We start from the raw sequence: 229,933 nt of genomic DNA on the forward strand, positions 1-229,933 counted from the left end.
ATCTCCCTAGCTGCCCCCTCGCGGTTGACCCAACAATTAAGAATGTCTTACTTATTAATATATTATTTGACTTTTTAAAAAAATTAAATTTTTTGATATTATATATATATATATATTGAAAATAATTACACACGAGTGAAAGAAAAATGGATAACAAGCTCGGCTAATTTTTTGGATTGACACTTTAAGAAAAAACTTTAACATTTGGCACTTTCTTAACAAATTAATTTTTCTTAACAAATTAATTTTTTTGAAAAAAGAGAAGGACACATGGCTAAACTTGGAGCGCTCGATTCATCTTGACAGACCCGTCTGAAAGGTATACAAAATCAAACCAAATAGAGACACCTTTCCGCAAGTTCAGTCTCACAGTTCTTTCTTGATGAAATTTCTTCACTCTTGTGACTGTCACTGACCTCTTCATAACCCACTCTAACGTTTTCCAATTTCAAAATCCCAAAGGTAAAAAAATTTACCCTTTCTTTTTTCTCATTATGCTAACAATGTGTTTGTTTTTATTCGGATTATAGAACTTGCATGTACTATTTTCCACCACCACGATGCTACTTTGTCTTTAATAAAAATTTCTTTTTTACCCTTTTTTTTGTGTGTGCATGTAACAGGTGAAACTATAGAAAAAATTTGGACTTGTGAAAATCAGATTCAAACATGGCTGAATCAGAAGTGTGTCCTACTGTGGATGCAATTAGGGCATTTCTTGAACACTTGGTTGATCCTATGCTGGAAGAAAAACCTTGTATTTCAGATGATCCTTCACTATCTCTACAGCAGAAAGTTGCAAAACAGGTTTTTTTTCATTCATCTTGAAATTTTTGTTATTAGTTAACACCTAGGTGATTGATTATTTGGAACTGGTTTTAGTTAGGCCTTTTTGATGATTGTTTGCTATTTATGGCAATGTAGATGAAAAATGTTGTGGTATTGATAATTTCTTATCACCGTTTTTATTTTTGGTATTAACCCTCTGGTTCTCAGGGGAAAGGGACCTGGTAATCTAGAGTTCGGCCGTGAGGTGAGTAAAGTCTGGCTAAAAATTGTTCCCACCAGGAATCGAACTCGGGTTCTTTTTTATGTGACATTTCACATGATATGATGTCTCTCTGAGTTAGGGTTTGTCTAGCAGCATGTCAAATTCATAAATAAACTGAATCACATTTTACTTTAATGCATGTAAATTGTTGTTATAGTTAAATGACTTTTGGGGTTAGTATCGTTTTGGTATGTTTGAGTTTATCTAAATGCAAAAATAATTGAAGTTCCTATTTTTTTTTATTTTAAGATTCAAGAACCACAAGTATTTAATTACATGATTATGGCGTAGGTGCATTCTGTTGTGTTACTATACAACTATTACCACAGAAAACAGAATCCAGAGCTAGAATTTGTGGCATTTAAGGAATTTTGCAAGTTGATTGTGGATCTGAGACCAGCTTTGTTACCATATATGAAATTCACGCAGCAGCCTGTTGAAGCTGACCTTGTTGATGTGGAGCAGCAAATGTCATTAACAGAAAAATCGATCATGAGTTCCTATGATATATGTACACTTTTAGACGCGTCAAAAAAAGTTCCTAATATAGAGGGATGGCCCATTTCTAAAGTTGCCGTCCTTTTGGTCGATAGTAAGAAGGAGAACTGCTTCTTGCTTTCTCGTTCCATCACTGATGGAGCATGGTCATTGATTGAAAAAGATGTGGATGCCTCCAATCAAATTTCTGAAGCTACAAGTGAAATCAAAACATACAAAAAGAGAAGAGTCATTAAGAAGCCTTCAAATGACGGATTAAATGAAGGTCAAATTTTGCGAGTTGGATATTCTGTTGCTAAGGAAGCCGCTGGTAATTATTCTTCTTCTATGGAAAAATTGCAATAGCTATTGTTAGCAACTATAGTACTTTAGTTTTAATTTATTCGTAATTACAATCATATGTCACCGGACATTTTTCCGTGTAAGTTTTTATTTCATTTTTCCAATTTATTTAACCTAGTGATGATGTCAACATGACAAGATGAAATATCATGCTGCATACTTTTCTTATGTTTTCTATATATTTTTAGGTTAATGTCAGGACATACCTTGTTCTTCCTTCTTTTCTGCTTGGTAAATAGTTTTTTCTCTATTAAGTTGTTCTTGTAGCATTTTGAGTAAGTGTATCATTATTTCTTAATATATGTTTTAACATGCGTTTTTTGATTCATAAAAGTCGACTATGATTCTTGTATCAATATTTCTTATTTCCTTTATGAACAGGTGTCAATACTATTGATATTTTTCTTTTGAAAAGTTACACCGTGTATTCCCATAGTAAAGAGAAGACAGCTTCACGCTTTTATATAATGAAGTGCTCACAGCCAATTAATGAGGGGTTTATTCAAATTCCTATCAAAGATTTAGTTGAAAGGTATGTTACAATTGGTATGGTTTTGCTATTTGCTGATGTTTCCTAAAGGGTGAATTGCATAACTGTGTCCAGTTGTCCATTGATAGGAAAAATGTTTACTTTTTTGTTTCATCCATTCAGTTGGATTAATTTTCCCTTGTCCGCCGAAAAGTCAAATATACTTTGTTTGCATACCAAGCAATGTCTTCCCTTCTAAATCTAGTTATAAACTTTATTATGAATCTGTGTTGACTTATAAACTTCCATTTTGATATTCATTTTATAATTGATTGTTAACAAACTTTGTGTGTGCTTCTCTATAACATTTTATATTGCATGTTTGGATAGATTCCAAGGTCCTTTGGTCAAAAGAAGTTCTAGCAGTTGGAAGGTCACCCCAGTTGTTGAGTGCTTCCACGTGCTTCCTTATTCTGAAATAATCTCAGATTGGATATCTAGGTTGGTATAATCCACCTTTCCCTTTTTCTGATCCCAATTTAGAATTGATTTACTGTAATGAATTTTGTTGACCTTATTAGAAGTCTCAGAAACATAACATAGATTTCCTCAAATTATTTCTCATTTCCATTTTATGTTTTCTTTTGCTCATCTTTTCATCAGATAATGATGGCTATTTGCCTTATATTTTCTTTGTAGAGAAACATTCTCAAATAGTTTGCAAGATTCAAAGCTGGAAGAGAAACAATTCCCGAAGCTTGAAGTGACAGAATTGCATGTAAGTAGAGACGGCACGTCTATTGCTCTTGATAACAAGCCATGCAGTGATACTATCGTAGCTCTTAATCAGAAAGAGAACAATGGTTGCAGTACAATTATACTGCGTGGTTCTATCAAGGAAGACCAGGATATGGATGCAGACAACTCTTCAGTTTTTCTGTCTAAAGATAAAGAAGAATGCCAGAAGCATATTGCTGAATCACTTGTAAGTAGTGATGCCACGTCTAATGGTCTTGATAACAAGCCATGCAGTGATGATACTATTGTAGCTCTTAATCAGGAAAAGAACAATGCTTGCGGTACAATTATAAAGTTTGGTTCTATCAAGGAAGACCGGGATATGGATGCAGACAACTCTTTTGTTTTTCCGTCCAAAGATAAAGAAGAATGCCAGAAGCATATTGGCGAATCGAATGTAAGTAATGATGACATGTCTATTGGTCTTGATAACAAGCCATGCAGTGATACTATTGTAGCTCTTAATCAGAAGGAGAACAATGATTGCAGAACAATTATAAGGTGTGGTTCTATCAAGGAAGACACGGATATGGATGCTGGCATCTCTTTAGTTTTAACGTTTGAAGATAAAGAAGAATGCCAAAAACATATTGCCGAATCGCATGTAAGTAATGATGGCAAGTCTGTTGGTCTTGATAACAAGCCATGCAGTGATACTATTGTAGCTCTTAATCAGAAGGAGAACAATGATTGCGGTACAATTATAAGGTGTGGTTCTATCAAGGAAGACCAGAATATGGATGCAGGCAACTCTTTCGTTTTTCCGTCTGAAGATAAAGAAGAATGCCAGAAGCTTATTGCCGAATCGCATGTAAGTAATGATGGCATGTCTATTGGACTTGATAACAAGCCATGCGGTGATACTGTTGTAGCTCTTAATCAGAAAGAGAACAATGATTGCGGTACAATTATAAGGTGTGGTTCTATCAAGGAAGACCAGGATATGGATGCAGGCAACTCTTTAGTTTTTCTGTCTGAAGATAAAGAAGAATGCCAGAAGCATATTGCCGAATCGCATGTAAGTAGTGATGGCATGTCTATTGGTCTTGATAACAAGCCATGCAGTGATGATACTATTGTAGCTCTTAATCAGGAAGAGAACAATGCTTGCGGTACAATTATAAGGTGTGGTTCTATCAAGGAAGATCGGGATATGGGTGCAGACAACTCTTTAGATTTTGCATCTAAAAATAAAGAAGAATGCCAGAAGCATATTGCCCAATCGAATGTAACTAATGATGGCATGTCTATTGGTCTTGCTAACCAGCCATGTAGTGATACTATTGTAGCTCTTAATCAGAAAGAGAACAATGATTGTGGTACAATTTTAAGGTGTGGTTCTATCGAGGAAGACCAGGATATGGATGCAGACAACTCTCTAGTTTTTGAATCTAAAAATAAAGAATGCCAGAAGCATATTGCCGAATCACTTGTAAGTAGTGATGTCATGTCTAATGGACTTGATAGCAAGCCATGCAGTGATGATACTATTGTAGCTCTTAATCAGGTAGAGAACAATGCTTGCGGTACAATTATACAGTGTGTTTCTATCAAGGAAGACCAGGATATGGATGTGGACAACTGTTTAGTTTTTCCATCTAAAAATAAAGAAGACATCCAGAAGCATATTGCCGATACTTTACAAGTTAATGAAGATCAAATGATAGAAAATCCAACGGTGCAACTTCACTCAAATGAATGTACAAGACCTAGCGAGGTTTGAATTTTATATTTTCTCAGACGATTGTGGTAGATGTTTTAAACAATATTTTTTGTATTAAGCAAACTCTTACTAGTCGAGTCTATGGGGACTCCTCGAGTTTACATAGACTCTAGATTTTTTAGTATTTCCTTTGTTGTTGAGATGGCTTTATCTTAAGAAATCAGTTTCAAGGGTTTCTTAATATTATTACCTTTCATCCAACTACATGTCATTGGATTGGCAGGTTGAGAAGGTTGTTTCAGCTACGATGCAAATTACAGAGGGTGGAATCAAAGATCAATCTGCTTTTGATAAGATTTTAACCAATGCCACTTTAGAAAATGAATCCACAGAAAACTGTACGTTGATTGCAAATAATTCCAACACAGGTCTTGAGAAGGTCCCAATTTTCATAGCTTCGAATGAGAAGATGGGTTTATCAGATGTGTGTCCTACTGTGGATGCAGTTAGGGCATTCGTTGAACACTTGGTTGATCCAGTGCTTCCAGCAAAGCCTTCTATTCGTGATGATCCTCCACTATCTCAACAGCTCAAACTTGCAAAACAGGTTTCTTCATTCATCTTTACACTTTTGTTATAGCAATCCAAAGATCAACACCTAGGTCATTATTTGGAACTTGTTTTGATTCAGACCATTTTTTTGTTCACTATTGTTTTTATTCTCTGCTTGAAGTGTTATGGATTAATAACAATACTTGCAACCAATGAGACCAACCAAAACCGTTGGTAAGAACATAATTAACCAACCTAACCAAACCATAAAATAAACCACTAATGCCTCACACTTTGATTACCCTAATGTATAGTGGCATTTCCTAGCTCATTAGATTTGACCTGCTATACTTAATAGGAGGTAGCGTTAAGATAAAAAAAATAAATTTACAGAAGCAAAACTTTGCTGAATGTGCTTGAATTTGTTTTCTTTGATTTTTTAAATTATATTCTTTAAGATTAATTGAAGTTATTCTATGTAATATACAATGGATCTAAACTATTTGGGAAATGAAACATCAAAAAGGTCTAGGAAAGTGAAACATCTTGTCTTGAGAAAATGTTGTCATATATTGAAAAGTAGATGAAAAGGGTTGTGATATTGATAATTTCTCTTCGTCGAGTCTTGTTTTCTGCTTTTTAATGAGGCTTTTTACATGATATGATATCTCATTATTAAGGACTTGATCATGGTGTTCTTCATATCAGGTGCATTCTGTTGTGTTGCTGTACAACTATTACCACAGAATACAACATCCAGAGCTAGAATTTGTGGCATTTAAGGACTTTTGCAAGTTGATTGTGGATCTGAGACCAATGTTGTCAAGATATATGAAATTCACGCAGAAGCCTGATGAAACTGACCTCGTTGATATGGAGCAGCAGCTTTCATTAACAGAAAAAGCGATCACTGGTTCGTGTGATATATGCATACATTTAGATGCTTCAAAAAATGTTCCTAATATAGAGGGATGGCCCGTTTCGAAAGTTGCCGTCCTTTTAGTTAACAGTAAGAAAGAGAACTGCTTCTTGCTTTTCTGTTCCATCACTGATGGGGTATGGTCAGTGATTGAAAAAGACGTGGATTCTTACAATCAAATTTCTGAAGTTACAAATGGAATCAACCATGCCTACAAAAAGAGAAGAGTCATTAAGAAGCCTACAGAAAATGGATTAAATGTTGATGATGATGAATTTGTGCAAGTTGGTTATTCTGCTGTAAAGGAAGCTACAGGTAATTATCATTCTTCTACAGAAAGATTGGCATAGCTATTGTTAGCAACTATAATTTTTTAGTTCAATTTATTCGTAATTAGTATTACAAGTCAAAGAACATTCTGCCGCATAAGTTTTTTTCTTTGTTTTCAGTTATCCAATTATGCTGTATACTTCTCTTATGTTTTCCATGTATTTTGAGGATAATATTCCATACATAATTTGTTCTTTATTTTTTGTATAATAAATAGTTGTTCTCTATCAAATATTTTTGTAGTATATTGCATTTTGAGTTAATTGTATCATTTTCTCTTAATTTGTGTTCTAACCTTGTGTTTTTTGATTGATAAACGTCAAATATGATTCATGTATGCCATACAGGTATCAATAGTATTGATATTATGCTTTTGGAAAGTTACACTGTGTATTCCCAGAGCAAAGAGAAGACAGCTTCGCGCTTTTATATAATGAAGTGCTCACAGCCGACCACTGAGGGGCTTATTCAAGTTCCTATCAAAGATTTAATTGAAAGGTTCGTTATACATTGTATGGTTTTGCTATTGGCCGATGATTCGTGTCTCAATAGTGAATTGCATAGCTGTAGGAAGTTTTTCCATTGATAGGAAAAAAACAACAGTTGCCTTTTTGTTTCATCCATTCAGTTGGATTAGTTTTCCCTTGTCTACCAAAAATTCAAATATACTTTGTTTGCATACCAATAATTGTCTTCACTTCTAAACCAAGTTCTAAATTTTTTATGAATCTGTGCATGTTGACTTATAAACTTTCATTTTGATGGTCATTTTAATTTTTTATGAATTTGTTTGGACGGCTACTTATTAGCTAAAATGTTACAGTCTGATCATAAGGCTGCAGCTGTTGTTTTTCAGGTCTTAGACAATAGGTGAACGTAGAATGGTTTGCTCGGCAAGCTGAATATTTACCTGATTGTTGTAATACAGTAAATCTGATTGTTAACAAACTTTATGTTTGCTTCTCCATAACATCTTATATTCATCTTTGCATAGCTTCCGGGGTCCTTTGCTCAAAAAGAGTTCTAGCAGTTGGACGGTCACCTCAGTTCTCGAGTACTTCCATGTGCTTCCTTATTCCGAAATAATCTCAGAGTGGATTTCTAGGTTTGTGTAATTTGCCTTTCCATTTTCTGATTCCCGACTTAGATTGATTTACAGTAAAGAATTCTAAACTCATGATTAGAAGTCTGAAAAACATAACATAGATTTACTCAAATTATTTCTCATAACATAGTTTTGTGTAATATGTTCTTTGCAGAGAAACATTCTCTAATAGTTTGCAAGATTCAAAGCTGGTAGAGAAACAATCCCCAAAGCAAGATGTAACAGAACTGTATGCAAGTAGTGAAGGCATGTCTATTGGCCTTGATAACAAGTCATGCCATGATACTATTGAAGCTCTCAATCAGAAAGAGATCAATGATTGCGATACAATTACACGGTGTGGTTCTGTCAAGGAAGGCCAGGATATGGATGTGGACAGCTCTTCAGTTTTTCCATCTAAAAATAAAGAAGAATGCAAGCTTAGTGTCAAAACTTTACAGGTTCGTGAAGATCAAAAGATAGAAAATCCATCTGTGCAACATCACTCAAATGAATGTACAAGCCCTATCCAGGTTTGTTTTCTTTTCTTAAATTACTTTGTTTATTACCTTCCTTCTTTTGACTTTAGTTGATGTATTACTCCTAGAGTTGAAAGGTGTTCATGGCTGTATTTGACAAGTTATAATATTGAGTTTATACCTCGCACATAGCATTAAATATGTTTAGATACTATGGTAGATGTTTTAAACAATATTTCTTTTGTATTAAGTAAACTCTTACTAATAGAGTCTACGAAGACTCCACGGGTTTACATAGACTCTATAGTTGACTATTTCCTTTGTTATCAAGATGGCTCTTAGTTAGAGAACATACTTTTTCCCCTTCTCTCTCTTAAAGGAGGTTCCTCTACGTCTACTTTTCCCTTTTTTTTTTTCCTAAGAAATATATTTCCTAAAAAAAAAAAAAGAAGCTGTTTCAAAGCTATTCCAATATATATATATATATATATATCATATCTCATCCAGCTACACGGCATTGAATTGGCAGGCTGAGAAGGTTGTCTCAACAAGGAAGCACATCACTGAGGGTGGAATCAAAGATCAATCTGCTTTTGATAAGATTTGTGCCGATACCCCTTTTGACAATGAAACAGTAGAAAAATGTACCCTGATTGCAAATAATTCCAACATAGATCTTGAGAAAATCGGAATTTTCATAGCTTCAAAGGGGAAGATACTGTCACAAACTGCTGTCAATGCTCTTAAACGAAAGAGGAGCGCACTGGTAAAAACCTCTTATATTAATCAATAGTGTTGGATTAGAGTTCAAACTTATATGCTTCTTTGTGTTATATGTTTGTACCGCTATTGTCAACAAATTGGTTTTCAACCTTTAATTTTTTTTGACCTATTTCTATTATGGACCTTTTCTTTGAGCAGGCTCTTCAGAAGCGCGTGATAGAGGATGAGATTGCTGTGTGTAATATGAAAATTCAGAGATGGTTAATTGGTATGTTTTCCATTACTGGTTGTTTATCATCGCTGTTAATTGTTTCTCTCCGCATTCTTCTATCATAAGGTTCTTCCCTTATGATAGATTTGTGGTCCAGCATAAATGATACTGGTATATTACAGTGATTATTAGCTTCTTATAGGCATTTTATCTCATTTCATTGTCACTTTAAATTGTTAGATTTGTTTTGACCAATATCTGGTGTTGGATTTCATAAATTTAACAAACATAATTGTTGTAAATCAATATTTATAGGATAAGACCTTATATTGTCCTTATCCTATCATTCTCTATCCTTACCACCAAACAGACCTTTAAGGTTTCTTAGGTTGGATCATATGTCTTGTTATGATCATCTCCGACTTATTCTACTGTTATTCTGTTATTTTATTCTCAAACCCAATCTAAAGCTGCTTTGAGAATCATGAATTTTCAATGTGAAAAGAACACAAACTTTTTTCTTTTTCACCAGAAGGTTATATCTGTATAGTACCAACTATATGCCATACTTTTCTGTCATGCAATATGGATCACTGATGATTCTTTTAAATTAATTGACTTGGGTGAATTGATTTATTTCTGTATAGCTCTACCATTTTCGTATTGACCATGTGACGATTAAAAGAGTTATTGAATGTGTTTGTGTTTTCTTGACAAACTTAGGTGAGGAAGATGACATGGATTTAAAAATAGATTCCATTATAGAAGGCTGTAATGTAAGAAATCAAGGACGGATGTGTCAATATCTCGAGGGTCAATGCTTACCTCCATCTGTTAAGAGTAAAAGATTGGCAGAGGCTGTGCTCACTTTACAAAGTCCTTGCGAGGCAAGATATGTTCTAATTAATACTTATTTTGATTTTTTTTGGTAATCCAGAGTTCGGCCGCGAGGTAAATAAAGCTTGACCAAAAATTGTTCCCACCAGGAATCAAACTCGGGTTCTCCCGAACAATTTGTCTTAGGGGGAGCTCATTAACCACTTGAGCCCAATATCTTGGTTAATTAATACTTAATTTAAATTTTAACATCCATCCATAGTTTGGAAATTTATTGTGATTGGTACTTGTGGTGCATTAATGTGATTACTTTACGAATTTCATAAATTTTAGTAAAACAAGCAACAGAAAATGATTGCTTACTAATTTTATGTGGTTCTGTATATATTATACATAATTCGGCGAATGTTGCTAGTTTATTGGAAGCATATTGTTAGAAGAATACAGCAATGTAAAATAAATATTTGTATGGGGAACATATATACGAGTCCAATGATCAAGAGAATATATAATAAGAAGAAACAATAGTTTTAAATTTGTGGGAAGGAAAATATCATGTTTTAGAGGCCATAAACAACTTATAAGGTTTATTTGAGAATGTCACTTTTTGTCTAATATTATGTAGGATATAATTTTTTTTTCACACATTCACATTTTTGCTATATAAAATGCAACATCTATCCACAATTTGGCCCGTGCATCGCACGGGTAGAAGTACTAGTATATAATAAGAAGAAACAATAGTTTTAAATTTGTGGGAAGGAAAATATCATGTTTTAGAGGCCATAAACAACTTATAAGGTTGATTTGAGGTGTGGATTTGAGGATATATATAATTAAAAAATTGTGATTTATGCTGCCAAATGCGTCTTTTTAAAGAAACATAGCTTGACACATTATTGTTTTTCCTTCAGCTTTATACAAGTACTTGAAAGTTCTGTTTGATCTTGCAGGAACTAGATGAAATATGTCATGCAAATAATTGGATCGTGCCAACTTATGGTGTATCTCCATCAAATGGTAAGACTACCTAACCAAGGTTGCTTCTACGGTGAACCATTAGCAGCATGCAATTCTGGCTCAGTTGTTTACATTTAAAGAGATGATATCAAACAAGATATATAGCCATTCCACACAAATGCTTTTTATATGATATTTCAACTAGTATATTTTGCGATTGTTTACTTAAAGTGTCATATTTTTATCGATCATGCATCTTACTAATCATTATATTTGATAATTACCTTTTGAAGGTGCATTTCAAGCTAATGTAAGTGTTAAAGGAATGGACTTTGAGTATTTGTGCGATGGTAACCCTTGTTCCTTTCCTCGTGAAGCAAGAAATTCAGCTGCTGCTCAAATGTTGACCAAATTAAGAAGTATGGCAAAATCAGCCCTGTAGTTTTTGCCCTTCTTTTGAAGCACGAAGATGTGTTCTTGACTAACTATATGTACATGAATTGCATGTAAGTTTTAGGCTCTTTTGCAATTAGGGGATTATTGGTTTTTGCCATATAGGTCTAGACCGCAGAGCCAAACACACACATACGCGTTAAAACACAGTAATTTTTTTGTATCACGTGTAGTGTGACTTTGATGACTCAAATTAAAGCAACATGACTCAAAATTAAAGTTACGCGATAGTCAATGATGACCTATCCTGCCCCTTTTGATTGGGATTAGAATTTTATGTTTCTTTTGGCTGTTAACCCCTCAGTTCTCAGGGAACGGAGTTATGATAATCTAGAGTTCGGTTGTGGTCAGTAATGTCTGACCAATAATTGTTTCTCTTAGGAATCGAATTTGAATTCTCCCGAACGATTGTGCTTGTGGAAATGGCATGCGTCATACATGTCAAATATTTCATATAGTAGAAACAAATGCATGTGAATATGTAATGTGACTGATTAACAACTAAATTTTAGGCCTACTCAATTGTCTCTTTCATCTTTTTCTCCATGTTTGTTTATTTACTGTATTAGTTTGGTGCCATTAATAGCGTACGTATACTTTGTTGACCTTATTTTCAAATACTTAAATATATATAGCGACAGAATAAATTAGTTTGGATATATTTTCAAATCCTTATAATGTCAATAATTGAATTTTCTTTTGGTACAATATTGAACATGTGATTATTTTTACTAAAATATTGAACATGTTGTAACATGCAGAATACAATTAATGTATAACAAATATTCCTTTCTATCATAAATATAAGAGTCAATTACACAAGTCACTAGGTTTGGTTTAGTGGTGAAAAATTTGAGTAGTATGCATGAGGTCATAAATTCAATTCTCATTGTCCAACATTGTAAACCAAACAAAAACAGTCAATTACAGCAAGTCAATAAAAATTAATGTATTAAACCAAACAAAAAAGAGTCAATTACAATAAGTCAATAAAAATTAATGTATTTTGTTCAAATTTGAACTAAACATATCCATTAGTTAATCGAACAGTCACTTGTATATTTATACATCAGTTAATCAATAAAACTCAAAAATGATTTAAAAATTAAAAACACCAATATAAATTTGATTAAAAAAACACCAGTTACATTAGTGAACTTCAAAAGTGATTTATAAATTAGCAACATCAAAACAAATTTTATTAAAACAAGTTGCTTCTGCTTATAGAAGTACCCTTTAGTAGATGATTCCCTCATGCATATGCTAACTTCTAGTTCTAGTAAATTAATCTGAACTACATTTATTTCAACAAAAGTGACACTTCAATTAGATTAGAACAATGACCTTTCATATGTATAAATAAATGAGCTTTGATTTGACCTCAAAAACATTGCAACGAAAAATTGGGATCTAAGATTCAAACTTTTTGTCAAAAATAAAAAAAGATTAAACTTATGTTGTGCCAAAAAACTTAAACCATCCAAAGTAGCCTAATCAATTTCAATTATTTAAGACTTAATTAACAAATATACATGTAACATGTATATGCATGTGGAACCCACAATACACAAGCCACATGCTATTGAAAATTGAGTTTTCCTTTTTCCACAAGTTACTTAGACCTCAAGAAGGTAATAAAAAAGAACTCATAAATAAATACTCACACATCAACTCCAATTCCCTCTTCTAGAAAACAATATCATCATAACCAAAAAGCTCATTTTGCCAATTTAAATTTACCTCTTTTTTATTTATTAGTTTCCATGCACCAAACGTAACAAATCCTTCACCTTTCTCACCCTTTTTTCTCACTCCATTCTCCAAATCACAAACACATACACACACAAGCAATCTCTCAAAGGAAAATCCTCATTCCCATTGAACCAGCAACACCATGTTAATCAAAAGGCACCATCAAATTAAGGTACCAATGTTTCTAATCCTTATGTTTTTTTACATCATAACTACTTCTGAAGTCACCGGCTTTGAATCTAGAAAACTTGACGAAACCAATGTGCCTATGACAAACGGTACTGATGTAAAGTGCACGCCATGTGGGGACTACTCACCTCCACCTCCACCGGCGAACCCACCACCATCACCACCACCACCATCTCCAAAGAAACCACCCACACAATATTGTCCCCCACCACCCTCACCATCCTACATATACATAACCGGGCCTCCGGGGAACTTGTATCCAATTGATGAGAATTTCAGCGGAGCGAGCCACGGCCACCACCGGAGCCTCGCCATCTTATTGTTGTCACTTTTGCAGTTGCTTTTTTGGGCATGATTGCTTTTTAGTGATTAGCTTGGAAAGAAGGAAAGTAATTTTCAGATCATTCCAAAGACAGTGGAAGGATTTTACGGTTTATATAGTATAATTAAGAGTATAGATATTTTACATAAGGTAACATGAGAATTGTGTATTCAGTGTGATTAGTATTTGACACCTATGTTCTGTTTATGTTCCATATTATGTAATAACAATTTGTTCATATATTCACAATTTCAAATGAAATTGTTATGTAATTTTCTGATACATTTATCATGATTTTTTTTTTTTAAATATGTTTTAGGAGAACTCTGTTTTTTTTTTCTTTCTTTTTTTTCAGTGCAGGAATATTAAATTTCCACCTAATTTCTTCAAGTTGTAAAAACAAATTAAATGAGTGAATTATGGATTATTAATCTAATCGTGAAGACCCCTGTTTTTTATAACTCAATTAACAATAATTTGTTCATACTATTGCTAATAAACAAATGATCACACACATATTTATGTATTTGGTTACAAAGTTTTATTTTTACTAAAAATAACAACATTTCCTTCGATTTTTTTTTTTTAGAATGATGAAAATGAAAATTAGGGTGTGTTTGGTAAGTCCAATAAGCTAGCTTATAAGCTCGTTTGATAAAAATGGACGTGTTTGGTAACAAGCATATTTAATTACTCCCTCCGTCCCAAAACTTTAGTCCTTTTGGAGTTTTGTATGAAGATTAAGAAATGATAAAAAAATGATAAGTAAAATCATTTTTACCCTTACTTTATTAAGAAAGAAAAAATATATTTAATTAATGCCTTAACTTTAGTAAGGATGCAAATGGTAAATTATTATTAAATGTGCATTGATATCTTAAAATGATTAAAGTTTTGGAATAAAAAAAAAAGATAAAAAAACTAAAGATTTGGGACGGAGGGAGTATCTTATAGCGTTTTTTGACATGCTATTTCAAGTAGCATATGAATTTATTTTTTTTTTTACATTTTATTTCATATTTACCCTTATTATTTTTATTTTTTAAAAATTATAATAACTACCTATTAGTCATGTACTTTTATGTCATTTTGTACTTACGACTGTTAAATTTGCTAAACACTTTAATGTTATTCTACTAACTATTCAGCTATAAGCTACCGGTTATCAAGTAGCTTATAGTTTATTTTTACCAAAGCATAATATATTTAGAGGACTAGAATTCTAGAAATATATTTAACCCTTTAATATAATCGTTATTAGTTAGTAAAAAGAAGTCGGTGATTCTTTTTTATCACCAATATCCGGCCCACTAGACCTTAATCCGGTTTAAAGATTAGTTCTACTATCAAGTGGTTCCAGCCCCCCTCTCAATTGCAGTTGCAGGGGATCGAACTGTGGTCCTCACTACTAAGTCGATCGACGATCGCCAATCACCACTAAACCAACTAACAACCAGTAAAATTAGTGATTTTTATATCATAGTAATATTCTTCTAGTCGTTATTAATCTCCATAAGAAAACTTATGACATATGCAAAGTGTCTGAATGAGTTTTTCTCCATGTACAATTGCTTACCATAGGCTGAAATCAAACATGTGACCAACTTATAAGATTGAATTTCTTTATCACTTACAGTATATCAATCCATTATTGATAATGAAAAGTCAGTGTTTTTTCTTTTGAAGAGGAAAAGTCGGTGTTATTATTAGCTATAACAGCGATATACTTTCAATACTACAAAAAATGCATAATGTTGAACTGTTGCAAATGCTACTATCTTTAAATAATTCACCTCCTTTCAAAAAAATAAATAATAATTCACCTGTTTTCTCGAGGAATCACCCACCATCTCCATCATCACCAAGACCCCTGTTTTATGATTCCGTCTCAATTCTAAATTATTCATTTTTTAAGGGACCACCTTTAATTTGTTTGTGAATAACTATATATATATATACACTTCTTTTAATTATATACACTACTGCTTAAGGTTAGGCGTTGCCTTGTCTTGTCTTATTTATACACATGGTAAATTATGAATGATAATAGAAACATGAAACAAACATTGTAACCAACCAATTTTTTTAATTTCTATTCATTCTTATTCTAATTCTGTTTTAATAAGAAAATGTAAATGCATCCCAGTAAGTTTAGCTCGGCTGATACACACATCGCACTAATTATTAGACTACAAAAAACATATGGACCTGAGTTTTTAGTTTTTAGGCCAACTCGGAAACTTTTATGGTGACGAATTTGTGCTTGACCTAAGAATATTTCAACACTAATTTTACGGTCTAAACCCCTATTCGAAAACCTCCGGTTTCATTTCCCCAATTTCACGAGTCATCTGTTGATAAAGTTGTGCCATTGTGGTGGAATCAAGGGGAAAAAGATGAAGGGAGAATTCCAAAAAAAAAAAAAAAAATTTAGAAAAGAAATAAAATCTAACCAAATATCAAATAAAAGAATTTTTAAATTTTAAATTGACATGCAATCAGTCTTGCCACTGCACAAGCCTTCTCAAATCCTAGTCATTAACATTGCATATGTGGCAATGCCACGTTAACTTTCGTTATGGAGAGTTAACAGTGAGACCAAAATTATAGACGAAAAATTTTAGAGGATTAAAAATGAAAATTGAGATAATTAGAGTGACTAAAAATATATTTAACCTCATTTTTTTATAAGCAAAAAAATTAATTATAAAGAGTACAAGATATATCTAATCGTTACAATTCGAGAAGACATCTTAGATGTTATGAAAACAATCTATGAACCAAAACCAAGGATGAAAATAATTTGATCCACAACCACAAAAGTAGATAAATTGGCTAGAACTCCTCTAAACATTGTGTTTCTAACCAAATTAATTGTTTAATTTTAATTTTCCCTATTTTGTTGCAACAAATAATTAAATGCTAGCCAACTAATACTTGATCCAAATACACACATTTAAAAATAATAGTTTGTACTTGTTTTATAATGAAAAGGTTAATCATTTTTTTTGAAGCAGAAAAGGTTAATCATGACTATGTGAAAGTAAAGAAAGTAGTGAAAGTAGTAGTAGTAGTGAAAGTAAAGAATAATCTGTGACTGTGAGATCCTCCTGATCATCAGCATCGGTTACACCAACCAGGCATATGTGGGAAGTGGGGAGGGGACCCATAGCTGATGTTTGGCAACTTGGACAGTTTAAGCTTTTAGTCCATATACTATCTCTTTACTGTTTGAGATCCTCATTATCACCATTGAAAATCACTGGGGGAAAATTATGTTTGGTATTATAGTGATATGTTCGAATTAAGATAATCTATTGTCATTGTCTAAAAGTTATACTAAGTAGTTTCTAAAAAATTACGGTGAATTACCGTAATTATGGCATATTCATGGTGACATTAAACATAGATTTATTTTCTTTATACCGTCATAATCTTGACCATTTATCAAAAAAGAATTTCTTTTTATGTTCTTTTTTTTTTGGCTCAATTAACCTAGAGATGACAATAGATAAGGTATAGGTGGGGTACTATAGTGTTCATCCTCATACCGCAGACTGTTTAAAAAAATACCCATATCTATAGACATATCCGCGTGGATAACAACTTTTGTACTTGTGTCAATATCCTATGGGTACCTAAGTATTCATACTCATACACGTTACCCGCATTTTTGTTAAAAAAAATTGATCAATTATAAAATATTATATCAATAGAGTTAGTTAAGAAAATTTCAAAATTACCTTCAAAAAGAAAATTTCAAAATTTTTAATGTTGACTCATGAAAATTATAAATATTATTATTACTATGATTATGCTAAAATTCATATCTTTGTTGAAATATTCACATTGTATTTGTATTATGTTATAAATAAACATTTTTATTAAAAAAATGTATAATAGTTTAATAGTATTGTCTTCTTTAAAATTAATATACATATATTATTATATATTAATATAAATAAAATAAATAATATGAGTATGGGGCGGGGTACTAAGGTACTCATGTCCGCATCCATATCCGCTCATTTTTATGGGTAATTACTCATACATGAACCCGTATCTATAATGCAAATTTTTGCTCTATTTTTTATGATTTATTTTTTTTCATATATCTATTGAATATGAATCCAATTGTCATCTCTAAATTAATCATTGAATTAGAAAAAAAATAAAATAAAAGACGGAACATAAAAAACTGAAAAGGATCCAAATGGACTCAAAACTCGACTCCAATCGACATGTAAGAGAAAATATGAAGACACCTTGGGAGAAATATTCTTACATGTTCACATAACCAAATAAATTGCATTTGGTCACGCTCATAAAAACTATTATATCATATAACATCCAAAACTGGTTGCATTCCATCTTCTCTCGACTGCGATCATCCGCTTTCTTTGGTGGTAAGGATCGGGATCCCATGAAAATAGCGTTAGAATTTTTCTCCTTGTTTCGGCTGTTTGCTATTGTGGTAAAGAATCTTCTGGGAGTATTCGAGAAGCTCTCTTCCTTGATTCTCCCTTGTTGTAGTCATAGCTACGATGGTGTGTAGACTTGTTTTGTTATTTTGCTGTATTGGACTTGACATTCCTTATGCCTTTTTAATCCTGTAAAATATTCCTTTGCTGTTGCAAAAAAAAAAAAAAAGTGTGGGATTTACTAACTATCCCAACATTTGTCTTTACCACTACAAACCACAAAATTAACGAATTTTGATTTTTGTCTCTAAAAAAAATCACATGTTTTTTACTTTGTTATTCACCTTCAGTTTCAATATTTTTTGGATTTCCCATCAATTCATCCTTACAATTGATTTCTAGAAAATTTAAGTTAAAGATTTCTCACTACTTATACAAAAAAAAAGCTTGAGAAATATTTTTCGAAAACCTTTCAAGTTTCATGATTATGACAATTTGTGAACCCATAAATTTATTCTAAATTTTCTAGTGTGAACAACACTTGTGAAAGTTTTTCGATTTATAAAACGAAGCAACCCTTGTTTTTACTCCAAGAAACTTAAAAGAATTTTGAGAAGTAAAAGAAAAACTGAAAAATTTTAGTTTATATACAAGCGTAAAATGGTTCACTCCAAATATTGGGATAGAGGGATAAGTGTTGTTGTGTTGGGATACATGGTAAAAAAAGATCAATTAATGTAACAAAAAAAGAAAAAAAATCAATTAATGGCTGTTGGGTCTCTTTAATTAGTGAGTTTAGGCCTGTTTTTGTTGTTTTGTTTGGTCTAACTCTCCAATGAATAGAAGCATTTTTTTTGTTCAGAAAAAAATTGAAGCATTTGTTAAGTCTAGTTCTTATTTTTTGGTTGGTTATTATAGGAATTGAACATTTTTTTTTGGTGAATATAGGAATTGAACTTCTAACTATATATTAAAGACTTTAAAATTTTTACGACTTAGACTAATTCATAGTTGATTTCTAGTCCTTAACTTTAGCATCAAAGCTCCATCCTAGGTTGAAAATAAAATACCCAATTATGGATGTATATCGTAAACTTACATTTTATTTCCATCTCCTCGACTCCACACATTTTATTCTTTAAATGAAATGAAATCATAGGAGTACTCCATACACTTTAACAAAAAGAACACTATTTTAAGCAAGATATATTAGACTCAAATGACTAATGAGCTCCTCCTAAAATGAATTGTTCGAGAGAATCTGAGTTCAATTTTTTATGGAGATAATTTTTAACTAGGTTTTACTTACCTCGCGGTCAAACTCTAGAGTACCGCGACCCCCTTTCATTGGAAACTAAAGGGTTAAAAAAATTAAATAAATAACACTATAATTATTATTTTTAAAAAAACCCTCATAAAATATCTAAAATATAATATATAATAAAACCCTGCCACTAGAAAAGCATATCATCAAATGATACAAAACACTCATACATCAACTAATGTGACAATTAAAAGATGTTAAGAGGTAAAAGTGGATTTGTTTGTGGTTCCAATTAAAGCTACCTTTATCTACAAGATAGGTGCTTAATTGGCATGAGTAGGGGTGGACAACGGGCCGGTTTGGGTCGGTACGGACCCAAAACCTCAAACCGGCCCAAACCTCGGTTGGTATAGAAAGGCCCACACCGACCCAAAATTTCATACGGGTTAGACGGGTTCGGGTAACTCGGTTCGCGGGTTGCATGACTCGGTTTATGCGGGTAAGAACACACCAACAAATTTGCAAATCCAGAAAAAAAAATTGATTCACAGTACCAAAAAAAAAACATACAAACCATCTCAGATCTAGATTTGTATTATCAATGCATCAACCAACAAAACAAAAACTTGAAACAGAAAAAAAAGATGAGATCTAAGAAGAAGAAGAAGAAGAAGAAGAAGAAGAAGAAGAAGAAGAAGAAGAAGAAGAAGAAGAAGAAGAAGAAGAAGAAGAAGAAGGATGAAGAGACTATTGCACTGCTTGTAGTTCAACCGTGATATTGCATGTTGTTCCAGAGTTAAAACGAGATAAAGATGTAGTGAGACCAAAATCATATTTTTTTTCATAAAAGGAGTAATGTATTGTGAGGTTTTTTGGGTACGAGATAAAGAAGATAGAGTAGGATCCATGTATTGTGAGATTGAGATTGTAGAGTTTCAAAAAGAAGAGATCATTTCTTTTTTTATTATAGTTTTTGTTCCTATTAATACTATATTATATATTATTATGAATATGAGAGTAAATTTTGCATCGTACTATAAACCATTGAACTTATTTTTTATTGGACTTGGTACTTAATTCCTATCCTATATCTTTGTTAAAAAATTAAAAGCATTAGTAGTAGCTGCTATCTTATTGAAAAGTCACTATCACTCAGTAATTAAAGGAAAAGGCATTGCTGCACTCTTATCAAAAGTACTAATAAAGTTCTGATTGTGATATGGCACCTACTGTCACAGGAGTAGTAAAATAACACTAATCAAGTACTCGGTTTGGTTCAGGTACCCACGGATCAACTTTTATAAACCGAACCCGACCGCCTCAACTCATATCAAACCACCACTTTAGATCTGTCAGCCCGCGGTTCAGTCTCAAACCGACCCGGTTCGGTTTTTTAGTCTCGGTTTTTGCGGATTGGACCGGGTTTCGGGTCCTTGTCCACCCCTAGGCATGAGAATCTTGGGCAGCTGAAGACAATTGCATATACTCAAAGAAGAAAACAAATTACTAATAACTCATCTTAATGGAATTGTTTGAAATGTTCAATTGATATGGAATCATCATGTATGGTAGATATAACCACTACCACACGTCAAACTCAAAATAGATGTCTTGTTAGAAATTAGAAACAAGAAATTAAAGTGAAAACCGACTACATGACCTCCTTTTCCCACACCGACACAATGAGATTAGTAAGACTAAAAGCATAAGCACTCATCTAATTAAACTTTATATTTTTTAGTGTTAACTCTCTAATTCTTAAGGAAAAGAGACTTCAGTATTTCAGAATTCGACCGATAGGTAAATAAAATCTAGTTAAAAATTGTTTCTACCGAATATCGAACTCGAATTCTTTCAAATATTTCGTTCTAGAGGAAATTTATTAATCACTTGAACTTAATCTCTTATTAACCTTTATATTGGTCGATTACTATGATTTCTAAATTCTAATTACTTGCTTGACCTTTTCCCATATATATATGAGTAATGTATACTTCACATTATGGATTATAATAATAAGTAATAACTAAGCAAGATCACTGGTTAGATTTTTTTTTTTTAATGTTAAGATTGAAATATGAAAGTATTATGCATTAGTCCAGTTAGAATTAAAATATATTTTATTTTTATCAATTATAATAAATTTATAATTTCTGACCAAAAATATTTTTATAAATTTGAATGTCTTTACTGTAACGCAGAAACCAATTTCAATTTATAAAATAATTGTTATTTAAAAAACATTGATTTCTTTTTTTAAAAAAACATTTCTTGAATAATTCATGAGAAGCATTAAAAAAATTCTTTCATTATATAGCTGGCTAGCTGCCACCAAAGTGACACTGCATATCCCATTAGGCCTAGTTCAAACCACCAAATGCCGATATTATTAGGCAGGAGATATTTCATAGGATTCGAACTCGAGATTTTATAGCTATATGGGACGGAGCTACCTTCACCCTTATGTGCCCCCACTTTAATTTTATCATGCTAGGTGTATATATAATGTGCCACCACCGCACATAGAAATTACCAATACATTTTTTTATGTAAATATCGCCTCCGCTGTTCAAAATTCCTAACTCCGTCAGTAGCTATATGTGTTAGTTTTTTGCAGTGGTTACCACTTCGTCTATGAAAAATAAAAATAAAAATGACACTGCACGGTTTTGGGCCATGTGTCCATATTCCTTTTCATGTGTTATTTTTCTCCAGCTATTGTTTAATTTCTTGAGATTTATTTTTGCCACCCTATCGATTACTCGTGCGCCCTACGGTTTTCAAATTTTACCCTCCGCGACTTAGGTAGCGGATGTTATAAAAATCAGAAATTTTGAAAAATAACTTCCGCTACTTAAGTAGCGGACGTTATAAAGGTAGGGTGTTTTGAGGGGTGTCCACGACCTAAGTAGCGGACAAGGGTATTGTGATAATTTCGTAGGATCGCCCAGAATTAGTAGGATGGCAAAGGAAGATCTCTAATTTTTTCATGATTTCATGTGTATGGAATGGGTCTTGCCGTTTTGAATTACACTGAATTCTGAAGTCAGCAAATTGGACACTAGCTTCAATTGGAAAATTGTTCACATGCTTCTCTATCATTTGATTTATCAAAGTCCTCGTATGGCCTAAAACCACGTATATATATTATATATATCGACTAAGACAAGTTCATAAGTACGTAGTCTAAATATTAGATATAATTTTAAGGGGAAATATGCATTGGAACCAAAATTACAACAAATTTTAAAATAGATGTCCAAAAAGTTTAATTTCAAAAAAGGGACTATATTTGTGAGTTTATTACATTAAGGGGACTGAAAATACAAATAATCTAATAACATATTACTCTACATTTTTAAAAAAATCATTGGGGATTGACCTCTATTGGTCCATTTTCTAATTTTGTCCTTGCCGGAGTCCTAAATTGTAGGGTGATTGATTCGATTATCTTTTGTATCATTCTCAATGTCTTTCCACACAATATCATGAGTTGAATTTTCATGGAACAACTAAATAACGGTTGCATTGTGCCTCTTGAGTGAATTCTAATGGGATAAACTATAATGTGGTATAAATATGAATAATTTCATATACTTAAGAATCTATATTATCATATTATTCTCATTTTCTTCAAAAATTTGTCCTTAAATCCGCTCCTTTACGCTAAATAACAACTTCAATATTATTTGTTCTCTTCAAAAATTGAAGTCAGATTTTACTCAACAATAAAAAAAAAATAGGCAAAGGTGCCTTTTAGATAAAAATAAAGTAGATTTTACTAAACAATTTATCTTAAGCAAAGTTCATTAATCACTTGAACTTAATTATTTGATTAATTAATGCACATAAGATTTTAATTGCTAGAAATCATGTCCACCTTTACATTGTGTTTGTTTAGGTAGATTTACAAAAGAGAGAAATAAGAAAGAGAGAGATAGCAAAGAAATTAGCTATTTCTATGGTTTGGATGAGGAGAGAAATAAGTAAAGAGAGAAATATAATGGTTAATAACTGCCAAAAATAAATCTCTCCATATTAGGAGAGATTTGTGTGACAAGAAGTGAAATAAACAATTTTACAACAATACCCTCATTCAACTAATTTATTTTCTTGTAGAAAAGGATAAATTTGTTATTTTCTCATTTTTATTAATTTCTCTCTTCTCATTTTTCTATTCATCCAAACCATATAAAATTTCTATCCAATTTCTCTTCTATCTCTCTTATCTCTTATTTCTCTCTTCACTATTTCTCTCTTCCCTATCTCTTTGACATCCAAACATAGTATTAAAGGGAGACTGCCTAAAACATTTGATCTACTTTTAACTTTGAAGAAAAATAAAATTTACCACATGCTATTTATTTATACCTAAAAAGGACAACATAAGCAATGAAAACTCTTTTCCTCTACCAAAAAAAGAAAAAGAAAACTCTTTTCCCTTAAGTTTTTATTTACTTTATTTATATTTCTATTCAATATCAAATATAAGTTGAAGCTAGCCGTCAAATTAATTAAGTTCATTTTCAATATGCTAAAATTAACATTGCTAGCTACTTTACATTGAACTTATAAACTCTTTCTTGACTCCCTTTGATTTCTGTTTATAATCACTTGAAATAAGAATTTGATTGTAGTTTACAAAATCATGGTTTATCAATATACCCTTCCTTGCTATTATAGGCATCTCATGTGCATATCATTATTATTCTTTGCCAACAAAACAATAAGATTATTTTTGTCATCATATTTTTAAAAAATTTCAATATCCCAAAATGAAGGCCTCATGCTGTCCCCTAGCTTCTTCACCAGCTCCTCATTTTCCGTTTATAAAACAAAACCAAATTCCATCAAAAGACTCTCACTTAAAAGTTAGAATTTCTTATAAAAATAATTTCTAGGTAGACTTTACGTATTTTACTATCGAACTATAGATTACCAGAGTCTCATTCTCCTGAAAATCAGAAAGTTAATACCAAAAACATTATAAACTAGATTAAATTTAATATTTTAAATTGTTCAAAAAAAATTTAATATTTTAAATTATACAATTGCAAATATCTTAAATTAAATGTGCAAATGCAAATATGCAATATCTCTTGAATGCATGTATTCCAAATTCTAAAAATTAGAAGTAACTTAGAAATTGCTTGAAGCCCAAATTTGACTTCTTCTTCCAAATCATCACTCAAAAAGTAAGTAATACTTTATTTTTTATTTTCATTTTCACTCTTCCTTGGCTTTCTCTCAATTGTTGAAAATTAAAATGTGATGTAGCCATCTAATAAGACCACCCACACATCTCTTCCAATTTCCAACTCACTCACTTTGTTTCCTCACATTCACATTCACATCACAACACAACCACTTGTTTCTTTTCCTTCTTCCTTTCACTTAATCATTTTTTTTCTTTTCTTTTCTTTTTCCTTTCATCCAAACATGTCCTTCTTTAACACTCCTCTGTTTTCCACTCTGTTCTTCTTCCTCTTCATAACAACACTTCTCTGTTTTCCCAACACAACAAATTCCGACACACCATGTCCATATCCATGTTATCCACCACCTATAGGAAGTGGAACCGTCACTCCTACAAATCCAACTCCTTCTGTTTCAACAGTTCCACCAGCACCACCACAATCTGGATTACCATATCCACCACCTTCTGGTTATAATTATCCTTATAATCCAACACCACCTTATGGTGGCAACGGCGACGGCGGCAACAACAACAACGGTGGTGGTAGTGGTGGTGGTTATGGTACACCACCACCACCTGACCCTATTTTACCTTACTATCCATACTACTACAGATTGCCTCCTAACAAACCTGAAGATTCTTCAGCATCATCAATCATTGTGGAGAAGAAATTTGTCACTACTATTCTGTTATCTTTATTTCTTGTTCTTGGTTTTGTATAAGAACTGTTTGAGATTAATTTTCATGTAGTCAAATTGTTATTCAAAATCAGTATTGGTAGTGGTTGTTAATTTTATTTATGGAAAATTATTTATGGAAAATATTCAACTTTGTTTTTGTGTTTGTTAATGTTTTTTGTGCGTGGGGTGTGAAAAACAGAGGAGATGAAACAGAGTAAGGTTTCATGTTGAAGAGCCTGAGAAAAAAACTAAATTATATGTACGAAAATAACATAAAGATTAAAGAGTTCTAATTTTATGACCGGTAGTGTATAAGAATATACTTAATGTGAAGTAATTAAATAATTAAATTGTTGATTTTGAGCATTTTCTTTGTATTAAATTCTTAATGCCATAGATTATTAGGAGAGTTGCATCATGTGCTTTGGAGTTTATTGCACCGTAAGCACTTTTGATGTCTTTCTTAATTTCGTCTTATGCATCGTTCATTTTCTTTCTGCCATTTTGGTTTGTTCTTAGTTTTGTACATGGCTCAACAACCTTGTCCTCTAAAGAAAAATGTACTATTAACAATTAAAAAGTAATTACTTCTGATGCTTTAAAGTTTATAATTTGAAAGTAACAAACAATTAAAGAATTGCAAAGTATATACAGCTTTTTGTTTAAAGTTTATATAAAGTAAAGTAATAGATAAGCTACTATATTTTCAGCTGTTGATTAAATAAAGTAGATTAAAAGGCCTTAACATGGGTCACATTTCTGTATATACTAAATTGCAATTTCACCCTCTAACTTTCATAATAGTACTTTTGACCCATAATTTTAGTCTCTTTTACAAAAATTGGCTCCTACTAATTTTGACCAAATCAACGCACATGCGTACAGTCACTCACATGTTACATTAATTAGCATGTCACGAGAGTCGTTGTCCATGTATGCGTTGACTTGCTGACGTGGCATGTGAGTCATTCATGCGTGTGTTGTGTTGTTTAAAATTTAGTATGGGTTAATCTTTTGTAAAAGAGTCTAACATTAAGAGATAAAAATGTTACTATGAAAAGTTTAGCCTTCTATATATCTAACATCTATTTATTTATAATTGGTGTGAGACTAAAATTCAACAATCTCACCATCAAATAATGTAAGTATATCACATCTTGTATATGCCCTGCCTCCTAATAACACCATTAGAAAGATGTTTCAATAATCCAACATACCATAGTCTCACACCAATTCTAATATCATATGTTGGAGAGAAAGAAGAAGTGTAGCAACAATGTGTTCACCGGTTTTCCCGGTTCCCACCGGTTCAAAACAATTTTTTACCGGTTTTACTGACTAGCAGTTCTGGCTCTTGTTCCGGACCGGTGCCGTGTCCGGTTCACGGCCGAACCGGTCAAACCTGCCGGTCCGGTCTGGTTCTTAAAACATTGGGATGGATGGTCAGTTTAATTTTTCACAATACTCAAAAATTTGTTAGTCTCAATTATGTGATCACTATTATTATTATTATTATTATTATTATTATTGGTATATGTCCTTGTTTTATAGAATTTATGACATTTTTTTATGAAATTTTCAAATTTTTTATATTTGTTTAAAGACTGAGTTATCAGATTCAACCAATATAATAACTATATAAGCTTATTGTAGAGACCGGTTCATTCAATCAGTTTAATCCGATTTGTCATGCGGTTCGACCATTGACCCAATGGTTCGACCAATAAACCAGTGACCCAATATCCTCGCCGGTTCGATAACCGGTCCATTTTTTTTGTTGACAAAACCGGTCCGGTTTTTAAAACACCGATATATAGAATTATTTTAGTGCATATTCCTTCTTTCTTTTTTTATCCACTTCAAAATATTTAAAAAAAAATGCATTTTGCATCCACATTTCCAACTCCAAGTCTCATCTGAGTATCTTGCACAACAGTCGCCAACACAAAATCCAGCGCACCTACCTACAACCGTCCGCCGTCGTTCTCTCATATCTCTGATTTATGTTCTCTCTCTGCTCTCGCAGGTATCTCTCTGCCGCAAAACCCTTTTCTTCCTCACTCTAATTTCTCTGTTTTTGTTAACTACTTAACTTGTGATACGCATTATGATTCTCCCTATAACTCTATTGTTGAATGTTGTTGCTGAGTTGTTGAATTTGACATTGTTGTTTATCTTGTTATTGAATGTTGTTGATTTGTTTATATATATGTATATGTAATTTTCTATGCAGGTGGTGCTAAATGATAATTCAATCGCCACATTTCTAAACCCTAATTATGGAATGCACAGTGTTATTTCCTCCTAGTTCGCATTTTGTTCCATTGGGAAGAACATTGTGCAGAAACCAGAGAATCACTTTAGCAACACGTTCATCAAATTCAAATAGAAGAAAAGAGAAACCAACAAAGAATCTTCAATATCCACGGCGTGGCAAGCTACCTCCAGAGTTTGGTGTTAATTTATTCTTGAAGAAGCCTAGCACCATCACCACGGAACCAACTCATGATGACAACGATAAGGATTTCACCGTAGAAGAGAATCAGGAGGAGGAACAAAGTACCGATGTTGTTTGGGAATCCGATGAAATTGATGCCATAGCATCGCTTTTTCAAGGTAGAATCCCACAAAAACCTGGAAATTTGGACCGGGAAAGACCTCTTCCTCTTCCGACTCCTCACAAGCTTCGACCATTGGGACTACCTACGCCAAAAAGACTACCAGCTATGGTTTCTTCTCGTGCTCCTATAGATAAGAAATTATATAAAAATCCGACTTTTCTTGTTGGGTTGGCAAGGGAGATCAGTAGGCTTAATCCAGATGATGATGTATCTATAATTCTAGGAAAGTGGGTACATTTGCTGAGGAAGGGTTCTTTATCGATGACAATAAAGGAGTTAGGCCATATGGGGTGCCCTGAGAGAGCTCTACAAACATTCAGTTGGGCACAAAATCAGCCTCATCTCTTTCCTGATGATTGGATTCTGGCCTCAACGATTGAGGTCTTGGCTAGGAACCATGAGTTGAAGGTTCAGTTTAACCTAAACAAGTTTACTGCTATGGCGAGTCGTGGAGTATTGGAGGCATTCATCAAGGGTTTTTTAAAAGGAGGAAACCTTAGACTTGCTTGGAAGGTATTGGCAGTTGCAAGAAGGGATAAAAGAATGTTGGATCCCAGTATTTATGCAAAACTAATAGTGGAACTTGGAAAGAACCCTGATAGATACAGACATGTCGAGTCGTTGTTAGATGAACTCGGAGCACGTGATGAATTGAATTTGAGCTCGCAAGATTGCACTGCTATAATGAAAGTCTGTGCTAAGATGAAGAAGTTTGATATGGTTGAGAGCTTGTTCAGTTGGTTCAAACAGTCTGGTTCTCAACCAAGTGTGGTTATGTACACTTCTGTAATTCATAGCCGCTATGCCGAGGAGAAGTACAGAGAGGCATTGGATGTAGTTTGGGAAATGGAGGCTTCAAATTGCCTCTTTGACCTTCCAGCATATCGCATGATCATAAAGCTGTTTGTTGCTTTAAATGATCTATCTAGAGCCAAGAGATATTTTTCCAAACTTAAAGAAGCAGGATTCTCTCCCACTTATGGTTTATACAAGGACATGCTTGAAATTTACATGGCCTCTGGGAGGATAGCAAAGTGTAAAGAGATCTGCAAGGAGGCCGAGATAGCAGGTTTCACGTTAGATAAACATCTAGTGTCATATGGTTTAATAAATAAAGCACAGTAGACTGTAAGAATCCAACAAGAATTATGATAGTTTGTATCAAGTTTGGATCCCTCCTTATAATCCAATGGGTACACTGTACCATTATGGGCATCCATTTGTACATTGACAAACATCTTCAACATTGAGGGTAAATTATTATATGTGAATATGCAACTAAAGCTTGTGATGGTTGTTCCAACTGTTGAGAGAGATTGTCATGATATGGAAAAAAAAAGGGTCTATTTAGTTTGAAAAACATTCCATTCTTTTTTTGGTTGGAAAACATTTTCTGATTTTACTTCATATACTTTGGCAAATAATTAAAAGATCTCTCTTGTTTTTCACTATTTTTAATTATAGATTTATATGGGAAAGAATGTAAATAATGTTTTGCTTTCACCATCTCAACATTTTGCTTCATAAACTAAAATGCAAGTGCCAAGATGGTGCATGTGATGGTTTTACACTTGATCTTTGAACTTCGGGTAAGTTCATGTGTTGAAAAAATCCGAATTATCATAGCTTCAATTACTGTCACAAACTGCTGTCATTGCTCTTATATGAAAGAGGAATGCACTGGTAAAAACCTCTTATATTAATCAATAATGTTGGATTAGTGTTCAAATTTATATGCTTCCTTGTGTTATATGTTTGTACTGCTATTGTCATCAATTGGTTTTTGACTTTTAAATTTTTTTTTGACCTGTTTCTATTATGGACCTTTACATATATCTTAGATTAAGTTTCTTTGAGCAGGCTCTTCAGAAGCGCATGATAGAGGATGAGATTGCTCTCTGTAATATGAAAATTCAGAGATGGTTAATTGGTATGTTTTCCTCTACTGGTTGTTTATCAACGCTTTTTATTGTTTCTCTCTCAAATTCTTCTATCAATAAGGTTTTACCCTTATGATAGATCTGTGGTCTAGCATAAATGATACTGGTATATACAGTGATTATTAGCTTCATATAGGCATTTTCTCCCATCTCATTGTCTCTTTAAAATGTTAGATTTGTTTTGGGCAATATCGGGTGTTGGATTTCATAAATTTTACATGCATATTTGGTGCAAAAAGTAGTTCAAGTTTCCCCTAATCATTGCACATAGTTATGTTGTCTTCCTGTTCTTGTAAACACACTAGATCTCTTGTTAACATTGTGAATGATACGGATTGACCGTAACTCCACCTCAAAACCATGGTTCAAAGAGGAGGATTGTCCAATCCTATATAAACCCCCACACCGGATTCATGACTTCCGATGTGGGACTCCAAGTTGGGTTCATGATGCCCAACTTGCACATGGAAATTGGTAACAGTGAATTTGTTGCACATATTGATGTTATATATTTTTGGTTATTTTCTTTTTGAATTAAATTGCGGTTTTATTTTTGTTTATGTACTGGCATGTCTACTTTTGTATGACTAGATTTGGTTATGGTCGTTTGTATATACTTGCAGTATATTATTTCTACCGAAACATTTGGTTTAAAATCAAAATCCAAATGCAAAGATAGTGCATATGATGTTTTACACTTGATCTCTGAACTTACAGGTAAGTTCTTATGTTGACAAGTTCATTCCTCTGTGTTCGGTTTGTTTTCCTCCTCTCTGTCTTTCAGGAATACTAAAAAACCTAGCCTTGATATGACTTTGCTCGAGTTTTCCCTAATTGTCGCACATAGTTATGTTGTCTTCTTGTTCTTGTAAACACGCTAGATATCTTGTTAACATTGTGAATTTGTTGCATCTATTGATGTTCTATTTTTGAGGTTATTTGAGTTTTGAATTAAATTGCGGTTTTGTTTTTGTACTGCCATGTCTACTTTTTTATGACTAGATTCGGTCATGGTCGTTTGTGTATACTTGCAGTATACTATTTCTACCGAAACATTTGGTTTAAAATTAAAATCCAAATGCAAAGATAGTGCATATGATGTCTTACACTTGATCTCTGAACTTACAGGTAAGTTCTTATGTTGAGAAGTTCATTCACTGATGCTTCTTCTTTGCATTTGGTTATGAATCTGTTGATGGAATGATGAATTACATTCAACAATGAGGTCTATTATAATTATGACATGTTGATGCCTCTTCTATACAAACTTATGAATGCACAAGTGAGGATGATTAACTATTGAAGAAAATACTTTCAACATATTTTTTCTCTTCCTGTTAATTGTTATAATTTCATATTCATATACTTCAATCTTTATAGAAGAATCATCTTTTTCGATTTAGAAACCTCATTTAGTTTTACTTTCTAATATCTTTCTTTCACTTGAAAAAATGATCTAATATGAGTAATTTTCTAATAATCATTATCATTTTAAGAGCAATATAATACACAGAAGCCGTGAGAGCGGTAAAGGAAGTAGGACTAATTTTAAAAACCTCAAAATAAGTTTGTTTATTTTTCCATTTTGCATTCTTGGTGTTTGACAAAATACAGTTGTTGATATTGCTTCTTTTTTTATCTGATTGTGACATGAACCCAGTGTCTGTGTACACTCCCATCTAAATGACTGTGTTGTCAGCTCAAGCTGTCGTAGCTCATGTTCTTCTCTCACCGCTAAATCTTCAGTAATTGCATTGTCATTCATAACTTCATGGTCTGTGGTATTAGTAGTTGGTTATTGATAATGTGACACGAGGAGTTTTGAATAAAATGTCGATTACTGACAATTCATCGATGGTTGAAGAGTGTGAAGCTACAAGAAGAGGCAGCTATAGGTTGGAGACGCGATCAGGTCACATAGACACATCATCTTAGATGAGTGGATATAAATAGTAATTGAGGGATAATAGTGGCACAGTTTTCTCCGTTAAATTTGGGAGTGTGTAAGTTGTGTAGTAGCTGGTGAACATTTTTTTTTTGGTATTTCGGCCGTGAGGTAAGTAGACTCGTGAGCATTGTTTTGGTTCAAAATAGTGTGTGACTCATCGCACATAGATATAATGCGCGCATATCTTTTTGATGCATGAATGGAGATCCAGTTCCTTATTATAGTAAGTTGTAAGGAAAACATAACTAACTATAAGAGAATACAGGGGGAAGACAAGGCTCAGCATGCCTGGGCACTTGCCCGGGCCCGGTCTAATATTTTTTTTGTTGAGAAAAAAAATAAAAGAAAGGGAAAAAAGAAAATAAGAAAGGGCAAAAATAAGAAAGGTCCTGCTATGCTTCCCGTGTGCAACATGCTTCTCCCAGTTCCACCGTTTCACTTTCACACTCCTTGTCACTCGGCTCGGCTGCTCCTCAATCTCTCTGCGTCGTGCCCATGGCCATGAGTGTGTTCTAACCCAACAAGCAAACACAACTGGCAAGAACTGACCCATTAAGGAAAATAGCAACCAATACTGCGAAAAAGCTTGGGTTTTCAATGCATCTATTCTTTGATATTTGGGGTTTTGATTTTTGTGTATAGAAGAAGATTTGAGGTGAAGATAACATAGATTTATTATGATATTTGGAAGTATATTTGAGTAGAAATATTTTTTATTCAAAGAAGATGAAAAAGATGAATATGTTAATCTTATGTTCATCAAAATTCTGGATTTATTTAATTTTAATAAAAAAAAATTATCTTATGTTTTTTAATATAAAAAAGAAAAGAGAAAATAGGTTTATATGTGGGCATTATAAAAGATAAGTGACCTAAATGAAAAAAAAAATAGATAAAGGACTAAAGTTTTACAAATAAATAATATAAGACCTAAATGAGAAAAATAAAATAAAGGACTAAAGTCTTATAAATAAATAAGATAAAAGATCTCCATTGTAATTTTGCCTAAAATCAATAAATTCATATTTGTAATACACTTTGATCTTTTGGGATAAATTAAGAGATCTAGATATCAAGAGAAAATGAAGCATTCATCCCTTACCTATGTCTCATAAATATATCGAAGAAAAGGGGGTGGTCAAACCGTACCCCTAAAAGAGAAAGCGAAACTTTAATAACCTGTGAAAGGAAGGCATATCATCCCACCAAGTGGAATTTAATAACCTGTGGCCATAATCAACAAGCTTATCCGCACAAGCATTTCCTTTTTAGTGGATATGAGAGGAGACAACATTTAATCCCAACCTAAAACAATTGCTCCATCGATTAGGAAGCCAAGCCATGTGGGAAAAAAATCTTTGTCCAGAAGTAACTCTTTCCTAGGAACAATTTGTGGTTCCATTGTAACAAACACACCCATGGAAAAACTTTTCATGCCAGCATATGGCAGTAACCAAAGATTAGATTTCCCTTTTCTCCTCTTTATAATAATTATATAATAGCCAAGACCAGCTACAGATTTAGACAATGCTATAATTCACTATGCATTATTAAGTATTACAATTTTTTATTTTTCAATAAACAATAAAATCAATTTAATGAGGATCAATTTAACTAATGCTCTAGCCTGTATCAACCTTGTTTATAGCAGTGTTTTCAGATCATGGTTATGACAGCGCTATGGCGTAGTATAATTGAAATTCGACGCAAAAGTTATTCTAAAATTGTACACCATAACACAAATTATGGTTTACAACTTATGATATGCTTAGTAAATGATACGTGTAACATATTTCCACATCCTATCCCATAGAAGAAGCAAAATATCAACAGTAATAATCATAAACCAAAACAAGCAAACTACAATGATAAGAAAAATAAAAGTTTCTTTGGAACAGACAGTCAGGAGTTTGTTGCATTACATAATCCAACATTGCATAATCAAAGCCATGATTTTCATGCCAAAATCAACAACATAATCAAGATATTTACTTATTTAGCATATTATGTTATCAGCATATTCTTACACTTTCATTTCACGGCTTAATGTTGTATGTAGTGTACTAACAATGCTCTAATCCTGCCCAAAAAGCAAGAAAGCAAGCATCTCCTAACAACTGTAACATTGTTCTACATTACTTTAGTGGATGACAGGCTTTAAGGGATGAGCTCTTAGCTTGGACAAATCTAGGTTAGAATCTAGTTCCTCATCCAGTTCACCAACAACACTTCTGCAAATCCCAAATGAAAACCATTAAAACCGATATAAGATGGGTTAGAATGTGAGAATAAGCCTACAGAATAGAGAAAATTGACCAGATAGAGGAGAAACAAACATACATGTTGTCACCCCTAATGATGTATAAACCGAGAACAAGTTGTTGAACACCTTCCTGTAATTAGAAATGAGAATGAGCCAACAAAAGGAAAACAAATAAAATTACGATATGCAAGAAAGAATCTGATAATAAAAACTCTAAATTAGAAAATATTTAAAGAGGCGGAAGGGGAAGATTTAGAGAAAGTAGCAATCACATAAATTTGTCACAGTCAAAAGCAAGCGATTCTAGTACAATAAACAAAATAATCACTACCTTAACTCAGATTTGGATCCTCTACCTTTCTCTACTTATTTTTCCCTCCATTTTAAACATCATTATCTCTCCTATTTTCTCCAATTTTATCCTAAAGTCAAGTCACTCTATCTTTCACTCCCAAAAGGTAGAGGATCCTTACACACCTTAACTCCAGAAAGTAGATGCTAAAGAAAAAAAAATGATGCCATTAGCGATTACTATTACTTTTAGCAAAACCATAATACAAAAGTCCATGGCTTTAAATTTACTGCATTTTTTTTGACAGAATTTAAATTTACTGCATATATCAACAAAAAGGAGGAGATAAAGAATGTGAGTTTCTACATCCTAATTCCTAAAAAGATAAATATTAAAAATTCATGATTTCACAAAAATTAAAATAGAACAAGCTCGAGATGGTGGATAAAGTTCAATGCTTCATCCCATCATCAAACATGGATTCGGATCCTCTCCTGCCGATTCTCTCATGTTGTCGATTCTACCTTAACCTCAACCATTCACCCACCCACTCTCTCCCTCTCCCTCTCTCTCATGCACTGTTTTTTGTTGTAGGATATAAACACAAATAGCTACATTCTTCACCATACACAGATATATAATATAAAACGAATGACAACTTGTGGCACAAATATCACAAGTTCAAAGCTAAATATGTAAACATTATGTCATATAAGTAACAAAAATTAAAATGAACGAAAAATGTAATCCATACCTTGGTAGAAAAAACTCGTTCATGTGACTCATCAAGAATTATATTTGTTGCCTGGTCAAAACCTTTTAGGACTCCCTATAAAGTAAACAGAAAAAGCATTGCAATCAGAAAGAAAAAAAAAATTGGACAATTACAAAAACACACACACAAACAATATTTCATGTAAAATACAAAGACTTACCACAATATTTCGTCCATCATTTGTAATGACTGAAATTTGCTCTGCAAAAAAAAAAAAAAAAAAAAAAAAACCAAAATTACCTCTCATAGCACAGTTCAAAACAAAAACAAATCTCAAATTGAGAAATATCAGGTAAAAATTAAAGAGTAAAAGCCTATTAAAGATAGAAACATTCTGATAACAGGTTAATTTAATACTTAATTGCATGAAATTAAGCTGAAAACCCTAATAAGTTAGTTGTTCGATAGTAGAAATGAAAAATATTGTTTTATACTCGATTATATAAGTATGAGAAAAAAAGAGAGAGAAATGTTGAAGAATGCTTACGATCTACAAGAGACTCGAGTCCAGGACCCCCAGTTGCCATTAGTTGAGGAGATTGAGAGTGATGATTGATGGATGGCGGGGAATAATGAATGAGGTTTTCAGTTTCAGAGCTTAAACTACGTTCGCCGCTCCACTTTCTTCTTTGGGTCGGGTTTTCAATCAACTGGCCCAACACCAAATAAATACCTCTATTTTTTTATTAGAGAGAAATTCTTGAGGGATAAGCTAGGCTTACATGTTATTATAGATTTGTTTAATTCTTTTCTTTTTATTTTTTTCATTGGGTTAACGCTTAGTCTCCCCTTATATATATATTTTTTCTTATTTTTTAATATATTTATGAACTATAGATAAAGAATGAAGGTGAATAGGAATGTCACCCTAGATGTTCTTTGCTTATACAAAGGGCGGTGCTACTCTAGTGTGACGGGTGCAGCTACACCCCTAAACTTTTAATATTTACACCTATAGTTCCTATGTTAATTTGAACCACCTGAAATTTGTTTTTTGTTCTTTGATGTTGTACAAGAGTATGATTTACTAATTTAATTAATTGAACTAAATCGAGTTAAACTTTTCAAATTTGTTTGTCTTGCTTAATTAACTAAACTTTTACATAAGTCAAAAATACATCAGAAAGGGTCAAACCCAAATCTGATAGGTTGTTTTGAAATCTCTGACCAATATGTTAATAACACAAATTCAACGAATTAATTGTCGAATCAAATATCAAACTCTATTTGAATTGGCTCGGTTCCTTGTCAGCCCTACTCATAAGCTCACTGTATGCATTTCTTTATTCTTCACTTGGAGTAATTTTCATCCAAAAACAAAATAAGAGCGATGTATAAACGAGAGAATGTGTAGATGAAAATGACTAGCAAATTATGCCATCTTGGCATACATTACACATAAACTTTGAAAAAATAAAACAAATTCTAATTCCCAACATGCATGCAAAATTTAATTAATGGTTTAGACACCACAATCTCACCATACTTATTAGTTTGCATCCTAAAGTGATTTAAAACAAATATACTACATATTATCTACCGAAAGCTTCTTCCGAGGAAGCTTGAGCTTTGGCTTAATTCCCTAAGTGGTTTATCTGTGAATCTAATCAAGTTGTAGGCTGAGGCACCTAATATGCAACCAACAAAGGGTCCAACAACATAAACCCAAAATCCCTTGTAATTATGCATCACCAAAGCTGGCCCAAGAGTTCTAGCTGGGTTCATAGATGCACCTGACACAGGCCTGCATGCAATTATCAAACTTATGATTAAATGATTATACCATGGACTTAAATTATGATTAAAAATATAAAATCCCCTGTCATGCTACCAGAATCACGCTTCTGATAGTATATTTACTGATGTGAGACTTCTTAACTCACCCCCTCGCACCAGCACTATTGGGCTTGTGGCGCGATTATAAATGGTGGATGGCCTGATCAGAAACTTGATAGCAGGCGACCCAACAGATCAGGGTGAGGCTCTGATACCATCAGAGAATTGGAAGCTGAATCTAACTCATGCTTACAAAGCTGGCTCGTAAGGTGAGGATTACCTCTACTTTATAAACATATATTCAGGACATCTCGTAACACTTCTTAACAATAACAATATAGTATAGTGTTAAATTACCCTGCAACCAAGACATCTACAACAATTGTCATACCAACAGCAATCCCTGCTAATTCTCCAATCTGTTAGCAAAAACAGGAACTTGATTATTTAGAGTATTTACATATCATAAAGTTTGGATATTTAAATGCTAAAACAAAATAAAATGCAAAAAAATGTAAATTAAAGTAAACTGAGTATACTAACAGCTCTATTGTCTGTGGAAACTGCAGATACAACAAACATCAAGAGAAATGATGTGAGTATCTCAAACACAAGAGATTGCATATTAGATCCTGCTGGTGTTGTTCCGAAAAAAGATTCTTCATCTACATCAAACAGAAGGTACAATGTTCCACTAGCAAGAACAGATCCTACCACTTGTGCAACAATATACAATGGCACCTGCAAAAACATTAAATTTGTCTCTAATTCAGTCGTTAAGTAGTTAAGACGACTTAATTGAAGACTAATTCATTTTTTCGTCGTTAATTCAACTTTTTCTAACAATGTGAGTAGATCAACTGGTAATTATCATGCATGCCTCTTTTAGTGGGAAATGCCGATAGATGGCGAAGCTAACTGTAACCGCTGGATTGAAATGAGCACCCGAAATGTGACCGAGAGAATAAACCAAGATCATAACTGATAGACCCCATGTTACACAAATTCCAGGAAATGTTATTGTCCCTTTAGTCTCTTCTGATTTATTAAGAACCACTACGCAACAACCTGCAAAAATTAAGAAGTATGTTCCTATCACCTCTGCTATTACCTGTTACATACATTTCATTTTATTTCATTAGTAGTGTCTTAAAAATTCAATATCAAAAATGAAAACTATTCATTGCTTTTTAAGTGTCTCAGTTTGACCATGTACACTATTCACATAATCTACTTTGACTATAATTTTTTATATATTAAAAAAATGTTAGCATATAAGATATTGTTCAATTTTCTCGACGAATATTTTCAAAGTATAATATTTTCATAATTTTTTTATAAAAGATAATTAAAGATATTAGTGATCAAAGTTGTGCATGGACATGGATGCAGTTGTCAAAAGCGACACTTAAAAAGGAACGTAAGGAGTATTATAGTTTCACATTAACATGTGTACCTTTTGTATGATTTGAACTACTTCAGGAGAACCGCAAAAACTAGAATCCCTTTGTGCTTGTGCTTCTGCCTTAAGATCACCTTCTTCCATTTGTGTGATCTCACTGGAAGACATGTTTGTATAAATTAACTAAACTAAATTAAACTTTCACTTCTTTTTCTTTTTATGTTTTGGTTAAGAATATGGCTGAAAGTTTATGCTTGTAATGCAAACTTTCTTATTTTGGTAATTTAGAAACTTGCTGAAAGTTAATCATGATATGTTTGGAAATTTCTGCTCTTGTTAAATATAGATTTTGGTGGTTTAGCTGTTTTTTGGAACAACCAATGGAGGTAAGAAGTGAAAGAAACTACCACTACTTTACATTCATTCAATACTATACACATGTCATTATGGCTAAATATAACATCAATGGTAGAATTTTAAAAATTAATATAAACCATTGAGTGTAAGTATATGTGTACTTCACACAAAACTAAACCATTTATTCTTATTTTAAGTAATCTTAGAATGTAAAGAGATAGATAAGGGATTTGAGCCTTGAGTAGAAGAGTTTCTTATTTAGTACAAAATATGTATTCTTAGGCAGTATGAGAACTATCATATTTAGAAGTATATATTGTGATTTTTTTTATCATATGTTTAATGAATACCCTCTTTGATGTTATATATACTTTTTATGGAGTATTTGTTAGTTTTAATTATATGAAAAACCTATTATTTTAAGAAAAAAAATATAAGAAAAAACTACAAACAATCTACAAATATTAAACTTCACCATTTTGTAGGACCAAAAACATATTTAACCTTATTTTATAAGGTTCACATTCTAAGTATGCGAACTGTTTTTTTTTTTTCTTTCTTTCCAATTTTTACTATTTACATATACTCGCATCCTACATTACAAGGGGTAAAATTGGAAGATCGGGAGACGCGTGAAAGATTCAGGGCGCGAAAGAAACCCTAATTAAGAACACAGTCATCTACTGGACAAACATAATTATGGCCCATTTAGTTCTCAAGAATGGGCATGCATCGCCATTTCAATGGACTATTTCAATGGACTATTTCTGTTTGCAAGTACATTTAGTCATTTACTACTTTAGCTTATTGATGGCAGTCAATTATATGATATTTTTTTATGCATTTTTCTTTATTGTTCAATATGCTAAATAGTAGCTAAGTCTCTTTAGGTTATGTTGAGTAGATGAACTCCCTTATGAACGCTCAGACATGTAATTTGGTTCGAACAAGACTATATATAATTACTATTTAGTTATTATCTGTTATTGTCTCTATTTATTTATACTCTTTCATATATGAATGCGCACATATTTTGATAGTATCTAGAGTCGAAGTGGATACTGTGACACATCTGAGACTCCGAATCAAAGAGATAATTTAACCAACCAACCATAAGACCATTAAATTCAGTATCTGAAGTTAGGTTTGTGATTAAGAATTACACGTAGTTAAATTCTGCAATGATTAGGTAAATTAATCGGAGGTAGAGATCTTGTCAAACATTGAACTTCTAAAGGTTAGGGCGCACTCTTTAGAGGCTGAACCCATTAAAGGTGATGATACTATAAAAGCAAGGGTAAACCTATCAAAATATTGATTGGACTTAATTCATATTGCAATAGAAATAAGGAATGGTAAAACTGAACTTATTTTATTAGAAATTAATCACTAGATAATAAAGTAAGCAAATATAGCGCCAGTTACAGAGCAGGAATAAGGAAGGGATTCGAAAGCACTTAACCTATTTTTATCATCTTGAACTTTTTCTTTTATCTTTAATCTTATACTATCTAACTCTGTCTCAAAACCTTTTCCAAACAAACAAAGCGAAATCAAAACTATCGTAATTCCTAACGAAACTGGTAGCTTTGGCACAATCCCTGTGGAGACGATAACTTATCACTTTATTACTTGGTAGTGATTTTGTGCACTTCCAGAAAAGCCCCATCACTTATAAAAATAATGTTAAATATGTCTTTGGTTTCTATAAAATAGTGATTTTCTAAGTTTAGTCTTTACTTTATTTTTATTATATTTTTAGTCCTTGAAAAATTATTATGCACTCAGTTTTGATCCCTACTGTTAATTTAACGTGTATTTTGAATGATGTGTTTTTGGAGATATGTTTATGTCCAAAAAAAAAAAAATTGCTCAAAATTTGATTTCTTGGTTATGCTTTTTGTTAATTTTATCTTGAACTTTTGCTATTTAAAATATTCATATTTAATTCATCTCATGTTAAAAAATTATAAATATTTATAAATAAACTTTATATGATATTTTAAATATTTCTACAAAAAATATTCAAAAGTTTAAGAGTTTAATGATAATTAAATTAAATAAATTTAGTTTTCGTAGGACTAAAACTATGTGCAAGAAAAAGATGTATATGGGCTAAAAATATAATAAAAATAGAGTAAAAATTAAACTTAAAAGGTCTTCATTTTATGGTGACATCTAAGGTGAGGGAGCTATTAAGTCCCTTACCGGTGGACCACTAAAATTTTACCATCAGATATGATTAATGGCTTAGATATACTAAAAATAAAAAGAGACACATGTAAAGCTGTCCACATACAATCTTTCTTAAGTAACAAAAAAAACTTTTTTTTTTAATAAGCAAGTAACAAAAAAAACTTTGATTGTGTTTCTCTTTTTCTTCCATGACCATACTCAACTGAAGCTTTAGAATCTGAAGCAAAACCTCCAAAATCAAATTTTGAAACCAACCCATCATGCAAAACCATTGAAAAAACCCAAAATTGCAACAAGAAGATTATTCGGATCACTGTGCAATATCCTTTTATCTATGATTCTCCAAACAATTTTGTCTTCTTCTTTGTCTTGCTTTGGTGACACCACCGGTTGTAACATTTCAAGATGAACAAATTAAAATCTCAAATAGAATTTCAAAACTAATATTGTTTCAGATGCTTGGCAAGCGAAAGAAAGATTCAACGGCGGTGGTGGTCTGCGTCGGTGATGGGGACAGTTGGCACCGGAGGTGTGGTTGTTCGCCGGAGTTTGTGTGGGTGATGGATGGAGTTTTGATGGAATTTCCGTCGAATTGAAATGTTGGGAGATGAAGTTGTGGTTTGACAGGATTGCATGTGGATAAGTGTACATGTTCATTTTCTAATTTTAATAGATCTAAGTCATTGATCAGATCTAACGGTAACAATTAAATGGTTCACCGGTGAGGGACTTAATAGCTCCCTCACCTTAGAAGCCACCTCATTTTATAGGGACTAGAAATATATTTAACCATAAAATAATATATAAATAGGGTGAGTGTATAATCCTCAAATTGATAATTGTTCCACCTCCCATCACAAGATTGATGATGATGGTAACAAAAGTGAACTGTACCCTCAACTAATAAATCCATCCTAGTTCATAAATAATAGTTCAACCGACAAAAATATTAAAGGTATTAGGTCGGACACCATGATCAAAGTTCAAATCTTTATCTCTCCACTATAGATGTTTGAATTTTTAGTGACTTGTTATTTTATCTATCTTTCAACAAAAATATACCCATCCTACAATGTCCAAAGTTTGAAAAGAATAAAATGAATGGCTAACGCTAAAGTTTATTATTGACATAATCCCCTTTTTAATCTAATCATTTTCATTGCCCTTGTCAAATTGAACCCACCACCCCTTTAATGGTCCCAGGCACCAATAGTCAGTCTACATGCACCAGCCCATCCGATTCATGTCCGTTGTTCACCCTACAAACACCATCACCTCTCTATACATTGGTTTTTGTTTGCATTCATTTACTATCTCTTATGTGTCACCGCTTCATTATATTTTTTGGTTCAAACCCAACCTCTCGCCCCCAAAAATAAAATACTTACGAACTACAAATTATTTACGATTAAATATGTTTTTGTCCATATAATTTCACATAATTTTCGTTTTAGTCCCTGAAGTTTGTTTTCACACTTTTTAATCCCTGAAGTTTCGTCAATCAATGGTTTTAGTCTCTTCCGCCCACATGTGTTTAACAAAAGATGACGTGGTAGTAACGTGGCACTGCCACGTGTATTTTTTATATTTATTTTTGTTTAACATGTCACCAATTAGTTTTTTTAAAAAAAAAAAAAAATCAGTGTTTTTTTATTCAAATTTTTTTCCCAATCGCGATGAACGTAGAATAGAACCTAGAATCCATGGCGCCATAAACCTCTCAATCTTCCCAATCCCAGAAATCAAAACCGAAATCGTGTTCGTGTTCCTATGAAGAATCAAAATCGAAATTCCTAAGAAGAATCGAACTCGTTTTCGTGTTCCTGTTGTGAAACCCTAGAAGAAAAATTGCAAGTGTGGTTGAATACCGAACTCATTTTCATCTTCAATATCTGAGGTAGGTCCATCTACCATGTTTTCTTTCATTCATAGAAATTTGGATATAACAAAACCAACTAATTAGAGAAGAAATTGTAAATTATTAGGGATTTTTTTTCCTTTTAATTGGGGTTGGAGGTGAAAAAAAATACAATTTTTTTTTTAAAAAAAATTTGATTGGTGACGTGGCAAGCCAAACAAATACATGTGGCAGTGCCACGTCGTTGCCGTGTCATCATCCGTTAAACCCATATGGACGACAGAGACTAAAATCATTGACTGGTGAAACTTCTGGGACTAAAACAAAAATTCTGTGAAACTATAAGGACCAAAAACATATTTAACCCAAATATTTATTCATTGATCATCACAGATTCACAGATGATCATAGTTGTCAAAATTACGTGTTAACACATAAAATCGTTTGATAAATTTTTTTTTGGTAAATTACTGAAAAAATCAATTTTGAACGAGTTAACTTGTGGTGAACTCAGCTAAAATTGAGGTAATTTATTTTGATTTACCCCATTTTAATCGGTTTTAAAGAAAATAAGATTGTTTATTTGTGAGTTCGTTTTAATTTTTAATTACTTTAAAACCTTATTTTTTTTTTAATCATACTTGAAAAACCTTATTAAAATCTTGTTGTTTAGATAATTTTTTTTGGATGATTTTATAATTTGGTGGGATAATATAAGTTGTTTGATTACAATTTATTCTAATTATTTGGTATATTTTTGTTTTATAATTAAGTTAGAATTTTGAATTATCGATGTATTTATTGTAATATACAGTTATAAGTATATATGACATTGCTTCAAAAAAAAAAAGTATATATGACATGTATATAATAATTTTAATATTATTTTAATACAAGAGGTAATTATCTCGTACTAGTTTACAAGTCAATTCTATCTACCTAAAAAAATCTAGTTGAAGTAAAAACTAGAGTTTAACAACCTTGAGGTTGATGTAATGTTAGATTGTGAGATTAGTACCGACCAAATTTGCCTACATTTCTGACATTCATAATCCTTAAATTAAAGTTAAACAGTCCATATTTTTTAATATCAATATTTTTTATTTTATACATTCAAAATTTACACTAAAATTTTAATCGTCTAATTTCAATTCAACGAACATAAATTCGTGAAATGTGTAAATAAGTCAATATCAATATGAACAATAGAAAATCTCATTTTTAATAGTACTCGATATCCTATTATAAACATGTTAGTCATAAGTTATGTTATTATTATATTTGCTTTTGAAAGTTTTCATTAGTTTATTATAGATTTTCATAAAAAGGAGACCTAAAAACAGATTAAAAACTGCTTCAAAGGAGAAGTTATTTCGAGTATCTTTTTTAGAAAATTGTTTAGGTAAACAAACACAAAATATATATTTTTTTATTTATAAAATTTCTAAAATTTAATTTCCAATTTAATGAAAATAAAATTGAGAGTATTTTTTTGCGGGTTCGGAGAGGAGGACATTGAAAGGAAAAATAGAAAAATCTTTAATATTTTTGAAAGAATATTTTTATAGATAATGATAAATAAATATTTATGACAAGTATAATTTTAATTTTAAAAATATTATAAAAATATAAATTTAAATAATTCATATAAAAACTCTCCAAAATTCCTTCCAATACAATTTTTGGGGCAAGGGTCCTCTCCCGTGAAAATTCCACAGGAGGCCCTGCAGTGCAAATCCACACCATCAATAATTTTTTAAATACAAAATCTGTCAGAACCAAAAAAGCAATGAATGGTCCAGATTTTACTGGACAAAAACTTCATGGGAGACAATCCCTTCCCCAATTTTTGAGTTCCACCAAATTATGAGGTTTGTTTGTTATGAAACAAAAATGAACTCTTGGTAGAGAGGACCATGGTTCGATCTCCCGGAACTGCAATCAGAAGATGAAATCACTTGATGCCAAAACTGACCCTTGAACCAGAGAAAACTGACGGTGAAAGTCAAAAATAAAATAACACTCCAAACTCTATTTTTTCCACTTGTTTCTTCATTTTTTTTCTTTCAAAACACTCCTCTTCTTTCCAAATTCACTACGTAATAAAACCCTATGTAGAAAATGATGCAAGTATGCAACTTAAAAAATATAAAGAAAAATAAGGTAAATTCTAATATGGACCACTTCATAAAGTGGTCCATGATGGATCAGTCATGAATAACATTATAATGAATATGAATTTTATAAAATTCATCGTTGGATTGAAAGTTTATATCATATAGATCATCCATAGAAAAATTTAGATAAATTGGAAATCATTTGATATGTTATTGAGACACATCAAGATTAACGGTTTATTAAATAACGTAAATCTTGATGGGTCTCAATAACATATCAAATGATTTTCAAAAAATTTTAAAAAATTTATGGATGATCTATACGATATAAACTTTCAATCCAACAGTGAATTTCGTAAAATTCATATTCGGTAGATCACTTGACCACGGTGGACCACTTGTGAAGGTGGTCACCGTAGCATTAGCCGAAAAATAATACCAATTCAAAATTTAAGTCACATGCTAAAGAGTCAAATTCAAAATAATTATCTTTCGAACTTGTGTATTCAACTTTTTTTTTTCACTACTAGTATTTGGCCCTACTGAACCTCCTAATCTGATTCAAGGGTTCGTTCTTCCATTAAGTGGTTTTAGGTCCCTCTCGGTTGCAGTTGCAGGGATCGAATTATGGTTCTTTCTAACAAGTCCAACATCAATCACCGCTAGACCAACTAACGATTGTTTGTTTATTTAACTTTTTAAAAATTATTATTTTTTGTTTTTTTTTTTGACAATATTTTTTGTATTATTTAATGCAAAATTTTTATGTTCAAATACTTTAACATGTAAGTATCCTTAGAACAGCATGGCCCAAATATATATAAACAATCCCTTTCACCTGAATAAATTCTTAACCAAAATATGTAAATTGTTACAGTTGGTTATAGAAGATTTTATGTTGAAACTAAAAGGGTTCTTGTATTTTTTATTAAGGAAACTGTATATTTTTTATGCTTGTGCATTTCTTTAAGGAAACTGTATATTTAATTTATTTTTTTTTATAAGAAGGAAACTGTATATTGAATATGGCCCTAATATGTTCGTTTCAAGATAAGGCCACGCACACGAGGGTTAGCGCCATAATATATGTTTCTCCAATTGGCAATTGTCAGCCAATAAAGTATAGCAGCATCACATAATTCTAACCAAAATCAATCATCTGTTGCGTAATATCAAGCACCTGTCACAAAGTTTAATTAATTTAAGGCTTAATTAGTCTTTTGGTCCCTTAAAGATATTTTAGGTTTCACAATGGTCCCTTAAAGAAAAAAAGGTCCGGATTGGTCCCTTAAAGTAAAAAGGTCCGGATTGGTCCCTTAAAGACATATATTTTTGCCATATTGGTCATTTCCGTTAAATTTTAACTCCAAATATAACAAAAAATTCCAATGGTTAAAATTTTAAAAATTAATAAGGTTTTTGGTGGACCACTTACACTTAATGACATCCACAATTCAATCAACTAAAACTAACGTTTTTTTTGTAAAAAATTGACGGAAAGGACCAATTGAGAAACAAATGTGTCTTTAAGGGACCAATCCTGACCATTTTTTCTTTAAGGGACCATTGTGAAACCTAAAATATCTTTAAGGGACCAAAAGACTAATTAAACCTTAATTTAATGATGTTGAGCTATTTTAAATGTTTTAAGAGCGGGATACTAGTTAATCATATTAAAAATAGAAATAAAAGAAAAAGTTAATGTTGATAAGATTACTTTTTACATTTTTAATGTATTGAATGCACAATTTTTAAGATAGAATTTCTTTATTTAAAAAACATCTTTTATTGAATAAAAAATTTAAAATAAAATCAATTTTTTATTTAATCTTATCATGTCAATATGAAGTGTGCACCAAACACATGATAGGATAAAATAAAGATATCATCTTTCTTATCTTATGTGCCCCAAACACATGACAGAATATGTGTTTATCCTATCACTATCATATCATATCATTATCCAGCTTCTTATCATATCATATCTCTATCATATCTTGAGCACCAAACGAACCCTAAAAGAAATACTTATTTGATCACAAATACAAATAAAAAATATTTGGACGCATGAACAAATTCAGAGATCAATAATTGAATTGTGCCCAAGTGGACAGATTGACAATTCTTGATATTTTTTCATCACAAGCAAGCAACCTTAACTTTATGTTTGGCTCAACGATTTCCTCTTTAAACATATATATATAGTGGATGCCTACTCTCTTTTTAATGTGCCATTTCAATCCAGGATTTGAGATAATGATTTGTTTCTCTTTTTTGTTGTTTTCCCTTCACAACTGTTTCCATATGAATATAATTGAACAACCCTTTATAGATTATTATTGAATGAATGGGATCATATGAATTGACACGAGGTTGAAGTGCCATCGTTTTCTTGGTAAAAAAGCAAATTAGCAAAGTGCTAACTCTTCATAAAAAGTGTTGTTGACTATGAATTACTTATTAGCTAGCTTAGTTAGTGTTGTGGATACATCAATAGCCGAAAAGAGAGAAGTTTTTTTGCATTCAATAAACTTCAAAGTAGTAGGGTTGGCAACTCCGAATATATTCTAAATTTCATTAGAAAATTAGTTCATCTTAGAATTAAATTTTTGACATAACTCATTCTTACAAAAATCAGCTTGTAAAGTGAGAATTATCTCTGCTTTATAAACACATATTCAAAACATCCTGCAACCGATATGAGACTTCTTAACGCATTCTCTCGTATTAGGCTTGGGGCACGGATATAAATGGTGGGTGACCCGATCATAAATTGATAGCAGACGACCCAACAGATCGTGAAGGAGGCTCTGATAACATCTTCGAATTGATTTTTGAGTCTAATTCATCCTTACAAAAATCAGCTTGTAAAGTGAGAAATGTCTCTATTTTGTAAACGCATATTCAGGTCTTCTCGCAAACGATGTGAAACTTTTTAATGGTTTGTTGAATTTTATTTTAAACTAAATGAGTTGAATTTAAATTACAAATTAAATTTGTTAATTAAATGAGTTGATTTTTTAAGCAACTAAAGAACAAATTTAAATGCTTATAAAAAATAAAAATAAAACAGATTTAAATAAATAAAATACTATTATTGTCACAAAACATGCACAAAATGGAGAAAAGAGAACAAATGGTCATGTTACAACAAATTGTCAAATATATCGACATGAAAATAAAAATAAAAAAAAAAAATCCCCAACCACAAAAACCAAACTAAATCATCCAAAAGACAAAATAAATCAAAGGATTAGACCACCATCAAACCCTAACTAAAGATACAACAAAAATTGATACAACAAAAATTCTTATGTTTTACCATAAACAACAGGCACACATATAAACTATATACTCACAAGATCCCATTTTAAATTACTTAATTTGACTTAGTTATTCATATATCTCGTTTTGACCGAATTTTTCACAAATAAAAAAAAACAAATATATAAGAAAAAATTTATTTTTTAGATTTATTGTAAAATTAATATATTTAGACAACATTGTAGTTCAAATACATCAATTTTACAATGAATCTCAAAAGTAAAATATTTCTTATGTATAAAACCAGAGGAAGTAATATATAAAATGTTGTTAGATTTGTTTTGATGAAAATTTTAAATTTTTATAATTTTTATATTAATACATAATTGAAAATATTAATTATCAAAATTATGTAAAATATCAACCGTACTAGGATCCAGTTTGATTCACAAATTGACATGAGAACTTGAGATCGATCAAGTCAAACTAAGCTCATTGATTCAACTATTTGAAAAAAAATTCGGGAAACCAGACTCTCTCTCTAAACCTCCTCTCTCTAACCTCAGATCTACATTCTCCCTCAAATCCAAATTTGTTGTCACTATGTAGACAAGGTGGTGGTGGTGCGACGAAGAGGATGCGGCCAGCCTCCGCACCACCGTGTTTTCTCCCTCAGATTTGTCGTTTTCAGACCCGTTCTTTCTTCTCTGGTGGGTTTTGTTTCACGTTTTTCTCCTTGCGGTGGTGGTTGTTCGGTTTGTGGTGGTAGCTCGCCGGAAGTTCTTCTCCGACGAGTTTTGGCTTGATTCTTCTCTCCTTCGGGTTGTGTTGGTAAGGGTGGGTTGAAGGCGATGTTTGTGTTTTTGGTGTTGACGCATCTTCTGGTTTGGCTGGCGTTTCTCGATTCCTGTTTTGGCCAGGGTTTTGGAGTGGTTGGGTTTTGGGTGCGTGTGCCTTTCCGGCAACTTCATCTTTCAAACCATGTCGTTTTTCTACCGGCGTGGAGGTTGTTACCATCACTATTCTGTTTTATTCGGATCTGGTGTTTGTTTTTGTTCCTCGTTCTGGTGCGTTGGGCTTCTGACTCGGTTTTGGTTCCGAGTTTGGAGTTCGTGGGTTCTGTTAGCTCGTGTTCTTCGGGCTGCATCCTTGCTGCACGACGGGGATACGGCGGTTTCGTGTGGCCTTGGTGTTGCGGTGGTGAGATTCGGAGGTGTGGTGGTGATGGCTGGCGGTGTTGAGATAGTGTTGTGGAGGTGAGGGGAGGTGAGGTGAGGTGATGTGGTGGTGGGTTCGGCGCGTACGGTGGTGGCGTTTGGTGCTGGCGCCGCCGATATTTGGTTGATGTCGTGTGTAGTGGTTTTCTAGGATATTTGATTTTCTGACCGCTTTCCAAATCTGTTGAGATTTGCATGATTCTTTTTTAGTTTTTGTTGGTGTCCAAATCTGTTGAGATTTGCAGGTTTCTTATGTTTCTAGTTGACCTCTTCCGCGTTGGTGTTAACTGTTTTGAGGTGGTCTGCGAGCTAAGACTTGTCTACTGGTTGCTGTCGCGTGTGTGGGCTCTGTCGTCGTCTGGAGTGTAGGGTGTCTTAGAGCTGAGACTTGTCTGCATGGGTTCTCATTCTACCGTTGTCTCATCAGCTTTTATCATGAAGGAGCTGCTTTTTGGATTCTGATGGGCCGATCACTTTTGATTCGAGATCGTGAGTTAGTGTCGATCTAGTGGCAACTTTGGGGCTGGGTTGGTGCCTTTGGTGGCCTGAAATCTGAGGGTTGCGTTTTTTATTTTGGGATTAGGAGATGAACCTCTATTAGGTGGTGTTTGTTTTTGGCGTTCCGCATATATACGGCGTTCAGTTATGTAGTTACTTTTATACCGGTTTTTGTTCATCTTATACAAAAACCTGATTAATAATATATTTGCTCATTGATTCAACTCATCTCGACTTATTTCGTCCAACTTCAAAGGAATAGGACGTACTTCCTACAGTGTAGAAGAAAGACTGTGTTCTTTCAAACAGTTCAACCCCCAGTTTCATAATCTCGTGGTCGTGGTCCCAATTCAACTTTATCCAAGAATATGCTTATCTTAATGCCGGAAAAGCAATAAAGATAACTTTTTTTGGTACTTTTTTTACTTCATCAAATGAAAATGTGTAAAATACTAATTCAGTCACGTAACTATAACTAAAGAAAAACGACAAACGCAAATAATTGCGGGATCCGCGGCCGATTATAAACAAAAAAAAATTCAATAGTGGTATAATAACGAAACTAAAGAATAAAGCAAAAGGTTAAAATAATTTAGAAAAAGTCTTCCTATTATATATTCCTATTTCATTTCCCTGCATTACACATTTGTTAAACCTTAGACATACTCTTAACCAAAAAAAAAAAAAAACAACTTAGACATACTAACTTTACACATTTGCTAAACGCTAGACATTTTTTTTTTTTAACGGCAAAATATTATTAATAATAACCGATCTCTACACAAGACGAACATAGGTCGAGATAAATAGAATTACAAAAATAGAGGCGTCGTATTTAAGCGAAACATCAATAAGAAAGCTAAAAGACGGACACCACCTAGTATACACTCCACAGTCACCAAACCACCTAGAGCACACACCACAAACACCAGACCATCAACGAGGACCATCAACCCGACCCAAAAAGATGCCCTAAGACTCTAATTCCCGATCTCGAATCAAAAGTGATCGGCCCATCAGAATACAAAAAACAGTTTTGTGAGGCAAAAATTAATGGGACAACGGCAGAATGAAACCTAGGTAGTTAATGAATTCTAACAAATGATTAGCTTAAAGTGGTTAATGAATTCGATCTAAGACAAATTATTCAGAAGAATTCGATCTAAGACAATTTATTCAGAAGAATTCGAGTTTAATACTTAATAGAAACAATATTTTTTACAAGATTTTACTATATCTTGGTCGAATTTTAGATCATCAGAAATTCTTTCTTCTAAAAATAAGATAATTAACAGCATACAGAAACATTCATATTTTTTTAAGAAAAATATTAAATAATGTCTCTGGATATTAGTTAAGGACCATAAATATATAGTAAAAGTATTTTGAAATATGGATAGTCAATAAAATAAGAGTGTAAAAAACATTCTCTCATATAATCAACCTATTAAGAGTGTAGAAAATATTCTTTCTAATACAAAGTTTCTTTTATTTTTCTTTAACTAATAGTATTCCAAGAAAAACATTAGTTAGCAATTAGCATCACCATTTTTCTAACATGAAAAACTAGCACATAAAATCCGTGTTCAGCACGGGTTGCATTAAAAAAAATTCTAAGACAGACACATTGATTGCTCACAAGATAAAAATGATAAATATACATGAGCTTTGTTTTCTCAAACCAAATACTAATACTAAACTAAGTAGTACTAAAAATACTATATACTACTATCTAGTAATAATATTAAATAAATTGATAAACAATAAACAATGTTCCTTAGAAGAGTCATTTCTAGATTTCATTGACTCTTTTCACTTTTGTTTTCCCCTGTTTTCCTCTGCTTTGTCTCTCATATGTTCTACTACTTCCTTTTTCTCAGCTCTTGAAAATTGTGTCAATGTGCATGGCTACTAGAATTCTCAGAATTTGAGTCAATGGGTCAATTTATCTGTTGTTCCCAAATTTTTGGAAACCCGAAGGATTTTTCCTATTCTTTAGTGTGTTTGGTTTGAGGGAAAGAAAAATGAAAGTAAGAAAAATACGGGAATGAATTTAGACTAAAAATAGTTCAAATTCATTTATTGATTTTCATGTTTTTTTTTTCTTCCTTCTTTCTTATCTCAAACCAAACATATCATAGGATACGAGCTAGTGATTTTTGCTCAGCCCCTCCAGAAAAAATCCTCATGCTTGCTAAAATTTCAGCACAATCCACGCTTTGGTCACCAAGAATGGTTGAATACTCCAAACGTAAAGAAGATTCAAATTCAAAAAGAGATAGCCACTCATTATACTGTTTAGATACCTTACAAACCAAGTAATATGTAGTAGACTAATGTAATTGGTAGTGCTATCAACATCCCAAATATAACCCTGCAATGAAAATTTTCCATTTAGAAAAAGGTCAATTATTTCATAATAGAAAGAGTATTTTTTTTTTATGTTAACCCTCTGATTCCCAAGGGAATATGGTCCTGATAATCCAGAGATCCCGAACAATTCGTCCTTGAGGGAGCTCCTTAACCACTTGAATTCAATGTGTTGGTTTTTAGAAAGAGTACTTAGAAACAATAAAATGAAATTTAATTTAATTAAATGTGTAATTACCCTGTACTAAGAATGGCTGGATGGACATTGTACTCCTTGGCAAACACAAATGGAACAATCCCTTGAGGAAGTGCAGCCTATTTTCACCAAGTAATTACATTTTTATAAGCTATAATAAATCTAACAATTATGTGGGGAAATAATTAAAAATTGACAAATGATTGTTTCGTCCATGATTTGAACTATGCTTATCCTGAATGATTCGTCCTTAGCTCTAGTTAAAAACAAATTATTTGAGAAAATCCATGTTGCCGCGCAGTTTTCAATAGAAATTGGATGATTAAGAAGAAAAATATATTAATTACCTGAACAATAGCTACCCGTAGAAGGTTGCCGCGCAGACCAACAGCAATGGAAGCTGCTGCCATGACTGCAGGACCCGTAAGAAATCGAACAGCCATGGCAAATGAAGCAACCGAGTTCCCACAAGCAATCATCTTAGGTTGTAAAGCCATAAACAAACCTGTACATATGTCAAACAAAACATCTAAAAAAAAGACATCTAAATCTCCATTTTCATCCAAAAGAGTACAAAATTTAAATAAATAAAACTCACAAATTACTTTCAGGAAAAAATTTCAGTTTTCTGTCTGAAAGATTATTTGTACTTTTTCTCAATTAAGTGAAATTCAACATTTTCCGAATTTGGTCCCAAAACAGTACAAGTTTCTACCATAGTCATGGACCTCAAAGAGTTGTGGTTCATGATCAAGACCCTACATGTCGGGGACATTGCACTATCACTATGCAATTCCCACGTTATCATCTAGAAAACAAGGTCACTTGGTTATGTTAAATTGTAACAAACTCCAAAATAATGGACGGTCATAATTTGCTTCCTTCCTTTTCTTTAAATCCATAATTCCTCCTATAGTTAGACTCATCATACCATGTTACCATCACAGTCACATTCATTCCAGTGCCGTTGTACCCCCTTCATCGTTTTGTGATTGTACTTTTTTCCGGCAATAATGGTGTCACTTATTGTATTAGAAAATAGTTGAACGTTTCTGTACCCAACTTTATATTATTGGATACCGGTATTCTTTAGGCAAAATTCAATATCATGTCATATTTTTTTCAAAAAAACACCGGTAACCAACAATGTAAAAATTTACCATAACAATAATTCTGTTTATTGTGTTTATTGTAAAAGAGGAAAGGAATTGCAAAGAAAGGAAAGAATGAAATTATTGTGAAAGTAGGAATTTGGAGAAAATTGTGACCACTCACCTAAACTGAACATAGCCATTCCAAGACCAGCATCAGACAGTATGGAGATTGATTTCTCTATTATTTTGGGCATATGCACATGCCACCTACAATCAAATTAATAATCATGAAACTAACATTAAATTGAAACTACAAAACTACTAAAAGTCAAAACTAAGTTAAATCAATCAACAAAATTTTGCGGTCAATTACTTCTAATTGACTTTAATTTACCTAAATGCTACTAGGGACCAAATGACACCAATGAGGCTGGAGTACGTGTTTGGGTTGCGGATAAGCTTCCGCCAAACCATGATCAGTATGAGTCGGGTCATAACACTTGCCGGAGGCATGTGTTTTACGGTGATTGCTCCGGCATCTGGTGGGTGTAGCTCCGCGGTTGAGCTGGACCCTAGCTTGTTCAGCCCAGCTGGTTCTTCCACTTTCTCAACCTGATCTTCTTCTACCAGAAGTTCTTCTTCTTTCAATGGAAACTTTAACTCTTCCCCACCAAATTCTGTTTCTGTCATAGCTTCATTTTCAACACAAAATCAACAAATCAAAATCAATCTCACAATTCATAATCTCAATAAAAAATAAAAAAATTTACATACCTTTATTTGTAACACCATTTGGAGGATGATCATCAGGAACCAACATTCTAATCTCCTTAGCACCCTGATCAGAGCGTCCAGATTGATCGGACGCTCCGTAATCAGCAGTACCACTGCCGAAGACTTGAAGCCCACTGGCTTCAGAAACCGGCGAGGCACTAGAGCTCCACACAAACATGTGAAGCTCTTTAGCATCGCTACTTGTTTTAGCAGGAGCACCATTGTTAGTAACTGTTTGTGGTTGTGCCTGAACCAATTTCTCTGTCTGTTGCTGTGATAACTGTTGTTGAGAATTTTTGCTAACACTCTTGCTCAACCCAGAAGCAAATTCTGGGTTGGGAGCTGGATAAGCTGCCGGCACATTTTGTGTCGGATAAAACCCAAACCTCGGAGAACTTGTAGCAGCCTGCGCTGGTGGCACTACCGCCAGCGCAGGATTCTCTTCGAAATTTGATGGCCGTGGTGTTGGGCCGCGTGAATTGGACTGAACAGAATACACATCAGCAGCACCAAAATTGGAATGTCTCGGCGCATAACCCATCATAGAGTAAAAATCAGTATGATTAAAATTAGAACCCCTCGGCGTGGGATTCCGGGAAGAGCTCAAACTGTAAATCTCAGCTCCGGTAAGATTCGACGGCCGGGGAGTCATCATGAAAGATCTCCGGGAAGCGTTAGATTTTCTAACAGTAACATGAAGCTTACCATCATGACCAACCTCAGCATCAGTTTCAAGAAAATCTCTTCCGTCAAGTGAAACAACATCAGAATCAACTTTAAACGAAACAATAGAAGCAGCAGTTTCAGGAAACTGTTCCATAATTAGAAGCTTAGCACCACGATATTCAAATAGAAACAACAACAGAGTATACCAAATAATACACTGAAGAACAACAATTTGAACCATGAGAGTTCCGGAATATTCACCGTACATAGCAATAAGAAGTGGAATTCCCATAACCAAAGTGTTTGGCAAAGTTGAAAGAGAAAAAATTGTGATCATCCATTCTAAACTTCCATTAGCAGAGAAATTAGTCCAAATTGCAAGTGCAAATAGCATGATGATTTTTTGTAGTGTATCTGCAGCGATGAACCTGAAGTTCATGGCATAAGGGTTGTTTGTTGAGATGAAGTGAAAAGAAAGAAGTGGAACTGCGAAAATCGCGACGAAACGGTTTATGCCGGAACATTGGTCCGGTGAGAATATTTTCCACCACCGTACGGAACCGTAGGCTAAAATCATGGCTACGTAAAGTGGAACAACTGCTGCTAAAACGGTGTAGAGATCGCCCCAGGTTATCATTTTGATGAAGGCGGTGGAGTGGTTGAGGTAGAAGGGTAAATTGGGAATAAAATGGAAGAAGATAAAAACCGTTAGTTAACTAACTGGTAACTGAGACGAAGAGGATGTACTTTTTTTCTTGTTAAGGTTTTGTAGCCTGCACTGCACTCTCTGCAGATTTTGCTGATGAAGCAACTGAGGTAAGAGAGAGTGTGTCTTTGTGAGAGAGAGAGAGATATAGAGACAGTGGGAATTTACAAATGAAAAATAGAAGGAGTAAGTTCTAAAGAATACATATAGGCATGGGGAAAAAAATATGAAAAGATGGTTATTATATATAAAATGTTATTTGTACACTCATACATGTATTATAGATTTTATTTTGGCTGATATAGAGAAAAAAATGATGTGTATTGAACTGAATATGGGTGAGGAAATTAATAGTGTTGAAATATAATTGTTGTACACAATATAAGAGGAGAGGATATGGATAAATAGATATTGACTACTAGTATCTTAGGAGCATAGATTAAAAGAATAGTATTATTTTCTTAAATTTATAAGATCTTTTTTCGTTTTTTTTTTATCACTTAATATAAAGTCATTGTTCTGGATTAGGTCAAGGTTCGATCCAAACGACCTAATCATCATAAGTCCATATTCATCTCATTCAGATAGCTTCGCGTACAAGTCAAGAGTAACATACATCATTGTTCATGTACAATCCTGACAGTTAATACTTATCAACGTAGGCGGCACCCGTAATGAAGAAATACAATGCTTCCCACACGTGAAACCATAAGACACATTGAACAAATGGTGAACCCTTCTCTTGGCTAGCCACTGTGGAGTTGTGTGGTCTTGTCGACACAAAGTCCACCTCGAACCAAGAATCCCTTAGGGGCAGACACGGGAAACACCATTGGCCAAGCTCGTTCTCCCAGAATCCTCAAAACATGCAACCCTCCGCAGAAAAGGTAACACAATAAATACAAGATCGCAACAATATATACCTTGGTACCTTACTAAGTGCAACGGGGAAAAGTGCGCTTGCAACACACAAATCTTCGATGGGATCACAACTGTTGCAAAGTGCTTATTTTCTTGTAGTGTATAGTGTGCTCTTATTATAGATAATCTTATTCTCCATTTTTGTGTACATTACGACATGAGATTATTTGTTTTTAAATCCTTACAAAAATTACAACAATGTGCATGACGTTGTCTATCAATTTTAATGTGGCAATTTTTATCCTATTATTGTTAATTGTTTGTCTTAGTTTTTTTTTAAAAAGTATGATCTAAATGTCTAATTTATAAAATTAAAAAAAATCATCATTGTGTGTATGTGTGTAAGATAATTACACATAAACAAAAGGTAGACGGCCAACAAGTTGTCCCGCTAGCTAAACTTTTCTGTATAACAAAACCACATTCAAAAAACTACATCCATATACATCGACGACACAACTTTGTTATGTATGACCTTTTAAACTCTTTTTTGCGGGTCTACAACCTCTGGTGCTAGGAAGCCAAAAATGTCAAATGTGAATGGTATAAAAACATGTTGATTGTTCACCCTTTATCATTTTTCGCCATTTTGCTTGAAGTGACTTTGAGGGCTCCATTCTGGACTCCCCCGCCCCCCGCAAGTGGGGAAACTCCAGTCAAGTCTACACAAAGCATATTTTCGTCCTATCCCTACTGGGTGAAGTGTCGATCTCCCTTCTTGTGAGTCAATCAAGAAGTTCATTAGTGCCTCTTTCTTCACAAAAAAATTTGTACGCCTAAAAATACGTCTCAAAAAGATTTTTTGCCTTGTAGTCATGTAAACAATGTTATTGAAGTGTTATATATATATATATATATATATATATATATATATATATATATATATATATATATATATATATATATATATAATCGAGCTAGCTCATGAATCAAACGAGTCGAACTATGTATAACTCAAGATCAATTCATTTAATTAACGAGTTTAATTTTCAACTCAATTTTGGCTCATTTGGTTTATAAACCAAGTTTAACAAATCAATTGTCGAATTGAATCTAGTTGTCTATTCGAGTTAAATAATTCATTCTCAACCAAATAAATCCAATTAAAGAATGCCAATGTGTATTGGAAATTAACGAAATATGCTTTGAACAAAACAACTAACCTAGAAAAATACAAAAGGATTGGTCCAATTATAGATTTGGAGGAAGCAAATCAATCAAACAAAAGACACTCACAATAGGAATAGTTGTACAGATGAAGAGTTACCATCATCAGTACCACCGAATGAGTCACCCAAATGGTTAGGCAAATAAAGGGAGTCAAAGAAAGTGTTGAGACACATGTGAAGGCATAAAGAAAAGGGCTAAAGGGCTTCAAATATATGGTCCTTTTCCCCCTATTCTAGGTTCAAAAGGGCTGTCTTTTTTGGAGTAAGCAAATTCTGCATGTGTAAAACCCAAAATGTGAGCTTGTAGCCCTTGGCCCAATGGACCCTCCCCAATTACCCCCACTACAACTCCCACATTCTAACCACGGAGCTGTTTCCATCCACTTCTCCCATGATTCTTCCTTCATAATGCCTACCCTAATCATGTATCCATCTAATTAGCTGGTTCAATGTATATATACAGTTGTATAGTGCAGTCCATAGGACCATAAGTATAGTTCGCTTTATTAGTAATATGTAGGTTTGGTGTTTGAATATGTGAAAACATGTCAATATAACCATAAAATGCAGAAAATTTACACCCTAAAAAATATAACTTAATTGATAGGAACATTATATATAACTAGAACTTCGACCCGTACGGTGTACGGGTCTATTTAGTCTAATATGTAACAAAAAATATATATAATAATTGTAACATTAAAAATTAGTTAACAATAAATTTAGAAAAATGTTCGTACAACAGAAATTACGGTATATTACGAAATACTTATTTATAGGCTACAAACAACTCTTCGTCGATAATCAATATTTTTAATTCTTCTGTAGAAGTAACTCTTGAAATCGCAACAAACAACTGACCATGTGAAAAACACTGGCGACAGAAGATATATCCCGACATGCTTAAGAGATTGTCCTTGACTCTTATTAATAGTCATCGCAAAAGAAACGAATAAAGAAAATTGACTCCGTTGAAATTTAAAAGGAGTTCTTACGTTAGATGGTGTGAGAGAGAATCTAGATATGAAAACTTGATCACCAATATTATTTTATGAAATAATTTTTCCATCAAGAACACGTTTTTCCATTCTTATAATTGTAAGTCTTGTTCCATTGCGAAATCCTAATTTTTTATTCAAATTCCTTAATAGCATAACTGGAACTCTGACTTTAAGTCTCAACCTATTATTTGGAAGCTCCGACATAGAAATCGTGTTAAAAAATTCGGGAGTGTGAACATCATCCATTACCTGATCGTCTATGTTGTGTGCGAGTGGAGTATCATAACTCAAATATGTTTTTTCTTCATCAGGAATTAAATCCAACATATAATCATTTATTGTGTCGACTACGGAATTTTTAGGAGCTGGTATAACTCTATTTGATAGAAGCAAGAGATCACCTGGATTTGGAATCAGTAAATCTGATGGAATGTCAAGTACTAAATAAACGTCGTTTGCTATCTCCAATTTCTCCATCGCCAAAACTCATTCAGAAAATAATCTCCTTTGTTCAACATCTGTACTCGAAGCACCGCTGAGAAGCATAATGTTTTTACTCAATGTTAAAACTTCACAAAAATTCCAAAGAACCGAACTATTGATAGTAGTATGAGCAACTTCTGGCCTTGTACCTTTGGGTATTACTGGTAGAATTTAACTGAAATTTCCGCTCAAAACAACAACTTTTCCACGAAGGGAATGTGTATATTTTTCATATCAATAGACTTGAGAATTGCTAGATTTTTAATTGTCTATACCGTGCAATGAAAATTGATGGTGTTTAATTGTCGTATAAAATCTTTTCTATGATAATTGATGGTGCTTAACACTTTGTGGACATAAATTTAATCACAATTGGTCTACTTGTCATGGTGGTTGAAATGTTGTATTGCAATAAAGGGTTACGGGTTCGATTTATACTCAAGACAAAATTATATTTTTTTTTAATAAAAAACTGCAAGATAAAAGTGGAGGGAAAACAAATTAGATTTAGGGTTTGCTTGCGTATACAAGCTTGTATTATAAGAGATATATATAGGACCACAATTCGAATTATGGTACATCCACTTATTTATTTTAAAAGGTAAGATTCTAACCACCAGACGAATGTGTATTTATATTTTCTGTTAGTCAAGAAGTTACTAACAAAATATGCACCCAAAGATAGTTTTGCAATTTCAATACATCAAGAAGGGGAGGAATTAACTTAATTGAGTTATTTGGTTCAATTATTAAGAGGAAAAGATATGAAAGAAAAATTATGTCAAAGTGAGTATAATGTCCAAAATGAGGAGAATTTGATGAGATATTGGGTTCATTTTTTACGGATTAATAACGTTTGATTTATATGTACATCTGATTCTCTACTTTTTAATAAAAAAAAATAAGTTTAGTAAAAAAAAAATAAGTTTTGATCCCCATTTTAAAAATAAGTTTTTTGATCTCCCAATTTAACTTTTTTCTAAATTTTTATCTTCATCTAATTTTTTGGTCATTTTTTATAATGTGACTTATTCATTTATAACGTGACAACACTTATTAGACAATACTAAATATCCATATAAACAAAAGCATTGTTGCATCATAAATAAATAGGTCACATAATTAAAAAAATACCGAAAAATGAGATGAACAATTTTTTTGAATAAAATGTTAAATTGGTGGACCAAAAGTTTGTTTTTAAAATAGATGAGCAAAATTTTTTTTTTTTGAATAGGAGAATAAAATTACATTTAAGCCAAAAAATTAATTTCAATTTTTAAATATTATTTTCATGAGAACTTACTAAAAATTAGTAGCAGCTACTTTAATCTCATTTTATAAATTAAAAGATTAATTTTGACATTAGTTACTTCGATATTAATTGTTAAAGATTTTAACATACACCCTCCGTCCCAAAATATAAGCAAAAATTGGTCAATAAAAGTGCATGTATTTTGATCCAAATTTTTAACCAAATATATCAACTCTCTTTGACTCATTTTTTCTTATATTTTGGGACGGAGAGAGTAATAAAAATCACATAATGTTTTCAATAATATATCCTTTTATAAATGTTTTTTTATCAAAAGATAATCAAAATGGTTTTAAAATCTAAAAGAATCATCGCAAAAAGATGAAATACTAAAAATAATTCATTTATGAAAACTATTTAAATTTCTCAGTTGCAGTATTCTTTTTAAAAAATAAATATTTTAAAAAAGTTATAACAAAAAGATTATACATCATAAACAAAGCCCCGAATATTTCTTTTACATTTGAATTTAATCAATTTACATTTGAACATATCACATAACTTGTGTTTGCAGCAGATATAAAACCGATGTGCAAAGTCATTTCATCCAATGTAAAATGTCTTTTCTGCACCAATGATTTAATGTGATGTTAAATATTCCAATTGGAAAAAAAAAATGTTACTTTACATTTTCTTTCAATTGAAATCTCTCTTATCTCTTCAAACAAACTAAACACAGATTTTAAAATATCTCTTATTTAATGTGATTTTAAAATATCTCTCCCTCCCTTCCTCTTTATCCATTAAAATGTATCTCATTAACTAAACGAACTCTTAGGGGCCGTTTGAGCGGAAGAAAACATAGTGGAAAGGATGAAAAATTTGAAAACCGAATAATGTAATTCAACTAAGACGTAGTTTAAATTCATTCATCGATTTTCGTGATTTTTCCATTTTTATTTTATTTTCTTCCAACCAAATGGACCTTTACTGCTAAGAGTCTAGCCCCACTCATTCTTTTCCTAATAAATTCCAAGAACCTTTTTCTTCCCTTTCTTCTTTTGTTTCCTCTTTTTGAGAAAGATAAGGTGCACAATTTCGGTGACCCACTTTATGATTTAGTTAAAAAAGGCTTGCAAAACTTAATTATTTAGGAATTTAGGACATTAAAGCATGGGAAGTGATAGTGGGTATGTGAAGTGAAGGTGGGACAATAATGTTAGGAAGCCGGTCTCATTGAATTATTTTTTTTATGGTACAAAAGGTCTCATTGAGTTTTTAAGAACACTTTGCAAAATTACAATAATGTGAAAAAGGAAAGGAATTAGCAACACAACTGGGATTTCGTAATGGAAGAGATTGAAGAGTGTGATATATAATGTTAGATGTCCAAAAGTGTTTTTAAATAGCTGACTTGGTTTATATATTGTTTTTGTTAATTTTTTTCACTACAAGATGGTAATTAACAAAGTGAGCAACATTGTTGGTTTGTCTCATAATAAAACTTATCCTAAAGTTTGATAATGAACTTAAAGAAGTTTTGCACGCGAATAACGTATCGTCAAATTCCATACGTAAATTTAGTTTACTTCTAATACAAACCACTAGATTGCAATCTAGTTCTATAACATTAGAAAATATCCTAAATTTCATAACCAAGAAATAGCAATTTTAAGACCCGACACCTATGCTTCTTGTTGAAGGGGATTACCATGATTCCACGTTGTTTGAACGCAGATGAAGTATCCTTTATCATCTTTTAAACATATGGCCGCACCAAAATAGTTTTACTCTCTAAATATCGTCGCATACACATTACATTTGAGCATACGTTCGGTGGTATCCATAATACCTCTACAGTTGAACTGCTATTGCTTGCACCTCTTCCTTCTCCTGCCAGTCGACCTTGTATCGGTATTTTTTAACAAAAAGAATAAATCAAAGCTAGCAAATAACAATCACAATCACAGTCAGAAAATAATAGAAATGTTAGAAATAATATAAAACATTGATGTGACTCTATCCAAACAGCTTAAACTTTTGGGATAATCGGTTATATGACATGATATCAGAGCCTCTATGACTAAGTGGTCTAGAGTTCGATCTTCGCTCCCCTCACTTTCTAATTAAAAAGTGGAATTTAAGCATATTGTTGAGTATGCCTTGAAATCTCGATTACAAGAAGTCGGAGTTTTTTCAAGTTTTGGACTGCAGGCTCATGGGCGCAAGGTTAGCCTATGAGCAGGACCTCACTGCCTATGAGCACATATTCAGTTTTGTTGATTTTTTGAGAAAAAAATCTTTTATTGGAGGACACTGTGACTTGGATTTGTTTTATTTTAAAAACAGATTTGTTACCAATTTTTAGGCATATATTTTTCTATAAATAGGAAGTGTTTTATACATAGAAAAATTGAGAGAGAAAGAGAGCAAAAATGTAGGGAATCAATTAGGATTTGCCGCCGACACAAGACTAGGGTTTTAGAGAGAAACCAGAGCGGTTGTCTCTTGCACTAGTACAAAAATACCTTTGTAGCAGAGGTTCTTAAGTCAGCTTGCCTGCCACCTGACCTAAAAAACGATACGGTGGCAATTCCGTAATTAATTTTAACTTTATTAGGTCGGTTCTGTTTTGAACCGACTTAACATAGATTAAAAAATATATATTAAATTTGAATAAAATCCCTTAAGTCGCGTGTGTTGGCTAACTGACCTAAGAAACATTTTTATTAAGTCAGGTGTCTCTTACCTGACCTAAAAGGTACTATTTATTTTTTATAAGTTAAGTTTTTATGTGTACTAGGAGAGAATCGAACCCGGTACCGTTAATATATATAAAAAAATCCTAATAATACTTTCTGCAAAAAAAATACTTATTAGAAAAATTTGTCAAAAACCCTTCACTATTCACACAGTGCAAACGATCTGCTTCTTGACAACGAGAGAATAATCCTCTTCTTCTTTTTCTGCAAATAATAATCCCTCTACAATCAAACTCATTTTTTCTCTTCGAACTTCGTTAATGTTCCTCATCACACCTCCAATTCCAATTTCGATTCTTACGACTCAGACTTCAGAGACGATTTTGGCACGGTACCTTCTTCACTAATTTTATTTTTTTTGATTATTTAGGCTTTTATTTTATCGTTCAATTAAGATAATGAGACTTTCAATTTTGCTTTGAAGCAACAATCGTGTTTTCTTCTTCGCTCCTCAGAATCGTGACTCAAACCCGAACATAATCATCATGTCTTCGTTCCTCAGAATCGTGACTTCTAACCACCAAACAGTTTCAGCTTCCAATCAGTAAGGTTTTCCAATCATGACTTTCTTCTTATTTTCTCTTGATTCTTCACCTCTAGGGTTTGCCGTTTCACTATAAATTGTACAAATTACACTAATTGATGCTTCATTACTTTCTATGTGCTGGTTGTTTTCGTAGGAAAATAATACTTGATAAAAGCAACGTTGATGTAGCAGTTGATAAACTTTTATTTTGATGATTTTGTGTTTGAATTTGGAAAAGTAAATCTGTGAGTTTGTATACAATAGAAATTTGGGTTTGGTTGTTTTGTTGTTTGGGTCATGATTAATTGGTGGCATTAGTAGTCAACCTTTATGAAAGGGAATTTGTTAGTTTGAATATAATAGAAATTAATTAAACTATACTTGTTATTTGATACTTTGATCTAATTCTCTTAAGGTTTTGAGATTTGGTGTGTGGAATAATAATTCAAATAATCTTGCTTTGACTAACATTGGTGGAACTACTTGTTTGAACACCAAGGTTACACACCAAATTGAATGGTTTGCTTCTTTAGTATAGAAATTTCGAGCACGCATCAACTTGAATGGGCTTACTAAGGGTGCTAGTATAGTTGAATTGATACATGTTATAAGATTCATTGAGAAAAACTCTATTTGGGCCAAGTCTCCACTCTTGTGATATTGAAAAGAGTCATTTTGATATAAAAGGACTAAATTTCTTCGATGCTAATTTTAAATATTGAAAAGAGTCTCCACTCTCTTATGGTGTTGGTGGTATTTTGCGCAGGTAATGAGAAAGTGCGCCATGTAAATCAAGCTAACCACCATATGTACCTTTTCCTAGGGTAGGGCATTATATATACTTTTTTTTTTTTTGAGGTTGGCATTATATATACTTACAATTTTATTTTAACCTTTACATTTCAGAATTGGTTCAGGAACAATTATGGTAGGTGCCCATCTTATTACATGGAATGTTGCAGACAGTTGCTAAGCGGTATGATGTTAATTTGGACAAGTTTTTAATTTTATTTATCATTGCTATTTGAATTAAGATTCATGTATGTTTCCTTTTGGATTGAATGTGTCACTAGAATTTTTGTCTATATTAGTTATTGTTTTTTACAAATTCAATATTTAGTTGCGTGTTTCTCATGCTAAGATAGTTTCTCAGATGTTTAAGACTTTGTTGGGTTTACTATCTGTTAAATTTCTTTTTGAGATTTCTACTGTTTATTGCCTTGATGTCATCTTTAATAATTCTTTTAAGGATGCATCTGAAGTTGCAGAGGACATTAAGGTTTTAACTTGGAAATGGAGTGCTCATAAATTGAAGATCGCCCCGTGTTTATATTACGAATGGACTTGGGACCCAGGTATTTGTTTTGAGCTCTGCTGATTTTTTTTAGCTGCCTTGACAGTCTTGTGGTTTTTTGCTATCAGAAGAGACTGACTTTTGCTGCTACTGGTTTTTCTCTCTTTCTGTTTGGTGTGTTTTGTGGGAGTGGACTTGGTTTTATTGTTTTGTGTTTCAATTCTTGTTGGTTTCTATCATTTTATCTTGTTTTTTGGTGTTGGTGGGCATTTGTTTGTTTTTAGGTGTTCTCTACTGCTTGTTTTCCATGTTCTACCTTGTATCTCCAATTTATGGTACTTCTTATACTATGTTGGCTTATAATAAAGTTTTGTTGATTCAAAAAAAAATGCACATGTTGACCATAACCATTGTTTTACAATCTTAAGCAGGTTTTTTTTTTCTTTTTCAGTTGACTAATCTAATTGGTCAGCTGCTTGATCTGGGAGGCCTACAATATTTAGCAGTTGCAGCCTGAGGTGTGGGTCTGCTGTGTATTTAGTAGATTGGAGGCTTGGTTTGATGTTTAAAGACATTTTGAGGTGGATCATTGTAAGTGTCATTGTCCCTTGTTTCTTGCTTGTCGGCTGAATGGTATGTTTGGCATTAGGCAATCTCTTACTGTTTGGAGCTTTGCGATGTTGTCTAGCTTTGCGATGCCTGTGACTGTCTGGAGTTTTGTGTAGTTTCCTCTGCTGCCGTGTTATCTTGCAGGGGTTGTTCATTGGTTTTTAGTAGGATGAACTTGTGTTATTTTTGTTTTCATCTACAATGCTAAAACGTGCCCTCTTAGGAAGTTATTTGTGTAAGTTTTGCACATGATCAATTAATTTTAACTTAATTATATTTTATGCCTCAAACTATATTGAACTTTATTAATATTTTAGTTAGGGATTTTTAATATTCTTTCCATTTTTTAGAACAGGACATTTTCTCAAGCATGGTTTATCTCTTCATGGGTTCCAAATGTCATTGTTACTAAGAAGTAAGAAAACAGAAAATCCACCTCAAGCATTAAGTAAGAAGCAATTGTTGATGAGAGATTTGAGGTATCTCTTATTTTACTCTTCTTATTTTAATTATCATTTGATTGTGGTATTATATTGCTATTGCAAGTTTGTACGTAGTTTAATAATGATTAAAAGTTTTGTAACATTGTTGATAATGGCATGTGTTAAGTTAAGAGACAAGGTTTGGTGACATTTCTTATCTCTTTCTCCTTGTCTTAGTGTTGTTTAATACTTGTGAATGTTACTTTTGTTTCTGAGTGTGAGTATATATATATATATATATGCACTGCTATGTAGTGTAATTTGTATTGGAATTTTTGGTTTGTTCTTGTGATGCACTGCTATGTAATCTCATTAACTTAGCAACAATGTCTTTGGTTTTGTTTCTGAGTATATATATGCACTACTATGTAATCTCATTAACTTAATGTCTTTGATTATTTTACATTTTGTTCATGAAACACTTATTCAGTGGTTATAATTACCAAATCAAGATTGAATATTTTTTATCTTACTTATTTTTTATGTGTATTGCTTTGAACTATTAATTAGCATATATTGAATAATGTTGGGAAAGTTTAGAACAGTATTTAATATTTTTAAAACGTAATTTTTTTTTAAATTTGCCAAACTTTTTACGTCGGTTGCACTATAACCGATCTAATAGGTGCTGTCTTAGGTCGGGTCAAAATCCGTATTAACAACTACATACTTCTTATGTCGGCTTTTCTTGTGTCGGACGCGGAACCGATGTAAAAGGTCAATTTTAACCGTCTTAAAAGTTCTTTCTTAGGTCGGTTCAAAAGCCGTGTTAACAACTCCAGACTTCTTATGTCGGCTTTTCTTAGGTCAGACACGGAACCGACTTAAAAGGTCAATTTTAACTGACTTAAAAAGCGTTTTTTCCACTAGTGTTGGTATAACTCTAGGGTTGGGCAAAGGGATTGATTACACCTTGGGAAACACTTATCAAATTGAGTCTCTTGGTCACAGAAAGAAAGAGATTCGGGTTTTGGGTAGAATTAAGATTAATCCTTGTAACCCTATTGGGAATTTCTTTGTAAAGTTACTCTTTGATATAGTGGAATGGAGGGGCTTCTCTCTCTCAGACTAGGTCATTATTGGACCAAACTGGGTAAACAAACGATTGTGTTCTTTATTCTCCTTTATCTTTTTATTGATTGTTATTATTATTGCTTATTCATCTTGTTATTGGTTGTTGTTCTATTGCTCCACACATAAAGTTCTTTTATTGGTGTGATTTTTAAGACGAATTCACAACACATATGGTAGGTGGGTCTATGCATTATTCACGCTTCAAGCCCAAGTGGGCTCTTGCGTGAGAGAGCGTGTTAGAAATAATATAAAACCATTGATGTGGCTCTTTCCTAATAGTTTAAGCTTTTGGGATAATTAGTTACTGAAAAATGCTAAATGCTAATTAGTGCTCTCGAGGCACTAGTTAAGGATACTAAAAGAAAAAATAACTTTGAAACTTGTGCAGTCAAACATGTTTAAAATATGAACAATGTTATTTTCAATGCAAAATTTATGAGACACTAGTTAGCATGACCTTATTTATTTGACAATAAACTTTCCAAGAATCTTGACTTCGGTTTTTTTTTAGCTTCATCATATTGCTTTTCTTATTTTATAATAATCAAGTTTAGGGACATGACATCAAAACTCAACCAAGGAATGAATATGTTCTTGGAATCATAGAGTGCACCGCTCATGTCATCGACTCGCATTCCTCATGCCATTCCGTACCCAAAGTTGGCCAGCCATTCCAAATTTTCAATCTTTTTAGCTTTAAAAATCATAAAATTCATCAAAAAGAAGATTTACCTTTGAAGATACAACTAAGACATTAATATTGTTCCAATGTATTGGATTTGCTATCTAACTAATTTTTGTCTTTGTTAATTTGTTGGGCATCAAAATTAGGGACATATTCAATGTGTCTCTAGACATGTTGGGTGTATGTTTTAGACACGAATTTTGGTTTGGAAATAATATTTGACAAAAAAATTCTGATAGAATGCATCATTACGTGCATTTGTTTGTAGCCATTCATTTGTAATAAAGCACATAAAAGATGAACCCATGTTGCATTAATTAAGTGAGTTTTAACTGAATTTATTCCACTTGTTCGGTAAGGAGGTGTATATATTAATTTACTTGCCGAATTTTATTTAGAATTTCTTGCTTGTTTTGTGTTTTTTGTTGTTTGTTTTTCTTAATTAATGATCCTTTCTTAATATATTATTTTTTTAACATATTTCTTATCATTATTAGAGTTGGAATTTCTTCCCATTACCTCGATTGTCTTTGAGTTTTATTGGTGGTTTTGATCAAATTATACCACAATTTGATCTAAAGTTCAAGTGGTGGACAAAATTAAGGTTTCATTATTATATTTGGTTATTGTAACATATGATACAAATACGTGAGGCTACACCATCATTCACATGGGCAAAAAGTTTGGTGTGTTGGCTATATACGAAGAGTTTGAATTAAAGATATTTTCAAGTTCAACATGTGTTTATAAGTGAGTGTAAATCTTATGAGTTGATTTTGTACAATTGTATTAGATGTAATTCAAAATTTTTAAGATATAAAGTTACTTTATTCATCAAACTAGTGTTTTTTCTTAAATATTCAATTGGGTTTGATTTTTATTTTATTTATGGATTAAATATGTTTTTAGTCCCTCTATATATATCAAATTTCATTTTTAGTTCCTCTAAATTTTTCCTTCAAACTTTGTTAAATGACTTTTTTTGAAAACATATCATTACTAAGACCAGGTTTGGTCCTGCAAATTAATCGCCCAACCTTGAATATTATAGATGACCCCTAATAAAAAACAAAAAAATTAAAAAGAATAATACTCTTTTAACTTCTTCTTTTTTGACGCAATACTCTTTTGAATTGTAAATAATATAAATAACATAAAAATAGTCATAGTATAATCAATATTAACTACTTAAAAAAATTCTTCCTTCTAGCGGTGGGAAGGAGAAGCTATACCTGTTTGTGTTTGAGACAAAGTATTTTTTTTATTTATCTTATATTTTTATGAAACTTGATTAAAAAAACAGATTAAAACAATATTAGAACTTTTATTTAATTTATCATTTTTTTGAGAGACTTACTACCATATAAATTATTTTTTAGGCCCATGAAAAATTGAGATCCGGCGCCGTGGGGCACCTTGCACTCTCTCAAGGCTGGCCATGACTAAGACTTTAAAATATAATTAGTTTGATTATTTAAATATTTAATATTTAGTTTAATAGTTTAATCTTTAATTTGAAGTTATAGATAAATTCATGGTTCAAAAAAAAAAGTTATAGATAAATTCACAAAAATTAAAGAATAAATAGTTAAATTATTAAACTAATTATATTTTAAGGTCTTAATAATGATATATTTACTAAAAAAAATCATTCATAACGTGATACGCAAACTGTTGAAAAAAAGTAGAGGTTATAATTAAAAACTGGAAATTCAGAGTGACTAAAGGTCGAAGGAAATTTTTATGAGGACTAAAAATGAAATTTGGTATATACCAAAAACATATTTAACCCTTTATTTTTTGACTTAATTGACAAATTGATAAGCACCATCTAAATCTCACATAGATAACTGAGGTTTCAGAGTCGAATTTAGATGAAAATATATGACCTAACAATATCTACACTCTAATATAAGTTAGATATTACGAACAATGAATTTTAATTTAACTAATATTAATAAATATTTTAAATTTCGTTTTTAATCTTTATAATTTTTTTTAGCAAGTCCTTTTAAACATTTTCTGTTGCTATATGGAGTACGAACAATGTAGTGAGGGGGTAAATTAGAAACAAGGGCGCACGAGTGTGACGGTGGGTGCAAAAAGAAAATCTCATAAAATTTTAGGGTATGTGAGAAACATTATTAGGCCCATTTTGCTTTGGCCAGGCCCATCAAGAGAGGCTAAACACCGTGATGTGCTATAAGTAGACAGAGGCACAGCAGCTACAAGTTTCTTAGGGTTTCATCCTCTCATGTCACACACAGCAAGTTTTCCATTTTTTTTTTTATGTTATTAAGTTTTTATTCTTATTTGTTGATAAAAAACATTTGATCTTATATAATTTGATTTGATATTATTTGTAATTGATTCAGATTAGGGTTTTGGCATATAGGGGAGAGCAGTATGTGGCTCTGAAATACCCGTAGGTTTTCTATGGGGTGCCCTGCCTTTCAAACCCTTGACATCAAATATGGCATCATAGTACGGATTTTGTGCTTTGTGGTTGGATTTTGTGTTGATTTTTGAATTTGGTCTTTGGCCAATTCCAATCTTCTTCCATTCCATCCTACATCCTTTCTACACAAATCCGCCTCCAAACGCCAGTACATCACAAACACGTGCAGTCAAATAATGACCGCACGGAATCCATTTCCCATACGAGTAGGGAATTGGATTTCATGCATTCATTGTTTGACTGCAGGTTAATCTCAGCCATCCAATTTTATTAAAGTATATTATTTATTTGAGTTTGTTCTGATATATAAAATGCAGCTTTGATCTCATTTCATGGTAATTTGTGATTTTATTATACTTGGTTGGTTAAGAAAGTGATGATTAAAGCAGGTACTTCTGATATATGGTTTGACACATCTAGTGTTAGTTCTCTTGGTGCAGCATACTATAGTACATTGTAGTAGCTGTGCCGGGCAACTGGACTGTGTCTTCATGATTACATAAATAATAACTGCTAACTGATTTTTTCACTGTCCAAGTTTTTACCACTTTGGTTAATGATGTTGATAAGATCTGAGTTTTTTTTTTAAGATGAGATCAGAGTTTTCTAACTACTATGTGTATGTGATTTTACCTTTCACAAAAGCAATATCACCAAGCACTAGCAGTGTAAATGCTGATTATATCGGTTAATCATTATGATGCAGAAGAAAACATATCTATTTTGTGTAAGTTGTGGATAAAAATTAAAAACATAAGATATTTGAAGCAAGCATGTCTATTTTGGCATTTGAAAGTTGAAATTGAAGAAAACAATACTCTGGAATTCATAAAAATGAAAATTGACACGGCCATAAAGATGCAGAAACAGTCTTGAAGCATTTTCACAAAAAGAAAAAGAAAAAAGTTCACAAAACTGACCAATAATAATCTATGTTATAACCCTGAACTTCTCATTAGCTGAATTGCCCTTTCAAAAGTCAATTTCAGCCTCGGTAGCAAACAGTACTTGCACTTTACCAGTTGATATCAGTTTGTAGTTGTACAAATTCTTTGAGGCAAAGTTAGTAGTTGGTTCATAGAGTAATTACAAAACTGTTATGCCCCAGTTTGGTTCAGATCAAACGTGATTTTGTGTTATTTAGGATGTTTGGCAACGCCTTAGAGGGAGGTTAAATAAGTCATAGTTTGAACTTGTTTTTCCAAAATGAGTTATAATGCGGAAGCGCCTCTAGATTGAAACATCTATCTCGAATGTATTGGACAAGAAGATAATGTGATTGTGAGTAACTCGGAAATTATGAAATCATTGTTGAAAAGATAAGCTACATGATTAATTGATTAAATTTTAAGTTAAAATTAATCAATCAACAAGCCAATTACTTAATTGAGTTATATGGATGTCGATAAACTAGTTTTCAACTAAGCATAGAGAAAGAAAACTAGTTTGGGACTTTAGTAGAATAGTTGTTGTTTAATGTTGTTTTGATTAGGGAGTTCCCAGATTTCTCGTCCTCGTTATTGTCCGGTATGTCTCCCCCAATTCCCAAAAAGAGGAATTGAGAAATTTATTTTCAATTTTTTGTTTTGAATGAGTTTATACAAAGGTTAGAGATATAATACACAACAAAAATGAGCAAATCTCCAAATTTGATGTTGAACATTTAACCTTGATCATCAAATCCCAGATCAAACCCCACACCACACACTTTCTTCTATCTTCAACGATCCCTTGTTGCGAGTACCAATCCTTTATAGTATCACAGAGGGAGTACTTTACAATTATTGAATCTCAATTCTCTCATTCACAAAAGAGATGCGCCTCCTAACATAGATGTATTTAGGATCTTGAACCTTGTTATTTTGTGCACCATTTAGTTAATTTAGAGTTTTGCACTTGATTATTTTGTTTTGATGCTTGCAAGTTATGCCTGAAATTGACCTTTGGTTATTATGAATCTTTAATGCTTGTAAAGTTAGTTGCAACTTGCAAGTATTTTATGATTAATTTTATTGTTTCTATTTTTCGAATACAAGAGGTCATAAGCGTAGAAAAGAAACAGCTATAAACTAACTAAGCGTTGAATCTTTTGAATAAGCCCCATTCCTGAAACTGCACCTTGATCCCAATCCAACTCCGTCATCTGCTTGCTCTTTTGAATAAGCCTCATTCCCGAAACTCCACCTTGATCCCCATGAGTTAGACACTGAGACACTATCTGGGAGTCGATCCGAACCTTTACATTTTTAAAGCCATGCTCCAAAGCTATGCCTTTAAAAATTATAAAGTGTCATAGAGGGAGGGAGTATATTGGGAATTTTGCAAGGTGTGAGATATATTAGGTTTAAAGGTAGAAAAAAAATGCTCCACCTACTTCAAATTATAAGTCGTTTCTTTTACCATATTACATTAAGAAATGTAATTAATATAGTATCGAAAAGAAAAATTATGAGTTAGTTTACAAAATTGTATTTTATTAATAGTATGAGAAAGATAAATTGAAGAATTGAAATAAGAGAGAGTAATAAATAGTTAATAGTATAATACTTCCTCAGTTCCTTTTTAAGGGGTTGTTTTAGATCATTGCACATATGTCAATGCACAACTTTGACCACTAATATATTTAATTATCTATTATATAAAATTATGAAAATTTTATATTTTGAAAATACTCGTCCAGACAAATTGAACATCATATATGTTAATATTTATATTTATACATTAATAAAAATTTACACTTAAAAAAAAACGGAGGGAGCTTAAAAATAGTATTAAATACTTCATTGATATTGTAAAGCAACTTATAATTTTTGTTCTGGATTGCGCCAAAGCTCAATACATGTGGCTCAAACTCTCTAAAGTCCAACCCCAAACCACTCTTTCACATAGGCTTCCCATGCAAGCCAGGGTAATGAGCACGATAACAATCATACACCTCCTACATTGGATACGATCATGTACACGTTCAGATAGAGCCCTTGGATTCGGATTTGGGTTCAGTGCAGTCAGCAATTTAGTGACTGCAGTGCAGTCACCAGTCGGCCATGTCCAGTCCGTCTGATTAAGATCAGACAGTCCAAAGTTTAAGATCAGATTTTATAATTAAAATATGATCTTAAAATCTGAGCCGTCTGATCTTGATCGGACGGTCCAGATTTAGTGACTGCAGTGCAGTCAACTGCGCAGAATCCAAATCCCTTGGATTCATCTCAACGCTCTAATCGCCTTTAATGTCAGTTGTCACTGGCAGTTATAATTGTCTCCCCCTATAAAGGCAAGTATGACGTCATGGTACACAATTCAATTACTTTTCACTCAGGGCCGGTCCCGAAATTTTAGAGGCCACATGCAAATTTTGAAAGTGGCCTCTTATAATAGAAAATAAATACAATTTTTTTAAAAAAATCATCATCAATTTTAAATTGTAAATAACATAGAAAATAATTATCCTTATAATTAACATAAAAAAGATTCATATTCTATCAATAACAATAAAATACATTCTAACTATTTTAGACGAGTCATTCTACTAGCATTTTTTGAAGTAGATAGCTTGGCAATTGGGTGTTTTTTTATTGTAAAAAAAAAACTAGATGTTTCTTTCTTCTTTTTTTTTTAGAGCCCGGCAATTGGACTTTTATATTTTGCAGTAATATATTAAGTTTCATACCCCCAATTTTACTAATACTACTATCCCATAATTTTTTTTTGGAGGCCTTCAAATTTGAGAGGCCCGCTGCCACAACCCTTGTTGCAGGTGCTTGTGTGCCGAGCCTGTTTTCACTTTAACTCATCTTTAATCGTTACACTGCTAACATGACTTGTAGATACCTTATCCTCATCGTGAAACATCGTACCCGAAACCTTCCACCATCGTAATTGTTTCATATCTCACCATCGAAATCATCTAAATCTCCGTTGAGCATAACAATCTGGAACAATTTTGTTTAAAACGACCTATAATTTGGACGGATTGAGTATAAAACATTGACATTGACTTTTTTTTACGTAGAATTCTTCGCTTTTTGTTTGTTCTGTTTCACATAATCAATTAATATATAATGCACGATGAGTGGTGCAGAAAGTAACTTTGTAAGGCATTTCAACTTTGACGCGAATGCAGGGCAGGCGTGGACACTTTAGGAGACAAAGTGACAGCGTCGGTGAGAAATTTGTCGGCGGTGTTGGTGGTGACACGCTCACATCGGGGACACATAGATAGTGTTGAAGCTGGAAGTGGGTCGCAACTGTGAGGGGATAACACAGTGGGTGGACCCACTTTCATAGCTCTCAGTTCCTCAACTTCTCTTTGTAACCTTTGGTTTTGTTCTGTCAGAGTCCCAAACCACCTCTTCAAGTACTCGCACTCCATCTCTGTTTGCTTCAACTTGCTCCTGCATGCATGTTTAATTATTAATTCAACACCAACCATGGACAAGACAAGATTATGATGATGTATGATTATTCTTAGAAATGTGTATTGGGCCTAATTCAACCTTACAAAACCAGCTTGTAAGGTGAGGATTGTCTCTGGTATATAAACACTTAGTGGGCTTGGTGTGTGGATATAAACGGTAGGTGACCCGATAATAAAAACCTGATAACAGGTGGCCCAACGGATCGTGGAGAGGCTCTGATATATACTATCTTAGAAATGAGTATTGGGCCTAACTCAACCTTACAAAACCGGCTTATAAGGTGAGGATTGCCTCTAGTATATAAACACTTAGTCAGACTATCTCTCAACCGATGTGAGACTCTTAACAGTAATAACTCGATTCATGATGTGGTCAAAGGTACTCTTAATTATTGAAGAGGTGATCATAAGTGTAGTGTAGCACACGAGGCTGAATAAAACTCCATAAACATGGTGCTATGATTATTGAGTAGTTTTTATTTTTTTTTTGACAAATGCTATGATTATTGGACAGCAATAATTATGTTTTTTGCTAACAGCTGGTCATATTATAGATTTTTTTAAAATATAAATATTATAGAAAAATATTTATATAGTCACAAGAATTTGATCACTCTATTTAATTATATTCACGTTTTAAAAAATATACGGTTTCAATTAAATAATGTGTAATTTTTTCATATTATATTTAGTTTAAGGGTCATGCTAACCGGTGCCCCCGAGGCACTGGTTAAGGAAACCAAAAAAGAAAATTTTAAAATTGAAAATAATACTTTTTAGACTTTCGAGACGTTGACTGCACAAATTTTAATATGATATTACTATAATTGGTTCCTTAAACAGTGCCCCGGAGGCACTGTTTAGCATTTTAAAACCTTAGTTTAATATATGTTTTTGTAATCACAGTGTGTGATTAATTATCGCATATGAGTGAATTTTTTAATTTTTGTTTATTATTAAAATGTTATTAGGGAATGTTTGGTATCGCCGTCATAGTGTAAGTTTTACAATTTTTTTGGTGAAGTAAGGAATGACTCATTTTAGACTCTTTACTTTGCTCATGAGATTGTGGTAATAATGAGCCGGCTAATTTTTTTTTTTTGAATGTGCTATTTTTTGTAATTTTTGGCAGGCAATTACAAAGTGGTTGGAAATTTATAGTGCTTTTTATTGATGATTGTTATTTGTTATCATATTTTACAACTGGTAATAATTATTTGTTTATTAAAGAGATGCATAAGCGTTTCTTTGCAATTTGGGAGGCTTGTTATTGCTTTATTAGAAAAAGAGTGGTTTTAGCAAAAAGAATTATCAATTAATTTTGTTTTTCGATAAAGTGAAGACTCTTGTTTAGTGGCAATTGAAGACTAAAAAAGAAGACTTTAGTTCCAATTTGAATATGTGGTGGTTTAACCCAATTTGATTTGATTTTAATGTATTTTTTAGTTTGAAACTTTGTTTGGAATTGTTTCTATGTGTGGGCGTGCTTTTTAACTCTTGTTTCTTGCTGATTAGGTATATCTTGTGCTTGGTATGATTTTTTTTTCCATCACCGATATTTGGCCCACTGGACCGTCTAAAAGGTTCGGAGGTCAGTTCTGACATCAAGTGGTCCTCCTTATGAAGTTCGGCGTTAATCATCACTTAACGATTGGTGGTAGAATTGTCTTTTTTATTAATATTATTTGACTTTTTTTAAAAAAAGTGTAACAAGAAATATTAAAATATTTTACATAATTAAATAATTAATTTTAACGGTTTCTATTTACTTTGGTTCTCACAGCATCTAAGGGATAGCCTAATGAGACTTATCTATGTCAAAATTATAACAAAATTTTTATTTTTTTTAGAACCCTCTGGTTCTTAGAGGAAAGACACTCTAGTAGTTCAGAGTTCGGCCGCGAGGTAAGTAAAACATGTATTTGTTTGTTTTTTTTATATGGTTCGTATTTATAAGTTTTGTGTCATGCTAAACAATATCCCCGGGTACTTATTAAGAATACTCAAAAAGAAATTTAAAAGATAAAGTTAATGCTAGAAATATGACTTTTTATGTTTTAAATGTAATAAATGCACAAGATTCAAGATAAAACTTCCATATTAATATACTTAACTAGTGTTCGGGGCACTGTTGATCAATTTCCTTAAGTTTTTTATTTTACAAAGATGCGTTTATCTAATTTTGTTCTCTATAATTATTTTTTGGGTCTTGCTAATATGTACTCTAAAAACAAATGTTAAGGAATTCAAAAGTAGAATTTTTTGTACTGAAAAATAGAACACTTGAGCTAGCCTTTATATACCTGGCCCTACGGTTTTGAAACCACACCTCCACTTGCCTTGGTCGGAGCTTCAGCTGCATTGCCAAACTCTCTTTCTGCTTCTGCATTCCATACACACCCAATAATATGCACATTAGTAACCACATCTCTCATGGACATGATTAATTAATTTTAATGACACACAAAATGAATAATTAACTAAGGACATGTATGTATGAATTAACATACTGGGTTTAAAGTGTGATTTGTTCTGAATTTTTCTTCAAGGAGACGGGACTGTTCCTTTGTGAGACGAAGTTTTTTGCGAGGAGTGTCTCCATTAAGGCTGTTTTCTTCTTCATCTTCTACTTCCATCCATTCTTCTTCTATGGCTACTCGATTCATGTCCAACTTTTTCACTGCATGGCAAACCCAATTTATATTTATATATTACATGTTATATTCATTTTTTTATATTTATGCGCGCTTTAACTCCACAACAAAAACATGTTACATTTATTATGCATGTACTTCAAAATTTTTTGGCCTAAAAGAATTCATTATATATCTAATTATAGGGTAGTAAAAAAAAAAACTAATTATAGGATGGTATATCTAATTACATAGGAACTAATCGGAAATATTGTTCATTACATAGATATGATCATATCATTAATTAAAAAAATAATAAGCATATCATGAATAAATTCTTTACTTATAAAAGAAAAATGATCCTATAGTTAAAATTGAGAGAGTTGTCGATGGAGAGGATCCCAATCCATATATCACCTATTGTTAATGCAACATAATTTTAGTTAGAATCTCACGAGTAGAAAAATAAAATCTTAGGATTTTGTGATTTTGCTCCATGTCTTACCGATGGGAATCATGAGTAGAATCTTAAATTATGCAAAATCTGTGTGAAATACTGAAATTACATGGAGATTTAGATAGTTTTCAACCAATTATGTGTTTTCTTTTGGTTGACCCTTCCAACTTAAATTTGGGCGCTTTTGATGTTTCGACCAAAATTTGTTCGTTTTAAGATTTCAAACTTTGAGTAGTTGCACTTTATAATATATATTTAATATTATATGAGTAGAATCCTTCGATTTTGGTTGCGACCTTTGATTTTGCAATCGTGTTATCCCCTTTCGATTCTACGAAATTGATTTAGTAGAATTCTTCAATTTTGGTTGCAATTGTTTTCCGATCTTGCTATCCTCTTTCGATCTGAAGCAAACTCGCGATTCTGACAATATTGCACAAAACAAAAGTATGGGGGAATGCTGTTCCAAAAAAAAAAAAAAGAGTATGGGGGAACCTTTTATGCCCCGTTTAACATATATTATATTTTTTTGCATGTAAAAAATAATAAGTTTAAGGAATAAAAAGTTATTATTAATCATATTATGCTTTAATCAATTTTATTTTAAGTTACAAATCACTGCAAAATTAAACACCAAAGACACAAAAAGGAAGAGATGCATGATCAAAACCATGACAAAAGATGATGATATTAGGAAAAAAGATAAAAATTATTTAAGGCAAAGAAATTTAGAAACTAGTACTATATATATGCTGCTTACCGGTTGATGAGGGGAGAAAAGTGGTTGGTGAAGAAGCAAAACCTGGGATGGATATGGTCAATTCCAAGCTGGATGGATTTGTAGGTAATACTGCCATAGAAGAGGAAGAAGATCAAGAGGATCTTTGATGAAAAGAGAGGGAAAAGGTAAAGTCAAGAAACAAAACTACCTAGGAGACACACATGAAAAAGAGAAAGAAGACAGAAGCAGCAAAGGATATATATATATATGATGATGATGTTATGAATTGTTTGGAGAAAAAGGTCAAGATATAGTATAGAAAACTCAAATTAATAAAAAGGGATATTATTGTTAATTAGTCGTACAAATGGTTATTATTAATTAATTAATGAATAGAAAATCAAAAGGAGGTTGAAAAACATATACTTCCTCCGACCTTATTTATAAGCAAAAGTTGCTTTTTAGATTTATTGAAAAATCAATGTATTTAGCCTATATTTAAGCTAGATACATTGGTTTTTTAATGAATCTAAAAAGCAATTTTTGATTATAAATAAGGCCGGATGGAGTATATATAAAATATAAAGGGTTATACAACTGCGATCGGGAAAGGCTGAAACCACTTAATGCCAGAACTGTCCCCGAATCAGATTAAACTGATAGCGAAAGAAAAAAAAATATATAAAGGGTTATAGGTTTTTGAATTGATGAACACTCCCACACCCTTGAGTTTGGTTTGGGTATGATCATTGGTCGTAGAAGCACTTTTAAAAATACAATATAATATAACAATTGTCGGTCTTTTTTCTTCTTTTATTAAGTTGATATTAAAATGTCCAAATGTAAAAGATGAACCAAACAAATGGTTCCATTGTTTGTCATGCTTCCATTGTTTTTTTACTTTTCCTATATCCTAGTTATTCCTATGTTATATGTAAATTACTTTAATTAATTCTTATTGTTATTTTCTCTACGAATAAACCAAGACCAACATAATATTTTGATTCTATCCACAATTTCTGAGATGTTTAGAATTTTTCCATTGAAAATAATATATACTAATTCTGTAAGGGAGAGACAATCATCACCTTAATATTTACATATATATACATATTTGTTTTGGCCGTTAATAAAAAAATACTCGTAACTAAATTGAGTTCCACCAACCAACTACTACGTACTGTAATTACTTTAAAATTTAATCGCATGGATTTTTTGTTTTTTGTGTCTGTCCCATGCTATAAGAGATAATGTAAGTTAAATACACATTGAGAAAAATATTTCCCCACCGAAGAAGAAGATTTCAAAAGATGAGTGCTGAAGATCATAAAGTGGAAGCAAAATTGAGATGAAACCAAAAGGATACGATTTCCTATTAATTAACACACGATCAACCTGCACACGACCTTGTTAGTGTAGAATGGGGAAAGGGTGCAATATGCACAGACAAAGTTTTGAGATATGTAGGGCAAAAGCGTGAGAGTGTGGCCACTCACTCATGATTGGGTCAAAGAACATACATGCAATTTGGAAATCCTTTGATGATTTGGTGGGGAGCAATGAGATACCCACTTGTCTACTTGTCCCCATGTTTATACTTTTACTTCAAACAATTTTTTTCACAAAATACTTTTACTAAAATCGAACGGATTCTCTCTTGTCAATGAAAGATTTCGGGTCTTAAATTCGAATTCAACTGCCTATGTTGAATCAAACATATATTAAGGGTTTGATTGATTCAACAGAGAAGAAAGGAGATGATTTTAATGGAAGGATCAAGGATGGGAGGATGAGAGATTTTAATTGTTTGTGTTTGGTTCAAAAGAGTGGAGAGGAGAATAGGTAAAATTTCAACTAGATACAAAATATGTTTGGTTCGGAAGAAAATGCAAGGATTAATTTTAAAACTAATTTGCTTCGTAAACAATAAAACATGAAAACTCATGAATTGAAAACTATGTTTCATATATAATTTAGTAGAATATGAAAATATTTTTTAAAAATTTCAATCTTAATATAATCATTGTAAGTATGTAATTAACCATGTAAAATATTTATCAAAATAAATTCTATATGAATATGGGAAAAATTTCTTTATAAAAAGAATTGTATAAAACGAAATGCTATGGTAGAAAAAATAATATAAAATGAAACGTTAAAGAGACGTTAATTTTTTCTTCAAGTCTTCAGCTTCTTATATAGATTTGAATAAAGATGTGTTGAATTGTCCTTGCACAAATTAGAGTCGTTGGAGAAACTTAGTTCAGAGACGTTGATGCATTCCTTGATATGGATAATGTCGTTGAAAGACATTTGAAAATTCATTGCCACAAAAGTAATTTACCGTTTCATTCAATTGTCTTTAAACTTTTTGTTTGTTTCTGCATGAGATCAGAAAAGACAAAGTTGACTCTGAGCAGAAGCTTCTGATACTGACGTGTAATTCAGGTTCTACGCTCTTCAGAGACAACATTCTTCAGAAGCTACTTTTCAGATCATAACCCGAGTTCCTAGCTTCTGATCTTCTTCAGACTCTAGTTTTCCTTCCTAGAATCTGTCTTATAACTATTGTTGTAGCTTTTCTCCCAAAATGCATATGTTTTTCATGTGTGCATATAAATTTTAACTTTTGGTTCTGTGCACTTGAACACACATCATAGTATATTTAATTTGATTATTTTAATACTTTTCTTATCATCAAAACTCTAGAGGCATTGTACAAATTTTGTTCCAACACAAATTTACAAAATTGAGAGATATCCGATATATATTGGTGCATATTATCTAAAAAATGGATTATTTATTTTGCACTGCATTTGTTTTCTTTAAAAAAAAATTGCATTCATAATATTTTTTTTTTTACTAAACTAGCATTCGTATATTAGGAGCCTTGAGATTTAAGATACTGCTCATAATTTATCACTCTATAGTCAATATTTAATCTCAAAACATGCTGCAACTGATGACTGTCATAATTTGTCACTCTGCAGTCAATGTTTAATTTCAAAGCCTGCATTAACTGATGGTTGCCATAATTTGTCACTCTGTTGTCTATATTTTCAAAGTTTGCATTGATGACTGTCATAATTTGTCACTCTGCAGTCAATATTTAGTTTCAAAGCACTTGGGAATTAGCGGTTGGTGGGAAGCAGATATTTTAAATCACTTGAGAAGCAGATATTTTAGAAAATTATAAGACATTGTTGATTTTCCCATTTTTCAAAATTTCTTTGACACTGCTACATCACTCTTTACTGCTATACCGACACTGCCTTACTGACTTAACACTGTTGTATTTTTTTATTTTTTGTGATCAACAACGTAAGACATATGACCCAATATTCAATAGGAAAAAACTCAGGTCCGTATCTTTAAGTACTTTTCGTATGATTCTTAACATAACAAACTATGATTTTCTGAAATCCATATTGAGCAGTAAAATTTATAAGACACTGATGCTTTTCCGATAGCATTATTAATTACCTGAAAATTATAAGACACCGTTGATTTTCCCTTTCTTCAAAATTTTTCTGACACTGCTTTATGGTACTTAACATTGCTATATTTTTTATTTTCTGTGATCAACAACGTAAGACATATGACCCAATATTCAACAGGAAAAAAGTTAGGGTGCGTTTGATTCGTAAAACAGCAAGGACTGAACAGAACAATACAAGACAGAACAAGATAATACAGGACAGGACAAAACTCTACTTAAGAGATATAGGACGATAATATTTTTATGTTCGAAAATAAAATGGATATTTTCATATTTTTTATAGTTGTACTGTGGACAAAAAGTTGTTCCGTCGTTTAGTGAGGGACAAAAAATCTTGTTTTTGTCTGGTCTCTTGCTACCTAATTTGTCTAGTCCCATAACCAGTTTCAAATAAAACAGCGTACAATAAAAGTTATCCTGTCCAGTCTCTGTTTTTTGGCAGATCAATCTTTAGTCACTTTTCATATCAAACTATGATTTTCTCAAATCCATATTGAGCAGTAAAATTTATAAGACATTGTTGCTTTTTCGACAGAGTTATTACTTGAAAATTATAAGACACTGTTGTTTTTCCCTTTTTTCAAAATTTCTCTAACATTCTTTACTGCTATACCGACACTGCTTTACTGACTTAACATCACTGTATTTTTTATTTTCTTAATGGTAGCAAACCATGTCGTCTTTTAATTAAATATCGATAGTCTTTTACTCTGAAATTAGACGGAGTAAGTTGATCGCATATACAAATTTGTTAGTTGTGTGGACGATTTAAATCGAAATTTAACTAAAAGTACTAATTTGAAAACCAATGTAACAAATTGTGAATTAGTTTTTATCCAAAGATAATTTCAACTTTTATTTTTTATTTCCTTAATTCGTGTCAAGAAACACTAATTAGCATCACCCATGTGGCCTATTATCTTCAACTCAACTTTGTCATCAAGAAACCTATAAAATATCAGTATATATATATATATATATATATATATATATATATATATATATATATATATATATATATATATATTCTTCATCTTTTTTTACGCAAAAATATCAATATATATAGACAACTATTTTCCATTTCAATGAAGAGGAATAAGCATAACCAGATTCTCAAAATGTCAAGCCCAATAGTTGCTCTTATCCCAATATTTTTATTTTGCATTACAGCAGCACAGGGAAGAGAAATACCTAACACAGCAAAAGATTGGGATAAGAGAGAAAGAAACGGAATTTATTCGGTCCGATCCAGATATAAAATGATGATAAGGGAGAAAGGTGACTGGAGCCTTGATAGTCCTCGTGAGCCATGGGGGCTGATATGGAAAATCAAAACCCCTCAAAAAGCAAAACACCTATTGTGGCGCATTTGTAGAGATTGCTTACCGACACGGATACGTTTGCGAAATCATTTTGTTAATTGTACTTTAGAATGTCCATTTTGCTTACAAAATATTGAGGATGAATGGCACCTATTTTTTGAATGTGAAGGAAGCAAAGAAGCTTGGAATGTAATGGGTCTTGCTCATGTTATTAATCCAAGGCTGCAGTTATTTGACAGCATGAGAGATCTTATTTTTTATGTTTGTGTTAATGGAAGCAACACAGTGGCAAGAAGGATGGCACTTCTTATGTGGACCTTGTGGAAAAATAGAAATAATCTAGTGTGGAAGGAGTATAGAGTAAGTGCCACACAATCAGGCTTCGAAGCACAACATCATTGGGAGGAATGGCATGCTGTGAGCTTGCTAGGAATACAGACGCTGCAGCAAACACATGAGGTTTCAACCACAACATGGCAGCCACCAATACATGGTAAAGTAAAATGCAATGTAGATGCTAGTTTCTTCAATAATGAAGGTGCATGTGGTTGGGGTTGGTGCATTAGAGGGAGTAATGGACAATTCATTCTTGCAGGCTCAAACGTTCTGTTTAAGAAGCTCAACATCATTGAAGGGGAGGCAATGGTGATTAAAGAAGCAATTGGAGGGTCTGCTTTAAAAGACCAATTCCCTAGACTGTATTCTCTTTCTGAACAAAAAGAGTTGCATATTAATGAGGTGTTGTTGATGAATTCTTTTCAGCGCTCTAGTATGGTTTGGCGGCGTCGGCTATTTCAATGGGAAGAGGATCTGCTCGGCCAGCTGGAGGTTTTGATGAGGGAGGTTACTCTCGGTCCTCACGAGGACCAGTGGGTTTGGAATTTGGAAGAGGATGGATTTTTTTCGGTAAGTTCGGCTTATGAACGACTTGCCTTGGATTTGCTTACTGTTGATCCTATGTCGGATTTGGTGGCTTCGGTTTTTGAGAAGATTTGGTTGAGTCCGGCGCCTTAAAAAATTATCGCGTTTTCCTGGCAGCTCCTGTACGATAGGCTACCTTCTATGGTAAATTTGCTTCGTAGAGGAGTGGTTCATAATTCCGGTAACCTTGATTGTGTCTGGTGTGCGGTTAAACCAGAGTCTGGGATACACCTTTTGCTCCATTGTGACCATGCTCAAAGTGTGTGGAGGGAGGTTTGTAAGTGGTTAAAATTGGATATTAGTATTCCCCCTGATTTTTTCTGTCTCTTCCTGTGGTTTTTTGGTGCTTCATCGAATAAAAAGGTGCGTAAGGGATTCCTTCTAATTTGGCATTCGACGCTGTGGTTTTTATGGAAAGCAAGGAACGCCAGGATTTTTAAGAATGTTATTAAAGAACCAATTGATATTGTTGACGAGGTGAAAGTTATGTCGTGGAGGTGGAGTGTTCATCGCTTAAAGATTGTGCCTTGTTTACTATACGAATGGCAGCAGGAACCGTGTTATTGTTTCCGGCGGTGATGTGTTTGCCGTGCGTTGCGGGGTTTTTTCTGGAGTTGTTTGTTGTTTTCCTGCTGCTTTTAGTTTTCTGGTGTGTTTTTAGTGTTTGTGCTGCTTTCTGTTTTTGCTGTAAGGGGTTTTGGTTTTAGGTGGTTTCTCCTTGTGAGATTTTGTTTTGTTTTCAGGTTTTAACCTGTTTTCCTCCTTATGTATTTCTTGTACCTAAGGTGGTTTTATGAATATGCTGTTTCAAAAAAAAAAAAAAAGCAATATGTGAAACACTCCAAAGAGGCTTCACCCATGTCATATTTGAAAGGACTCAAAAATAGTTGTTGATGCAATTCTTTCTAGGAATGTTGGTGTCTCGGAATTTTGTTCTATAATTTCTAGTATTCGTTCTTTGTTACTATTATATCCTAACTTTGATGTTAAGTTTGTCAAAAGATAAGCGAATAATGTCGCTCACACCTTAGCTAGGACGGCCTATTCTAAGACTAGTCGTTATATTTATAATTTGATACCTCATTGTATTCACAACATTTTGAATAATAAAATGCATTGAGTTTGTTTTTGTAAAAAAAAAACACACAAAAATAAATAAATAAATAAAGGGTCATGCTAAACAGTGCCCCGAGGCACTTGTTAAGCATATCAAAAAAGGAAATAAAAAATAAAATTAATATTAAAAAGACAACTTTTTATACTTTTGAGGTATTGAATGCATGTATTTTGAGATAAATTTTCTATTTAATATGCTTAACGCCTTAACCAATGCCCCGAGGGCACACTTTAGCATTTTCCATAAATAAATCCACATTTTTTCTCACTTTAGAGCACCTAAATACCCAAGGAAAAAAAAAATTTGTTCGTTCACTTTAGAACCAAGTTCCTGCAGTGGCATTCAAGCTTCTGGTTTAAGTACTTTAGCCACGAAATAAGAAATTAGCACTCAAAACATCAATTATAATATGTTTAACACCCCAAAGATTGGTATCATTTAGCATGAGTAATCACTTGTACTTCGCTCACTTATTCTCTCAAGTCTCAACACAACAACACAGTCAAATTCACTATTTTGATATTAAACAAGCAAGTTGGTTGTCCATTTCAATATGTAATACTCAATTGCAGGAACAAAAATCCTCCTCATCATAATAGCTTCCTCAAATCAAGTAATTTTATTTAGTTCAAATCTAAACTTGAATAAGGAAAGTTTCAAGTTGAATCACAAATAGTTAAACATCATGTACATAATTTGTGGATACATTTGGGTACGAAACACTTCCAAACAAACCCTTTTCCAAAACCCAATCTTCTATCATTGCTTGAGAATTAAGAGATTGATCAGTAGGCAAAAGATGTCCAGCTCCCAAAACCACAACATTAGTAAGAGACTTCCATTTTTGTACATACCCAGCTACCTCTTCATTTACCTTCCAAATCTCCCTCTCAGCATTCAAAAACTCAACAATCCCTTCCCATTTCATAGTCTTCACCCAAACCTCGACTTGTACGACACCATCCCTCAAATCACGCTGACCTTGATATAATAACACCTTAGTATTCTCCTTCAATAACTTCTCCACCATATACTTAACACTTTTCATTACATCAGCATGTAATATATCCCCAACAATATCACTGCAAACCTCATAAACAAACGATTCGTTCACCCCTAAAGCCTTCTTCACCTCAGCAATGCTCAAGAGCTGTTGAACCAAATCATCTTCATAAGGAACTTTCCTTGAATAGTCATACAAAGTAGCCAACCCTGTCATATCACTCAACAAACGCAACACGTTGTTTCTAGCATCAGCTGCCTCACTCCAATTCCCTTTATGGACCAACCTAACAGCTTCAAGTTGAGCTTTTTCCAACTCTTTCTTTTGCCTCTCATTGATTAATCCAACATAATAAGCATTAGCTGCATGAGTAACAACTTGGGTTACAGGATCTGTTAGTCCATCACCAATTGCCAAACCAGCTAAATTCACTCTCTCGGAGTCCTTCAACTTAGCATTTTTCTCCAATATATAGTACCCAATTGCAGGAACATATTTTCCAGCATAGCTTTCACCAGTAATATAAATAGGGCGGTATTTGAAAACAGGGTCAAGTTGAACAAACCTTTTTATAGCAGCGAAAAGGTGTTTGGCGACGCCTTTTTGGTCAGTTGGAATCTCTTGTGGCGTTGTGGCTACACTGAAGCCAGTTCCAATGGGATTATCGAGAAAGATAAGACCAAATATTCTATTCCAAGAACCAGGGTTGGATTCAAGGGTGAGTGATTTGGTGACACGCCAAGGTCCGAGTTCGTAGAAGTTGGCGAGCATGGAGGAGCAGCCAGGGCCACCTTGAAGCCAAATAAGAAGTGGGGTTTGGGAGAGAGGTGAGGTGGAGGTTTGTGCTTCATAGAATGTGTAGAAAATGGAGGAATTGGAGTTGGGACTTACTGGTAGGTAACCTGATTTTGTGGGGAGGGCTTCCTTAGGAAATGATGTTGAAGAATCTGAGAGTGAGAGAGAACTCTGATACTGTAAAAATGAGAAGAAAATAAGGGTGTTGATGAAGAGGGTGATTGACATGTTCTCCATCTTCATCTAATCTATTGTATGAGTATGCAATCTACAAAAGATAGTAGTAGTGAAAGAGTTGAAACTTTGGGTATAAAAGCTGGATTTGGAGAAATACAAATTATGAACCACATGTGATGCGTGGGTCTTTTGTCTCTCCCTATTGGCTAGCCGGCAAATATGACTTTGGAAACATCAATTTTATCATTAAAAGTTGTACTAGTTTAGATATCTCAACTTTGAACTAAAAGTTAAAAAAGTTAAAGTATAAGGACTACTAACTAGAGTTCAAATTCTATTTAAGAAAAACATACTAACATTAACTATATATTACTAACTTTAGTCGTTTAAAAAAAATATACTAATTACATTGAAATTTGAATGCAAGTAAATTGTAAATAATCATTGAATATATTATCACTGTTTTAATTTAAGCACTGCTTACCAAGTCTTTAATTTTTCTTCAAACAAAACTATATTTAATTTCCTCAACAAAAAAAAGCTATGTATATTATTCAATAATTTGTATATAATTTAATCAAAAACCAACCACATTCTGGTACTTCAATTTATTAACTATTTGTAAGTAGATTTATAATTTAATAGCTGATTAATCAATTCCTACCTACCCCTCTCCAAAACTTCCCCCTAGTATTGGGAGGTGCATCGCGTATATTGCCAACTTCACTTGCATAAACCAAATCTTATATCCTACCTTTTTTTTTTTTTTTGGTACAAATCTTATATCCTACCTCTAGTCCTTATTGATATAGACAAATCAATCTTTTAATGCATCTTAACTGTAAAAAATTTAATACACACGTAGCAATTTGTGACTGTCAATGTCGGTCATGGATCATAATTATCAAAAATGTTTTGGCCTATTAGCAATCCTAAGCAGCATTCTTGTTCCTAAGCCAACTGAATTTCAAAGATGGCTGTCACTGACAAAGACTAAGCCAGAGTCGTAAAGCTAATATAAACACAACAAAAGATCTGATAGAATTCCTCCGGAAGTACTAACAACCAGAACTAATTATCAGAAAAATAATACAGATCCATTGTCAAAAGAGGACATATGCAATTAGCTATAAGAACCCAATCAAACTAGCATCTAGCAAATCTATGTACCGGAGATTTAGAATCAGGAACAACCGAGCAGGTAAAATCTATGACCTTTTGAGACATACCAGACTGTTGCCATGACTGCTTCCAAGTGGATTTTGTTTCCAAACTTCATGCACGTGCAAAGTGAAATAGCAACTTAAATCTGGTTTTGTTTAAGAGGCCTGAATCCACATCTACATTGAACTTCACATGGCTGTGGCTTCAGCAGGTGGTGCCACTTCTATGGTATCACATACCTTGGGCTTAGGATGCCTCCCCTGACCTCGACCTCTACCGCGGCCTCGACCGCGACCTTGACCACGCAGCTTAGCTTGATCTTTTTTATTCAATTTCTCTTCACGATCACGTAACTTAGCTTGATACTTTGTATTTGATTTCTCTTCACGATCACATAATTGAGCTTGATCTTTTTTCTTTAATTTCTCTTCACGACGACACAACTTACCTTGATCTTTTTTCTTTAACTTCTCTTCTTTTTTCTTTAACTTATCTTCTTTTTTCTTTAACTTTTCCTCTTTTTCCTTTAATTTCTCTTCACATTGTTCAGTATCTTGAATTACCTTACGAGGCCTCCCTCGAGGGCCTCGACTTCTAGTTAGACCCTCCTGCTTCTTCTTGTTTCTCTTTGGTCCCTGCTTAAGCAGCGATGAGTCCTCTTGGCAATTTGCATCAGTTTCTGACTTACAAGGCCTTCCTCTCTTTCGCTTTGGTTGTATCAGTTCCAGACACTCGGATATTGGGTTCTCATCAAGGTTTCCATTAGTATTTCCTTGATTGTAATCCTGAGGAAGCTCGTCATCATCTACATTCACAGAAATTAATGCAGCTGTTACATCTGTATTAATGTCAGCGGATATTTGAGGTTGCAACTGTGTTGGTGATGATAATTCTATTCCTGGACCTGCAGATATCATGCACTCCGGTGACCCTTCTGCACAAATTCTGTTACTTACCATCTGCACCAAATGAATTTTAACAGTAAATATTCATTCTAAAAAAAAAATCTACTTACTAAACCAAACGGTCTAAACAGATGCAGCTTATACAAACTAATGATAAAAGAGGCATGGAATGCTGAGCATTGATAACATAGCAAAATTTGCATTAATGAAACACAGACTCGGACATGTGCTCCTGGCACAATACGGAGACAGACATGTTGATGCTGCTAATCTCAAAACACAGGACATTGATACTGATAAATATTTATTTATTATAATAATTAAATAAAGACAAATGCTAAGGGGGCATGTTAAGGGAATGTAGAAATATTCGTCTTAAAAGTCGTGCATTCAACTTTTAAAAATCAAAAATATTGTTTTTTCAATGTGCAATTTCTATTTTTGGGTTCCTTGACATGTGCCATTAGCAAGACCCTTAAATAAAATATGAACATTGTCTATAAAAGATCTAAATTGAGCAGTTTGTTTCATTACCAAGAGAAAAAAAAATACAAAATAAGATATGATAGTCTTTCACCAATCACCTTCATTCATCTATCTACTACGAAAAAGCTAAAGATGATGTATTCAAATCAGAAAATAGCGGTTTGTTCAAATTTTGCTACACAACAGTGCTATAGTGCAACTATTTGACAACATTTTGTACTAAATAGCATATCGCGGGAAAATAGCAATTTGTTCAAATTCCGCCGTTTAACAAGAATAATTCAAATTTACTGTTTTTAACCCCCCTCATTGATCATCATTGCTTTTGCTTCAACACATCATTAACCCCATAGATGTGTCCAGGGAATGTTTAATGTGTCGAAGCAAAGAAAAAGATGGGGACACTTGTTTGAGTAATCAGCCACATATCTATCAAATATCAAACAATGACGCATGTCGAACACGCTCCTAATCCTAGAGGTGTATGTGATTCATATTTCCAAATATTCGAAACAATGAGACAAAATTAGACCTTATCAATATCAAATGAAATGAATAACCAAAAACAGCAAAATACCTGAGTTTGTGACTCTTCTAGTTCTTTTGGTTCCAAGCATTGAACTTCCTTTTCAGATTGTACTTGTATCTGTTCTTCAACACTTCCAATTGAATGATGATCACTCTCACTAACCTGTGTGGAAGCCTCATCAGTCCCAACACTATCTAACAGAGCCAAGCTTAGTTTTGTGATTTTACAGAGTTGTAGCAAAAAATAATGAACCAAAAACCTTCAATTCATTTAAATCAGGAGACTTATGATGAATGAGAAAATATGGATATTTATTTTCTAAAATTGGACTTGAAATCCTGTTTATTATGAATAACAGCATAAGACCAAAACTGTTTAGCTAAGTTAGATTGGAAAGCAAAGCTTTTAAAATGTGTTGGAGCTTTCTTTCTACTCTAGCATTGTGTTTTGGTGTCTCTACACAGCTAATTTGGTGAATTATGCCTTTGGAGGCAAAGAACTGAGACATAGAAAACTTAGGACCATTACCAGTCCTAACAATTTTAACTTTAGATTCAAATTGATTTTCAATCATATTCAGAAAACTTTGAACATGATTTCTTGTTTCGCCTTTTGATTTCATCAAAATTAACCAAGTATATCTACTAAAATCAAAAGAAAAAAGAAAAAGAAAAAAGGCGGATAAGTTTGTTACAAAACTTACTAACTAGATAACTACCTAAGATGATAACTTCCTCTACAAGTCATTGTGTAATCTCTTAGTACCACTATAACCTCCGTTTAACAACACTAATTCAAATTTAATGTCTTTAACCCCCTCGTTGATCATCATTGCTTTTGCTTCAACACACCTTTAACCCCTCATTGGTCATCATTGATTTTGCTTCAACTCATCTTTAACCCCATAGATGTGTCGGTCGAGTGTTTAATGTGTGTCGAAGCAAAGAAAGAAGATATGGAACACGCGTCTAATCCTAGAGGTGTATGTATGTGATTCATATTTCCAAATACTCAAATTAATGAGACAAAATTAGGCCTTTATTATCAAATATCAAATGAAATAAAAATCGAAAAACAGCAAAATACATACCTGAGTTTGTGAGTCTTGTTCTAGTTCTTCATTTGGTTCCTCCAAGCATTGAATTTCCTTTTCAACACTTCCAATTGAATGTTGATCACTCTCACTAACCTCTGTGGAAGCCTCATCAGTCCCAACACTACTATCTAACATAGCCATTCGATTACTCCTTCTATCACCCCTCTTCCTCTTCTTACTACCCTTACCCCCTTCTTTCTCTTCTTCACCACCAGGAAACACATACCTTCCATCCTCATTACACGCAAGCTCCCCAACCTGACACAATCTCTTCAGATGAACACTCAGAATCTTCGAATGAGCCCACGGTAAATCCTCGTATTCTCTTCTGACAAACCCCGATATCGCCTCCTCCGTCGAACCATTCTGGTCGTTCAATTCCACAATTGCCCTGTTTATCATCTACAATAAAAAATGCACATCAATATATACAAAATTGAATTCGAAATTGACAATGTAGATGATTGAAGAGAGAGAGAGAGAGAGAGAGAGAGAGAGAGAGAGAGATACTGACCAATGCATAAGGGGGGTGAGTAGGGGTATGAAAGGAATGGAAAAGGTTTTGAAGGCGAGATTGAATGAAGGAAGAGCGGCGAGTGAGGACGGAAGGGGGTAAAGTAGGATGAAGTTCGGTGAGTTGAGAAAGGAGAGAGTCTCTGAGTTGAGTCATGACTCGGTTGTTTCTTGAATAAAGAAGAAGACGAAGAGGTGGTGGTTGTTGTTTATTAGGTTTCTTATTTTTCCCCATTTTGTTGCAGAGTCGGTCAAGGGTTTTCCTTCTCACTGCACAATTCTCGGTTTTGAAAAACCGACTCATCACTTCATCATATTTCATGTACAGTTTTTCCATTTTTTGCATAAAAAAAAATGTACAGTTTTCCTTTTTTTTTTTTATGGACATTTTTTCCTATAATAATAATAATAATCATATTACTCCTTCATAATATAAACATTGCATAAGGTTAAGGAGGAAGGTTAAGTAACAGTAGGTTCAGTGTTCAAGTCATGTCAAATGAGAAAAAATTAATATAACATTGTTATACTAACTAGTTAAAAACCCGTGCATTCGCACGTGTCTATTGATTTTTATTCAATATTTAAGTTTGTCATTATATTAAGTTAAAAATTTATTGAAAATAAAATTATTAAAAATTTGTTATATAATATTGTTAAAATATAAGTAAATCTATTTTGTTATTTCTTATAAAACTTATTAAATTAATAAATTATCCAATTTTTTATGTATCAGTGATAAATAATGGTCCCGTGTATATTTTTTAATAAAAAATTAGAAATTTGATTAAGAATATTTCGGGTAATTTAGTAAATTTGATATTAATTAACTTTATTGTATTATATTTTTTATAATAATAACTTTATTATATTATTATTGATAGTTAGTAGTAAATTTGGTAGTAATATTGTTTATGTTTTTTTACGAAAAATATTACTTTATTTTTTTTTGCAAAAATATTGTTTATGTTTCTATTTCTATATTTCTATTTTTATGCATATTCATCTTTTTTTTCTTTCTTGTAACCAATCTTATTTTTTTTCTATAATTTTTTTATTCCTATTTTTAAGCATGTAGATTGTTCTGTTTTGTTCCTGTCTATAATCTATTTTATTCATTTTTTTTAAGCATATAGATTGTTCTGTTTTATTTCTCTTTTATTCATATTTTTAAGCATATCATCTTGTTATTGAATTTATCATATATTCTTTCTATAATTTTTTTAAATATTTTTTTAGTAAAATTACCATGAAGAATATCAAACTTGGAACGTGATTAAAACTACTAAGGATAAATTAGTAAATTTAGTAGTAATCGATTTTAATATATTAGTAATAGACAACTAACATTATTTAAAAATAAATAAAAATAGACAACTAACATTGTTTATAGCTGATGGCTGATAGCTTATAGTTGACGACTGATGACTTATGACTGATAAACTAATTGAAGTGTTTGGTAAAATTAGCGGTTGAACTGACCGATAAATGTAAAATGACATAAAAGGTCATTCTTAATATATAACAAAACCTCTTGTAATTTTTTTATAAATTCTATATCTAATTAATATTTAAGATACTTCAACTTTAGTTATTTAATTTTATTAATTTAATATATCATTTATATATTATTAAATTAAATTTTATTTTTTGAAATTTTGTTTTAAATTTATTTTCATTTCAATGATTATACTTTATAAAAAAGATTAAACATGACATTTTTTAGGTTTTAGAACAAATAAATTGCGTAAAAAAACATTTTTTAGGTTTTATAAAAATAAAATTATTTAACATTTTTTAGGTTTTTATAACAAATATAGGTACGTATAACAAGCAATTTCCTTATACGGAGTAACATATATATAAAAGGATAAATCAAAAGTAATGATACAATAATACTAGTATAAAAATAAAACGGTGATGATATAGGGGTATTTACAGCAACGTTTTAAGAATAAAAATGTATTTAAGATAAAATTATAAGGGCAAAATTGGAAGAAAAAATGATAAGCTATAAGCTATAAGCTCGGAAGCTACTTGAAATAGCTTCTGGAAAATAAGCTATATGTCAGTAAAATAAGCTATAAGCTCTTTCTGAAAAGACTGTTACCAAACAGGTCTTTTAGCTTATAAGCCATAAGACATAAATTATAAGCTAACTTGTTTGGTTTGCCGAACAGACCCTATATCGTTTCATGGGACCTTCGTAATAAATGGATATTATATGATAGTTTTTTGGGACTCGATTGTCGGTGAAGACTAGAGAAGGTAATGTTTGTGCTTATAAGCTATCCAATCATGATTATAAAATTTAGAGGTTTCTTTTGGTGGGATATTTTGTCTCACTTCCTTAGTGACGACTAGTATTTCTACCCGTGCGATGCACCGGGCAAATTATGCATGGAGATTGTATTTTGTTACAAATTTATGAAATTCTTTTTTTATAAATTTATGAATTTGAAAATAACATTTTATTTTAAAATAGTCTAGTTATATTTTTATGTGACATTGAGATATATATTAAAAATTATATATAAAAACAACATTTGAATTACTTTAGAATAATTAAACAGTTATGAGAGGCTGTAACTAAAATCTATTAGTTGAAATTATGGAATAAAAGAAAAACATTTGATACATAACTGCCGCAAAATGTGATTACCATTTTTCCCGTCCCAAATCCTTGTGGACACAATTCTTGTAGCTTTGTCTGTTTATTAAATCTAAAGAATTGAAACCTTGCACAAAATAACTAATTAAGGACCCTTTTGTTTTATTTCTTTTTAAAAATATTTTTATATAGTGTACTGTTTTTTGTTAAAAATATCGTTTTTTTTTAGATATTTCATATTATTTGATGAGATGGGCGGATGGCAAATTAAGTTGTATTTTATTTTAATATATTAATGATTTATTTATTGGAAGGGAAAAAGAAAATAACATATATGAAAGGAAATTTTTTTATGGTAGAACAAATTGATGGAACACGCTATGTGTTTTAAAACAAATTACATGATGTGTCAATAGATTATTGGATACATGTGTAAAATAATTTTATACCAGTAATGTTTATAAATTAAATTTTAAAAAAATAGTTCGAAAAATAGACTTACCATTTTTAGCAAAAAGTAAATATATATATTTATTTTTTGGCGGGTAAGTCAATATATGTTTTTGGTCATGAGTAAAAAGTAAATATTATGATAATAAAATATGAAAAATAAAATTGAAAATAAAATTTTATTAAAAATAAAATAAAAACCGCCTTAGACTTTGGGTTGGGATTGTACTAAGATCAATATGGTTGATGTGAATGAGAGCAATAATAGAATTATTTAAATTGAAAGAAAGGAAGAAAAAAAAAACGAATGACTTACGGGTCTTGTTAACATGTGCATATAAGACACATGTTAAGATATCTTAATATAGAAATTCAACATTTAATAATACAAAAAATTTAATTTTTGAAAAGTTAAAATGCACAAATTCTAAAACATAATTTTTATTTTTGATTCCTTAACATATGCCACATATGCGTATGTTAACATTTTTTCCTGACGTATATATGAGGAGAACGTTTGCAGAGGAAAAGTTGAAGGGATATTATGTTGGAAAAATAAACAGAAGTGGAACCCAATGGTTGGAACATGGAGAGTTTCTTTTGTAAAAAAAAAAAAAGGGGGACTTGCATGTGAAAACAATTAATTAGGCAGGATAGATTTAGGCGGGATTTGGAGATGATTTAGGCGCTGAATTGTGTATAGCACAGTATCTTGCCTTAATATATTAAGGATATGCCACATATGCGTATGTTAACATTTTTTCCTGAAGTATATATGAGGAGAACGTTTGCAGAGGAAAAGTTGAAGGGATATTATGTTGGAAAAATAAACAGAAGTGGAACCCAATGGTTGGAACATGGAGAGTTTCTTTTGTAAAAAAAAAAAAAAAAAGGGGACTTGCATGTGAAAACAATTAATTAGGCAGGATAGATTTAGGCGGGATTTGGAGATGATTTAGGCGCTGAATTGTGTATAGCACAGTATCTTGCCTTAATATATTAAGGATTTTTTAGAAATAGATTTGGTTTGCCAACTTTTTGAACTATATAGCTTTTGCCTTTTCCTTCCTTTTTATTTGTTTTGTTTTATTTTTCTATTGAGTACGATTTGGCCCTCCCATCTTGTTGCCATTTTCATTTTTCTCTTCTTTCTTATGAGAGAACTTGATAGAGGAATGAAGTTTACATGATGTGGGATGTCTTTTTTTTTTTTTTTTGTCATTATGTTCTTAGTTTATAAAAAATAATTGTAAAATATCTCTAAAGATAATTACACCCTGTGTTTTGATTCAATATATGCGTAAAAATAATTTGCACAAAATATTTACATTATCAATTATAGACCTATTCCTTTTAGATTTGCCTTATTGCTCAAAGGGTGTTCATATTTCTGTTTCTCCTTCATGATGCACTTTTTTTGTACAAAAGAAGAACTAGAGGCAAGGCAAACGAGAGGAAGAAGAACTAAAGTTAACTAGTAAGAATTCCATGAGAGAGGGAGACTGGTTCCAATTTCTCCAACCAATACATTGCTTGGATCCATTGTTTTTGCAAGAAATTTTGCACAAGTGTTGGCTTCTCTAACGATATGTTGAATATTGACATTCTAATTTCTTGAAATAAGACGGGTAATTGCTTTCAAAATCCCAATATGTTTATTCTCGACTGATTCGTTTATGTTACAAGACCGTTTTATTCAGTTTACTCATTATTCGGGTGGTCCGTGAGCTCGCCGTTCTTTCTTGCAGCTATTTTGGTTGTGTGGAATGAGCAGAATAATAGAGTATTCAAAGCTAAAGAGTCTTCAGTTCATCAGATGTTAAATAAAGTCAAATCACACTGGTTGTGGTGGATGAAAGCCTGTAATGTTAATCTCAATTTAAATTCCCACATGTGGTGGTCGAGCCCATTTGTCTGTTTAGGCATTGCTTAAGTAGTGTTTTGTTGTTACGCGTGTTATGAACTCCCAAAAGGAGAAATTTACACTCTCCACTCGCTCCTACGAGCATCGGTGAGAATGTGGTCTTGAGTAGCCAACCACATAAAAGTTTGAATCCGGTGAAGTCCCGTCAAACCTCATAAAGTGTTTCAATCACCCTCAATTGCAAGAGGTAACATGCTCTAAGTTGTAAGCACTTTGAACAATAAATTGGTGGGTGCAGGTTGGTGCCCACCCAAAAATAAATATCAAGGTCCTCAGCATCAATAAGAGTTGGGAAGGCAATCACTTGAGTTGAGTGTTAATGATGCTTATAAAAAAAAAAACTTGAGTGTTAATGATTTTTGAGAGGTTCTAGATTAGAATCTTTAGTCTTTATCATTCTTTATTTTTTTGAAGTATAAATTAGATGATAAATATTACATAAAACTCAATGTAAATACGAGATTACATATTGGAACGAGTTAAGTTAATTCACGGGGACAACATTTGCCCTTTTTAATGCAAGACAAAAGAAAAAAAAAACTTTTTTATTTTGGGTGATCATTATGTTGATACGAAGTTTTCATTGCTGTTTGCACGAATAATCTCCGTTGTGAAACATGTAAGGCAGTGCTAAGGCCCAACATGCATGGGCAGTTTGCCCAGGCTCTGACCATAAACTTCTTTGCCCACCGGGCACCACCACCTGCACACTGCCACTTTTATTTCGATTGATGACTATATGTTATATTACATGTTGATTTGCCGTTAAAATTTTGTCCAGACTTAATATTCATGGCTCCGCCATTGCATGTGAGACACATAAGTTAAGTTCTTTCATTCCAACTAAATGTTTTTCATACAATTAACCAAAAATCGAACGATAGATCAAATATTTAAAAAGACCGAAACTCTTATTTCTTCTAGCAATAATTAATCTTTGGTTGAGAAAAAAGAAAACTTATTGTCAAGAAAAAGGAAACTTGTATGAGCAAAAGACGTGGAGAAGAAAGTGGGGGAACTTGGGTGAGAGAAACAGACACGCATACTCCCCCAACCCAAAATCTGAAAGAAATTCCAAATACAACTTAATTACATATATTCTCGCTACCAACCAACCAACCACAAAAAAAGTAAAAACAAGTCATTGTATTTTCAATTTCCATTTCTCTTCAAAATTCCATCACACTCCACAAAAGATTCCTCTCTCACCACAACGAAGAATCAGAAAGTGGCAGTGTTGATCGGAAAATATGGATGATGAAGTTGTTCAGCGAGTTTTCCACGAAGGAGGACGCGATTACTTCCAACAACAACCTTCAACTTCTTCCTCATCGATTCTCCAATCTCTCCCTCTCCATGTGGTATATACACCATTCATCAACTTTTTCTTCCGTTTTCATATTCGCTGATTTTCTCATTTATCGCTTATACGATGCACTTTGTTGCTTGTGATGATATATGAATTGAAATTTATGCGTATTTTTTTTTATCCCTTTCTTCAATTTTAGGGCTCCAAAATTAGTTTTATTGATTTTGTAGTTAAATGCTTGATAATTTATTATTTTTCCTTGTCAATGACCGTGCCTGATAGCTGAGTAATAAAATGATTTCCTATTTGAAAGTTCAGAACTATGTTGTAATTTAATTTGTGTTGTTTGTGTGTGTGAATGAGTGTGTTGTTAATTATTGTGGCGAAGTTTATATTTTGCAGATAGAGTGGTATTGCTATTAATGTACTTTTGTGTGCTTAATTGTCATGATCCATGAAATTTGTGCTAATTTATAGCTAAAATGTGAATGAAATTGTGCAGTCTTTTGATCATGGATATTATTTGTTGGTAAAATCTATCCAAGAACTACGAGAGAAAAAGGATGGCCTTGTTACAGTTGGCATTGGTGGTCCGAGCGGTTCTGGTAAAACAAGGTAAGGTATTGATATTGTTGATTGATCGTGTATTTGACTATATGTTAATTTGGATGTGGTTTGCTGAAGAAAGGTGTATGATGTTGTGGCCTTTGTTTTCTCTTAATTTTTTCTCTCTGTTTTGTGGGCTCCTGAAGCTTAACAGAAAAGGTGGCATCTGTTTTTGGCTGTACTGTTATATCAATGGAGAATTATTGTGATGGAGTTGACGAAGGGAATGTTCTGGATTCTATAGATTTTGATACCTTAATCAAGAATCTTGAGGTTTGCACTGAACTCACTATATTACGTGTCAATTTAATATATACTTATCGGCGGGACGGGACTAACTTATTATTTTAGCAAGAAATGCAAATGAGTCTTATGTCTTGCTATCTGCAATTTTTTATTTTTATTATAACATGCTTCTATGTTGCTATTAGGATTTGACAAAAGGCAATGATACATTAGTTCCAGAGTTTGATTATCAGCAAAAGAGACGTGTTGGTTATAAAAAAATAATGAGTGCTTCATCTGGGGTGGTAAGCTGAGCTAACCGTACTTTTGAAGGAGTTCTGTGTTTTTTATTTTTTTTAACATCATTCGTTTCAGGTAATAGTTGATGGTACATATGCATTGCATGCAAAACTGCGGTCTTTACTGGATATTCGAGTTGCAGTGGTAATTTTTTGTAGCACTTTAATATATGGCCTTCATTATGCTATTAGTTGCATTACTTGCATATAAGTTTCAAGATAATAGTAATACAAAGCATATTTTTTTTTGTAAATCAGGTTGGTGGTGTTCATTTTAGCCTACTTTCTAAAGTTCGGTATGACATTGGAGATTCTTGTTCACTGGATTACCTAATAGATAGCATTTTTCCATTATTTAGGAAGCACATCGAGTCAGATCTTCATCATGCTCAGGTTGGTTGCTTTCTTATTCTCATGTCCAAATTTCACAGCTAACACTTTTATTTCCTCTTCCTTCTTTTGGCAGATCAGAATTAACAACAGCTTTGTGTCATCATTTAGAGAGGCAATCTACAAGGTCAAATGCAGAAGCAAGGTCTCTATCATCTATAATTTAGTACTGATGTCTGCCTTTTTGTATGTGAACTTATTTTTATTCTTCACGTTTAAGTTTGCTAGGTTTTTTTTCTCTCCGGTCCCAGTTGTTTTTCTTTTTCATCCCTTCCTTCCTTGTCTACTGGAAATCTTTTAGCTGCATGTTTTTGCTATTGAAGTTGGTCATCTTCTTTAACATGGAATCCTTGATATAGGTTTATTTTTGGAGCCTTATAAGATTCAGCAGGCTTCAAACCATAGGGTTTACTTTACTGAACCAAACTAAGAATTATTTTTTTTGGTATTAACCCTCTGGTTCTCAGGGTGAAAGTGGCCCCGGTAACCCAGAGTTCGGCCGCGAGGTAAGTAAAGCCTGACCAAGAATTGTTTCCACCAGGAATCGAACTCGGGTTCTGATAAGCGACTGCTTAGGATCATCTTGAAAAACAAGTATAGTAACTTGACCCTAACCGCGACCTGCCGGTAGAACCAAACTTATCAAGGAAAAAAGGAACTTGACCCTAACCGCGACCTGCCGGTAGAACCAAAGTTATCAAGGAAAAAAGGAACTTGACCCTAACCGCGACCTGCCGGTAGAACCAAAGTTATCAAGAAAAGTGTGACCCTAACCGCCACCTGCCGGTAGAACCAACACTATAAAGTTCTTATCTCAAGAACAATGTTCTTATCACAGGAAAAAAGAAAAAGTTCTCACTAGAGAAACTCTCAAATTTGATTATATTCCAAGTTGTTTTTGAAATTACACGAGAGCCTTATTTATAGCCTATCCTTACATAGTAGGATTTATTGTCCACTACCATACATTCATCATAGACTTAGAAAATTCCCACTAATATACTTATAAATTCCCACTAGTCAATATAATGACTTAGTGCACCACTAGAAAGCATTTAGAGAGCCTAGGGAGCAACTAAAGGTCATCTAAAAACCCTCCTAATACCAAAAACGAAAATTACAATAAAAATAAAAATTGGACTTAATTGTTTTCTACTTAGTCCAATATTATTAGACCACAAATCAACCCAAGGATGCTTCTTATCATATGAATTGGGCTTCAAGTTGGGCTCAAGCATCTTCATCCAAATATTTTTTGTGCATTTTTTATAAGTTTCCTTCCACATGTTTAGGGAACTCATGATCGTATCATTCTCTCCCTCTTCAAGAGGATTTTTCCTAAAATCCAAACCTGCATAAATAACTAAAGGATTAGTAACAAAAATTCTCTCTTTTGGATATTCCCTTTCTTTTTGCAAGTTGAATTTTTTTTCTTCAATCTTCTCAAAGTTGTCATCTTTTTCAACCTTCTCGTTTATTTTTCTCTCATAAATTTCCTTCGCTTTACATTCATTTTTCTTTTCTTCTTTTCTCTCAATATTTTCTTTCTCCTCCACTTCTATAACATCATTATATTCTCTCTCACAATTTTCTATTTTCTGCCAGTTTGAGTGGGCTAATTTAGCTTCTTCAAATTTTTTTTTCTATGTTCTTTACTTCCTTTTCTTTACTTCTCTCAAAATTGGAATTTCTATTTTCTTCAATAACTTCTCCTTGAGATAAAGACTCTAGAGTATAAGAAGTAAAAGAAACATTATTAGATGGAATGATGGCATTTTCGGTAGTCACAAAAACGCTATCAATTTCTTTTTCAATAATCTCTTCTTTTTCTTTCTCACTCTTAGGAGTGGTGACTTTTCTATAGCCACAAAAATGTTCTCAATATCTTTTTCAATAATCTCTTCTCCCTTCACTTCACTTTCAAGTTTCTCCTTGCTCTCTTGTTTTCTTTTCTCTCTACCAATCTCTTTATTTTGGAAGTTACCCCAAAATACATCAAATTTGCAATGTTTTTTTGTTTGTTCCTCACTTTTCATCCTTCTATCTTCTCTCTCCTTTTCTTTGTCTATTTTTTTATAATTTTTTCTATAATTCCTTTCTATGCGATCAAACTTTTCATGAACTTTTTGAAATTCTCGAAGTATTAACTTCTCCAACTGTTTCATTGAGACATGCATTTCTTTCTCCATTTTTTTTTCAACTATTTTTTTTAACAAGATAAAAAAGATGATAGACCAAACCTGATTTCAAGAGCCGAAGCTCTGATACCAACTGATAAGCGACTGCTTAGGATCGTCTTGAAAAACAGGTATAGTAACTTGACCCTAACCGTGACCTACCAGTAGAACCAAAGTTATCAAGGAAAAGAGGAACTTGACCCTAACTGCGACCTGCCGGTAGAACCAAAGTTATCAAGGAAAAGAGGAACTTGACCCTAACCGCGACCTGTCGGTAGAACCAACACTATAAAGTTCTTATCTCAAGAACAATGTTCTTATCACAAGAACAGATAAAAAGTTCTCACTAGCAAAACTCTCAAATTTGATTATATTCCAAGTTGTTTTTGAAAAGTACATGAGAGCCTTATTTATAGCCTATCCTTACATCGTAGGATTTATTGTCCACTACCATACATTCATCATAGGACTTAGGAAATTCCCACTAACATGCTTATAAATTCCCACTAGCCAATATAATGACTTAGTGCACCACTAGAAAGCATTTAGAGAGCCTAGGGAGCAACTAAAGGTCATCTAAAAACCCTCCTAATACTAAAAACAAAAATTACAATAAAAATAAAGAAAATTGGACTTAATTGTTTTCTACTTAGTCCAATATTATTAGACCACAAATCAACCCATGGATGCTTCTTATCATATGAATTGGGCTTCAAGTTGGGCTCAAGCATCTTCATCCAAATATTTTTTGTGCATTTTTTATAAGTTTCCTTCCACATGTTTAGGGAACTCATGATCGTATTAGGTTCTCCAGAACAATTCATCCTAGGGGGAACCAAACTAAGAATTAGAAGAAAGCAATTTGCTGACTAAATGCATTACTTCTTTAAACACACAAAAGCAATAAAATTATAAAACCTACCATATATGGATGACAAAGAAAACAGTAGCAATTATGTAGGAACTTTTCATATTAATCTGTTCCACACAAATCATGTGCTTCTCTCGCCTCTTAACCTTGCATCATATTTATTTTAGGGTACTGGGAAGGGGACCTTGTGAATTGGGCTGGCCTTTTCCCTTTTTTTTGCTGGACCAAATCAGGCTAGTGATTATTTGAATACGGGTTATCAGGAATAAGAGATTGTTGGGGACTGGGGAATGAATGTCTAATTTGAAGTTCATTTCCCTGGTAGTGTTTAATATAAAGCGAGTATGAATTGTTAATGTTCTGTGTGCCCTTTTACTGCTTATTCTTTCGCATTACCTCTGGGTTTTGAGAGGAACTGTGTAATATTAGTTTTGCTTTCTGGCGTTTTCTTCTAATATTCTTCTGTCTCATTGCAGTATAGTTTTTTCAAATATATTTGTTGTCTTATTTTTTTAATAATTTTTTTTATTTTGTTTTGGGATTTTTGGAGGGAAAAATTCAAGCTTTTTACTATATTTTAAATTTTGTGACAGTCTTCAGATGAACATCCAGGTTCTTCCTTGCAAGGAAATCAAGCTCAAACAGATAAGTTAGTATTTTGAACTTAGGAAGAAAAAGAGGTTGGTGATGACTAGAAAATTTTAAATATCTTCACTGGAAAACTTGTTTTGCTTTCAGTTTTATTGAAATGTACCTTAGACCACCTTCGGCTAGTGAAGAAGCAGGGATAAATGATTGGATCAAAGTGCGGCAGTCTGGAATTAGGTACTATTTATCCCTTGGTGACCAGAGGATTGTTGACAAAAATTTCATCATCCGGCCGAAAGCTGAGTTTGAGGTATGAGTATTTTCAATTTAGTTTGGATTTTCCTCTTTGTCTTTTTCTGATAGCAGAATTATATTAAACAGCATGAGTGGGGTGTATCTCATATGTTCGGCATTTAGTTTAAGGATATATAACCAAAAACCTATATCTTTTGTCACGTTTTAACCTGCTGATTGCAAGAAGGCGACATGTATCCCTCCACACTTAAATGAATTTCGGGGTCCGTGGAAGTTGTAAACGTGTCCATCTTAATATGTCCCACAAAAAAGTTTAGCGGTTGACTTGTCAATCATCTTCCCTCGGCTCATGAATGCATCCAAAACTTAGATGTTATCTCTAGCAATAAGGCTAGGTAGTTGATGCTTTAAAGGCACGAGTTAGCGTCCTCCCGAGATTGCATCATTCAATATGAAAATTTAGGCTAGCTTCATCTGGTCCTTTTGGAAATTAACGGTGTGATTGTTAAGTTGTATATTGTGTCTTTTCTGTCATACATGTACTATCAAAATGTTTGATGGATGATTACAATATTTCAATTTCGGGATAAATCCGAGAATATAGCAAAATGTTTTATGGACTTGGAATTTCTTTTTTCAATAAAAAAATTAAGATATCATATGTTCCTTTTTTGGCTTGGAAGGGAGCTTCAACCAGTATAACTGGTATTGCTGAATAGGGAATTGAACCGGTCTTTGTCGACATATATCAAATTGTATTATGAGAATGACTGCAGTTTGAACGACGGGAACAAGAGAAACATCACTGTATACTATTGAAGTATGAGAGGTTATAATTATTTTCAGGATGGTATAGACATGAATTCAGAAGTTCGAAATTCATAATTAAATGGTTTTCCCCAGTCTTCGTTCCCATGGTGTTTTGTTGTTATTAAGCTTGACTAAAATATGGTGTTTTGTCTTAGTTCCTGTGTCAAAAACTTTGTAGATTTCTAATATTCCTGGGATTGCCACTTAAAAATTTTCCTTCCATTGAACTTGTCCTCTTGTCCATTGAGAAAAAATGAGCCCATTCTTCTCTTAGCAGGTTTTGTTTGCCATTCATTGTTATAGTGTTGGAACAGGTTGGACGAATGACGTTGGGCGGGTTGCTGGCTCTTGGATACATTGTTGTGGTTAGTTATAAACGCGCATCCACAACTGTCAATTATGGCAAGGTTTCAATGTCATTTGAAACCATTGATGTTCTTGGCGAGACATTCATGGTCATGAGAGGAACCGATAGGAAGGTATAATTTTATTTTTATTATGACTCTAAATTATGTTCCTTTTAAAATCGAATTTTTTTTACTACACTTATTCTTCACTTTTTAGTGTCTCACCATGTTGAGTTTATGCAGATGGTGTTAATATTTAATAATGTTACATTATTAGTTAAAATATCTATTAAAAAAAATCCAAAAATATATTTTAGAGTATCTTAGAATATTTTAGAGTATATTTGATTGTCTCAGGAGTGATTTCCATATTTTATCAGTTGTTTCCTTATTTGTTTAAGAGTCTACTACTAGTATAAACTATAAATTAGTGTTAATACTTTGTATTTTTTATACATCTATTTAATATCCTTTATTTTGAGTCTTGGTCATTCTTTTTCTCATTACTTTATAATTTTCATATAGTACTTCCTTTGATCTCAAATATAAGCAAGAATAAATTTATGTTTGGCATTGTTTTAGGATTGTCTGCTTCCATGCACTAGGTTGTATTTGTTGCAATTTTTTAGGATTGTTTTAGTGTTTGGGTACCTTCACTGTTGCTGCTCTGAAAAGTTAATTCTAAGTTGATTGCTTAGATTTGTACTTCGTAGCACATTCATTATCAATTTTCATAGTCCTGGGCTGTTTCAAATTTATTTAGGTTTGAACTAGTGACCTATATTTAATATTAATACTTTCAGTTTTAACAGCACAAATTACATCTTTAATCTGAAAATCATTAGTTAGGACCAAAACTTTATTGTGTTTTGCTCATTCAAGTTATTTTTTCTGCTGACTATTTTTCTCCCTTAGCATATTCTTTTATGAAATGCTTCCCCTTGTCCTTATAGTATGAATATTTTATTTTCTTTCATTTTTATAATAAATAGTTTCTTTGGCTAGTGGTTTGCTTATGCGAGGGACTGTAAAATATTCTGCAGACTGTTGGAAAGGAAGCATTGAGGATGGGTATCAATGGACCTTGGATTACTAAATCATATCTGGAAATGATTCTTGAGAGAAAAGGTATGGATTTGGATGCATACTCTCACCAGTCTTCTCATATTCAATTAATTCAATTATTTTTCCTGTTGTTTGATATTCTTCTTTCTTATATTTGGTGATGGATGTTACAATAGGATACTTTTGTTTTGTGGATAAAATTTGGTCAATTAGTTTCACAGTGATTTACAGAATAATAACTAGAACAATTTTTTTTTTGATATCAATAACTAGAACAATTTCAATTTGTTGTTCCGTGATTTGTATTTGTCAGTGAACGGTGCAATTGTTTTGCTTGCAGGTGTACCCCGTCTTAGTACACCACCACTTGTGTCTAATACAACTGTGGCTGGCAGTAGAGAAACAGCAATAGTTGCACCAAAGCCAATTCGTGTTACCACTAATCTTGTTACCGGGCTTGAGGATTTATCTCAGCCATGGACTCGATCCCCAACTAAATCAAAAACCGAACCTTTTGTGGCTACCTGGCATTTCACGTCTTCAGATTCCTCCCATCATGACAACACAGTCCTAGGTATTTTTCCATGAATTGGAATTACACATCCTAAACTTTTTCTGATATTTTTGGTGATAATTTTATGGATGTCTACATAAGTTTTCCTTTGTATCGAGACTTCTCTCATGAAGCAACCACAGACCCCTCTTCTTTCAGGGACACCGTTAAGCTTGCTCCAATGCCTGATTCATATGACCTGGATAGGGGATTGCTTTTGGCAGTTCAAGCAATACAAGTAAGGAGGATAAACTTGGAAATTTCTTCTGGACCTCATTTTTTGAAGATTGCAATTCCATAAGGAATTTATATTTATCTATTTATTTGTATGATTGAAATCTATCACTTATAAATTTTTGTTCCAGGCTTTGTTGGAGAATAAAGGTGTCCCAGTCATTGTTGGAATTGGTAATATGGACCTTTCCTCATACCTCCTCTTGCTTTTTGTGTGTTTCTCCATATTTACCATGCAGACTGCCTGCACATTGCTGTCTTACTCTGCCACACAGAACCATGTGTACAAGTAGCTGTGTATATATATATTTCTAGAAGATAAATCTAACAACAAATGAAATAACATTCCATTATAATTTTCTAGAAATATATATATAAAAAAAGGAGGCATTTCAGAAGGAGTGGAATATCGTTTAAGGTAGAGGCCTTATAAATAGGTCAAAGCATTTAGTTACTAAAATTGATAAGTAATTAATGAACAATTCAGGTAGCATATTAAGAATAATGAATCAAATTATTTATACTAGAGTGGGTTGAATTTTGCTTAAACAAATTATCTTCATCGCAAAACATATAATATATTTGGTTTTAAGAAATGACTGATCTGTAGGAAAATTACGCTTTTCAGATACATATAACATCTTTGGTGCCAAGAAATGACTGATTCATAGGAAAATTACGCTTTTCAGGTGGTCCAAGTGGGTGTGGGAAGACAAGTTTGGCTCATAAAATGGCAAATATAATTGGTTGTGAAATAGTTTCCCTAGAAAGTTATTACAAACAAGTTAAGGATTTTAAATATGATGACTTCAGCTCACTTGATTTATCTTTGCTGTCAAAGGTAAGGTAATTGAATAGTTTTAATACAATTTATTGTGTTACTCTACCTATTTTTTTTATCATCAATTGATGTTGCAGTTTCATATATATATCAACCTAACTTCACAAGTACTTGAAATCATGTGTATAAATGGATTTGTTTTGCTTAGAATTTGGGCTTTAGGCCTAACTCAACCCCACAACTTTTAATGCGAGGACTAGTCTTATAAGAACTACTTAGGCCATATCTTGAGTTGATGTCGGAATCTCAACACCCACTTACTTAGAATTAGATATCTGAAATGTGGATCAACGGGGTGGAATAACAAGGATCTCAACTCCCCTCACATTGAGGACAAGACATCTGGAGTGTGGATAAATGCAGGTGAAATAACATATATCTTGGCCCAATGATGGATTTAGGATAAGCTCTAATACAATCTTAGAATTCGGGATTCGGGTCTAAGTCTAACTCAAAATTCCATTAAACTGATTTGTAAGGCGAGGGTTGCCCAAACCTTATAAGCACTACTCATGCTATATCTCTAGTCAATGTGAACTCTCAACAATTTCTTATGCAGAATGAATCTTTTTCATTATTTCTTGTGCTAAAACTTTTCCTGTATTGGGAAAAACTCAAGTCATTGAATAGAGATAAGACCTGAAATGAGTTCATAAAGAAACATACCTCTCACCTTACGTGAAAATGTGTTTATAAGTGGGAGGCACCTCCCACCTTACATGCAATTATGTTTATAAGTGAGAGGCACCCCTCAGCTTACAATTCATTTTCGTAAGGATTAAGTTAGATCCAACCCAAATTCTAAGATAATATCCGAGCTCATCCAAGATCTGTTGGGTCACCCACTATCAGGCACTCGAATCACACATTAGATGTGCGTGAGGGGGTATGTTGAGAGTCCTACATTGGATGGTATATGCCATATGGCCTGAAAGTGTGTATATAAGTTGGAGGCATCCCTCACCTCACAAGCCGGTTTCGTAAGGGTTGAGTTAGTCCCAACCCAAATTTGAAGAGTTTTCTTTATAATGATCATGCTGATTTAGTGCCATTAAGTCATCTATTTGCCACGGTCTAAAGTTTTTTGGACCCTTTCATTAATTTTTGCCTCAAAGTTTAATGGTAATGGCTTGTTTCCCAACTGTATCTTAAATTAAGATGATGGCAATAATAAGTAATAACTATACTCACCTGAAAATAAAATGGATGAGGATGAGGATATTGTCTCTATTTACCCCAAAATGGTTTATTTCATTGCTTTAAATGCTTGGTTAGTCAAAGTTTCTGGATACTTTTTGGGAATTGTACTTATGGATTATTTAACATTCATATTCTTGAGTCCTTGCAGAATATTGATGATATAAGAAATGGCCGAAGAACCAAAGTACCTATATTTGACTTGGAAAGTGGTGCTCGGAGTGGCTTCAAGGAACTTGAAGTTTCTGAAGATTGTGGAGTGGTCAGTCATTAAATTGTTTCCCCTGATACTTGAAAGTTGTACACCGTGTTTGACCTGGGTGTTTCTTTAAATTTACCATGCCAAAAGCATCCAGAATCATGAACACCATCGGTCTGCTATAGGGATTCAGTGACACAATGAGGATATTAACTGCAGTACAGTGTACTTGTTGAAATCCCAGGATGCACTGTGTCAGTGGAATGGTATATAATGATCAATTGAGGGAAGAAATATATTGATGAATTTGTCCCACAAAGGAACACAACACCGTTTACACTTCACATCCAAAAGTTGTCCACACCCACTTTTTACATGTTACCTCGGTTTGTCAAACTCGAGGATAACAGAAAATGAAGAATATATATGCATATAACAAATTTAAGTATCCTAAGCATCTTAGTTTGTCTGTATGCATACTTCTTGATATAGTTGCAATTTCTGTTATGCTAGTTAGTTATTGGTAGGTATCGTCCATGTCATTATAGGCCTACGGTTTGGAAATATATTGATTATGTGGCAGAGTGAGAGGTGTTACTTAATAGTAGGAATATTTTATTAGCAATTAACAATAAAGATATACTCTGAATAATATCTTAGTAAAAATATTCTTCAAAGATATTTTCTTAGTAATAGGAATATTTTTATTAGTATGATATAATAAAGATATTACCTGATTTTATTGCCTTAATAATATATTAGAATAACATCTTCTCAGTAAAGATATTATCTTATTTTGTTTTCCTTAGCAGTATTTAAGAATAGGTTTTAGGGGCAAGGGTGAGGATAGTATTTTTTTTTTGGTTTACAATGTTGGCAATGAGGATCGAACCTAGGACCTCATGCATACTACCCAAATCCCTCACCACTAGACACCTAATGGCTTAGGATGAGAATAGTATTCTATTAGGGCCAGAGTAGGATTCTTCTTTGAGTTGTGTCAAACCTCTGGGAGTAGTTAAAGAAATACTCTACTAGTACTACTATTATCAACAAAATATTACTATTTAGTATTTATCCATTGTTATCTCTTATTTTCATTATTTTTCTTTGCCTGATTTTGGGGTTCCCATCAGTTATTTTTCCTATTTGTTCATTCTAGTTCTGAGAGTTCATCTCCTGATTTTGACCAGATTATATTTGAAGGTGTCTATGCTTTGCATCCTGATATCCGAATATCACTTGACTTGTGGATTGCTGTTGTAAGAATGAGTTACCATCCATCTTTGAAGCCTATTACATTTCATTATTTATTTATTTATTTATTTTTAGCCGTGGCCTACTGCATAACTTATTTTCGTACTTGAAACAGGTAGGAGGTGTTCATTCACATTTAATTTCACGAGTTCAAAGGGATAAGAGTAAAGTGGGGTGTTTTATTTCCCAAAATGAGATCATGATGACAGTGTTTCCAATGTTCCAGCAGCTTATTGAACCTCATCTTGTTCATGCACATGTTAGTGGGTAGCATGCTTTTATCGCACATTACAATAATGTGATTCTGTAAATCTTGAATAATATTTTGTTTGCATAAGCTTTCATGCATGATTACTGACACTACAACAATAATATAAAACTTGGTTTTTTGTTGATGATAGTCCATTCTTTTTTCTCTCAGCTCTCATTTTTCTCTAAGCTCTCACATAGATCTTTAATAGAAGTACTGTCTTTGAATATTTGTTTTTATTTTTAGATAGTGGATAGTTGCTTTCAGAGAATTGATGGGTATCTGATGTATCCCCGTTTAATATTGAACTGCAGCTTAAAATTCGAAACGACTTTGACCCTGTGCTTTCTCCCGAGAGTTCACTGTTTGTATTGAAGAGTAACAAAAAAGTAAGGTGTTTATCTATCTATAAATCATAATATATGACCAGGTTTTGTTCAACATTTTTACTGAAGATAGCAATAAATTACAGGTAGCTTATCAAGATATTCTAGCAATTCTTGATCCAGCAAAATTTTGCAGTTCAGTGCAGAAGTTTATTGATATTTACATGAGACTTCCTGGGATCCCTTCTAATGGTCAACTGACAGATAGTGATTGTATTCGGGTCAGAATATGTGAAGGCAGATTTGCATTACTGATACGTGAGGTTGAATTTATTTTTCTGTTTTCCCCATCATTTACTTGTGTAAATCTTCACACATATATAGGTTGTGGATCAGTTTCTATTTTATTTTGTTTAAATTTCATTTCATATTATCTTTTACTAGCCTATCAGAGAAGGAAACTTCATCATTCAGCCTAAAGTGGATTTTGATATTAGCATTACCACGGTTGCTGGTCTTCTTAACCTTGGGTAAGCTACATTTCAATACAAAAAGATAATCACCCCATTTGTAGATCACAGGTTTTGGTTTCTTATATTCTAACATAAGAATGTGTTGTATTTCACAAAACGGTTGACACCTCTTGCAGATTTCTTTCTTTCATTTTTTTTCTTCCAATTTGTCCAACAGTTGGTGTATTTACATATTACTATTATTGATTGGTAGCACTTATCTGTCAGGTATCAAGCAGTTGCTTATATTGAAGCGTCTGCATTCATCTATCAGGATGGAAAGGTCACATGATTTATCTTACGATTTACATTTGACTGAAAATTCATGTTTCCAGTACTGATAAAATTTACAGGCTGAAATGAATTCATTCCTGTTTCTCCTAGTTCTCCCCTCCTCTAAACCTAACTCGGCTGATAGCACCATGATGATTAAATTTGGTTTTAGCAACTGAATTTTTTAATGGGTTGTTCACTAGAACTCTAGTTCAGATTTATGATGAAGAATTCTTGAACTGTTAACTACATATTGATATCTCTTCTAATGTGATTCTGAAAGGTAGAACTTGCTCAGCTATCATCAGTGTCAATTAGGCAATAGCGATTTTTCATGATAAATATTTTAAGTCTTTTTGAAAATCACTTTTATAATTGAACTGGGATTTGTTGTAAATCTATGCTATATTGTTGATAAATGAGAGTTTTAGGGAGTGAGAAGGAAAATGGAAAGCAATTTGGAGAGATGCAAGATACAGTGGATATTCTATTACTAATTAGTCAGAATGGTAGAGTGGTTATACCGTTTAGACTTGTATTTATACATTATACTAATGCTTAGACTGAGCAATGATCCTCGCTCCCTTCATTTTGGTACACAACAATATTAATTACTCTGGACTTTCCTAATCGCTTGAGTGTAATACTATTCACCATGCTTATACTAGTTGATGGTGAGTGTGTTTGTCTGTGTGTGGATTTTGATGTAAAATTTCCCACATGTGCACAGCTTGTTTTGTAAAGAAGCATTCTGATTGCGTCTGGCTGATTGGGCATAGTAACTCATTTGCAAGTACAAGAATCACTTTCTGGCTAGTTATGTAGTTGTACCAGTATCTTAATTTTCTTTTATTACACTACGCAAATTTGTTGCACATGCATTGCATATGCACATAGGAATAATTGAATCATGTTATTGGTCTGCTGGAAGATGATTATTTCATTTATTTGACATGATCACCTCTGGGCTTATTTATGGTTACTCAGTTACTAACTTGTGACTGAAGTTTTTTTTTTCTTTTCCCAATTTTTCCGCGGTAGATTCTAATTGAGGTTGATCATCTTCAAGATGTCCCTGGTCAATACATTCAGATAAAGGGTGTTTCTAAAGATGCTGTGGCAGCAGCCGGTTCAATGCTTAAATTGGATGGTTCATATACTACTAAGGTATTGCCATTGTTGTTTGATATAGTTCCCTTATTTTCTAATCAACCATGTCTGTTGTGATGTCTGGATGGTGGTTAATTTATTATTATTATTCTTGTCTGTTTTTCGGTAGAGTTACCTTGAAATAGTTTTGGAAAGACTACCAACAGTAGAGAGAAGTTCTGGTGGGATTAACTTTCAGCAATCAACAAGGCTGCTAGAGATTGTGGACTTTATTCAATCTCAGGTATCCTTTACTTCTTGGACAAAATTTAGTTTATTTATTTGGGCCTTCATCAAATATTATCCAAGTGTTTAGTAAAAGGGGGCAAATAGATTGTGAATATATTCTCTTTTGTTTAAAAGGGGGCAAACGTTTTGGACCCATTTAGTTGTGGTTTTTCAAATAAACACTCATTTAAGCAACAAAAATAAAATTTATTAATAAAATAAGAAGAGAAAATTTCAAGATCACCCTTAACTTGAGAGTTGTATTGCTATGCTTTCAGCGACTGTTTTCTTACGCCTATGATTTATTGCCAGTGTCGTTGATGTGTATATATATATATAGATAAACCAAAGATTTTTGGGTAAAGTTTCAAAGATGATGAATGAGAATTTAAACCTTGATATTAACTTCTAAATTCCTAAAATCAATGATAAAGTGTTCATAATTAGTTGCAACAATGGAAAACACGTTCATATGTTCACCACCATTAAAATAAGTGTAATATATTTACATATCTTGGAAGGAGAGTGTAAGTTTTAAAATAAGAGGAAAATGTAACTCAGGCTTTTAATGCGAGGACTGTGTGATTTACCCATCATATATAATTTATTCGGCATCTTCTAGATGTTCTAACAAACTCTATTCAGCTTTGAGGACTGGTATAAGCACACTTTTCTTTGAAATATTGCCACTCTTGAAATTGAGACATAAATAGAACCTTAGAGAAAGATCAATGAAAACTATCATTTGTGCTAGTTTTGGAGGATGCTTTCATCTTTAAGGTGAAGAAAGTTGGACCTATGTCCGGGATATGTTTAGTTTATGAACGAACAAGTGTGCTAATCTGATGTTATAAAGAGAGGGTGCTTGATATTTCGCTATATCATATCATTATCATAGTATTCTTAAATATAATAGTGAAGCCAAGAGGTTGCAACGTCATAAGGGGCTACAGCCCCGTCATCTTAACATAACCTGATTGATCCTAACTGTTAGGCACCTTCTAGAAGTCTATACCTTTCTATTTGACATTTGCTAATGTTGCTGTGCACACCTATACTGCATAGGACTCCTGCATTGGTTCAAAGCTACTGCAATCTTGAATTTACTTCTTATTTGCATTTGTGAAGCATTTAATATAATTTTTTAGGCATTATTATTTAGCAGAAAAAACTTGTTGAAACAGGGATGTAGCTCTTCTTCAGAATCCTCGTCAAGTAGGGTAGTCTCTCCGATTGAAGGCATTATTGAGGAGATGCAATCAAAGATTAGAAGGCTCGAAAAATGGCTTGCTATAAATACGGTACATGCAAAACCCTATACCCCCAAGTGATTGCTGACTTTGAATTCACGGTTTCTCTTGTTTTTATTAATTTTTGTTGTTTATTTGACTCCGTGGGCAGGTTCTCTGGACATTTCTAATGTCAGCAATTGTTGGTTATTCACTTTATCAAAGGAGGCGTCAATGATGGTCGTCAGGATTGTGCGTTGGTTCTTCTCTAAACACTTTCGTTTACAGGGCTCGAGTTTTCAAGTGGCGAGTCCATATAGGCTAACTACAGTCACTAATTTCTTGAGTCTAGGTTCAATTTAGAACGCGCATTGCGGTTCGTTAATCTCAAAGATACGTTGAAGTATTGACCAATCCACATGTAAATAATTTGATGACGAAAACATGGTATGATGAGGGCCGGGCCATGGCTCACTTTTCGCTATACAAATCTAAAAATAATGAAAGATGAATTATTGATGAACATCTAAAGACATAAAACCAAGAAAGAAAGTTTACTGGTAGCAATTTTCATCCAACTGCTGCATTGTTGTATCAAAAGTTCCAACTTGCTTTAAGGCTGAGTATTATCTGCTTAAAAACAATAGAGACATGCGTATTCTTTTTTGTTTTTTAAGGTCATCTAGTTGCTGGTCGTTTGAAACCTCGAGAAGGAGTTTGTGGACGAAATGACAAGGAATATGGTCCCGCATCGAAATATAATATCCACATTGAAAGAGAGAGATACAAATGATAAGACTTTAATAAAGAAAGTGTACAATGTCCATCATAGATTAAAACTTACAAGTAGGGCATCAAGGATTGAGTTTGCATAATTTGAGTTTTCGTATTAACATTAATTGCTTTATTAGTTCTGTTTGAAAAGAAATATTGGATGTAAATTATAGTTTATGAACCAACCTATAGCAGGGAAAACTAACTGATTAAATTTAGTGTTCGTTAAAATTAATCGCCGAACCAATAAATATGAAATGATATAACATAATGGAGCATAGTAACAGGACACAATATCTTCTTTTGGGACCAGAATTGGCTCTTTGACGGTACTGCCATCCATTAAGGAACTAAATTTAAAAACTCGTAATTTTATATGAACTAAACATATTTAACCTTAAAATTAACATTCACATATTGTTAATTTCTCATACGCCCTTTAAAATGACCAAAATATCCTCTAAGCTAGGTAGGATTTCTTTTCATGCCCTCCATAATTTCTCATGTGCCCTCTAAAATGACCAAAATATCCTCCTCACTACCTAGGTAGCAAACTCAGTTCACTGGTTAAGTAACAAACTCACTACGGGTGGTGATTGAGATAGAAGTATTCGATCGGTGACTCCTTTTAAAGGAACATCTATATCCCTCTTCAACTACCAGCAATGATCTTCAATATCTTGAGGAACAAGAAGTAAGGCCAACACATATTGCCAAATACAAATAATATTTGAAAGTTAGGATACTCGGCATGTAAACAAACAAGATTACATAAGTCTCATACAAATAATAGTGTAATCCCTCAATAGTACGTGTGACAATAGTTCAGAAAGATTTGAAGCAGAAAAATAGGAGGTAATCTTGTCTTCATGCAATAGATAAGAATAGTTCAGAATAGCAGACAAATCCATTCAGAAGGATTTGTTTTTATGCAATTAATATGCAGATGCCCAAAGTGCCATCAACAATATGATCGGTTAACTCAAACAAAATATTGTTTGTTGTCTATATCAACTATTCGGTTGACTCTACACATGCCCTTTTAAGAACGAGAAAGTGAAAACAAAACGAGAGTGAACAATAAAAATGTCTAACCCATCATATTGTTGATGACACTTTTTTCACTTTTTGGGCTATGCAAAAAAAATGTCAGTGTTCTTATGATTCTTCGGTACCATGATTCACTACTTTTTTCAAAACGGTAGAATCATGGTACTTAAATGATTCAATGCAAAAAAAATGTCTAACCGAAGAATCATAAGAACACAATAGGTTCCCGAAATAAGTTTTGAAACAAATGTATTGAAAACAATATATATCATCTAAAGTCTCTACCAAATAAATCTATAAACTATATTATTCAATTTATATACATACTCCATTTTTATGTCAGGGTTGACAGTTCAGTGAGTGCAATTCATGACAGCCAAATTTAAAATAATTAATCTTCAAAGAAAAGAAATTTTAAAAAATGCATACAAAATCATCAAATCAACATAACTTTCTCCACTAGTGAGGTTTTAATCAATTGCTCACATTTTCATTTGCTAGAGTAGCCAAGGCTATATTGCTGAAGAAATGTCCCAAACCCTGCAGGGGCCACTGCCTCCCAAAGAGACAATCAACTTGCCATCAGTCTGGCTAGTGGCCAAGCAAACGGTTACATGACTACGTCTATGACAAATGAACTGAGCTTACCTTACCATTATAATTAACCTGGATTAACTTTTCATATATTAAGGTAATGCTCAAATAAGCAGTAGTATATATATTGAAATTGTTGAAAAAGATAACACAGCTGCTCTTCTCCTTTATATTCATATATATGTGGTAGAATGACTATTAATGGCGATGGTAAGGGTTCTTTTCCCATTAGACATGAAGGAAACGTTGTAAAAGAAGATGTAGGCTACTATTTTGATCCCTTAATTTTACTTTTTCTGATTTTTCTTATAAGTTATGTAATTAATGACAAGAAATAATGGCAGGTTCATTCATCCGACACGGATGCATTAAAAAACTTGGTCCACATCATGTTAAGCAAAATGGTCATAATAGAGACCACGTTGCAGAAGCCACCAAAAACCAGCAAACAAGATTTGGCTAAGTATACATTTCGCCGATACAAATTTTCATCAGAATACATTGTTGACACTATCACCATCATATCATCGGATGATGATGACATAAACAAGACGAGAATCAACATCAAAATACAATGTTGACATACATTGTATATTTTGATGTTGATTCTTTCGTCTTGTTTATGTCATCATCATCCGATGATATAACGGTGATAGTGTCAACATTCTATTCTGTTGAAAATTTGGATCGGCGAAATGTATACTTAGCCAAAGGTTTTTGGTGGCTTGTGCAACGTGGTCTCTATTATGACGACTTTGCTTAACATGATGTGGCCAAAGTTTTTTAATTCATCCATGTCGGATGAATGAACCTACCATGATTTGTTGTCATTAATTACATAACTTAGGAAAATTAGAAAAGTAAAATCTCAAATTGACATAAGGGATCAAAATAGTAGCTTACATCTTCTTTTACAGCAACTCCTTCATGTTTAATGGGCAAAGAACTCTTACCATTTGTTTACATTCGCCATTAATAGTGATTCTACCACAAATATATATATATATATATATATATATATATATATATATATATATATATATATATATATATATATATATATATAAAGCAAAAGAGCAATTGTCTTATTTTTTTTCAATGAGAGACAATTTCAATATACACTATTGCGCAAAAATGACAGAATTTGTGCAACACACATTTTAAGTGTGTTTGATTTTCATTTTGGTCCAATCTTATCTGATGGTTCAACCTTTGATTTTTAAATACACAATTCCAATATTGGAATAGACTCTTTTTAAAACCTCAGCCCATTGAAATAAATAACTATTATGAACCAGATTCACATAGTAGCATCACCGATCAACCAATATTTATGAAGCAGATGCATAATTGTTTACAATAAGAATTTAAATTGTCTAGATTTGTCAATAATGTTCATTCATTAAATAATCCTGAAGATTATTTAAGAAACTATGTCAATTTTTTTGTCCAAGACAAAAGGTGTTGAATGCTAAAATACATCTTCATAAAAGCTAGTGGATGTGTTGTAGTTGTAGCATTCCCCATATATATATATATATATATATATATTGTATTTTATCATTAAAATTTCATAATAGAATGATTAGTTTTATAAAATAGAGAACCATCATAACAACTGATTTCGATGAAATTTATTGTTTATTATAAGAAAAGAAGAAAATTAAATACACAAGAGACGAGGGACGAGGGACGAGGGAGGAGTCCTGTGTGAGAAAAGAAAGAAAAAGAATGTTTTTGTATGTGTTTTAGTTTTAGATGAAATTTAACATGTCAAGTATTTATGTGTACAAAGTTAACTTGTTTGTTGTTGTTATATCAATAGCAATAGCAAATAAAATGCAATAAAAGAATCACTAACGTTTCATAACCTCTCATAGACACAATTAATATGCTACGATAAAATGTTCATTGAAAAGAGAATGATCATAACCATAGAGTAGATGAAATTTGTGATTTAGTAATAATGAAAAGAAGAAAATGAAATAAAGGAAACTGAGGGAGGAGTACTATCTGAGTGTTTTTATATGTTTTAAGTACATGAAATTTAACCTGTCAGGTATATGTGTGTATAAAGTTAATATTCATTGTATTTGTCTTGAGTGTATTTAGGAAAAAATAGTTGATATGCAAATAGTTAAGGATGATTTAGCTATTATTAAGGAAAAGATACCACTCTTTGAGAGGAGTTGGTGTTGATTAAAAGAGAACGGTCATAATTACAGGAGTAGATGAAATTCATGGTGTAGATGGAATTTAACTTGTTAAATATCTATGTATAAAAAATGTTAACTTGTTTGCGGTTATTATATCAATAGCAATAGCATACAAAATGCAATATTAACCTTATGCACTTTTTGTGTAGTTGCAACAAAAAGAATGACTAACCTTTCATAATCTCATACATACGATATGCGACAACAAAATGATCAATTTCATCGAAAAGAGAACGATCATAACCACCGGAGTAGATGAAATTTATGTTTTAGTGAAAATGAAAAAAAGAAAATGAAATATAGGAAGGTGGGAGAGGAGTACCTTCAGATAAAGAAAGAAAACAAGTGTTTTTATAGGTGTTTTAGTCTTCCGTAGAAGTAGATGGAATTCAACATGTCACCTTAATTATTTTTTATTATGAGTATTATTCATTGTACCGTCTTGAGTGTATTTAGGAAAAAATAGTTTTAATATACAAATAGTTAAGTATGATTTAGCTATTATTAAGGAAAAGATAGCCCTTGAGAGGATTTGGCGTGAATTAGGGTTTCCATAAAGTTTTGCAAACATTTTTTTTAGTATCAACAATAATAATAGCAGCATACACGAGATTCTGGTTTCATTAAAAACGTTCTCCTAGCATCTAGTTCGCATAGGTATGACATGGCAATAGAAGAGGTTGACAAATTCATAAGTATAGCCATCTCATGTGGGATACAACTAATCTCCTATGTTTAAGTAGAAAATAAAAACTAACCTCCTTTATTTTTTCTCAAAAAGATAACATATCATTAAAAAAATTAAAATCTAAAGGAGAATGAGTTTTCTTTTTAGCAAAAATAACGGAAATTGATTGTTTCCATATTAATTAGTCGTAAAAGATATACTATACCTACCAGACACTCTGTTCTTTTTTTTTTTTTTGGACGGATGTTCTTTTTTATTGTTTACCTTATACTTTATTTTTTTTATGAGAAAAATCTAAAATTAATGTGAAAATAACTAATCTCCTATGTTTAAGTAAAAAAGAAAAATTAAATTCTCCTTTACTTTTGCTCAAAAATATGACACCTCATTAAAAAAATTATATTTAAAGGAGAATGAGTTTTTTATTTTTATTAGCAAAAATAATGGAGATTAGTTGTTCACATATTAATTAGTTGTAAAAGATATTATACTACTCCCCCCGTTTCATATTAATTTGAAACAATATTTTTTTTCTTCTAAAACGACAACTAATTTGAAATGGAGAGAGTATTTTTTTTCTTCATTTCTTTTATGTTATTTTTATTGGAACAGTTGTATATTTGGTAGTATAGAAACATCACGTAAGAATAGATCGACGATATACATACCAGGTGATGCTCTAATGATCAATTGGAGTTGTCAGTTGTGGTATATATATTTAGAAGATTTTATATATTATCTAACTATCTATCTATATACATAAACTTGATATCCTCACAAGTAGTTTTGTTGAGCCATATGTGCTCAAAACACATGTACATTTTAAGTCTACAAGATGTCTAGTGGAACTATATTTTCTAAACTATAAGAATATATATTCAATTCTATCTATACAAAAATCTACTCTATTCTATTTTGTTGATGCTACTTCTTTATAAAGAATATATATATATTCACTCAGTCACAATTGTATGTAACACTTCATCCATGCTTGGTGATTGACTCCTCATTGTTGATAAAAGTGCAGCTACAGCCTCTCCAACTGTCAAGAAAAGGTAATCAGCTCTTATAAAATCATTAGCTTCATCATCTTTTTTCAGCTTTGCAATAACCTCGGCAAGAGGATTCACCAATACAAGCTGTCATAACATATTCCAATTAGTCATAATTTATGTATCATATATATGAAATAAATACCATATAAATTTTTCAGAATTTAACAATGTTACCTCGACACCCTTCATTTTTAATGCTACTTTTAACTCCTTGAAAAGTGAAACTCCACTTGTGTCTATGGAACCAACAGCTGAAAATTCAAAGATCATACATATCATTTATAATTGGATCTGTATGAAACATGTTATGCAATATGCTCTAAAAAAATTATTTCTAGCTACTTTGAACTTAAAGTAAATATGCCAATTTTAATACAACAAGATTCATAAGAAATCGAATAACAATGTTATATTGTTAGAGTAAAGGGTGTGATTCACTTTGATTCATGATAGGCAAATGCCTTATATAGACTTTACAAGGACTAGCTTGTTATGCAAGCAACTACACACACTTGGCTAAGGCACTCTGTACATAATGTCCCAGATATCGTACTCAACATCTGGCCTAACGGTCAGTAGTACACAATGTCCTAACATTGTGTCCAACATCTGTCCTAAAACTCTACTAGTCCTAACATATATGGTCACATTCACAAAATTTGATGAAGTTACCTGACATTTCCAAAATAACATATCGAAGGCCAAAGTTTTCTGTTCTGGTATCCTCTTCTTCTTCTTCTTCTTCTTCTTCTTCTATCCATCGCAATATCCTAATAACAAATGTTAATGATTTAATAATTTAATGTAGCTAGAAATATTATACAAAATTGTTAAATTTGTAAAAATAGAACCAACCTCTCATGAAGATACGTTATGTTAGCAAAATTGATTGGAGCTTCTATACTTAGAATAAGAAAACCAGGTACTCTTATAGCTTCTTTATAGTGGTGAAGATCTCTATATATGTTTGTCTCCGGTATGTTCCCCAACATCACTGTCTTAGGCCTTGTAATTTGCAGTAAGATCCTAAAAATTGACAATCCGACCTGATCAACAAGATGAGCATCTCCTCTTTGTCAATCATAATGATTCATCAAATAGGTCTTAGATTAATTTTTTACCTATTCAAAGAAAAGTGCGAAAAACTTGCCCAAATGAACTATTATCTAGGTTATTTATAATGCATATATATGATTTATGCAAAATATAAAAGTTCTTATGTTACCATAGACTACAAAAAATATCTTGATAAGAAAATTACTTAAGTAGGCATCAAACATTAATTAGTAGTAATTCCATAAAAAATATGCTGGCATAATACTAGTTTTAAGACAAATTGTAGAATCCATAAACGAACTTACCGCAAGAGCGAGACCGTATTGGACAGAGAGGAAGATAACACCAAAGAATGCCGTCAACAACACAATGAAATCGAATTTATCGATCTTCCAAATGAGATAAGCAGCAGAGATATCAATGAGGCCAATTACTGCTGTTATTATGATTGCACCCAATACAACATTAGGCGTGTACCGAAACAATGGCATAAGAAATAGAAGTGTCACCATGACTGTCATGGACATTACTACGTTTGACATCACTGTTCTTGCACCCGCGTTATGATTCACAGCCGATCGAGAAAAAGATCCTAAAATTCATCATTTAAATAGGTTAGTATGTGTTTTTGACACCAACGGGCTTGATTAAATTTCTTTGTTTTTAGCGCGGAAAGGAGAACCTGTTGTGACATAGCAAGATGTAGTAGAGCCAACCACATTCATTAGCCCAATTGCTATCATTTCTTTATTTCCGTCAACTTTGTAGTTTCTAAGAGCGGCAAATGTTCTTCCAACTGCAATTCCTTCCTGTTTCATACACTTATCCATCAATATTTTTTCACGGCTTAAACATTGTTTGGTACTTTGACACTAAGAAAAACAACAAAGCTTAAATGATGTTCATTATACAAATTAAAGAGCAATTATTACAATATGATGTAATTATATCTTTTATTAAATATATTTTTAGTTCCTATAAAATATTCAGCGGAAAAGAGTGAAACTTACAGTGAGTGATAAAATTCCAGTGACGATCCCGGTTTTGATGGTTAGACCAAGATAATTTCCATGAAAAAGCAACATCTTGGCTGTAATAGGATTTATTCCTTGTTCCAATTTCCCAATCTAGATAGTAACAAGACATTGTTTTTTTAATTTAGAAACTAGCTACTCATAATAATGATAACATTGACAAAGCATTAGTTAAGAGGGAGAATTAAACATACTATACTAATGCCATGATGTTCACCCTTGATTACAAAACTGAGGATGGTAGAAATGATGACACAGGCAAGAGGAGCTCCGGCTGATACCCAAAATAGTTCTGGTTTCTTTATGGTCTGTGTCAAAAATCCGGGATGTTACGGTCTCCACACATTTTTTTATTATCAACAAGATGCTTAATGCAAGTTAGCCAAAATGTGCAACATTTTGAAACTATAATTAATTAATCACAAAGAGATCCAATCAAACCATCCATTTCATACATCGATAAAATTAAATCGATAGAAATTTAAGAGTATCAAATAGAAATGGCAGAAGAAAAATACATTGAACTTAACTATTACAGGAAAAATAACCCCTTACAATATGTCTTGCAAGCAAAAGTATCCCCAAGAAGAAAACCCCCATAACTATTGTTTCCCATGACCACTGCACAAAAATTACAAATACAACATTATTAAGAATACAATACATTGTACTAGAGCTGTCAATTTGAGGGGCCAAACCAAAAATACAATAAGCATGAGTCCATTTTATATAAAGCCTCAAATATACTAGGCACCATAAATAAAAAATAGGCCCTAGTGCCCAAGTTCCCAATTTTATCCGGAAAAGAGAAATAGTCTGGAATTTTTTCGAGAAACAAATTCTTAAAAAATAATTTGGAAAAAGTTTAACTTGCGAAAGAGAAATTATTAACCTCGTCAATATGGTCAAAAACAGAACGCATGACAGGAATAATGCTCATCTCTTTAGTAAAATGTGTGATTCCAAGTAAACTCTTTAGCTGTTGCAGAGACACAATTATAGCAGCTCCAGCCATAAACCCAATCAGAATCGCCTTAGATAGAAAATCAATAATAAATCCTAGCCTGTATAATACAATAATTTAAAAATAAAAAATAACTTCTCAAAGTAAAACAAAATATAATGCAAATGCAAATAAGAGAGCGATATTATTACCTTAGAATTCCAAGAGCGGCTTGAAAAATACCAGCAAAAAAAGTTGATGTAAAAGCTAATTGAATAAAAAGAGCAAGTTGTGTTTTAGGAGATACTTCCTCTGCAAGCATAGATCCCAAAACAAGAGAGGCAATAGAAACAGGTCCTACAGCAAGATCCCTTGAACTTCCAAGAACAACATAAACTAGTGGTGGAACAAAACTGGAATCTAAAAACAATATTTGTTAACATACATTAATTTTCACTCACACTCACACTGTCATTTTTGAACTTATATAAATAACTAAAATTAATTAACATACTCACATAGTCCTATAATTGGAGGAAGACTTGCAAGCTTAGCATAACTAATTCCCTGAATAACAAATTCCATAATTAAATATGATGAAAATTAAGCAAGTTAAGTTCAAAAGGAATATAGTTAATTAATTAACATCAATGATACATGAACAATTACTTTATGTAAATTGTTGGACATGCGGTTGATCACATTAAAAAATATGGTTATATTCAATTGAGTAGATAGTTAATTCAATTCACAGACGCGAATTAAATTAACCATATTTTTAAACATGAATAACCGGGTGTTGCTGATGTATGAAAAAGTGGGTGTCCATAAAACATTTTTGATTAATTAAGTAATTAAGAGAAATAAATTGATGAAAAACCTGTGGGATAGCCAAGCTAGCAATGGTGAGGCCGGCGATAAGGTCACATTTAAAGAGTTCGAAACTGTAATTAGGTAACCATTGGAGAATAGGGAAAAAATATTGAGCTCCAAGGATGAACTTTTTATTAAGTGGTTGTCCTTTAAATTGGCGTATAGGATCATCAGGGAAAAATGTTTCCTTGAATTTGGTTTTGACTCTTTTTACAGTGCTCATATGTGGTGGTGGAACAACCTCATGTACATCCATTGTTATTTCCACAAAATTTGAGGTATCTGTAGGGTTGCTACTAGTACTAGGTTCCATATTTGGTATTATATTTATATATCTTCTACTCTAGATAGGTTCTTCTGGACTCACCTTCTGGACTTGTGTATGTCTTCATTATGATTATTTTGTAAATCATCACATAGAAACATTTTTTCGTCACCGAATTCGCTACGGTGTTAGTGACCATTGATAGCCGGCCAGCTCTTATCTACACTTATTGTAAGAACAAGGAGGGCACAAAGTGAAATGAGAAAACTAGAGAGAGAAGGAATTAGGGGATAATGCTGGAAGGGTAGAGAGGATGAACAAGAGGTAGATGATTAAGGTTTACTTGAAATAGGTGAGAAGGATAGTTTATGTAATATTTTCTTGACACATGAGATGAGAGTAATGGTGCATGCCGTACATAATTTCTTAGTTGAGAGGAGGAGAAGTGAGGGACAATATGAGGGAGGGAGAATTTTGAGGGATTTCAAATTATTACTACTTTCGGTTTATTGTAAATTTTTTAGGGAGAATATGCCGCAGTATAATTCCTTTTTAATAATTTCTCAATTTAATCCCTAAACTATATATTACTCTCTTGCCAATTTAGTAACTAAAAGTAAATGTTCAGAGACTAATTTATTACTATAGTTTAACTATTTAATACTCCATCCGGTTCTTAATATAAGAGATATTTTGTTTTTGGGTGTTGTTAACATGTGCATACATGGCACATGTTAATGTATCTATAATTAGAAATTTTGATTTAATATTACAAATAAATTTAATGCTTAAAAGATATAATACACATGTTTCGAGAGAATATTTCTATATTTATATTCTTAACATGTGCCCTTGGTGCACATGTTAACATTTTCCTTTGTTTTTTAGATTCATTGTAAATTTAATGTATCTAGTCAATAATATGAACTAGATACATTAGATTCTCAATGAATTTAGAAAGTCAAATTTCTCATATATTTAAGACAGGAGGGAGTATATTTTCATAGTGTAGAGACTAGTGTTAATTGAACGACTAAATAGTTGTATACATGAATAATTTATAGACACTTCAGTTAATTTTGATTGTTTTTTTTTTCTTTCACCACTAGCTGAATCTGGTTCGGGGGTCAGTTCTGACATCAAATGGTTTCAGCCCCCTTCCTATCGCAGTTGCGAGGGATCGAACTGCAGTCCTCCCTACCAAGTTCAACGCCAATCACCACTAAACCAACTAACGATTGATTGTTAATTTTAATAGTTTAGAAACTAAATAGTTTGATGAAAGAATAATGCAGAGACTTTTTAGTTGATTTTAATAATTTCAGGACTAAATAGTTCGATGAGAAAATAACTTAGAACATTTTACTAGATTTTATTAGTTTAAAGAATAAATTGATGAGAGAATACTATTTTAGAGATGGTTTAAATATGTGTTTGATTTCTATAGTTTTCCAGAATTTTGTTTTTAGTCCCTGAAATTTTCTTTTGCACTTTTTAGTCCCTTAAGTTTTTTCCGTCAAGGTTTTTGGTCCTTACTTTTCATTCAACTCATGCAAATCACTTGATTTTTTTTTTTTTGAGGTCATGTTTAGTATATTATATAAATCTCTCCTACAAAAGTTTAAACTTTTTAACAACAGATGAATTAAATATGATTTTATTTTCTTTTGCACATAAAAATTCATAAATAATGCATCTTATGTTAACAAGTTCTAAATTTTTATCAAAAATGTTCTTATAATATTATAAACATGAGTACAAAAAATCATTAAAAAATATAAAAGTATACAAAAGTTTGATTAAAAGTAGGGACTTAAAACACTGACGGAAAAACTTCAAGAACTAAAAAATGCAAAATTTTTTTGAGGAACTAAAAACAAAATCCCGAGAAACTTTATATATAAGGACAAAAAAACATATTTAAATGTTTTTTATAAAAAATATCAGAGATGCCTCGTGTCACCTTCTGATTGGTTAGATTGATTCAACGGTGCAGAAGTAATGAAAGGTACCCTGCCTTTGGCGCCTTAACGTGAGAGAATCCGGATCCCTTATCTATCCTCGTCTTTGTCTTCTTCTCATCTTCACTCTCTCAGTTCAGTTCAGTTCAGTTGTGCTGTGAGTCCTCCGTCTGCTGCTCCCACATAACAAACAACCCTTCTGGTAACATTTCTCTTCTTCTACTGCTTCTATTTCTGTTTCTGTTTCTCCTTTTCCTTTTCATTTTAGAATTATTTTTCATATTTTACCTTTTGTGGAAGGTTTAATGGAAAATTTATGAACGCCAAACACATTATAAACTTGAATTGTGACTTAATTAATTATAATCACATGGAATTATACAAACTAAATGTTTTTATATTTTAGAGTGAAATGGAAATCAGTAGCGGCGGCAATAACAGCAGTAACATGATGTGGTTTTTCAAAGATAAAGGTTTTGATGATAACATCATACAAGTAATGTTCAAAAAATGCAAGCGCCTTGAGACGGCGCATCGCGAAAGAGCAGATGAAAATTGGGGAGTATTTGAAAACAATTGGCATTCTAGAAAGGAAACTTCCTTCAATTGTTTCAAAATGTCCTAAGATTCTTGTACTTGGTCTTAATGAGAAAATTCTCCCCATGGTTGAGTGTCTCAACACACTTGCAACAAAACCTAATGAAGTTGCATCTGCTATAGCTAAGTTCCCTAACATACTCTCTTATAGTGTGGAAGAGAAGCTTTGTCCGCTTTTGGCATTTTTTCAAGCATTAGGCGTCCCCGAAAAACAAATCGGGAAAATCTTATTGTTAAACCCTAGGCTTATTAGTTACAGCATTGAGACAAAGATGGGGGAAATTGTGAAATTCCTTGCCAGCATTGGTCTTGATAAAGACGGAATGATTGGTAAAATTATGGTTAAGGATCCGTTTATTATGGGTTATAGTGTTGATAAAAGGCTTCGCCCTACTTCGGAGTTTCTGAAGTCAATTGGTTTTACTGAGCAGGATCTTCAAGTGCTGGCCTTGAACTTCCCGTCGATTTTGAGTAGAGACGTGAACAAGGTTTTGGTACACAATTATGATTATTTAAAGAACCGTGGATTTCAAGGACGGCAGATAGTTGATTTGGTAGTTGGTTTTCCTCCTGTTTTGATCAAGAGCATCCGGAATTCTTTAGAACCAAGGATCAAGTTTTTAGTAGATGTAATGGGGAGAGAAGTCGATGAAATCATTGATTATCCATGCTTCTTTCGTCATGGCCTGAAGAAAAAAGTAGTGTTGCGGCACAAACTTCTACAGAAGAGGAATTTAAATTGCAGCTTGAGTGAAATGCTGGATTGTAATGAGAAGAAGTTCCGCTTGAAGTTTGGCTTGTTAGAAGGACATGCCTTGAGTAACTAGGTCTCACCCCTATTTTTGTTTGTTTATGATTTTCATAATTAATTTATTTAGTTGCCTCGCTTTTCTTTCCTCTGTATGTGTCTGATCTTTCGTTGAAATTCATGTCTGTTGTAACTAAGATGATAGGTTAGGATGTTACCTTTGGATCTAGGATAGAGGAGTGTCTGCATGGCATGGATACCAAAGGGTTCCTCTGCCATTGTCCAGAAACTCCTGTTGTCTTACCTTCATTGTTTCCCGTCTTGATTAGTTTTGTTGAACAATCAAGCATGATTTGGGTAAATTCCAATAGTATCAGATTGAGCATCATCAAATATATCTCGTGCTAATCCTTCCCGACTGATGTGTATATAGTTATATATGTCTACCTTAAGTACACTTCAGGTCATAATGCTTTGTTTCTGATACTCAGACTAATAGGACTAGTTGTAACGATTGTAAACAAATTTGGTTTATGATTTATTTTTTTGACAAAAGCATTATGTTAACAATTCCCCATTAAATAAGTTTGAAATTCCGGCAGGCTGGTGACGGATGTTGAGTCAGATGTGCCAACATCGTACCAACACAGGATATAACAGACAAGGTAAAAAATAAATTGCAGATGTTCTACACGATGCTCCAACACCTGTCAGGAACGATAGTATACCGATGTTGAGACAGATGTTTAAGCATCTTGTACCAGTACAGACAAGATAATAATAAAGTGCAGAACGTAAATAACGCAGATGAGTTGTTAACCTAGTTCGGTGCAACGTCACCTAATCTGGGGGATACCAATCCAGGAAGGAAATCCACTATAATAGTTTCAGTTCAAAACCCTCAATAAACGCCTCGTTTATGACTTATCACCTAGACACTACCCGTGCAACTTCTACCTAGGAACTCCTATATATGAGAACCTCCGCTCACGTCCCTCAATCAACACAACCAGTGTTTACAATCGATAACAATCTGCAAGGAGTCACACTCCCATAAAAGTAATACCTAGCCAACACCCTTGATTAAGTTCACAATTTGGAGTTGCTTACAAGCTTCCTCCAAGTACAATACTCAACTCATTACCTAAAGGTTTCTGAGTGAGGACATAGTGATCATCTCACAACCCGAGTGGTTCAGTTACACACACTCTCCTAGAGAGTGGCTAGAAGACACGAAACCCTAAAAACTACATCTTTGATGAACGTTTATGATTTGGTTTCTGTGTTTAAAATTAGGTCTTGATCTTCCTTTATATAGCCTGAGCTAGCACGTGCTAGGTCTTGAATTTGGGCTTAAAAAATACAGCAGGTCCAAAAGTTCCATCATGGAATATTCTTGAATCAAATGTTTTGTTTCCTAAAATAGTTGATTTGTTTAGAAACAAACCTAGGTCATGGCCGCCTTCTAGAACATCAGGAAAGACGCTACTTGGCGCACAAGTAAAACGTGAATATATTCTTCAATCAAATCTTTTAGAGATCTCACGCGAAAATAGGCCTTTCAAGAAACGCGAAAATAGAGCACACTGGATGCTGTATTCAATGCTTAAGCATTGTATGAGCACACTGGATGTCGTATCCAATGTTGCAGCATTGTATCCAACATCTCGCTAGAACATTGTTTTAACAAAATGAAGCCAACATATAAAAAACCAACAAAGTTTTATAAAAAGAGAAAAATAAAATAATTGCCATTGTTCATTAAGAACAAAAGTATAGTTGTTTATGTCTGCACAATGTTGTTTAAAGCATATATATATGATTGTTTGTATTAGCTCATGAGAGTAGACAGATAGGTAGTGTAGATGCACATTTTTTTGCCTTCAAACGTAAGTCATAAAGAATAAATGCTTATTCTCATGATTGGAAATTGAAATGTGCTTTGTGCAGTAGGACCATGGAGGGTTCAGCTAGAAGTAGTTTGCATTTAATCATAATGTGATATATGGAATTTTATTTTTTATTTAGTTGCCTGTCATGCTTTACTTGTCGTGCGCACCTTGCACTTTTGCTTTTTTTTAACAAGACCTTGCACTTTTGTTGATATCCAGTTTGTTTCTTTTATCATCATATTGCTGTTAAGGTTTTCAACATTACGGATACTATCAGAAAACACTTTTTTTTTATATCAATCTAAAGTTATTAGTATGAGACAGCCATTGGCATTAAGGATTAAATTTGAATCGCTGTTGTGGAATAAGTTGCTTGCTTGCTGCAATAAGAAGCCTTTCGAGTGGAAATTATATGATCAATGTGCTGAAGAGTGCATGTAAATCAACGTGAATGCTTGAGTTGAAAAGCATCAAGTTGTTGCCATTATGAACAAAATCCTTGTGAGGCATATCTAATAAGCAGCAGCACACTGATAAAGTTACATTTCACTTTAATTGTTTAAACTGTATAGTGTAGAATGTTGCAACAATTGATTTGATACGAATTCTACGTGGTCTGTTTTTGCCGCATCTACTTCTTTTTAATCTTGCCATGTTTATCCTGCAATCTTGATTAATTAATCAGTAATGTGGAACGATTGTATGTGCTTCTTCTGTCGTGGTTGATTGGGTCTTCATTGTTGATGAAAGTGACGCCACAGCCTCTCCAACTGTCAAGAAAAGGTTGTCTGCTCGTATGAAAGTATTAGATTCGTCTGCTTTTTTCAGCTTTTCAATGACTTCGGCGAGAGGATTAACCAACACAAGCTGTCACAAAACACATGAATTAGTCACCGTTGAGATTTGAGACATATCTATTCAGGTGTGTAAACAAATAAAAGTACTCCCTCTGGTCTCATATATAAGCAAATTTTCACTTTTTAGGTTTATTCAATTATTAATATACCTTGTACATAATATGGACCAGATACATATTAATAATTGAATGAACTTAAAAAGTGAAAATTTGGTCATTTATGAGACCGGATGGAGTATTTTTCAGATTAAATATCTTTACCTCAACACCCTTCTTTTCCATTGTTGCCTTTAACTCCTTGAAAAGTGAGATTCCACTTGTGTCAATGGCGCTCACAGCTAACAATTTCAAATAAATATGATGTAAGAAGGTAGCTGAACTCTGGTATGCTTGAACATAGATGGTAAAATTTAGTGCATGCAAGAACTTTTAGATTGTCTTATTAGTGCTTCTACCATAATCAACATTCTTTTAAGTAATAAATATTTCAAATATGTTTCATCAATAGAAAAGTGATATTTTATTTAGCAATTTTGAAGCAAATGACAGTGCTATAGATACTAAGGAATTCCACATTAGCTGTATAAAAAAACTGGGTTTAACTACACATTTGGTCCCTTACGTTTATTTTAAGTTTCACTTTGGTCTCTTACGTTTAAAAAGTATCAATTTGGTCCCTTACGTTTCTTTTAGGTTTCAAGTTAGTCATTTCTGTTAGTTTTGTCACTAACACTGTTTAAACAGTACACGTGTCAGTGTGTCCAAGTGCCACGTGTCTGTCCACATATGCAAATTGGCTGCCATATGTGACAAAATTGACGGAAAGGACTAACTTGAATCCTAAAATAAACATAAGGGACCAAATTGATACTTTTTAAACGTAAGGGACCAAATTGAAACCTAAAATAAACGTAAGGGACCAAATGTGTAGTTAAGCCAAAAAACTGACATTACCTGACATATCCAGGATTAAAAATCGAAGACTTGATTGTTCCTTTATGTTATCTTCTTCTTCCTCTTCAATCCATCGCAATGTCCTAATATGAAATGTCGATACTAAATAGTTGAGTAACAGAGGAAACAATAATGCAGACAATAAAACTAACATACTTGATAAACTATGCAAAGCTGAAACTAACCTGTCATTGAGATATGTGATGTTTGCAAAATTGATCGGAGCCTCGATGCTTAAAATAAGAAAGCCTGGTATTCTTGTAGCGTCCTTGTATTGATGAAGATTTCTATATATGTCTGTCCCTGGTATGTTCCCCATCATTACTGTTTTTGGCCTTGTAATTTGCAGGAGTATCCTAAAAGTCGACAATCCAACCTGATCAATAGCATTGTCATCCCTTGTCAATCAAAAGGATCCCAACAAAGGAAACATATATGCAAATCCACAAAATATGTTCACAAAGTGAAGATTATGAGTACAAATAAACTTACTGCAATAGCAAGACCTTCCTGGACTGAGATAAAAATAACACCCAAGAAAGCAATTAACATCACAAGGAAGTCGAATTTGTCTATCTTCCAAATGTGGCAAGCAGCAGGGATATCGATGAGGCCAATCACTGCTGTGACTATGATTGCACCCAATACAACATTAGGCGTGTATTGGAACAATGGCATAAGAAAAAGAAGTGTCACCATCACTGTCACAGACATTACTATATTTGAAGCTGCTGTTTTCGCTCCTGCGTTATTATTAACAGCTGAACGAGAGAAAGCACCTGAAATTGATAGTTTAAATCAGGTAAATATCTGCTTCTGACATCATGTTGTGTTTCTTAAGAGTGAAAACAAATATAGACAATTCAGTCTCTTAAATTAATGAAACTTGAAAATAATCATTGAAATCGAAAATTCTCAAATACATTATTAGTCTTTTATATTTAGGTGACAAAAAAGAACCTGTTGTAACATAGCAGGAAGTGGAGGAGCCAACCACATTCATGAACCCAATTGCCATCATTTCCTTATTTCCATCCACTTTGTAGTTTCCCAGAGCTGCAAATGTCCTTCCTACTGCAATACCTTCCTGTTTTGTTTTTTTTTTTTTTTTAATTAAAAAAAAAATCACTCATCCATTTTTGCCAGTTATAAAATCAACTATGTAGTCCCATGAGTTTAGCTTAGTTGTCAGGGATATTGCATTATATATGCAGGAAGCCGGGGTTCGAACCCCAGTCATCCCACTTATCCACCTTAAAGGTGGAATTTCTAGCCATTGGGCTACTTGACCCAAAAAAAAAATCAAAGGGAAAGGATTGTTGTTAAACTTACGGTGAGTGACAAAATGCCAGTGATTAGGCCAGTTTTCATGACTAGACCAAGATGACTTCCATGAAATTTCAACATATTCCATGAAGAAGGATTTATTCCTTGATGTAATTTTCCAATCTAGAAAACCACATCAGAAGGCAACAGTAAATTTGTTTAGTAATAATCTATGAAACACTGATCCAGACATGGACGCTTGACATGTCTATGAAGTGTCGGTGTTACATATGTAATAATTAATCCGATGTGACTGTGATGATGACTTGAGAAGTAAATAGGAAGAGAGCAGTGGCTTACTAAACTGATGCCATGATTTTGAGCCTTGATTGCAAAACAAAAAAGAGTAGAGATGATGACACACATAAGAGGAGCTCCAGCTGAGACCCAGAATAGCTTTGGTTTTCTTATGCTCTGCATGCATTTATTTATTTGAATGAGTTAGTCAATACTCAATAGTAGTAGTATAATTTTGATCATTCTTTAAGGCCAAATAAACTATAGGTACCTAGGATTTTGAGCTTGGAATTGGAACTGAACCTATCCATTTTAGGTTTGGTAGTTCTTTTAGAATTATTATCATAATTGTAAGGGAACAATTTTTTCTAACCTCATTTCTAAATAATCAAATACTCTTCGAAGTATATATATTTTGTTCTCCTATTTTACAAGATCCATGATTTTAGTCTCCCTATATTAAAATCAAGGCTTAATTAGTAAAATGGTCCCTTAAAGACATTTTTGGTTTCATATTGGTCCCTTAAAGAAAAAAAAGTCTGAATAGGTCCCTTAAAGAAAAAAAGGTCCGAATAGGTCCCTTAAAGATATATCCGTTAATCAGTTTAGTCCTATTTAGACCTCTTTTTAGGGACCAAACTGATTAACGGATATGTCTTTAAGGGACCTATTCGGACTTTTTTTTCTTTAAGGGACCTATTTGGACCTTTTTTTCTTTAAGAGACCAATCTGAAACCAAAAATATCTTTAAGGGATCATTTTATTAATTAAGCCTAAAATCAAACATTGTTGCCCTTTATTTTATTTTATTTTTTTCAGTTTTGGTCCCCACCCCATTTTTTAACCGGATGACAGAACAAGCACCGATGTGGCAATATCCACGTGACAAAGAACAACATCCACATAAATGTTTTTTAACCAGCTAGCAGGAAAAATGATCATATGTCAAATCCACATGGCAAATAACAGTATCCACATCGGTATTTTTTAACCGACTAATAGGAAAAATGCTGATGTAGCAGAAAAAATGCTTATATTTTTTTATTAAAAATAATATGTTTGCTGATATGTACTTGTTTTTTGCCACATGAATACATGGATACTGCCACATCAGCGATTTTCGTGCCAGTTGGTTAAAAAATGGGATGGGGACCTAAAGTGCAATAAAAAAAATAGAGGGGTAAACTATTGGATTTTAAAATAAGGGGACTAAAATCGTGAATGTAAAATAGGTGAACCAAAAGTGCAATTAAGCCTATATTTTTTTTTTGGTATTGAAGTATATTTTTTGACGATATAATTTGAAAGTTTTGGATCGCATAAGTTTAAGAATAAACAATATAATTTTTTTTTTTTTTTTGTGAAGCATGTTACAAGAAAATTAAAATAAAGAAATGATGATTTAATTTTTAAATAAATAATAATTAAATATATTTTTCCTCCGTAAAATGAACAAATATATTAAATAAAGTCTTAATATGATATTTATATATTTTATATTCTAGTTCTGTTAAAAAAAATTTATATTCTTCGTTGCAGAAAATAATTTATATTCTAGATCTTGCTTATTGAGTATAACATCATATACAATTAATATTTGTCTTTTTTTTTTGGAGAGGAAATAAAGTTTTATTCAAACAAGACTAGAGATTTGTCTTGCATCTAGAATATAACAGTAAAATTTGTGTTTAATAGAGAATTTTAATTTTACATTCTTATATTCTTCAAAAGAAAAAAAAATTGTACAATCTTATAAAAAAATTAAGTTTAATTTTACATTAATTAATAACAGAGCAATCCAAAGAAAAAAACAAATCAAGCCAACCTCATTTTGAGTGATATACTCTCAGTCTCATGTGACAAACATGATTGATTCCCTCTAAATTAAAAATTTGTTCAATAATAAAGCATATCAAATAAAACATCATGTGCAGAGTTGCAAACAAATATTCACCATTCTGTTTATTCTTTTCAAGGAAATCTTTGCACGTACACATTCACAATTTTTTTTAGGGGACAAATTTTTTTATATATAATTTTAAGATAAGTTTTATTTAGTACGACAGAATTATGAACTAAACTAACAAAAGACTGTACAATCAATAAGATCGAGAATATATGATATTTTTTTGATATAGTGAATAAATGATAGTTTAGAACAATCAACACATACTAAATTACATCCACACACAAAATTACATTCACGATCCAAAAAATACATCTCATTGTCCTTTTTACCGACAAATATTACTAAAACTTATTAAAAAAATATTACTTAAATTTATACATAACTGTGAAGTTTCGAATACAAACTTAAATAAAGGACTTCAACCGATTAATATCAACATTATCAATTGAATTAGGAATTATGAACATGCTTGATCTTGAAATATAACTTACTTTGAATCTATTTAATGTTGTTTATCCTTAAATATCCTTTAGTTATATAAATTTTAATCATCCAATCATTCTTTAGGGTGAATGATTCTTTAGTTATCATTGATTTTTTATGACATACACTTTTTTAAAAATAATTAATATAATTAACTAAATTATTAATAAATGTGATTATTGCTTATATCAAGATAAATGTTATTGTATTTCTATAAAAAAAAAATAATAATACTGTGTATTTTTGTTTTGAAGAGATTGTGTATTTATAAATTATTCCAATTCATAAAAAACCTCCTAAATTTTTTCAGTTGGAATTATGTTTAAAAAAGCTAGAGTACAATTTTATTTTTGTACCGTAGTTCACTCACAAAAATCAAATAATTTTTTTTTTCCACTACCAATATCCAGTTCACTAGTTCACTATCCATTTAATCTTATCCGGATGTCAATTCCGACATAAAATGATTTCAGTCTCTCCGATTTCAAAATTGATAACTACCAAAAAAAGAACCGAAATCCAAATGTTAAATTTTTTACTTTTCCACACTGATGGTATGAGTTAGCCACTGGGTAATCTATAGTAAGATATTTATTGGTTATTTTGGGCCACAAATTCTAAAGTCACATAAAAGTAAAACGAATAAGGTAAAAGAATTTCCTAAAAACAAAACGTAATTAAAGCGTACAAATTCAGGTTATCATGGAATGCATAACAGATTCACACCTATTACTATGAATCAAACAGTGTCAGTGTGTGTGCCTGAGGCTCATCCAGGTGTTTAATTTATTCAACTTACAGGATGAACATCAAGAGAGGTGACATTTGTAGAAAGAAAATTCTAGACTTTTAGTAAGACATAATACTCTTTTATGATTAAATACATTAATTATTTAATAAAACTATAAAAGTGAAGGTCTTTTTATAAAAAAATCGAGAGTATTATTAAAGTTAGCAACAAGAAAATAAATGGTTGAAGAGAATAATAACATACAACGTGTCTTGCTATTAGTAGCAACACCAAGAAGCAAATTCCCATCACTATTGTTTGCCATGACCACTGCACAAAAAAAATAACATACATAACTTCAACTTTATATAAAAATAATGAACAAATAAATTAACTTCAACAATTGTGGTAGCTGCAAAAGGAATTATGCATGTGTCAGTGTGCCGTGGATTATGAAACACTAATACAGACACAAACACGTCAATAACCGCAAAACTTTTTTAAAAATAATTAGTAATTAAATGTAATATCATGTGTCGGATATCAGATACATTTTCTATCGGAAGTGTTTGTGAATCGGTGTTGTGTCACATAGGGACCAAGGAGAGAAAATAAAATGGAGAAAGTAATTATTATAATTAATTACTAACCTCATGTATATTGTGAAAAACAGAAGTCATAACAGGAACAAGACCCATTTCTTTAGTAAAATGTGTGATTCCAAGTAAGCTCTTAAGTTGTTGCAAAGACACAATTATAGCAGCACCAGCCATGAATCCAATTAGGATTGCCTTTGATAAAAAATCAATGATAAATCCTAATCTGCAATCATTACTCACTAATCATTAATAAATAATAATAAAACTTTATCTTTTCTTAGAAAAAGGGGTTCAAATAGCAAAAAATATACTAAAAGTGATTATTATTATTACTACCTTAGAATTCCTAGTGAAGCTTGAAATAAACCAGCAAAGAAAGTTGAAGTAAGAGCAAGTTGTAGAAACAGAACAGGTTCTGCTGAAGGAGATACTTCTTGTCTAAGCATGGATCCTAAAACAAGAGATGCAATTGAAACAGGTCCTACTGCTAGATCCCTTGAACTTCCAAGAACAGCATAAATAAGTGGAGGAACAAAACTAGAATCTGAAAAATAAATAAAAAATTATTAGCATAAGCTATGTATATATAAAAAATTAAATAAAATAATATAAAATAATCAGTACACTCACATAGTCCTACAATTGGAGGAAGATTTGCAAGCTTGGCATAACTAATTCCCTGAAAAAAAAGTTCCATAATTAAATAAGTTCAAAAGGGTGGTAATTGATTATTTTTATAAGTACTAATTAATTAAGAGGGAGAGAAATTTTTTTTTACAAACCTGTGGGATGGCTAAGCTAGCAATAGTGAGACCAGAAATAAGGTCAGATTTAAAGAGTTTGAAGCTATAATTAGAACCCCATTGAAGAATAGGGAAAAAATAGTTAGCTCCTAAGATAATTTTTGTTTTAAGTGATTTTCCCTTGAATTGGCGCAGAGGATCATCAGGGAAAAAAGTTTCCTTGAGCCTAACTTTGAGTTTGTTTAAAGTGCTTTTGTGGGGTGGTGGAACAACTTGATGAATTTCCATGTGTACACAATGTGAATGCATGTTGCAAGTATTAGGATCCATTGAAGAGAAGAGAATAATAATAATATGTAGTAGTAGTAATGGAATGTGTTATGTGTGTGGTATTATATAGTAGTAGCAGCTAAGGTTCTTGTGTTTGTTTGAAACTTTGAGTAATGGTGCTTGTTTTTCTTTCCTTTTTAGTGTTACTTTATGGTTCTTAAAAGGGTCCATTAATTCGGAATTGGATTGCGAACTAAGTAAAATTTGGTCAAAAAATTGTTCTATTTAAAAATCGAACTTAGGTTCAGTTGAAAAGTTTATCTTCTCATTAAATTTATTAACCACTTAAGTCAAATATTTTGATGAATGCTTGCTTTTTACACGTATGTTAGAATCCCTATAATCAACACATCAATAAAACAGCTATAAAACAAAACTATGCCTATGTCAACTAAAGTACAAAAGCATCAAAACAATAAATAATAATTATGATATATATATATATATATATGTAATTGAGAAATTACAAGGGCGGTGAAATGAGTGGAAACTATCCTATAAATGTGTACCATCCAAGTGCATTTTTTGCTTCACTTTTGTGAGATTAAAAAGCAAATCACCATTCATCAAAATATTTATCTTCTCATAAAACTCATTAACCAGTTGAGTCAAATATTTTGATGAATGGTGCAGTTGCTTCACTTTTGATGAATGTCTAGTTTGTATCAAAGTTTTTTAGCCAAAAAATCTACTAATTTTTTAATTTTAAAAATCACCTTTTTTATTTACTTGTGTTTGTTTTTGATTTTTTTAAAAAATTATTTTATTAAAAAAGTAATTTTTCCTTCAAAATGAAAAGTCGTTTTCAACAGCTTTTTTCAAAATCTATTTATTTTTTAAAAAATCACAAACTATATGTAAAGTGAAGTCAATAAAAGAAAATAGATTCATGTAATTATAAATAAAAAAAAAGTAGTTTTAGATTTTCTTACAGAAAAAATTTTATTTTTTATTTTAAAAAAAAAAACACTTTTTTTAAAGCTTAATGTAATTTTAATTTTCATTTTTTTTAAACAAACGCACCTTAAATTTCTACAAATATCTATGATGTAAAAATGTAAAAATTATTTATATTGACGGTAAATACCTATTTTGATTAAACTCTTAATTAAAGAAGTAAGAGTGAAGTCATCACTAACATACAACTTTCACATTATTTCTGTTAGTTAGTCATTCAACCCCCACTCTAGAACTACTTACATTAGGAAATCATCACTAAAATGATTTTTGGCACACATTTCGCACCAATATGACGACGTAGTTCTTTCATGAGTTACATGGCATATTATCGAAGTATAACATGATATTTTAGTAGGATTAAAGATGATAATAATAATGTATGAATTGAACTCATAATTTATGCTAGCATTGAGGCATGGTCTGAATTGAACTAGGATAAAGAGTGCACCAATAGTTAGTTGGTTCAGTGGTGATTGATGCTGAACTTGGTAGGGAGACTAAGGTAACAACTTGATGTCAAAATTGACCTCCGTACTAGATTAAACTGGTGGTGAAAGCAAAAAAAAAAAAAAAAGTAGGATAAAGAGCACGAACGTCAAGAGTCAATACCTAAAAAATAAGTAATTGAAGTCCAAAATAAACAAAGAAAAATTTAGAGTCTATTATACAAATTGGTGCATGTCGCAGTTAGAGATCCGAAGCAAGATGCACCAAAAAAAATGCCATAATCATAAGGTATAGCTATCCCAGAAGTAGAAGTAGCAGAAGTTTCACCGAACATATTTTTTTTAGGATCTTTTCTATGACACGGTTAAGTGATAAGCAATAGATCAGACACTCTGATGCCAACTGAACATGAGAAAACACAAGAAGAGGGTTGCATTGTGTTGACTTTTTTTATATTTTTCTAAGTGTTTTGCACAAGTATCTTTGTTTTGAAACTTAAATGTATTTGTATGAATTGCAAACCAAATCAACCATTCTCATGAGCTATTGCAGATAACTCCTACATTAGAATAATATGATCTTGTTAATTAACACTAAAAATTAATTGTGTTATAATTTAGTGTCACAAAAAATAAATTAATAACAAATATATTAACACAAAAGCAAAGTGGAAACACATTAATTTGTGTATCAAAATCATCAGCAAATAGTCTTAGAAAACTTTTTTTTTTGTATAAACCGAGTATTCTCTGCGCGCAATTGCAGAGACTAATCCCCCGAACCTTGTGGGACTCAAATGGGTGGCAAACTCTCCATAAGAGTTTTAACACTGCTGCATGCCCAAGCTAGAGATCGAACCCAGGATCTTGGTTAAGCTAGAAGAGACCCGCGTCATCTCATCTAAGTGTTCTTGGGTTAGTCTCGAAAAACTTAGTATATGCACAAAAGATTATTAGCAATGAGACTAACTATTTTGAACTCGAAACAATAAAATGCACAAAATAATAAAAAAAAGAAATAGAAACTTGCATAATTTATAACGAATTCGACATGATATGCCCTATATTTAAGTTTTGTGTGTTGAGAAGCAGTAGCGGAGCCAGGGGGTGGCCAGACAGGGCCATGGCCCACCCCGAAAAATTGGAAATTACTTAGATACCCATATACATATATAAAATTATCAGGGTACGCTACATATATTAATAAACGCGACAAAGTAACATGAAAATAAAGTTGGCCGAGTGGTTAAAGTTTGTGTCTTTAGGAGTGAAGCGCTGGTTTGAGTCCTCCCGACTCCATTTTTGAATTTATCTGTTTTGTTTTTTAAAAAAATCATTTTCGTTTTTTTTTTTATAAGCAAAATCATTTTTATTGTGTTTTTATGCAAGTATTAGTTCAAACTTAATTATTAATTATTTTGAGTCACGTATAGTAAATATTATTTTAAGATATACACTTTAATTTTTTAATGACCAACTTTTTTTTTAAGGGAGCAAACTTATGGTATTTCCTCTCGAGTGATCAACTTTGTATGTTATAATTTTTTAGTGGCCTACCCAAAAAAAATTCTTGGTTCCGCCACTGTTGAGAAGTATGTGGACCTTTTCAATTTAACATTAGGGACCAACAAACCTTTCAATTTTTGCTTTGCAAGAATAATTTTCACATGAATTCCTTTCAAAACATACAAAGGATTGCATAAATCGAATATAAAAGCATTAAATGTGTTATATAAATGTGGCAAATGAAAAATATAAAAATAAAAATGATATAAGTGGATGTGATGTGACATAATAAAATGATGTAATTAGATGTTAGCGGCTAATGTAGCTCAATGAAAAATTGTCATTAATTAAGTGAATTAGAGTATAACTTAGGGGGTCCGGATCCTCTCCATTTCCACTAGAAATGACGATCTCCAGTTTAACTTATGTGGACCTGGATTAAAACAAATAAATGGTTCAGATTTAGTTCTTCACAATTAGATAGTAAGTTGGGTCAAGCGTTTAATTGATGAAAAAGGTCGGTAACTTTGCAAAGGATAAGTAAAGGCCAATGAGCAATAGGTGGAGCATCTTTTATAATTATTAATTAGTCTAATAGGACCAAACATGTAACACCACGTGGCCAAAAACAGTAACGTGCCAAAATACAAGAGCTCAATCATTAAGTAAGTTCATCCCTAAAAGACCCACGTCTAGCTATGACTATTAAAATTTTGATACATTAGGTTATAAAAATATGGGAGCTAAATAAATAAATGAACTCTTTTGTAAGTTCAAGAGAGAACAAAGAACATGTCACGGACTCTGTCTTGCTATCCCTTTTTGCATATTTAATTAGGGCTAGCACCCAAAAATCCCTTCTGTTATTTCTATTGGAGACAACCTATATATGTGTATAACCTATATGTGCATATATTCAATGCCACATAACTCTTGTGGCGTTTGTGTGGCCGCCTCACTAGGAGTTTAGGGCTTGGTCAGCCTCTAACATTGTGTTCGTCGACGCATGTCCCAAGCATTTTTGTTTGGGACTTGCAAGACGCGGATTGTGGCTCGACCAATGTGGACGTCTTCTCTCGTCTAGTAGCACCATGAAACATAGAATCTCCTCTTTTGCAAATGCAAAATGTTCGATCATATATATTCCCGATCTTTGTTATTTGTGTTGTGATCGACTTCTTTTCATATGCTTATAAGCAGTGGCAGAACAAAAAAAATTATAAAGTTTGTTCAAAATCTTAATTTTGAACAAAAAAAATTTACAAAAAATCTCAGTTTTACACCGAAAAATCTCAATTTTGACAAAAAAATCTCAGTTTTACCATAAACTAAACCCTAAAAATCTCAAATATATCCTAAAATAACCCCTAAAAATACCAAAAAAATTGGGAGAGCTTGGGCGGTGCCCAGGCTTGCTAGGCGGCGGAATCGCCCCTGTGCTTAAGTCGTCTTTTTTATATATTACCATTAGGTGCCACTAATTAATCTTGATTAGTTTTGGATATGACTAAAAATTGTGAAGGTACATGTATGTGTATGGCCTTAAAATTGGATATGACATGAACCTAGAGAAATGACAAAGGCTAGGGTGCGCGTCCCAACCCTATAATGCACGGTGCATGGCCTTATTCAATTGTTGGTTAGCGATGTTCCATGAATGGAGTTCTAAAGTCTATATTTTTAGCTAAATAGACTTTAGTCTTGTCTAATATTTTTTTTACCCAACATGAGCTTATTGTATACTAGACCGTAGACTCTTGTCAAACAACAAACGTCCTTGTTAGCTCCCAATTTGTAGGTATCTAGTGCGTTGGTTTTCCTCGTGGGGGGTACGATGCAAAGTGTCTATTAGAGCTAGCTAGCTATTGGCTCACATAAATCTTCATAATCTTTTGTTTCATGCTATAATAAAAAGAGCGAGACTAACAACACAACTTCTAACACACTCTTCTCAACACATTCTCTCTAATTTGTACTAAGATTACGAGTAACACTATAGGCTTCATAGCTTAGTACCTTGCTCGGCTTAACACAAACATTAAGTCCTAAAACACTAGAAGTAGAAGCTTGCATGTAAAAATTATATTCTCTATTTAAAATGCACACAATAAGCTTGTCCTATATTTTAAATAAGTTAATGCATGTCTCTGTAATTCACTCTAAATTGGTTCATAATTTTTTTAATATTTTAAATTAGACATATTAAATGTTTCTTTATTTGGTTCCTCTATTAACCTCCGTTTTTTTTTTTAAATCATTAAGAGTCTGTTGGTGCGCATGATATGACAGTGGTTATAGGATATGATATAAAATACGATAAGGATAAGATAAGATATAAAGCAAATGTGGCCCCCGCAAGTGGGCGGTGAGATTGGTCCCCTTGAATTAGTCGGTCCTAGGGCCGGATACCAAGCTTTCAAAAAAAAAAGATAAGATATAAAGCAGTATAACAGTTATCCTATCATGTGTTTGGTGCAAACAGGATAACAAAAACAATAACTCTTTTTTATACATATCTCATAATAATATGATAAGATATATATCATATTTAAATGACGAAATTACCCATGTAAAAGAATTTGTTTTCTAAATTATTTTGTAATATTTTAAATTTTATAAAAAAAATTAAATAAGTAATCAAATAATTTTATATAATTTTAAATAAAAAAAATTCGAGCATATAAACTAGTTAAATTTTTTATAAGAATCATTATCAAATAAATAACTCAACTATATATGTTAGATAAGGTAAACAAATATATGATATATCGTATATGTAAATGATAAAACTATCATTGCAAGAAAATTATATTCAATTTTTTATCAAATTTAAATTAATATCTCTATTTTAATTTAATATCAAATTATTTTAATTTAATTAATTTCATTTTTTATTATAAAAAATATTTTATATAATAAATCAATAAATTATTTTCTTATCATATCCTGCTGATAACTCGGCTCAAATTTAGGATAAGAATTTTAACTAGAGAGACATGATATGATAAGTTTCAGGATTAACTTATCATATCTTGCTATCTCAACAAACACTGGACTGACAAATGATACAATACGGTTATCATATTCTGTCTTTTATCATGCGCACCAAACATCTTAAATGTGATATAGTATGGACTCTTAGGTGTGACATGTACAATGACATCACGCGATTTAAGTGTCATGTAGTCATCAATCAATTTAAAGACAATATTTGAAAGTAAGCGAAACAAATGTTAATAGAATGACCAAATCGAAATACATTTGACAGAGACGGACTATTTTATAAGACCTACTTGAGAGCGAGTGAGCGAGTTACAGAGAGCCTTGCAATGCTAAAACACATTCCTAAAATTATTTCAAAAAATGGAATTTGTCCCTTCCTTTAGCTGCCAATGCTATTCGCGGTATTCAGTCTTCTGATCACACGTTAAGAAGATTGAAGGAATATATAAGGATTCTTAAGAAAGTTAACTGGAAAGTTAACCGGAATAATATTGACAAAAACTACTCCTAAAATAAGTGAAGATGCATGCATGTATTTCATCATGTTGTATTATGATAAACAAGAATTTGTAAAGAGTAGAGAAAGAGAAAGTGAGAAACTATATACTATCTCGCTTTCATATTAGAAATCATATTTGTACAAAAATTGCCTAATTTTATATTTTATCAATGAATTATTGACTTATTTATAGTAGGCATGGTAATGGGGCGTGGCGGGTAAGGGTTTTGCCCTCCCCAAGCCCAAACCCATAAAGTTCGGGTTTTCCCAAACTCATCCCAAATTCGAGTGGGGATAAAAATGATAACCCCAAACTCATACCCAATGGGGATTGAGTATCCCCATCGGGTTTCGGGTATCCCCATTACGCCTCTTTCCACATGAATTTAGATTATATTTTAGTATTTTTTTATTAAAAAAAAATTAAATGTCCAAAATTATTTTCTCTCAACAATATTTTTTTAAATAAAGAAGAAAAAAAATAGAGAAAATGGTTTGTTTAATACTCAAATTAAAATAAAAAATAAATATATGAACGTAATTTAAGAGATAGTTTAAGTGAACAATATAAGAGCAACGTAGTTGCTTCATAACTTGGTGTTCAAGTTATTAACTACCCGTTATATTTGACTTTTGTTCCAATTTTGGTGAGCAAGCATTAGAAACTAGTCGTTACACTTTGAATTTATGCTTCTGATCTTTGAAACATAATATATATGTTTTTGATCTACATCAATCCTTTTGATTTTGCTTCTGATGTTGGTTTTGATGTTTTTTTTTTTCTCTCACAAATTTAAACATCTGTTCAATCATCTAATTACATTGTTTTTTATCATCTCGCATTAACAAGTTTTTGCTTCTGATGTTGCTTCTGGTCTTTTACTTCTGAAGTGGTGACTCTTGATAGTCAACAATGTACATTGTACATTTCAAAAACACTTCTTGAATGCATGATTCTAACTTGTTGAGTCTCCATGCATAAGTCTTTTTTAACTTTGAATTTGAACCTTGAAAGTGATTTTGAGAAACAAATTTATGATCTCATATTCCTGGTCAATTTCTTTTGATCTCATATGATCTTATCTCATGTGAACAATTCTTAAGTCATTTTACTTTGTTATCATTAAAACCTCAAAATAGATTTTGGGACTTTTTCTTAACAATTATATTTATAAAATCAACAAATTACCTACATACAATTGTAAATATAGACCTATCATTTACTAATTAAATCAAAATATATATTACGATTATTATTTTTTGTTTGCAAACAAAAAGACAAATACTCTATGAAATTTACACACAATTGTAAAATTTCATATACGAATTGCGTGAATATGTTCAGTCTAACTAATAATATCAATATTATTATTATCATCATCACCACCACCACCACTTGAGTTAGATTTTAATTACCGACATTATATTGTGAGCATTACTAGAAAATACTATTCAATTGTTAGTGTTTTGTTAAAGCTTGATCCATAGCAGTGAACGGTGACAAGTGAGCCTTTTTTGTTGACTCATGGTGACAAGTGAGATAAAGTTACAATATATTGTGGATATTTTCTCTTTAGGCTCCTCATGGTTCTTTTTCATCCTCTGGATTTTACTTTTTTGCCCTTTAATAAAAACTTCGGTTTCTGTTAACCGAAATTTTCCTGAATTTAAACTAGAAAAAACTTCGGTTTCTGCGAACCGAAATTTTTATCAAGGGCAAAATTGGAATATTTGAGGGTATAAAAAATACATGGGGCCCGAATAGAAAATATCTATATTGTGAGGTATTTGATGCTTTCCATAGCATTTCTTTAACCGAACCTAAAAAATGTCGTGGCTTACATTTCTTGAAGATAACTATGCATGCATTGATTAATTCTAGTTTTGATTGACACTGCATTATCTATTACATTTACATTTACACATCTATTGTTCTCTGTAATCTTTTTCTTTTTTTTAATTGAGTTGTATTTACGGAATAGTTAGTATTTGGTTGTTTGACATGACATCAACAGACCTGAATGAATTCCATGGAGTCGGTATCCATAATTGCATGCATTTAGTTGAGCATAAGGGCTAAGAAATTGGAGGTTCAGAGTTCAAGTCTCGACATGGAAAAAACTAACATAACATTGTAATATACTACTTCCGTCCCTAATATAAGACTTTGTTTGACCACTGCACGTACGACAATGTACAATTTTGATCACTAATATCTTTAATTGTTTATTAGTAAAAATTATAAAAATTTAATATTTTAAAAATATTCATCAAAACAAATTGAACAAAATCTTATATGTTAATATTTACATTTATATATTATTAAAGAAATACGGTCAAAACAAGATAAATGAATAGTACATTTTTGTCAAACAGGGTCTTATAATTAGGGACGGAGGTAATACTAACAACTAACAATTTGTCATTCAAAAATAAAATATTCAGACCGTTAAATTAAAATCGGATGATTTAGAATTAAAAGAATTTTAATGTTTATAAAAATTCAAAACTGCTTTTACAATGCATTGACTGCTTCATGAATGCACACAAACTGACTGCTGTCGATCCATTTCCAACATTAACTTGCATGCTCATATAACATAGTTGACCAGAATTAGGTCCACACACAATATAACTAAATATATATATCAAATGGTAACATTTGAAAGATAATTCTAAATACAACAGGAGACAACATAGCAATGATTATTTTGGTAATGTTAATCAAGATGTTTATGCATTCAAGGAAAGTGGGGGAGGAAAGTATTCAATGATAGAAAGTTTTGGCAGCAATATTCAGCTATAGATGAGTTTCAATTCACATATTTATAAAGTAAAGGGAAAGGAATCTAAGATATAGAGCCCACACTGATAAGCCTTTTTTCTGGTTGTATATATACATCAACTTTTATATGTTTCAGGCATTTTTAACGTACTATATGAGTTTGTTTGTGAGTAAGAAAAAAAGATGGAATGGTGAAATTATAAAGCCACTTTATAGTGGGCCGGTTGGTGAGAAATGTCCTAATACACTATCAATAATTGCCTTAGCTATTGACCTATGAATGAAGAATCCTAAAAAAGAGTTGTGGAACTGAAGTGAAGGATCACACAAGTTTTGAAATGACCCTTAAAACTAAAAGATCAGCACAATAGCGATCCACTTCTTAATTGGATGTAACAACATTAAAAACAAGGTGGAATTATAATTGTCATTTTTTTTTAAAATAAATTATAATTATCATTTTAAAAAAAAAAAAAAGGTGGAATTAATTATAATTCAGATATTGAATTCTAACAGGGGACAGATTCCTCGTCACGGTAATAAAACATGCCGACCCTAAAATTCGGAAAAGCAGAGGACCGCTCCCACGTCTGAGCAATCGAGGCCGGCCACTCAGAAAATAGAACGTTAGTCCAAAAGCTCGACTATAGGGTTCAAACTCACATCAGATCGCGTAAGAAATATGCGGAAATAAGAGTCTTAGCTATAACACAAGTGGTTGTTTCTTCTCATGTGATATGAGCAATATTCCTGGTTGTTATTCCTGGCCAATATACCCACTTTTTTTTTTAAATGGAGTCTCCCAGACAAGAAGGTTGGTTTGGCATCTCGATTGGAGCTTATTGGTTCAGGAGAAAGAGGAGGAAAGGATAATTTACTACGAGAGTGCGTGGTTTGAACAATTTTAGTTATTTCTCATGTGACAAGAACACCGACATGTTGATACTTATAGTAATTTAAAAAAAAAATGACATTACTCAATGCAATTATATGTATCGGTGTAGAATAGATTTTGACATATATCTGACACAAAGACACGTGTTTAATACATACGAGAAGTGTCGGTGTTCCATAGAAAATAAGCTAAGAGATTTGCTATTTGAACGTTAGATCCGGGACAACAAATTGACACCTTCCCTCTCTCCCTCTCACATCATAAGCCTACAATTATTTGAAAGGTACTGTCAAAAAAAAAAAATTTATTTGAAAGGTGGTGCTGAACTGAATTGAATTTGAGTAAATTGCATTGATTTTGTGCTTGTTACAGATGAACTACCATTAGGAACAGTAACATATCTTGAGGTCGAAGATAAAATATAACCACATCGTACTGTGTAATATATGTCACACATACATCATAACTAGTTCTTGATATAAAGATTTGCCAATTCACGGGAAAAACAAAATGAAAGCAAAGAATATATGAATGAAAGAAGAAAAACATTACTAACAAATACGAAAAAAAACAAAGAATTAAAAACGTGGACGGCAGGATTCGAACCTGCGCGGGCAAAGCCCACATGATTTCTAGTCATGCCCGATAACCACTCCGGCACGTCCACCTTTTGATGTTGATTCTTCGCCACTATTTACTTTGTATTCAGTTGTCTTACTCCCTCAACGATTTCTAAATATTGCATTATTTTCACATATTAAAGTATCGTAGATTTGAATCAAAACAATAAAAAAAAAAAAATGTCAAACATATTCAAGTTTTTTTTTTCTCACAAAAAATCTATATTAAAATCAACAACGAATTGTTTCAAATGACAAGAGATTTTGACTTTTTAAATAGGTGGTTAGAGGATTTGATTCTGAGACAAATAGTCGGTTGTTCATTTATATGACTTGTTTGTGTCCAACAAACTTGTTCTCTGCTTTTGACAAGACAATGTTGATTGAATTTGCAAAGTGTTATCCAACTGAATTTTGTTCAACTAGTTTTGTGATGCTTGATAATCAACTTAACACTTACATCATTAATATGCGTAGGAGGAATGTTGAATTTGCATCTTTGAAAGGAATAAGTGAACTTTCAACTTTTGAAGTTAACAACGATTTTATTCGTTGTCACAACAACCGTTGAGCGATCATCTTCTACTATAAAAATTGTGAAGACTAGATTACGTAATCGAATGGAGGATGAATGGTCAAACAATTGTCTGGTGATTTATGTTAACAGTGATGTGTTTAACAATATAGATAATGAGTTCACTATTCAGCGATTTCAAAACTTGAAACCACGTAGCAAAAAGAGTTGTAAATATTGATTAAAAATAAAAATTTGCATCCCTAAACCAGGATCCGAGCACCGGTGGCAATCAATTTTTGTACCTATTCAACTGAATTAGTCAATTTTTGCACCCCAATTAACTAGGTGCTACAAGTCTATGAAAAAGTGGGTATCCATGAAACTTTTTGAAAAGAGAATAACATAAAGAAGGCAACTAGTCTAAGAAGCATAACCACATGCATATTTGGTGTAAAACCATTCCACTTATAAGCAGATAAACAACGATGTTGAAGGACGTGCTTCTTTTCTTTCAGTAGTGTGGTTTTGGACCTCAAATTCAAACCGAAAAAGTTGTTGTGGTGCCCAAATGTATTCGGTACGTAAATATTAATGGAAATTGTGGTCCTCAGAATGTCATGCCACAAAATGACATAGCTTCAAAAATTGTGTAAAAAGATTCTTCCTTGTGTTACATAACAATATGCATGCATAACTTGTACAGATTTGAACTTGAACCATATATCATTCATGCCTAACTAGACTCCAACCACTTGTTAGGATCTTGCTTCATTACCAAATATTATATGTGTGATTTGTTTTGGCTATAGCCAAAAAATATGTTAACGTTGGTTTGTTAGGATTATGTCCATGATTCTATCTAGTCAAAAGTGAATCTTCAATCGTGGTTGTCCCTTTCATGGTCTTTTGTGGTTCGAGCTAATGTTATGCATGTTGGGTTGGACTGGGTCAATTTTAAATGAGTCGACCACAAATTGCATACTCCCTGAAGGAATTCAATGTGTTGCCTTCAATTGATAATAGCAAAGAGTATATATATACAATTATGTTTCCTTAGGAGAATAATTACAAATTAATTCTATCACATCCCTGCAGTCGAAGTCGGAGGTTCGTGAACGCTTAGACTAGTGAAGATGTCAGCAATATGGTAATGAGAATGAACATGAAGGATGCGTGTCTGGCCATGCGCGACTTTTTCCCAAACAAAATGAGCTTTTGCTTGGTCTCAACTGAAGTAGCATAAGATTTGGACGAGCCCATGCCTACTTGAGCAATAATGTCACTAGCTAGGCATAAGTTCGTGACATTATTGCTCATAAAATTGCTACCGAATCAAATACAGGATAAATTATAAATTTCAATTATCCATATTTATTTTATGTTTGAACTCTTTATAGTAATTTAAATTCATCTGTTATCAAGAATTAAAATATATTTTCCTTCAAAAAAAAGAATTAAATATATTTAAAGTAACATAAACAAATTATAACTTAAACATTACAAAATTTAATGCAAATTTTTTTTTAATGAAAGAGCAGAAGATCGAACCAAGACTTCATGCATACAACCCTCACTACTACACCAAACTTATTAACTATATTATTTAATTGTACCTATAAAAATCAAGGGTAACATTAACAAATTAAAGAGTAACTTTAAGGATAACTTCAAAAAATATATGCGTAATAACGTTTTACAAGTATACTATAAAAATAATTATAACATAAATAATGGTATCATTTGTACCCAAAAAAATAAATAATGGTATCATCATCATAATATTTGTATATAACACAAAGTTAAATTTTTTCCTTTAAAAAATTTAGGGTAAATAGGGTTTTACCCCCTGCAAAATAAGTCAATTTTGTATTACCCTCCTGCAAAAAAAAAACTTGGGATTACCCCCCACAATATGAAGATTCTCTCTTTTTACCCCCTGCTTGACAAAAAATAAAAAATATTGTGTCAAAAAAAAAATTATTAAAAATAAAATATGTTAATTCAAAAAGATATGTTAATCCATTGTTTCTAACGCAAAAAAAAAAAAAAAAAAAAAAAAAAAAAAAAAAAACAACTCACAATCTTTTCCTGTAACATAACACAAGTCTTTCTCCTTCTCATTCTTCTTCTCAAAACCCAAAATTATTTTTTCTCTAACACAAACTCAGAATCCCAGAATCCTTTTTATCTAAAATAAAACCTAGAAATCCGCCGAATCACTCCGCCGAATTCGTCGAAACAAATGATTGATGAAGAACAAAGGCAGGAACTAGGAACCGGATTTCCTATAAAGGCAGAAACTGGGTTTTTGAATTTATGGGTTAGGGATTGAATTGATGGGATGAAGAATTGGGAAGAAGAATTATGTTTTTGGGTTAGGAAGAAATTGGGTTGTTGCAAAGGGATGAAGAATAGAAGAACAAAAGAAATTTATGATTATGTTTCTGGGTTTACCGAGATTAATTTTTGGAAGAAAAAAAATTGGGTTCTTTTTGGATTGTTGTTCTTGGTGGTGTTGATGATTTTGTTGATGTTGTTGTTGTTCTTGGTGGTGTTGATGTTGTTGTTCTTGTTGAATGATGAAAGTTATCGTGGTAGGGATGAAGGGGAAATTAGAAAAGAATTTATTATTATTTTTTTAATTTTTAGTTTATTTAATAATAAAAATGACATGTGCAAATTTTAAAAAATAAAAAATAAATAAATGCCACATATGCATGCCACCTCATAAAAAATAAAGATTATATGCCAAGTTGTCAAGTAGGGGGTAAAAAGAGAGAATCTTCATATTGCAGGGGGGTAATCCCAAGTTTTTTTTTTTGCAGGGGGTAATGCAAAATTGGCTTATTTTGCAGGGGGTAAAACTCTATTTACCCAAAAATTTATTATTATCATAATCTACTAAATTGGCCCAACCAAAAACTTAAAATGAAACTTCGGCTAAAGCAAAATTCCATTTTGCAACCTACAAAGTTCTTTAAGAATTAGTCCAAATAAAAAAGTTCTTCTGTGATCTTTATTCCTTTAATCCTTTGTGCAATCAACATAGTACCATAACTTTTTTTTTCTACAGCCGACGATTCTACTTTATATATATAGGGGGTGTATCTGATGAGAACTGATAATTATTGTGAGAAATGAGAACTATTAATAGTAACCATTAGATTTAATTGACGTATCAGATTAAAATCTTCTCACTCGCTTAAAATCTCATGTGATTTTATTTGTACAGATTGAAAAATCTTCTTATATATAATCTTTCCTAATTCATTTGCAGCTCCCTCAAAAAAACTTACCTGAATAAATTTTTACTTCTTTTTTCAATTTTTTAACACAACAATGTCGTGATACAATTTTCTCTTAATTTCACGAATATAGTTTTTTTTTATAACCAAAAGCATTATGCTTAATATAGGCTTAATTAGTCTATTGGTCCCTTAAAGACATTTTAGGTTTCACAATAGTCCCTTAAAGAAAAAAAGGCTCGGATTGGTCCCTTAAAGAAAAAAAGATCCGGATTGGTCCCTTAAAGACATATGTGTTTGTCATATTGGTCTTTTCCGTTATATTTTAACTTCAAATATAACAAAAAATTCCAATGGTTAAAATTTTAAAAATTAATAAGGTATTTGGTGGACCACTTACACTTAATGACATCCACAATCCAGTCAACTAAAACTAACGTTTTTTGTAAAAAAATTGACGGAAATGACCAATTGAGAAACAAACGTGTCTTTAAGGGACCAATTCAGTCCTTTTTTTCTTTAAGGGACCATTGTGAAACCTAAAATGTCTTTAAGGGACCAAAAGACTAATTAAACCCTTAATATATATACCACTGGTTCTTTTGCAAAAAATTATTTAGAAACACAAAACATCAAGCTAGGAGTGCAAATCAAACAACATGCAATCAATTAATCAATTCCATACCGTCAACAACTTTGTCACAAATTAAAAATTCACAAGTACTTGACTCGATGCCTCTCCTCATGAAAGCACCAACATGACTTATGTGTTGCTGTATTTAATTAATTGTTATGGTAATTTTCATTTTGTTTAGCTCAACAAATGCACACATCTTGGGTTAGAATTATTGTCCATTTTCTATCTCAAAAACCACAAACATGAACACAAAAAAGCCAAGAAAAAAAACTAGAAAGACAAATATCCATTATTTTCTTAGAGGGAATTGAACAAGCCGAATGAATGTTCAAGTGTTAGAATAGAATTAGTGAACAGTTTCTGAGTTAATAATAAATTAAATTATGAAAGATTATAGGAATAAATTAGGAAAGATTATATCTAGGAAGATTTTTCAATCTACACAAGTATGATCACGTGAGGTTTTATGCGAGTGAGAGAATTTTAATCTGATATGTTAGTTAAATCTAAGGGTGTGTTTGTTTCAAGGTTTGTAATGTTATTCCTGGGAATATGAGATCTGGAATGTAACATTGCTATGTTTGTTTCAAGTTTTGAAAGTTTGTTCCCATGAATTTTTTAATCCCAGGAATGTTAATTACACATAACTTCTACACTTGTTATTCTCATGCTAATAGGGTGGGAATATAACATTCCCATGGGAATAAAACTCAACTTCCTATAACTTCTCATAACTTCCCACTACCACTCACATTTATTTGCATTTTTATTTTTTCAATTTTTTATTTTATATAAATTTTAAAAACATTCCCAGGAAATCTAAATTTTAACCAAACACATGAGTAGGAATGTTATTCCTGGAAATAATATTCCTAGGAATATCATTTCAAGGAATGCAATTTCATACCTTGAAACAAACACACCCTAAGGGTTATTATCAATAGTTCTCATTTCTCATAATATTTATCAGTTCTCATTGGATACACTCTCATATATATATATATATATATATATATATATATATATATATATATATATATATATATATATATATATATATATATATATATATATATATATATATATATATATATATATATATACATGAGGAGGGATCCGTTGACTGTAAGTCTCCATTGACTTACTCCGCTTAATAACTTGATATCGGCATTACATTTCTCAATAACATATATCAAACGATTTTAGATTTTTCTAAAATTAAACATGGATGATCTATATGATATAAATTTTCAATTCAACAGTTGATTTTGTTAAATTTGTATTCGTTGAAGCGTTATTGAGCGGTGTAATATTATTCAAATGTTACACCGATGTAATTTGATCTCTCCCATATATATATATATATATATATATATATATATATATATATATATATATAGTATCAAATGATACTTCATCGTCTTTGGTTCAAAGATCATACACATTAATCAAGACAACATTAAGAATATTGAGAATAGATTCTCTCCATTAACATGAAGGAAATAGTAGCATCTTAACCATTAATAAAATTGAGATATCAAATAAAAAATGAGAAAAAAAAATTTAAGGGTGAGATTGAAGAAACGTGAGGAACATGAGAGAAAATGAATTGAGAGAATCAATTCTCAGGAATATTGATCACTCCCTAAAGAAATTAAATAAATAAATAATTTTTTTGAAGATAAATAAATAAATAATTGAAAGCCTTGATTCTTAAACACGTCGGTAAAAAGTTCATGATATTTAGCTCTTGATATAATCTTCCATATATTCCTCATATTTAAATCTGTATACATATACTCATCATTATCACTATTCACTAATTTGAAAAGGGGATAGGTGTATTAGAATTAATAAAGGGCGCGGATAGTTTTTACCCAAATCAACTGGGAAGTGGAAGTACGTACCAGCGCCAAAATCAACTAGTGGGCTTTATGGGCTGAAGCAGGAAAATCTCCTCATGATGTTTTCTCTCCCCACCCCCCGTGATTCTTTTATACCCCCAGAATTTCCAATTTTACCCTTGCAAAAAACTTCGGTTTATAGAAACCGAAGTTTTTTTTGGCTTGAAAACCGAAATTTACTTTGAATTTGTACTAGAAAAAATTCGGTTTCTGCGAACCGAAGTTTTTTGCAAGGGCAAAATCGAAATATTGGGGGTATAAAAGAATCACGGGGGGTGGGGAGAGAAAACATCTCTCCTCATTACTCAACCAAAATCTCTGTCAAAAAGTTTTGCGTACGTAGACTTGTACCAAATAAAAAGTACTCTACTATGTATGCTTTTAGGATGTCGAATCATCAGTTCTCGACATCATCAATGGTCTCAGTCTCTTAAAACAAAACTCCAATAAGATATAAAATCCCAGTGAAATGCACACAAATCCTCAACCGGCGCATTAACTGGAGAAATCGACCATGGTATCTACTTCTTTTCAAAATAATTTTGTAGGTTACAATATAATTTTATATTAGTACAACGGAAGTTAAATTAGTAAAAAAAAAATTATGAGATAAAAATTTGTATAATGTTTTTATTTTTGAAAAAAGAAATTAGTATAATGTTATTATTATATATTCATTGTTATAGGTTGAAGTTAAATTTTACTGTACGTTGAAAATCATTTTTTCAAATAAAAAATATTTTTTAATAATAATAGTATATAAATAATATATTGAATTGATAAATTTAAATCATTAAAGTTCAAATATCTTAAATATTAATTGATATGAATTTTATGATGAATTGAGAATGTCATTTTATGTAATTTTATATTATTAACTAGTTAAATTGATTATTTTACCAAACACTTTAATTAGCTTATCCGTCATAAGCTATCAACTATAAGTCATCAGCTATAAGTTAGCTTATCAGATAAACGTTATTTTTACCAAATAGAATCTATGCCACCACTCACTACCGTAAGAAAAAACACTATTCACATATTTTTTTAAAAAAAAATTTAAAGATACAAAAAAGTAAGCATTAATTAATTAATTAATAAATTAAAAAAAAACCATTCGTTTTATTAAGAATTAATATAATTATTTTATTTTAAATAATAATAAATTATAGAGTAAAAATAGGTTTTAGTTAAAGTTAAAATAATAGGGGTAAATATGGAAGAAAAAATGATAAGATATAAGCTCATGAGCTACTTAAAATAGCATTTGAAAAATAAGCTATAAGCTCTTTTTTAAAAACTGTTACCAAAAAGAGCTTTTAGTTTATAAGTTAAAAGCTATAAGCTAGCCAATTGACCTTCTCAAACCGAGCCATAGTTCACTTGTCTTTGTTGTTGTAGCTGTATTTGATGCTAACCTTGTTACTATACTTTGGTTTTCAAGTTAGGGCTTCACCAAAAAAATCTATTTTTTCATATTACTTGTGTTTGTTTCAGATTTTTTCAAAAATCATTTTAGTAAAAAAATTATTTTTTCCATCAAAATGAGAATTTATTTTCAATAGCTTTTATCAAAATCCATTTTTTTATCACTCATTATCCCTCACCATCTTTAAAAAAAATAAAATTAATGATTATAAACAAACGGCAAATAGTTTTAGATTTTCTTCAAAATCTCTATAAAAAAATCTATAGATTTTTTTAAAAAAAATCCATTTTTTTAAAGCTGAAACAAACATGCCCTTAGTTTTGGTGTAATGATAATGATTAGGACAAGAGACGATATGTTAATAGTACACATACACTACACACATACACATAGTTTTGACAATACAATATTTTTCAATGCATATACTTTTTTTTTCCTTCTGTTAGTTTACAATAGAGTTGAGGATCTAACTCAGGATCACCCAAACTCCTTACCACTAAACCAAACCTAGTGGTTTTCAATGCATATACTTGGTTAAGGCAAATGGGAGTTGAACTAGTGATTAAACTTGGATTAGCTGAACAATATAGGAATAGTCTGTTTTAATACATGACTCAATCAGTGTCCCGTGTTTAATTTAGGGCAGTATTACAGTATAAGTAAAAGTAAAGCCATCAAAGACGTGCAAATTACTAATACCAATATTCATAGAAAAGCCGCCATAGTTAAGAGAAAGCATTGCACTTGGCATAGCCGTAGCAACATGAGGGAACAACCATTTTGCCATTTGAGGTGAGTATCGCGCAAACAAAGAACCACAGAAGAACATCCCCTATTATCTGTCACTAGTGTACAGTTTTCATTGATAAATTATCAGGCCAAAGTAAGCAAAGTACAACTCAAGACACATTGTTGTGGTAAGGACCAAGACAAAACAAACTAAGCACCCTAATAATCTAGTTCATTCCTTAAATACTATACTTTTGAAGTTTAATCCCTCAAAAGTTTATTACCGCTCTAAAGCATGGAGGCTCAAATTAAAAACTAAAGAGATTCTTCCAAGGTTGAAAACAAATGGCTTACCTAATACCTACCCACCATATGCATATTCCAATCTGCAGCAATGCACCAGTGCACCAGTTTATCTACCAACAAGCATAGCTACCAAATTTGCATCAATGTAGAATGCGATTCTGTTGCTTAACCATTCTATAAGGGGAAGAAAATAGTATCTTGAAGTAGCCCAAATCAATTAAGGTTTGTTTAGAGAATTCGTTCATTTCTGAATAAAAGAAAAACATTCTCAGCTGATGGTTCTGTTAAGTGTTAACCCAACAAAGGATGAACTGCAAAAAAAATGATAATGGAGAACTATCGAGCTCAGTCTTGGAACAAAACTTGAGGGGTTTGGTTTAATTTACTCCTCCATTCCTAATAATATAACATACTAAGGTAAAAAGAATAGAGGAACTATAAAATTAATTGAAAACTGAAGTGAACAATTTCATCTTTTTTATTTTTGAGTGTTTTCTTCACATCTATTTTTCATATTTACTTCACTTTTATCTATCTAACTAACAATAGTTATATTATAGACAACATGTGTACTTTAAGCCATATCTAAGTAAAAAAAAACAACACCCATAGTATATGAAATAATCAAGATCTCTCTTCTTGGAATTCTTATTGTGCTTATGCTTCTGGTAATGAAGCAAAAGTAGAATAAATGCAGCTTTATCCACATTATTCCTTTCAAAGATAAAAATAATAATGTGAGAAATGATCGGTGAGAGGGAAATACCTAATGCGAAGCGAGGAAAACAATAGATAAAACATAAATCGACAAATAACAAAGAAACAATAGAAAATATGAACCAAGAATGAATAAATAGAAAATATGAACAATTTGCTACCACTTGTTTATGTAGAAGTTGCCATAGTCCAACCTTGCGAGCTTCTAACGCTCGATGTCATGTTGCTTTTGAAACTTCAGAGTACACTTAAAAGAGTAGGCACACGGGGAAACCTGAAATTCTTAATCAAATACCAAGCCAACTAAGGCACAATTTAAAACAGAAACTCATCAATAAGAAACTATAACATATAAGGATTAATGAAATGCATAATTGTATTCCACACATATAGAGATAGAGATTAATTACAAATGCGTAATTGTAACAATACACAACAGGAACACAACAATGATCCTAAAATAACTAAAACAACAAACATACACTCTCATCGATCAGCACCATTTCAATTGAGTTAATCTGATCAGGCTTAATGAAAGATGACACAGAACAAATCTGACAACATGAACCCTCTCTACCGGGCACAACAGAACTTAAGAGACAAAACAGGCTTCCATGTCAAAAGATTGTATTTTCTTTCAGACACAGTGTGTAAGGGCAATGTGATTGAACCAAGCTGAGGTTGCAAAAATGAGATGGGTTACTTGAAAATCTTGGGGTTCCACAGGGGTTTTGGAAAATCATTAAGATTATTGATTGATATCAACAACGATCAAATCAAATCAAATTTGAGTACTAATTCTATTTCCAGTTCCCATCAAATATAACCACCACACATTTATATATCTACATAATTCAGTGAACAATTAACCTGCTTAGTTCATCCAACAATGTCATCATCACTATCTCTTACATATATATCATAAGACAGCATAAAATTCTCTCTTGCATATCAGTAACATAAATAGTAAACTTACAATAAACCTATCCGTGCCAATAGGGTTCACATCGAACCCTTTCAAGAAAACAAACCGAAAACCCTAATTAAAAATGTGATCTTTGGTTCATAATTCTCAGTACTTAGTACTAACGAAATCCAAATTTCTCACTTGTACTCGAAATTGGGAACAGGAGGAGCATCAAAACTCTCCAAAACCTTAGTTTCACTTCCATCAGCGGAAACAATTTCATCTTTCTTCTTATCTTCCCCAAACCACCCACCACCGAACCACGGTTTAGATTCAGAATCAACCGGAGGCGGAGCCTGTTTAGGGAAACCTTGTGACTGTTCATCGATAATCATAGGCTCTTGCTGCTGAGCAGTAAAAACCTTGTTCAACATGATTCCAGCTCCCTCAATAAGAGCCAAAAGAACACCGCCAAAAGCGGCGGATCGAGCTGAAGCAGCTAACCCTTGTCGCGTGGAGAGGAAACCACCAGTGGCGGCGCCGGCTAAGATGGAGTTCCAGGGGTCTTCTTTTTGGCGAAGGTAGACCATGGTACAATCGAAGGAAGAGAAGAGACCACCCCAAACAGCGAAGCTTCCTCCGACACGGGGAGCGTTGAGATGAACGGCTTGTGAAGCGCCGACGAAGCGGGAACCTTTGGGGGAGTTGTAGAGACCTTTGAGGAAGTGAAAGGCGGAGCCACCGACTGCTCCCATGCCGAATGCGCCGCCTATGTCGTCGATGATTCGATCAGGGCATGGTTCCCTTGATGTTTCTGGTGTTCCCATGGTTGAGTTGAGTTGAGTCTCTTTCTCTGAGGGGATGAGATTTCTCTATTTATCTATCTTTGCTTTTTTGCTTATAGCTCTCTCTTGTGTCTTCTAGTAGTAGGTGTGTAATTCTAAAGATAAGTAAGGTTCTGTTTGACGTAGATTTACTCCAAATAATGAGACCAAATTTAATAAAAATATAACAGCACATGCAAATACCTCTTTCTTTTATTGTCATACAAATATCACCAAATTTTACCGGATTAATTTTTCTCTTTCTTTGCTATCGCTCAAACTCGCACTTATAGGTGCCCGTTGTCATTCCTATTTATTTCCCTCCACACCACCCAAAAGAAAGGTCATATGCATCCTAATTATTATTGTCTTCCAAACTTGCACCACATCCTCGTAAAAAATAGATATCACCGTCAAAATAGAGTTAAGCAAAATAACCCTACCTCTAAGATTAATATATCTATTCCGCCAAGAATGCATTTTTTTCTTTAATACATTGAACACTGATTGCCAAGTTGAGACATACCTCATATTAACACTCATCAGTAGACCCAACTATGGCAGTTCAAAGTTAAAATACTACTCGTCGTTTTCAACCACTTGTAGTAAAAAGTCTTGATCTTATCCAACATATGATGTAAAGAGTTTGTCGAGCCTCTAAATAATCTGTGGTTTCTTTCGGTCCACACAACCCACACACAAGCAAGCCACATGAGTTGCATGAAGGAACGTCAAGCTCGAAGACCTCCTGCTGAAGCAGTAAACTAAACAAAATGATCTGAAGGAGTCTGAGCAGTCACCAATGAAGAGTCAATCCAAGAGCCGACAAGAGACCAAAGGGCAACAAAAGTGCTGCAAGAAAGGAACAAGTGCTGAGCCGACTCAACCTCTCCACAGCCACAAACACAATGATGGGTCGCTGTAGATAAAATCCCTCTAGAAACCAGGTTTGCTTTGGTAGATAACCTGTCCCGCAGGAGTCGCCAAGCGAAGATAGAAACCTTCAAAGGAACCTGAGATTGCCAAATAAGACCTGTCGCAGCATCCAAAATAATTGTATCTTGTGTCGTCAAAAGCTTATATGCACCACGAACAGTATAACCGCCGTCCTGGTCAGGCTGCCAACACCACTTGTCGGGAGATGGTAAAAAGTAAAGACTAACACTCACTCTCACCATCTCGAATACGCGCCAACTCCCTCCACCACGTAGACCCACGCGCCCCACCCTCACACATCCTACCTCTCACAACCCCGTAACGGCCTGCCAACACCCGAAACCATAAACCCTCTCTATTCACTAACATCCTCCAACACCACTTACCTAGCAAGGCCAAATTAAACACCCTCTACTGTCTCACCCCTAGACCCCCATACTCCTTACTAAGCATATAGTTTTCCAGTTAACCCAAGAAATTTTCCTAAAGTGGACATGAAGGAAAGACGTTCCTTGAAAAAATCAATTTCGGAAAAATAATATATTTTATATTTTGAACCTTATCAAATTTTATTTGATATATTTTGTTTTTGAGAATAATGTTTTAGACCTTTCTATCAAAACAATAATGCTTTAGACCTTATCGAATTTTAATAATGTTCTCTTTCTTTTTAACAAGAGCGTCCTCATTCATTTTAAATTTATTGGTCTAGAACTTGTATATGTAGCCAATATTCTATGTTGGATAATTAAGTTCTCCTCCAAGTATGACTTTACACTTCAAACCAATCTTTTTATATGTTTTCCTAATAAGAAAGAAATTTATCAGAAAACATATCACCTCACTCCTATATGTGATATGATGCTCCATTCTTTTCCCAAAACATGTATTAGTTATAGGAAGATTAAAATCCGATGAAAAATTAAGGATGGGGGTAATGGATTTACCCTCTGCATTTACCTCCCTGAAGCCATATCCCACATGCAAGCTCTCAAAACCTCTCGATATACTTCATATATGTCAATTTAGATCTCCTTTCAGAACAATCTTTACTCATAGTATCCTCCCAAAACTTTATTTAAGGTGTTATTCTAACCCTATATGAGGTGTGCAAGTACTAATGCCATTAAATATGTCTTGTTCCACTACAAAATTTAGTGGAGACGATTTTCTCCATTGGCATAATGGTGCAGTTGAATCTCAGCCACTGATTCACTATTGATCCAATACGTCCCACAAAATTCGATGACTGTGACCAACATCAGACTCTCTATTGAAAAACTTAGCAGAGAGGATCCCTTCCCAAATTTTAAGAATATGATATAATCTTATATTCTTTTTACATCCAAAAAATCCTTCTTCCACTTTTTATCAACAACAACAATAACGACTACTCAATTTTTTGATTTAATTTTACCAATATACAAAAGTTAAATCTTAAAGTGTCTAATTCTTTCGCCGATCTACCACTTAATTTCTTGTAAGCACATAAAATTAACCCTCATCCAAATCATAGTATCCATTGTTTTCATAGATTTTACCGTTAGAGTTCCTATATTTCATGTTCCAAAGTGAATCTTTTTTATGAATTTTATTTTGTTTTGTAAAGTTTGAAAGTAAAATATATTATAATAAAATTGTACCCATTAATCAATTATAAGTAAGATATAAGTCAAAATAAAATCAATTAAGAAGATATTATTGTTTAAATATCTCGACTAATAAAAAAAATCTGTATTAGTAGAAAGAAAGATAATTTTAGAAAAAGAAAATGAAAAAATAAAAATGGCCAACAACTCCATTTTATGTTGTTTGTGATCAAAAGGTCAAAATCTAGAATCATGGTCTTGTTTGTTCGCTCTTGTTCTGAAAGCGAAACGTAAGAAATTCCAAAACATCATCAGATGATGTTTTTCTTCTTACCATTATCAGAAAAAACCTCAATCTATTGCTGCAACACATCTGAAAAATTACCTTCTCTTTTCTTGACGCACCCATTTTCACAATCCAAATAAAAAAATAATCCAATTCAATAATTCAATTATATAATAATTTATTAAAATAACAAAAATACCTTTCTTTTCAAATCATTCATCATAATAACTTTGATTGCATTGTATTGTATAAGAATAAGAATTTCCCAGCTAAAACCAAACCAAACCCACGTGCACGCTCTCTTTCATCAAAACGGCACCGTTTTGATAGAGAACGAGAAAGAGCGTGTTTCGATAATGATGATGATGATGATGATGTAGAGAGGTTGTTGATCTGAAATGCAACCGTACAATCGGTTACCGAGCAGCGGGCATACCACGCCGTCCTCTCCGAAGTCGCCGTTACGGTCGCCGAGGCACCGGCAAGGGCGGTCTAAGGCGGGTAAATTTTCTACCGGAGGAGGGAGGAGTAGTTTAGCGCAGAGATTGAGTTGGATGTTGCTTTCTGTACTTCTCCGGCGACAGGGGATTTTCCTGTTTGCTCCTTTAATTTATATCTCCGGTATGCTTCTTTATATGGGAACGGCGTCGTTTGATGTTGTTCCGGTCATTAAACACCGTGATGCTCCTGGCTCGCTTTACCGGAGTCCTCAGCTTTATGCCAATCTTAAACATGATATGGATTCGGATAATTCTTCTACTGATGCGGTTTGTTTGATTCTTTGCCATTTCAAATCTGTTCCTATCATATTTTTTTTCAAATATTTGAAATTATGTGCCAATTCTCTTTGCTTATTCTGATTTAGATTTTTCAAATTAAGCTTCTGAAAGTTGATTTATGTCTTGATTTCAAATGTAGCTTGTTTTTGTTGGGGCAATTTTTTTGTATTTGATTTTTGAAGTCAAATTGTTTATCAGGTTTGAATCCTGTGGCAATAATGCAATGTGGGCTTCCATTTGGTTTTGTATGTGCTGTTGACTTTAGTTACTAGAAAGCCGTCGAATAAATAATCTGTGTTAGGATTATTGCATGTGTGAAGAATTATAAGTTTGTTCATGTTATGAGTTTGACTTGAGTGTGTATGTATGGGTTGGACTATATATGTTTTACTTGACCTTAGGAGGTTATTTTTATAATAAAATGGGAGTTTCTCGCTCTTTCTCTTATCCAATAAAATTCCCAAATTTCAACAATCTGTATAAGAAAAGTATATTGATTATGCAAAAGGTTGATTGGAATTGACAATACTTGCTTGTCGTACTTGCCACGTGGATATTTGTTTTCGGAAAATTGTTCTTCTGTGTTTTCTAGCTTGTGATTTGGAGAGGTGGGAATGAAACTTTTTGGCTGCATTCATGTACTAGCAAGAAAGTTCCTTCATTTTTCTTCCTTTACCAGGGAGTTCGTAAGCCCTGTAATTTGATTGGATAGGATGGGTTGAGTGTGACATTGAGACTCATGGGGGATGAAACCTGACAAGAGTTTCTTGGTAAGGAACTTGGGTGTTCATAGGAGAAAAAGCTATTGGCAAAAGCATGAAATTTCTTGTAGCTACTTTATCTTGTGTTAAAATTGTAGCTATTTTCTTTTTAGAAGACTGACATTGCTCACCTTCCAAGGGATGGATTCCTTTGAGATGATACTAATGATTACCAAATAAAGAAAACGTCCATAACCTTCTTATGTATGGCGTCTTTTCATAAGTTGAATTTTTTGCTTCTATTGGAGTCATTTCATGTTTGTATCGTAATGTCATTATGAGTATGACATTTTCTACTAAATTTTCTATGTTTTTATTGAATGCTGGCACCTAACATTACAAGATGTATAGGTATATTTTTCAGCTTCTGCAAGAATAATTTCTTCAGAGTCTTACATATTATTCTTAATTTTGGCAATTCAATAACTACTGAAGATTTTGTCAAAAAAAAAATAACTACTGAAGATATTAGAATTTAATCATATGTATGTACATGCACAATTATTATTATTTTTTTTTCATTATCACTTTGAGTCTTTTTGTTGGTATCTTCCACCGTACTTTGTATATCTTTACACTTTGCCAAATTTTGTTGCGATGAAATTGGCTACATTCAATGACATGATGCTAAACTTCTTTTCAGATATCTACAATTTGGAAGACTCCATATAGAGGTGGTGAATGGAGACCATGTGTAAACAGATCTTTAGAAGGTATAGTATTATTTGTATTTATTTACATAAATGATGACATTTTTTCCTCTCCCAATGTGGTCAAATAACGGCTATAGCCATGTTATAGGATATCAGAATTTAACAAACTACTATTTTGTTTTGGTCGAAAAAACAACTCCTACTATTGTTCTGCGATACTTGATTTAGTATAAAGTGTTGTCAAATAGCGGCTATAGCTGCCTTATAGCACTGTAGCTTATCAGAATTTGAACAAGCCACTATTTTCTGCGATCCACAAGTGACAACACCTCTCTCTCTCTCTCTCTCCAGGTGTGAAAGTTGATTTTGACACCAAATTGAACCTGTTTATTTTATTTAATCCAAAGGTCCACATTTAATCATTTAATTCCTCACAAAATAATCTCTCCCGTATTTATTGCACCTATCGGTTTTTACTCACATTATTTCTTCAACAAAAAAATTCTCACCATTACAAACTCCAATCAATTCTTGTAAAAGGTATAATTCACGACGCGTTGAAGAAGAATTAAGAATCCATTTTGATTCTTCCTCCAAATTTTTGCCATTTAATGTATGAAGGGGTCCATTATTGTCGGGATACCTTATACATGAATTGATGCTGTTGGTTGTTGCTGTATGTACATTTTATTATTATATCTTGGAAATCACACGTCTTTGTTTCGCTGACTATTACTTTATATGTTGTTGTGTTGTTGATAGACCTACCTGAGTCAAATGGATACATATATGTAGAGGCTAATGGTGGCTTAAATCAGCAAAGGACATCGGTTAGTGTTTTCTGTACATTATTTTACAAGTATTGAAAGCATATTTAATTTATATTTATTCTTACTCAACTATTTTGTTAATGATGTCAATGCTTTATAGGTATGCAATGCCGTTGCTGTGGCTGGCTATCTAAATGCTACCCTTGTGATCCCCAACTTCCATTATCATAGCATATGGAAAGATCCTAGGTTGGTTTGTTTTACTAAAATTTAGTTTGTGTTTTAGAACTGTTTTTCCGGATGGAATATTTTGTATTTATACTAGTGCTTTTAATATTTGATAATTGCTCAATGTGCCCCTGTAATGTTACCAGAGGTGGGGGTGGATTGAGAAACTATCACTATTTATTGGTTGTGATGTGTTTCTTTGTATTCACAATGGTGTTGTTAATTTAGTTTGAAACTGCCCAAACTGATCCATAATATTTCACATGTCCAGCAAATTCAGGGACATTTATGACGAAGAATATTTTGTTGATACCCTTAAAAATGATGTGCGGGTGGTTGACAAGATTCCTGAGTACCTGATGGAAAGATTTGGCAGCAACATGACAAACGTACACAATTTTAGGATCAAGGCATGGTCATCCATTCAGTATTATAGAGATGTTGTGCTCCCAAAGTTACTTGAAGAAAAGTGAGTGCATGATGTTAGTTGTACGAAATATTTTTATCATTAATATTGATCTCTAATAGTTATTACTCCCTCCGGTCCTATATATAAGGAACATATTGAGAAAAATACACATACCAAAGATGCTTATTTTTTTAATTAAAAATTCTAAAATGTTATGTGTTATTCCAAAACTAACCTTGGGAATGTGTATGTGTAATGTGTAATTAATGCATAACATTAGAATAGGTTGCATTTTATACAATTTAATAACGGTATACAAGGGATTATCTATTTAATAAAGAATAAATTTAAAGAGTGTTTCTTGTAAAAAGGACCAAATTTTTTTTGCAAAGTGTTCCTTATATGTAGGACCGGAGGGAGTAGTTGTTAAACAGTTTGGTGTGATTGGTACTTGTCCAAGGTTAGGACAAGAAAGAAAGGAGTGCACAATATTGTGTTGTTTTTGTGGCCTTTTGGCTGTTGTGTGATGTATTTGGCTTTATTGACCTGCTGGGAGTCTTTGCAATGTATGCCTATTATCTGATGATAAGGAGGCTGGAAGTTTTTTTATTTTTTTGGTCATGTAGCCTAGTGGCTAGAAATTTCACGCTTAAGGTGGATAAGTGGGATGATCGGGGTTCGAACCCCGACCCCGTGCATATATAATGCAATGTCCCTGCCAACTGAGCTAAGCTCACGAGACAGGAGGCTGGAAGTTTTAATTACATATTTAATGTAATTTATTCATTCATGTAGGGTTATACGAATTTCACCTTTTGCGAATAGATTGTCATTTGATGCTCCTCCAGTTGTCCAGCGCCTCAGGTGCTTAGCAAATTATAAGGCTTTACGGTTTTCAACACCTATATTGACCATAGGTGAATCTTTGGTTGAAAGAATGAGAGCGCATAGTGCCATTAATGGTGGTAAATATGTTTCTGTACATCTTCGTTTTGAAGAGGTTAGTATTGATCAAATATGAATGCCTATCAGTATATATTGTGAATCTTGACATTGCATGTTAATTTTTGCTGCAACCGATGACACATGGTTTCCCATACACAGGATATGGTTGCTTTCTCCTGTTGTGTTTTCGATGGTGGGAAACAGGAGACACAAGATATGATTGCTGCAAGAGAAAGAGGTTGGAAAGGGAAATTTACAAAACCTGGGCGAGTCATACGTCCTGGAGCAATCAGGTTAAACGGAAAGTGTCCCCTCACCCCACTAGAGGTTATTATCTCCTTAAAACTTTTGTGATTTTTTAGTTTGTAAGTATATTTCAGGAAATGCTTATTTCTTTTTGTAGTTGTTAGTCTAGCTAGAAGGTTAGTTGGTTTCCTGAAAGTTCTCAGCAAAATTTTGTTGTGTGTTTTGTGTAATTGCATTCATTTTATTTTGTAAATGTCTTCAACCATCTCTTCAGGTTGGCCTGATGCTGAGGGGAATGGGTTTCACAAAGAACACATCTATCTTTTTGGCATCTGGACTAATATATAATGCTGAGAAAACAATGGCTCCACTACTACAAATGTTTCCTAATTTGCATACCAAGGAGACTCTAGCTTCTGAAGAGGAACTTGCTTCGTTTAAGGTACAGATTTGTAATCTTATGTTATTTGTCCAATCCTGGACTGGTTTATTTTTATGATTTTTGACTTGAGTTAGTTGTTCTAGAATTATTCTTCCAGGATGGCTGCTATCGATTACACTGTTTGTCTTCACAGTGAGGTGTTTGTCACAACTCAGGGTGGTAACTTTCCCCATTTTCTGCTGGGCCACAGAAGATACTTGTATGGTGGACACTCTAAAACAATTAAGCCTGATAAGCGGAAGTTAGCATTGCTGTTTGATAATCCCAATATAGGGTAATACATCATTACATATTAGCAATCTAGCATTTATCTTGTTCGAATTTACATAGCCAGTATGATTCAGAAAAGTCCTCGCCTCCCGAACAGCACAAAAGAGGGGAAAAAAATCCCCCTCCCCTTAACACCTCTGTTTAAAGTAATTATGATTACAAAATTTCATGATAGTGATATCAATAGGAGTCATTTTTGTTACAAGGTTGTTCAGAAGAAAATATCCTTATCATGATAGCATATGTTAACTGGAGGGTGTAAATTCTTGGATAACTTAGGCTACTGAGCAATGCCTTGGTGTCAAGAAATGTCTCCTTTATAGAAAGAATAGTGCTGCCTATGCAATAATTGCTTTTACAAATATGCCAAACTTGTGAGTCCAATTGAGTTTAAGAGGAAAAAAGAGTTCAGTGTCAATTGCAAATTTAGAAATTAGGTAGCATTTCTCTTTATATAATTTCCTTAGTTCCTACTTTTTTTTTTTCTTTCTAGAGCTTGGTTATTGTACTGATAACTTCTTGACATTGTAAACAATATGACGGATTCACTGAGGTTTCTAGCTGTTCTTAAAAAGTTTAAAAATAATATTTTTCTTAATAGAAAGTATCTGAAGCCTCCCTCTAATTTTATTACTTTCCAGATGGAGAAGTTTCAAACGTCAACTGCTGACCATGAGGTCGCACAGTGATTCCAAGGGAATTGAGCTCAAAAGACCAAATGACTCTATATACAGCTTTCCATGCCCAGATTGTATGTGCCGTGCCAGTAGAGCTGCCAATAGAACCGACGATTCAAAATCTTCATCAGCAGCTTGATCTACTCAGAGTTTGATGGGTGTTTCTGTTACCTATGATTTTGTGAGCATGCCTTGCCGCTGACCGCATTTCTGATACCATGATTGTTTCATTTTCTCTCCTCTCCCTCCCCGTCTGGTGAGAAGGCATATACACATCATTTTTGGAGATCAAAGGATTTTGTTGAACGTCTCATTGTTCTGATTATATATTTGGATTAATTAAATTTCAAGGGAGTGACTTGTTTTTATGCAAATGATGCCAATTCACTTCAGAACAGAATGGAAAATGTTCCTTTGCAGGAATCTCTCCCAGAACATTGAGTGAGCTATGTTTCGCACATGAATTAGCAGCTGCAGTATCGAACGAGCTGTTTAAAGAGTCAAAGGACAAGCTCAAGTTCCTTCACAACCTGCCTGTACATTATGTGAAGTATGATACTAATCATGTGTTAAGGCTGTATCATTTTTTATTTTTTGATATATTAAGGCTGTAGCATTCAATAGCTGTACATGTACAAAATTCAGGGTCCATATGGTTTTCTTTGATCTATTTTAGGTTAGTTTCTTTTTCCTTTGTTCCTGTTATCAGTTTTGTATTTTGTTTGCCCTCAGGGTCTAGTTGTTAGTTATATGACTGTATCTTAGCACATTTGTTATTCTTTTACATTGGCGCTCCATCGTTTCCACGATGATACCAATGTATGTAACTATTTCACCATTCATAACAAGCAATTCCAAAAGTTTGCGTACATTGTTGGAAGAAATTCACTTCTATTTCCCAAATTCATGTTTGCAATGCAATATGAAATGAGAGGCATTTCTAATGAGTTATGACATTCTGAAGAAACCCACTGCACTGAGAGATATTTTTAAAGTTTGATGTTGATTTTAATAAAGGGAATTAGGGAACTTCACAAGATTAGACAAACATATCGAATCTAGAAACCACCATAATGACAAGATTGACAAGGGTACTTCAACTGCTCAACCAAATACATAGCCTTAGGTAGTTAGGTTAATCTAAGATTAGCCTAGATATTCATCAGGATATATATGTCCATTGCTGTCATAATCTCAACCTAATTTTACCCCGACCTGAAGTAATTAATGAGTCATACTAAATCCAAACTGGTGCTTGACTCCTAGATTCACCTAAGCGCATGCAAATTTCCATTATTTCATACTTTAAGCATTAGCTTCACTTAGTCAAAAAAAAAAAAAAGCATTAGCTTCACTTTGCTATAGGAAAATATTACCTTTCTTATTATTACCTACTGAAATTTTATAACATACAATATTACCTTTTTATTTTAAGGACAAAACTCAAAACTTAAGTGCATTTCTGTTGAGTCAAAAAAAAAAGTGCATTTCTGTAAGAGCTTCTGGTGACGTTCTTAATTTACAATACAATATTGTACTTATAATAAATTTTGAGAAAATAATAGTAGTTATAAATATTTTAAGCTAAGAACAACACAACAATACATAATTTTTTTTGCATAAGCTTTGCCATTATATTAACCGGTTATTTGCACCAAAAAGTTATAGCCCGAAATTTTTGAAGACCTGAGCATAACTCAAGTATAAGAGAGAGTTTAGAAATAGTTTTAACTAGAAATAGCATACGTGAGACGCACAAGCTGAATTATCCGCTTTCAATCATATGTTTAAGGATCCCAAAACTATTATTACTTGGACAAATTTGTTGTGAGTGATATGTCAATTTTTTTATAACTATATGCGATAAGATACATATAGTTAAGTGCAATAATTAGCTACATTCAATTGGTAGAAATATTACATATATAACATGGTTGACATCCAGGTACATCTACACTAACCAAACTACTAGTAAAAAAGAGTATGACGGCGAGTATATTAAATAAGGATAAGGATCATGTTAAATAACATCTCGAGATTCAAGACACTTGTTAAACATATTAAAAAAAGAAATAAAAGATCAAATTAAAGGTAAAATATGACTTTTTACCCATTTAAGGTAGTATTAAATTCGCAAATATATCATTTTTAATTAATAAATAAATTTAAAAGATAGGCAGATTTGAAATTGATTGTGTGAATCAATCAATCTTTTGGAATTGGAGTATATCTCGTTACAGAGAACATTTGACATTGTGAGGCAAATCACAAGACGCGATGGGTTTGCTTAGTTCGGATCAGCTTGAATCCTTCAACTCTCAAGGTAACTAACTAACCCTTTCACTTCAATTCAATTCTAGTCCTTAGTTCATAACCATATGCACACACAGGTTATCTTGTGATTGAATCGTTTGCTAGTGAGGATGAAATTCAGAGCATGATCAAGAGGATGGAACAGTTGGTTGATGAATTTGATCCTTCTTCCACCGCCTCTATTTTCTCCACAAAAAACCAGGTTAGTTAGTTTGTTACTCCCTCCCTCCGATCTCATATATGATCAGATACATTAATAATTGAATGAACCTAAAAATTGAAAACTTGCTTATATATGAGACCGCAAAGAGGTACTTACTTACTCAAGCCCTGGTAACTAACCAGGACTTCGGCCAGGAGATAAGTAAAGTTTGACTAAAAAATGTTTTTCCTAGGAATCGAACTCGTGTCCTCTCGAAAGAATCTGTGCTAGAGAGCTCATTAATTAATCATTTGGTTGCCTTATACTTTTCATTATAATGTTGAATTTTGTTTTTGTGTGTGTTTCTTGATGTTCTTATTCTTGTTCTCTTTTTCAGCAAAAGTTGACTGATGATTATTTTTTCGAGAGTGCAGAAACAGTTTCATTCTTCTTCGAAGGTATTCAAAAGAAAAATAAAAATTCAATTTTTTTTGGTTTTAGTGCAATAATTTGGGTTCTTTTTGAAGTTTAATTAATCTCTTTTATGTTTGATTAATCTCTTTTTAGAGAAAGCATTTGGGGATGATGGTAACTTAAAGCAGCCAAAGCAAATTTCCCTCAATAAAGTTGGCCACGGTAAGCCTAATCCTTCTGTGTATGGTTGGAATTGCAGCGAGTTTGGTTCTGTGATTTTGTTGAAACTTCAAAGCGTAGCTTTTTTCGAATCACCGTCACACACGTTGATTCTGTCAAACTCATCGCTAATCCAAACATGCACTCAACAGTAATTGTTCATAGTTCACAATATATGTAGTTGAACTAGTTTGTTTAGGCAGATGTGAGGAAGGCAGTGAAGGCACTATTTTTCTTAGTTTGTATTAGTTTGTTTGGTAAGATTTTTTGGAGTAGAATTGTTCGATGTAAGTTGATTCAGTTTGGTTTGAATCCAACTTTTCATTTTTTTGGACTGGGATTTTGTTGTGATTTTGTGCAGCACTTCATGAGATTGAGCCTGCATTTAAGAAGTTTTCTTCTTCTGAGAAGGCTTCAAGTTTAATGAGCTCCTTAGGTTACAAGAGACCGGTGATTATGCAGTCTATGTATATATTTAAGGTACATTTTCTGTCTTTTATGTGTTCTGTTTCTAGTTATACAAAATGAAGTTTAGTGTTTTATTGGGGGAAGGGGTTGTGGGATTTTGATCTTCAAATTTTTGTACTTAATTTGCTCTCTGCTTGGGTTAATACACTTTCCCCACCTAAATATTGCTACCTGTGTACTTCTTCAATTTGCGATCGAACTGGTGTGTGTCTGAATATGATGCTTGAAAAACTGTGTAATATGGTCATGGTGGTTTAATACATGAAAACTTTTGGTTATTTACGTTTTGAAATAAACTCGCGTGCATCATCCAAAATGGCATATATCTTGGTAGATTGTTAACAACTCTTTAGCATTGTTATTTTTTTTTCTTTTCCAGCAGCAAGTGTTATTATTAACTTATTATTTTAATATACCAAATTACCAACATAATGGAAGTTGCTTTGGTTTACTGTGTTTGTTTTTGAATTTAATGATGATTCGGTGGTCTTTTTGATACATTATATATATATATATATATATATATATATATATATATATATATATATATATATTCGGTTAGTTATTTCAACATTGTTGTTGTTTGGGCTTGAAGACTCATCCATCTTTTTATAAGCAGGTGATATATTAAGGCTGATTGAATTTCCTTTTTCAATCATTCATCAATGAATATTTTGTGATCCAACCTGAGTTTGAGAAATATGCTATGACTTTTCATTTTGTTGCTATGTCTTGCCTTCGCTATTACATTTATATACTTTTCTGATTGAAAAATTATAACTGGACATGGTTATGTGCTGTTTCAAAATTGCAATGTGGAGTGTCTTAGTATAAATGCATTTGATGTCTGATCATTTTCATAACTGCATTGCAAAAAAATTATTGGCAGCAACCTGGAATTGGGGGTGAAGTAGTGCCGCACCAAGATAACTCGTTTATTTATACTGAACCGCAAACATGCACGGGGCTGTGGCTGGCTTTAGAAGATGCCACCATATTAAATGGTTGCCTTTGGGCAATTCCTGGATCTCACAAAAGTAACGTTTTTCTCTTTCTGGTTTATGGTTTATTTGTTAGCTGGGTCATTTATCCTTTGCCCAGGTTGATCAGATCTAATCATTTTTCTCTTCTGTTTTTATTCTATGGTCGATGTAGATGGGCTTCTTAGAAGATTCATAAGAGATGAAAATGGTGTCAAATTTGATAGACCATCGCCATCTTATGATCAAAAAGATTTTGTTCCTATTGAAGTAAAAGCTGGATCTTTGGTTGTCATCCATGGCGATCTTATCCACCAAAGGTTTGTTAAAACAATTCTCTCCGGACGATGTATTTCATTTCATGTAGAAGGGAAGTTTCCTTCAAAGGTGAGTTACCGATAATTCATTCTTATCTGATTTTCTGTGTGGATGGCAGCTTTGAAAACCAGTCCACAAAATCAAGACATGCATATAGCTTGCACGTGGTAGATACAGATAGCTGCAAATGGGCACCAGAAAATTGGTGAGTTTGGATCATAGGAAGAGTTTTTTTACTCTCTCTTTTTCACTTTTATAAGCTCAATCATCATTAAAAAGTCTATTTTCTTAAAGATATGTGGAAGATTTATATGGTCATCTTAGATAATACACAATTAAGGAAAATACCTCAAGTGGTTTAGGTATGTATGGATATGAAGAGGATCCGTAGAACTGTAGAGCTCCCAATTAGGAGTGTAAATTATATGGGGTATATACAATAGTTAGAGAACGAAAATAATTTTTGACGACACCATTAAGAAAGATTTGACACTAAATGGTTTTGTGAATGAATAGACATGATTTCCAATAAGCTATTATGAAATATTCCCATGTAGTTGACTCCACCTAGTGAGAAAAGACTTCTGTTGTTATGTTAATAGTAATACATGATTCACCTGTGTTTTGCTTGAATTTCTTGGATACTGACCAATTTAGTTCTCTGCCGTTATATAATTCTATCTATGAGCTCCTTTATTGTTTAGCATCTTTGCCTACAACTTTTGTTAGGACTTGCATTATTTCTTAGATATACGTTTTTCAGTTTCCTGAATCCCGGTACCATGGGTTTCTTGTGTTGCACCATTGTACTTCTAATGTTTCATAGACAAATCAGTACACTACCTCTTTGGGTGGCTTTGCTAAACACTTCTATCAATTTTTGTTTCAGGATCAGACGGAAAGTGGAGCCAGAACCACTCTATGTAAACTAACCATCTTTGCAAATTTTAAAAAAAAACCGTATAGTCTGATGTTTACTTCGCAAATTTGTACCAAGACTAGGTATTTTTCATTTGTTGTTATAGCGTTGTAATAATGTCAACCGCACATGTTGCCAGTACTTGCCGCCAATTAATACATTCGATTGATTTGGCTTTGGGTTATGAATAAGTGGAAGACTAAGGTGCACAACATAATATCTGGTGTATGACTGTATGAATATACAATTAATCTAAACTGAGGTATACATGATAAAAAAAATTGACTATCTGCTCTAAATATAGTTTATTCAAACATTAGGTGACTAAGATGGCTGTTGAAAGTTATGCACAGATCATGTGCTGAACACATGCAACAGTGACGAACAATCAAAAAGCCTGCGGCTGGGGTGTACCATTGTCCATTGCGTACTTCCCTTAAGGATTTATTTGCGAATTTTACAAATTTCACATGATACAACAAATTCTTCTTGGAAGCTTTGAGGAATTAGAATAACTCAAAATAAGTAAATATTTGGGTCGAAGATGAATTGATAGAATTACGCTAAACTATTGTGATTTTGGCAAAATTATGGAAGTCCCCCGTCCGCCGATCACGTGAGCATCCAGTCAGCACATAGCGAATGAAAAAAGCTGTCAATCCAAACATAAATAGAATACAAAGATGACACTTGATGAGAATAAATTGAATTTTGAAGTGTAGCAAGTTGAAGGGGATTATTATTTGTTTAAAAATCACATGAGTGGACCAAGAACACTTAAATGAGATGATGCAGGTCTTTTCTAGCTTAACGAAGATCCTGGATTCGATTCCTGACTTGGACATGCAGCAATAGGGAGAGTTTGCCCCCCATTTGAGTCCCACAAAACTTGAGGGATTAATCTCTGTAATTATGCGTAGAGAATACTCGGTATCCGGCTCTAGGACCGGATACTTGAACATGTGTTTATAATGTATTTTAACAATGAACATATGAATAGTCCATTCTCTTCAAATAGAAACTTTATATCTTCAAAATACATTCATGTGTGAAATGCAAATCATTATTACTTTTGTTGGGAAAAGAAGTGTGGTACAAGAGTAAAAAAGGTAAGTTCTTGAATTTGAATGATGAACTTTCAACATCATCATAATTGAAGGGTTAAAAGACAAACATATCACAAATTATCATAAAAGAAAAAACAAAAATGATTTGTGCAATATGAATGATGTGATATTGCCATGGAGTTGGAAGAGACAGAGAGACAAGAGAGTCTAAGGCTAAGGGCAAGATAGCATATATTAGCTAGCTAGCATAGTAATCTCTCTCTCTCTCTCTCTCTCTCTCTCTCTCTCTCTCTCTCTCTCTCTCTCTCTCCCTCCCTCCCCTCTACAGTGGTGATTGTGTCCTTTTCCTTTGACACATTGTTTTGTTTGGGCTTTGCAGACATGCAGGCAGTGATGACAAATCCTGCAACTTCTAGTTTTGCATAATGGTAGACAAACCCTTCTTTCTTTCACTCTTCAATTATGAATGCCTCTTTTGAACATAAATTGGGTCCTTCAGTATTCTAATTGTACGACTCTATTTTGTGGTCAGGGGGCTCATTGTCTTTCACTTCTGCTCTCTTGCTGGGTCAACGTCAGCCCAGACCCACAACCGTTTTCTATCTTTTTTATGTTCACTTTGTGTTAAAATTCTGGTTATTAGGGAAAGAGAGTTCAGTAATCCAGAGTTTAACTGCGAGGTAAATTTTTCAAAAGAACAACTGCGAGGTAAATAAAGTTTGACTAAGAATTCGGGTTATTTTCCGTGCTTTGGTGGAACTCATTAACCACTTGAGCCCAATAACTTAGTTATCTTTTTTACGTTTACATAAAAACCAGTATAGATAATCGTGCAGTCACACGAGTCCAATGTCTTTTATTCGATATTTAAGTATCATTATATTAAGATAGACAATTTATTTAGAATTGCTACTAGCTCAATTGGTAGTTCATTGCTAATTGCTACTAGCTCAATTGGTAGTGAGAATCGATTGAACAATGTACTTGAACCCAAGGGTATGCAGTTCGATTCTCACGGAAGACAAAAACTCTAGAAAAGAGCGGGTAGAGAAGATCGTGAGGTACAACGCCGAGATTTCTTAGTTCTTACTAAATACATAGAAAAAGCATCTGGGCTATTACACAAAGTTCTTTATCATGATAATGGCTTTCAACATGGAATAGGACCAAGCATGATAGTTCTTACCGTCAAGAGGTGGTGCAAGCAACGAGTGCAACCATGGTGCTTTCATTAGGATGAATGTAATACGGGTTATGAGATATGACTGAGTGTAGGCACCGGTGGAATCTCAACTACATTTGCACGAGCCCGTGTCATGATGAAAGCCAATAGAAGCAAAAAGAAGGAAGCAATAGAGACAAAAGAAATGGAGACGAGAAGAGATATGCGCGGCAGAGCTGTAATACCATAACAAGAAAATGAATCTCCATTCTGAATAAGGAAAAATTTGAAATGTAGAAATAAAACTTGAAACTTAGAGAAAAAAGTGAATTTCTCAATGATCAAAATCAGTTTACAAGAGTACAAATGTGTTCATATATATACATATAGATGAAGTCATAGCAACTAACTCACCTATATACATAACTACCTAACTGACTTACTTAAGTAACAAGTAACTAATTAATCTACAACCATGGTTTTAAATTGCGGTCGCGGTAACGGTTGCGGTTGTTACAATTGCGATTATGCAACGCGCAATGAGGCTGTTGCAGCGTGAAATTATTTTGAAATTTCACTAGCTATATAAAATAACAACACTACTTTACTACACTATTTACCCACGATTCGAATGTGCTTAAAATACACCGTTGAGAGATCGTTAAAAGTAAGATTTTGCATATTAGATTTGACACAAATTAGGATTTGAGGTTCATGAAATTTATTTTTTGGTGAGAAAATTTGAACAACATGATTTGATGCAGTTACGATGCGACCGTACACGTGAATTACCGTCACACCACAAGTGCGGCTTGATGCGATTACAGAGGCTACTACATCGGCAATACTGCAGCCGCAAATCGCAATTGCGGATGCACGTCGCACTATATTTTGTCACTTTCTCTATGTGGTAGCTCTCTGTATCTCTGAAAACGTGGTGCTCTGTTGCACACTTGTTTCCTGCGGCGTCACGCACACTTGCTCTGTGTTGCACACTTTTGCAACTATACAATTAGGGATTTTACTATCCCTTCTCCAAACACATGCGGGCTAAGCCCAATACACAGCACACACACCCCACATTTTAGTTATTATATTAAATAGCGCTAGAAACTTTGTATCAATGATACCAAATTTTTAAAATAAAAATTGCGGTAACTTACTAAAAAATTTAAAAATAGACATGCATAAATATATATTATATCTATATTATTCATTACAGACACATTCAACAAATTAATTGACTTAATAACAACTACATATATAATATGATATGTATTCTAAAATGAAATGGTTATTGATTCCCCTTCAATTTCTTAAAGGAAGAAACTCAAAAAACTGGTTGGAAGATGTGATTTCATGAGTGTCCATAGAAGAAGCATTAACACAGAACAAAGATTTTCTCTCAGAGAGACAAATTCCATCTTGTTCATCCTCCTTAATTGGAAAAAGATCCAGTGTCCTGGGATAATCTGCATTTTGTTCTTCATAATTTGGATGAGGTGTGTTATTATTACTACATGTTCTGTTTGCTGCTGCTACTGAAGAAGTTTTAGTAAAAGGTGTGAAGTAATAAGGAATTTCAATATTTTGGCACTTTCTTTGCCTTTCTGCAGCTATGTTTTTCCTCAAAACTTGTATTGATCCCTTTTCTGCTATATCCTGCTAAATAATTACAACAGATAATATTAAAGTTAGGGTGGGATGAGTAGCTCAACTAATTGAACGAGTTGAACTAAGATTAAAGGAGTTGGAGGTCCAGAGTTCAGGTCATGACAAAGTGGAAAAAAAACTAACATAACAATTAAGAAAAACGTTTAATGGACACGCTCTGTTGGTGTAAGTGGAGTTTAGTGAGGTGATTTGGCGTAATACATGTTATTGTATGTCATTTTTACACCGGCACATATCCTATTTTCTAAAAAAAATTACTGTAAAATTTAATAAGAAAGTGAAGAGAGAGAGAGATGTGATTGAGAGAATTCATATTTGAGATTGAATTCACAAAAAGTCCAAGAAAGTCTGAAGTTTAGCATAAAATAGGCCCAACAGACAGTTAAGAAAAGCTGTTTTTGAGACCCTCTTTTTTTCCAACATACAAAAGCTTTTGTTGTTTTTATTATAAAAATCTTTTGGGTATCTTTGGTTAACAAAGGTGAATAAAATGTTGAAATTGTACCATCAACAAAGACAAGGTAATTACAGACCTCTGCTTGTTCACTGAAGTTTGAAGTGGTTCCCCACTTCTTTGTCTCTTTAACTCCACTACCTGTCTCTTTCAATCCTGTACTCAATATCCAACCCACCACAAATATTTCAACTCAAACATCATTTATATATACATTAAAAAATTGACTAACTCATTGGTCTACTCTAGTCTAGTCTTTAAAATTGTAATGGTTGGTCAATTTAGTCTTTTAATTTTACGAAACAACAATTTCGTCCCTTAAATTGAATAATGGCGGTCAATTTAGTCATTTTTTCATATTTAACACACAATTTAAAGGCCGTTGTATCAAAATCTTAGAATTGTCGGGCTACTTTTGAAAAAATAACTAAATTGACTGATATTATTTACTTTAAGGGACCTGATTGCTCTTTCGTAAAATTGAGAAACTAAATTTACTTTATTTGTTGTAACTTGTAGTGTGATGACTCATGAGTGAAAGATAATATTGGAATCTTTTGATCAGTAAAAGAACCTTGAATAGCCCTAAAGATAATAACTAGCTGTATATACCTGCATTTTCTTGCTTTTCTGAATTTTGCATAAGGTACTTCTCTTTCTCTTTTTTATCTTCATTTGAAGAACCAGTTGTTTCCTCCATCTCCCTGCGACGACGCTTCTGTCGCTCTCTCGCTTTGTGATTTTGGAACCAGTAGAACACATTTTTCCCTTCAATCTTCCCGAATTGTCGAAGCTGTGAAGCTATTTGTTGGATTTGTTCAGCTGATGGTGTTTTCATTCCTTGCCTATACAATTCTTCAAGGACTAGTAATTGAACTGGTGTTGGACTCCATCTTGAGCTTTGTTGTGGCTGCATATTATTGCTTCTACCTTGCTCTGCTACATGAGCTGTAGAATATATATATCATATACCAAACACATGAAGAAAATAGTTTAGTTAATTAGTTCGTAATAATTACTACTTTTAAATTGAAGTCCGCATCTGTAGTTGAAATTAAAACATATATAATTTGAAGATCATGACAGCCACAATACTACTTGTATTGTGGCTGCAATAGTAGTCACAATATGATGTGACTAATTAAGTCACACCATGATGCGACTATATTTGTTTGTAATTTTTAGAAATATCAATGATTACACTGTGACTGCAACTGCAATTTAAAATCGCCGTGTAATATGTATGATCAAATTTCTAATTAGTAGAACTATATAAGATGATATGATTATAGTTACTTTCATTGAAAGAAAAAAGATTACTCACTATAATGAGATATATTTGGCTTACCAACATGGTGATTGAAGGGGAGAAGATGGTTGCAAAGGTTGCAAATACAATAAGGTTGAAGAATTGAAGAGATAGTAGTGAGTTTTGGAGGTGCATGGGAATTATGGTTGGAATTTGGAGTAACAGAGAGAAAGCTACAGAATGAACCAGACATGATGTGAAGGATGATTAGAATCAGTTTATTAACTTTACTACAAACTACAAGACTTTTGTCATATACGACTATTTCACTTTGGAAAACTAAGGTCTCTGCAATTTTTTCTGTTTGAAAATAGGGTGTTAATTAGTGTGAGTGAAGATAGAATGAGGAAGAGACAGTGTATTTATAGGAAACAAAAGAACGTTGTAGTAAAAGCATTAGGTGGAACAGCAAAAGCAACATAAAGAGTTGACCAAAATAATAGTAATAGAGTATGTTATTGTATGCCCTCTCGCATATGATAAGTATTCTAATATAGAAATTATGTATTTAATAATGTAAGAAATTTAATGATTAAAAGTAAAAATTTGTGTTCCAAGAAAAAAATTTTACATTTGTTTCATACGTAAGAGTACATATTAACATTACCCATAATAATATATTGTAATGATATTCAGATAATCATTTTTTACATCTGCGACGCCTCATTAATTATCTTAAAAAATGTGTTTAACTGGTTAATTTAGTTTGCGGCCAACTTTGTTGTTAAATAAATTATATGATTAACCACATGTTTATAATTTTAAATGTGATCTAAATTCATCATTTATTCAACTGAATTAACTATATCATAAATTTTGTATGTGAGATGTCTCAAGTGTAAATCCATTTTGAGTAAATTTAGATGTTTAACTAATATTGAGATGAATGTAAAATGATTTATGTTTAAATATATTAATGTAAAAATCACGTTTAAAATCAAACTACAAATTCTAACGTCAAGTTAGTATCAATGTTTGAGGAAAATAGACTAAAATCCAAGACACTTAAGGTCCAATAGCGCAAAGTTCCAATATATGTTACCAAGCATGTGATAACTACTTAAGGGAAGGACAAACGTTCTATATCACATAGTCGTAGCCAATAAGAAATCAGGACAGTACTATAACCCTATTACTTTTTGTCTCACTCGCGTAGTGGAATTGCCAGTCTCCATGCAATGTTTGACCTATAAATACACACATATCAATTAACACTAAGATATGCAATTTTCACCCAATTTTCATAACATTTCCTCTCTTTCAAATACTGACTTGAGTATTTGAGTGTTACAAATCTTGCCAATACAAATCTTTCAAATACTGACATTTCCTCTCTTTTTGAACCACTTATTTCTATCATTTGGAGTTATCCGTTCTGTCCGTTCAGAGGAAAATTAAATTTTTTTATAATAACGTCGATTAAAAAAAGGAGGCCAACCCAAAATAAGTTTTAATCATTTATACCTCCAAATATGGAACTAAACATAACATTTGTATTAAAAATCATGAAAGAGAGAGATGGAAAGTGGAAAGTGTAAAATTGTGAGAGATGTGAGAATTAAGTTGTTTGTTTAAAAGGACAACAGTCACAGCATGATGATGAAAATGATATGTCGTGTTATTAAAGTTTGCTTCTTCCCCATATGTTTCATGCTACCCTTTACACTCTGTCTTTCTCGAGAGTAATATTAAACTTACAAACACATCAGGGAAATCCGTTATGCAAGACGAAGAAAGGCGACCGTCCGTCGTTTAAAATTTAATCCCCAATTGTTTTAGAGGACTATATATTAAGCCGAACAAAAGAAAACCAAAATTCTTATTTTTATCTTTCTCTCGGTGAACGTATAATTGTATCAAATATCAACTAAGAATTTTGGTACAATGATACTTGATATCTCTCTGTGTATGTATCATTTACTCATATCAAGTATTAAATTCTCTCTTATAGACTGCCTTCATACAAATTTCTCATCATTGTACGTTTGTATTTCTCTTTTTTTAGCATCAACACCCATTGTCTTTCTCTATTTTTCTCTACAAGTTTGCAATTCATATGGGTCATTCATATTTTTATCTTATGGAACATATTAATGTAAACACAATTATTAGTGATTTTACATGATTACATGTAGAAATGCATTTAGGATTTGTTTTGTATTAGTATATTTAGTTATCAAATAATATTTTTTTAATGATTTTTGAGAATTCAAATTTGGTATACTACTTATTAGTTAGGACATAAACTGTAGATTCGCCTATAGGCCACCAAAGTCTTAGAAACGTCTTTGTATGCAAATCTTTCCGTTATTTTGAGACGTATTATACCCTTAATGCAATTCAAATACTACCTTTGTACTAAGTTATAAGTCATTGAAAGCTTTAATCAAATACTCCATCCGTAATCCTCGCGAGTTTAGCTAAATTGATAGGGACATTGCACAATATGTGTAGGAGTCAGGGTTCGAATCCCGAACATTTCACTTATTCACTTTTAAGGTGAAATTTCTAGCCACCAGCTAGACTACGTACTTAACCAAAAAAAAAACTCCTTCCGTATTAAAATAAAGTCATTTTGACCATATTATACAAATTAAAAAAATATAATTAATGTTATATGAAAAAGATCAATTATGAATTAGTTTATAAAATTGTTCTTCATTAATGGTATGAGAAAGATAAATTGAAGAATTGAAAAAATAGAGTAATGAATAGTTAATAGTATAATAGAAAAAATAACATTAAATATTTAATTGATGTTATAAAATGCCTTATCATTTAATACAAATTTTTTCTTCAAAACAAGTTATATTTTAATACGAAGAGAGTAATAATAGATTAATAGTGCAATTGTTCCTTTCTTCAAAAATAACGATTTTTCTTTTGGCAAATGTGCAATTGCTTATTTTGTCTTGTATCTGACAGTTGACACTGTACATGACACTACACAGTAGGACATGACAACTTTATCATCTAAAATCGGAAAAAAGAATTGTCTAAAAATTGATAAACACTAAACAACTCCAACCATATTGGCCATTCAAAATAAAAAAAAACTCCAACCATATTGTGCTCTAATCAAAGTTCAAAGACGTGGTTCTTTTACAAAGATTCCCCTTAATGGTGAACAAAACTAGTCTTAGTGTAAAAAAAAACTAATCTTAGTGTCCCAATATGCACGGCCAAAGAAAAAATCATTAATTTTGGCTAATTTTTTCTTATTCATCCAAATGATGTTCTTTCCCTAAAAATATTGAACAGTTTTGAGCTAATACAATTTTTGACTTTTAATACATCATGTGCTAGCTCAAAACTCCCTACAAAATTATTCGATTTGAATTAAGTTCAATTATACACTATTTTGTGCAGTCGGCTGCAGTCATGTTATCATGACCGTCCAATTAAAATATCGGACGGTTTCTATTAAAGACTTAATTTTAATTTTTGTTTAATAGTAAATTTTCATTATTAAATATGCATGAATTGTTCACTTTTAATCGTACGGACATTAAGTTGCTGACTGCGCAGAATTCAGATACAAAATTATTAGTAGAAATTTTTGTAGGGACTAAAATATAATTTTTTTTCGAAAATATGAGAGACGTTGAAGAAGCTTCGAGTCTTGTATTTTCTTCAAGTCTTCAACTATTTATATAGATGTTGATATGAGAGACGTTGAAGAAGTTTTGAGTCTTGAGAAAAGCTTTTTTATGGACGTTAAGAGTTTGCCACAAATGGATAATGTTTGTCGTTGCTAAAGCATTTGAAATCCATTGCAAAATATAAAAGTATCCGTTCTTTCCCAATGTCCAAAAAGGTCTTTGTTCAGTTATGACTCTGAAAGTGACAGTACACTAGCTTCTGATGTTGACGTGTTACTTCAAGTTTGTCTCTGGCTTCTGAGACCTCAGAAGTCAACTCTTCAGAGGTTGACCACTACAGGTTCTGATGTCTTCAACATATGATCTTTAGGTTCTGGCCTTCAGAAACACAACTTCTCTTCATATTTGGCTTTCAGCTCTTTATATGCTCTTTGATAAATAATCCTGCACACTTGAACATATATTAGCAATACCAATTTGTACTTATAATTTATTATCATCAAAACCCAAGAGTTAATTGTTCACAAATCAATTTGGTTCCAACATCGTACTGGTTCAACATAGTTTATGGAAATCTTATACACATTCAAAACAGTTATGTACTGGTTCAAGATTCTTTCTGTTTGCAGATGCACCGGTTCGAAAACTGTATGCACTGGTTCAAGTGACTCTTAGAAATATTGTACCGGTTCAAGATCATGTTCGTACCGGTTCAAATACCATATGTCCTCTGCAGTCAGGGACGGAGGCATATAGGAGCTTGTGGGGGCTTCTGCCTGCACAATATTTTGAGATTGTTTTTTATATATATGTAGTATATTTTATCTCAAAAGTGTAGCTTAGTTAGTATTTATATTATTAGAAGGGTCGAAATTTCCATTTCGCTATGATTTTGTAGGACAGTTTCAAATAAATTCTTAAGATTATTAATATTTCAAAAAAAAAAAAATCTTGTCAAATTGATCCTTATATTTAAACACTTATTATCAATTAGATCTTTATACTTTAACAATTTTTTTTTTTTGATAAATTAAGGGCATTCAGGTATCAAGGTAGTGATAGAGCTTCCCTATCATTCTCCGTCCTCCACCTGTAACTCATATTATTATTAAAAAAGAAAAAAGATAATTACAAGGGGGGACTATGCCTTACCCTAAAGAAATAAACGTGAAAGTATAAAATTGGATCATCTATGAAAAAATAAGCTTGAAAGTATATTATATACATACACACACTTATATAGTGCCCCCACTCTAGAAATTTTCTGGTAGGGATGACAATTTGACCCATACCCAGAGGGTACCCGCAAAAATTACCCACAACGGGTAGGGTAAAAACCCGCATTTTGGGTACGGGCACGGGTATGGGTAATTACCCGCAAAAATGAACGGGTATGGGTGCGGGTACGGGTACCTTAGTACCCACCCCGCCCCATACCCGCATAATATATATTTATTTATTTTATTTATATTATTATATTATAATATATGTAAATCAATTTAAAACAATAAAACTCTACTAAACTATTACATATTTTTAATAAAAATGTTTATTTATAACATAATATAAAAATAATGTGAATATTTAACATAAATATGAACTTTAACATAAGGTTAGTAATAATTTTGTTTATAATTTTCATTAGTCAATATTAATTAAAATCTTTGAAATTTTTTTAATTCTATCAAAATTATATGATATTTTATAATTGATCAATTTATTTTTAGTAAAAATGCGGGTAACGGGTACGGGTATGGGTACCTAGGTACCCATAGGGTATGGGGACGGAGACAAAAGTTGTTACCCGCGCGGGTATGGGGATGGGTACGGGTATTTTTTCAATCCGCAGGTATGGGGATGGGTACTATAGTACCCTACCCATATCCTACCCATTGCCATCCCTATTTTCTGGCCCCGTCACTATGCGCAGGTTAGAGATTTATTACTAGCTGATGTATAAGGGCTTGTTGTTCCTAGAATGATTTCCGTGTAATTCTATTTTTTTTGGGTGAAAGCCCTCCCTTCTTAAAAAAAAGCTGAAAATAAATAAGAATGGAGATTATATAAATTACACGCAAGATTTTGAAGGCAGATATGGTGTTTAATCTATTATTAATTCTAATTAAATCATTGATGATTCATTGTTGCTTCTGCCATTCACCATGATTGTCCACCATTTGCACATACTAAAATGAAACGATTTCATAGCATTTGGGGCCTCCCACGTTAGTGAGATTATTCCTTTGTACTCGTGTGCATGAAAACACGTTTGCGTATAGCGCACATTTGAGAAATTAGTACTAGTGCATTCTTTTTTAATGTATAACCAAAAATCTTGTTATATTTAAGACATGGCTTCATTTTTCACATGCATGTAGAATAAATACTCACAAATTTGCACCGTAAAAGTGAGTATCACAATCTGTTGTCTAATGTACATGTTTGATGTTTGGAAGCTGATTTACTGCTGAATGAATAATCGTAGGTGTTTGTCCCCGGACCATCTCCTACAAAATAAATAATATTACATTATTTTGTTCATTGATTCAATTATATTTACACGTACAAAATAATGAGTAGCCTCATGTGTCGGGCTAACGCTTCAAATCATTTAAAAAGTACTACTTTATTGTAACGTGACATATGACCTCACATTTGTAGAATGGAATAACTTGCGTATTTAGACATGATCGCATAACTTTTTTCGGACTCAATTAAACAACATGACCTCATATTTGAAGGTTAATAGTAGCGCTACTCCCGTCCCTAATTACAAACACTCTTTTGAAAAGAAAAAAAATTGTCTTCAAATATAAGCTCATTTGTAAGTTTCGAGACAAATTCATGTATTGTTTCCACTGCCGGCCATGAGGCAGGTAAATAGGGTTGTGCCCTTGGGGCTCTAAAAATTAGGGCCTCAAATTAAGTTGGAATATTTTTTGTTGTCCTATCAACTTTTCGCATGCCCTATACGTTTTCATTTTTATCATTTCGCTCCTTAAGTAGCGGACGTTATAAAATTGAGAAATTTTGTAAATGTCGTCCGCTACATAAGTAACAAACGTTATAAAAAATGGTATGGTGTCTTTGGGGGGTATCTGCTACCTAAGTATTTGGCAGGGGTATTTTCGTAAATTCGTCAGGCGCGCAAGAGAATATATAGGTAGGGTGACAAAAGAAATTCTCCTCGAATTAGTTTGTATCTTAGGTATAGTTAGGGGGTGTTTGTTTCATGGATTATAAATTTATTCCCAGGAATGTGACTTTGGGAATCTTTAATTCCTATGTTTGTTTCAAGTTTTAAAAAATTATGCCTAGGAATTTTTTATTCCTTGGAATATAAATTACACATGACTTTCCCACTTTTCATTCTCATGTTAAATGGTGGGAATCTTATATTCCCATGGGAATAAGAGGTAACCACCCATAACTCCCCACTCTCCCATTGTTTTTAACTCATTTATTTTTTTATTTTAATATTTTAAAATCTTAATTGAATTTATTTTAAAAATGTTCCAAGGAACTTTATTTATTTACCAAACACATTGATAGGAATAATACTCCCAGCAATAATGTTCCAAGAAATAATAATCCTAGGATTATAATTTTAATCCTCGAAACAAACACACCCTTATAGTTCAATTTTTGTTTTTTTTTTTTACCAAAAGATATAATCCAATTTAAACAATCACAAAAAACTAAAAGATAAATATATGTGTAGGCTTAATCTAAAAGAAGATAATAAGACCCAAATTAAATAATGAATAACTATTTTAGTTTTGTTATAAAGATGATCGACTATTATTTATGTTATTGATATTATTTATAAATTAAATAGATAGTCGTTATTCATTGTAAATTTTGTTCTTTTTTATTTTATTTTATTTTATTAGTAATCCATTTTTATTTTTCGACACAAGCCTCTGAATTATCGAGACCGGCCATGATTGTTTCCAAACATAACCTTATTTAATACTACTACTTACATTGCAATATAAAAAGCCAACTATAAATACATCTTTTTACAACAGACAATTTAGTAATTATTAATACAAAATATACACATTAACTACACTATCAACTTTTTTTTTTACAATCTATCAACCTTTTTAATATGCGTGAAAAATATCAACATATGTGCTTATAAAAAAAGACGGAGGAAGTAATATATTTTTTTGGTTACAAGAGAGAAAGAAAAAGAAAACAAACAGCAAAAAGAGGTTACTCCATAATAAAAACTACTCCCCAAATTTACAAAGGGAACTAGATATAGTTCGGTGGAGATTGTGTGTTGTATTAAAAGTATGGAGAAATAGACAATCTCCCATCTCTATGATTCACTCAAGATTATGATTACTATTCTCTTACCTACTCTAACTTCTCACATTTGAAATATCTCGGAGAGATATAATCTTCTCCCTCACTTATCTTATATCTTAAGCCTACCTGCACTCTTCTACTAGAACTCTCGGTGCTCACACCATACCGTTTTATCGTCTCTACGAATGTACGAAGAAAATGAAGAATGTTATGAATCTCGTTTGCAAAAGTATGAAAATGTGAAACTCCATCTTTGATCAACAAAACCGCTTGGAACGAGTCAGAGTAGCAAACTATACACTTGTAATCGTTACTCCAACACAACTGGAGTCCATGCAAAATAGCCATGATCTCGGCATATAAGACACTTGTTACTGCAAAATAGCCATAAACTATGGAGGAAGTAATATGATGATGGCTCACAAAAGGAAATGGATTAGGTGCAGTCGACTTTTCTATGCAGTTGTTTTATAGTCGTCTGATCATGCACGATCAGACGGTTTAAATAAATGCAGTCGATAAATACAATTTTTAAATTATGACCATCTAATCTTGATCGGACGACTATAAATGGCACGACTGCACAAAAAAATCGATTGCATAAAATTTGAGCCCCTCACAAAAAGGTATGCCATTTTATTTTCTAACCTTTTGCATGCTGAAGGGTTGGATGTGAGGACTAATATTTGCTATGGTAATGAATGTAAGCAGTTTCATACTATTTTCAATGACAGTCAATTTAAGATGATATGGGTTTAAATTAAAAATTGTATTTTTTGGGTTAAAATCATCCCTGTTATTAATTTATGATGGGATAGCCGATATTAATCGGAAGAGCGGTTATACGAACACAAATATGACACATGTATTCTACCTCTCTGCACAGTTTCCGAAACATGCAAACAAAATTTAAAAAAATTACACGAATACATAAATTATCGTAATTTTAAAAAAAAATTGACGTTCGAATAACATTTTTCTAATGAGTGTACGTTAATTGAAGTGTACTGTGCAGAAATCTTTTTCCACGAATTAGGAGAAAAAAAGATACACAACACTAGCAGCAACGACAGAATAGAGAAAAGCATACACAACAAACCAAAATAGAGCAACAAAATCAGAGCTAAAAGAATAATTTAACTCAAACAACATGAATCGATAAGAATTAATTTAAACACAGGGTGATGTTAAACGGTACCCCGAACAATAATTAAGAAAACTAAAATAGAAATAAAAGTAGAAATTTTAAGTAGATTTTTTTTTTTTTAATATTTTAAGATATTGAATGTACTAATTTCAAGAATATATTACTATTTTTTTACTTCATTAACCATTGTTTAGCATTTTCTTTAAACAAATTAGTTCAAATTTAGTTAGTCAGATGGACAAAAGACATTAGAGAGTTGACACTCATAATGTTAGGGGGCAATGGCCTACATTGAAAGTAAAAAAAAAAAAAAGCAAGTCAACTTTTATAGACTTTTAATGATGATATAGTTTTTGTCTACCAGTACCAAGTCAACTTTTATGTAAGTGGATTTGTCGATAGAAAACACAAACCTTAAAAGAAGTATACTTGATTCACTAATTATCCAATACACGGTTTGTATTTGTTAAGAGCTTCACATTAATCGGATGGATATAACTTTAACATCAAGCGAGGAAAATAATTATCATCTTATAAGACGTTTTGTATAAATGAGTTAGACAAATTAATACAAAAATCTAAGATGATATTAGAGCATGAACTACCTGTTATCATGTCACTTGTATCAAATGATTCATGTAACATTGTAGGCGTCTAATCATGACTTAAAATGGTGTGTGTTAAAAGTGACATATTGGATGAGATGTAAAATGAACATAAATTTATATGTGAGAATAATAATTCTTTTTGAAGACCGAAACCTTCACCATCGGGCCGATCCATGTGGGTTGAGAACAATTATGATTTTATAAAGTCAATTGTGTAAAGATAATTAAATTCAATATAGAAACATCGAAAAAATCTTTCCATCAAGTTAGACTGAATATGAAATCTTGGAGATAGATTTCATCGATAATATATAGGCATCCATGCAAATTCGAGGTGACAAAACGAAATAAAGTGGACAGCTTTTGTTTCCCACCCTATTCATTTTCTTGCGCATCCTATGAATTTACAAAAATATCTTTGTCTGCTATTTAGATAGCGAATACACCTCAAAAACACCCTACCAGATTTTTTTTATAACGTCCGCTACTTAATTAAGTAGCGGACGACATTTTTTAAAAATTGCTCATTTTTATAACGTTTTCTACTTAAGTAGTAGAAGGATAAAAATAAAAACGCGTAGGGCGGCAAAAAGAAACTCACATTAATTTTTGGCCTTTTGGCCCAACCTAAACAAATGTTGGCAGGCAGGGCTAGTCAAGTTGGGCTTCTGATGACCATCTTAATACTTCATTTTAATTTTATTTGTATTTTTTTCTCATAAACAATCCTAACAAATGATACTTGACAAAGCAAATAAAAAATAAAATTTAAATTACTTTTGGAGGGCGCGTAAGGATTCAGGGGGTGCAAAAAGTAATTCCTTGGATTGGGCCTTTTCCATTTAGTGTTTTCGGAATGGAATAAAGAGAATTACTTTTGGCTCCCCATTTGCTTCTTGCGCGTCCTGCTCGTTTGCAATATTATTCTTCCGCTATTTAAGTAGCGAATATTATAAAAATGAGAAATTTTGAAATCGCCGTCCGCTACCTGTTTTGCGGACATTGTCCGCTACTAGCCGACCAGTCGGTGGTTGGGTGATAGCCCTAAAATATGCATATTGTTTACTAGCTAGTAGTTTATCTAACTAAAGTTTTCTTATTAGTCAAGTTACATGAGTTTTCTTACTATATTTTATATGTTTTATGTTTTGTAGGTCCAAATGCATGAATAAGAGGAAAAGTGCACAAATAATGCATACTTTGATGACTTATGGACTAAGGATCTTTTATGAGGCAATTGATAGACATTCCTTAATGAAGGGCAAATGAAAATAAAAAGACAATGGTTATTTTCGTGGGTTTAAGGCCATAAATCCGTCACTTAAGGGAAGAAAAGATGAAAAGTCAAGTTTTCAACATTTTGAAGCCTCACACGGCCGTGTCAATATCCATACGCCCATGCCAAGCCTTGCAGAAGCTATATGGACGCACCCTGAAGCATGGCACAACCGTGCCATCATCAACTGATAGCAAAACTCATCTTTTGGCCTTTTATTTCCCTCCTTATTGCCACTTATGGTTTTGTAACCCTTAATCCATTGGTTAGCCACGAAATATATGTGTAATGCCTCATTCCTTTGTAAAAGTCATATCAATAAAGTTCTTTTCACATATATCTTGTTTTTGTTCTTGTTTATAGTTCTTAGTTCATATATTAGTATTGTGTGCTGCTCATGATGTCTAGGTATGAGTAGTTCACCTCCACCTTAAGGTTATGAAGAGTAGTCTATAACATAACATATTGATCTATTTCTCTTGTCTTTGTTGATTGTGATTACTAACAAGTTATATCATAGATTTTAGTTGTGTTTTATTGTTTATTTTAGGACAACATCGAAGAACCAGATCGGAGAAGTCGATGTCTCGACCCATTATGGCTATGACCAGCGTAGTGTGTAAACCATTAAATACATGTTGTGAGAGGGAGAGTTGTAAGTGATGCCACATTATTTATAACTTGTTTTAAAAAGATTTTCACATGACAAAAGTATGAAAGGGGTTGAAAATTGGTGCTTGTGATGAAATTCATGACCCTGGGGTGATTTTTATTATAATTATATCTTTTGTTGTTATTGTTTGCTTAATCAATCTTCATAAAACTCAAACAAATCTTCAAATATTCTCTCATCTTTTATTTTATATATTTTTCTAATCTTTATAATTTGTATAAGTAAAAGTTCTACCCTATCTTTTTTTAGTCAGTGTGAATTTGATACTCTTTTTATTACAATGATATACTCGTGCACTTGCGAGTGTGTATCATCAAGTCTCTTGCCTTAGTCAAAGGTCTACAAAATGACCAATTTTAATTGACCACTTGCACGGCCATGACATAGCACTGGCCAATCATGAGCCAGCAAAATTTCTATAAATAGGCACTCTTCTTCTTCTTCCCATTTTAGTTCGTTTATTTTGTTTAATTTTGTCATTTTATGTGTAAACGCCCGCATAGTCCGTCGTTCGTTGGACATAATGATTCCTTCGGTGTTCTTTAAAGAGGAAGATTGGGATTGTTATGCTCATCAACGAGGGACTTTTGTGGCTAAATTTGGAACGTTATGACTAGCCAAAATATCCTTGCCATTTGCTGGAGAAAGTGGTTAGTAACCTTATCTTCTTAGAGAGAGATGTCCATGGTGCGTCTACTTATTAGAAAACATTGCGCCCAAAGTTGTAGTCGGTCCTTCTGCAATTGTAAAACGGCGATGGGTTCAGATGTACGAAACTGAAGTGACATCCTGAACTAAGAAGATGTCGTTAGCGTATAGATTTTTTTTTAGTTTATTTTTTATTAATTTCATTGTAACTTTTTTGTATAACAAATATATCGCAATCTATTGTAATGAAATTTAATTAAATTTGACATATTTTGCATTCTTCCTCCATGTTATTTTGAGAAATACTACGACAGATTCATCTGCTACTTCCTGTAAGTTTGGTTCGCTACTTAAGTAGTGGTTATACCATAACAAAACTGTCAAAAACAGCTCATAACCGAACATACCAGATTTGTGAAAAATCTAAAAACAAGTTAGATAACCATCTTCCATGAAATTAATGATAAACTAATATACGATAAAGACGTTTGAATTCTATCAAAACATCATTCTATATATAATAAGATGATATGTCATTCACAAATGTTGGAATCTAACCAAATTACATAAAAAAAAAATATAAAAAATTGATTAGTCATAACGATCACAAAGTTTATCCATAAGTCGAGCTTTCCAAACCTCTTTACCACCATTGAGGGACAAAACTAATTGACGAGTTCAAATTCAAGAACGAATTTGCTTATTTACTTGTAGATTACACTCCAATTTTTAGTTTTTTATTTTATTTTTATAACACGCTCCAAATCTAAGATACATATGGCTTGTTTGAGTAATTTAAGATTCATTTATTTGAGAGTAATCGGTCAATTTAGTCCCTAAACTATCACTCTCTCACCAACTTAGTCCCTAAACTATTAAAACCAACTAAAAGGTCCCTAAACTATATTCACATCCTTCGATTTAGTCCCTAAATTATTTTCCATCCATCAATTTAGTCCTCCGTTATATTTTTCTTTAATTGTTCTTTAAAACCCTAAAATCCAAAAGCTACTTTTACGCTTATATCTCTCTTCTCGATCAACTCTCTCAAATCATCTCAATCTGAAAACCCTAGCGCCATCTATACGCTCCAATTCCGGTTGTCGTCGTTGTTTTAAGGTACGTTTTTCATGCCAACTCTAGGATTAAGCCGAGGATCACGCAATGAAGGACCTTCTACTTAGTGCTTTTGTTTGATTGTTGCTTATAATATTTGGTTTTTTGTAATGATGCATGCTAGTTTTCTAGTAATGAAATTATGGTTTATGATTAATATTGTTCTTTAGTTAACTATGGATTGTGATTTAGTTAGTTCTTTTGATGGATAATGGATTTGTTGACTTATGTAATGAATTTGATGGATTATGGTTTAGTTGATTTATGTAATGAAGATTATGGTTTATGGTTTAAATTATGGTTAAGTTTGTTTTTTGGTTTTTGTTGATTTAGCAGTAATGTTTCATTTGGTTTAGTAGTAATGAATTTGTGTTGTTACTAGGTAGTGAACGAATTTGTGTTGTTAGTTGTTACTAGGTAGTGAACGAGACAAAGGATGATTTAGCAGTAATGAATTATGTTAAAAATGAATTTGATTTAGCAGTAATGATTTAGCAGTGTTGTTACTATTTTGTTGTTTTTAAAGATAGTTTAGGGACTAAATTGAAGTATTTTTTATAGTTTATGGACTACTAACAGTCTCTTAACGGAAAAGTTAACCGAGGGACTAAATTGAAGGATGTGAATATAGTTTAGGGACCTTTTAGTTGGTTTTAATAGTTTAGGGACTAAATTGAAGGATGTGAATATAGTTTAGGGACTTTTTAGTTGGTTTTAATAGTTTAGGGACCAAGTTGGTGAGAGAGTGATAGTTTAGGGACTAAATTGACTGATTACTCTTTATTTGATATAATGATCCATGCAATAACCAAATAAACTTGGTTAACCAACATAGTGTGACACGTACAAGTGATAAATACTTGCATCCCTTAACCATTTGGTTCTGGATTTGATTATTGGTCGTCAACCCCTTAAATGAATCTCAGTCATCTCAAGGTGATTAGTCTCTGTAATTGCGCGCAGATGATATATTTGATTTAAAAAAAAACTTGGTTAGTGATAGTACCAAGGTTTATACTAAAATGAGTACATGACCGCTGCTGAGCTTTGTTCCCAATGCCCTCTATTTTTGAATATGTTCCGGAGACAGCGGTTATTAATTCTGGACAGTCACACACCCTCATCAAGCAAAGCACAGAGTGAAGGTTTTTTTCTAGAAAAAATAAAAAAAACATAAAACTTCAAAGTCTACAAAAAACCAAACCAGATGCCAATAACCAAAGGAGAAATCTTTTTAATCCTGTCATTTTTGTTAATTATTTCTCCTAATAAAATTTGAGGTCCTGAATGGGATTTTTGTTCTCTAATTTTATGAACTTAATGAAATAATAGTAGTAAGATTGTACACAGAATTTTATGAACTTCAAGAAATAATAGTAAGATTTTAGACAGAAATATGTCAGGGGTATTTGCTGTATAATTTATCTTTATCCAAAAACAAAAAATAGGAGCTGCTTTTATTCCCATTGCTTATTTAGCTATAGTGTCCTAGTCAATTTACCAAGAATTGAAATAGTTGCATTCTGAATTGTACCTTGGCATGGGTTCCATATATAAAAACCATTTTAGTTGGGGGTCCAATTTTGTCATGTAATACCAAAATTATGTGTCATGTAATAAACTCTTTGCTCCATTTCCAACATGCCACAGAGAGTTAGAAAATTTGAAATTGAATCTCTTATCTCACGCATTTTGAATATTTATAATCTTGATCAAACGATTTATAAAAAAAAAAAAAACTGATTTACTCTTTAATTTTTATTTTAAAATAATAACGATTTTAAATTTAAATTATCTACTCTTGATCGAACGATTTTTGATGTTGTAAATGTTCAAATTAAAAAGAATTATTTAACTCAAAAAGACTAATAAGATTTTTTTTTTAAAAGAATAATCTTAAAAATGTGTCCAATAATTTTTTCTCTTGTACATATGTATTTTTTTATTGATCGAGTGTTTTATTTCCTTTGAGAAATAGAAGATACTTCTATGAAAACTTAATTACCAATTGATGCCTCAAGAAAATCTACTCTTTGAAAATACTTGGGCATCAAATAACCTTTGGCTGGTTCTTGTTACCAATAGGACAATTGAGGTAATAAATTCATAACGGTACGTCATACTCACTAACACCTATTAACAAATATTATTGAGTAGTACTTTTTTCCATAGGAGCACCACTTGGGATCTATATGAATTCAATTTTTATATATAACAGTGTCTCTGAACACTTTTTAAGTATTTTAAATAGTACATTTTTATGAAATTTTTATAAATGCATTGAAAATTAAAATATTTAATTTTTTAAATAAATAATTTCTTTAAATGAAACTTTTAAAAAGTGCCCAAAATCTTCCTATAATTATATCCAACGTACGACTAGATTCACATTACAACTTATGCATAAAATAGTAGGTGAGTTTTAAGGTATATATCACATATTGACATTCTTAAAAAATAAAACCCTATATCTTCATCGATTTTATAGTTAAGATGATGACTTAATTGATGTTGATTTATACGAGTTATATATTTATTTTTTTGTTGTTTTAATTAAATTAGTATCAACTAAATTATGAGTTAAATAAGTTTTTCGTCTCTATAAATATTTTAAATTTTGTTTTTAATCCATATAAAAAATTTCAGCAACTTTTAGTCCTTAAAATATTTTTTGTCCCAACTTTTGATACATGTTGTTTAATCAACTTTTTTATATATATATATATATATATATATATATATATATATATATATATATATATATATATATATATATATATATATATCATTTGAAAATTTGAATTTTTCCCAATGTCAATTTTTTTTTTAACAAAGTTAAAGAAGACAAAGGAAAAAGAACAAAAGACAAAAATATAAGATTAATCTCTAAGGAACAAGGTTTCTATTGCATCGTTCCTAAGCAGTTCACGAACGCCTCCTGAAGGAGAGGCATAACTTGAGAAATCGACATCTGAGGAGGCTCAAAGCTTGGCGAAGAAGTTCACGCATTGATTATCTTCTCTAAAAGTGGCAAAGAGAAACATTGTTCTAAGAAATCAACTCATTTATGTCTTGGACCAATACTGCATGAATATGACACCTAATATGAAGACATTTGATGAGGTTGATACAGTGTAAAAAATCTGAGTAGTAGACAAGCTCGTCGATTCTCATGTCTTTGTCCAACAAAAGACCCTTGTAGATAGCATACAATTCAACATACAAAAAGTCAGAAGCCGTTGAATGAAAGTTGAGAACCCTACATATAAGATAGTAACCAAATGTGTTTCTAATGATTCCACTAAACCCATACTATGTATTGAAATTAAACCTCTTTTGCAAAGTTTACTTCTTCTTTTTTAACAATAAATGAATTAACTATTTTAAGTTTTTTGTGCTTAAAAAATCATATTGAATTTAATTTATGTTAAAATATTCTAATATTTTGTGAGTGAGATTATTATAATATTATAAGTGTAAATACAAAATTCATTAAAAAAGTGTAAATACAAAATTTATTGACTTAAAAATATAGACCAAAAGTTGTGACTTATAGAAACTAAAATTTTATTTAACTTTTAAATCATTATATCAATTGTAAAAATAAAGAGGATAATTAACCTAAAAGACAATAAACTGAATTGTTGAATATTTTCAAATATTTGTTCAAGGTGAATCATAGTCGTTTTAAAATTTGTCATATAGTAAAGGATTTAAGTCCAACTGCGGGGCCATTTCTAACTTGAAAAATAAAGGTCATTTTTAATATTTCACGGACTATGCACTTTACAGTTTTCATCATAATTTTAAATTTAACTTATTTTGTTTCTTAGTGCATAACTGTACTAGTATGGTTTTCCTATGTTTCCTCATCTTGCCTCTTTGACTATGTATTAATAATCATACTTTAAAACCCATACAGTCTCGTAATCAATATGTTGAAAAATTAGAACATTCCGTGGAAGTATGATATTCAGATTTGTTAAGTGAAAAATTAATTTACATGGCATGTTTTTAGGAGTATACTGTATTAATTTGAAACTAAACTAATCATGAAGAAAGATGAAACTACTATCATTGCAAAGTTGTATGAATGTGACCTATATTGAATCACATTTATAGAGACTTTATTTTAGGCAGTTGATATTATTTATGAAATTATCTTTCCAACTAACATCATATCTATTGTGGGACCAATTTATTTTAGTCATGGGGCTTCAACATTAAGGATTAAAATGCTCTCTTAATTAGGACTTGAAATTTTAAAAAAATTGGGGGGGTGAATATAGTAATTAGACAACAAGTAGCAAGACATGCAGCAAAGAATAGGGTGTTGGAAGCAATAAACTAGTAGTAGTCCTAAGTTGGAGAAAGAGAGAGAGAGATGGGTAGTTGCACTAGTATCATTGCCTCTTTAACTCACATTTATGTAGGTGTTCTATAATGACTTCAAGGTCCAACCAGACATTCATTTCATGGGGAAACTCTATAGCTCTATTCCCTCTGTAAAGATAAGAGGAAAGAAAATTGAAAGCATCTTATTCTTGAACAGAATGTTTAAAATTAATTGGTCAGAAATATATTTATGAAATGACAGAACTCATTCCAAGGAAGTATCCATGGTTTATATTACTAGTATTACTACAACCCCCTATAAAAATCTCTCATTTGCATATTCATTTTATTTAGATATTATTGACTTAAATGCAGTTTTATCCCCCCTATTTTGATTGAATCAAAATTTTATTCTCCTATTTTAAAATACGGAATTTTAATCCTCCTATTTTACAATTTTATCGATTTTACCCCCTATAATATTTGACTCATATTTGCTTATGACACTTTAGCTAGACTAATCTTATATCATAAGCATAAGTATTAGTATAAAATAGCTTCATACGCATATAAAAATTTGTGGAGTTGATATACTCAATGAGATTTTTGAATTCAACGGTTGGATTGAAGAAATATAATGCCGATATCGAATTATTAAGCGGAGTAAGTCAATAGAGACTTACTCATTGAGTCAACGGATCCCTCCTATATATATATATATATATATATATATATATATATATATATATATATATATATATATATATATATATATATAATAATAATAATAATAATAATAATAATAGAAAAAATATTATTCATATTTACTTAAATAGATTGACCTATGTGGCCTAAATGACCTTTATAATGGCTTGCAACTTGACATTTTGAGCTAAATAGGGTTATCAAAAAGCATTAGTCTACTCTATTTAAAGAAATAGTTTGGCCTGAGTGGAGCCTATGTAGACTTGGTCATAGGTCTCTGTAGTCCAACCTGACCTATTTCCAACTCTGAAAACCTTGATAACATGGTGCTAAACAGTGTCCCTAGACACTTCTAAAGCATACCAAAAAAGGAAATCAAAGAAAAAATTAATGTTGGGAAGACAACTTTTTACAAGTTTAAAGTATTGAATGCAAAAATTTCAAGGAAAAATTTCTTTATTAATATGCTTAAATAGTGTCCGAGTTTAGTGTTATCCTTTAACAATTTAGCATGAATAATCCATAAACAAAAACTAAGTTTATGGAGTTTAATTATGTCTCTATGATAAATTAGGCATGGAAGAAAGTGATTTCCCAAATACACAACAAGGATGTTTGTAGGCTCATTGATCAAGTGAAAATGAGGGCCAGTAATGTATTTATGAAATACAGCAGGCCCACATTCATACAAAATTTTATAATATTGTGCCAAATAAAAATACTCATTGGCATATTCATTTGGTTATGAATTGCAGTGTCCTACAAACTTAAACCTTGAGAAAGCGTGTTGAAGCATAGAAACAGGAATCCTGTTAGAGAAAAAATAATGGTGCATTTAAGTCAAAAAAACAGTTGAGGAGTTCTAGGAATAATCAATCAAACAAAGTCCTATTTCCCATCCAATTATAATGTTTTGTTTTACACTTTTACCCAATACATACACACCACGGTAGAACATGTTTTTATTTTACCTTAAAATATTCACACTGCCCGTGGACCAGGAGGTAGTAGTAAATTATGCTGCATGTTCTATGCTGATCAAATTTGAATATGATTCTTCTAAAAAATTTGAATATATATGGCCATGAAATTACTAGTACTATTATTTGTGTATTTAACCACAATTTTGTTATATTTTCCGAAGCTAATTTTAAATATATTTAGTGTATTCAATAGAAATAATTTTAAATATAAATTATTTTGAGAATGTTTATCTCAAATTATTTTTTATTTTTAATTAGAGTATACTATTGCATAGGCCATATTTTCTGGGCACCAACAAAAAAAAAATATAGTTAAAAAAAGAATATTGTTAGAAAATATATCTGTCAAAGTTTAACGAGCTCAATATTTAAAAAAAATTATAAGTCCAAAATTCTAAGTTTAAAAATTATTGAACTCTTAAACTGCAACAAAAGAAATGTTGGGTCATTTAGTTTACCCTACAACTGTTACACAATATACTATATTCTCACTCTCATATCTCAATCACATCTACATCAAAGCTTTAACTGAATATGTTATACACTCCAACATCTCTCAATCATTTTTGCTCCTTAGTCTCTCTTTGCTCTCATTGTCAAGTTTGCTAAGAGGAGCTGAAAAAAATCAATAATTGTTATTATTGTTGAAGTATTTTGGGATTTGGGGTTGTAAATTTTTTCTTATTTTGTTTTTTTTTTTTTGTGAGAATACTTAAACAAACATGTTAAAACCGTTTGATGTGTTCCTTGATATGGTTACATTGCGGCTACACATGTGATTATCAGTGGCGGAACCAGAAAAAATATTGTGGGTGGGCCGAAAAATAGTCAATCTATTTTTAAATTGAATTTTTGCTCCTCTATTTTCATATGTTACAATTTTGGTACCAACAATCTATATTTTTACTCTAAAAATTGTGATTTTTGGCTATAAATGTGATTTATTGTCTCCAACATTGAATCTAAAGATGAAATATCAAATTTGAGACCAAAATTCACATTTTTTTGGCATTAAAATTCGTTAATTTTACGGCAAAAATATTGAGATAGGACTAAAATTGCAACAAATGTGAAAATATGGGACTTAAAAAATTAAATATTAATTAAACATATTTTTTTATGTCATTTCATATTTATATATGCTAGTCCAACAATTAATTTTATCTAATATTATAAATTCAATTATGAACTAACATTTACACTAATACTTGAATTAATATGTGTACCGAGTTACTTATAATCATCAATAATATACTCTAAATTAATATTTACATTAATATTTGTATATATATATATATATACCGAGTGACTTAAAATCATGAATAATACATTAATATTTGTACATTTTATAATGTTTTTATTTGTCTTTTGTTTTTTTTTTGTAAAAGCAAAATATATAATGTTTTTATTTGTCTGAAAAAAAAGAATTTTAACTAGCACAAAGGAATTCAAACAAGTGACCTTGAAGAGTTTAATAGAGCAGAAAGTTATTTTTTAAAAAGAATTTTAACTAGCACAAAGCAATTATATTGTTTAAACTTGTGGATACAGGAGGGCATTTGTCGACGGTGAGAGTGGTAAATGCAATGTCAGTGATCTACCGTATTTCTTAATCATCATATATTACATACTGAGCTATGCATGTGCATCAACACATTAATTAATAGAATCATTTTCTTAAAAATATCATATTAAAAAAATATATTAACGTCAAAGAAGGCAACTCCATTCTTATTTTCTCCAAAGTTAATTAAATGTGATCACCAAATCTATTTTTTTACTCAAATACTAGTAATAGTATTTGGGTCATGCTAAACAGTGCCCCTGGGGCACTAGTTAAGCATACTAAAAAAGGAAACAAATGATAAAGTTAATGATGAAAGATAATAACTTTTCATATCATTAAAACATTGAATGCACAATTTACGAGATAAAATTTCTATATTTGTATCCTTAACTAGTGCCCCGGGGGCACTGTTTAGCATTTTCCATAGTATTTTATAATTCTATATCTAACCTCTAATTTGCACTTGACTTATGCATTCATTCCTTACTATGAATGTTAGAAATTCAGCACAAAATTTCATACTCAGTCACTGAATCATTGGTGTTGCAGTGTTGAACAGAAAGCTGTATATGTATCTGTATATATCACTGTAAAATTAGCGTACTTTTGTACTTTTTTGTTAGCTTTGTAATTGCTTCTCATAGACCACACAAAGATTCAGTACCAGAAGAAGAAGGCGATGAGTAGTAGATGAATAATAAATAAATTATCTATTTTATTTTTAATTTATATATAATTTTTGCCCATTCAAAAAAAAATAAACTTTTTGTTAAAACAAGATATCATTCGTACACAACTACAAAGACTAATTCCTCAAAGTAATCGAAATAGTGAAATTCATTCAAGACATAGATACTAACTAGAGATTCAACACTGAATTGAACTAAATGGTTTAAGAATCTAATTATCTAACGAGCCTGTGACACAATATTATGTTGGTAGATGAATAATTATGTTGGGCGAAAAAATAGTCAATATTGAATTGTTCTATGACAAAATGTTACTAAAACTTATAAACAATGGAATTGTGTTTTTTCTTATAATATTATTATCTTTAAAATACAATAATTGACTGATTATATTTTAATTCATAAAAAATAATCACTAAAGAAACAAGGAATGACCAAGTATAATTGATCACAAACTCTGATTTTATTTGATCTTTTTTTGAACAGAAAGAAAAGATAGTACAGAGAAAGAAATTCATTGATTAATACTGCAAAAGAAAGGAGAGCATTAACACTAGCCTCTTCATATTTTTCCACCACAGACCACACCTAATTAATTTCCTTTCCATTTACTACTACATACTCACAACCCCACTGAAAAGGCTAAAGCTATGCTCTCATTCTTCTCAGATCCAAAAGCAAAATTAAAATGTAACATACTACAACAAACATAGATGATATTAATGCAATAATTAATTAAAACTAGCTAACATACAAAATTAAAATCCCCCTACCATACATAGCTTCCTAGTTGTGAAGAGGATTTGGACCTGTGTGAATTAATCTTTTGTCATCATCATAAACTGTACTACTTTTTCTTGGAAGATTACCATTACCACCTTGAACATGATGATGAGTAGTTGTAGTAGTAGTAGTTCTTGTTCTTGTTCTTTTTCTTGAAGATGCTGCATGAAACAGCAATGCTTTGTTGAAAGTACTACGTTGTTGTTGTTGTTGTTTGAGGAACCGAATTGAATGGTTTTTGTTGTCGTTGGTTTCCTTGTTGATGGAGAAAAACAAGGTTATAAAAAGAGCAAAAACAAACATGACCCACAACAACAAAATTGAAGCTTTAGCCAAAGAAAGTCTTTTTTCTCTTGTCCTTTCTTTTTCTCTTAAACCTATCATTGCACTTTCGGTTTGTAGATTTTGTCAAACTCAAACAAAACAAATTAACAAATTAGAAGCTTCAGAAATCCACCATGAAAATTGTGCACAGAAAGATATGTTGGTAAATTATTCTTGATTTTGACTTGATAATAACACAAAGGTGTTTAGTGTAGAAAGAAATAGAAAATGTGATTTGGATAATTCAGGTAGATAGAAAGAGAGAGTAAAAGAAAGAAAGAAAGAAAGAAAGACACAAAAAGAAAAGAAAAAAAAAAGAACCTCAAAGTTTGGGTTATTTCCTTGTCTTATGGGTCTAGTCACATGATCTCGACCCTTGATTCATGGAACCTTCTTATGTTTTCTTATATATATATATTTCAATTTATATTATAGTCCTTTTTCTTTGGTCTTTGTTGCAACCTACCGTTACATACGGGTTTTGTCATCCTATATTTTATTTTTAATTCCATTCTTGCATAAAAAGTTTTCAAATGAATTTATTATAGACAAAATTTTATAAGAACACTTTAGAAAGTATTGTTATTACTTCATCGGTCATAAATATAAGAAATAAAACATTTTTTAAATTCATTGAAAAATGAATGTATTTGAAGCGTGTTTGGTAACACAAATAAGTTAGCTTATAGCTTATTATAGTAGCTTATAAGCTTGTTACATAAAATTAGAGATATTTGGTAACAAGCTTTTTTTTAACTAGTTTATAGCTTTTTTTCCAGATGATATTTCAAGTAGTTTTTGAGCTTATAGCTTATAGCTTTTCACCTTTTATTCCAATTTTAACCTTGTTATTTTTATTTTTTTTATTTTTTTAATAAAAAAACTACTCCTTCACAAAAATAACTATTCACTCATATAATAACCGTGTACTTTTATGTTATTTTATGATTACAAAAACTAAATTTACCAAACACTTTAATTTCATTCTACCACATTTTCAGCTATCAGCTAGCTTTTCAGTTATCAACTAGCTTATACCTTAATTTTATCAAACAGAGCCTTGGTCTATATAATATTGATTAGATAAATCATTTTTTCAATGAACCTAAAAAGTATTTTGTTTCTTATATTTACTTATTTAGGACTAAAAGGAGTACTACTTTTATTTTTATAGATTGTCTAACTCAACTTCATAGAATTTTTGAGTTAGAACTAATTTTTTTTTTTTGTACAAAGAGTTAGAACGAATTGATCTTACACAACTAATTTATAAGATAAAAATTATTGTTTTAAATATTGTATAATGCGTTCATGAATTCAAACTCGAATGAGGTACCTCTTGCTTTGAGAAGGAACAAACGATCATCTCCCTCCATATATAGATTTCCTATTTCTAACATTGTTTCCTCTAAATAACTCTCAAAACAATGTGAAGACTAAAGATCGTATGAAGTTATTTTGTGATGATAAAACAGTCATTAATATTGCAAATAATCATGTTCAACATGACAGGACAAAACACATTAAAATTGACCGACATTTCATCAAAGAGAAGTTGAATAGTGGATTAATAACTACAACCTACATTTCTTTTGAGAATCAGCCACAGATGTGTTAAAGAATGATTTATGAACATAACAATTTAACCACTTGCAAGCTTGGAATGATTGTTATCCATTCGCTAGCTTGAGTGAGATTGTTGTAAATATTGTATAAGTACTATTATAAATTTTATTCAATTTTACTTAACCCGTTAATTAAGTTCATTAAGTATAACATAGTCTATTTGTCAATATATATATATATATATATATATATATATATATATATATATATATATATATATATATATATATATATATAACATAGTCTATTTAAACACTTTAAAGATTGTACACAAATTACTTTTCTAATTTTTTTTAAATGGCAAATATATTAATATATGCGAAATAAAAACAATAGAAAATTCATAATACATGAGTACCAGAATTAAACCATAAATTACTTTTCTAATATTATCTAAAAAATCTAGACACTTGAAACTCTACCGTAACAAAATATTAAATGTATTCACATGATTGATTAATTTTTTACTGAATTACTCTATCAAATTTTTTTTTACTAAATTACAGTACTAAATAGCAAAATTAATCTATAAAAAAAAATTTGGGGCCTAATAAACTTTTTTTTTTGAATGGCCAAAATTTATTATAAAGCACTGCAAGGTACAAGATGTACCAGGAGGCAGCAAATACAAAGCAGAGTCCATGGAGCCTAATAAACTGCTTTACTTGTACCCCCACCCCCCTCCAATTGCACGATCTTATAAGAAAAATAAGCCTTTTTCTTTATTTGTTTGGCAAATAAGAAAAATAAGCCTTCAGTGTTTTATTGAGACAAAAAACTACTTGAATCAAACTCTTATAAGAATATGTATTACATCTTGTTGATGAGAAGAACATCTTCTTTAATCAATTTTCATACCCCCACGAGTTTTTGATGTTTTCTCTTTAGGCCCCCCATGGTTCTTTTTCCCCTCCTGGAATTTACTTTTTTGCCCTTCAATAAAAATTTCGGTTGCTACGAACTGGATTTTTTTTTGTCTTGAAAAAAAAATTCAGTTTCTGTTAACTGAATTTTTCCTGAATTTGAACTAGAAAAAATTTCGGTTTCTGCAAACCGAAATTTTTAGCAAGGGCAAAATTAGAATATTTGGGGGTATAAAAGATACATGGGAGGCTTAGAGAGAAAATATCTGAGTTTTTAGCATCTTGAACGATCATGTTGTTGTAGATTGAGCTGTTAAATAAAAAATTCTCAACCCACAAGGCATGTTTCTTGTAGGACGCAAAAAAATTTGGAAAATACGTTCCGAATTTTTCCGTGCGAAAAGAGAAATTCAGGGGGTGGGTTGAGAAGTCATCATGTTAAATGTAGGGTTTGGACCATAAATATTAACCCGGATTTTTTTAGAGCTTTTTATTCCAGTTCGAAAAAGCCTGAATTTAAATATGGGTTTTTTGGTCTGGTTCGATAAAACACGAAGCCCAATTAGATCGGACTGCTTAGAACCGGGTAGTCGTTTTGAAAGCTCTAATCTATGAAGCACAGACACCTCTATGATTAGGCGTATCGCGGTGTCCGACATGTGTCGGTGTCTGACACTTATATAACACTCGTACAACACGTGTCAGATAGTTCAGACCGGTGTCCAAGAAAAGTCAATTTTTTCTTTACTTTGACACTCGTTTGATCGGTGTCGGACAAGTGTCCCAAAAAAATTGTTTTTTCTTTGCTTTTACTCTCCTTAGGAACATATCAGACATATTTACAAGAGTTAAATATGTGTCGAAACAACAATATTGATCAATGATGAATTGAAGACATTACATTTTGATTACAATATTTTTAATTTTTTCGATAGTAGATAAAAGTAAAATATTATTAAATCTTGTTTTAAAACTTTTTTTAAGAAATAATTTGTTCAACTTAGATTTACATGGATATATTTTGATTCTCAATTTATATCTTTTATAAATATGTAGCGGTATCGGTGTCTTATATTTTTCACATTAGTGATATCGCGTGTCAATGTCGTGTCGCGGTATCCGTGTCAGAGTCGGTGCTCTAATTGTAGACACTACATAACCATTTGGAATCTGTTGTGATTGTATTATCTTGGCAAAGACTGGCGGTAGTTTCACATAGTCAGAATTGAGTTCCTTTCGATTGTAATAATATCTAGAAGTTCAAGAATCTTCTTCAGCTCTTCAAGAGAACCAGCATGTTAATTTCTCTTGATAATAAAAGGTTTAATTACTCTATTGGTCCCTTAAAGATATTTTAGGTCTCATAATGGTCCCTTAAAGAAAAAACAGTCTAGATTGGTCCCTTATTAATATCACTGTTGCCACATTGGTCCTTTCCATCCATTTTTTCTTGAAGACGTTAACTATTGACAGGTGGCATTGGAGTTGAGATCCACTACAGTCATATATGCTTCATTTTTCCAATTGTTTTGATGGATGAGTGACACGTGGAATATAAACTAATCAACGGTTGAAATTAAAAAAATAAAAACTAGATTGAAAGATCTATTCCCCTTCTTCTCACTTTGTTACTTTCTCCCTGTGATCTTCCTCTTCTCCATTGAAACCCAGTTACCTCTTCATCTCTATGTCACCACTTCAGATCTCCTTATGTGTCTCCCAAAGCCACGTTGTCTCATCTGTATCGACACTTTCCCCTTTCAGTTTGAAGATGGGTTGATTGAAATCGAAGATTGTCATTGAAGATGGAAGTTTGTTTGATAGAAATTGAAGATTATTTCAATTTTATGCTATAAATTTAGATTGTAATCTTCCCCTTTTGATTATTTTGAATCGTCTGAAATTTTTTATGCAGAAATAAAATTTGTACCAAATTTGTGTTATGTTGTAATCTTTCCACCTTTTGTGTTTTTTGTAACAATCTTGTACCTAGTGGTGATGGCGAATCTGAGATATGTGGTGGTGGTGTTGATGAATAACATGAAATTGGTGGTGGTGGTGAAGAAGAAGAATATGAAATTGGGTGTTGATTTGAGATTTTTTGGGTATTGTTTGAAGGAGTGAAATGAAAGGGAAGGATTTGTGTTATTTGAAGGATCTTTGTTGAATTGGCAACTATGACAATTTTTTTTAAGATTTGGATATTTAGGGATTTATGAAGATGATGAAGGATTTGATGAAGATGATGAGGAAAATTAGGGTTTTTGTTTCAACATTTTGGGATTTTGTGATAAGTTAAAATTTAGAAAGTTTAATTTTTTTCTTCTGGGTTTGTTTGAAGATGAAAGAAAATTCAGAAATGATTGATGAATATATGAATAATACGAAGATGAATGGAAGAAGAAGAAGAAATAGAAAAATAATTTAGTTGGTAATGGTACACCATTAGATCTCATGGAGATGCAAAATCCAATGGTTTCAATTTTTACAATAAGATCAAATGGTTACAATTAAAAGATTGATTGAGGTATATGGTGAACCGCCTATAATGTTGGTCCACTTAATACATTTGAGGTTAAAGATTTAACGAAAGGACCTTTTCGACTAACAGAGCTATCAATAAGGGACCAATCTGAACCTTTTTTTCTTTAAGGGACCAATATGAAACCAAAAATATCTTTAAGGGACCATTTTACTAATTAAGCCATAATAAAATGTGTAGTAACATGTATTACATTGCATGCAATTGGTATATGGGTAAAAAATAAATCCGTACTCGTGATAACTGCAGATAAAATACACCACAGACACGTGAGAAATAAATGGTTAATATAACAAATGAACATAGAAAAATAAATAGATATCTATCAGATAAGCAGATATGAGACGAGAAAATGGGTAACGTTTTTATCCAATGCGGTCGATAGCAATGACTACAGGGACGGATCCAGACATTTAATATCAGTGTGGCTAAACATAAAAGAAATTTTGCAAACTGGGTTACTTGTTTGTCCCGATTCCTAAAACAATTTTTGTCTCTTATTAGAAGACTGTATGAAATTAACAAGCATATTGATCTTACCGAAAAAACCACTAACATCTTTGTAAGTCTTAGCACAAGCAATAGGTGTCAATTGAAGTTGATGGGCAAAACCATGCACATAATAAGATGGATTCTCATTTTGGATTAAAGTTCTAAAACCACCAAACTTACCTCGCATATTGCTAGCTCCTTCATACACTTGCCCCCTAATACTAGACAAACTCAAGCCACTAATAAACAGCTTCTCAAATGTCACCTTAATAAGCTAATTCAGTGAGTTCAGTGAGGTCTAGTGCAACTCATATCAATTCCTTAGAATTGTTCTATTCTCTATTCTTAACAAATTGGGGCTCTTTAGTTGTGATTTTAAATTGAGTAAAGTCAATTTATTTTCCCGTTATTACTGGGATGCCTATGTTCTTTTATTGTTGAACTTATGGTAAGGAAACATTACCACACTTGCATAATATAGCAGGACAGTATCCAAACAAATAACCATATCATCAAACACCAAGGCAGACTATCAAATCTAGAGGAACAAATTCAAGGTATATTAACAATACAAAGTAATGCAATCATACAATAACCTGCTGAACATAACAGATCAAAATCACAGCTAAATAACTATTGTTCTTCACACCAATTGATATAAATGTACCCATTTATGAGAAATTGAGAAAATTGAAATTTTAACAAATTGAGGTTTTAGGATTCAGCTGAAAAAGGAGAAAAGAATAGGAGAAAATTGGAATACTCACTTTACCTTAGATTTTCAAACACACCTATAAGCTTACAATTGGTAGAAAATTGAAGATTGAGGATTTGAGGTAGACATTTCTGATCTTGCTTATTTGAGAATTTGAAGAGGAAGAGAAAAAGAGTATGTGATTGTTTGAGGTTAACAATTCTGTATTTTTTTCTTTCTTTTCAGTATATAAAAAAAATTGGAAAAATCTGGTGTGGCTAAAGCCACACTCAGCCCCTACAAGTGTCCGTCCCTGAATGACTACTATCTAATCTATGTCCATAGAGATACCATTGCCATCTCTAACCGCAACCCGTGCGTTGAGTGAGTTGGTTTGTCTATCTGCAAGCAAGTAATTAGAAAAGTTGTCTTAATAACAATGCATACTTATTTTGTACCGACATCCAATCAATAATTGAACAGCAAAGTTTGAGAGAAAATACATTTCCCTTGTAAGTTGTAACAATAAATAACAACCCAATTGCACAAAGGACAAGTACAGATGCTGCTGTCAGAGATAACTAGACTCTAGCACAGTGGCAGAACTAGGAAAAAAAATTACTTTACCGGGGGCTGCTAAAATAATTATAATGTAAAAATTTAAGTAATAAAAAACACAAATTTAATCATAAAAAAATTAAATTGTATAACTTGAATAAAATTCTAAGTTACTTGATATTATCAATCATTTACTTTAAATTAATATTTGTACAAAGTTAATCATCAAAATTATATATTTTATCATATTACACGTAACTCAAAAGAGAATAATTGATTTTATTTGAAAATAGTTGTTTTGAGAAAATCAACTTTTTATAAAAAAAATACTATTGGTTTAGTTGCTTTGAGAAAATGTTTGAGTGGTTCGAATCTTGGGTGTTAAACATGATTTTTTTTAGGAAAATGCTAAACAGTGCCCCCGGGGCACTATTTAAGGAACCAAATATAGTAATATCATATTGAAATTTGTGCAGTCAACGCCTCGAAAGTCTAAAAAGTGTTATTTTCAATTTTAAAATTTCCTTTTTTGGTTTCCTTAACCAGTACCCCGGAGGCACCGGTTAGCATGACCTTTTTTTTAAATGAAAAAAGCACAGAAAATGAAAAATTGGGGTCAGAGAGAATAGATATCACGACCTTAGGATCCAAAAGACAAATTAACACCTGCTAGTAACCCATGGGCTGCGCTCGCTGTTTGTTAATTCTTGTGTACAGATAGTTATATATATATATAGCATACAGTTTAAATTTTATAAAAATATCAAGTAATTTCTCATTTTTTCGGGGGTGACCGTGGCCCACCCGAGCCACCCCTAGTTCCGCCAGTGCTCTAGCATCTAGATAATAACTAGACCCAATTGGTTTGACGGTAATTCTACCAAAATCGGACTCTGATTTTACAAAAGCTACACTATGAAGTTCTTTTAATAAATAATTAGTCCCGTGATTTTTTTATACATGGTGAAATTTCAAACATGCAATAAACACAATACTCTCTTAACATACCAGCACTAATTTTCTTGTAAAACTATTGTTGATTAAGTGTGAACGTACTTATCAAACACATTGAGTTTGTCTAACATCAAATTGACGTACGATTCATTTGTGCTTATGGCAAAATATAAATAACTTTTCTACTTATAACTAAACATTGTTTTTGTCTTCTTTTTTTTTTTTGAAGCAACATTGTTTTTGTCTTAAAGAACTGATTATACATGAATGAATGCAAAATAAAGCAACCTGCTTGTAAAACGCACCAATTCTGTGGTCTGACAATTTAAATGCTAAAGCTGTTGCTTCCAGTCCAGTGTTTCATGCAAGGTCTAATCACATTCAAGTTTATGATCATTAATTTAGCTTTAAGCATTAATCTAGCTATTTGTATCACAATGTGTCAATCGCAATGTCCTTCCTAAAACCAACATAACCTTATCATTAATCTATTTGTATCAATTTGTATCAATGTGTCCAAATCGCAATGTCCTTCCTTCTGAGCCAGGATCAAATAGATTAATGCTTAGCTTTAAGCATTAATCTATTTGTATCAGAATTTGTATATATACATGTTCATGTAGAGAAAGAAATAATAATAACATGATCAGTTTTCTTCTATTTCTTTCTTACAGAAGCTGATAATAAGAATCAATCATTCTGATTCTAATGTTGTAACTTTGCATATTGTAAATCAGGCTAATGGGCCATTTTCAACAAACTTATCAATTTGAGCAATGTCTAGAAATGCATCAACTCCACTTGCTTTAAGAAAACTGCAATGATTGAATAAAAAGATACATCAGATAATCAAATCATATAACTCTAATAAATGCTTTTAGAATACCTCCGATCTTTAATATAAGAGAAAGTTTACTTTATAAATACATTGAATAATAAATGTATCTAGCCTATATATATATATATATATATATATATATATATATATATATAGAGAGAGAGAGAGAGAGAGAGAGAGAGAGAGAGAGGTGACTAAATCACCAATTACATATTCAATGTCCTATTCATTTGCTTTTCTTTAGTTATATATGTCTAACTATATATATATATATATATATATATATATAGAGAGAGAGAGAGAGAGAGAGAGAGAGAGAGAGAGAGAGGTGACTAAATCACCAATTACATATTCAATGTCCTATTCATTTGCTTTTCTTTAGTTATATATGTCTAACTCAAGCCTAGATGTTCTATTTCTTGAGCTGAAGTTGATTAACTCTTAATTGGGCCTATCCAATTTTGTGGATTCATTACATATTATAGATCAGATACATTAGTTACTCGATGTATCTAAAATGTAACTATTTTCTTATATTAAGGACTAGAGGGAGTAATAAATAAATCAGAATGGCAACAATGTGACATACTCATCTCTGAAATCTCTTGCCATAGACAAGCAGCCTCCTTGAACAGATGATTGCAGGTTAACAGCAATGTTTGGGTTGTGAATACTCTGTCTCACGTGTACCCAACCATGTTGTCCATGTTCATCGTTTGATACTTTTGCCCTGCAATTGCCACAATAAAGTCAGTTTTCATGAACAAAGCATATAGAAATATGAAAATCAAATTTGTTGAACTGTTAGAATACTTCTCCTTCCCTTTTTAGACGTCTCTTTGCAAATTTTCACATAGATTAAGAAAAGTTGGTATTGTATTCAATATTGAATTTTCATCTTCGGAGACAAATTAGTACCGTAGTATTGAGTAGTATGTAGTTGGATTGTTACGTGTTGATGGTCGGTTCATTCACCTCAAGTTTTAGGGGTTCCTATTTTGTCTTAGGATTAACTAGAAGTTGGTTTATTTTATTGTCCTACGCATTTTTGTGTGGGCTCACTGGATTAGGTCTATGTCCTCCAATTTTGTATTTATTTCTTTTTTCTTCTTTCTTTTTTATATAATAATAAAGAGCTATAGGCAAAGGATGGGGGTGAAACCTGCTTTGCCCCTAATGTCTAGATGTTATTCGTCTTACAAAAAAAAAAAAAGGATATATTTGTAAAAATTAATAAATGCATCTTTAATGTGAAAGATTGCTTATACTCCTTCATGGTCTTTTTTATAGGAGACAATTCACCTTTATATATTCATTGAATAATTGACGTATTTGATCTATATTATAGACCAGATACATTAATTATTCAATAAATTTAGAAAGGTGAACTGCCTCTTATTACGAACAATTTTTTCTCTCCAAAATATGCTTATAAATAGAGACGAAGGAAGTATTTTGTAGTAGCTTTTGATTATCACCTGTACATTTGAGCATCAATGTGTGTTGGGGTGTCATTTGTATCAACAAGACACCCTTCACTCACCCAACAGTCACCACATGAGTCCAACTCCCACCCTTTAAGTTTCCCTTCCTGTATAACAGCATAAAACAAACACTCCACATTTTTTAATAGCCATAATGTGTTCAAAATTTGTAGGAATGTCATTAGATTAAAAGTAAGTAATGTCGACTATATCAACGTTTAATTTACTCTCTATCACTTTAAAGAAGTCAAATCTAGTTGGAGTTTAGTTGGTTTTACGAAATATACCTCGATGTAGTTTCGAAATGTTTCAATGGCCTCTGATCCTTTTGCTTTAGCATATCGAGGTTCAGAAACGATATTTATTCTTAGTTCAATTGATTCATAAGGCTCTTCAAGATCTTTTATAAGACTGCCAATCCCTTCATCTGATCCACCAAGCTTCATTCTTACCATTTCAATTATAATTTTCACCACCATATAGGCCCCTTGATTACATAAACACAGAAACATAATCAATGGAATGATCTATATTCAACATACAAAGCATGCACGAACATGAATTTTAACTAACCATCATCAAGAAAATGGTTTTCTTTCAAAGCACCATGACCAGATGTTTCCATCATGAGATGTGTTTCGATTCCATCCTTATTAAGCTGAACTCCTTTGTCAATAACATTTCGGTAACCGACACGATATAAGCAATGGTGACCACCTCTATCCGTTATAAATTTAGTGAGCGACATACTCGTACGAGCATCAGTCACTATGGTTGATCCTGGGTTTTCTTTCAATACAATGGCAGACATTAGAGCAATGAGCTTGTCACCATTTATTGAGTTCCCTTTGTTATCAACGACGCCACTTCTGTCTACATCAGTATCAAAGACTATTCCAAGATCAGCCGAGTTTTCTAACACTGCTGCTCTTGTCATTGCCATGGCAATTTTGTCCTCAGGGTTGGGAATGTGATTCGGAAACATGCCATCAGGATTAAGATGAAGAGATCCAAAGGTATCTGCACCAAGCTTGTCTAAGACATCCCATGTGAAAAATCCTCCTGAGCCATTTCCGGCATTCACTATTATCTGTAGAAGATTCTGTTTCATTAGTTACAACTAAATGTTGGTTTTTCCTCTATCAACTAACGATGCCAACATTGTGCGTGCATCTCAACCGTCTTCAAAATTGCAGTTAGGCCTAGTTTGGATTAGCTTCTAACTTATGTCAACTTATCAGCTAATATAAGCTTATAGTTCTTTACTTGAAAATATCCATAATAATATAAGATCATATGCATTTCTGCATAAGTTAAATGACAGAGCTTCTTAATAATGTTTTAAAAATCAAACCAAATATCGAACCAGTGAAACCTCAAGATCATGGTTAACCAACTTTAAACCGTTTGAACTGAAATTAAACATTGATCGATGAACTGGAATGAGACATTGATCGAACCTCTCAGATAACCTAATAGTACACAGTGAGGGTTCATGGTTCAACTGGTTGAATGTTTCGGTGTATAAAACATTAGTCCTAAATGTTATAGTTACTAAGAGCTTAGAAGATACTAAACAGAAGCATGTGTAACAATCAAACAATAAATATGTAGATGTATTAGTCAAACCTGAAATCCCTCGAGAGGAGTTTCATAATGCAAAGGATGGCTTATTCTCTCCTTGATGATTTCTCGTAGGTGCTTTGAATAAGCACTCATGAAATCAACTCTTGTTGGAAGTACTTTAAGCAGAGTAGACACTTTAGCCATCCTGTTTGCATATTTACGAGCAGCTATGTCGCATACTTCTTCTACCTCCAATGATGTCAGCCCCCCTCTCTTTGTAAAAAATTTAAGACCGTTACGTGTGTAAGGCAGATGAGACGCTGTCATCTGTCAGATAAACAACTTAGTTACACGTGAACTAAATAGTGCTTATGTATCTAAAAACTTCCAACACATATAGCATACTTTTGAAGTAGAAAAGTTAATGTAACTTACCATTATTGAAGCATCATAGACAAATGGAGGCAATAATGTGCTCATAAAACAAGCTGGCGTGGTAGCAAGTCCCATATCAAAAATCATACAACCAGCGCGAGCAAGACCTGCAAACACTGCAACGCTCAATTTAGACCCCGTAATTCGAGGGTCACGTCCAAGAGACACGCTCACATTCTCTACCGGATATCCTTTTTGCTTCTCTAAACCATTGACAACCCATTCCCCAAAACTCTCTGATATTGCCTCCACGGCAGGTGGAGTGAGGTCAACCGTTCTTCCTTTCTCACCTTCCAATGCAATTCCTCTAACATCTGAACCATTCTGAAGCCTCCTAATCTTATCCAATTCTTCATCCACCACCACTTCATCATACTTTGAAGTACCATAAGATTTCACACTTATTACAGATTTAGTGAATTTCACAGAAGATGAGAAACCAAGTTTAGTGTGCAAAGGTATATTTCCCAGCAAAGAATGATAGTTTGTTTTCTTTGTATTTTTGTGGAAAGATGCTGAGAAGTTTGAAGAAGTAGAAGCAGCCATTGTTTACTGTTTTTTGCCGCTCTTGCTATATTTGAATGAAAACGAAGCTTTAAGAGATAAGGTGAATGCTACTGCATTAAACCAGAACCTTAGAATCCAATATCTCAGGAACAAAAAAAATATCTATAAGATTTTTGTTGTTATTTTTGTCTATATGCCAATTATTTTTGTCATTAGTTCCAACTGATACTTTCTGAGTAAAATGAGTGTATGGTATATTCTTGCAGATTATTTCTGTATCTAAAACGTGACAAAATACATATAGCAATTTTGTCATTATATTCATTGGATTAACCAAACATAGTTAACCATGTTTGTGGCTAGTGACAGTTGAAGAACAAAAACAACTTCTAGCAGTAAGGTGAGCTAGCACTGTCTGAAGTCACAAGAAATTTTGAGTGTTTCTGGAGAACCACATAATATCTACTAGGTAGTGGACCCAAGAAATTCATAAAATGGAGGCAACCTATATAAATTTTAAATTTTCAATAAATTTATATTTATTTATTTTTTTTGTTTTCACCACAGTATCCGGCTTACTGTACCGCCTAATCTGGTTCGGGAGTCAGTTCTGGACTTCTGACATAGAGTGGTTACAGCCCCCGGCCCTCCCGATAAAAATTTATATTATTTTTTATTTTATATATATAGTCAAACCTATTTATCTATCTATCAAGACACGTTATGTAAACACTTGTTGGTTGGTCCGAGTGGTAAAGATTCTAAACTTTCTTGGTTAATGTTTCGAGTTTGAAAATGGTGAGTAAGGAAAATAATGCTGGCAAAAATGTAATGTATGTATTTCATGAACCTTCTCTGCTGCCTGCATTGTCTTTAATATAAACAGAATTTCTGACAATATAACAGAATTTGACATCAGTATCAAACTAAGATTAACAGTTACATAGTAACCTCAGCTTATGATAATTTAGTACATAACAATATAGCATCATAATACAAGCAGTAATGCATAAAGTTAGGGAAGGCAAGGACACCTAAATGTCATCAACCTCTGATAAGCCTCTGGAATCCGTAACATCGATCCACTCAATTTCGACGAGTACTTCACCAGACTTGACGTTTCTCAATCTTAAACTCATTTCTTGGACAACTTTACCATTTCTCCATATGCAGCTACTTTCATCGGTAAGACAATTCGTCCTATCTGGTTGAATAACTTTGACTACATGTCCATCTGGGAGATCGCTCAATCCCATCTTCACACATTGAAGATATGGTTTTATGTCTATGTCTGCTTCGCCCATTTTGTCATCCACTGTGAAAGTGTCTTTGTCGCAAACTGTCTGAAAAGAAAACCAAAATTCAAAGCCGCAAACAATTTAACATTGGTTAACATTAGTCTCATGGTTTAAAATAATGTCTACTCTAGCCCCTTTATCAAGGATACAATATCAAGATTTTTTTTTTATGTTTCTACGACCGCAATGCATCATCTGCATTTGACTGTAGTTCTCTGCAATGCGAGCGCCATAGTACCATAATTTAAAACATTAATTAGGCCATTTCAGGTAATGAGAGTCCTAATACATTAATGATTACATAATATTAGAGAGAGTACTCACCAGTAGTATTGGTGTGTTAATATCTTTATCTTGAATATAAAGTGTTAATTCTTCATTCCATTCAGGATGCAAGTTATCTTTGACAACACCAGTTTTCAGTGTCTGCACCAATTAGAGTAACAGATAGCAGTAGCAAAAAGTTAAAATAATTACAGCTAAATATCTCTTCCTTTTTTTTTTAAGATTTTGGATAAATACTTCTTTTTTTGTCAAATAGTGTAGTGGTCACTCTTTAAAGGTGAATAAGTGGGAAATTCCAGGTTCATAGGGCTATTTGGATAAACAACTTATTTGCAATCTCCCTATCAACTAGATCAGATAAATACATAGGGCTATTTGGATAAACAACTTATTTGCAGCTCATAACACAATAAGCACTTATATATAAGCTTATATATAAACTATTTTAATAGCAATATATAAAATGAAGATAAGCTTAGCTCAGTTCGTACGGACATCGCATTTTATATATAGGGGTCGGAGTTCAAACCCCGGACACCCCACTTATCCACCAAATTAAGAGTGAAAGTTTTAGCCACTAGGCTACCCGACAAAAAAACATGAAGATAAATTATTTTTATATATGCTACGAGCTATTTTCATAAGTTATATTGAGAATTTATGGAAAAAAAATAAAAATATAATGAAAATTATCATAAGTTGTTTTGATAAGTTCTTCCAAAAGTCTCACAAAAAAACTTAAGTTACAACATAAACTCAAAAAGAAAGATTATAGGTTCAACTTGATGTGGTTATTATTATGCTAACATGCAATCCCTATTTCATCAAGGTGCAGCAGGGGTGTGCACAAACCCATTAGAGGTAAGAAATACTAAAAAGAAAAAAAAAAAAAGAGGAAGGTTGGTTGTTGTAACAAACCTGTTCGGCCATGGTGACAACAACATAAGGGTCACTGGTACGAGAATCGCGAGGTATGAGATTAGTGCCTTTTTTTATACGAAGTCTTATAAGACCTAAAATGTTCTCCATTCAAACCAACGTTATAGTTGAAGAAAGAAAATGTTCTCTCTTGTTAGTTCTTGTTATGTTGTTGAATAGTATCAAATTAAGTTAATTACAGAACCAAAAAGTAGAGTGAATTTTTACTGGTTGAATCAAAGCCACAAAGGAAAAACAAGAGAAAGCTATTACATTTAGAGATTTGGAATTACAGGGTCAAATATGATTTTTGGCAGGTAATGACTGACTTTCGTGGATCACCGCTATTCTCTCCTCACACTTGCAGGATCGTAAATATTCCACAATTATTATTCTTCAAGCCTTTGATTGGTTTGAGAGAAACAGAGACAAAACTTTTTATGGTTTGACAAAACTTTTTTTTTAAGTTGAAATAGTGGGCTTCGAACTTCAGTCTCAGCATTTTATATGTAATGTCTCGGCTAATTGAGTTATGTTTACCGATATTAAAAGTCGTAATCTAAGCATTATGGATGATTGACGATAGAAAAAGGGATTCATGCCGAAAACACTTCAACTTTTGAAGAGAACTAGTTAAAAGACTCGCACGAGTCTATTGACTTTTATTCTATATTTAAGTTTGTCATTAAATTAAGGTAAAAATTTATTTAAAATAAAATATTTAAAAATTTAAGTGAAACTTGTGTTGTGTTATTGCTTGTAAATTTATTAGATGAACAAATTATCAATGGCAAATAATAGTTTCGTGTATAATTTTTAATAAAAAATTAGAAATTTGATTAGAATTAACTTTATTATATTTGTTTATAATAACTTTATTATTATATTGCTCAAAAGAAAAACTTTATTATTATATTTTTTATAATAACTTTATTATATTATTATTAAAAATTAGTAGTAAATTTGATGATAATATTGTTTATTTTTTTATGAGATACTAGTTTAAAGACTCGTGCATTCGCACAGGTCCATTGATTTTTATTCGATATTTAAGTTTGTCACTATATTAATGTAGAAAATTTATTTAGAATTAAATATTTAAATTTTTTTATATAATATTGTTAAAATATAAGTAGAATTATTGTGTTATTTCTTGTAAACTTATTTATTCAATTTTTTATATTTCAGTGATAAATAATGGTCCTGTGTATCTTTTTAATCAAAAATTAAAAATTTTATTATGAATAGTTAGGGTAATAATTAACTTTATAATAATGGTCCCGTATATTATTATAGAGCATTGCTATTATGAGCATTTCCCATTATTATAAGCTTGGTTTTGTATAATTTGGGTAATAAATTCTATTGTTCCTATTGAAACTCTTTTATTGTTCGGTTTTTATTCTTTATTTTAATATTGATCACATTAGAATAAACTCTAAGGAAATTAGTGAATATCAGATAGGAAACGAAGTTAATTATCCCGAACGAAGGACGGTGTGCTAACATGAGACCATTAAATTCACTATCTGAGGTCTTAGTATAGGATTAGATAGCTTAGTCAAGAACGATAAATTCTACCTGAAGTCAGAGTTAAGACTAGTTTGAGGCACACACGACAGCTTGCGACACATTGAGCCTCAAGGGTAAGGATACCTAAGTTTAAACGAAAAAGTGGAACCGACCGGGGCGAGGATATTTAAGCAGAGTAAGGCAACCTAAACTAGGCTCTGACCAGTGTGTAATAGAAATAGGGAACGAGTGCTTCTGAACCTATTTTATTAGACTAATCCTGATAGAGAGGAACACGGGAATAAACCACCAAGCAGGAGTAAGGGAGGAATTCGAAAACACTTAACCACCTCGCGTGGACACACCCGCACCTTTACTTTATTTTCTAGTCATTTACTTTGCTGCACTTTACTTTTACCCGCACAACTATCTTTAAACAACAAAGCGAATGCAAAACTATCTAAATTCATAAGCGAAACTAGTAATTTTGGCACAATCCCTGTGAAGAACGATAATTTATCACTTTATTACTTGATTGCGATTTTGTGCACTTGCAGAGCCACCATCATCTATGCAAATTTTCAAACAATTGCCTATTGATTTTGCAATTCTACGAGGATATTTGTCTATTTATTCCCTCTAGTCATTCAACTTCTCTATAAAAAAATATTTAAAGAAATCGATCAATAATTATATCTAAAATTTTATTTTAAAAAAATTAATAAAATATAAAAAGGCCTCATTAAAATCCACTTTAGACCGAAGTGGTTAATAAGCACCCCCAAAGACAAATTATTCGGAAAAAACCAAGTTTAATTTTTTATTAGAATAATTTTTTGTCAGACTTTACTTAACTTACAGATGAATTATGAATTGGGCCCTCTTCCCATAAAAACCAGAGAATTAAGACTAAAACAATATAAAAAATAACATCCACCTTTGACCTCAATATGTATACCACTTTAATTAATAAAAATAAAATAAAATAAATTTTCTCCCATTCTCGAATTCTTTTTAAAAAATTATGGAACTCCACATATAACTACATTTTTAACCCGCTATATGAACCAAATTGAAGATCGAATTATTTTAGTTTTCCCTCAAAGCCAAATTCCTAATCTTCCGCTCCGTTCCAACCAAATCCACAAACAAAACTTTAATATTTTATCCCATTCCACCATTCATACCAACAAAATTGAATTTGGTAATTGGACAAATGTTTCGAAGTTGAATATTTTTGTAACAGTTGTTTGGCAATTTATTTTCAAAGTTGAATATTTCTTTTAAAAGTTGTTTGACAATTTATTTTGAAGTATTTATTTTGTACTTTTTCTTCTTTATCTATATATTGATGTAGTTTTTTTTTTTTAAGAAAAAGAAAATATATATTAAATAAAACAAAGAGATACAAAGATTGGGGGATCAAACCTGATCCAGGTAAAAGAAATACATTGTGAAAGATCAAAACAACCCAAATCAGTCATAACAAACAAACACTCATCTCGAGCGCAACCCAGCGGACCCGCGTACGGAAGCGAAACCAACTTAAAAAAAAAGGAGAATAGTGGCTATCTGCAGAGAGCGATTAGAGTTCAAATTGACGAATGGAACAGCCGCCAACACGGAAACCAGAACCAAGTACCAACAACCCCTTGAACAAAGCAGCAGGCATTAGAGCTCTTTCGAGCGTAACAATCCGAACATAGTCACATGGACTAAGACGAATAATTCGATGAAGTGGAGATAAAACTAAAGCCTTGAGACCTGCAGATCTCAACAGACTTGGAACAACAGAGAATCGAAGAGCAAAGGATCACCAACACAACCAGAACCAGAACAGACGTAATTGAACTCAGATTGAGATGGGGCCAACATGTTAGAAAAATCAAACCCTTTCGGGATTAGAGAACCAAACCCTTCCGAAACCAAATGCTAACACCCAATCTCTGTAAAATAACATGAACAAAAAATCAAAGCAACAAACAGTACAATAAAAACAATCGCACAAACACAAGAAATTCTTCAAACATGTAGGCGGTAGTGTCTGAAACACAGCCGAGCCACAAAACAAGACGTAGGCGACTTGAATGGAAACCAACCCCGAACAAGTTTAAACAACTCCAATCTAACCTGTAGAAAACAGAGAATTAGATCCACAAAACCCAGATCAAGACCCCTGCAAGCAACCAATCTAGATTCCAAGGAACCATATTTAGAGAACAACCACCAGATCGATCCTAGATTAGGAACGAAAAAGCCAAACCCAGAGCATAATCGCGAACCTAACCACCGCTATAAACAGGTCCGGCGAACAGGTCCAAACAAGTTTTAGAAAGCAACCACAAGAACGCCGACTCAGTAATGACCGCCGGAGGCTGTCGCAGAGCACCGAAGCGACGACGAAACAACCCCTATGGGGTGAAAGAGATGACGCGGAGGCTAAGAACACCCTCGTTGCACGACCACCAACAGGTTCTACATGTTTAAAGAAAAATTGCACATACCCACGACTTTTTTACCCAGGGTTGTTTTCCGTGGATAATACCCACGGCTTGGCCATGGATAAGGTTAAAATAAGAAAACTATTCTTTCCCTCTCACTTTTTTTCACGAAAATGTTGTGCCCACTCAAAAAAAGGTTGGCGTGAAAATAGACTTTTCGTTACCCACAGCATATCCGTATGTAAGTATAAAATATAATTTTATCTATCTTTTAACTGTTCCCACGGAATATCCGTCTGTAATGATAAAAAAGTAATTTTCGTTTCCCACGACATTTCCGTATATAATTATAAAATATAATTAATTTTTATCTAAAATTTATTACTTTACCCTTTCCTTTCCTTTTCACTTTCACATTGTAAATTTCTCAAGGAAAGAGGAATACTCATCTGCGACGAGGAACACTCAAGCACCGTCTCAGCTACTACGACGATAACCCATTCGCTCTCATCTCCGACGATTCACTCAGTCGGCGACGACCGTCTCAGCTACTACAGAGACCCAGTAGCGCCGTTTTCTTCCCTCTTAATTGGAACAGTGAGTTTAATCCTTACTTTTCAATCTTCTTATTCTTCTATTTGAATGATATAATGTTGTTGTGTGAAGCTTAGAATCAACTTTGTTGTTGTTGATAAACATGAAATTTTATGGGATTTGCTCTTAGTTACTTTGTTGGAATTTTATGATATAATATTGCTGTTGTTTAGGTTTTTTTTAGCTTTTTGCTGCATTTTTTTGTGATTTGGTCTTGGTTTCTTTGTTACTGCTTTTTTTGTTTAGGGATTTGGAAATTTATGATATAATCTTGTTGGGATTTGGTCTTGGTTTCTTTGTTTAGGGTGATGTGTGGTGTTTAAGTGGTTTTTTTCTTTGTTTCAAAAAAAAAATTCTAGTTTTTTTTCTTTTGGGCCTTAGAATTGATAGCTCTTTTTTCTTTCTTTTTCATGTATTGTCCTCATTATGGTCTCTCTACTGTTTTAGTTTCAATGTGGTCTCTCTACTGTTTTAGTTTTGTCTTTTTTATGAATTGTTTATTTTTCAATGCTTCAAATTGTTACTTTTTTTTTGTGCAAATTGATTAGAGCTGTAAAAAGGGCCTTAAGGGGCCGGCCCTTTAAGGGGCGGACCCACTTATTCCTGATTATTAATTTTATTTAAATTTTAAACAATTTTTCTAGTGTCGTGAACTTATTCTCGTTTTCTTCAATCAGCACTGTCCACGATCGGCACCCTAAAAAAACTGTGTTTAAAATTTAAATAAAATTAATAATCTGGAATAAGTGGGTCCGCCCCTTAAAGGGCCGGCCCCTTAAGGCCCTTTTTACAGCTCTAAAATTGATAGATGATTAATTCTACTGCCCTTTTTTTTGGTTATCATTTTCTATAGATGCCTCCAAAAGAAAAGCTCAAGGTCAAGAAGAATTCTTTGAAGAAGAATCATTTGAAGAAGAGTCGTGTGATTTTACCGCATATGGTTACACAAGTAGCTCAACGGGTAGGAAGTGCAATGTATTTTGTTTGTGATAATACTAAGCAATTTACCATCACTTGTAAGTAATGTTGTTACAATCTGATCCAGATGCCTCCACTGGGCAAGACGAATGAAATGCATCAATTTGATCCAGTTGTAAGGATGATGCCCACACCGGGTTTTGCAAGTAATGTTACAAATTAAATTGCATATTTAATGATAATTGGTGCGTAGTTTAGATGTTGGCTGGCTGTAGGTATATGATTCGTGAAAAATTCGTGAAATCTTTTTCGTGAGATTTAGCATTTTGTTTTATAAAAAATATACAGGTACAACCAATAGTTTCTCCTTTGAAATTGGATGTCAATTCCACTACACTAGCCCCACAGTCGTCGAGGCCACAAGTTGAAATGCCTCCACTAGGCCAGACAAATGAAATGCATCAATCTGATCCAGTTATAAGGATGATCCCTACACCGGATTTTGTACCACATAACACAGTACATCCTTCTAGGCAGGACCACATATCTCCAGCCCCGACTACTAATCATTCTCCATCGCAGCCGTTGACTTCTGTTTCGTCCCGACATACTTCTCTTTCAGCAAATCTACCACCTCCAATACCTGTTGGTAGTGGTGATAGGATGCAGGGGTCACGATAATCTCGTCCTATCAATAGAAGGCGAGCGATGGGAGGCCAATGATTCGTCCAGATGGCCAAGGGTATGGAACTAATTTATTTTAACTTGTCATTGTTTCATTGTATACTTCTATAATATATTTTACATATTGCTTATAAATTGTGTTGAGTTGATTTTAGGAGTTTTAATGAAAACGTCCGAGAACGAGGATAATCCGAGTCACGAGCCATACTTCATGGCCTTGAATTATCCGGGGAAGAAAGCGATACGTCAGAGTAACCCTTTTTCACTTTAATTATGCTTTAAGTTCTTTTATTTGATTTAAGAAAGTCAAAAGAAAAGATGAAACAAATGATGAAGTGTTTTAACGTTTTTTAGCGTTTGAAAATGAGAATTACTCAAGTCACGAGCCATACGTCAGGGCCTTGAATCATTCGGGGAGAGAAAACCATACGTCATACAAACACTTTTTCATTCCAATTAAGATTTAATTTGATGAGTTCAAGATAAACAAAAAAACAAGCCAAGAAAACATAATATAACAATAAATATATGCATAGACCGAAACTTTTGTCAACCGGTCAATTTTGCTTAATCATAACTGTTTGAAGAAAAAGAAGTTGTGGGGTTTTTTAATGTAAGGAGGTGCTTTTGAAAGTGTTAAATCAAATAAGGAATCCAAACATTAAATATGAACTTATTAAAATAAGCTTAGGAGGTTTTGATTAATTAATCACTTAACTAACAATCACTTATTTTAGTGTTTAACCATTTAAGCACTTAGTAATTTAAGCATTTTTAATCAAACAATTTAAATGGTTACTCACTTAATCAAATATTTAATTAATTGACTAATTAATCAATAACTCAAATAATCAATTCCAATGGATAAACACTTATCTAAATAAGCACTTATATGAATAAGCTCTTATTTAAATAAGCACCTATATATGAATAAGCACTAAAAAATAAATAAACCGCCACTGGGGGCGTAAATTGGGGTTCTGGGGGTGAAGCAATAGCAATCTGCAACACCAGGCCCAGCCCAGCTGATTTTCGTCCAAACAAACAAAAAGGGGGAATCTAGAATGGCATAAGAACAGAGGCGCACAGTAGACGTCACAGATCTGAGCCCTTTGATTAAATCAGGCGGTAATGATTTAAACATCACATAACAGATATCAGCCCTTGGATCATTTAAATAAAATCAAACGGTTATGACTTAAAATGGGGAGGCAGCCAATGGCGTGCTGCCACGTCATCGTCTTCAATCTCCCCTCCTTCAAACCTGAAGAAGAACACGGCTAAGAAGCCTTGGAAGCTTCAAGAGCTTCGGCCGAGCAACAACAACAACAACGTCAAAACTTCATAAAAAATTAAATGATTATATACCTTTTTTCTCCAAATCTTGCGTAGATTATGAATATAAACTTATATTTTTCAAAAGGTGTTTGTATCTCAAAAAAAAGTTCGAAACTTTAAAACCCAAAAAACTTTAAAATCTAGATTTGAACAGATTAAGTAAAATCAAGGATTGGAAAAGCTTCAGTGGGTATTCATAAGCAAAAAACGTTGAGAAACATACTGGTTTCGAGCTTTGCTTTGGTGGGTTGGCACCTACTCTTTTCTTTAGCTATTTTGAGCTTTGGATATGGGTTTCTGTGTGCTTTTGTTTGATTCTTTTGATGGTTTTAAGCTTTAGGAAGTGTTTGGAGTGATTTGGTTGAATAAAATTGAAGGTTGGAGGTGGTTTTAATGGATTTCGAATTTTGGAAAAATGATGAAAAAGATGAGTTTTTTTGGCTATTTTTCTCCTCTCTATCCTCCCAATTCGTCCTCCCTCTGTTCTGATTTCTGCTCTATATTTATACACAAAATTGATGCATCTTTGTCCAATGGATTAATTTGAGTTATGATTAAAGTGTGGTTTTGAAAAACAATTGATATTGCACATATTAAAAAGAAGAAAAGAAGTGATTGGTCTTTCATGCTTGCTTGTGAATTTGGTGAAGTTTCAGCATGGCTGATCGTACCTGGTGATCAGAATAGATTGATGGCCGGTACGTTGAGCAAGCGTCCACACCGAAGGGGGGGTTTGTACCTGCAGGTGCTCCGATGCCTAAGTCAGCAAGGTGAACAAGAGAGATACAAAAGAAGAGAGAGAAAGTTGAATGCTTAATGATTCAGAATACCTGGCTCTCCTGTATAGGAGAGCTTATATAGTGCCCCCAGCGCTGGGCCAAAGGTTGGTCTATTGGGCCTGGATAACCGGCCCAATAGGCCCAACTGCCAGGATAGCCCCTGTATCGTAGGGGAAGGCAGTTATTTGCCTCTATCCTGGTTTGGAGTCGTTCCGCTATTGGCGGGTAATGGATGACTCCGTGACGGATATGGTTGGTCAATGGAGCACGTGTTAAACATGCTGCTTAGCTGTTAAGCTAAGGCTGAATGAGTCGTCGTGCACGGATAACCGAGCACGTGATTAGCGCGGAGCTAATCTGTTATGTCGAGCAGGACACGTCATTGGCTGACGTGTCGGGGAAGTATCCCCTTATTGGGCCATGCCCCAAATGTCGGGCATAAGTGATTGGGCCAGCTCTTGGCCCAGTCCAGAACAGGAGCCCCCCAAGTCGTTGCTCCTAGGTATAGGAGTAATGACTTAAGGTCCATGCCCGTATGTCGAGGAGTTGTTTTCCTCGTCAATCCTAGGAGGAGTTCATAATTCATTGATTATGTTTGTTGCTCGTTTGCGCGAGCAGAGTTTATATGTTGTTCGTAAATTTCTCAGTGGCACGACGAGGAGGATTTTACAAAGGGGAAATTTCTCTTTGCTCGTAACGTGTGCCACGATGTTCGTGGTGGAAACTACGGGGAGAGGATTTTACCCTTTGAAATTATTGGCTTTTTAGTTCCTCGACAAATTGTCGAGGACATATTGTGTATGTTACATCTAGCTGATGTTGCCTGTTTTTACGGGCACGTTTATATATGAAGTTTGTTCCAATTTCCCGTGATTTCTGTATGCTCGCAAAGTCGAGGAGATATTTGCGTTGGGGATAGCGATGAGCCCCTCGAGAGACGCGTGGTCTGTTCGATGGGATGTGAAAAGACAGACGTTTCGTCTGATCTTGACACGTGTATGGGCTATTGAAAAGTGTAATTATGACCTTGGGAGTACGCGTGATGGTTGCTTCGTTTTACGAGGAGGCGTGTAAGCCGTTGGATCCATCGCGACCTTTGGTTTTTAACAAGATCGAATCTTAGCCATCTGATGACTTTGATCGTGGCCGTTGGATTTGATCAATGGCTATGACGCGATTAGATGCATCATTTCGTGATGCGGATGCAGGGTTTGAAGCGTCTATAAATAGGAGAAAGAAGGGCCATTTGCCACTTTTCCATTCTTCACACTCCTGCTCTTTCTGCGTTTGCTACTGGCTTCTGTGACTCAAAGGTTTCAAGCATCCTTCAAGCTCAAAGTTCCAAACTTCAAATCTTCTCACAACAAAGGTAAATAAAAACTCATTCCCTTGTTTTGATTTCGTTCTCATTTTGCCCATTTTGTTTGTGTTAGATTCGGGTATGCTTTGTACCCATTTGGTTTATGTTGTTCAGTTTGTACCCATTTTGGTTTTCTCCCTTTGATTTTGGGTTGTCTGGGTTTCAACTTATCCTCTATTACCACGTAGTAGTGGTTTTATGATGTTTGTTGTTTATCAAAATCCACTATGTTAGTTGGCTTTGGTGTTTCGGCACTTGCAAGACCCACTAGTTTAGGGTGTTGTTGTGTTTATCCCTTGTTGAAATAGCGTGGATTTTGGTGAATGTTTCTTCATATTTCTGGAAAAATGCGATGAACTTATGAAGAAGATGATGAACATCGTATGAATTTCTGGGAATTCTGAGTTTTGTGTCGGGGAGGAAAATGTTGTTTCCTCTCCCCGTCATCACTATTATTTTATCGGGGAGATTTGAATCGCTGTTTCTCCCCGTTTATTGTAGCAGAAGTAGGTTAGATAGGCCTTGTGTCGGGGAGATTCTCCCCGTTTTCGCCTTCGCAAATATATTAAGTGTCTTTATGAATTGTGTAAATGTCGGGGACCTTCTCCCCGTTATTTCGTTGAGAAATTTCTGTAGATAAATGAGTTTGTAGAAACTCTGTGTCGGGGAGCTTCTCCCCGTTTTTAACTTTGGGTTTTTATGCAAAACTAATTTTGCTTCTAAGCGTCGAGCAACGTTTTGAGCTTGTGTCGGGGACCTTCTCCCCGTTTTTAGGCTTTGTTAAATGGTTCTCCTCGTTTCCTCTGTTTTCGTCTTTGTTTTGCCATTTTGATAAGGGCTTTTGGTCGGGGACAGCGTCCTCGCCCTATTTCACGCCCTTTCACTTGAATTGCGGTGAAAGGGTGGATTTGATATGACTGCCGAATTCACTTTATTTTCGCTGCTTTTCAGGTATTCAAAATGTCAGACACAGAGGAGGCTACGGGGAGCCAAGCGGCGTCAAAACATAAGTTGGTCGACACAATTACAGATCCAGAGCTGGCCTGGGTTGCGCCCGAGCCGAGGGGCATTGCTTCGACGATTACTGCCCAGGATCCCCGGCTCTTTACTATCGTCGAGGAGGCTGGCTCGGTCAACTGGGAGGTTCACGCACCAGCGGAAGGGGAGCGGATTTGTTCGTCGTACACTGAAGGTGGATTTACTATGTACGAGATGGCGTTCAAAGAGATGGGATACCGGCTGCCCTTCAACAACCTGGAGGCTGAGATTTTTGGCCGGTTAAAGGTGGCTCCCTCCCAACTGCATCCAAATTCGTTGGCGTTCATCCGGGCATACCAGATCCTTTGTCGGTATCTGGAGGTGGAAGCCACTGTTTCCTTATTTTTCTACATCTTCCAAATCCAACGACAGAAGGTCGGGGACCGGCAGGGTTGGATTTCCTTGAAGCATCAGTCGAGCAAAATATTTAAGATGTTCGTGGAGTCTGCTCGGGGTTTCAAGGAGAGATACTACGTGGTGAAGCCGGTGACGGAGTTTGCTTTGAACTCTTTATATATGGACAGGCCTGTACTCCTCGAGGATGGGTCTCCCCAGTTGGACGAGGGAGGGGAGCCGGTAACGGAGTGGGGCCTTCGTTTTCCGTTGTCTTGGTCGTCGGAGCATTTTTTACTGCGGACCGACGAGTATCTGACGGCTGCCGAGGACCTGACCCCGGCGGAGATGGCGGGCTTTGAGAAGCTTAAGGCCTACGTGGATGGCTTTAAGCCTTGTAGAGTAATGACTAGTTTAGGGGAAGTTGCTTTAGATAGGCATGGTCAACCGAGGATCGAGCCTCGTTTTGTTAATACCAAATTATTACTGTCGTGCAAGACTGTTGCAGCTGAGAATACTTTGCTGGGTATTTTCTTCAATTCCTGCCCGTTTTTTACTTGTTTTATATTCAGCATTTTGATGTTTTGAGTTCCTCCCCGTGTTTCTGACCACGTTTCCACCTTTGCAGGTAGAATGGCTGATCTAGCTTCCGAGTTGA

The 229,933-nt window shown here is 32.6% G+C and overlaps 21 protein-coding genes, 4 non-coding genes and 1 pseudogene across 35 annotated transcripts; 12 read left to right on the top strand and 14 right to left on the bottom strand.

Annotated features, from left to right (window-relative positions):
* Positions 1-301: 301 nt before the first annotated feature.
* On the top strand, positions 302-11,886 carry LOC123907281. The gene is made up of 16 exons (XM_045957479.1): positions 302-462; positions 624-807; positions 1,343-1,859; positions 2,273-2,423; positions 2,751-2,861; positions 3,060-4,875; positions 5,105-5,428; positions 6,082-6,607; positions 6,970-7,120; positions 7,617-7,727; positions 7,882-8,239; positions 8,715-8,951; positions 9,107-9,176; positions 9,843-10,006; positions 10,910-10,976; positions 11,210-11,886. The coding sequence occupies exons 2-16, from the start codon at positions 670-672 to the stop codon at positions 11,356-11,358; spliced, it is 4,890 nt and encodes a 1,629-aa protein (XP_045813435.1). The 5' UTR covers positions 302-462; positions 624-669; the 3' UTR covers positions 11,359-11,886.
* Positions 11,887-24,568: 12,682 nt separating this feature from the next.
* LOC123907282 (leucine-rich repeat extensin-like protein 6) lies at positions 24,569-25,345 on the top strand. Its single transcript, XM_045957480.1, has one exon. The coding sequence runs from the start codon at positions 24,757-24,759 to the stop codon at positions 25,234-25,236; it is 480 nt and encodes a 159-aa protein (XP_045813436.1). The 5' UTR covers positions 24,569-24,756; the 3' UTR covers positions 25,237-25,345.
* Positions 25,346-27,062: 1,717 nt separating this feature from the next.
* Positions 27,063-29,175, top strand: LOC123907283 (pentatricopeptide repeat-containing protein At2g01860). Its single transcript, XM_045957481.1, has 2 exons — positions 27,063-27,220; positions 27,428-29,175. Exon 2 carries the CDS (start codon positions 27,474-27,476, stop codon positions 28,938-28,940), a length of 1,467 nt encoding a protein of 488 aa, XP_045813437.1. The 5' UTR covers positions 27,063-27,220; positions 27,428-27,473; the 3' UTR covers positions 28,941-29,175.
* A 202-nt stretch (positions 29,176-29,377) lies between these two features.
* LOC123912043 lies at positions 29,378-29,443 on the top strand. Its single transcript, XR_006810902.1, has one exon. It is a non-coding gene; the product is annotated as a small nucleolar RNA snoR101 (small nucleolar RNA).
* Positions 29,444-30,444: 1,001 nt separating this feature from the next.
* Positions 30,445-30,509, top strand: LOC123912042. The gene has a single exon (XR_006810901.1). It is a non-coding gene; the product is annotated as a small nucleolar RNA snoR101 (small nucleolar RNA).
* A 346-nt stretch (positions 30,510-30,855) lies between these two features.
* On the top strand, positions 30,856-30,920 carry LOC123912040. Its single transcript, XR_006810898.1, has one exon. It is a non-coding gene; the product is annotated as a small nucleolar RNA snoR101 (small nucleolar RNA).
* A 2,649-nt stretch (positions 30,921-33,569) lies between these two features.
* Positions 33,570-35,685, bottom strand: LOC123907284 (sm-like protein LSM8). Its single transcript, XM_045957482.1, has 5 exons — positions 35,521-35,685; positions 35,194-35,234; positions 35,013-35,087; positions 34,044-34,096; positions 33,570-33,934 (listed from the first exon to the last, which is right to left on the bottom strand). The coding sequence occupies exons 1-5, from the start codon at positions 35,558-35,560 to the stop codon at positions 33,844-33,846; spliced, it is 300 nt and encodes a 99-aa protein (XP_045813438.1). The 5' UTR covers positions 35,561-35,685; the 3' UTR covers positions 33,570-33,843.
* A 753-nt stretch (positions 35,686-36,438) lies between these two features.
* On the bottom strand, positions 36,439-38,547 carry LOC123907285 (probable aquaporin NIP-type). Its single transcript, XM_045957483.1, has 5 exons — positions 38,266-38,547; positions 37,690-37,920; positions 37,353-37,550; positions 37,167-37,228; positions 36,439-36,777 (listed from the first exon to the last, which is right to left on the bottom strand). The coding sequence occupies exons 1-5, from the start codon at positions 38,377-38,379 to the stop codon at positions 36,570-36,572; spliced, it is 813 nt and encodes a 270-aa protein (XP_045813439.1). The 5' UTR covers positions 38,380-38,547; the 3' UTR covers positions 36,439-36,569.
* A 12,782-nt stretch (positions 38,548-51,329) lies between these two features.
* LOC123907286 (auxin efflux carrier component 4-like) lies at positions 51,330-56,592 on the bottom strand. Its single transcript, XM_045957484.1, has 6 exons — positions 54,153-56,592; positions 53,773-54,070; positions 53,560-53,645; positions 52,632-52,789; positions 52,327-52,403; positions 51,330-52,092 (listed from the first exon to the last, which is right to left on the bottom strand). Exons 1-6 carry the CDS (start codon positions 55,453-55,455, stop codon positions 52,026-52,028), a joined length of 1,989 nt encoding a protein of 662 aa, XP_045813440.1. The 5' UTR covers positions 55,456-56,592; the 3' UTR covers positions 51,330-52,025.
* A 6,663-nt stretch (positions 56,593-63,255) lies between these two features.
* LOC123907287 lies at positions 63,256-66,241 on the top strand. 5 transcript variants are annotated; one of them, XR_006809191.1, is made up of 7 exons: positions 63,260-63,443; positions 63,537-63,656; positions 64,405-64,462; positions 64,545-64,614; positions 64,888-64,993; positions 65,384-65,776; positions 65,897-66,241. XR_006809191.1 is itself a non-coding variant. In XM_045957485.1 (5 exons), exons 1-5 carry the CDS (start codon positions 63,373-63,375, stop codon positions 65,389-65,391), a joined length of 327 nt encoding a protein of 108 aa, XP_045813441.1. In that variant the 5' UTR covers positions 63,367-63,372; the 3' UTR covers positions 65,392-65,659. The 5 variants fall into 5 exon arrangements, 1 of the variants encoding a protein (XP_045813441.1); XR_006809190.1 differs by having other exon boundaries at positions 63,256-63,443; positions 65,384-66,241; XR_006809192.1 differs by having other exon boundaries at positions 63,262-63,443; positions 64,901-64,993; positions 65,384-66,241.
* A 7,972-nt stretch (positions 66,242-74,213) lies between these two features.
* Positions 74,214-78,712, bottom strand: LOC123907289 (homeobox-leucine zipper protein HOX3). The gene is made up of 4 exons (XM_045957486.1): positions 78,508-78,712; positions 77,168-77,337; positions 76,961-77,040; positions 74,214-74,634 (listed from the first exon to the last, which is right to left on the bottom strand). Exons 1-4 carry the CDS (start codon positions 78,602-78,604, stop codon positions 74,343-74,345), a joined length of 639 nt encoding a protein of 212 aa, XP_045813442.1. The 5' UTR covers positions 78,605-78,712; the 3' UTR covers positions 74,214-74,342.
* A 4,514-nt stretch (positions 78,713-83,226) lies between these two features.
* Positions 83,227-84,303, top strand: LOC123904688. Its single transcript, XM_045954319.1, has one exon. The coding sequence runs from the start codon at positions 83,227-83,229 to the stop codon at positions 84,301-84,303; it is 1,077 nt and encodes a 358-aa protein (XP_045810275.1).
* A 1,624-nt stretch (positions 84,304-85,927) lies between these two features.
* LOC123907290 (serine carboxypeptidase-like 50) lies at positions 85,928-87,768 on the bottom strand. The gene has a single exon (XM_045957487.1). It carries the CDS (start codon positions 87,366-87,368, stop codon positions 86,004-86,006), a length of 1,365 nt encoding a protein of 454 aa, XP_045813443.1. The 5' UTR covers positions 87,369-87,768; the 3' UTR covers positions 85,928-86,003.
* Positions 87,769-87,893: 125 nt separating this feature from the next.
* On the bottom strand, positions 87,894-92,269 carry LOC123907291 (golgin subfamily A member 6-like protein 22). 2 transcript variants are annotated; one of them, XM_045957490.1, is made up of 5 exons: positions 91,997-92,269; positions 91,477-91,884; positions 90,435-90,548; positions 89,371-89,425; positions 87,894-89,271 (listed from the first exon to the last, which is right to left on the bottom strand). In XM_045957490.1, the coding sequence occupies exons 1-5, from the start codon at positions 92,228-92,230 to the stop codon at positions 88,655-88,657; spliced, it is 1,428 nt and encodes a 475-aa protein (XP_045813446.1). In that variant the 5' UTR covers positions 92,231-92,269; the 3' UTR covers positions 87,894-88,654. The 2 variants fall into 2 exon arrangements, with proteins under 2 accessions (XP_045813446.1, XP_045813445.1); XM_045957489.1 differs by having other exon boundaries at positions 87,931-89,425.
* Positions 92,270-97,945: 5,676 nt separating this feature from the next.
* LOC123907292 lies at positions 97,946-114,816 on the top strand. 4 transcript variants are annotated; one of them, XM_045957491.1, is made up of 26 exons: positions 97,946-98,341; positions 98,792-98,904; positions 99,042-99,168; positions 99,327-99,425; positions 99,496-99,564; positions 99,678-99,812; positions 99,886-99,954; positions 103,451-103,506; positions 103,596-103,755; positions 104,825-104,989; positions 105,901-105,985; positions 106,263-106,496; positions 106,619-106,713; positions 106,841-106,883; positions 107,399-107,550; positions 108,899-109,009; positions 110,140-110,208; positions 110,319-110,462; positions 110,768-110,842; positions 110,926-111,102; positions 111,224-111,309; positions 111,520-111,574; positions 112,606-112,731; positions 112,844-112,957; positions 114,126-114,242; positions 114,343-114,816. In XM_045957491.1, the coding sequence occupies exons 1-26, from the start codon at positions 98,231-98,233 to the stop codon at positions 114,406-114,408; spliced, it is 2,853 nt and encodes a 950-aa protein (XP_045813447.1). In that variant the 5' UTR covers positions 97,946-98,230; the 3' UTR covers positions 114,409-114,816. The 4 variants fall into 4 exon arrangements, 2 of the variants coding, with proteins under 2 accessions (XP_045813447.1, XP_045813448.1); XM_045957492.1 differs by having other exon boundaries at positions 97,962-98,341; positions 99,050-99,168; XR_006809194.1 differs by lacking the exons at positions 114,126-114,242; positions 114,343-114,816 and having other exon boundaries at positions 97,960-98,341; positions 112,295-112,731.
* A 5,395-nt stretch (positions 114,817-120,211) lies between these two features.
* Positions 120,212-124,766, bottom strand: LOC123907294 (probable sulfate transporter 3.3). The gene is made up of 13 exons (XM_045957493.1): positions 124,461-124,766; positions 124,099-124,147; positions 123,793-124,000; positions 123,530-123,701; positions 123,193-123,258; positions 122,832-122,945; positions 122,614-122,730; positions 122,286-122,412; positions 121,909-122,195; positions 121,403-121,593; positions 121,220-121,317; positions 120,722-120,798; positions 120,212-120,631 (listed from the first exon to the last, which is right to left on the bottom strand). The coding sequence occupies exons 1-13, from the start codon at positions 124,764-124,766 to the stop codon at positions 120,446-120,448; spliced, it is 1,998 nt and encodes a 665-aa protein (XP_045813449.1). The 3' UTR covers positions 120,212-120,445.
* Positions 124,767-126,771: 2,005 nt separating this feature from the next.
* LOC123907297 lies at positions 126,772-132,138 on the top strand (annotated as a pseudogene).
* Positions 130,325-138,217, bottom strand: LOC123907295 (probable sulfate transporter 3.3). 2 transcript variants are annotated; one of them, XM_045957495.1, is made up of 13 exons: positions 137,793-138,217; positions 137,641-137,689; positions 137,347-137,554; positions 137,062-137,233; positions 136,676-136,741; positions 133,353-133,466; positions 133,059-133,175; positions 132,687-132,813; positions 132,219-132,505; positions 131,912-132,102; positions 131,727-131,809; positions 131,034-131,110; positions 130,325-130,783 (listed from the first exon to the last, which is right to left on the bottom strand). In XM_045957495.1, exons 1-13 carry the CDS (start codon positions 138,081-138,083, stop codon positions 130,598-130,600), a joined length of 1,968 nt encoding a protein of 655 aa, XP_045813451.1. In that variant the 5' UTR covers positions 138,084-138,217; the 3' UTR covers positions 130,325-130,597. The 2 variants fall into 2 exon arrangements, with proteins under 2 accessions (XP_045813451.1, XP_045813450.1); XM_045957494.1 differs by having other exon boundaries at positions 131,727-132,102; positions 137,793-138,199.
* Positions 138,218-148,762: 10,545 nt separating this feature from the next.
* On the bottom strand, positions 148,763-148,844 carry TRNAS-AGA. Its single transcript has one exon. It is a non-coding gene; the product is annotated as a tRNA-Ser (tRNA).
* Positions 148,845-159,057: 10,213 nt separating this feature from the next.
* Positions 159,058-160,203, bottom strand: LOC123907298 (mitochondrial import inner membrane translocase subunit TIM17-2-like). Its single transcript, XM_045957496.1, has one exon. The coding sequence runs from the start codon at positions 160,013-160,015 to the stop codon at positions 159,386-159,388; it is 630 nt and encodes a 209-aa protein (XP_045813452.1). The 5' UTR covers positions 160,016-160,203; the 3' UTR covers positions 159,058-159,385.
* Positions 160,204-162,721: 2,518 nt separating this feature from the next.
* Positions 162,722-169,872, top strand: LOC123907299 (protein ESMERALDA 1). Of its 2 annotated transcripts, XM_045957497.1 has the most exons (10): positions 162,722-163,590; positions 165,007-165,076; positions 165,779-165,846; positions 165,947-166,035; positions 166,286-166,483; positions 167,219-167,423; positions 167,528-167,695; positions 167,889-168,056; positions 168,140-168,330; positions 168,968-169,872. In XM_045957497.1, the coding sequence occupies exons 1-10, from the start codon at positions 163,222-163,224 to the stop codon at positions 169,140-169,142; spliced, it is 1,701 nt and encodes a 566-aa protein (XP_045813453.1). In that variant the 5' UTR covers positions 162,722-163,221; the 3' UTR covers positions 169,143-169,872. The 2 variants fall into 2 exon arrangements, with proteins under 2 accessions (XP_045813453.1, XP_045813454.1); XM_045957498.1 differs by lacking the exon at positions 168,968-169,872 and having other exon boundaries at positions 162,779-163,590; positions 168,154-168,324.
* Positions 169,873-171,032: 1,160 nt separating this feature from the next.
* On the top strand, positions 171,033-174,960 carry LOC123907300 (phytanoyl-CoA dioxygenase). Its single transcript, XM_045957500.1, has 9 exons — positions 171,033-171,326; positions 171,394-171,518; positions 171,856-171,916; positions 172,026-172,094; positions 172,453-172,571; positions 173,449-173,596; positions 173,715-173,859; positions 173,976-174,062; positions 174,747-174,960. The coding sequence occupies exons 1-9, from the start codon at positions 171,281-171,283 to the stop codon at positions 174,787-174,789; spliced, it is 843 nt and encodes a 280-aa protein (XP_045813456.1). The 5' UTR covers positions 171,033-171,280; the 3' UTR covers positions 174,790-174,960.
* A 3,353-nt stretch (positions 174,961-178,313) lies between these two features.
* On the bottom strand, positions 178,314-180,053 carry LOC123904689 (WUSCHEL-related homeobox 1). Its single transcript, XM_045954320.1, has 3 exons — positions 179,746-180,053; positions 179,213-179,289; positions 178,314-178,667 (listed from the first exon to the last, which is right to left on the bottom strand). The coding sequence occupies exons 1-3, from the start codon at positions 180,047-180,049 to the stop codon at positions 178,314-178,316; spliced, it is 735 nt and encodes a 244-aa protein (XP_045810276.1). The 5' UTR covers positions 180,050-180,053.
* Positions 180,054-202,610: 22,557 nt separating this feature from the next.
* On the bottom strand, positions 202,611-203,620 carry LOC123907301. The gene has a single exon (XM_045957501.1). The coding sequence runs from the start codon at positions 203,276-203,278 to the stop codon at positions 202,898-202,900; it is 381 nt and encodes a 126-aa protein (XP_045813457.1). The 5' UTR covers positions 203,279-203,620; the 3' UTR covers positions 202,611-202,897.
* A 7,788-nt stretch (positions 203,621-211,408) lies between these two features.
* Positions 211,409-215,938, bottom strand: LOC123907302 (phosphomannomutase/phosphoglucomutase). Its single transcript, XM_045957502.1, has 7 exons — positions 215,271-215,938; positions 214,899-215,162; positions 213,843-214,359; positions 213,557-213,756; positions 213,264-213,376; positions 212,375-212,515; positions 211,409-211,762 (listed from the first exon to the last, which is right to left on the bottom strand). The coding sequence occupies exons 1-7, from the start codon at positions 215,814-215,816 to the stop codon at positions 211,681-211,683; spliced, it is 1,863 nt and encodes a 620-aa protein (XP_045813458.1). The 5' UTR covers positions 215,817-215,938; the 3' UTR covers positions 211,409-211,680.
* A 676-nt stretch (positions 215,939-216,614) lies between these two features.
* LOC123907303 (protein C2-DOMAIN ABA-RELATED 7-like) lies at positions 216,615-218,715 on the bottom strand. The gene is made up of 3 exons (XM_045957503.1): positions 218,279-218,715; positions 217,400-217,501; positions 216,615-217,120 (listed from the first exon to the last, which is right to left on the bottom strand). Exons 1-3 carry the CDS (start codon positions 218,387-218,389, stop codon positions 216,812-216,814), a joined length of 522 nt encoding a protein of 173 aa, XP_045813459.1. The 5' UTR covers positions 218,390-218,715; the 3' UTR covers positions 216,615-216,811.
* Between the last annotated feature and the right edge of the window lie 11,218 nt (positions 218,716-229,933).

This window comes from Trifolium pratense, linkage group LG2 (assembly GCF_020283565.1).
Source record: "Trifolium pratense cultivar HEN17-A07 linkage group LG2, ARS_RC_1.1, whole genome shotgun sequence".
Lineage (NCBI taxonomy): Eukaryota > Viridiplantae > Streptophyta > Magnoliopsida > Fabales > Fabaceae > Trifolium > Trifolium pratense.

Bases quoted from the DNA above. Each gene is read 5' to 3' on its own strand.
- LOC123907281 (XM_045957479.1), top strand. From the start codon at position 670: ATGGCTGAATCAGAAGTGTGTCCTACTGTGGATGCAATTAGGGCATTT. The intron at 2,424-2,750 runs GTATGTTACAAT...ATGTTTGGATAG, and splicing joins ATCAAAGATTTAGTTGAAAG to ATTCCAAGGTCCTTTGGTCA. The intron at 6,608-6,969 runs GTAATTATCATT...TATGCCATACAG, and splicing joins TGCTGTAAAGGAAGCTACAG to GTATCAATAGTATTGATATT.
- LOC123907282 (XM_045957480.1), top strand. From the start codon at position 24,757: ATGTCCTTCTTTAACACTCCTCTGTTTTCCACTCTGTTCTTCTTCCTC.
- LOC123907283 (XM_045957481.1), top strand. From the start codon at position 27,474: ATGGAATGCACAGTGTTATTTCCTCCTAGTTCGCATTTTGTTCCATTG.
- LOC123907284 (XM_045957482.1), bottom strand. From the start codon at position 35,560: ATGGCAACTGGGGGTCCTGGACTCGAGTCTCTTGTAGATC. The intron at 35,235-35,520 runs GTAAGCATTCTT...TTTTTTTTGCAG, and splicing joins ACTCGAGTCTCTTGTAGATC to AGCAAATTTCAGTCATTACA. The intron at 33,935-34,043 runs GTATGTTTGTTT...TGGGATTTGCAG, and splicing joins ATCATTAGGGGTGACAACAT to AAGTGTTGTTGGTGAACTGG.
- LOC123907285 (XM_045957483.1), bottom strand. From the start codon at position 38,379: ATGTCTTCCAGTGAGATCACACAAATGGAAGAAGGTGATCTTAAGGCA. The intron at 37,551-37,689 runs GCATGCATGATA...ATGTTTTTGCAG, and splicing joins GGCATTTCCCACTAAAAGAG to GTGCCATTGTATATTGTTGC. The intron at 37,229-37,352 runs GTTAGTATACTC...TTTTGCTAACAG, and splicing joins TTTCCACAGACAATAGAGCT to ATTGGAGAATTAGCAGGGAT.
- LOC123907286 (XM_045957484.1), bottom strand. From the start codon at position 55,455: ATGATAACCTGGGGCGATCTCTACACCGTTTTAGCAGCAGTTGTTCCA. The intron at 54,071-54,152 runs GTATGTAAATTT...TTGAAAATGAAG, and splicing joins AAATGGTGTTACAAATAAAG to CTATGACAGAAACAGAATTT. The intron at 53,646-53,772 runs GTAAATTAAAGT...ATTTGATTGTAG, and splicing joins TGGTCCCTAGTAGCATTTAG to GTGGCATGTGCATATGCCCA.
- LOC123907287 (XM_045957485.1), top strand. From the start codon at position 63,373: ATGTTCCTCATCACACCTCCAATTCCAATTTCGATTCTTACGACTCAG. The intron at 63,444-63,536 runs GTACCTTCTTCA...TTTGCTTTGAAG, and splicing joins TCAGAGACGATTTTGGCACG to CAACAATCGTGTTTTCTTCT. The intron at 63,657-64,544 runs GTAAGGTTTTCC...TTTACATTTCAG, and splicing joins ACAGTTTCAGCTTCCAATCA to AATTGGTTCAGGAACAATTA.
- LOC123907289 (XM_045957486.1), bottom strand. From the start codon at position 78,604: ATGGCAGTATTACCTACAAATCCATCCAGCTTGGAATTGACCATATCC. The intron at 77,338-78,507 runs GTAAGCAGCATA...TTTGCCATGCAG, and splicing joins TTTTCTCCCCTCATCAACCG to TGAAAAAGTTGGACATGAAT. The intron at 74,635-76,960 runs GTATATAAAGGC...ACATGCATGCAG, and splicing joins TTTCAAAACCGTAGGGCCAG to GAGCAAGTTGAAGCAAACAG.
- LOC123904688 (XM_045954319.1), top strand. From the start codon at position 83,227: ATGATGATAAGGGAGAAAGGTGACTGGAGCCTTGATAGTCCTCGTGAG.
- LOC123907290 (XM_045957487.1), bottom strand. From the start codon at position 87,368: ATGAAGATGGAGAACATGTCAATCACCCTCTTCATCAACACCCTTATT.
- LOC123907291 (XM_045957489.1), bottom strand. From the start codon at position 92,230: ATGGGGAAAAATAAGAAACCTAATAAACAACAACCACCACCTCTTCGT. The intron at 91,885-91,996 runs GTCAGTATCTCT...TTTTTATTGTAG, and splicing joins CTCACCCCCCTTATGCATTG to ATGATAAACAGGGCAATTGT. The intron at 90,549-91,476 runs GTATGTATTTTG...GCTTCCACACAG, and splicing joins AACAAGACTCACAAACTCAG to GTTAGTGAGAGTGATCATCA.
- LOC123907292 (XM_045957491.1), top strand. From the start codon at position 98,231: ATGGATGATGAAGTTGTTCAGCGAGTTTTCCACGAAGGAGGACGCGAT. The intron at 99,426-99,495 runs GTAAGCTGAGCT...CATTCGTTTCAG, and splicing joins TGAGTGCTTCATCTGGGGTG to GTAATAGTTGATGGTACATA. The intron at 111,103-111,223 runs GTTGAATTTATT...ATCTTTTACTAG, and splicing joins TTGCATTACTGATACGTGAG to CCTATCAGAGAAGGAAACTT.
- LOC123907294 (XM_045957493.1), bottom strand. From the start codon at position 124,766: ATGGAACCTAGTACTAGTAGCAACCCTACAGATACCTCAAATTTTGTG. The intron at 122,196-122,285 runs GTTCTCCTTTCC...GATGAATTTTAG, and splicing joins ATCTTGCTATGTCACAACAG to GATCTTTTTCTCGATCGGCT. The intron at 121,594-121,908 runs GTAAGTTCGTTT...CTTGTTGATCAG, and splicing joins AATACGGTCTCGCTCTTGCG to GTCGGATTGTCAATTTTTAG.
- LOC123907295 (XM_045957494.1), bottom strand. From the start codon at position 138,083: ATGGATCCTAATACTTGCAACATGCATTCACATTGTGTACACATGGAA. The intron at 137,690-137,792 runs GTTTGTAAAAAA...CTTTTTTTTCAG, and splicing joins CTAGCTTAGCCATCCCACAG to GGAATTAGTTATGCCAAGCT. The intron at 132,506-132,686 runs GTTCTTTTTTGT...TATCAATTTCAG, and splicing joins TTCCTGCTATGTTACAACAG to GTGCTTTCTCTCGTTCAGCT.
- LOC123907298 (XM_045957496.1), bottom strand. From the start codon at position 160,015: ATGGGAACACCAGAAACATCAAGGGAACCATGCCCTGATCGAATCATC.
- LOC123907299 (XM_045957497.1), top strand. From the start codon at position 163,222: ATGCAACCGTACAATCGGTTACCGAGCAGCGGGCATACCACGCCGTCC. The intron at 167,696-167,888 runs GTTATTATCTCC...CCATCTCTTCAG, and splicing joins GTCCCCTCACCCCACTAGAG to GTTGGCCTGATGCTGAGGGG. The intron at 168,057-168,139 runs GTACAGATTTGT...TAGTTGTTCTAG, and splicing joins AGGAACTTGCTTCGTTTAAG to AATTATTCTTCCAGGATGGC.
- LOC123907300 (XM_045957500.1), top strand. From the start codon at position 171,281: ATGGGTTTGCTTAGTTCGGATCAGCTTGAATCCTTCAACTCTCAAG. The intron at 172,095-172,452 runs GTAAGCCTAATC...GATTTTGTGCAG, and splicing joins CCTCAATAAAGTTGGCCACG to CACTTCATGAGATTGAGCCT. The intron at 173,860-173,975 runs GTTTGTTAAAAC...TGTGGATGGCAG, and splicing joins GGCGATCTTATCCACCAAAG to CTTTGAAAACCAGTCCACAA.
- LOC123904689 (XM_045954320.1), bottom strand. From the start codon at position 180,049: ATGCAGCCACAACAAAGCTCAAGATGGAGTCCAACACCAGTTCAATTA. The intron at 179,290-179,745 runs GTATATACAGCT...TATTGAGTACAG, and splicing joins AGAAAAGCAAGAAAATGCAG to GATTGAAAGAGACAGGTAGT. The intron at 178,668-179,212 runs GTCTGTAATTAC...ATTATTTAGCAG, and splicing joins ACTTCAGTGAACAAGCAGAG to GATATAGCAGAAAAGGGATC.
- LOC123907301 (XM_045957501.1), bottom strand. From the start codon at position 203,278: ATGATAGGTTTAAGAGAAAAAGAAAGGACAAGAGAAAAAAGACTTTCT.
- LOC123907302 (XM_045957502.1), bottom strand. From the start codon at position 215,816: ATGGCTGCTTCTACTTCTTCAAACTTCTCAGCATCTTTCCACAAAAAT. The intron at 214,360-214,898 runs GTTTGACTAATA...AATCTTCTACAG, and splicing joins CTCCTCTCGAGGGATTTCAG to ATAATAGTGAATGCCGGAAA. The intron at 213,377-213,556 runs GTATATTTCGTA...GCTGTTATACAG, and splicing joins CATTTCGAAACTACATCGAG to GAAGGGAAACTTAAAGGGTG.
- LOC123907303 (XM_045957503.1), bottom strand. From the start codon at position 218,389: ATGGAGAACATTTTAGGTCTTATAAGACTTCGTATAAAAAAAGGCACT. The intron at 217,502-218,278 runs GTTTGTTACAAC...TAATTGGTGCAG, and splicing joins TTGTCACCATGGCCGAACAG to ACACTGAAAACTGGTGTTGT. The intron at 217,121-217,399 runs GTGAGTACTCTC...TTTTCTTTTCAG, and splicing joins TTAACACACCAATACTACTG to ACAGTTTGCGACAAAGACAC.